Genomic DNA, 242,017 nt, shown 5'->3' with positions numbered 1-242,017 from the left:
AGAAGAATTATAGAAGCTTTTATGTTAAGATAAAGGTGAAAGCCACTGGTTTACTATTCTATAACTGTTTAGGTAAAGCACTTAAGCTTTAAATTACTTCAGTGTAGCTGCTCTTTGGCTAGTACTGAGAGGAAATGTGCTTGTACCAGGCAGGTCTGCTTTTTGTGGGTGAAGCAGACTGAGACTGTAAAACAGAATATTTGATTATTTGAACTGGCCGCAGACAGTAACGGAATATTGGCCAATTCATTAAAAGCATCCTTTCCTGCTGTTGCTTCAATTCACACTATATAATAATATTTTATTCTGTGGCATGGTAGCTATCCATTCAGCTTTTCTCTGGACTGAATGAATTATGAAGGGAATGATTCAACTCAGAGTGAAAATGGCCTTATTGTGTTTTTAATTTAACCAAACACGTAGCCTACATTATCACACAATGGGAGTCAAGTTGCTCAATTAGTGACACCGAATTACATGCGACTGCAGTGAGTGAAAGAACATGTCTCTGAATGGGTAGCCGTTTTTTGCAGGTGTGTGCGTGCGCAGCCACACACACTGTGGATTAGTCTCGTATCATTAGGACAGGCATCATTAAGAGGAAAGGCCTGCCCAGTGCAGACTCATCAGTTATCCATGCTAGCCCAATAGAAAAGCCGATGGCAGCTGAAAGAAACTGTCTGGCTCACATGCTCACATCTCCATCTACTTAACTGAAAGGGATTCTCAGGGCAGTCCACTGTGTTGTTGCCAGTGGCCTCCTGGTTGTAATTTAAGTGTTCTATTTTGTAGGATGGATGAGATATCAAATGATTCCAAGCTACAACCAAATTTGTTATTGGCTACTCATCCAATATTTGATACATATGCATATTACTCACAGATGTATCTATACATCAAAAAAAAAATTAAAGATACTGAAGTTATATGAAGCTGTCTTCTATACATCTCCGTGTAGCTATAAATCCTGCAAATGAAGCCAAGGTCTAGCATGAAGAAATGTCCATACAAACTGCATGCAAGGCCTTGAACCCTCACTCCTCCCTAATTGTGTAGTGGGATGATGTCCATCCAATTATATCATTCCTTCCCCTTTGTTATTTATTTGCTCAAAGTAACATATCATCAGCCCCTTTTTGTAGAGAAAAGGTCATGCCGTGACCTCTGTGTGTGTGTGTGTGTGTGTGTGTGTGTGTGTGTGTGTGTGTGTGTGTACATATGTGCCCAGAGAGTTAGACGGCGAGACATATTCACTCTTGTAATTACTGTGTGTTTGTTTATGCGAATGTGGGTACAGTGTTAACCAGAGGGATGGAACAGGCCAGCAGTGAAACAAGGGCCAGAGGGGAAGATGTAATGAGTTATTATACACATCACAACAGCACAGTAACTATAAAGAGAAGAGACTGCTGAACGCTGCCTGCTCGCTGCTGCGTGTGGGTGATAACATTCAATGATGCCTGGCCTATTTCATGGAAAGAAAACATCCAGACATAGCTACAGTGCAGAAACATCCACATGACACAAAAGACAACAAGTCTTCAAAACCTCTAATGTTTCAGACTGACTGTCAGCTCTAAATTTACCAAGGTCTGCATTTTGAAAGAGTGAATCCAGAGACTATAGATCACCAGTCACAAAAAACGCTTTTGCTATTAATCTACAAAGAGATACACTCAGACGGGATGACAGGGAGCCCACACTTACAACATAAACATCCACGAGGCACCGTGGGGTTGTGTTATGCAATCACCAGCATACAGATTATACAGTCGTGTGACATGGTTGGCCAGAGGGAGGCGCGGTGCACCCTTCGTCCTTCATTTGAATAGAACAATTAATGAGGAAGTTTGCTAAAAACCCTGGTTAAGCACAGTGGACAGAGCAGAGGCGCAAAGACCGACAACAGCCACGCAGAGCATTTACCAAGCATTTTTAGATAATCTTACAGAAGTCACTGCATGTGCTCCAACTTCACCACAGAGATGAGATAAACCTCCAATTGACGAGACTAATGCTTGCCGTCTAACAAGCGTGCTGCACAGAGTGTGACACAAAAATGACAGTATTGCTTGCATAGGCATTCTGCAAGGTTCGTTGTGAGACTAACTCCCCCTTCATCATCACACTGTGCGTTTCCTTCTTGGCGCTCTAAACTGATCATCAGTGGAAGTACTCCCGAGCTGCAGCAGCCCAACTGTGACATCCTTCCACTACACAGAGTGTGCTCAGGCTGGCTGGCTGCTGCACAGGCACCATGGAGCAAAAATCACCTAAGGATGAGAGCACCGCCAAAGGACAAGAGTCTCTGTCCTACCAGCGGAGGATGTGGAAGAATTTCCAGGAGAAAACCAAGCCATGGCTGAGTCCTAAACTGGGATCGGAGCGTCGCGGTGCCGGGGGCGCGGAGGGCAGCAAGAAGGAATCGGGGCTATGGATGTTTAAGAAGAAAAAGAAACAACTGGACCGCGTGTTCTCGTCGTCTCAGCCGAATCTGTGCTGCTCTACGCCGGTGTCCTTTGAAGGAGATAAGAAGTCAATGGGAGGTGACGCGGTCCCCGGCACCAGCAAAGACGGACAGCCCCTGCTACATACCCTTGGCGCAGCTTCTGGGGCCACAGGGAGCAAGCCTGAGCTGACTGCTCACGGAAGCCCCAAACTCCCCGTATCCCAGCTGATCACGTACCAGCAGAAGAGCTCTTCTCTCGGCTCGGCGTGCTTCGAGAAACTGGTAGTGGACCCGGCCGCGGTGGTGGGAGAGGAGGAGCAGCTGCGTAAAAACGCAAGTGATTCTGTGAGTAAAAACACATGTGGTAAAACACTCATCTGGTAAATTCTCTGGAAGACTATAGCAGATATTAAAATCCATAACGATAGGCGACATTGCCCTGGAAATTAAATAAAGGAAACAAGTTTCATGGTGATGGTGCTGCGAGGTGCTCAATCATGTGAGAGCGCTCATCGTTTTGCCAGTTGACTGCTTTCTTTACTCATGTCCTGTATAGCTTGAAGGTCTGCATGGACCAGATGACAACCAATGCAAGTGTAGGCCTGTGTAATCATCACTAACAACAAGCTTACCTCACAACCTGCTAGTGTTGATATGTTACCATTACAGCTACCTCTGCTACATAGCTGGCAGAGTAAGGTTATTTTCTGTAACTGAAAATCTTATTTCAACACAGGCTACATGCTCTGATATTATTAAAGGTCTGCTTTTGTATGCTCAGACCCCTTTCTTCCAGAATAGGGTTTGTCCCCTAGCTTCACAGTCCATCTGTCACAGTGTCCTTGCCTGGAGACTGAGGCTGCAACAGGCCCTGTGTATGCTCAAGGGTCCATCGTGTCTTTCCTTTTCAATGAAATGTGGCCCAGTGTGCAAATGGATATCAGGCAAGCCACCAGTAGTGTTGGCAAATTGATGACAGGTATATTCCCACATCACTCAACATGCTGAGTCAGGGTGCCCCAGGAGAAACTCAGTGAAAGGGATATATCAGCTAGAGTAAGCTAGACTGTAAAGGCTATAGGCACAAAAATGACAAACAGTATATACGAAAAGGTCTAAGAGAAAATGTGAATTTGTAAGTCTTAGTCAGATCACGTGGAAAATGCTGACTGATGTGAGTAATAATTGAGTAAAAAATCTTGAAGGTGATGCCTGGACCCATGCCTTATCCCCTGATAGTAATGCCATTCATGAGACCTACAGCAGGTCTTGTCATTTTAGACAGGCTGTCTTGATGTTTATCACTACTGACAATTATGAAGACATAGTACTATGTGTGAAAGCCCATAAGTGCATTCTGCTTCAGTGGCCGCAGTTATTGCAAAGCTTTTCATCTCACCACTCTAGAAGTGCTCCAGACCTGTTTCTGAGCATCATCCAGATCGCTGTCTAAAAGTGATTTAGCATACAAGAACACCTCTCCCCACTGAAGTTGATGCCAAAGATCTCCTATCCATTAAATCTGTAGAAGTGTAATACACTCAGCTGAAAGGGTAAAAGAAAGCAAGTATAAATGACTTCATTGAAATTGATCTTGCAGATTCATCACAGCACTTAGTCTACCAGGTCAGTTACATAATTGAAAGGGATCTCATTTTGCCAAATAAAGTTCTAGCATTCGGCTGGAGCCATTGGTTACCTCCTGTTGTTGCCAGTTTTATCCAAGCATCTGATGTGCATCTGATTTTCCACATCTACAAAAAAGAGAGCAGTGGTAAACCCTACTTACAGTGACAGCATCATCTTCTTGGGTTATAGTGAGAGTCATTTTTTGTTAGCTGTATGCATGTATGATCACAGATATAAGATACAGAGTATGATCTATCTATCATATAATGAGGTCAGAGGAAGAAGAAATGAGAAAAAGGGATGAGATGACAGGTAATGAGAGGAAATACATGTAATAAAGACTGATCAGACAGGTTCAGAGATAATGAAAGGTGATGACATGAGATTAAATGAGGTGAGATAAAAGATGATGTGAAGTGATAAAAGAAAATTAAGATGAAAGGAAAAAAATTTAAAGAGATGAGAACAGATAAGATGAGATTACACATATCTCATCAATAACTGAGGAAAATAATATAATATAATTATAATTATACTATAGCTAAAATGCCTATGTTTGATATATTTTTGCATGTGCATTTTTGTGCATGTACTTTGATTTCATATTTTTGCATGTGCATATTGATGAAGCACTTACCTGCTTCCTAAACACTTTCCTGTCCCATCAAGGATTAGAACTCAAAGTCAGACATGTTTACAGTCATCCACATACCCAGTATTAGGTGAGTGTGTACAACTTCTCATTACTAAATAGAGCATAAAGCTCCAAGCACCAATTTCATAAATTAAATAAGAATATATAGAACACAACAACCAAAAAGCCATTTCACATTGGAAAATGAGTGATGGAAGGGATTAATGCCAAGTTCTGGAAGTCATTTCATTATTGACTCAGTGGCGTTAAAAAAAAGCACATTTAACTTTTGCTGCTTGCAATGCAGGGCAGTTGGAGTGTGTGTGTGTGTGTGCATTTCTAAATGTTAGTGAAGGCGACAGTAAACCATGGGACAGGGAGAAGCACCTGCTGAAGTAGAATATTATAAGAGTCATCTTCCTGGTCACCAATTTCCAAACCCTGCTAGTTGCAATTCTGTTACCTTTCCTAAATATATATCATAGCTACATCATAATGATGCATCAGATTGTGCCCAGTGATTGTGCCAATTGAGATACACATTCTCGATTTCACACTCCTCTTGTCCTTCTCTGGGTTGGTTAGCTCTCCAACCTTCAGTCTTGAGCAGAGTTGCCCTTCTATCATTACCTGATTGACCTGCTAGAAGCCCAGTGTCACGTTGAGCATTACTTTAAAATACCATAATATTGGCGGGAGGTATTGGCATATTTTTCTAGCAGAACCAAAGAATTGTGAGTGTAGGTTCTGAATTCCAATGAATTAATAGCCTGTGCATTCATAGTATCTAGAACCCTATGTTAACTGGGTGGGGAGGCAATTTAAATCACTGGTAAATAACTTTTCTCAAAAAACGCTTGTGCTGCCTCAAGATTTCTGTCTCTTTGTGGCTCTGTTTTAGACAACTGCAGCTGTGCTTAGATTTACGTCTTGCCACTCAGCCTACCATGTTTGGCATGATACAGGTTTCTACTCCTCATTCTGCTTCCCTCCAACTGTTTTTCTTCCTATTACAAATCAAATGAGTTTGGCCTTAACGTGTTACTTTATCAGCCTGCAAGATATCCTCAGTTTCACTCTGAATCAATCAATTTACTAACAGCTGGATGCTGGAAGAGATATGCATAAAGGATAGAAATCTAAAAAAAAATGTTTTCTGATTTAAGTGGATAGCTGCAAGTTAAAGGGGTAATTGAGACTATTCACTTTTAAACATGTACAGTTGGGTTCAAAAGTCTCAACTCCCTTATATTTTAATGTAAACCTGGAAATACTCAGAAAGTTTGAGGTTTCAGAAATATTTGACATGTAAAATATTTGACATGTAAAATGGAGAAGAAATATTTAAGATTCTGCACTGTTTCGAGGTCAGCTATCAGTTTGAAGAATGCGTTCAGATGACACTCAGGTCGATTTGATCAGAGACTGGTTCAAATAACTCAACTTGCAGTCAGTGGTCACCTGCTATAAATAAGGCTGTGCCTCAACTTTCCAGCAGATCATTGCTGTCAAAGTAGCATTGTTCTAGTGGGAAAAATGAAAGTAGAACTAAGTGAAAGAGTCAGAAGTCAAAAAACTGTCAGAAGTCGATTCATGGCTAGACTAAAGGTTTCTAAGGGGGCAGTGCATGGAACTCTAAAACGCTTTGCAGAAATTGGATTAGTTATATCCAAAGCACAATCAGACAGACCAAAGGTACACATTGTCAGAAGATCAATACATGAAGCTTAGTTCCCTGACGGATAGAAAAACAGCTTCATCACAAACACAGAATTGGCTAAATAAAACTCCAGTCAGCAAAAGTACTGTCAAAAGGAGGCTGTCTTGTGGTGGTCTCAGAGGATGAGTAGCAGTTTCTAAACCACTTTTCAGGAGGAGAAACAAGGCCATATACTTGGGATGGGCTAAGAAATATGAGCATTTCACAGTGGATAACTGGAAAAAAGTCCTATTAACTGATGAATCCAAATTTGCGATTTATGGCAGTAACAGAAGGATGTATGTCATGAGACAAAAAGTAGAGAGAGAGTGTATCAAATGAATATTGAAGTCTGGGGGAGTTTTGTCTGGAGTTTGACACCTGCACCAAACTGACTACAAGAAGTACTACGCCATTCTTTAGAGACATGCTGTACCCTCTGGTTTGCATCTTTGTGGGGAAGGATTCATATTGCAGCAGGATAATGTCCCCCATCACTCCTCAAAGCTTTGCAAGAACTCCTTGAAGAGCAAAGATGACCAAAGAGTCCTGACTGTCATGTACCTTTCCTCCACAGTCACTTGAACTAACCCTTCTGAACATTTATGGGGGCATTTGAAGACGAAGAAAGCCTGCTGGGTTTTGTACAAACATGGAGTCCATGCCGCCTTGAGTGCATGATGTCATTACAGCAAAAGGAGCACATATCAAATACAAGACATTGTGCAATTTGTTACACTTTTCAAAGAATATTTTTTTTATTGAAATATGGTTACAATGTAAAATGTATGACATCCTAAACAAATGCAAAAAAGAATGATCTTGACTAGTGTGTCTCAGACTTTTGAACCCCCACTGTAAAATATTTGAAATTCAAGAAGTAGATACAACACTTAACACCTGAATTAATTAGCTTAATTAGCTAACAGCAAAAATACATTGAGAAATGTTTTTCTAGTGATAACACTGGTACTCAGGTCAGACACCTATATCACCACACCTGAAGAAGAGCTCGGGTCCTTAAATTAAAGGAAACCACCGGAGTTCAAAGGTGAACGGACCTAACACTTTCGCGGCTAACTGTTAGCTTGTGGCGAGCCGTTGGCCTACTGTCCCACGGGCTGCATCTGCTGCTAACGCCTGTCTGGACCGTTGTTTGGGACAAACAAACCGACCGATATCCACCCACGGCGTTACACAGTCCGTTCAGACTAGGATGGAAAGCGTTTGAGAGTGCTTTGGTTAGACACGGGTTAGCAAGTCAAGGCATTCGCTGCATGTCTCCTGATATTACTTTTGTAGCTCAGTGCGCGGGCATGGGCTACCTGCCTCAGCATTTGATGCCTTCAAACATCACCTGACTTTTGGTGCCTGCTCTGCCTTGTGTAAAATCTGTTTCCCATGCTTATGAACATGTGCATCTGCAAACATCGACGAGCCAGGTTAGTGCAGCTGCCATTCTGCAAGTGCTGTAATGATTACCCTGAGATCGCCCAAATATTAAATGGTGAGTAACGCACTATTTTCACGACTAGTATGTGGTTTTGTCTATGTTTTGTTACTTTTAGTGTCTCCGTCCAAGGTTTTGAGTGGTGCATGTGAATTGTAAATAATCCTGTGTGTGAGGTGGGGCAGCATCCAGGCCATGAGTAGTAGGCTAACTAAATGGACATCAGTGGGATCATCCTGATACAGAGCAGCTGGCCATCTCCAGTCAGTTTAGTTGTATGAACCAAATTACTGTTGTTTCTGAGTGTTTTCTAGTTTTCTAATGAATATCCAGTTTATAATATTCACAACATACAGCGTATTTTCATATCTCTTTAATAAAAAAGAAATTTCATTTTAATAAAACTGGCTATTAGACAAAAAAAAAAAAAAACTCAGTACTGCTTCCAGTTCTCATTCATTCCGTCCTCCATCATTCTGCTCAGCTCATATGGAGTACTTTAAAATATTTAACACATATGAAGCAGGGAAGTAGGTTTTTGTGTCACAGAGACTATACACTCACTGCCTAATGCTAAATATATCCAATGTAAAAGATGTGTATTGGGTGTTTCCAACCATGTAACTGTCTCATGCACAAGATGAATGGTAATGTTTGAAGACAATACACTTGTTTTGATGAACATGGCCTGCACAAGTGCTCCAATCATTTAAACTAAAAGTTAGTATATGGCTTTTTCTGATATTGCAGTATCTGGATAAATATTACGTTAATAATCCGTCATACATTTAGTCGTTGCAGAATCGTGACTTGTTATGTCTCCATTTCCTCATGTAAACATTTTGTCAAGGTTTAATGTGAAAAGGCGAGTCATGTCATCTTTCTGAACCACTCCTTTATAGCTTGTAGATTGGTCTAGCTGCTGTAGCTTCATTGAATTTCAGTGGGTTTTTTTTCTGACTAAAATCTGAAAAACCTTTTGTAAACTGACCTTGTTAGACTGGCAAGGCCAGACAAGTGGTCCAATTGATTAAACTGTTTACTTTTACTGAAGGGATATCAGAATCATGAACGGTAGCTTACAGTTGTCAATACATATTGCATATCAGATACAGTAATTTTGTGATGACTTTGGTTATTGTCCTTTTGATAATGCAGTGACTGTGAAATGAAGCATGTTTGGATGTCCTTTAGGAAAAGCTGCTTTATTTTTGAATGTTGTCTGAGCTGTGTTGTGAGAGTAACATTATGGCCATTTGGGAACAGCCTGTGGCCTGGTTTGGGAAGTGTCCTGATGACAGCTTATATTAGGATTCATTACAGCCTGGGAGGATGGGGCATCAGTTGTAACAGACACTGACAGGCACATGATTGATGCTGACCTCAAAGGTGTCTGGGCAACGAGAACTAGCAGGAAAAAATTCACACTGGTGAAAGTATGACTGACGCCATTTGGTGATGTTGATGGATTTTAGCTCTCACTTTCTTATTAAGTGTCTTGAACTGACTGCTTCCCACTCATCTGAGCACACCAGTTTCTCTGCCACTGACATCTGTGAAAAAAATGTGATCGACAATTTGTGTGGTGGGCAGGAAAATTAAATTTTAGTTTAAGGAGGTGGCCAATGGCTCAGTCATTTCTAGTGTTTACTAAAGGCCTGGAGGCTAATTATGTCCAATCCCTTTGTCGTAGCTTTGTCTGTGCTCTCAAGGACTGTCATGACTGTCAGCATTTTAGGACATGCAACTTAGGTCCACTGAAAACTTTAAGTGCTGATATGTGTGAGTATTATCTGTAAGCCATGCCATGAATTAGCGACCCTGATAGCAAAGGGTCTCCCTGCTCCCTCCCTCCTTTCTGCTTATTATAGCCCGGAAAAAGATTGAAGATCATTTAATCTCTTTTTTGTGCCTCTGGACATTTTCATGTTGGATTCTTTCCATGTTTTCCCTTTTTAAAGATGTTTTTATCTTTCATAGTTTATTCACATTACTGGAGTAGCTTGAGTAAATCTTGATTTAAATGCTTTGCCTCAGTTCATGATTTGCTTTAGCCATGGAACGGTTATACTATGAATGAATATTTAAACATTAATCAAGAATTGATAGTGTGACTGCAAAAGCTGGAAGTGGAACAAAAAAAAGTTTCTCTCCCTGTATTTAACTAATAAGTAATTAATTTTACTATCAGTTAAGTCTTTCAGCACCCAATTCAACAGCTAGTTTATATTTCACTTGATCAAATTATTTATCTTTTTTATTATTATTATTATTATTATTATTATTATTATTATTATTATTATGCTGTTCTCTGCCTGTCAATCATTTAGTACACTTTGAAGTGTTCCTGTAGCAAAGTCACAAATCTTGTGTTTTTGTCAGTCCTTGCCCTCAGTGATCCAAAAAAAGCTCCCCGTTTTCATACTTCCATCAATCCTCAGCAAGTCCTTGAAGGATAACCTTACCTGCATTGTCTCCCTGATCTATCTCACATCTCTCCTCTGCTGATCCCAGCCTTAGTCGCTCAGATAACGACACTCCTCCCTTACAAGAGCTTTCTGAGGACAAATCCAAAGTATATCCTGGCCTGTCAGAAGAACAGTCTGTGTACTGCAAGATGGGAGCTCTGACTGTGACATTGTGTTACCCTTTAGCATTGTTCTCTCCAGTCTCAGTCAGTCCCATTGTACAGTCTCATACACACACACACCTAAGCACATAAACATGCAACTATGGTATACACAGGCATGCACATCCTACACTCACTGATCTGAGGCCCGATTGTTATTGTAAACAAGATCAACTATGACAGTGTAGACTTCTAAATGACTCAGGCATACCAACGTACCTTCCTGAATGGCAGCTTTACACAGATGGAGAAAAAGTGATTGATGTGGCTCTGGTATTACTCTCAGAACCAACTCCCTCCTCCTCCTCTCTCTTAATACAGCAACATGCAATGATCAAGCACACAACAATACACATTAACAAAGGCCAAAAGCAGTGGCAGATATGATTGTCAGTCATAGTAATGACAGAGCAGAAAGAGATGGATCAGCCTTTAAATCTTTAGATGGAGCCAGGGAATTAGCTTTCTAACTCTGCTGCCCTCCTACATAGATTAATCATCAAGTCGAGGCAGAACTAAACGGTGGCTCAGCGTAGGAAGGCTATGTGTATGTATGTGTAGCGAGGGTCAAATTACAGATGACGTCCTTTTTATATACAGTCTATGATGACATCCAACAATAGCCTGCTATGTGATATTTGTTGAATATCAGGAAGCAGGTGTTTGTGTAAAAGGATAGGTTGAGTGATGGTGTAATTTTCTTGTTTAAGAGCGCAAACAGAGACAGTGAAAATTTAACAATTGAGCAGCCAAGCTATGACAGTTTTTATAAGTGGGTCAGATGCACAAGATGAAAGCAAGGACAAACCCAGGCAGGCAGGCAGACAGACAAGAATAAAATGGCACAGGTGGGCTGTGGTCATTTTTTTCAGGACAAAACAACACATGCTTACCAAAGGCTGTGGGATGCTTTCCCTACTCCTCATGCTAATCAAACATAGGAAATTTGCAACTCAATGTAGACCCCACTTCCTCAGTGGTGAGTGTATATTGAATATTTGCAAATTAGCTTCCCTGTAGCATATGAAGATGTCCCAATAGTCACTGAGTCATAAGTGTTGCTGGGGCCCATTAAGATCAATATGGGAACTTGGCTGGGAGCTAGATATACTGCATATTAAGTAGTATTAAGATATTAAGATGCATATCATCCCTGTTCTAAGTGTGTTTCTAATGTTTCATGTATTCCAAGCACCTCAATATAAATATCCATGTTGTTAAAGATGGATTTTAAATAAGCTGATTTACTTATAGCCACCCTTGTACCTCAACCGAGTTTCACATTAGCATATTTAATGCACATATACAGAACTCAAAATGTCAGTGGACAGTGGTCTCTGTTGTGTATTGTTCCCAGAAATGTATGTTTTTTTTGTGCCCCCTGTAGCAGCGATTGTGGCTGATAAATGAAGATAAAGAAAGGGATGTGATGCTTAATGTGACTTTTGTTCTGTTTCCAAGATTAATTTTGTCAGAACTGCTGTTATATTTTTGCCACCAAGCTACTTTTTGATGAGTTTTTATTTTATGTTGATAATGTTATTTGGCAGAGTATTATCAGGATGTAAACTACTTTAACTATAACTAAAGTTGTAAATATATCACATATTCACATATAAAATTGTATTTTTACAGGCCTGTTCTGCTATAATGAAACACTGTTCCTGAAACAGATTTAAACTAATCAAGCCAAAATGCTTCAGTATTTTAAGGTCATATAATTCTTCTGTTTCATGGTAGCAAATCAGAATCTTCCATTTTGACAATAGTTTAGTGAATCTGAGGCTTTTGAACTCAAGGGAACATCTTAATGTGGTTTCCTGGGAAGTCAATGTAATCATCTGAAAAGCCACTGTATTGATCCAGAGACAGAGTGGCAGAGACAGAGATGAAAGAGAGCAGTAGATACTGGGGTAGAGTATCAGTTAAGGAAATATTTGCAAGGGAGAGCCATGTATTTAAACGCCCACTTCACATGTTTTCCATTGGGCTTATTTTCAGTAATGTCTGCCCAGTGTTCAGTGAATTTGGTAGTTCTAGAAGAAAGTGGACCTGAGGTGCTATAGGACTGATTTAGAGTCGAACTTGTCTGCCAATTTTCACTGCAGTTCCATTTGCTTTGAAAAACTGGCCAGTAGAAACGTACCAATGCAAATGAGTATCTTAGGATCTGACTGTACCAATTTCTGTTTGTGTAAGATTTTTCTTTCAACATGAATGTACTTTTCGGTGTGAGATGGCAAGCACCAAACTGGACATGAGTATCTAAATAGCTTGGTCTGTTCTTTTTATTTTTTATTTTTAAAATATGATTACTTTGAATGTTTTTTTTCTTTCTCTCTCAGCTTTGTTTTTCCCTGAATGTGCAGAGTGGCTCAGAGGTTAAAGCAAGGATTGAGGTTAGACTTGTGTGTCCAGTGATAGCTTTGGCACTCATAGCGCCAGCTGTGTGTGTGGGTGTGTGTGTGTGGGTGTGGGTGTGGTGTGTATGTATTAAGTTTTGAATTTATTCTTAAATTCAGTACCAGATTACTTGTTACTTTACTCAGTTTGGCTGGGCGGCCAGATCTAGGAAGACTGTTCGTGGTTCCAAATCTCTTCCATTTGAGAATGATGGATCCAGAGTTCCTTTGTGGAGATGGGAGAACCTTACAGAAGGACAACCATCAGTGCAGCACTCCACCAATCAGGCATTTATGGTAGAGTGGCCAGACGGAAGCCATTCCTCACTAGAAGGCACATGACAGCCCGGTGACAGCACCTGGACGACTATCAGACCATGAGAAGCAAAATCCTCTGGTCTGATGAAACGAACATTAAAATATTTGGCCACAATTCCTAACAGCGTGTGTAGAGGAAACCAGGCACTGAGCATCAGCTCATTAATACCATCCCTACAGTCAAACAAGGTGGTGGCAGCATCATGCTGTGGGGATGTTTTTCTGCGACAGGAACTGGGAGACTAGTCAGGATAGAGGGAAAGATGGATGCAGAAAAATATAGAGCAATCCTGAGTGAAAACATTTTCCAGAGTGCTCTGGCTCTCAGGCTGTGGTGAAGGTTTACATTTCAACAAGACAACAACCCCAAGCATACAGCTAAGAAAACACAGGAGTGGCTTCGGGAACACTCTGTGACAGTCCTGGAGTGGCCTAGCCAGAGTCGGGACCTGAACCCAATAGAGCATCTCTGGAGAGACCTGAAAATGGCTGTGCACTGACGCTCCCCATCCAACCTGGTTGAGCTTGAATGATTCTGCCAAGAAGAATGGGAGAAACTTCCAAAAGAAAGGTGTGCCAAACTTGTAGGATCATTCCCAAGAAGACTTGAGGCTGTCATTGCTGCCAAAGGTGCTTTAACCAAGAACTAAGTGAAGGGTCTGAATATTTATGTAAATTGGATATTTCAGTCTTGTATTTTTAATAAATTAACAAAACACTCCAAAAAACCTGTTTTTGCTTTGTCATTGCGGCAAAGTGTGTTGATTGATGAGGAAAAAAATGAATTGAATCCATTTTGAGATGAGTCTGAAACATAACAAAATGTGGAAAACTTGAAAGCGTCTGAAAACTTTCCATATGCACTGTATGACGAAGCCCGTCTGATTCCTCAGTGGGGTTGAGTTTGCTGGAGGCTAACGTAAACATCTTTTTAAACTCTACATTAGGGGCTAGGCTGTAGCTGAGGGACTTGGTCTACTAATTTTGTAGATTTTACTTTAGAAAAAAGAGGACACTTTGAATTGATTCACGTTTACATTTTGAGCACGTAACTGAAGCCCAGTGCAACTTGTAATGAGTAAAACAGAGGATTAAGTGAAGATTCCTGTATCACCAACATAACATGCAATAGGATAGTGTGAAAAGGTCAGAGCCAAACAAATTCTGTAACAAAATATTGCAATGTGAGGTAGAAATGATTTTTGTTTTTTAAATGGAGGTGAATATGGTAGAACAGGACAGGACGACATTAGGATATAATCAACCAGAGTTGGCGGACTTGAATTGAATCACATCCGAGCCCGTCCAGTTTTTCTATTATTATTGACATGAAACATATAGGTCAACCATTACTGACAAGACAATGTGGCAAATTCACTTTTTACAAAGGTGAGAAAAGAGATTCAGGCGAACTCCACTCAAACCGCTATTAGATTTTTTTTTTTTTCCTTGTTAGCTAGCCATCTCAACATGGGGCAGACAGCCTGCAGACATGACTGCTGCTCCAGTCCTGAAACATTGGTGTGGAAGGATGCACCTCATCATGGCTGAGCAGAGCGAGATACAGAGAGATTTTCACATGAAGGCCTGGTTTGTTTATTTAAAGCATCCTGTCTGTCACATGTTATGAGAATGACAGTGATGACAGACAGTGAAATAATGCTGACCTGTGCAGTTGTTGATTAAGCGCATTCAAGGACACCATCTTGGCTGACATAATGTGAGAGATCAATATGATACGGATATGTTCCTTGCTGTGGCTTTTTACATTATTTTTTTCTTCGTTATTCGCTCATCACAAAGCTTAAAGAGAGAGTGTGTAGGTGTGTGTGTGCGTGGGTGGGTGGGTGAAAGTTTTTGTCTTTGAAGGAAGTTTTAAAGGAAATCAAAAGAGATGAGAATACAGGAATACTGTAGGAACAGCAGGTCAGCTGACAAGCATTTAGCATTTTAGGAGTTTTTAAAAAAATATGTAGTTAATGACGTCTGGATTATAGGTAAATCTGTATCTAGCTCTTACACATAAACTGGTGCTGAAGTGAGAGAAGAGTAGTGTGTTTTGTAATTAAAGAGAGATGATCCACTCATAATCTGTTTTTTTTACTCACAGTCATGGCTTAGAGTTGACCTTTACAGTAGGCCATGATATGAAAATTGGGAATAAACTCAAACACTCAAGCTCTGCCAGACATGGTTTAACTGCAAATGCACTCGTATAGATGGCGCAACTTATACTCATACTGCAGTTAATGTTTATTTTTTTCCTCTCCTGAATTCAGCGTGTTAGATAAATTACAACTTACCGTCTTAATTCAGTTGTTTTAAGTCAAAATTGCCATTCATTTCCTGAAAGCTCAACTTCATCAGTTCATAAATGTTGTTTCAGTCGGTGTCTCTGTGAAACTGTCATTTTTCTGGAGGATATGGTTTTATTCAAGGCTCTCACTGAGAGCAACATCATTTTGGCACATTGATCATCACATTAGCAAAGTGTTACCCACACCAGAGAAAATAACAGACGGCAACAACATCATTCCAGTATATGATGCTGTCTCTACACACAGACTGGGGATCAGCTGATCCTAAGCTTATCCTGTTAGTACAGAAACTGACAGCATGAAATCAGTGTCTATCATGCTTGAGAGAGAAAAATCATGGTTTGTATCAATGTGAACTTTACTGGCATTGCTGATAGTGCTGCTGAATTTGGCAGGTGCTTGGAAGGGACTTAGTGCCACCTACTGGTGCAAAGCTGATGTGGATGTCTGGAGAGACGAAACTGGCAGGATATGATTAGAGAGGCTTTTGGCTGGCTAGATGGATGTGATGCTTAGCCTTCCATTAATATCAGACCATGGCCACTTTCTGTGCTCGCTGCACTGCTTTCTGCACACTCTGCAGTTTCTCTCTGTGATTAAAAGGCACTTTTACAATAGCTTTGAAAAGTTATTGTTATTGGACATCATTCATATATAAATCATAGTCTCTCTACATAGATGAGGTTAAGTGATTCTAATGAATATGAATGTGTGACTATGCATTTTGGTTGTTTTTTTAAATTTGGAATTTGTTTCCGACCTCATCTTAGTATTTTGTTTATCAAACTAGCTTGCAGTCAAACAAGCTGTAAGGTCAGGAGTTACATAAGTTACACCTTCTGTGGATGTGTGGGTGTGTGCATGTGGGCATGCAAAACTAAAACATAAATAACCATTAATGTTTTAGTTCTAGTTTTAGCTGTTTGATCTATGTTCAAAAAATGGTTGCATTTAGTGACAGGCAGGTTAAAAAAAAAAAGTAAAATAACAACATACCTTATCGCTCATGTACATTCATATATAACAATTTGTAATACATGACTTTAAACGCAGAAAGGGATGTGGTGGGAGAGAGATGCACAATCAATTTCAACCCCAACAATGCATGTGTGTGTATTCACATGCGCATACATGCAGATTGTACTTGTGTGTAGAGTTGTTGGTTTCACGGAGGAATTTATTTGTGATTGCTGAAGTAAGCGAGTGATCTCATTCACACCAGAGTCCAGTCTCAGTGTGGTGCTAGGCCTAATCCCATTTTCTGGACTGTATCCCGAGCACTGTAACAACCAAACTCGGGCAACTTCATTGCTGCATTTTCTCTCCTCTATAAAGAGCCTGTGTCATTATTAGCTTGCCTCTTGCTGCTTCTTTTTGTCCTCAGAGCGTCCACTAGAAAATCATTCATTTGAGGAAGTAATTTGAATCAGCACTTATTTTTTTTTTATCATTGATTGAAGTTACATCATGTTAAATAATTTCAGTTGTTTCCACTTGGCATGAATGTACCACTAGATATTCTTAAATCAATTGATATTTTCTTATTAATTATACTATATTTGTATTTTAGATTGAGATTAGATTAAAAAGTCTGAAACCTCTGGCAGGATTCTTTGCTTGTTTAATGGTATCTGTAATGCTTATGTTTGTTTGTCAATGTATAAAATTAATAGTAGAAAATTGAAAAATTGAACTTAATTTTCCAAATTACTATTTTACCTTTTTTATATATGAAAAACTGAACTGATAAGAATTACAGATTGACATACTCTGAAGTTCTGATGAAATTGGGATGCTTTCAGATGGATGTGTTAAAATGTTGTTTGCCTAAAAGATGAAAGTTAATAGTGGAAACTTTTGATTTGTATCTCTGCCATACATTTTTGCTGTTGACTGTACCTCACAACAAAACATAGGATTTTACCTAGACCAAGTGTTTCTTAGGTGGAAATAGGAGGTAATCTGGGAAAAGGCACACTGCAGCACTAACACACTGCAAAGAGGGAGAGATGGCCTTTTTGTCAATCTATTACAGCTGAATATTGCAATTGTTGTGCACAATGTTTTATTTACTGATTATAACAGTAATATTCAACTGCATTATAAAGCATGGCAAAAAGATGAATGAAAAATATTTTGTTGAGCTGAGTTCGTTAGTCCTCATCATCTAATCTCTCCCACCTATAAGATGGAAAAGGATTTTTTAGAAGGTCACTGAAATATGCCTTAATTTTCATCACATTGTGTCCTCTTTGTACGTTTTGTTTAGTTTGGTTCTTTGGTGCAGGAGTTGCTGCCCCTTCCTGTTTTTCAGTTTTCTGTTGGTCAACTTGCGGCCTTATTTTGATACCGTTTCCTCTCATTTCCTGTTTGTCCATCCATTCTTTCCACTGTCTCTCCATCAGTGAAACCTGCTCCTCTTTTTTTGTATCCATTTTGACATTTTCCGCCTCAAATCTTAGTTCCTGGGTCCTTGATCTTTCTTCTTCCTCTGAGTCCTCCCTCAACTGGCTGGTGTTAGCAAAAATGGAGACATCTGATGAATTCCCTTGGTTTTCTTCCTTCCCAAATATAACTTTTCGTGAACTGGTGTCAGCATCACTGGCGTTACTGCTGGTATCATCATCACAGAAGACATCTAACAAAATCTTTACGATTTCTCCTGGCTCACAATTGGCTGGTCGTGAACTGGTGTCAGCATCATTGCGGACACCGCTGGTTTCACCATCGCAGAAGATTTCTAACAAAATCTTTAAGATTTCCTCTCGCTCACATTTTAGTGGTTTGTATGTATCAGAGGTTTTTCCAGAAGAGTTGAGGCTTGGTGTGTCCAGGTGCACCAATTTTGTTTCATTGTCATTCTCCTTAGCATTCTTCTTGTGTTCCTCCATTTTCCTTAGCAACCTTAATCTCATACTCGGCTCTCGGTCCGGTTTGGTGTAATGTAGGGATTTCTCTCTTGCATCTTTTGTCACCACCTCTTTCAGCTGCTCGTGAAGCTCAGTCATCATCTCATCTCGCAGAGCATCACTCCTGAGAAGGAATTCTGAACGCAGGCCTTCGATTCTCTTCTGCACCTGTTTATTCACCATCCTGTTGATCCAAATGATGCAGAACCTCCTGTTGTTTGCTGCTTCTTGTCTCCTCCTGACCAGTCATTAAGACAAAAGTCATTCAATATTAAAACACTGAACTGATGAACTTTCCAGTAATGATACATTACATGTTTTCAGTATTCATATGTCCCAGAAGCAATTGCTTATATTGCGTGTATAATTTGTATTAAGATAAGATGTATTAAAAAATCGGATGGGAAAACTAAGCAACCCAACATAAGAACATGTGTAGCCTTTGCCACAGAAAAAATGCATATGTGTAAGAGTTTTACCTGAGGAGAGAGTAAGTGAGATGTTTCTCTCTACCAGATTTTGACATCAGGAACTTCTTGTTCCGGGTTCTGTGGGGGAAAAAACAAACGCTGAGTGATTTTAAGATGTTGGCTCCAACCTTTCCTTTTATACCATGGCTACTGCAAGCTCACAATTCTTCTAAATCAGTGAATCAATAAAGAAAAACAATACAATTTGCATCCTGTATCCTCCCCATGTGGCCTATTTTAGAACTATTTTTATTCTACTATTTCAGCCAGCCTGGTGAAGACAGTTTGGCCAGCTGTTGTCTTTTCAGCTCAGGAAGAAAGCAGGTTCTGACAGAAAGCTGGTTCTGATGAGAGACAATTGAACAGAGGTCAGAGTCTGTGTGGACTGAATTGACTGCACGCTTCAGTAGTGCTTAATGCGCCGCTCACATCACGCTTTTAATGTGGGTTCCCAGTCATGCTCAGTTAGAATAGGCTATTGTGTAGCAAGATGCAGTGCCATTCTACACTTTTGAGCTCGGGAGCAAGTATTAACATTTCTTTTTTTTTTTTTTTTTAATTTATTTATTTATTTTTCAGATGATTTAAAAAAAAAAAAAAAATTAAAAAAAAAAAAAAAATTAAAAAAAAAAAAAAAATTAAAAAAAAAAAAAAAATTAAAAAAAAAAAAAAAATTAAAAAAAAAAAAAAAATTAAAAAAAAAAAAAAAATTAAAAAAAAAAAAAAAATTAAAAAAAAAAAAAAAATTAAAAAAAAAAAAAAAATCTAAAAATTTAAACATCCTTCCCAGCTCATTATCTTTCTCTTTAGATGTTGCCTAGCAACACCACATGACAAAGTAGATATTACTCCATAGCCACTTCATGGACCAAATCAGATTTTAAAAAGATGTCCTTGAAGAAAATATTTGACAGCTACATCCAGTTTTAACAAGTAAAGCTTTTACAGACTCGTCTCTGTATAGACAGGTTGTAGGTTCGGTCTAAAGTAGATGACGACCAGCTCAGTTTCTAGTGGGCTCAGGCCTTATTGAATGGCATAGTGTTATTTTCATTGAACTGTTGAAGATGTTTGATTAGGTAATAACATGCAAAATGAACTTACCTTAGTTAAGATATGAGCAGCTGAAATGTTTTTTTCTTGTAGTTGCACCAACTATATTTGTGTTTTGTCTTTAGTGTATATTTGAAATTCATAGAACTTTGCCTCAGAAGTGTGTTGGCAACACAGGCCTTTCAAATTCCAATTAATTCTCAGACAAACATAACTTTTTAAACATATAACCATTTTAACATATAAAGAAGTTGTTATTTATTTAATAAGGTATTGAAAATATTCCATGGATGTTTTTTATTATTAGATTTTTCCCTTCTTGTTTGAGGTAATGTTATGTCATGTTGCATGAAGTTGTATTATATCAACAGACTTGAATGAAAACTTAAAATTACTGGTTTAATTTAGTCCCACATTATTACTGATTTTTACTGGTTTATTATGATAATTTGCTGCCTACAAATGCATATTGTATAGTTGCCATATCAATAACAACATGCATGTATAACTGGTATTTTTTTTTTATCTATTTCTAACTGTAATATGATCAGGAATATCTGTAATGGTTGTTCTTCTATCCCAATTCCCATCAGACGCCTGCCTGCTCCTCTGTGTTGTACTGGAGTCTCCAACTCCAACAGGTGGCTGCTATTTCCAAGTCATGATTATGACCACAGGCCAGAGTCTCTATAAAAAGGCTCGCCACGTCACGGCATTTCTTCTCATTTCACTTCATTTCATTTCATTTTTTGCTGCCTGTCACTTTCATTCTAGCTCTATTTGTGTGCCTGCCTCTTTTCTCCGTCTCATTTGTCACTGTCTGTCACTGTCTGTCTTATCTCCATCTTAAGGACAAAAAGCAGAGATGTTGAGGAGTACTATTGACATGTAAAAATTCTATACTAAGAGGTGTGAGAGGGGTTGTCTTCCTGTTCGTCCTGGCAAGCTCTCGGCACGTGCGCTTTCATCCACTTGTGTTAATTCAATGGTCTGACATTAGTGTGCTGCACCCCTCTGGTGACCTCTGAAGCTGTCAGCTTAGTCGAGGATTGCCATTCCCAATGGTGTGCACATCTGCTGTTGACACACCAGCTGACATACCGGACACTTTGGGACACACAGACACGCATATTGCACATTAACTCGCTGTCCCTCTCAGTCCTCTGGCTGTATTATGTTGCTGTGAGAGACATTGGACTGTTCACATTCTGTTTCATCCATGAGCTCCACAGAATCAGGGGTGAGTTTTATATAACTTTGCTGTAACTGTGATATATAGCATTATCACTATTTATAAAACACTGGAGTTTTCTTTTTTCAGGATATCATTTTACTGTTATATCTGCTCTGTAAACTGATCCTGTAATCAGTTTTATAACTTCCTAACAAAATTTGTTAGAAATTATTCAAATTGTATTCATCTAATTTCTCGCTGGATCAAAGTTTATCAGCACATTTGACATAAAATCACTGTTCAACTCTTCAATCACCCATTACACACCCGAGAGCCTTATAAATGAGCTTTCTGTAGATGTCATATGTTATTACACAGCTTTACTTTTATGACAGCAGCGACTCACCACAGGCACAGCACACCCTCGCCAGGCTCAGTGGTATTTTTATGTCCTTGGGTGTAAAGTCATACACCCTCACATGTCAGAAATAAACACATCAATATATGATGGGTCAGTCTTAAACACGACATACAGCGCAAATGGAGCAATTTGTTTGTTTACGTAAGATATTGTTTATCCGGCAGATACTACAATATACTGTGTTCTGCCCTAGTGTTGACTCACTGCAAAAGGAAAACAGCAGCATTTGTTGTTGTGCATGTGCATGCTTTCGCATATCGTCAAGAGAGAACTGTCCTTTTTTTCTTTGGAGAATGCTGAACTTGGGCACAAATATTCATATAACATGACAATGCAACCCTGTAGACTGAACAATGTCTGTCAGTACCTGAATCAGAACGTGCAGTGGCAAGACATTATTCATTAGACATTTCTATGACTGAAATCTGTGATCATTTATTGTGTGTGGAGAGAGAGAGAGAGAGAGAGAGAGAGAGAGAGAGAGAAAGCATGAGAGAGACTTTTTGTCATTGCTTATCAGTGGCACTGAAGTGTCAGTCATCATCTGGAAACTAGGAATGTTACTTTCCATCAGCCATCTGTTCATCCCTGTCTTTCCGTCTCTTCATATTCATGTAAAATATTTCCTGCTGTTCATATTCATTTATTCCATTTGCACACTAATGCATTACCAAAATACAGTATTAATTCAAGTAGGAATTATTATGGGCTTCCACAATGCCACACCTCTCGATGCCTTGTTGTTGCTGCTACACTTTGACAGCTGTCCAGTGCACTACATCAATGGCAAAACCATTCATATCACCCCACACTGTGTCTAGGGCCTGTACAGTGGACGAATGAGTTGAACATGAGCATCCTACAATATCAGCACAGTCCAGTTTTCTCAATACATGACATCAGTTTCATCTTGTTTTTAATTATGGTATTATTATATTATTATATTTCAAATACATGTCTCTGCGGCTGTATTTATAAGCTCAGTGTTGTGCTCATGGAAGATGAATAAATACACTGTACTCTCTGACAATATTGTTCACACGCTTATGTCCCTGCCAATTATTGTGGGGTACTGTGATCATGTAGTTCGTGGTAATAGCTGCCTTAATGCAACCTTAAAAGACGACCCTTGTACTACTTTGTATTACAGTAGTCCTCATGAAGAGAGTTTTTTTTCTTCTAATACTCTAGGATCTTTAACTGATTGCCCAAGATTCTACAGAATGATTAGTCGAGACAGACTGTCCTGTCTTACGTCACAGCAGAGCCGGTGTGAAAGTGTTTTTGATGAAATGGGAAACAAGGTCCTCATCAAACTTTTAAGAACCGTGGGCAAGGACAGTTTTCATAATGAAGGCTCTGAAAGAACCAGGATTTCTTTTTTTTTTTTTTTTTTTTTTTTTTTTTTAATTATTGAAGAAGTCACAAGGGTGAGTCTTAAGGGACCAATGAGCCTCTCTGGTTATAATAGAACCATGTGGTGTTATGAGTGTCCATGTGGGTGTTGTTATAATGAAAAAGGATGAATCACTGGGTGAAACTTGTAAGGACTGCTACTACAATTGTTCAGGTCTGGAGTGCGGGCTTCTTTCCAGGTCTGGAGTGTAGGCTTATGTGATGACACACACTGTGTGGGGGAAAGAATCCCGGGGTGTTTTAAGGAAAAGCCTATCCGATCGTAAAACTTCTAAGTAGCTTTTGTGACATATCCTGCATTTCCGGGCCTATATTTGTTTGACAGTGTTTATTTCTTTTTTCCGGATAACATTCAAATGCAGGTATTTTGGTGTCTGTTGGAAAGAATGATCACGTGATGTCACACAAGGCTATTTCTAGTGCAGCAGCATTGGAGCTTCATAGAGGAAAAATGATCAACGTCAGTCCCACACAATCAAAGAGTAAGGGCTTCATTCTTAGCTGACAGTTTTGCAACCTTGTACAACAGGAATGAGAGATACTGGTTTTGTCCAAAATACAGTAGACCAGTATACAATAACTATACCTGCTAGGTATCACTATTTTTATTTCATAAATAATCTTTGTCATTGTGAATTTATATTGTCCAGTTTTCTTTACAATGAGAATCCCACTTTCCTCTCTCTAATGAACCAGAATTCTTCTTCTGCTCAGTCTTATTGTGTGTACTGATGAGTCAACTGGGGGAGTTTCGTGTCCACCCAAGCTGTGGTAGTGCTCTGAATGCTCTAACATTGTCTATGCAGAAAATTAATAGGATTTGTATTAGTGTAACAGTATTTGAGGGTGTAGAATTTGTCTTAGCTTTTCCATACATAAGGGGAATGTAAGGGTATGGAAATATTATTGACCCACATGACTATTGCTGTTTATTACATACACATGGTTCTTTGGACGTAGCCAGTCCATAGCTGTTGTTCACAACCAGTGGGTCAGACTTTAAACTTTAGAAAGAAATATTTTTTCCACATCAGTAATTCTTTTTTGAAATAATTAACATGTAATCTCTTTATTAATTCAATGAAATGCTCTGAAAATGGAAAGGAAAATTTTCAATGATTTATTGTGGTTGTGAGTTTGTGCCTGCACCAAAGGGGTTGCAAGCCAGCACTCTATTGTGCTTAGGGAATGTGAGGCAGTAATAACAGACCAGTAGCCCTTTGGTCCTGTGGATGGCTAGATAGATCCAGTTATGTCTCAGATGAATCACAGCATTCAGTAAAGATAAGGGAATGGCATTTGACCCACACATCAAAGTTTCTCCCCCTGCGGAATATTGCAGAAGTATAGAGTGTATAATCTTAGTGCATGGACGAGCTGAGTTCATGCACGAAGCTCAGTCACGATGCATCTGCAGTGATGTGATACAAATTAACCAAAGGGAACAGAGCGTGATTCAGAATCCAGCTGGAACAAAGAATTCAACGATACATTAAATGGATAATTTGCCTTAAACTTTCCTCGTGGACTACCTCATTTAAATTTTAGATTCACTTTGTGATTCAATATAATGTGACTGATTGTCACTCCCATCATCATTATGCCAAATCATATATGAACTGAACAATGTTATGTTCCAGGAGTCTTCCAAACCAGGGACACATTGATAACCACAAGACAGCTGCTTATGTGATGTAAAAGTCAGAATTAGCTTTGTTACAATGAGGATATGACCTCTGTTGCCTGTTGCATCAGCTCCAGTTACAGTGACCTGCAACTCACACAAAGACAGTTAGTACAATAGTAACAACAGAAATGAGGTAGCTACATATCAAAGTGGAAATTTACAGAATTTTTATCTAGTCAGTGAAACTAGGAGGGACCATAATCACAATAGAGCCTTGGCCCTGATTTTGCAGTGGGAGTTAATTCCCGAAAAGGGGAGCTGGCTGAGTAAAGGCTCTGCCCATGTAACTTTTTTCTTTTTAAATCTAAATCTTAAACCGGAATCTGAATTAAAGCTTTACAACAATATAGAAAAGGAAAAAAAATGCAATGGTAATTGCATCAACAAACAAAAATAAAAAAACGAATACCAATCGAGGAATTTAAAATAGAAAAACAAGCCTACAAAGGCACAATAGACAGCATGCTTATGCTTTTTTTGTTACTTACACACATAAAGACCTTGAGGGAAAGAAAAAGAAAAATTACACAAAATTGTAGACTAAATTACACCACTACAAGGCAAAATTATGAGGTTGAAATGGGCATCTCTGTTTGAAAATATGACAGCTTAATTCATTTTCCAATTTATGCCATGCTTCTGTGAGTCTCTGTGAGTGTTATTACTAATTGCTACTTTCATTGACGTTACATTATACATTAGCAAAAAATTTCCAGGTAAAAATGTATTTCTCTTTATTTATTAAAACAACTGCATACTTCTAAAAAGGTAATATAAAGGAACTGTCTAGAAAATAATTTCAGATATGGATATGTATAATACACTCCATATAGTGTGTATATATTCAGTCTCACGTTACTTTAGGCAATTAAGAGTTACGAATACAGGTTCTATCAAACCGGTAATCTAAAGGTCAGAGATTGCTCTTCGCTAATTTAGGTGACCGTTTACTTTTAGTTTGTCTTGACTTTTGTCTTTGAGATGCTGAATTCAAATTGTCTGTTTGGCTGAAACAGAAGCTGCTAAAGGATACTAACTCAAAGGAGAGACGAGACAAAAGGGAGACAAGAGGGTTGGCGCACCTGATCAACACAGTCAGGAGAGTGGCAGTTGTACAAGTAGTAAGTGATGAAGCAAGCAAAGTGGAGGAATGGTGGAGCAGGAGAGAGAAAGACAAAGACATGGACGGTGACAAAAGTAAACAGAGCAGCAAGATGAATCCATCTATAGATCCAGGGGAGGCAGCGATTCTCCCAGGGGGGGTATGCTGTATCTGGCCTTGCTCCCAGTGTGTGTTAGCCTCCTCTGTTGGCCGCCACCGGGGCTACTCAGCCTTTAACCAGACTATGCCCTTTGTACATCACTGCATCCCTTCTTCCTTCATCTGTCCTGACTGAAACCTCTCGTCTCTCTCCCTCTGTCCACCCCTTTTCATTTCAATTAATTTTTGTTGTGGTTCCATTGTTTCGTTTTATTTCTCCTTTGGATTTCATTTTGCTCTGTTTTGTTTGAACCGTTGTCCTTTGTTCCACAACCTTCATTTGCATTTTTCCTATTTAGAATCTAAGTCAACTTTCTGGTTGGCTGATGTGTTTTTTTTTTTTTTTTTTTTATAACATCATCAGCTCTGCATTAGTACTGATGGTGCTTGTCTCTAGCTTGTCTCTAATTTCTGCCAGTGGCAGTTTTTACATCACTATCATCAAGGCCTCTGCTGTGTTCGTTTTGGTTTATTTCATCACAGCTGTTAAAAACTAATTACCATGAAGAGAAAGACACATTTTAGATCTCATAAACAGATTAAAATCCTAGAGTGACAGTTCAATGATCATATCATACACATACAAATCAAAGTGTGTACAGATTCATATCACATCTTCCTTTTGTTCGTTAGTATATAGGAGTGCAACTAAACAATGAATCTGTAAATTATCTTTTCTATTTAAACAATTCATCTTTTATTCTCTAGTGTCATAAAATAGTGGAAAATGCCTATCTCAATTAAACAGTGCTTTATATTCCCTTACATAAAAATGATTCAGTGAGTTCCATCCTTTGGGCTACACAGTGCTTAAATTTGGCAAAAAGAAAGCACTGATATCAGATTGGTCCTCAGTTTTGGCAGATACCCTGTGTTGAAATTTTGGAATCAGTTTCTGGAGAGAGACAGGCATCCCTGTTGAATAATCAGCTTATACTTTAATCTCTACTATGTTGGCAGTCGTATCATCCTGCAATACACACATATTCCACATATCAATTTTCAACAGGACAATTACAGTCATCTAATATTTCAGCTTTTACGAAGATCCAACAGAAAGATGTATCATAGACAATAAGTGTGTGGGTGAACATGCAGAGGGCTCAGGCAGTAACACACACACACGCACACGTAAAGCCAAACAATGTCAAGTCAACTTGTTGATGCTGTGAATCTAAGAGACAGTAAACAGAAAACTGAAACAGATAACAAACAGAGATGAGATGCTAAATGTTAAAATAAAATAGAGGTGAGAGACGGAAAGCAACAGAGTAGTAACAGAAGGCAGTGATGGAAACAATCAGACAAAAAGGCAGAAATTGGGGAAAGCATCGTGTGTGCGACCTGTACCAAGCGACTTGCAGAGAGCTCCTCTGTCTCCTGCCGGGAAACAGAGCCTACTGCTGGTGGCTGCTTTTATATATGTTTAATTGATTATTTATTTTGAATCCCAGAGTAAATGTCATGAGTCTCTTGGTGTGGGGTATGAAAATAAATAAATTAGTCTTTGTGGCTAGTCCACCTGCCCATCTCTCTTTCTCTTCCCTTTCTCTCCCTGTCCATCTGTCTGCCTGATCGAGGCCATCCTGCTTCTCCCAGTACTGACAGAGCCTGCTCCCATGTCTTCCACTGGTAACACTGTGGTAGCACAAGAATCATGGGAGAGGAGAAGCCTGCAGAGGCTTTGAGGGGCTTGTGTGTGTGTGTTTATGGCTGAAACGTGTGAAAAATGTGCATTTACTGTATATGTGTTTCACTGATGTTATGTTGTGCATGTTTGTGTGTGTGTGTATATGTGTGTGGTGAGTAAAGAACAGACAGATGGTGCACACTCCAGGGTTTGGTGGTGCAGACATGCCAACACAGGAGATTCAGGCAAGGATGGAGGCATCGCATGGGTGTGTTTGTTTATCACAAATACGTGCGTGAGTGTTTGTAGAAAAGAAGCAGCCTCACACATTTAGATGGGAATATAGACAGGACATTTGTGTGTGTAAAAAAACACTTGTTTGTTTTTTACCTCAAGAGCAGTGCTGGGGAATTCTTGTTGCTTGTTTACTCAAGCATGAAGCTGTACAGATTATAGCCTCAATCACCACATGTTTGCTAAATATACATGAATGTGCCCAGCTACGAGTGCGCACACATTCACACATACGATACTGTACATGCAGTTATTTTTCTCTGAGCCCCAAAGGTTTTAGTTATGTCATTTCAGAACCTGTCAGAATTGCTTTAGCTTAAGGAAAATGTGCTTTATCACAGAGCGCACTGAGGCATCAGAAAACCATTTTGTGGTTGTTGCTGTTTTTGTTGAGAGATGTGGGCAAAATTTAATTTCATCTGTTATTCTGTCCCACTCAAGGCCGTGAGGATGAGGTGTGTTGCGTCGGATTGAGCTCAGCAACTGAAGTCATAAGACCTGCTGACAGACACATCCCTGAACAAGCCTCATACAACAGCACACATGAAAGGGACAGCTGTCGTGTCCTGGGGTCTGACTCTGTTGTAATATAAGAATACACACACACACACACACACACACACGCACACACTTTGCTCTCTCTTGACACTGTGCCTCGACAGAGTTTTTGTTTTGACTCTGCAAAGCTATTGGTGCCAGGAAGCAGAGTGGCACCTCCCTGCTGTGGTGCCCCCTATCTGGCCTGGCAGTCCCCCTGTTTTGCTTCACAAATGCAAAGCGGTCAGAAAGGTGTTATAGAAAAGAGTATATGCTTCCTGTTGTGTGAGCCTCCCAGCCTTTTCTTCCTTTTCTTTGTGCTATCAGGTGCTATTTGTTTTTTTTTATTTCCATCTGTCCTTTCCTGTATCATTTTAGTCTCTCCTGCTGCGCATGTCTGCCCCTGAGTTTTTCCATTTATTGTGATTCCCCTATGCTGCTGTCAAAACACTTTCCTGCCTGATCTTCCCTATATCTACCATCCAATCTCCCTCCTGCTCTTCTTTCTCCTACTGGTTTACCTTTCCATCATCTATGATGCTGTACATTCTCTCCCTATTTTATAGCTTTTCTTTTATTCTTCGCCTCACCTAAACACATTTCTTTTTTTGACTTGTGAAATGAACCTTCCCAGTGTTTCTCCCAGAATCAGACTGTCTTTTTATTTCTGGACTGGTAGCTCCTGCTGAGGAGCGCTCTCCACATGTGTGATATGAATAGCTAGCGGGCAGAAAAGCACGATGATAGTGCTGACGGAGAGAACATAGAGAGAGAGAAGGAGAGAGGGTGGAGAGACTGACGTTTACATTATTTACAGCTTACACATGTATTCAAAAGGAGAATACATGATATTGTTATCTGCAAAGCATACAAAAACATTTGCAACATGAGGTATGCACAAACAGATCATACACATCATCTTGTATATAGTGCTATATCTTCTTATTTATTGATTATTTGCAGTATTGCTGAATAGCACCATTTTACTTCACTTAAGGCCATTTTGGGTTATTTTCACACACTGTAAATTAACTGTTTCTTAAACACTGACTGGTCACCTGAGTGAACAAACCTGAACTACCTCAGCCTGATGTCCTAAAGGGGAAGTAGAAGAAGGTTGTGGCTCCACAGCATTGGTGGTAATTGGTTTCAGAGGGAGGATTTTACTTCCTCTATTGTTCAACAGTAGAGAAATGTTTGTCCCAATTTGTCTCTTTCATATAGCCGGGAAAATGTGAAACTGAGTGCATCGCTGGCAGTTATCTCTAAATAAAATTAATTATTGACACAAATCAGTCAATTCAGCTAATCTAAAAAGATTTATTTGCATGTGGTTTCACTTGTTATCATACTGCTCCAAATAGGTAATACAGCAAAAGTGGTTAATTGAGGCTATTTACAGTAAATGTCATTAGATGTAATCACTCTAAGGCTAAGCTACTTGGAATAATAGGCGATTTTTCCTGTTGTTTCCAGTCTGCTGGTCTGGCACGAATGCAGTATTGTAAGTGTAAGTTGTCCCGAGAGTGAAGGAAATGACAGTCAAGGTTACTAAGGTTTGTACATGGTGCAGAGAAAAGGTCTGTGAGTGGACTATGGGTGTGTAGGGGGTCTAATAAGCTGCAGTGCCAAAATACTGTAAATGAACATGAATTGGAATTAAATGAAATAAGAAGCTGGAGGAAGAAAATCTGTAAATTGTGTATGCATGTGGGTAGGGCTGGTAGTTGATTTCGGACTCCTTCTGTCTACATGTGGGAGTGTCCTTGAGCGGTATCAGCGGTATGGGGTGCACAATGAAGAAAATGTCATGATTCGGTTTTGATTCTTGGGCTCACAATTTGATTCAAAAACGATTTTTGATTCAAAAATGGTGGTAATAGGTCATATAGTATATGACGGTATATGATGGTCAGAGGTGTTGTGCAATTTGTTTAAGTACAGGAGCGCCTATGATGTGTGTGCATGCATGAACGTGCCCTGTTAAGTTGCGGCTCATTTCTAAGGTTATGTAACCACTGTTCCTATGGTGGCAAGTTTACATAGATCAGTCATGATCAAATGTTAGACTGGCTTTATGAAAAGTTTTATCATGTTGAGAATATGACACAGCAGACAAACATCCTGGTCAGTAATTTTAGAGGATACCATGGATGTAGTAGGTTGTAATTGGCGTGGTGTTAAGCAGCAGGTGAATGAACATGAACAATGAATTAATTTACTTACTTGTGTCGAGTGAAGCCGCATTGGAAACATCCATTCTGAGGAAAAGCTGCAGTGCAGGCAGAGGTCAAGCAAAGCTAACAGGCTAGGCTATAAAAACATAGCTAAGCTAGCTTTCACTTCCAGCAGCACTGTGGCTGCAGCACAATCTGTTCAAATTTAATAGGCTGACTTTGTCATGCGTCTATATCCATTAAAGATTTAATTCACAATGCAGCACAGAGGCTACCAGCGGCTTTTATTGTGGAATGTTTTCTCATGTGTTACTCAATGCATGATTGATGTTTGGAAATCAATCAATACAGCTTAAATGTCAATATGACAACTTTGACCATTTCATTTGTTTTTAGTTGCTTTCTTGCATGACATACGTTTTAGTCTTAATTTGGTCTTCAAGCTCTCAAAAGTGTATATAAACCCTGCATATGAAATGGGTCTTATCAAGCTGTGTCTTCCCCCCGAGGTTCTACAATCCAAAATGTGTCCAACAAAGATGGAGTATGTTGAATTACTTTTTCTTTTACATTTTCCATTGCTCACACTGCACTTTTTTCTCACTCATGGCAAGGAGTATCTAATACCTGGGCAGAAACCGACATGGTGCCATCTCTCGGACTGACGAACTGAAATCATGTCAGGAAAAAATGTAAACTAGCGCTGTTACAAGATTGAAAAATATGAATGGATTTTGAATTGGTAGGTTTTTTTTTTTTTTTTTTGCATCCCTCTAATCAGCGGTGTGTATTTGGGTGAATGAGAAGGGCTGCTTAAAGCCCTTTGGTCTAAATGCAGTCCATTTACTGTCTGAAGACTACATGTTCGTATTTATTAGTACCGCTGCTTCTTTCATCACATTAATATATATGTATGTATTTCATCTCCACATACTTAACTTTCCGTTGCTGTCTCTTTGTTACCTGGTTCAATAAAGTGGACATGTAATCATTATAAAAATGTCCAGCTGACAGCACTGGCAAAGATAAAACCAGCTCCCTCACTGGCTGAACATCTGCAGATATTTGAGACAGCAGCTGGTAGCGAGCTTGTAGTTGAGCCCCTGTTAACGGTTTTTGATATCGTTCCATCCCAGCGGATTAGTTGGTCTACAATGAGCATCTCCACACACGGTTGTGTGTGTGTGAGTGACGGACAGAGAGAGAGAGAGACAGAGAGACAGAGAGAGAGAGAGTTGCAAGTCTGAGTGACTATATGCAAGAACTTCACAGCTGGTTGCCCTTTACTGTGTGTGTGTGTGTGTGAGCAAGGTACGGAGGGAGTCGGTCTGTGTGTCTCTCTCATATAGGAGGGTAAGCCAGCAGCAGCAGCAGCAGTAGTACAGTGGAGCGTGTTCAGTGTCTGGATGTTAGCACTGCCTCTCTCAGCTGTGGGACGAAGCCTTACTGTAGGTAATCGCACGCGCATACACACACACACACACACACACACACACACACACACACACACACACACACACAAACGAACACACACACAGCTCCACACATACACATGTATACAGTGCTGTTTTGACTGTTGTTCTGTGTTGGCTATATTTGTATTTGTATACTGTTTCTTGATTGTTATGATGGTGTGTGTTGAGTGTCAAATAGGCAAATAGTGGCTGCACAGGAGCGTTCTTTTCTTCCAAGAGTATGCAGTCCTGAGGGTTTGAGACAGTTGAATGAGATGAGGTGATGAAGGGATTAATATGTGCCATTCATCAGCGCAATGTTTCCATCACTTCAGCACGTTCACACATTTGCATGCAGATCAGATTTTCATACAGCATTTCCATAAACCAGAGTGCCTGCTCTGTGAATTGGCAATTTGCACTCAGTCTTGCCAAAAGAAAGCATTGGCCATCTTTACACTGTGTAGCTATGTGTGTGTTTGTAAGTATGGCAAGGGATGGCGGGCTGGAGGTGCAGTGGGTGTGTCGAGTCCAGTTTCCAATTGTGTGGAACCTGAGCTGGCTGCTACTATGACATGACATGGGACTCTAAGTCAGACTCTTGGAAGAGAGGGAGGAGATGAACAAAATTGGGGGGGGGGGGGTGTATATCATGATGGTGAGAAAATGAGGAAGAACTTGTCACTTAAACATGTGAGACAAATTGATGCAGTTGAAGACAGATACCTTCCTGCTTGTGTTTCCATTTTGACCAGATAAAACCAAGTAAAAAAAAAAAAAAGAAGATAAATTGCTAAATTTGTAAGATAGTATTCCCATGGGTGGGCAGAGAAGGCTTATGTGCCCCCCACCCCACCTACAACTCATGTGCCCGATCCACATCCTTCTGCCTGGCTCTCCAGCCGCAGTCTTGTTACCTTAATTCCTGTTTCAAGGGCTGGGTACTGAACGTGCTCAGAATGAGAGCAAAATGGGGGAGTTTGTGGAGGGGAGGGACAAGAAGCAGGAGTACAAATTAAGATTGAGGCAAGGTAACAGAGAAGACAAGAAAACAGAGAGCACAAGAGAAAAAGACAATAAAAAGACTACAGCAGGTGGGAATAGATGGGATAGTGTGAGGAGGGTGAAGAGAAATGGTCTGATGAGAAGATGTGAACGACTCTCTACTGAAGCGCCTCTCATCAGACAAATGCTGGGTACATTGCAGATTTTCTTTGCGCACCCTTGGATTGTTGAAGCACAGTTTCCATCAACTTTCAAGATCAGTTCATGGCAAGAAAGCATTTGAGGAAACCTAGACAGTCTTACATCATGCGCTACAATTTCTGTGTCATCTAAAAAGATCCAAATATTTATTTCCTTCGAGGAAATGACTGAAAGAAAAGCGACAACTTGTATCTGAATTCCTAAATAGCATTTCTTGTTAATGCTCACGTACCCAGTACAGTACATGCATAATGCACAAGTTCTCCTGGGAGAGACTAATGTGTTTCAGAAGAAAGTGCAGCATCCGCAAGTTTTATGTGGAATGTCATGTGTCTGAGATGTGACTGAATCATTCATTTTGTCATATAAATTGTGTATGTTGTGCACAGTGTACTCTTTTAATGATTGAAGTAAATTCACATAAGTCAATAACAGAAGATGAGATAGTAAATGGCTGGAAGGACTCCGAGGTGATTTGAAGGAGCTGCCCTTTTATTTTGAACATAAAATGAATTCATTACACACATGCTTGGGCTGAGATCATCTTGATAAAATATACTGATGGTTCCTCTCAGTGTAGATAAATGTTTTGTATCAGCATCATTCTCACAGTGTGAAGGATGTATTGATTCTTTCATTCATGTAAGAATAAAGAAAAACTGCACCTGTGAACAAACTGTCTATAACCAACTAGTTTATTCTCCTGGAATTTCAAACTTCATCAGCTACTTATAGTATGTTGGCCCCCAAAGCGTTAATGAATCTTAAAAGAACTTCCAAACTGTGACTGATGACCTATCAACATGCCAAACAGATTTCAGCAACAGCCAGCATTTGCAGTTTTTGGCTGGTGTAAATGTCTCGGCTGGGGAAACCAGGAGAGGAGGAGGCTCTTGCTCATTGCAGATGTGATAGATAGGCTTCAGTTGCACATTTTGGTTGGTTGGTTGGTTGTTTGGTTGGTTGGTTGGTTGGTTGGTTGGTACCTGATTTTGTAGCAGCTCAACCTGAAAATAGCCAGGATGCATTATTGGTTTCTATACCATCAAGAGGCATTTAAGATAGCAAATTGTAAGTAAATTTAGCTTTGTAGCAGACGCACGCTTGGTGTATTTACTCATTTCTTAGTGTTGAATCTAGTGTCATTTATTATCTTTGGGGGTGGGGGGAAAGAATATCTTCGGCCACTTTTCCTCTGTATGCAAATAGGGCTATGGGGGATGCTTATGCAGGTGGATATTGTTCAGGAGCTTGCTGGCACCTAGGTGTTCATACACCTTTTCATACAGTGGCAAAAAAAACTGCCTGCATCTCTCAGATGGAGCATTCCCATTACAGTCAACTAAACAGTTTAATTAAAAATGTCCACCGGGCTTGTGTTTCAATGTATGAATCAGATAAACTCATTGTCTCTCCATATTATCTTCTTCTGCTCTTCACTTCACAATTTCTGTCACTTGGCACATTGCTTCACATCTATCACTTGCTCACTGCAGTGATACCATCTACTCATACAGTTCCTCTCACCTCTCCATCTTTGCTTTTTTCCAAAACGTAATAGTGTAGAGGGTATACACTCCTGTCACTCTGCCAGTTGGTTTGTTTGCCAGTGTGGAGGTGGTACTACAGTCTCTGATCAGCACCATCCTCACGGTGCGTAGAAATGGCTCTTGCTGGCGCAGAGACAAAATGCTCTATGTTGAAAAGAATTTAAGATTTATTGGAATGGATATTCAATTTTCAGGCATATTGCAGACATTTATCTCATGGTTTTCTGTCAAAAAAATTGATTTAGTTCCATGCTTAGATTCAGCAGTCCATAGAGAAATATTTTATGAAGATCTTTGGTACATACATAGATAATCACACTGTTGCCAGCCCATCTGGTCAATGTTCTTAACCTTTTACAAAGCAGCTGGTGCTGGATCACATACAAGAGGTGCAGCTTTAAGCGTTATCCTTTGTCCTAAATACTGCAGCTCCCACTGTTTCTGTTGTACATCGCTATAATTTCTTATAATTGCTCCGCCATAACATGTAAAGCTTGCACAGCATTTCAGAAAAAGTTGCTGATGTTGATTTATTTCGAATGATCTGAATATATGCTGTATTTTTTGTAATGCACAGAGTAGTGTCTGAGAATATGCTGCTCAGACCAGAGCTTTGCTCCAGCATCACGACTCAGACGGTTGGGGGGGGGGGGGGGTTGTGATGTAGGGGGAGTCAATAGTGATGAGAGGTCATGCTTTGTCACACATAGTCAATATAATACCATGGATGTAATTAAAAGGGGGAGCAACCTACATTCTCCCCAGGCCAACAGGGGGATGTCCACATTGTGAGGAAAAATAAGAAATGACAGAAAAATGATGGACAGAATCTCCCTTCCCTGCAGCTTCTCCCATACATTATTATGCACCGGAGAAGATGCAGCATACAACAAGACAAAAAATACTAATGCCTTTACAAGCTCTGCAAGCTTTTGTTCAGTATAGTAAGATTTTAAATGGTTCACAAGGGAACTGCAACTCACTGGAGTGCATTTAAGATTAGATGATAATAGCCTCTTTGTTTTCACACTTCTTTGAGTTCACATTTGGAAAACACTATCTTTCAGGCATATAAAGTCAGAGAGAGATGCTGATAATAACAGGCAGTAGTAGTGGTGAGTGTAAAGAGATAGATAAAAAACAATGTAAGATGTTACGCATGGGCACTGCTGCTTCTTTACACATCTTGAAGTATATGTTATGTGCCAGAGTCCAAGACGGCACACCTATTACAACAATGTATTATGAATGTTTAAAGTTATTCATTATTCCTCAATATACAAGAGGTGGCATATAAACAGGTGTTACCAACCATATTCATCAAAACAGCCACAGGAGGTTGAATCACAGGGACTTTCACAGAACAAGCAAAATTCAATAAAGATGAAAAAGCTGGGGTTTTTTAGGGTTTGTTTTTTTTTCATCTAAACTAAAACATTAACAAACCCAAAAGATCCTTTTGATATCCTCCTTATTAGATAAAATACAGTTTATTATAGAGCAATATGTGTATTTGGATTATAAGCACAGGTTCATTTTCATAAAACCAAGCTGCTTTAGAGAGCGATGGATTGGAGTCAGTCATTCTGTGATTAATATCGTCTTGGTGCATGCTCACTCTGGTATTAGCATCTATGATAACTAGATGTATAGATCACCATCATCATCAAAAACCCCTGTGTGTAGTCATATTAGAATAATGCTTTTGTCATCTTACAAACCTAATGTGTGTATTTGCAGAGTATGCAAATGATGAAAGGTAAACCTGTGCACAATTGTTTTATTTAATAATTAATTACAATTAATGAGAGATAGCATTCAACATTTCAAGGTAATAATTGATAATGCACCTGCATTGATATCCGACAAGTAACCCTTCTATCGTTTGATGCCTGGGAGCCTAAATATGTTCAGTACAGAGTTGCAGTGGGTGTGTGATGACGATGCTTCCAAAAAAAAAAAAAAGCACATCAGCAATCTTTTTGGACTAGTTCTGTTCTGCTGTGAAGTTGCTGAGACAGCAAACAGAAGCCTGGGTCAACGTGTTCCTAACGAATGTGCTCTGTTCAGTGCTGCACTGTGTGCTCTCTCTTTGCAAGTCGTGTCAGCGTGATCTCAGACTAGCGTTGACTTGCTCCTGGTCAGTTGACAGGTTGGGTCGACAGCAGGGCGACCAGCTTGTCTGTCTGCGATGTTAGCAACACTTGACGCTCCCAGCTCAGCTTGTCACTGCACCAAATTCACTGGTGACCAACACATGGGAAAAAGCTGTTAGTGCTCTGCGGTCTGCCAATATGTTTGTTGTGTGAGAGATGCTTCCTGTTTTTTGATCTTGTTTTGATCAGCTTGTTTCTTCTTGCCCACCAAAAACACTTGTTTCTGTCTGTTGGTCTGTCTACCTGTCTTAATTTTCCATCTTCCCCAACTCCTGCTCTTTCCTGTTCCCATCTTTCATGCTGTCATAACCTCACTGTCTAGTCACAGCTTTTCAACTGTCTGTTGTGCTCCATCTACACCTCTTATTTTGGTTTTTCATTGTTCCTCTTTGCCTCTTCAATGCTCACTACCTTTACTGGCTCACTTAACAAACCCCCCCCACCAACACACACACACACACACACACACACACACACACACACACACACACACCCCCACACACACCCACACACCCCCACACTGCCTTCCCTCCCGGCTCTTATTTCACCTCTTCCGCCTCTGTCTTTCTCTGTCGGTGGTAGATCTTTCCTTTTCATTATTTATGGAGAGTTGCTGTGTTGTGCAGCTGTCAGATGCAGCAAAGAAGAAACATGTTTCTCTAGCATTGATACTGAATTTCAGGGAAATTCTTGTCTCAAATGTCCTTGTCAACGTGCCTGTGAATGTCAGCTGTCACACTGCTCATTATCATTATTAACTCTCAGCATGTGTTGCAAAGGGAAGTCCAAAACAGTTGCATCAGGATGCACCACTTTAAATTCACAGGTGACACAGTTGAAGTAGATGTTGAAAATGTCAATTTTTTTTTTTTTTTTTTTTTTTTTTTTTTGGGGGGGGGGGGGTTTCCCTGAGCGGTATAGCAAGACATCTCTACATAAACATTGTGAAATATTAAAAAGCCAGCTACGAATGGTCAAAATTAGTCCTGTTAGCTAAGGCAGTCAGTGGGATCAGTGACAAAGATGTGGAAAATTGTAAAGTAAACAGGGGTGGATGTCATTTCTGTGGCCAGAACAAAAGGATCCCTTAACAAATCCAACTGACTCACCACATAGACAACAGCTTTACTTCCTTTAAATAGTATTCAAACAGTATAATTGTCAAACACTGTCATTCTTTCATCACAGTAAAGCTTTTCGTCTGTAAAAAGATTTACTGTGATAAACATCATAAGTTATCCTTAATTGGCATTCCAGAACATTTTCTACCACACAAGAAATCTAATCTCCGTCCATGTAATCATATAAAAGTATGTGCAGTTACTGAACCTCAAAACTTTGCTTTGCATTGTATCTCGGTGCACTTAGACACTCGGCTTGACCACTTAACATTAAGATCCCTGTCTACTGTCATGCTTTTACTGCTGTAGCCTTTTCCTCAGCATCCTCTTTTCAAACAAACTGAATACACAAAATGTTTGTAACTGAATTAAACTAATTTACATGTGCGATCCCAATCGATAGACTGGACTAGAGATTCATAAATCTCTCATTATGTGAGGGGAAAAAAAAGTTGGCATTGAGAGTTCCATGATAGCAGTAGATAAATAGATTTCATAGCGATGAAACACCCTATGAACAAAACTGTTACATTGTCATCCAGTTTGCATGCTTCTTGAGTAGAAGGAAACTAAAAACCTATCATGGATCGCATGAAGTAGTGATTAAATACACAGACATACTGTATATACACACACACATAGTCACAGACTATAACTTAATCTTGCTCATCATGGGATTAACAATGAAAGAGTCTCTCCCCTCTTCTGGTCTCCTCTCATGTATGACCCAGTGTTTATCGGCTGACCACTAATTTCACCGTAACCCAATGTGGGCCAAGCCACGCAGCTCAGCCCTGACATCTGGGAGGGAGGGTCTTGACACAGCTGGCAGGAAGGATGGAAACTGGGTTATTGTCCAGAGGTAGATTAGAGTCACATACAGGGGGCAGCTGGGGTGACATTAAGAGTGGTGGTGGTGGTGATGATGATGATGATGATAGTTGATCAGTTGTTAGAAAGAGCAAAGAATATAATCATTATGAGGCTGCGGCTCCTTTTGTGCTGAGTGTGGTGACTTATTGTGGTCTAGGGGGACTCCATGTTTCCACTTCCTACCGTTTCATCTCTCATTCTCAGTCTATTTATATTTCTTTTCTCTCTTGGCCTTGATCTTCCACGGTCTCCTCCTCTCTGCTGTATGCACACTTTTTTGATGCGAGACTCAACATGTTTATTGGACATGAATCAGGCTCTCAAGCATAACCACTATGTTCCCCAATTCCTCATAGCATTGCTGCAATGCATATAAAAGTCATTACATAATGGTACACACACACACATACACACACGTTTGCATTTACTGTAAGGCCTTAGGTTCACTGGGTAGAAAATTTCAATGATTTCAGACAAGTTGCCAAGTGTAACACATGGAGACTGTTAGTTCTTCAATAGAATTTTGTTTTTGTCTATGCTGTCTACTTTTCATTTTGTCTAGTTTTCAGCTCCAACTTCATTTAATCACTGCAAATCTAACATAAAAAGTCAATAGTATCTGTGCTGCATTTCTATTTATTAAAAATGTAATAATATGACAATTATTATTATCACAGTTACAGTTATAATTACATATCCATATCGCGCAGTTGTATTTCTGTTTGTTTTCATAATTGCACCTAATTCAGTGTTCAGTTATGTGCATACAGTTCCATCACTGTGTCTAAAGGGCATAAAAGGTTCCTTGTTATTCTCTATCAGCAGTAAGCTTGACGTTGTCCTCGGGGCTTAGAAAGCTCTGAGGATGCCCTAACCTGCTTTGACAGGAATGTATGCAGTATTCCTACTGCTACTCTGTACAGGATGTCAAAGGAGCCAGATAGGAAACACAAATAAAGCTCAGAGAGTTCTGTCCTCAGTTGGCCCCCTGACTCCTGGTCTTTGTCCACAACTGCTCATACATGTACAGGAAAACTCGTCCACAGTCTGCACATAGAGGCCACATTTGAGTCCTATTAAGTGTGTTAGTTGCCATGACTGAAAGCAGTCTGGTCCCTGATGATGTTGATGCTGATTAAAAAAAAAAATGGGTTGATTTACGGCTCAGCGCTATCCATCTTTGTCAAAAAGACTTTATAAAAATGCATTTACACTTTGTTTGGTTTATTCAGCCATCTTCAGTAATTATTCTCTTTTTCTCATTGGTCACCTGTGTTTGTTTGACCCAATGAAGCTTACATCTGCAAGATTAATATCTGCTGCTTGGTCTTGTAATGATATCTGCAGGATTATAAAGGATTAATGTTTGGCAATTTGATGACAATTCTAGAAGGGACATTATTTAATTAAGAGCCCTTTGGGGGTTCAGTTCTTTTATTTTACTGATGTATATAGAACTATTCATTGCTGTCATGGACGGATCCGTGTTTATGACTGTAAAACAATAATCCTCTGAAGGTCAGTCACCTGAACACTGTTGAACTGCTGGTGAATGGGTAGATTAGAGTTTTCACTGTCTTGAGAGACGGAGAGAGACTGCTACCTTGCTCCAATCAATGCTACCTTTCCTAAAAGCTGACCTTATTGACCATAAACCTTCAAGAGTGTTGTATGAAATACATGACTGCCAGCTGTAATTACAGCAGAGGAATCACTCACTGGTGATCCGAGGTATAAAGGCAGTGTAGCGGGACGATGAATTAATTAATTGGCAAAGTGCATTGAAGCCATAGCTAATGTTGCATTTTTGTCATGTGGAAGCACTTAGTTTCAATACAGACAACAAATATTGTACTCTACAGAGGAAAATTAATTTTTTTCTATAACCCTATTTTCCATTTAACCAGGAAAGCACAACTTTTGCTGTTGCTTTTATGTTGAACACAATCAGTCAAACAAAACCTTTTTTCATTTTTTTATTTTTATTTTTTAGATTAAGTAAAAATCAGTATGAATCTGTACAAAATTTCACTTTCAGCTTTTGTGTTGCTTGACAGTTGTCAGCGCTCGCTGCTACAGACACATTTCAGTTGGTTCACTTCCCAGCCTTGGTGAACACTTGCAAGTGGAAATCTTTTCCATTCTCTCCTTTAATCCCACAGGGCAGGTATGTGGTACGATTCACGTTACTACTTGCTAAAAGAAAATTTGACATCTTCGTTGTGGTTTGAACCTCATTTCAAATGTTCTCAGCAACGATGTTATTAATGTTACTAGTTTCATGTTTGAAAAATTAGGCTGATAGTCGGGATGACTCTTTTATTGAAATGATGAGCTGAGCTTTTTTTCCCTCCCAGTTATCATGTCATTGTACGTTTTAAACATTCATTGATTTCTATATCTGTGACTCCAGCTCTCCCTCACTGCGTTTCTCTTTTGTGATCATAAACAGTTGATAGACTGTGAAATATCACCATCTGAACTGTTAAATCGTCTTTAAGCATCAGGTTAATGGGAAAGGAGAGAGAATATATTTTGACATTAACATCTGTTTCACGGAAAGCAGTGACATTCAGAGGGAAATGAGCTTATTAGTAAACAAGGATATCTGTAGTGTATGAATATTTCTTCTTTTTTCCTTTTTTTTTTTTTTTTTTACCATTAACAGATTCAATATTCAGAATTTTCGTGTGAACTGAGGCAGAGACTTTCAGTATATATATTGTGTCACTGTTGACTCTTTGACTTATCAGGATTTTACCTGTCACCCATTCAAACACATCAAGTGTTTCAGCTGTTATCAGCAGTATTGCATCAAGAGACTCATTACCCTAGTCTGAGACAAGCTTTATCTCTGACACTATAAGAGAGAGTAAAGAAGCTTGCTCTTTGCACAGCGCACTGCTAGAGTGTTATTAAGAAAAGAACACACCAAAGAGACCTCATTATATAGCCAAGTGGCTGTTGGCTGTCTACCTGCTTGAGCCCTGCACTGGCTCTGTGCTTTGTCACATTACACATTACCGTGCTGCACATACTCAGGAGAGGAGAGGCTCAGTAATGGCCCTGAGATAGTGGTATTTAATGGAGCAGCTTATTTGGCAGGGAAAGTGTAATGGAGAACATTTTTCATGGTTTTGTGACTGGCATGGTGAGATGAGAGAGAAATATGTGCGTGTTTATCTGTCGCAACGGTTTGCACAAAAAATGTAATATAGTGCCCCAATTTAAATAAATGCAACAATAAGTCCCAGACCTTGCAGTGGAAAAGTGATTTTTGTGGTCGTGATGCTATCATATGGTCTTACTGTGGGGAAGAGAGCGAGTGGAGGGCAGGAGAGAGGAAGAGGATTCAGATGAAAAGTGGCAGCGGAGATGATTCACTGAAGTGACAACATTATTGAGTTCCTGACAAAATACCTTACTATTCGTGACTAATATTTGCTGGATGGATATTTGGCTCTACATGGATTTTGAAGTACAACATTTATGTACTTGATTTTATTCATTTATTGAGGTCAAGGGTTTTTTTTAAGTGGGAGATGACTAATAGAACAATTTTATTTTAATAATATGGATATATCTGTGCACTAAAAAGTCACTGTTTGAAACACAAGAAAGAGAGGCTAAAAAGATATAAAGGGCAACTATCACTGTTACCTCACTTCAGGAGGGTCTTGAGGGACAGATGCGCTGTAGTGTACTGTAATATACGGTTGGAAACAACCTCAGCTTGAATTTCTTCCTCTCCACTATTTGCCTCCCCCATATATCCTATATTTAGAGCGAGTACATAAAAGACACATTTCTAGCAATTCAATAGGCCTCACTGACAGACCTCAAGAGCCTTCCTTTTTTTACTCATGTGTCTGTGTTCAAAAGTGTCTATGTACTGTATGTGTGATCACACATTTTATGTGCCTGTGTTGTTTTAGTCAGTGGATATTTCACAGGGTAAGGGTAGAAATTGCGAAGCACCGAACCCAAAGGAGGAGACTGGGTCAGTATTTTACAAATTGTAAGTGTCTTTAATCAGTGTGATGGCATTAAATCAATTGTGTGTGTGTTTGTGCATGTGCAGAATGTGTAGATGTAGGTATTACATATGTGTATGGTGCTGAGCTTACATCCTGTACAGGCAAAGCTGGTTAAGAGGCTTTGTGGCTGAAAATGAATCCTTATAGAGAAGTAATGGGATCACTGCATTAGCCTGTGAAATATCTCAACTTTGACTGGGAGCTGTGTTAGGCTCAGCCTACCTTCCTCTTATACTCATCTTTTCTATTCACCTTATATGCTATTTTTGTGTTGTGGTGGAAAGCAAGGGGTTTATGTTTTACCTCAAACAGATAACAAATTTAGTTTTTATTTATAAATTGTTTTTTTTTTTTATTCTTTTTTTTTCTTTTGTGGTTGCATAGCAACACTCAGCTAGCAAATTAGGTATTTGCCCGCACAAGACCTAGATTCATGCCCTAAGGAAATAAACAAAGAGTAGACAAGAGATGCAGACTTCCGTAGTATGTGCCTGTTTTCGAACCGCTCCTGACAGGGATCTGCTCTATGACGTTCATTTTCACTTTTCTTTTATTGTTAAGCACATTCACATTTTTGTCAAGGCCTTAAACAAGACATTAATTACAAGTTAGTTGCAAGTGTGTGCATTAATCACAAGCCAGAGTCATTAACATACACAACCATTTTACTTTTAAATGGTACTGTACAGAAATGTATTGTCCTGTCGGCATGGCTTAGCGGCATGATGGTGAGCAAGATCATCTGTCACAATGTCAATGAACAATACGGTTAAAGTGCATCTATCAACAGCCATGTGTCATAATATAGTATTCTTGAATAAGGCACCTCTAAGACTATTAACTAATGTATAAAACCACACATTAATACATTTAGTTTTGGTTTTGGGTTCTGAATACTTATCGGCATGACTTCATTTCTTGAATTAATCAATTAGATTTTGTGTTACCATGTCTAACAGCAGAACTCTTTTTTTTTTTTTTCTTTTTTTCTGCAGTCTATAACGTCTCTGTACTCAGACATTTCTTCAGGTCCTACTCAGTTTGGCAAATACAGAGAACATTGATTTCATGTGAAAACCTTGGAACAAATAAGATGGGATGCCTGTTTCTGTTTAGTTTTTCTCACCTCAAGTCACCCAGAACACAACCACCAAAATGCATGTTTGTATGTGTTTGTGTGCATGTTTGATGTTTGCTGCCTTGAATGATCGTTTCGATGTGAGGAATCACTTAAACTTTCAACTTAATTACCCAGCTCTTATTGTGGATCAATATTAGTTATATTAAAGAAGTGTGGCTTGCTTTATGTTTAGTAGCAGAGCTGTGTTTTTTCAGCTCTAATGGTGAAATCAGATTTCAGATCATTGCTAATTGCTTCTAAACTGCTCAGGTTATGGCTTTAAGGAGCTGATGAAATGGACTTTAAGTTTATGTCTATCTTGCACTCAGGGCAAATAGATGCAAAGTGCAATGCACTTCAGAAGTTTGGATAAGTCAAGGGAATATCAGAAGCTTTTAAAGGGAAAGGGAGATGCCAAACTGATTGGGTTATGGCATGTTGGCCATGATTATGTAAGAGACTAAATACAACTCTTTTGAACCATGCGCCTGGTGAAGGGACTGTTTTTTTTCCACCATTTTATGCCATTTCATGCCATAAAGGAGGGGGGGGGGCATAAATAGTGGTTTTCTGTTGGACAGCTGGAAGTGGCATCTCTACTAACAGAAGGAAAACTGTCATGATGTTCTTATTAATGAGCAAAGCAGGAACAGGTTATTGTTATGCAGGAGTGGAGGTGTAGAGCCTGGAAATTACCTGCCATCGCTGTGAGAAACGAGAGTCTGGCTCCACACAGTGCCCAGGGCTAAATACAGGCTTCCTCCTCAATAAAGACACCGTTGTCATGACATATAAAATTCAGGATAAGAAATAAATGACTCTGGTTGACGTCTAAGTTTTCAAAGCAGCTTTCTTACGTACAGTTTGCCCTTTTAAATGTGAACTGTGAACTTTTAAAACTTTCCCAATAGGCTGTTTTTCACTCATTTCATGCAGCAGTCAAGGTTAAACTGCATGGCTCTGCTTAAAGATAACACATCACATCATTTCGTAATATTTTTTAAAATAACATCACCATCAGGCATCACTATCACCTGTAACCCCCCAGAGTTACAGGTGATTGAAGGGCTGATTTAAAAAGTCAATTCCAAAACAAAAGCACTTTCTGTGTCATGGTTTGCATTAGTAACACAAGGAAACTAGAGGACCGAAGTTCTTATGCTGCAGTGTGCTTCATGTTTCTAGGACGGTGAGTCTGGAAATTTAGGCCTAGTAAAGTAAACTTTCTAAATGTTTTCTTTTGACATGCTCAGAGATCTACGCAAATCGTAGTAGACAGGAAATTGACATACAGTGAAATCCAGCAACATGGTGCTCTCACTTACTGGTTACTTATAGCTGGTACCAGTTATACAGGTATTATTGAAATTTGGTGGGAAGGGAGGAAAAGCTGTCATTTTTATTTTAGCTTTTTAATTGATTACTCCCTGAAGCATTTCATTTGAAAACATTGTCACCTTTTCTCCCTGCCATCATGTCCACCGTAGAGTTTGGTTTAACCTTTCAGAACTGAACATTTTCACCTAGAGCCTGAGGAAGACTTTTGTCAGGAAGCCGCAAACTCTTGAGTAGTGTGTGGGTTGTGAGTGCATCCCTGGTGGCGAGCCACCAGTGCTTGCTCACATTTAGTGCTGGGAAAAATGGAACATTGGCAGCTGCCAGATGATCGGCTTAGTCTTTTGATGTTTGCCACATTGACGCTTTTCGCTTGCGGTGTATATGAGTGTGAGGCTGTGGCTGAAAGGGGGAGGTTCAGGAGCAAGATGTTGACTGAAAAAGCCAGAACTTATGTTCTCCTGTAGAACAAGTGTTCTTGGTAAAAAGTTCATCAATTCAGTTTCAATTTGCGATTTAAAAAAAAAAAAAAAAAAAAAAAGTGAGTGAAAAGTGATCAGGGCTATAAAATTCATTACCTCAACACCAAACCTGAGTTTTTTGTTATATCTAGTCTCACTTTGTACTAAAAAACTATTGCTCTGATCAAGTGATCAAGTGTTACTGATTGTGGCATTGTGTGTGTGTGTGTATCTTTGTGAGTTTTGTTGCACAGTGGAATTTTAATTAAGGTTCAAGGCAGTCAATGAAAGTGTGCCTGTTTTGACTAAGTGGTTTTTATGGCTTCATAACATGCCTCAGAGCTGAACCTGAAGCCCAGTGCAGTATATCCACATAATCTGCTGCTTAACCCTCTTGTGCCCTCCAGGAATGTAGGCAGCAGATAATGTGCATTGTGTCTGGCTGGAGTTTGTTGGTGTGGAATATCCTATTGAACACTCTCATTTCAGAAGCACAATTCATCATCTGTCTTATTTATTGATGAACAGTCAGCTCCCCTCTCTGTGATTCAGTGCTGATAAGATTATACATTCACACACACAAACATGAAGAAAAAGGGAGCACACACACCAAACATACATACATGCACACATACACACACGTACAGGTCATACATACTCTTTGTGCATACACTGAACATATATATGCAAACCACCCTCTGGAGACGATGGAAGGATGCCTTCAATATTTGCAATGTAATTCTGACCCCCCCCCCCCATTTGTCTCGTTTGTAAAGTAGTATTTAGTTAATGGAAAAGGAAATTGGTATTGATTGATATTTGAATTGATTCCGTTGGGATTCAGTCTGAAGGGTTTTCTGTGAAATGCTGTATCCAAATACCCAGAGCACTCTCCAGTCTGGTTCCCCGGGGATTATTTAATGTAAATGTAAAGTGCTCTGATAGTTGAATCTCACCGGGTCAGTGCCACATAGAGTTGTAATGGAAATCTTTTCTGTTTCTTTCCTGTATTAACATTCTGCTGCTGGATGTTTTTTTCTTCATGCAGACACACACACACACACACACACACACACACACACACAGCCAACCACACATGCACAAAACGTCTGGCTAACAATAGGCCAGGATCTAAAGTTTTGGGTCTTCATTAGCCCTTTCTTTTCTTTCAGTACGTTTAGAATTCATTTATGTAAATTATATATCACCTGGTTATTGGGTGAAAACAAATCTACAAAATTGTATTTGTGCTCAGAAACCTTGAGTAGAATCTTGTATATTTTTGTGTATGTCATGTGTCACACCAGGACACTTGCATTGCAAAGAAATTGTGGCCAAATAGACTGTCTTGTGATCTGCATGGTCTCCCTCTTCCAGATTGTTTATTACTGACTGGGAGAGAGGCTGAAAATTGGGACGTGGTAGCTATTGTTTAGTTTCTCTGCCAGCTTCAAGGAATCATGAAACACAGAGCAGGTGGAGTGAGATGGATCTTGGCTGCCTTTCCTTTCCTTGCTCTCTTCCTTTCTTCTCCATTTCTGTCACTGTGAAAGTGCATGTGGTGTGTGTCTTCGGAGCACGCGTCTCGTTACTCAGCCCTCATTGTGCCGAGTCTGTCCCAAAGGATGAACCAGGGCCATGTGCCTGTGTGTCTTTTATGTTGTGTGAGTGTTTATACTTATTTACTGTACTTGTTTTCTTTTTTATTCTCTTGTGCCTGAGAATTGTAACAAATAATAATAGACATTTCATCCAAAATAGAGTTTTATATATCATTTTCTCATCGGTTTCCTTAAAAAAAATATAAAGAATGGACCAATAAACTATATATTTGTTATTTCGGGTATATTTGCTTTTCTATTGAATCCACAATACTGTGTAAACATTTTGTAATTTAAATGTCATGAATGTTTATGACTCCTTGACACATGGAAGATAGCAGAAAATCAGCTTTTTTTGTAAGAATCTCCTCTAGTGTGTGTTTGTACTTCAGAGGCAATTTCAGCTTTAACCCAACCTATCTTTGGCAAAAGCGGATCTTTTAAATGGATAAGGAGTGTTTATAATGAGATTTTTTTTTTTCTCCGTTGGTTTCAGTGTTCAAGACTCCAGCTGTTCTGCTCAGTCAAGATCAACACACTCTTTAGAGCAGTGCAAATGTCACTTTCATTGGTCACAAGCTTGGACATGAAACACAGAGCAAAACTAGTCTTTAACTGCTTGTTTTGCTCTTTCTGTACCGTTGTAACTTGGCATGTTGGTCCTGATTTTATCGGGTTGCTTGTTTTAGCAAAGACTCCATTGATCCTATCATGTATACTGTCGCTCACCCGAACAGCCTACGCTATCTGCAAATCCATTTCAAATCCTGTGCTCCCTATTATTTTTGTGGGCATCTTTCTGTGTATGTACTTTTAACGTGTGTGTCTGTGTCTGTTAGTGGTACTGTATGGCAATAGAGACACTCTGAAAAATACAAATAAACTGAGGGGTTTTATACATTTGCAATAGAGAAGCAAAAAAAAAAAACATGTACACAGATATTTTCTGTGGACACACTGTGTCCTGAGATTTCCATCTTTTTCTTAATGGCTGTGTGTTATGATGTGACCCAGCTCAACGTTGTGTGGCTCTGTCTTTGTGTCACTGTTTGTTAGTCGTGTTCATAGACGAGAGGGCTTAATGTTACATGGTCAGACCCCTGTAATTGTTGTCCAATCCTACTGGTTGTATCCACACAAATATACAGAGCTCAATTACAGTGACTTACATGCACTTTTGACCCCAGGTTTATCCTATCCAATCACACAGCTTTAACTCTCTGTCCCTGAATGTTCACCTTAGATTTCCTCAGATATTTGGTGAGCTGGTCCACCTGTTACCTAATAGATTACATTTTGGTCTTTCGATTTATTTCAGTTCTGACTTTTCCCAGGAAGATTGACTCTTTCTTGCTTTCTCTGTTTGTTTGCCTGTTTGACAGCAGGTGCTGTGAAGCTAAGATTGTGTTGGGGTTGGGGTTGACTTTTCCATGGAGATTTGGGGCTTCCAGGCTTTACACAGCACCACATTTCTTGCCTGGCTGCTGTCATTTCAAGTTCTGCTGTGTGTAGTCCACACCATGCCATGCTCTTCACATACTGTTAATATTTTGATATCCACAATCTCAGATATATGGATTTTATTAGATAATTATTGCACTTGCACTATGTGGTGACAGTTATAATTACACTCTTGTGTCAGTGGGCTGCCAGGGCTGAAAAACCTCTGTCTGAATTGCCGTCATTTATAGTTATTTTAAGAACATAAGTAGCTTCCTAGTAAAATATTTTGTGTACTTCATTTTATGTTCCTGTTCCACATAATATGATACAAATGTCTCCTAGAAACTCCGCTAGCTCATTTATAGTGGTTTTTCTCAAGTGGCATATTTAGCGGTCTCATTTCCTAATGCATAGAAAAAGATAGTGAAGAGTGATATTCATTGCAGATAATTACATTGATCATCTCTGAGGACAGCACAAGATCTTTTCTATAATACAGTGACACTACAAGGACCGCAGTGTAATTATAGTCACCATTATTAACCTGCAGCCTCAATGCATGGTAGCCCCTTAACGGTGTTAAAAGCACAGTTTTGTGCTATTTTAGCATGTAACATAGAAACCTTGTTGGTAATATACACTGTTTGAAAGTTGATAGCGCCATAATACACAGAAATACATCCTTCTCTATTATTACAGGGACTTTGAAACCATTAAAATAGGTCACACTTGCTAAAACAGTCTACAGGGTCAGTTTATGTTTTAGGACAATCAGACATTATTCTGGAGGGAAATGATGTTGTTAATAATTGGAGGAAATACTCTGACAGCCCTATTATGGAAGTGTGCATGTTGATGACAGTGTTAATAGGGAGGATCCTTGTGGGTCTTCTTTCTCCTTTTTTCCATTTACATCCTTATCCTGTTTTCAACTGTTCGGAGATCTCTCTGCTCTGCTCCTCTCTGGTGGGAGTTGCTCTTATGCTAGCCTTGGTAGTCTGTTAGTAGTCTCCCAGTGGCCCACTAGCATTTTTCTGCTCTTATAGTTATTCTTAGCCTCATCTCAGAGTACGATATCTGGGGAGACATGACAGGAGTGCCCACGCACCAATTGTCCAACGGGGAGGAGAAATGAGGGCGGGAGAATAAGATGAGCAAGAGATGGAGAAAGACAGTAAGCTTTAGTGCATCTCAACATAGCATGGTTCATCATGGGTCTTGTTAATGGGCCTTTAGCTCCAAGGGGAACCACGATTAGAGCCGGAGGGGGTTCCCTGTCAACGTGGAGTACAGCACTGACTTCGGGGCTACAGCAAGACATACAAAGCCACAAAGATAACCCTTCAGAAAGCCTGACACTCAAGCGTGCCAAGGAGGCTGCATGCTTGCCATGATCAGTTATCAGACTTCAGTACACATGCATTATATATTATGTCATGTACAAATACTAATTTTCTAAAGCGTGAGCAATTTCTCTGTTTACCCTTTTTAGTCTGTTCGAAGATTTTTTTTTTTTCTCAACTAAATGTGATTTTATTCAGAGCGTCGTCATTCTTCTCTTACATTTTGGACGTCAAATCAAAATAAACTACCCATAAACTCCCAAAAAGCCATTACTAGAAGTTTGACATTCATTTTTCTTTTAATATGAGAATAATCAGTCAGACTTCAAAAATGTATGAAAATATTGGTCATCATATTAGTCTCATATGTGCTTGTTGATGTGGGATGTAAACATTGTTTGGTCAACTAGTGCTAAGCCATTTAAAATAGTCAAATTTGTGTTCATTTCTTTTCTATTTTTTTTACTACACAGATGTGTCTCGCTTCTGTACGTACTGTATCTTTTTTCATTTCCCTCATTTTGTCCTCATGAAAATTATAATACGGGAGTAATATGAATAACTTATGTAACTTCTCTCTACAGGGCATCAGCATTGTGGGGCCCAGTAATGCAGAACACTCGCCTCGACCTCCTAGTCCAGCCATGTACCAGCTGGACATCATCCTAAAGAAAGGGAACAACCTCGCCATCCGAGATCGGACAGGTAGGAGTTCTGTTTTCTTTTCTACCTGTTACCTCAACAGCATTGAGCTTTATGTATAGAGACAGGGCAAACAGCTTTATCAAGCCTCTGTCTAGCCAACCAAATAAAAGCCACTTTATCCCGGTCTCTGTCCACCTTTCACAATTGTTTTTTTTTTTTTTTACTGGCACAAGCAGTGTGGCACCCAGGATGCTACCATCCTCAAAGAATTCAATTGCTTTATGCTTAGTTTAATTGTTATTATTTCTTCTGTACAGCTGCTATCTTTAGGGGTCTCACCCATTTTTATTTTCTCAATGTAATATTTTTATCTTTTTGTTTTAACCTCCACTCTTTTTTTTTTTTCCCCTCACACTTTACCCCCTTTCTTCTCTCTCATCTCTCTCCCCATGTAGAGTTTTATTAAATCATGCATCTCGTCCTCACAGCTTACTCCATTTTCCATGTGTGAAGTGAAATTGAATTACTAGGAATGATGCGGCACATTTAATGTGCATCTAGCCATGAAAAGAACTCAGCTTTTGCTTAAGCGAGAACATTGTACACATTTATAGCCTAGGCGGTTAATACTAGTTTGATCTTTTTTTTTTTTTCTTTTGTAATATGACTAAATCATACTGCAGGTATTTCCTTTACCTACCCAGTGGAATAAGCCTTGTGACCAAGGCTTTTTTTTAAGTTTAATGTAAGCAAAGACTCTAAAGTGTCTGACCTATACTCAGATAGCCTCCTGCCCGCTGTGGTTGCTTCTCTGAAACCCGCCCTTATGCTATGATTAAGCAGGCTATTATGTCAATGGATAGTGGAAAGGCCAGCACACAAAAACAAGCAAGGTGTCACCGACAATAGTTTGGATAGTGACAGATGCCAAGGTCTCATTAGTGGTTGTAGCAGTTACCATGACGACAGAGCCGAATAAGCTATCCTGCTCTCTCATACATTTTTGCCTGACTACCTGTATACCTGGATAATGAGCTGTACGATGCAGAGCTCACCTGTCCTGTCCTCAGCGCATCAAAACAGCTCATTACAAACAGGAGGAGACATGGAAATATAGTGGACTAAATTCAGCAGTGTTGTGATACGTGTTGTTTCTTCACACAAAGCACAGAATGGGTTTCTTCGAAATATTAATATACATAGCAGTTGATGCCAAATCTTTATGTAGTGCTGTCAGGACCCTCACATGTTGCTGCTGTTGCATAGCAGGTGAAGGATTAATTGCAGAAAGACATGGGATTTACCATTTATTGACCATTTTTTCATCAGTCTAGGCTCATTTGTCAGATATGTAGACCAGGGAAGAGGTGAGTTGTTAAATAAAACTAGTTCGTTGGGAGAAGCAGTTTAGTTCTACTACCTATTGATTCACTAAAAGCCCCAACATGAATTATAGATGATACAAATAGTTTCCAGTTTTGTCTGCAAAACATTTCAAAACAACATCTTTTCAGGAGGACCTCTGCTGTATGGAATTTCAGGAATTTCAGCTATTCATATCCACTGAACCTGCAAGTGAAACTAAAAATAACTATGCTCAAAGTATCATCTCAACATGCAGAGCGGCATACTAATCACTTCATTATTTCCTAAACTAGTGTGACATCAAACCAAGCTGCACAAAGCATTGCTTATGGAGTAGCCTGAAGTGAGTCACTGAAACACTCACCATAAAACACTAGAATTGATTCTCTGACTATGTAAAATGATTAAAAAATACCTTGATATTGATAAACAACCTGGTCATTTGCTGTGGTCCAAGAAATAAACTTCATCATATTGTATGGGGAATGATGGATGGCAAAGATGGACGCACAGAGAGAAAGCATAAGGTTAAGGATGGTTAGAGGAGGGAGGTTGGAGCTTTACAAGAAGCTAAAAGAAGCACACAGTTTTGTCAGACACTGCAGCTCTGATCCATGCATCAAAGTGATGTATGCACCCAAAGACAAGGTTGACTAGCCAGACACAAAAGAAGGAGGGAGAGGGTCTCCCTGACAAGAGGTGTCTGATTCCACATTAACACATTGTCTCCCCTGATGTCCCTTCGATGAAGTTTCAAGTGATGAAGGGAGCCTTTCTTTGTGGTTGAGTGAGGGAATAAGGGCAATAGATAAATTAAAGTTGAAATGAAGCAGCCCTCACAGCCAATTAAAGGATGTGTTGCCATAACAAAAAATCATCTCCTCAAACTGAGGAGCAACAAAAATGAAGTGCTTTAAAAGACTGACACAGGAAAATTAGTAATGGCAGCAAGGGCTGTTTAATTTTCTACAGGAGTGCTCCTCACTTTCTTTACGATAATTAATTAATATTAGATATATATATTATAAAAATTAAATGTTCTTTATGTATTTTTGATTGCAATAATAAAAAAGCCTATCCTTTTTTTTTGTTGTGATCTGTCCATAATGCAGTGTTGAAAATGAACAGAATGCAGAAGATTCACTATCTCACCTAACATTTGTAGCCAGAGTTTCTTCCCATAATGCACCTTTGCCAACCAACCTGTCCAAGCTCCTATCACAGTGAAATACACTTCATTCTGGAAGCAAGTATTTTATACCCTTGTTGGAAAGGAGGAACATGACTTCCTTTGTGTCATTAAGATTAGCATCAAATTTCAGTCATTTGAGAATTTGACCCTCAATTTGAGGAAAGACATCTGGAAGTAAACACTTCATAATGAACCAACTGCAATACCACTGACTATTATTATAGACCTAAAATTTGACTTGTGTATGCAAAACATCTGCAGAGGCTCAGTGTTTCAGTGCTTGATAGTTAGATAGCACTAGAACAACTTTAAATGTGGACGGCTCACCTGCAAGCACTGTGTGTAGTCGTTGTGCCATGACACGAAATATACTAATATTTCCAAATATGTTTTCATCAGATTTGACTAAATATTTCGCTTATAAATGGTATTAAACTGAAAGCACTCCATTTAATTAAACCACATATGAAATATAAGCCTCTCTTTACTGGCCAAAGAAAGCATTTGCTCCATATGTCACCAGCAGTCACATTCCTCATAAAACATTTTGAGCCTCCAGCGCCCTCTTGCACTCATTCATTTTAGCTGAGCATGCAGGTGCTGTCGGGAGGGTGCAGTGTCTAGAGCAGAGGGTGGACATTGAATGTGAGCCATAGAAACAGTGCCGAAATTGACGTGACATAATGGCAAAACCAATGTATCATTCTACAACCTATGACGGACGGTATTGTACTATATGTCACGCTTGTGTAGCTTTTACTGAGCGAGAACCCCCGACAACATTTGTGACACATTTCCCACACTTTGCAGATTCCCTGAACCTGTTCTTTGTCCGCCCTTACTTACCCCCTTACTGCATTCAAACATGTTATCTTGGAGTTAATGTTGAAGGTGCGTTAGTGTGCCGTTTACTGTACACAAAGTAGGAATATCCATGTACAGGTTGTGTAGGCATCTTTGGGTTAAATTGCGTTTATTCTCTGTCTGTCTCCACTCGGTGCTCAGAGGCTGGTTGTTATCTAGCTGAGCCATGAGCCATCACAGTACACAGACCTCCAAAGGAGGATTTCCTTCATCCTTAGAAGACAGTGCAAGGCTGCCTGATAAAGAGTAAGGACGTATCACTTACTCACTTGTCTGATGTTAAACAGACAAGGGCCATTTGGGAGCTTTTTCAATACAACCACAATAACTTGGTGGCATTGTCATCAGTCTCTCTTGAGCCTGAACAGTTAACCAATTTCACAGTTTGTTGCCAGGCGAAACAGCCAACACTTTGACATGGTTTATTATTATGGCGGGATAACAAAAATATACATTGGAAAAGGATGAATGAAGAAGACATCAAGTAGGTAGATGTTTTTCACAGTTGTTGTATCAAAGTACAGCTTGGACAGAAGATGATGAGATTTTCCATTTAATGCCGTTTGTTTACACCTGCCTCTGATGATACTGTATTGAATTTCATCAGCAGGACGATAGACATTGAAAGCAGTGAATGAGAAGGAGCAGGAGTGATAGCCACTGTGCAGTAGCCATGGCCATTTATGTAACCACAAACTTATTTTCTTTTTCATGTTTATTTCTCCAGCCCAGTAAATTCTACCTGTCAAAATGCCATGCTTTGAATTTCACTGTATCCTGTATGGGTAAGACCCTGTTGTGTCTCCAGGGCCCCAACCCTGTCTTAGCTGTCACTTATGATGAGCTACCAATGGGAGGCTGCAGCTTTGTAGGTGACCTTAGATGAAAACACACTGCCCTCTGTCTCTACCCCTAGTTCCCTGTGGGTGATGTAGCACAAGGTGAAGCTTGTCTGTTGTCCGAGACCTGACATGGCATCCTCCCCTCTCATCTTGCAATACCTCTGTCTGTGTGTGTGTGTGTGTGTGTGTGTGTGTGTGTGTGTGTGTGTGTGTGTGTGTGTCAGAGGCTGTACAGAAAACATATGTCTTGTATGTTATATCTTTTCATTTTCATTCAGTGCTGTTCACAAGCATGGTGAAATTTTTATTATTTAACTTCACATTAAAGTATATCTCAGGTTGATTTTTGGTGATGACTACTGACGTGGCCTCCCCCGGTTCTATTCCAAAATCAAGATGCAAGTAATAGTAGCTGGTTACCACGTTATAGCTACAGTATCTGTCCATCAAGTATCAGCAAAATCTTTACATAAAATTGAAATACCTTTCCAGAAATCAAAGAGAATCAGGGTCAAATCAGGGTCAAAGTTAGTTTTCAACAATTAGCTCATGAAACAGTGTGTTTACCAGGAATCCTTTAGCTGCAACTTGGATTAGATTTACCAGCAACCTTGGTGTTGCATCTGTAAAGTGCAGCATTATTTTTCTGTATTCAACTTCTGTCACATAACCTTTTTGTACCGAGTACTTAATGATGTGGTGTGGAATAAGCTATATAATGATCAATGAATGATACAAAGATCAACAATAAATCTTTGACACAAGGCCCTTTCATCTGGACGATGTGTGGGTGCATGTGTGTATGTTAGTTTGTATTGTGTGTGTGCTGTGAACATACTGTACAGTACGTCTGGTATTTCATTGGTTCCTCTCAGGATGGGTTTGATTTCCCTCTCTCATTGCACATTTTCTTGTTCTCTATTTTTTCTTTCATATTGCCAATCCAGTTATCTCCGCTTTTGTTGTCTAGCCACATAAACTGTTCCGTTTACAAAAGCGTACAGCTGTCTAAATATGAGGCATTGAATGAGGTTATCAGACACTGGATTGTAAAATCTGCAGTGAATTAACAGATGACAGACTGCTGTAGGTGTGTAAGTGGCCTAAACAGGCTACTGTGTCTGAGCCATTTAGACTTTTAGACACAATTTAACTAATAAGTAATGTAATATATTTCTGCAGACTTAATATGTAATACAATTTTATGAAATGTTAAATTAAGTCTGAATGTAATTTGTCCAGAAGTGATGCGAGCAGTCCTGGTTTGGAGCTGCAGTAGCCTGATTCTTAGTCCTTACACATCCCTGCGATGAAACTACTGTAATTTCATTCCTATGAGACTACGTAATGACTAACCAGATGGTTGTACTCTCTGTTATTTGCATGTGCTGTCACATTTTGTGTTCATTATAGAGTACATGTGTGCTCTGTGTGTGTGTGTGTGCTTGGGTGCATATTTAAAAAACTAATATTAGTCTGGAGTTTTACAGTGATTAGTTCTCAAAGTACAGCTAAGAGCAGTGAGACTACAGCGAGCCTAATTATCTCGTCTGCCGTACAACAGTTTCTTAAGATGTGAAAACAGTGAGAGAGGCAGAGCTTGACACCACTGTCGGCATGTTGTCGCTTATTTTATTTCAAGTCCCCTTCATTGCCTTCTCACCTCGTTATTCTCCCACATGCTGTGGAGTTGTCTACTTTATTTTTGTTTGTGCTCTTTCAGCTCAGATGTATTAAAAAAAAAGAGATCTTTATTTTATGGTATCTCCACACTTTACACTTAAATTACAGCAAGGTCATGTTGCACATTAATAAAAGTTCAGTTGAGGTAAATGTCGGTGGAAGACAGACAGTAACCTCTCAGCATAAAGCAGAAAGAGGCATTCACGTGTGTGATTGTGGGTAATTGTAATGATACAGGCTCTCAACCCATCTGTCAGCATCCCGTGATGGAGTCTCTTGTCTTCGGCCTTAACCAATACGCACTCTTGCATTCTGGGTAATTGCACACCCCAGATCTGAAACCATTCGTCAGTCCTGACACTGCACATCGGCCAGGGACTCACACACACACACATGCACACTCAATTTGCAGCAACACACAGCTAGAATCTGAGCGTGAGGCTGTTCCAGGTTTGGAGCTTGAGCATGACTGAGGGTTTTATGGGCAGCTTTTTACTACATTTTTCTCCTCTGCTGTTCTCACATCTCATGACAAGCATCAGTGAGCCTCCTCTGTGAAGTGGTTCTTAATAACAGAGTTTTTGACAGGCAATGTGTTGGCCATCTCTGAACAGGTCCTCCTGAACTGTATGTTTGTGATGCAGTGAGTCCCAAGAAGAGGCAAAAGTGCTTAGTGACTTGGGATGTCACGAGAACTGATACTTCACTACCAAGTTGATGCCAAAATTCTGAAAATGTGATGGTACTTGTTTTTCTACAGTACCTTAGGCGCAGTAGATGTCGTAGGTACCGGAGATGCGACTCTTCCAGGATTGACAAGGACATTCTAATAACCCTACAAACGTTCTAGTCCGACATTAAACTCAAAGAGAAGAAGAGGGCAGGCACAGTAAACAATAACAACAACACCTGGAATGGCAGCAACAACTGCAGATGCAGGAGGTCAAGAGTATTATGATATTTTGTATTTGACATGGATCAAGACAGGGACAAGTTATAGACAACTAAAAGCCAGTATGCAATCTGTTCCACAGAGCATTTCAAATGAAAGGAGGAAACACCTCAAGCTTATCAAAGCAGCTCAAAGACAGAGCTCCGGATCTGTACATAGAATTCAGACTGAGTTTCAGCTGGTAATTTTATATTAACACCATGAAACTTGGCACAATAACTGAAAATGATGTGCATGTGCTTCCAATTAAGTGAATAGATTTGTTAAATTTATCTTCTTGCATGCATTCTGCAGTAAATCATTACTTATTCAGTGTGTTGTGAGTGTAGGCCTAATATTGATAGACTATTGAATAAATATACATTAAGTCATAATGGAAACGATCTCATTGGATCGGTGTTTGAGGTTTAGGATAGGGGGGTTAAGGTTCATTTTGTCATGATGAAATATATGGAGACCAGTGTTGACTGGTAATGCGTGACTGTAAACTTATATCTGTATGTTTTATTTATATATTTTTATGATATTTTTTACTATATTATATTTTTTTCAGGGCAGACTTGACAATTCAGAATTAGCACAGGTGAACCTAATGAACCATTCCAGTGATCCTGGACCTGCAACACCTGCATGTGATGTAGTTGCTCGTTATGTTATTAATTACACCTGTGCTTTTCTTTCTACAACATGTCAAGATGTCTGCCCTGAAAAGGGTTTGTTATTTTGGAACCACTGCTTTCACAGCCAAGGCTACATGCATAAAGAGTAAGTGCATCACTTGTTTGATATTATCCAAGGTTTCCCCCAGCAAGCTGACCAGCAGAACTTATTAGCGTCACTCTGAAGGCTAATGATATGTTTCAAAAACTGATGTTTTTTTTTTTGTTTGTTTTTTTAACTTTAGTGGAGGTGGTATTTTTTCATGAAAGGTGCTGCACCTCTGCTAGAAACTGTCTTATTTCATTTATTTGTTACTGTAAAATATAAATGAAGGTATAAATGTTTGACCAGATGCAAAATCTCACTGCTCAACACACACACAAACAAACACCATGTATGCGATGTAACAGTGTGTGGCTGAGCACAGGTACTGTATCTGTAAAACAGAAAACAGTTCAGTGTAAATCAGCATGTGACAAACTAATATCCTGGTATGTGATGTAATAGTGACTGACAGTGTTGTTAACCTATTGGGAAAGATCTGTCACTCTTGGCTGTGATGCATGAAATTATTTCCAACCAAGGCATAAGAAACATCTTGTATCGCTTTGCATTTGTGTGCTGCAGTGTCTCTTATCACATACTGTATATTCAATTTTTTTCTGTGGAAGTCAGTTTCCCTTCATAGAAACAACTTCATTTCATTGTATCTGAAAACTGAACAACTGGGCTGTTTGATAAACAGAAACAGCATGGATTTAATTATGCATTATTGATGATTTTCTAATGCTATCAGCAGGTGCTTTGTCATCCATATTCATTGTATTTGGATACTCAAAATGTTATTAGCAAGTGTCAGATCTGCAAGGCTTTACTTCAGTTCAAATCATATTTTGTTCATATTTCACCAATAAGAAATTTGGATTTGGTTTCTATCTAATGTGTCATTAGGTTCAGTGTGTTTAGAGCTGCCCCCTGTTATTTCCTTCTCAGAGCATTCCCATGCCTTTTAATGTGTGTTGTGTGAGAGAGATTGATAAGTCTGTTCCTGTATTTTTTTACTAATTTTAAAGGAACAAGCATTCTCCTTAGGGTTTTACTACAGTAGCCTATTGTAATATTCCAAACAGTGAGATAATAGTTTTTCATGCAGTATGATCCTTATTTTTAGAAGATAATATCACACTGTCCTCTGTAGAAATGTAATTACCTACTGATATATTATCAGTTAATAATTCAGGACCATTTGTCTGCCCTGTGCTGACACAGAAAGCTATTGATCATGAATGTATAATGAGTATCTACAGATTTATAGAGAAAATGGGGAAGCAGAATAATTCACACATCAGTGTGAGGCCATATAACAGAAAAGAGCTTTTTATTTTTTATATTTGCAGCTAATCACAAGCCTGTATTACCGTTATTGTCTTTCACCGTACAGTCAGTAACAAGAACTTTTCATTATCTTATTAAAGAGACTTGACCAAGAAAGGATGTCAAGTAGTGTAGACTGTTTTTTAATGAGTCTGAACATGACCTTAATGTCATATTGTGCCATTTAACTGTAGCAGAAGTGTCCTCAACAGCTTACATTTCCAATAACTGTCTACTCTGCCTCCTCCTGTCTCAGACAGATAGACAGTCATCCTTTGTTTTGTGCCAGAATTTTTCATCCAAGGTCAGGACCTTATGTTTGACATTACTCTCATGAGTTCTGCCTGTTTTTAATGCCCTGCTACCTCTCAGAACAATCAATGAGACAAGTGTTTGGCCTTGAATGTGTGTGTTTATTTATGTGTGCTTATTTATGTGTGTGAGGGAGATACGGTAGTGACTGTCAATTTTGTCAATCAAATGACCATTTGTGTGTGTGTGAGTGTGTCTCAGTGCAATCAATGTGTGAGGCATTGATTGCACAAACACATAGGCAAAAAGTTCTTCATCTCCCTTTATGAGTTCTTCTTTTCATGTGTAAAATAAACACATGCTCAGTTATTGCTCAGTGGATTTGTCTGGAGCACTGGGAGGCATGCATGCCCTTGGACTGTTGCTTAATCCCAGCGCTGCACTGGCATTTAAATGAAGCATTAAATTTTTATTAACTTTCCCGAATTTTCAGCCCACCCCTATAATGACTGTTATAACACAGCTTCAACTGCAGGAGCTGATATTTTTGAAGTCTCCTAAATTCTAAATAGACTTGTAGCTGACTTGTTTTATTTACAATCCCTCCAAAAAGATCGTTCAATAAAATCCCTTTGCAAAGTTAACATTTGGCCATAAATGAGGAAATTTTACAAATAACATTACAATATCTTACTAGTAAAGATAAACCAAAACTGAAAATTATTTTAAAGAATAGAATCCCACATACATTAACTGCTATACTACAATATGCCATAGTACTACATATTAATATATTACTGTTATTATATACCCTTAATGTGATGGTGGTTGGAGACGCTGCATTCTCTGTAACATTTGTCAGGTGCTGGTCAAGTGATGTCAAATTTTATTATTATATATAATAATGTAGTTGCATTCATATTACCTGGCCTGTCAGTTGCATTTTCTCCTCATACCAAAAACAACACACTGGAACAGCTTATGATTTTCTGACACTAGATGTGCCTTTATTTTTGCATTGATGCTGATGCTGCAAATATTATTTTCATTTTACCCTGAGGCAAGTCATGCTTCCTGATGTGTGAGCAGGCTGCTTGATGATATGGTGAGAATATGTCAATTTATAACTTTCCCTAAATACCTGCAGGAGAAAATAAATCAACTGGAAGTTGGTGAGATGAGGCTCAGTAATGTAATTAAATTTAGGGAGCTGCAGGGGAGTTAAAGAAAAGGAAATGGTGAAAGAAAAAAGGGGAAATTGGAGAAAGAAATGAGGGAGAAACGGACAGAACGAGTGAGAGCATGAAAAGAAGTTGAGTCTTCAAACCAAATCTGGCAAATAAATGGCACAATTGGATTTGGTATAGTGCATCAATTAAATTAAAAGGTACTGCAGATCAAAGACAAACAAAATAACTCAATAAGCAGAGTAGGGATGACTTTAATTCACGCATATATCCCTTGTGTAAGTAGATGTTGTGCGTGGATGCACACTGCCTCCTATTGGTAACGGCTGGTATATTATGAGTTGGACAGAGGTGTCTGCACATTATTTGCACATGCTTTAGCAAAATATGATTATGCATATTGCTGGATAGTCTGTTTGTGTTTGAACCTTTTGTTCCAAACTCAAAGGTGATCACTTTGCTTTGTTATACGAATATAACAGAAAATCCTTGGATTTAGTATCAACATGTGATAGTGTGATGTATCTTAATTTGTCTCCATATGTGTTAGCAGAGTGCTTTGTTGTATAGTTTCCCCTTAACTTGTAAGTCGCTTTGGATAAAGTGCCAAATGAGTAAATGTAATGCCGAGTCTCCTACTGTTAGCTATCCTTTCACCTTTACCTGCACTGATGTATCTTGGATCTACAAGGTTGAAAGATTGTTTGGGTGCACAACGTAAATGTTGCCATTCCTTTTTACCTTTTTGTTTATCAAGTCAAGTTACTGTGCACAATCACACAAGGTGTCTCAACAATGATTATGCACACATACATATATTACATGCGAATAACGGTATATGTACACAAAAACCTGGCAGCAAATTTTGTACTATTTTTGACCATATACATTTGGCATATATGCTTAAACTATAATTGAAAAATTTAATAATAAATTTGATAATTTAATAGTGTTTCTTTGCTTAAATGAAATGTGATAGCAAGTTTTATTAGTGGAGGCTTTTGTTTACATCTTGATCATTGGGTTGTGTTTTTAAGCTTGCTGTTGTTGCATTCTCAGGTGTCTGGCAGAGCAGCCTGGCTTACTGGCAGGCAGACACAGTGAGCAGTATTTTTATGGCCGCTGCCCATTAGGGGTTCAGAAGAGATAAATGTGTGGTGGATTATGTTTTCAGCTGCCTGTCAGGAAGACAGAGAGCAGCTATCAAAAGCAAGTTTATCAGTCTAGGTCTGCCTATGTGCCACACCCAAAGCAAATTTACCTGCTGCTTGCGCAACTGGGTTCTCTCATAAACACATTTATTTCTAATCTCAGCTACTATTAGAGTATGTAGTGGTTGGTTTCAATGGCATAATAGATGATTATTAGATTAACACCTTTTATACGAACCTCTCAGTGTCTTGTTGTGTCCTTGGCAATTTCTCCTCATTCACTCACCCACCCACCAGTCTGTGGACATAGGGGGTTATTCCAGAAATGAGGATTAGGAAGTTAACTATGTCTTTCATATACATTTCAGGGAAATCCTGGATTTTCCGGTTTTAAGAAAGGTCTCTCACAGAAAAGCCCCTGATATTGGGATTTCTGTGTCTGTTACTATGGTAACCTAGAGTGCATTCAGAAAGTGTTCAGACCTGCTCACTTTTTTCACATTTTGTTATGTTGCAGCCTTATGCTAAAATTGTTTAAATTCATTTTTCCCCTATCAATCCATACCCCATGAATACCCCATAAGACAAAGCAAAACAGAATTTTATAAATTTTTACAGGAAATTGATTAAGGAAAAAAACTGGAAAATAACATTGACATAAGTATTCAGACCCTTTGCTATGACATTTGAAATTTAGCTCAGGTACCTCTTGATCTTGGTGGCAGCATCGGGCTGTGGGGGTGTTTTTAGCCAGTGCCCTGACTTGACCCGAGGGTCCCCATCCAACCTGAAAGAGGTTGAGAGGATCTGCAGAGAAGAGTGGCAGAAAATCCCCAAATTCAGGTGTGCAAAGCTTGTGCATCATACCCAAGAGGACTCAAGGGGTCTGAATACTTTCTGAATGTACTGTATGCTCTGTTACTAACCTGGAATGTGACTTAATGTGAATTAACTTAGCACCTGGTTTTTAGGTAAACGTCATGTTAGTAGCCAAGCAGTTTTATTCTTTCAGCCTGGTCTCAGCAGTACTGCCTCTGGACCCTACCTTCTCTTTCCATAAAAGTGAGCTTGTGTATGTGACATCTGATGAATACAAACATGTTTAGTTGGAAGACTATATGAAGGTTACTTGTATTTTATTGGAGTTCAGATGACTGTTTCCTGTCTAGGTTGGTTACGGGTACTTTGACTTAGCCCATGAGCATCAGCACTAATGCCACTCAACAGTAGAAAGACAGAAAATCACTTTTTACTTCCCATGGCTGCACTTCAGTGCCTGTGGCACCTTCCTACCTTTGCCATTTTATCAGTGTGTGACACATTGCCTCCTTATGCCCATTCTCCCCTTACTCAGCACTTCCATTTCACAGCCTACTGCCCATAAGGTGGACAAATATCTAGGGTCCACCAATCCATAAAACTGACTGTCTTGAACCTCAACTAGTTTTATGCATTCATGTCAACCATTATTCATTTTTCTAAAGCTTATTTATCTTATGATATCTATTGCTCCACCCACCAGCCCTATGGGACATACATTCACTTTCTTTCTTTATGGACTTCCCCCAGCTGTGGGAAGTTTAAAAAAAAAAAAAACAAAAGTTATAAATGTCATATACTGTGTGGTGGTTGATTTCCAAGAAAGCACCTCTGTGATCACTCCTTTGTGCTGGACTGTACCCACGCTCACTCCTGTTCAGCCACCCACTTACAACACCAGCCTTTTCCATTTCATACTTTTCAGCCTGTGTGTGTTTATGGCACCATAAAGCTGGCACTATGGGATGCAGAGACTGAGCCAGTGATGTTTCTGGGGAATATTGACCCATTTGGGGGGGGGCTGGTGGCTTTTGCCTCCATGATGCAGCAGGGGACCATTTCTCTTAAGTCTTGCCGTTATGTTGGTTATAAAGTATCCTCTCATGTTTTTGATTTTAGGATTTATTTGACTGAATTTTGCATTGTTTATGTATTTACTGTGTGTTACCTGACACAAAGACATCTCTGTCCCCTTCCTGAAGCTGTCCTGCACTTATATGTCAAGGGTGACAGTGTGTACATTAAGTGTGTGTGTTTCTAGTAGCTCTACTGGTGTGCATGAGGTTGCTTGAGGTTGTTTTTAAATGTGAAGAAGTGGACATCATTTCCCAGCCGGCCGGTGTTGGTATATATTTTGCTGCTCTTAACATCAAAGCTTGCTGGCAACTGAGAATCACATCAGGAGATTTTATGCTTTTGAGATTAATTTTGTTAATACTATGCATTTGAATACTATGTCATATTTCTTGTAATGACATAATGAGCCCTGTCAGTCTTGCCATTAGTCTCCTTACTGTTTCCAGTAACCATCAGTAAGGTCATTATATGAGAAACACATATTTGTTGTTAGTCTCTTGCTAATGATGGAGCCTTTATCTTGAACTGATGAGACGTACAAACAGTGAGGGAGTTCATCCTTTTCTCAACTAGTGTCCTTGCTGTCAGTCTTGTGTTGGATATGCCGTAGATGTGTCTACAACGCATCCACCCTCGAGGCTGCCAAACAGAAAACAGGGCAGATTACCATACGAGGTAAACGGTAAGGTAAATGTATCTCAGGACTATGGTTGCTCGTGATCTTCACTGGTACTGTGCTGTATAGTCTGTATATTTAGTTAAATTTGTCTTTTATTCAAGAGATAAACCACAGGCAGTGTATATGCACTGTGTGTGAGGGTGAGAATTGTTTGATAATAGGATTTCCTTCCCTCTCGTGTGTTTTGCTTGGTAATCACTTTGGTCACAGTGCATGATAACATGACACTCATTTGAGACAAGTACAGCACAAGCAAACAGATCAGTCTAGGGTACTGTTTAACTGGAAGTTGCAGCACATCATCCTTACAATTAGATGTATAAACACTGGAAAGTGTGATGGTGAAAAGATAAGATGAAAGGCCCTGTGCAAATATTATATACAACTTGTTTGCATGTTGCTTTCATTATGAATAGCGTTATATACTGTAAGTATCATTTTATTTATATAAAATTTTATATTGTTATATCTATATGTATGAGTGTGAAGTAACTATATGTGTTTGTAAAATATCTCTGATTAGTCTTCTTCTGGTCCCTTTATGTTATGAGTCTGACTGTGAACCGACAGAAATCTCCTGCACAGACATGGCTTTGAATACAAACACTGCATTATGAATAATGCCCATTTGCCTTGAATCTGTCGTTACTTGTAAGTTTTATTGTTATCCAGTAAACTAATGAGCTTCTGTGTTTGACTGAAAAAAATCTACTTGTGATTCATACTGAAATTTATCTGCTGGACTGAATATCATTGATACTATATTTACATTTTTTTACCTTATGGTCTCCATATTTCGTTAACTGACCCTGTTCTTTACATTTATGTTATGTTTCTCTCTGTTCTGTCTTAGTTTTTCTTTGCCTGTCAAACCAATTGACTTTATTCTGAGGTTTATGGACCTTGGGGAATAGAATGGTAGAAATGTAGTGGAAAGGAGAATCAATGCCCGTTTGTCATGGTAATAAAATATAGATTTAGAATTACCTTATATTTTTCCTCTTGGTCATCATGGTGAATGCATAGAGATAATAAATTGTGGAACCTCTAGCCTGTATGTGCTTCAAGTATCTCACAGAGGACACTGTACCTTATGTGTGTGTCTTACAGGCCTAAGAACATATTTGTGTGATTATGTTTATGAGTAAAAGCTTATGTATTTGTTTGTGTACAGTTTAGGAATGAACAGTTTGTAAGAATGCTAACCCAATGAATGTTTATTAATTCATAATAAAAACAAAGACTAGTTTCACAGTATTCATTGATGCCACCAAAATCAATGTGTGGAACTTCACAAAACAAATGTAGATCAATGGCTCCACCTAGTGGTCATATAGAGGCACTGTGTTGGACATAAGCCTTCAAGCCCCAGATTCACAATTTAATACTGGTGATCATATGACCCACAATCATGAGTCACATGACATGCCTTGTGACTGTCCTAGAGAGGCTATAATAAAAGAGCTGCATGGTACAAGGTAATTGTGTAAATTGTGCAAACACATGTTTTTTTGTAATTGGAAACTGAATCATTCAACATCTCAAAACATATAGGATATGTTCTTTTTCAGATCCTGATATGATTACTCAATTATCATCCGCCTTCGTTAATTTGAATGTTTTTGACTCACATGTCAGTAACTATTTTATCACAGTCCTAATTGTAGATAACACTATTTGACCAATGAGACAAGCTGATGAATGTGACCTGCTTACACTTTCAGTTTGACCCTAGCACTTTTTCTCATAGATAGTTGGATGGGTAGCATATACCATAATTTTGGTGGTACTCTTCTCAATCCTGTTATTTACCAGTTTGTATCTGTCTTTGGTGTCTTTCCCTTTAGGCACCAGTGACCCATATGTGAAGTTTAAGATTGCAGGGAAGGAGGTGTTCAGAAGTAAGACCATCCATAAGAACCTCAACCCGGTGTGGGATGAGAGAGTAAGCCTACATGTGGAAACCCTGAGAGACCCACTATATGTCAAGGTACAGCCGATGAGTTTCAGCTTTCATCTTGCTGTAATATAAACTGCTGTTTTGTTTTGGATGACTGTTAAAGTCTCGATGGACAACTCTCTATGCAAGTTTTCTTTTTATGCAAGTTATGACTAGTTAATGTGAAAATAATGTCAGAGACGGACAACATATGCAGTGTGGTGTTGAGGGTCCTCTCTTGACAGTTGCTGTACTGTCTTGTCTCTTTTGTAGGTTTTTGACTATGACTTTGGACTTCAGGATGATTTCATGGGCTCAGCGTACCTCTACCTGGAGTCACTGGAACATCAGAGGTCTCTTTGTTTCTTTTGCCTTTTCTTTTTTTTTAGTACTAATTTTCTTTCCAGTAACACTTTAATCATCCTCAATCCTCCGCCCCTCCTTTTAACTAAACTGTCTCCTGTACTCTTTGTCTACACTGATTCTATTTGACATAGTATGTTGATAGCTGCATGTCAAGAATGGTTAGGTTAAAGGTTAGGGATTCCTTTCTCTTACCACACAACAATCTCCAAACATCTTTCCTTGCTTTTGATGTGATGTCATTTTGATCAAATATAGCCTGTGGTCTCCCTCTAGTGGCAGTCTTTGGTACCTCACCTTATACCTCATGAAGCATAACAAGGCTATATTCCATTTTGATTGTATATAGAGGATTTAAATTACCGAAAGTCCATCATTATTTTCTGTTAAGTAGAAGTACTGCTGTGTGTCAAGCCCTACACACTCACTCCATTTAGGTGAGTTAGCTCCACGGCACTGGTATTTTGCATGCTGGCTCTCTGTCATGGCTCATGAGGACACATCTCACCTGTGCTTTTCCTTCGATAACAAATCAAAATGTCTATGATGAATAATGTTGAAACCGTCATTCATTGTCAAACTGTCTTTTATTTAGTGGCCTATTATGTGATGTTGGAAGTGATGAGTTAAAATATGGATGTAGAATGACTGTAGCATGTAGAGGCTTTAATGTTAACACGTTTCATTCACATTTCCATTGAAAGACATTACTCTGTATGTTTCCAATGAACTGTCTTTTCCCAAAATCAACAAAGATCACCACTGCTTATTATAACTAGATATAGATCTATGTCTCACATTGTCAGAACTGTCTCCATATCACAGCAGCAGTATTAAGCTTTTAATAACTTTTGCTGTTGCGATAATGTTTAGTCCCTGTTTTTAAAGACCTGTCAATCAACTTAAGAGTGATAGTAGGTCACAAAATCTTGTGTTTTGAGATTTGGTGGAGGCCACCCATTTGGTTTATATTTGGATTAGGGATTATGACGTTAAATAAAATTGTCAAAAGCAGGGTTAACCCGAGATACAGACTCTCTTATCATAATTACCAGCCCTGCTATCAACATGCTATGGATAATTTGAGATTGTTAGCGAGGTGAACTACTTGTCATTGTAACTCACTGAAAAGAGTAAAACTGGCAGTTAGTCAGTGGGGCGTCTTATCTCAGTGATGCACATCCATCGTGTTAGACTTGAACTGAACTATGTGTATTGAATGTACAGTGTCAGTGTGGCAACTTTAAAGTATGAACATGGTTTACTGTGCCTCCCTGTAGGACACTGGATGTCACGCTGGAACTGAAGGACCCACAGTACCCTGAACATAACCTGGGCAGCCTGGAACTAGCTGTCACTTTGTCACCAAAGGAGGGAGACGTGAGGGACGCTGTAAGAAAACTATGTGAACTTTCCAGTCAGATTGCTCATTCATCTCTTTCTCGTCCTGCACACACTCCTCATTCAAGGGAATTATTCTTTTCTATCTTACTAACCCTTCTGTAGATCATGTCTGATATACTGTAGCCAAATATAGAAATGCTGAAGTTAAGCATAAGTGCTTTTCAGTATGAAACCTTACAAATCAATATAACAAGTTTTATCATATTCATAATTAAAGTTCTGCACCAGTGTTATTCCAGTTCAGTGAACTGTGTCTCCATACATCAGAAACTCAGGCAGGATTTGTTGAACTGGGATGTGCTGGCTTCATTCAGCCTCAGTTGCTGGAAACTCTTCAACTCAGCAAATACATATGCATAAACACAAGTGTAATTAATATGTTCTGTGGAAAAGTTTCCTGTTCAAAGAGCACTGGATTCTCTTTCTTAATTATGTTGGCTTGTGCCTCTGTGGACATGCTCGATGTTTCAGAGTTGCATTTATTTCTGTTCAATTATTTGTTTGGTTAATTGGACCCCTGCATGCTCTATCCGGAACAAGGCAGAGTCATGGGGGAAATATTTTATTCCTTTTGATCTGATGTCTTAATTCTGCTGCTTATTTAGTACTGTAGTTCAGAGAGTCCACATTTGACAGAACAAATAAACTCTATTTAGGTTAAGCATCATTTTGGATTTCTCCAACTGTGAAGAAAATTAGTACAAGGTTGTACTAGTACATGCTGGATGACTCTCTCTGTTGCCATCTACTGGTATGGAAGGGTAAGGGAAAATACAGAATTTAAATCTATTTTGAAATGAATCCTCAATTAAACTGCTAATAATCTGGTGATTTTAGTTCATATGCAGAATCAACAGTGTTTCTGTATATGGTCAGCTGTTTTATACATTGTGCGTTTTCAAGTTCATGAGTGTTTGGATGACATGAGGGAATTGTGTGAGTTTCTTTGTGCACATGTAAATATCCCTCACATGTAATGATTATTTTTATATTTGAAACTTTTGCATTGATGATAACATTTTCATCACTTAAATAATTTTCCACAAAAATAGATTCAAGCCAAAGTTTGAGACATGTCATAAGACCTTCAACAAAATCTCAGTATTTTTGAGGACATGTCCAAATTCCTCACTCTTATGTCTTGCCAGTACAAAAAAGTATTTACTCTTGTTTTAAGTGAAGTTCAGCTGTTTTTCAAGATGATTCTCCATCACTGTACCCAAACAATGAAGTAAAAAAACAAGCAACTCAAACTAACAAGCAGCTATTTAATTTGCTGTCTTTGTTTGGGTAGAGGAATGGAAATGAACTTTGTTAAAGTATCAAGTATAAAAATTATGTTTATACTGTTTGAGAGGCACAAACTGCAGCTACTGTATACATACATGTATATCTGTGCGTGTGTTTGCATGGTCACATATGCAAATACTTCATAACACCATATGACAAGTAAGAGCGCTTCTTATACACTTCCTGCTTACTTAACTTGCATGAATGACAACTGTCCCACTCTCCTCATCTAACCCCCCCTGCACCAGACCAGGGCTAACATACATACACCCCATGCCCTTTAATCTCTGACCCTGCAGCTTTAAGGGGGAGACAGTGGGGGGCGCTCTGTAACCGCTTTGTCTCATTTACAGACCATGCTTTTGAGAAGGAACTGGAAACGATCTAGTAAGGTAAACTAAAACAGCATGTAACCCCACCCCCCCACTCACAAACTTCCAACTGTACTGTAACCCCACTACCGACCGCACCTCACCTCACCTATCCTGCACTCTTCACTGGTGTCCTGGTACTTGGATGCAGTCTTCCCGGCCCTCTCTCTTCCTCCCTCCTTTTTCTCCTACCACAGTGGTATTAGCAGTTTTTCTTTCTTGATCAGTTCTTTAGTTTTCATCGTCACCAGCTTATTTTCCACAAGCTGCAATATACCACCAGCTTTTTACATCATCTGAGGTGATGTAAACTCTTTTTTTTGTAATGCAAGTTCAGCCTAAAGGTGAACTGCATATGTGAAGGCAAGTTATAAGCCATATAAATACACACCAAGGGTGGAAGAAATGCCATACAAGTACTGCCATTGTTATAAGGGATGTTTTTTTGTTTTATTTAACTTTTTGGATCGGATATGTTTTGAAACATTTAGTATTTCAGTTTGAGAAAATCAGTAATAATTATTGATTTAAAAGCTATACTATTCCACAATGTTGCTCTTGAAATCATTACACCACAACATTGCCAGTAACAAACTGGGCAACAGTGGAGCCATTTACAGTGATGTGAGTCATTAATAAGAGTGAAGGTCCAAGTATGATACCGTATGTTCATGGTTCTTCCACCTTTGATCTGCATTGTGTATTGCAGCAACTGTGTGAGAAAATAAAGCGATTGATTTGTTTTTAGGGGTTTTTAAGGAGTCCTGTACAGCAAATCACATGTGAAATAAGAATGTATGTTGATTGTTGACTGACTATAGGACACTCTTAGACCCCTTTACATCAAGGGGAAATCCTTGATGTTCACATTATTTTGAGTTCCCATTTTGCCATACATAAGAGATTGCTACCTTTTGGTTTTGTTTTATGTGATTCTTGTTGGCTGTCAGGTCAAAAAGAAAGCATGCTGGTTGAGGCTCTGCTTCTTATTTGCGCATGCATGAAGTTCCTCCCATGATTTTTAGCCAAATACAGCAATATAAGTATCAGGGACAATTTTGGTTATTTGCAGCCTTGTTTGTTCATGTTTCACTTGTAAAAAGATACTTAGGTATCTTTATGTTGTCATTGAGAAGGAAACAAGCTAAATCTGGAAACACAGTTTTACTTTTAGTTGATTTCCTAAATTGTACCTAGAGACACTGATTGATTTCTTAACTAACAGTAAAAAGTTTGATATCCACCAAGAGACACAGATACACATTTGAAGTGTGCTTGGTTGGAGCTGGGCAGACGTCCTGCTGTATCGTGCTTCCCCAAACCGAGCCTTTGATGCCTCCAAACTGGGCCACCCCGCCTGTGACTCGGGAATTAGCTCAAACACTAACTAGCTACTGTGCTACCCCACCAAAAAAGGCGCTGCTCCTGAGTGCCTCCCTGCCTCCGTGCTCGACAGCATACAGTACACGGTTATTTTTACACAACCACTTCTTTTTAATGAAGCATATGTGAGTGCTGAACCCACAGTAGGAGATGCAAACTACTCAAGAAGTAGTTTGAGATAATAATTATGAGTCAGAGGCATACTGAATTCAGGTCTCTCTAACTTTTACCACTAGGCAAAATGCTTATTTTGGCACTTCAAACATTTTTCTTCTTCCAAAGGGCTTACAAAAGTTGAACCATGTGCAAGGCTGTATTAGTTCTTAAACTGAACGTTAGCATCTCTTATAAGACTTTCAGCCTCCGAACATCTCTGTGCATGATCTCGTTCCTGCTGTGCTCTGGCAGAGAGGATGTGGATTCCCAATCCAAATAGCCCATGGTTTTTCTGTAACAAGAGATATGTTGCAACAAAACAAGGAAACAATTAGAATTGTGCTTGAGTAGGACATAACAGCGACCTCTCATCATTAGCATACAACGTGTTAGGAGCAAGTGAACGGGAGAAATGAAAGATGTGGGAGTTGCTGTATGGGAGGTTGGCTGTATTGCAGGGAGCCATTCGCATTGTTTAATGTCTGGAGAATGGAAATTAAGAGGCTCCGTCTCCAGATCAAAGGCCTGCACTTGCGAGGCAGGGTTTGTTCAGAGTTTAATGAAATTCACCCACAAAACAAAAGCTATGCTAATAAATTCTCCCTAACGAGGAAGGAGGAGAGAGAAAGGCAGAGAGAGAGAGCGAGGGGTGTATTTGTTTGACAAATAAATACCCTGCTCTTTGTTTTAGTGAAGGATACTGACATGATTCAAAGAGAGGTTAAATAGGCCTGTAAGTGCTGAAAAAACTATTGGGGAAAAAACTGACTTAAGATATGGATAATCATCAATCTGAATTTGCAGAGCTGTCGACTTACAGCACAGCCAGATGGAATAAGAAATTTACAGAGGTACACTGTAACAGCACCTTAGTGGTCTGCCCATTTTGGATAAGACAGCCTATAAATCACTTGCCTCCTTTGTTTATTATTTAATAAGTTTAAAATGTATACAGAAAAGACCAAACTGATGCAGTGACATATACATTGTTGTGCAGGCTGTAAGTTTTTTTTTTGTGTACAGCAGATTCTCAGTAAACACTCAGAAAGGGTCGATAGAGGTCACTGTACCTGTTCTTCATTTTCCACTAATGTGGAACCAACAGTGTTTACTGCACCAACAGTGATGATGTTACTCAGCATTCCCAAGTAATTGTTCAGGATTTCACACTGTAACTGACAGAATAGTGGGATACCCTTGCTTATAACCTGTAGTGATGTTCTGCTCAGGTTAGCTCACACCTCAGGGGTATATCTGATTACTTTCATTTTGTGTTCAAGTGTTTTCTTCTGTGTTTTGCCTGCTTCTCTCTGTGTTGTCTGTTTGGTATTTGTGATTTTCCTGTTGACAAAACACACAAGCCATAATTCTATTGTGGGGTTAATTAAGGCATATGTCTGTGTATGTGTGTATATCGTGGGTGTTTGTGCACGTTTGTGTAAATGTTTCTTTTGAATGTATGTGTGTGTGTGTGTCTGTATTGGTGTCTGTGCGTGTGCCTGCTGCAGTATCAGAGTATGCGTCTGTCAGATGTGCACAGAAAAGCCCAGCTGTGGCGAGGTATAGTCAGCATCAGTCTGATAGAAGGTCGCGGCCTGCAGCCCATGGACGCCAACGGCCTCAGCGACCCCTATGTCAAATTCAGGATGGGGCACCAGAAGTACAAAAGCAAGGTAAACACCTCTAACATGCCTATCTAGCACTTACTATGCACTTTCAGTTGGCTTCTTTACTTGATCTCCTTGCACGTCTTATGGAACAGATTCAGTACTTAGTACTTACTCAAAACAACTTAAATGGTCCAAACAGATCGAGGCACATTGTACGTCTTTATAAATGAGAGATTTTTGGTTAAAGTATTTGCTCCATTGATGTTCTTGCTCCGTTGATGTTCTCCATTGATGTTCTTGTTTCCACAATAAAACTACAATCGATAAATATTTCTAATCACTTATACACTTCTACCTTTCTCATCTCTTCTTTCTTGACTTTACTTACAGTCTAGCAGGAAGATGTCATGAATCACATTTTTGTGTGGATTGTTACAGAATTCAGTCTATTGTCTTTGTCTGTCTTCTAATGCTGTGACAGTTAATGACTTTTAATTCACATAATTTGTGAACAATCCATATTTTATTAGCTGTATCACCTGTAGCAAAGCTGTATCATTTGCTACTGTTGTTTACTCAGACAATTCCCAAAACGCTGAACCCCCAGTGGAGAGAACAGTTCGATTTCCACCTGTATGATGAGCAGGGAGGCTATGTGGACATCACAGTCTGGGACAAAGATGCTGGCAAGAAGGACGACTTCATGGGAAGGTACAGTGGTCTTCATCACTCTTTCTCGATATGTAGCTGTCCCACATCATTAACTTTTAGGGACCTGACAGACAGAGTAGGTCTTACAGAAAAAGGTTGCACAATGACAGTTTTTAATCATTTTAGTCCAAATTGGCCATGTCTGTAATTTGTGTGGATTTAATCGTTTACCTTTTTTTCAACCTCCTGTTCAATATCCAGCACAGATTTCTGCAGAGTACAGCATTCTTATGCAAATTTAAACCCTGGGTAAATACTGAGCCATTCCCTGTGGAAGATGGGATTTTTTTTCTAGCTTCCATCAGAATGGAGGCACTTGAGGAAGCATTTGCTTTGAACACATTGACCCAAGTCCAATATTAGCCTGCCTTGATATTAACCGGAGATATATCAAGGGCATGCCAGGAAATCAATTCAGGTGCCCTCAAGTGCCTACTAAAAGGTTTTAATTGTCAGCTTTCGTTAAGTTGTCCATACTTGCTTATATTCTACACACAATGCTTGTTGTGTGTTTACTATTAGTGTATTAGGTTGTTGCTATTGCTATGCTCCAGGACAACATGCTTAAATTGTAACTCAGAAATGGAGTAAACACTCTATTTCTAAAAGGAAATTAGAGATCTCTGTCTGTGGGATATGTTTAACTTTACAGATGCTGATAATTATTACTTCACAGACAATTTTCCTGCAAACTTCAGCCCCCAAAACAGCTACACTAGCATTTCTTTAAGTTAAGCCTTTATTGCCCTCTCTAGCTTTACTTAGCTTCATCTTTTACTAACAGCCTATTTTTCAGCATGGTCAGCTTCCCCACAATATTCTAACTCTGTTTCTATTTGTTTGTGCATGTGTGTGCACTTTAGGTGTACCATCGACCTGTCGCTCCTCAGTAAAGAACACACACACAAGCTGGACCTGCCACTGGAGGAAGGCGAAGGTGTGCTTGTGCTGCTGGTTACACTCACTGCCTCCGCTGCCGTTTCTATCTCAGACCTGTCAATCAACATGCTGGACGACCCGCATGAGAGACACCAGATCATGCAGAGATATGTGAGTTTGTTTGATTGTAAGAGTTTAAGATGAGATTATGTTGTATGAATACTTTTGACAAGAAAGTGTGCAGCGTGTGAGGGCTCCACTGAAGGATCTAAACATTAGACAGACCTTTTTGTAGCTTTTAGAGTTGTCCACTGAACTTTTACAGACAAAATGTTATTAAAACACTGAAAATAACAGAGCATGTAAATACAATGGAACAATAACAAGTATTGTGTACATAAAACTAAAAATCCATGTCCTCATATACACACTGCTAGAATGAAATTTTATGCAGTCTCGCTTTGTATTACTGATTGACCATTTACCTGATACTGTGGTTTCTTCCCTTGGATTGACTGCTGTGTGACAGTGTGTCGACATGTGCAAGTTGCAAAGACAAAGTATTGTTTCTTTGGCGTCATGAGTCAGACTGTTATGAAGAATCTCTTATTCATCAGGAACAGCCTCTTGTTCTACAAGCTAATGTGCTGAGGTTTGAAATAAAATCCACCACGCTACAGCTCGGATTTGAGGTTAGAAGTGAAGAGCAGAGGAGTGGGAGATGCACAAAAGGGAAAGGAAGGAAGATTCACAGGGGTATAGAGATCAAGGAGGGAGACGAGAAATCATATGTCTGTCAGGCAGAGTTGTTTGGATTAACTGTTTGGAAAGGATGCGGGGCCGGTTTTTCTCTGTCGCTATGATTCACACCACAACAATTGTGTGGTATTTGCATCAGTGTCCTGCAGTGATTTGTGCATATTGTGAATTTATGATTAATGCATGTGGGTTTATTTATTTCAGTGTAAAATGTCTTAGCTTGTTAGCCAGTTGTCATTGATTTGAGCTTAGCATTAGAGAGAGAGAGAGAGAGAGAGAGAGAGAGGGAGAGAGAAAGAAAAAGAAAGAGAGAGCCCTAAGGCCCCATCTGCTCCAGAGGCCCTCCACTCAACACAATGGTTTCAGCTTATGTCTTTGTCTTAGCCTAGTTAACCCTTCACACCCTGTCATCCTCACTCCTTGCTACAAAGACACTCACACACAACTCACACACATGCTCACACACACACACACACACACTGTCAATGGATTTCCTTCACTGACAGCTTTAACATGGGACATTTCTCTGCACATCAACAAAATGATATGTGGTGTTATCACTCCTCAGCCATATTTGAGTTATTTTTATAGAAATGTGAAATTTGTTCACTTAATGTCTTCAGTTTAATTTGAGAATTAATAACAAAAAACGTATCATTATCGTTGAATTGTCTAGGAGCGTTGTTGGAGCACATTTTCCCATGAGTACCACATTACGTGTGTTTTTTATGTGCGGGTACACAGTGCGTGTGTTCACGTACAGTAAATAGCTGTTTGTTTGTGTTTGAGAGCCTATAGGATGTGTTCTGCTTTGCATCTTTCGGTGTGTGCATAAGCACCAATGGCGAGGCTCCACAGGCCGAACACGGGTACCACGACCTACATAACTATGTCGGTGCCTTAGTGGCTAGCTGCAGGAGGTCGATCACTCTGCTCCGCGCTGCAGCATCCACCCAAGATCAGAGGGGGGAGCTCTAGGTCCAAGACACGCACACGCTGTGCTTCTCCTCACAGTCACAAAATGAGGGCGGGGAGCATGAGTGTTTGTGTGTGTGTGTGTGTGTGTGTGTGTGTGTGTGTGTGTGTGTGTGTGTGTGTGTGTGTGTGTGTAATAGGGGGCGAGAGGTAAAGGGTGAGGGTTGCACCGGGAAGGGAAGGCGTGTAAAATGAAAAGAAAAAGCTATTTCACCTCTCTCACAACTCGTGCAGACCCCGTTTTTCTGCTCGGCTGAAGCCGAGACATTTCCCTTCCTTCGCCTACCTCTTTTCCTGCCTCCTTCTCTCTCCCACACTCGGCATCTCTGTCCTGCTCTCTCGTCAGCATCAACTCTTTTTCTGTCGCCACTGTGGCCCTCCTGTTAGATGAAGGGATGGAGAGAGATAGAGGGTGGTGAAAGGTGGGGGCTTGCAGATGGAGGGGCACAGTGAGGTCGGTTTGAAGACTTGAATGGTCTCTACCTATTAACATATTCCTTTTCCCCGGACTGGCTGTCTTTCAGTTGGAGAATTCAATAAAGATGTACCTTATCAAAAAGCACTGATAAGACCGAGTACCACCACAGTGGTAACAGTGCTGCTCAAAGCCCACTAATCTGTGTGTGTGTGTGTGTGTGTGTGTGTGTGTGTTGTGCTCGGGTGCAATTTTTTTTTAGTATTATTAGCTCGAAATCAGCTGTCCAGCACAAAGCATCAACTACTGCTAATCACAAACAGACACACAGACAGATGCAGATGCAAAAACAGGACCTACCTGTGTCAGCTATGTAATAAAAAGATTGGGTTGGCAGAGCAATACCAGTACCATGCCATCATCATCATCACAGCTTTAAATAGCAGATACTTTCACAAACAACGCTAAGGAAGAGAAGACCATTGAAATCGTCTGCTCATTCCAGCCTTCAGTGACATGGCCCACCTTGCTCATCGTGAAAACACACACACATGAGTACTTTACTTTTAACTATTGTAAAAAAAAAAAAACACACCTACATGCACACTCACTTTAATAGTCTGAATATCTAAGAGGACATTAATGATTTTAAATCCTAGAAATGTCCTTGTCTCTTTGTCACAATCACAAACACCAATAATACACCACACTTCATGTGGTCAGAATAAGGTCTGTGGTGTACTTGGCCCATATCAATCTGTGGCCATTGACGAAAATGGATAATAGAGCTGAGAGTTTATTAATGTCTCTTATTCTCACTGTTCTGCGTTATGGTGGCTTTCTCTCTGCACATGTGGTGTGTGTGTGTGTGTGTGTGTGTGTGTGTGTGTGTGTGTGTGTGTGTGTCTGTGTGTGTGTGTCTGTGTCTGTGTCTCTGTGTCTCCTCTGTACACTTGCATGTTCAGCATGTATGTATGTGTGTGAATGAGTACACATGAATTTCTCTTGCAAACTACTTTGAATGCAGCAGAGCTATATGCAACACAGTGCAATACACTCACTCAGTGACAACTGCCTTAGATGTACTACTGCTCACCGTAACCTTTCCTTCATCCCTAATTACTGTTTCCCAGAAGTAGAGAGGGACAGAGGGAGAAGGAGAAGAAGAGATTTATGCATTATGATGGCAAAAGGGGCACACACACTAATGGCTCTTAATGGGCCTGAGGTGGCCGCAAGATGAGTGGATGAGAGAAGGAGGACGTGGTGACCTCCACTGAAGTGGTGGCACTTCACCACCCACCCCCGTGTACTGTATAGCACACACACACTCACACCTTCAGTACCTCTCCTACCCACTCCATTGCACTGCTCTAAGGTGAAGTGAAAAGACACAACCTGGACAGGAAGTGCGATAAGGGGCTGCAGTAAAGTGTGGGATGGGCAGAGAGCAAACTTTGAGAGAGACTCTTGATAGATAGTGATCCTGAGCTGATGAACAGGAGTGGGAGTCGGAGGAAGTTGTGCATTTGGTTTGTGTTTGAGCGTTCAGTCATTTGATCAAATGTCCCCTGAACTGAACGGCTGCTAAACAGATGCTCTGTGTGTGCGTGCGTGTGCGTGCGTGTGCGTGCGTGTGTGTGTGTGCGTGTGCGTGTGTGTCTTTGTCTTTGTGTGAAATTGTTATTTGCAGTGTTGATGAAAGGTGACATGATGCAAAGATGACAGTGAGTCATAAGGCTATACCAGTGTTGATTCATTTGTGTGTCTGTGCAGTGTCACAGAGACAGGAAGAAGATGTCACAGTGACAAGATGTCAGTCACAGACAGGGAGGGGGGGTTGTCTTATGAAAGCCAACTCTGTCCCTCCGTTTTTTCTCTTCTCCTCTCTGTTCATCCCTCCTTTTCATCTCCTTATGCCCATCATTCCACGGCATGCTGATGGGGGTGTGTGGAGGCATAAATGAGGGGGAGGGGTTGGTCTTGGCCTCTCCTCATCTCTCTTTCTCTCTACCTGTCTGTCTGTCTGTCCAGTCCATCTATTGCTGTCTATATTTCTGATGGGGATTTGAATCCTTGTGGAGGGTGGGTTTATACTCTGCACCAATCATGGATTGAGACTGAACCCTAAATGTCCCCTCAGGGAGACTGTATGGTGGGAGGAGGAAGGGATGAAGAGTGGGGAATTGGTTGGGGGATGAAAAAATATCTCTGCATCTATATATTAAAGGAGTAATTTTGTCTCATTTTCTTTGTTTGAACTCTGTGCCATTTTTGTCTATCTTTAGTGTGGTAATTCTACAATACTAGTGCTGATGCGACATGAGAGTTTTGATAGAGTACTAAAATTTACATTTTTTGATCATGAACTTTAGGGAATACAAACATGTTTTCTTATTAAAAAAAAGCTCATTTTCCATTTAACAAAAAATCCAAACATTTCCAATGTTCAATGTCTAAGCGCAAGCAGCTACAGAAGTTTGCCCAAACAAAATATAGTAATAACTGTCTGATAAAATATCACAAATGTGACCGGTTAAACACAGTCTAAGTTGGTTTAATTATGAGGCATGTAGATAAATATCAGATTCAATAATAAGTTATCAAGATTATCAATCTGACCAGACATTTGAAGCCAGCTTTTGCTACAGTGTTTGATACACATTGCTACAAACACAATTCGGTCCGTACCAAGAAAGTATTGTACAGCCCTTACAGCTGAGTTATCAGCATCATGATGTGTTCAACTGTTGAACACTAACACTCTAACTAGTCAGCCAGTAGTTTTGCCCTCATCTCCTTTTCTGTTGCCTCCTTCATGCCCTCTCTCTGACTCTTTCTCTCCCTCTGTCTCTTTTCTCGGCTTCTCCCCAATAATCACAACAAGCAGCTGTATCTTCAGAGAAATCGTGCCTTAAAATTGAGAGTTGTCCCCTCTCTCCCTCTCTCTCTCTCTCTCTGTATGTCTCTTTTTTGCACACTCTTTTTTTCCCCCCTCTCTTTCTTTCACACACACTCCCCTCTCATCTCCTTTAGAGAGCTTTTGGACAATGATATCGCTGGAAACAGGCAGAGTCTGACAGAGTTGGTAATAATGAATTAAGTCTGTAGCCTGGCCCTGACTCTGAAATTTAAATTATAATTACTCCTGTGGGGATGGAAGGGGTTATTGCCAGAGAGAGAGAAATAAATTGAAGTGAAGTGCATTTCCACTCTGCTTTTAAGACACGCCGACATGCTACTCAATTTGGCCTCAGTGTAGGTTTTTTATGCATGTGTTTATACCTGAGTATTTGGGTGTGAACAAAAGCATGAGTTTATGATTGTGTGTGTGTGTGTGTGTGTGTGTTGTGTCAGTGTGTGCCCGTGCCTCATGGCCCAGATCTCCACAGGTTTCCCTTTAGACGTCAGATTTACAAACTAGTTTTTACACAGTCATTCCTCTTTCTCCTGGTTATTAAAACCTTGTGCACACAGTGTTTCCCCTTCTCATTTTAGACAATCCCAGGGCCTCATGGCAACTCCTGGCTGTGTATGTAAATGTGTGTTTATGGTGTGTAAGCACGCAAGAGGAGAAAAACGTCAAGTGGGAATATGAACAGTATTTGTGAGTAAGCTTGTGTGACTGGCTGTTCTTGTTTTACAGTTGATGTGTTTATTTACCATAAATCTTAGTGTGACCCCCCCCCCTTCTTTTGTGTTTGGATGTTGTTTATACTGGATAGTGTGTGTAGAGGTCAGTGTGTGTGTTTGCCTCATAACTATGATATCTCTGCCAGTCACGCTTCACTGGATGTGTCTACTCACTACAATACCTCTATTATCACATTATCAGCCTAATACTCTCTCTCCGTCTCTCTACAAAGCAAACACAGACACATTTATATCAGTAAGATCACATCGGGAGCAAATAATGCTTATGTGCTGTAATTTCTTGCACATTTTTTTCTTCATATTTTTCCTCATATTCCCATTTTGTTATACTGTATATTGCATGTACAGAGATTTTTGATTGTTGTAAGAATTTTCTTATTTCAAATTGCCTATATTTCACTTTTCACTTTATTCTTCTGCTGATACTCACACTGCTATTCACACGCCCTCTTAACACCTCTTTTTCTTACACACAACATTGCAAGGAATGGATTTGTGGAGTGACAGTAGAAAAGTAAATACCAGCCAGGATTTTCAGTGAAATCTTTTCCAGACTGACAGTGTGCACCAGGAACTGAATCAGCTTTTGGTTTAAAAAAAAAAACAAGACAAAAAAAAAACAAAAAAACAATTTGAGTATTAATTTAATAACATACATCAAAATTGTAGCAATTTGTTAAAACTGCATTCACTGCATTTTGTTTGTTTTGTTGCTCTCCTCATGGTCATTATACAAAGCAGAACTCCACTAAAACAGTTTCCTCCTGTAAATGATGATGTGACTTATTTATTTTGAGTTGACAAGTTAATGGAAAAGCACAAAAACCCTCACTCTCAATGTAACAGTGGGCAGTGTGTAGTTTACAAGACAGTTTTTGTGCATTCTTATCTCCATTTAGTTTTCTGATTGATTAGGAATAACTACAGTACTGAGATCTGTTTTATTTTATCTGCTTAACATATTATAATGTTTTCTTTAATGACCTGTCTTTGTTGTGCATTTATCTGTGTACTGTTGTTATTTTCAGTAACCTTTAATATATTTCTGCATGGCTCATCTTCTGTTCCAAAATCAGTGAAGTTACATTTTATCTAAAAAGTACAAAGTTAGGAAACATTTCAAACAGGCAAGAACAACTATTCAGTGAAATAAAATTTGGCCATTTGTCCCCCGTTAGATTCGACTATAAATGCCAGCTCTACATTTTTAAATTAGGACTGGTAAAGGACATATTCTACCCTTTCCTCTCTTAATGAAATGTCAGGCTATAGACCTGTCTTTCCTTTCAATGCTAATTTGCAGTCCTGTTTGACCTTTCACCCCTGTTCCTGTGATGTTTCAGAGCCTATGGAGGTCATTTCACAACCTGAAAGATGTCGGTGTGGTGCAGGTAAAGGTCATCAGGGCTGAGGGACTGATGGCAGCAGATGTCACAGGTAAGACAGTGACCTTAAGTCCAAACAACAGGAGTATGACCTCTGTAGTTCTCATACGCATTGTCAGAAGTTAGCGTCTTAATTTTTCATCCTTGTATTCATGCTCCTATTACTCATTCACTTAAAATAATATGACAAATAAGCCTCAGTTTTTGCTGTTGTTTTGCATTTTCTATCAGAGTGAACACTACTTGAACATCTGATAGGTGATGCTATTTTCTGCTTTAATAACTTTTGCCTAAGTTTTGGATCTAGACATTGAGCTATTTTTTGTCCACCAGCAATCTGCCATAAATCTAGCCAAAGATAAAGTCAGGGTGTAATTTTGGTTTAAGGGATGATCGTCTGGGAGAATCCTCAGAGAGAGAGTTAAAGTCTACTTTGTGCAGGACACTAAATTTGTCTCTGCATTTTTAGAAAAGATGCAGGCTTCTCATTTGAATAATAGAGAAAAAGTACACATTTGAACCAACAAATCTCTCTCCCTCCTCCTCTCTCCTCCCGTTCTTTCTCTGCTTGCTCTCTCTGAATCCTCCATTCTCCATTAATTCTTACTTTTAATTAGGTCTACAGTGGACAGGCCTAGTTTTTCACTCTGTATTATCTAGTAGAGAGAGAAGGAAATGTGTGTGTCTCTGTATGTGTGTCTGTGAGAGAGAGAGAGGGAGAGAGGGAGAGTGAGAGTTTTTCTCCATTTGAAGCAGCCACAGTCCCATTAGCCAACACAGAGTGGAGCTGGTTGATTTGGGTTATTGCGTGGAGCGACCGGAGCGACCGGAGTGCAGGGCTAATGGCTCTTGTATTTCATTCGGAGCAGAAATTTGCTCCATGACCTCGTTGTAGAGCTCATCATTCAGTCTGAGCTTCATGGATCCTTGTAAAAAAAAAAATAAAATCAAGACTAAAACTGTGGAAATATATTGTCAGCTGTTTGTTTGCTTTTTACTTTGTCTCTGCTGACTCGACATGGTCATAGAGAACGTGTATGATTTTCAGAACAGTGTCTTTTACAGCCTGTGGTGATTTGAAATTTTTGCCACAGGTTCACTTCACAAGTGCAGTATGTCCCGTGGTACGAGACAATTCGAAAAAAGTGTTGAACTGGGATTTGAAAACCCACAACAAACAAAGCTTTTTTTTTTTTTTTACGACTCAGTGTGGGTTTTTATAATGGAGCATTTGCATTAGTTTTTGACATCATGACACAGGGCCATTTTTAATTAGATAAAGAATAGGTTTTTACTGAAATGCCTGCATTGCCTGCCAAATGTGGTTTACATGGAAAACTTGGATTTCCCATGCTAAAAGACAGTACCGGTATATACAAGAAGGTATTTTAACATAAGAAACATTTCCTTTGGTTTCACATGTGGATTTACACAAGTAACATTTTTGTTACAGCCAAAGAGATCTCAAATTTAGACAGTCCAATTCACCTGTTCTTACAGACACAAAGCAAATATTTTACTTTTGTTCCCCAGAAAATATTTTTTCAGTCAGTCGAACCCTTCACAGACAGATACTGTAAGTAAATTGATACAGATAACAGACAGGCAAAGGAGCTGTTTCTAGATGACTTATCCCTGTTTGGAGTCTGACTGTGTGTGTGTGTGTGTGTGTGTGTGTGTGTGTGTGTGTGTGTGTGTGTGTGTGTGCGTGCGTGCGTGCGTGCTTGCGTGTGTGTCACTGGCAGAAACAATAGCCCATTAAGAGCCACATAAGAGCCCTCACCGCATGAACACCCTATTTTAACATCCCAGACCAAGAGAGGGTCAGGAGCAAGGTGAGAGAGAAACAGGCGGACAGACAAACAGACACAGGGAGAGAGAAAGGGAGAAGAGGTCAGTGAGAGAGAGAGAGAGTTTACCATCTCTCTCATTCATGCTGCCTGTCTCCTCTCCTGTCCTTTCTCCTCCTCCTCCCTCTCTCTCTGTCCCCCTCTTTCTCTCTCTCTCTCTCTCTCTCTCTCTCTCTCTCTCTCTCTCTCTCCCTCTCCCTCCCTCCCTCCCCCTCTCCTTTCTGCCCATCTCTCTCTCTAATTGAAGTGTTTTTGTGGAGTAGCTCCTCTCCAGCCCGAGTAGGATAACTGAAAATAGTCTCTAAAACCAACAATCCCTTTTGTCTGCCAGCTCTTGTCCCTCTGAGTGGATGCTATACTGTTAGAACATTTCAGTGGAACACACACGCACATGCACATGCACACATACGCATACACACACATTCACGTCCAGCAGCAGCACCACAGAATGCGTAGACTCTTTTTCAGTCAACTGCAAGTAAAGTATAAATTTTCAATTGGCACATGGGGAAATACTGTAGATTATATTATATAGCCTTAAAAGTGACAAAGAAATGAAAGAAGAAGTGCAACAAAAATGCAATTGATTTACATTTTAAAGTGTGAATAATAATTAATTGTGATTATACAGGAACATGAGAGCGAGCATTCCCTCTCTAACCTCACCCCTCACTAACGCTAAGCTTCCTGCGAGGCAATTACAGCATGTACCCTCGTCTCCGTACTGTATTCATCCTCCACACTTATCTTAGGGCACCCTGAAATGAGTTTGAGCGCTCTCCTCGCTGCAGACCCTCAGCCAGCGCCACAGAAACAGGACCCAGAGGGGGGAGGAGCTTTGCTCGGACATTACCTGGATGATCGCTGAGTGGCGCTCAAACCTGAGCGTGTAATTGGTTAAGACAGCTGCCTCTGGTGCTGTTGGCCAATAAGGTGAAAGTTCATCACCAATGACAACTGGCTCTCTGCAGCAACGCAGCCTGCCATGTCATTAAAAGCAGAATATTAGAGAGAAAATGGGGGAGGGACAGGGTTCTGCAGAGATAATTTCCATGTCTTAATTTGGGTGATTGCATTTAAATTTAATCAGACCTGATTTGTTTATGCTATGGAAGTGCCGGGATGATTAAGGAGGATTTGAAATTTTCACTACTGTAAAAATTCAGAATGAAAACTGCTGGCAAAATATTGTTTTTACTTGTTTACAATTTTGAAATACATTTTTGTGTGTATTTATAATTTATCTAAGGAAAGGTTTGCACTGTAATACAATACACGGTTCATGTGCAATGCAGACAATTTATATTGCTAACAAAGTGTGTTTACAGAGATCCACTGAGAAGTAGGCTCTTGTGTTTTGTCTATTTTAATGTATCTTGTTTTCTGTCGTAGGAGTCATAGCTGTCAATATCCACTTCAAACACTCTACATCAATAGAGCGTCACAAACAGATATGAAAGGCAACACCTACGGCTCAGCATTGATCACGGTGACATTTACTTTGCACACCCACTAAATGTCCTGCCCTTGTCACAGCATTTGAAGAAAATCACACCAATCGATGACACTTGCACACACGTACTTCCCATGACACACACACACACACACACACACACGCGGACACGGACACATACCAGCATATACACAAATGTGACTGGGGTCTTTGAACTCAATCACAACTTTATCGAGTCTTTTTATGCAACAGTGCGACTTGAATAACATTTCAATATTTTCCCTGGGAATTCGTGTAGGACATTTTTTTTTTTTTTAAACATCCTGACCCAGCCTTTTCAAGTGATAATCTTGAACAAACAGCTCAAAGACTCCCAACAGTTTTAGTTAAAAAAAAAAAAAATGATCAAAGGCTGAATTAAGAGTTTTGTTGTTTTTAGTTCATTTTGAGGCAATTGAAGGGGAGGTGGGCTGGCAGGCATGGGGAGCTGGTCTCAGTCCTTTCTGTGTACAAAGAAATTGAAATGTGAGATGTTGGTAAATAAATGGAGAATATATAGGACATAGTACTGTACGCTATTCTCAGGAGGGCGAAATAACTTTGTGATTTTTTTTTTTTCTTTTTTCTTCTCATCCCGGTCTCTCTCACTCTCTTTCTACTGAGTTACATAACCGTAGTAAATTCTCAATTGAAAGTTTTGTTGGAATGAATTAGCATTAATGAATATGATTTATGGTGAACCATATATCATATCAATGTTTTATAACATCTAAGGGTCTTTAAAGTTCTCACATAGTGTATTAAAGTTTTATCCTTTGGCAGCGACAGGCCACTCAAATTATTTTATATGTGATCCTTCAGTTTGTAAAATAATTTATTCTGTAGGATCACTTGTTTCGATATAATCACTGTAAAATATTGCTTGTGTTATATTAATGAAACTGGTATTTATCTTGTAATAAACACAAGAGTAACATTTCAGTATTACTACCCAAAAACTTTCACTGCCGAAATGATGATGAGATAATGTTCTCTCTGTCATTCTTCATGTTGCTGCCGCTACCGTCTCAGCGCTCGCTTTGGAATCGCTAATCGTGGGTCAGCTACGTTTCTCACACCCCTGCTCAGCCGTCTTTATCTTCTACTCTGAACTTCTCTGGCCTTCAGAGCCGCATCGCCCTCTGTGTTCTCAGCACCATCCATTCTCAAAGTCTTCTTTCTCTTTTCCCTCTCCCACCCCCTCCTTGTGACTGCCCAGGGCAGAGTTGTCCTGGAGCTTATCTTCTAGTTGTCCATGTTCCCAGGGTGTTGATAGAAACGGCTCGCAGCTGTTCCACTGATATACTGTTGTATAATATATACGGCATTGGGGCTAAAAATGAAAGAATCTTATTATTGCAGTTCTGATAAGTCCGGGGTATTGGAGCTGTCATGTGGTATAAGAGGAGGATGCTATATACTATCTGTCTTAATAATATGAGGGATTGGAGGATTGGAGATAGACAAAAGCTGTTGGAATTACTTATGATTCTCAGTCTCAAGCTAACAGAACTTTAGTATCTACTGTATTTATGTTACTCTTTTCACTAAGAAGGTCATTCTTGTATTTTTGCTCGGCAGGTAAGAGTGACCCGTTCTGTGTGGTGGAGCTGAGTAACGATCGGCTGCAGACTCACACCGTCTACAAAAACCTCAACCCAGAGTGGAACAAGGTCTTCACTTTGTGAGTGGCTCAATATATGTCTGTGCATGCAGACAGACACATACAGTCTGTATTTAATACATTAATGGAAATAAAAATAGATTTTTTAAATTGACATGTATCTTTGAATTAAAGACTAGTATGGTCAGAGCAGCAGTCTTACTATAAAATGAAATATAATAGATTTTTTTTTAATTTATAGCTTTTAACAGTTTATTTGTGTTTTATAAGATTAATTCTGGACTGATCTGAGCATTGAAAAAAAAATAGATTGATCACAGTTTATAGTGTGGAATGCTTTGTTTATTATTGAACTTTGAACTTTAATAGTGTTTGAAAATGTGTTGTATGCCAACAATAAAATCCAGGGTAAGATATTAGTATAAGTCAAAAAGAAGAATTATCATTTTTCCTTATTCAAACATCAGTTTCTTTTCAAATATATAGTTGTGCTGTAGCTATAGTTAAATGTTAATGCAGAACTAATTCTACATAATATCTTACATGATGCAGTTTTTTCCACAGTACAAACTTGTGAATTCCCAGTGATGGGACGGGTTAATTTAGTCATTCTTTGAGTGCACGTCTTTCTCATAGCCTCCTTTCTATACATAACATCAGCCATCTTCTTGCTAGCCTAGTTTTCAAGAGATGACACGTCTGAGCTTCACACTTTAGTTCTACTTAGCTCATGCAGTAATGTAGTGCAATACACATAAGGCATGTTAATATGATTTTTAAACATTTATGCAAATGCAAAAGAGCGTTTTCAAATATGAGGCATTTGTAATGCCTCATATAGTGTTTCAGATTTTAAACTGTTTTCTGTGCGTCTTTAATATTTAAAGAAGCTTGTGCAAGATGTGACAGCTTTAGCACGGTAGCCCATATTTTAGTATATATGTCAGTGGTGTTGTCTTTGTGTGTGGTCTAGTAACGTGAAGGACATCCACTCGGTTCTCGAGGTCACTGTTTACGACGAGGACCGAGACAGAAGCGCAGATTTCCTGGGGAAAGTGGCTATTCCTTTACTAAATGTGAGTCAAAGATAGATTTCAGTGTGTGTGTTTCTTTTTCTTTTCCCTTGGGGATAATGTGGAGAACATAGAGGAACAGAAAGAATGAAAACACACAGTGGAAGATATAAAAAGCAGAGGTTATTTTTGCAACTCCACAGATGAGACTGTTATTATTTCACAAAGAGAAAGAGATGACAGGAAGGAGGAAAAAATGGAAGAGAGGCTGAGAAAAAAGAAGAGAGTGATAGGTGAGAAGAAAGAAAGTGAGGGGATGAAAGATGATATGAAAATGACACTGATCGAGAGATGGAACGATCCGATTTGGAGAAAAAAGAAAGAATGAGTGTCTCTTATATTTGAAAAAATATAGATAGCCTGTGAAAGAACTGTGTATCTAATATACCCATGCTCTGCTGTACAGTATGATTCCCCAGGATAGTTAATTTCTGTTTGACAGAGCCTAGCTGCAGTGGGTAATGAACAGGTACTTGTCAGAGTTGCCACAGTTGTTTTGGGTTCCCTGTCAGCGCCAGCAGCTGGGGTTCAAAGGTGGCCCGGGGAGCCGATTCAGCCGGGTATTGCCAGACAGACGCCTGTCATGTCCCTCTCCCACAGATCCAAAATGGAGAACGCAAAGCCTACGCCTTGAAAAGCAAGGAGCTGACAGGGCCAACAAAAGGGGTCATCTTTCTCGAAATAGACGTGATTTTTAATGCTGTAAGTCTTTCTTTTGCTTTTTTGATTCTCTTCCCTGATTTTTTTTTTATTTTGCCCTCCACCCCCATTATCCTCTCTCTCTCTCTCTCTCTCTCCATCATCTCTTGTTCTCCTCAACACATTCCCCCCTCTGCCTGCTGTTGTCCTTATCTGTTTGTCCCCCCCCCCCCCCTTGCTTCCATCTCATCCCTCGTCCCTCGTCCTCGTTTTGGCTTTAATTATCGAAGACTCCCTCTCAGCAGCCTTTGTTCCCCCGTTCACCATCACTGTGTGTGTCCTATAGCGGCCATCTTACAGCTTTCTCTCTTGCTCTCTCTAGCCTCTGACATGGGGCACGCTCTACGCATGTGTTGCCATGTTATCAGCACACAATGTATCAGAAAAACCCATCAAAACGATCCAAATACAGTCCCTCGCTAATTCATCATCCTCATCTCTATCATTTTACTTATCTGGATCCTTTTAAATGAGTGTCATTTCAGTCTCACCATTTGCTGTTTATGACACTGTCTGTGTTCACTCCATGCTCCAGGTGAAGGCTGGTCTCAGGACGTTGATTCCCATCGAGCAGAAGTATATCGAGGAGGAGCCCAGAGTGTCCAAACAGGTACATCAGCAGCCAACACTTATCTTCTACTACTCCGCCTCATTTTTATCTATGTCCACCACTGTACGAGCTATTCTGCTTAACTGTCTGAAGCAAAACCAACAGGCCTGGAGAGCGGCATCTTGCAAAGCACAACAACTGTGTGGGCAAGATATAACAGGATGATTGAAGGAAAAACAGCATTTCGTTTCTTTTTTTTTCCTCCCCTCTTCTCTCCCTTCTCTCCCCCCCCCCCCCTCGCATCCACTCTGAGTGGTGAATAGAAATGTCAAGCTGTCAGCTGTGGGGTGCATAAGTAGATTGGCCATCCTTATAGTTGGCCCTCTTTGCCACTGCTGCTTTGCACTTCATTGTCACGCCACTCAGTGTGGCGGCACCACAAAGGGCTGAATAGTAGGGGCTGGCCCACATCAGACATGTCATATGAGTGACCGTTTGGGCTCAGCAGTCAATGCTGCATGCACAGCCGAGCACAGCCGTGCCCAGCACAGCACAACACATACACCAGCTCCCATACCACCCTTTTTTCAGCCCTCCATCTATTCCCTTCTTTCCTCACTGTTTCTGCCTCTTCTGTTGCTCTCTGTCTCACTGTCGCAGCCCACTCTACGCCTTTCTCCCAAGTGCAGAATCCTTTTTTCATCTCCATTTCACCTCTGACTCACAGAGATGACCCATGTCAACGTCTCGCAATGATGATGTCACTGGCTGCTTTGGAGGGATTGCCCCATGAGGGCTCTTTTGTGTGCTAGCAGCTCCCCTGCTGTTGCTTGCTGCTTAGTGTGCAGACACACGCACGCGCGCGCATGCACACACGCGCGCGCACACACGCACGCACGCACGCACGCACGCACACACACACACACACACACACACACACACACACACAGTAAAGAAAAAATAATATATAAGCTGCCTGCCAAACACAAGCATTTAATTGCAATTATGACATTTGACTTAATAAATGGCTTCACTACTTTTCTAAGTGTTTTTAAGGAATAACTCAAGGCACTCTTTGAAATAATTCATTAAAAATGAAATATTCTTATCAAGGCAGTTATGGCAATAATGAGCCAAGAAGAGTACAGCGTGTACATCAAGTGCATGCGCTGAGGAACGTTGAAATGGATGATTCACAGTCTTGCAGTCCTCAGGGTCTCTGTGTCCCCAGCAGGACACCATACAGTCATCCTCAGTTTGGCAACAAAAAGCTTCACATAATTATACATAGAGAGGGAGGAATCTTCCTCTCATCTAGCATCAAAGCAGCCAAGCCACCCCTAGCCACATGCAAATCTATCCGGAAACGCATACATACAGACAATGGAGTTCACTGTAGTGCTACGAACATATGCTGCATACCCACAGTACACGCACATTCAAACACACACATAATTTTCCAAAGAGTAAAATAATGGCCTAGAATTTTTTGAACAGCGATCTGCAGAGACAGTTTGTCCTTTGGGAGCACTTTCTCCTGGTGGTGACCTGATTGGGTGGCTGGCGTACTGCGCTGCTGTTATGCTATTCCCTGAATGGTTGGCAGCCCAGGGGGAGGACAGCAGTTAGCCAGTTCTCTCTCATCTCTGGCCAAATGCCTGGATAACCCTCAGGGAGGAGAATCCAGGGACTGTGTTGGAAATTGTTATTATTGTACTTAACTTTATCATTGGGAGAGTACACTTTAAAGAAACATTGTGAGTCAGCTTGTCACACTTAAAGCAGCCATTTGTCCTTTATGTTGATCCACATGCATGTAGAGCTATCCAAAGAAGGTAACACAATAAAGTCTTCATGGTATTTTCAGTGCTGTAATATTGAAGAGAAGTGAGGTAAATTTCAAGTTGTAACTTGTAAATGCTCCAGTTAACTTTACAAAGAAACCGCAGAAGGAGACACTCAGGTTTTGAACCAACCATAATAAGAGTTACTGACAGAATGTGAAGGTACTAATTATGAGATGTAACATATTTACTTACTAAATTGTGATGAATTCACATCTTAACTAAACATAAAGGAGAGAGAAGTGAACTCTTTAACATTATCTTCTCACAAACTTCTAGATCAGAGGGACCAGGGTAGCTCTGCTTATGTTTGTAGTCCCATCACTTTGCTCCTGTTTTACTTTGTCTTTTAATAAGACTTTCCAAACATTATATATGTGCAGCAAATGTGGAGAGGTCAGACCCTGATATGTTTTAGTGTTAGTTTTAAATGATACCCAGCTACCTCTCATGTCACGTCCCAACAGTTACCTGCATATTTATATTATATATTTATATATGATAACAGTACATTATTAAGTCTTTTTTTACACACTGCCCAGATGTTTACGTACTGTATATACCATCAGGCTTTTTTTTCTTGCTATAACACATTAAACCTTGAACAAAACATTCACTTGTTTGTCTTTGTCTCCTTTCCAGCTGCTGTTGCGCAACTTCAACCGAGTTAGGCGCTGCATCATGTTCCTTATCAACACAGGCTGCTACATCAACAGCTGCTTCGAATGGGACTCTCCACAGAGGAGCATCTGTGCTTTTGTGGTATGTAGAGGTGCATTTACATATACAGTACCATAAATTGTAGCATATCATTTAAAAATTTGCACATTCACCAGACATGAAGAACGATTACTTTATTGCAGTAATAAAGTAATTGATTATGCCGTATTATTAGAATTGTTATTAACAATCTCAGAAATGTACCTAAATGTAGTTGAGCTTACTTTTTGGCGTAGAAAAATTACTTCACACTTTTTGAAATGAAATGAACTCCACTCATGTTGATTTATCAGTACTACTCTGCATATACTGACAAACAATAGTCATGTAACTGATCACACATTTTATGGAGGTTTTAACACACACACACACACACACACACACACACACACACACACACACACACACAGAGAGAGAAAAAGAGTGACAGAGAGGCTGTAGGACCATTTCTGCTAACAAAGTACGGATCTCTCACTGGTAATTGCACACTCAAACACGAGAGAGTGTTGATGTCTCAAGCACAGTTAAGTACATTCCCCCAAAGTAACCTCCCACTGTTACTGTTACTCACACACTCAAATATCTTGATATGATAGTCTCGATTAACTTCTTTTTCTGGCTTTGCATTAAATGTACAAGCACACTTGGTAAATACTTTGCAAATTTCTGTTTTGTTGCTGGGAATGAGTAGAGAGTTGGTGTTACGGCTTATACCCCATCTTAAATGAGACCCTCAGACGTCTTAGAAAACTTAGAAGATGCAACTATAATCTATTGAAGTGTGACAAGCTGTTGCTGCAGACAGTGGAAATGGCAGCCTCTCCCATCAGCCTCCTCTTCATCCTCTCTCTCTCCACCCTCTCTCTCTCCCCTGTCATCTGTGTCTGGTATTAAAAGGTGAAGTGTAATTGGACAGCAGAGCTATCAGTAAAAGACATTCTCCTGCAGGGCAGTGAGTGGCTGCATATAGGTTCCTACCCTAAAGATGACAGAGCAGGCATTTAATCCTGTCTGGTTTAGTGTCCTGACTTAAGTAGCTACAGGACAGGTGGACCCGCCCCGCCCCAGCCCTTTACCATGGGAGCACTAAGTGTCTCCACAGCAGACATTAGGCATTAGCAGCATTTGGCTGTCTGACACCAGTTTCATCTCTGCAGGGGATGCATGTGTGTATGTGTGTGTTTGTACAGCGGGTCACAGTGTCATCACAAGACATGGGTCAGAAGAGACATAGTATTGATCAGTTAACATTTTCCCTCTGTGTGCGCGAGCCTGGCTCATGCATGTACGTTTGCATTTTCTCTCTTGTAAGACTGAACTAGGCACAAGCCCTCATGTCTTATCTTTTAGAAATAAATGAAAATGTCAGACAAAAAAAAAAAAAAAAAATGTCGAGGAATTCGCTCAAAACAAGGTCACTTCAGAATTGCCAGTCTACGTGGTGAATGGAGGATGCAGCCTTGGATAGTGCAGCCTCCATGTCAGCACACAAACACACACGCGTGCATGCCTTGTATAGCTCTTCACCCTTTTTGAAAACACAGCTTACAGTACATCCATTTCTGAGTAACAGTGCCAACTATTCATATCCTCATTGTACTCACTTAAATTCAAAGTATTCAGATGACGATAAAGGATGTATCTAGGCCAAGGACATAGCGTTTTATAGTTTATACAAAGTCTGAAATTTAGGTGTCATTGTGCCCCCCCCCCTTGTCTCGCTCTTTTGGGAGTCTGTTATGGTAGGAGTATGCACTTAGCTAAAAGCATCAGAGTATTTAGGGCCCCTCTCTACACAGGTACTCCCTCCCTCCCTTCCCTTCCATTTCTTCATCCTTCTCTCATTTCTCCCTCACTTTGAGAGGCCTCTTAATCACTTCGCTCATCTCTTTAAGTGGGTTTTTATGGGGGGCCATCTGGCCAAGGTGGTGCGTTCATGAAGTTGTACGGCTGTGTGTGATTATGGGCATGTGTGTCTGTTCACATGTTCACGTGTGTTTCTGTCTGGCTGTCTTTCTACACAGATGTTTCACTTAACTTTCCGACGTGGCTGTTGCTACAGAGGTGGAGTTGTGGGTAATTCAAGCTATAAACTTACAAATGTGTGCACTTTTTAACTGCTAAGTAAGCCGGGGGGGGGGGTTTAAGTGTGTTCATATATTTGTGGGTTATTGTGAACTCTATAGGACAATGCAGTTGTCGTACCGTGTCACTTCACAACATTCCCTCCACAAACGCACTCAAAATTTTCTTCATGGTTCCTTACTCTCCTTCTGCCCAGTTCTGCAATGCCAGCCGCCCATTAGTACCAGCTGTGATTAGTGTGTATGTCGTGTGTGTTTTGTGTGCATGTGAGAGAAAGACAGATATCTCATAGTCTCACATGCATCCTTTCTCTCTCTCTCTCTCTCTCTCTCTCTCTCACACCCTTGCACATGTCACCCACCCATCCCGACAGTGAATCAGCCACCGTGGCAGCTTTGCCTGAGGCGTTGGCACAATGGACGGGACTGGAGTTACCTCCTGTCCTGCATGATGGGTGGTGTGTGCGTGTGTATGTGTGTGTGTGTAAGCGTGTGTATGTGTGTGTGTGTAAGCGTGTGTGTGTCTGTGTGTGTGTGTGTGGTTGAGTCTTAGTGTCTCTCCGTCTCCCTGTCTCGAGGTTAAGCGTCTGCTTCCTTTCTCCACACCTGCAAGCTGAGTGTCCCTCCCTTCTATCCATCCATCCATTCCTGCCCCTCTTTATCTCTCTCTCTCTCCCCTCCCCTCCCCTCCCTTTGCCTTCCCTCCCGGAGAGTCGAGGCCATTGTGGGGCTGAGCGGTGTTGGGTTCTGTTCTCCCGCTGCTGCCAGCTCTCCCCACGGCCCCTGCAAGACAAGGCTGTTATTGCCCCAGGGACCGCAGGCCTCAGCAGCTCTTCCTCCAAACAAATTTGCTGTAACTTTATCTGCAATTGGGCCCTGAATTGGGAGCAAATAGAGGCAGCTTTGTGAAGCTCGGGGAAGGGCGAGGGCAGCGAGCTGAGGGTTGTTGGGGAGGCAGGGGAAATGATACCAAGCTCTTTTATGTCAGGCAAAGTAGGACTCTTATCAGGAAGAGAGCCCAGACAAGGGAGCTACTTCTAGAGGAAACTGGAGCACCTATCACCTGCTTTGCATTTAGATAAAAATTCACCCTGCTGAAATAAAAAAGGGAAAAAAAAAGAAGCAAAGACAGGTACAGAAGCAACTATTGGAGTGTGTGTGTGTGTGTGTTTGCACATGTCTGGCTGGCAGTTTGATACACACATATACACACACTCAGTGCAGAGACGCCATAGCAGTCACTGGTACACACCACTCCAGGTCTCTTTAAATTGCTCCTTTGACTCCTCTTCAAAGAACCTATCTAACTTTTAAAAGTTTTAAAGTCTGGATTTCGTCTTTGCCCACAGCAAGGGACAGCTTTGAAAGATCTACTTTCACATTTTACTGCTCTCCTGATTTGCAAAATGAATGATAGTTGAAATATAGTGGCATGACTAACAGAGAATACCAAGTCAGAGTTTAATCACCAGAGATAGAGACTGAACAGAAAATGCGTGAGGCCCTTTGTTGAGGAGTCAGAAATTCAGCATCGGTACTTCTCATAGGTACCAGTGTGCAGTTGCAGTACTGTGGCCATAAATCTGTGGATGCTTTATTTTATTTTTCTATGGTATTACGAAATGACTGGCTTTGACACATTGGTTTTAGCTTTTTTTTCATTGGATGAACAGCATTAATTGTGGTGTGGATCTATGTTCTGCAGGAGTACAGCAGGGGGCAGTCTAGCACCACTGAATGATGGGAAGGTCCGGTCACAAACAGGACAGTCTCCCTCCCTCTCTAGTTCCCTCGAACTTAACAGGACTTCTACTTGGTATCTGGCAACACTTAGTGCCAGCATGGAAATTGATGTAAGAGAGATAAAGGGGAACTCTGAAATCCAAACTTCAGTTTCACTCCACTGAGACAGAGCAGGGGGAAAGTTAGCCTGGTGTGTGGTTAATGTAAGCCAAAGTACTGAATATTACCCTCCCACAGTGCCGCGGCGCAGAGCCGTAAGGACACGGGTTGTGTTTTGAAACAAATAATGCAAGATACAACTCTCAATGTGCCGTACTGGTTGCTTGAATAAAACATTTTGACTTCTCTCTTTTGTTAAGGTTTTTAATGCATCTTCTTGTGTAGAGGGGATTTCTTAATATTAAGAGAAAGCATCAAAGATAATAACAAAATGAAATCCAACTACAGAGACTTGTCAGAATAATTTAGTTTACTAAATTTGTGTATGGGTACTTTAGCCAAAATATTACAAATTATGCTGCCATGGCTTTGCTTTGTTCATGTTTGTGATTGTCTATTTTAATAATATGTCTCATTTGAATTTCAACTTCAGCTCAGATGTGAAGTTTGCCCAGTTCAAATGTAGCCTTTAACTGTATTTGAAATGGTTTAGCAGATTTGACAGTGGAAAATATTATTTTACTTTGCTTAGTGACAAGCGAATAGTTTTGTTCTGACATTTCAGTGGATTTCACCAAGGACTTGTTGAAGCACATATAATTAGAAAATAAAGTATGATACATTTTTTATGACAAAAAAAGATTTGGTGTTAAAGGAAAATTGTTATTTCATTTTTCACTTCTTTTTATTTTTCCTCAACAGGGAGTAATTTTGGAAACACAAATGTCCACTTTCATCCAAATAATCTAAACTCACTCTAAAATTGATATTGGCATATATAACTGTTCCTTGGTAGTTGAAATAATCACCGACAATATTTTATACAATGATATCATGACAAGGAGAAACAGAGTACAGCACCCCTTTTTGGTTTTGGACAAGTCTAAGTTCCACATTTATTTGCATCATTACTTTTCTGTTTGATGCTCTCAAAACTAAATTTAAAAGTTTGCATAATTTAAATAAAATAAAAGCTTATATACAAAGAGACAAACATACTGACTGAGTTATATTTTTACATTACCACACCGGTAAGACTTCAGCAGTATTAAACAGAAAAGCAAGAGCGGGACACGGTGAGCTCTCCTCTGTATGCGTGTTCAGATATTCACTATGAAGCATCACCGACCACTACATAATGTGTTTCTGACCACACAGAGTCATCTACAAATTATTCCCATAGACTACATCTGGAGCTTCATTTGCCATTTTCCTCTCCTCAATCCAGCATGTTTTCATTGTTGTTTTTTTTGTTTTTTTTTTTCCTCTCTGCCTTTTTCTGGTCACTGACATACACAGCAGGCTGCTTCCCACTCCCTCTTCCCCAGGCAAAGAGCCTGCTATCTGGTGTAGCAAGCGATGGGGGGTGGCTGTGATCACCCAGTCCTGGTGGAAAGGTCCAGGCACTGCAGGGCCCCTATTACCCTGCCGGGGGGTATGGAGACGGGGCAGAGCTGGCCACTGCTGAGCCTGGGTGTCCAGTTCCTCTAGCTGCCAGTCAAAACTTCGCCCTCAGCTACTATAACCAAATGGAGGAAGATGAAGGGGGACGACAGGTTAAACAACCTCAGGCATACGGTGAAGAAAGTGAGATTTAAAAAAAGAAAAAAAAAACAACATAAAAGAGGGTTTTAAGGTTCAATATAAACATCAGGATAGTGAGGAGCAATTAATGTCCGTTGTGCGATAATGATACTATGAGCGATTAGAGATCGAGACAGTAAATATATTTACAGTACAACATATGCCTGCTGCTGGTTATATTTATATCAGAGTATCTGAAAGGAGCAGAGTGTGTATGCATGAAGATGTTTGTAAGTGTGCAGTTATTTATAGCCTCTACCAGAATAGGTTTAAAACACGTGAGCTCCTTTGTTCGTTTGATTGAAGTCATGTTTCTGCACCTCTGTTGCACATTGTTTAGTTAGAGATTATTCCAGTGTTTATCAGTGTTACAGATAATATAGTTTTGTAAATTATAATAATTTATAGGAAGATGGATAATTTTAGAATGGTTAAATTTTGTGGAGAAACTGTGTTTGTGAACATTTGTTATGTTTGTGTGTGTGTGTGAGTTTCTGTTGCTGAGTTTTCACAGTCCTAACAGCTTTTTATGATGAATGAAGGGAAATGGTTGTGTTTCTTATTAGTATACAAATATGAATTATTGAATAGATTCTTTCTAATACTCCTACACAGCTGTATTAGAGTTAAAGACTTTGTGTATGTGAGAAAGTGAAGTTGTGCCTGAGAGAGACAGAGAAAGATTTTGAGCCTTTTGGGAGATTTTGTTGTTGCACCAAGGCCATTCAGGTTTATTTGAAGATGAAATTTTGCTGTGAGCATTATGCAAATGCACTGGTCATTTCTAATATTTAATTTATGCCTCTTTTTGCTTTTGTACACTCAGTGTCTGTTAATTTTACATGAAGTTATTGTTCTGTTCAAAAGTTTGGATATGAGCCTGTCAAACTTTCCTCTGCGAGAGGGGGGAAAAAGTTGAGAAAATTGAATTGTTTTAATTGCGTTGTTATTGTGAAGAGTTGTTTGCATTGATATTCAGATGCATATGTTTGCCCGTGTGTGTGGGTGGGTGGGTGTATGGGTGAAAGGAATATGAATTACCAACACCACAGTGCGCGAGTGTGTGTGCAGTTTAGTGTCCGACTGGTTCCAGTACAGCGACAGCAGACCTGCATACGTAGTCTTGAGGGGCTGTTGAACTTCATATTCACATTAACCTTAGACTGTAAACACAATGAAGAGCTTGATTTTTTTTTTTTTTTTTTTTTAAATCCTCCCCTCTCTCTCTGTCTCTTTCCGTCGTACACACACTCACACTCACACACACACACAAATAAAACAATTTGATTGTTGATTATTAAGCTTCCTATGTCTCTTGTTGATATTATTCAGCCAAACAGGATAGATCATAATTGGTACACAGACCAATAAATCAGCTTTATACAGTAATAGTCTCAATTTCACCACTCTTAAAAGTTTCCCATCAAAACTGATTGTTAAACAGGGATGCATTTCCATAAAGAGAGTAATTAATTTCAAATCTTCTTTGCTCATATTTGAAATAATGGATTTCTTGTACTTGAATTTGATAAATATGTTTTGCTAGTGAAGATTGAGCATTAGGCATGGTTTGCATTTTCAGCATTTCTTAATAGTTGCTGCTGAGGTTTTATCAACCATGAAATTTCTCTGTATACTTAAACATGAAATTATTAAAAAAAAGAATACGATATTATAAATTTACTTTTGTTCTATTTGTTTCTGATAGATTTTATCCTCATGAAAATATCCCATCTCTACCATCTTAACTTTTTAACAATCGGCACACTGTTTTCTCACATTTGATACAATACTGCCGTGAAATAACAATCTTCCATCATTAGCAATTTTACTTTCCCACAGATCTCTTCTCCTGACCACCGCAATAATCTGCTGTCAGAGGCTAAAGAGACCTGCCAAAACCAGAATACAGGGTTTTAGGAAAGGTTAATTTTCAGATGGTACTTTGCTTGTTTGGTGATGAGAGGGGAGGTATAGAGGTTATGGTTTTGGCAGATGGGTGCAGAGAAGGTTAGAGATGGGGCATATTAGTCTTTTGGGGTAAGAGAGAGGGTTTTGGAGCTTGGAGTGACAGGGTTAGGGACTCGGGGTGTGGGGTGTTTGAGGTCAGATGCTGGGTTTTGGGCTTGAGTATGGAAGGGTCAGCATTGACGTGCTGCGGCTGAAACGGTACATGACCTCAACCTCTGGGGTGATTGGCATGGAGGAAAGAGACTCTGACGGCTCGTACTCATCCTCCTCCCCGTCGTCCTCCTCAGATGAAGGCCCAGAATGCCTTGAGGGTCAGGGTGTTGAACCTAGACTCACCGACACCAGGCCTGTACCTTTTGTTGAAGCAAAGCCTTATTTTTACGCTTTGTTCCATGGTGGTTATGATTCTGCATATGAATGTGTTTGAATGTGTGTTGTTTCCAGTCGCACATATGGTCGGCGTACGTTCTCAGGGGTTTGCCTCATGAGGGTCAATATGGGGTCTTGAATGTATACGTTGTTAACCCTCACTTTTTTGTTCTCCGCTTTCTTTGCTGATGGTTTTGTCTTTTTCTCTCTCATCAGCTTTTTGTCATCGTCGTGTGGAACTTTGAACTCTATATGATTCCTCTGGCTTTGCTGCTGCCTTTGGCCTGGAACTACATCCTCATCGTGTCAGGGAAGGATACCAGGCAAGACGTGGTGAGTAACCCAGTCGCTTCTCGATATCCCTCCGCCTTTCTTTCATTTCACTGTAAAACCCTCTTTCCATAGACAATGCAGGGTTAAAACTCAGACACCATTGTTTTATGGCGACATTCGCTCTTGTTTTATTTATGACATTAATCACATTTACTTGCATTTCATTCCTGTGATACTGGACTTAATACAAACAATACATATTTGTGATGTAAAAATTGTGACACGATTGTGATGAGATGAGTGAGAGGCTAAATACTTTTTTCAGGAAACAACAAGAAGATGAACATAATGCAAACTCATTTAGAATATACTTTTTCATTAAATTGCAGTTGTAAACTTTGTGGAAATTGGAATTTAATTTTAAAAAATCTCTCTACTGATTTTTTTTTTTTTTAAATAACTCCATCTGCCCCTTGAGGTGCTGCATTCTCAGTGCAATCTCACATTTCTCACTTCGCCTTCTTTCAGGCAAAGAAAAGGGAGAAATAATAGGCTGTCACCTTGAGCTACGTTACGCCACTTACCTGGTAGTATATTTATTTAATTCATTTATTTTTATCTCTTATACCAATTAAATGATGTCAAAGCAATGTCATGGAGAAACAGACATGTTTTAATCATGGCCAGGCACATTTGGAGAGTAGAGAGTGAAAACGAGAGAGAGGACTGGACTATGGAGTGAGCGTGAACAATGAAGTGATTAATTTTAATAAGTGCCTTTTTCCAAGACACTGTTGGAAATATCCAGTTAACAGACCTCAGATTTTCTCACAGACTCTCACCTGCTATATGTGTGTGTTTATCTCTTCATAAGGATTCTTTGGAGCAGTTAGATTGGATTGGATTTGGAAGACGTATTAAATCCAGTCATTATAATCAAATCTCATTTCTGTGTGTCATTGTGATATTAAACATAAAAATGAAATTAGATGTAAACTGTACATATCTATTTATTTGGTGAGTCTTTAGAGCTAAGATCCTCTACTTATAAGCCTCTATTTCCATATTATAAAAAGTTGACAATAAAATCGGCAAAATACAAGCCATATGAGACAGATACAACCCTTCAGTTACTCAACAGTAACCTGGTGGTTAGGTTAGTAGTTTGTGGTACGCACATAGAATTGAAGGTTAGCAATTGCAAATAGGTTCACAGACAAACTAAAACCCCTAATTTGTGAATGACACAGACTTAAATTTCAGAGGACACTTTTCCCTGCCTGTAGATGGCGACATTGCTTGACAAAAAAAATTCACACAAGCCATAAAACAAAACCCAGCATGATGATTTGTCCCCCTACCTGCTGCTTGTATTTGTTTAGATCTAATGATATTCTTTCCCCATGCACTTCCTAATTAAAATGAGGCACCAAAGGTGACATATTCTCATAATGTGCCACTCACTTCACATGCAAGTAAGTACATGCAACTCCCACTTCATGCAGAATTGCTTTTCTTTCCTTCTTGAAAGGGACTATTGTGTCTCAAGTACCTCAGGAATTGGTTGGAACATTAAGACATGTTGATACTATTGATACTTGTATGGCAAGTGCCTTTTAGTATGACAATACTGTTCTTCTCAGTTGTACTAAGTTGTCCTATGGTCAGAGACAAGAGGAGATATAGACACTTATTACTGTACTCTCATAGGATCTTAAGTTTCACAGTTTTTAATATTTGAGACTGTCCTAGCAGCATCAGAGCATTGTCATTTTGATTGAAGTGTACTTCCACATTTAGTCCAAGAATCCTGGACAGCGTATTTATGACTGACTTTAACTTATGTTTGTCATGATATAAAACAGTACCATTTTAAAACTCTTGCCACCAACTATTTCTTGCAGCTTGTCTTGAAGTTAGTCTTTTGGATTTCTTGCCTAGCTACAATCCAAGCTGAAGGATTTTTTTTGAAGGTTGCTTCAATATCGTTATCTTCGTCGTGTGGTTTGAGGGTGTCTGGTTGAATTTAAACAACACATCTGCTTGAGACACTGGGCTGAAGAGCTCACTAATGTCAGGAAAGTTTTTTTTTTTTTTTTTTAGCCATGAGAACACTGCTATGAGTGTCTCATATGTGACCTTTCAATCTCGGCTGTCTAACATGAGCACAGTCAGCAATGGCTTTAAGTGAGTGTGTTGTGTACTTCTCACAGTTCGACAGCCTTGATATGTGTGGATTTGAGCGTCATTGCTGCTACTGGCTTTTTGGAAGCACTGTGGAGAGGTTGGTTTGGGCTGGTGGGGAGATAGTCAGGGGGCAAATACGCTGTGCGAGAGAACGGGATAGCAGAAGGGTATATTTCCTATAAGTGAATATGCAGGTGGTTGCATTGCACATGAATACTCAATACTGTGTGTCTGATGTGGTCTGCTATGTTCCCTTTCATTCCAAGGTTATAATTCTGGCACAACCAGAGTATAGAACTACAGCTCTTGCGAACACACACACACATCCATTTGCATGAGTCACTCCAGGTGCACGTGTGTGTGGTATTTCCATGTGTGTGGGAAAATACAGTGTGTGTGTGTGTGTGTAGATGGAGATAAAAGTTGTCTGTGTGTGTGTCTGTCTAAAAAATATGTGTGTATTTGTGCATGTATGCTTACAAGAGTATGCATCGGCGTGGGTCTGCACAGACATTCTTTGCAGCAATATATCTGATGAAAGTGGGATTAATTGTCAAAGATCAGCACCATTAATGCTCCTTTTCTTGCCGCTGTGACAGTTGTGCTGAACAGTACAGAGCAGCACGGGCGACACAAAGACGATTCTTTGACAATCATCGTCTCGCTTGTCTCGGCGCTGAAGTCTTACTGCCTCAAGATCGGTGAATGTGATGAACCTTCTCTCCTTCCTCCATCATCAACTCTCTGCCTCCTTCAGATGTGATATTACTGTCTTCTGTCAAATTTGAATTCCGTGCAGTAAAAGTAATGTGCCATGGTGAAAGCGTTCATTATTTTAAGACATTTGCGTTTGCAAATGCTGTACACACACCCTCTAATACACACATTCAGACACAAGTATCCCCCGAGTCCTGTCCCTGTTTGTTTTCAGACAGAGTTTCCCAATCTGCGGCAGTACAGGGGGGAAGTGTGTACAGCAAGAGCTTACAGTATCTGCGTTCTTTGCTTCCTCTCCCAGTCCCCTGGATTCCTCTTCCGAGTCTTTATCAAGCTGAAGTCACGGACGACTCACTGTTTCCCTCTCACACTTGGCAGTGAACAGAAAAGAATAGAAAAGAAAACAAGGGAAAAAGGCTTTCTAATTACTTTAAACAACACACCAAATTAAAGCATTGTGCTGAGCTGAGCAAGGGTCAGCATCCGGAGCGCTGCGGTTTTCCAGCAGTCTGGGGTGAGGGTAATGCCAAAGGAATCTCCGCTGAACTCGCTCTGAAGGGTGAAAGAGAGAGAGAGAGACAGATAGGCTGCGGGAAGAAAGAGAGAAAACAAAAAAAAAAAGTATACGCTTGAGTATAGACTTCCTAATGAAGTGAAGGGCCTTGCTTCGTCTGATGGGTTCAATGTGGGGATCCTTCTCCGATTTTACACCACAACCACAGTCCATAGCACTGTCTATAGCAAATAAACAAACACAGTGTTCTCTACACGCTGTAATTCACCACTCAGGGTCACTGACTGTTGTGTGGTTACATGCTGCTTTGCAAACAGATCCTGGATCAGAGCTCCTTACCCTCGCCCCAACCTTGACCGGTACCTGCTAAGCAGTCGGAGCGACCTCAGAACAGCGATTAAAGGAGGCGACGCACCAGCAAGGTCATCGACCTCCTCTCTTATCATGTAGCACTCTGACCCGTGAACCCTGACTCCTCAACACTGTTAGCTGACCTGTGTGCCATGCTGTAACATGCTCAATGAAACAAACAAGCAAAGAAGTTGACCTTTTATGCTTTTGAATATATGCAGAGGATGGTACTGCTTTTAGTTTGACATTCATAGCTGATAATGTACTCTCAAGGAAGGCTCATCCTGGCTTTCTGCATTTCTTTGGAGTCCCTTATTGTTGGGAGGTGGAGGAGCACTTTAATGATATTACCATCTCCTCTCCATCTCTATCTTGTTTTGAAAACCTGGAACAGTTTGGGGCTGAGATCCATCCCAAGCCTGTTGCAAAGGAGGCTGCCAGTAGGTTGGGCTCGGTCAATCAGAGGACAGGCAGCTCTGCTGCAAGAGAAAAAGGCTGCAAGGCGCATGTGCACGCATGTGTGTCTCTTTTCATAGCAGTATTCATGTGTGCGCCTGCTTGCATGAGTGTATATGATCTGCGCTGAGATTAACGAGCAGGGACACTTCCCAATAGAAATCTTTCCTTGCTGTTCTGTTGGCCCAGAAAGGCGCTCACCAGATGTTATGAAGGTGTTAATTTCAGTGCAGGCTGTCGTAGAGGGCAAATACGAAACATGGTGATGTCTCTTTCTACCACAGGATGATGGGCAATTAGGCCTCGTCACACTAGAGGACCATCCTCTTTATCCCATACTTCAGACCATTACATAGATTCACCCACTGGATCTGCCAACCCATTACAGAAGAGAAGACCTTAATGGCCTGAAGATACTTCACACTTACAGACATGCCTCCTACAGCGATATAGAGCTCACTACTTTCAACCCACTCTATATCCTAAGTTCAAGCATTTCCCTAATAACAAATATAGAGTTTAATCTTCCTGATAGAGCCAAGTCACCCTTGAAAATAAAATAATTGACTATGGTTTTCTACTGATTTTGTCATTTTGTATTTGTTTGAATCCATGTAGTTCTACTTGTACTGGTACCAGTTTAATCTTTATTTTACTGACTGTGAAGCACTCAGCATGGCAGCAGTATATTGTTCATTAGTGTAAAAAGAATCTGGTTTATTTCCAAGACAGTAATAATGTCTGATTTTATTTGAATATTGTACTTCATTGCCAATTTTATCTATTCTATTTTCTCCCTGATTTTGCATCTCAAAAAACTTTTCTGCATCTCTAAACACACTCTGCCGTGACATCTGCCCTCATTAAGAGACACACACAACACAGGTAGAGAAGAGTAAATATTAGGAAAGTTGGAAGGAAAAGAGGAAAGGCTGCCTATTATACCTCAACTCCTCCAGAAAGTCACACCTCCACTTTTCCCCCCATAAAACTGCAACTCTGGAAAGAAAAGGAGAATGAGAAAAGGAGATGGAGTGGGAGCAGGAGACAGAAAAAGACAGAGAGGTATTCAGAGAGACGGAGCGACAGAGAGACAGAGGCAGAGGAAAGCAGCGGTGGATGGCAGGCACTCCTCAGTGTGGAGTCAGACATGGCAGTTGGTGACAGGTGACAAAATCAAAAGGTCATGTCACTTTTAACTGGGAGCGCCTGTGCCCCGCTGATTTCCCTCGTGCCGCCCCGGCATCACCGCGCTCATCTCTGCTCCTCTCTGCTCCTCTCTGCTCCTCTCGCTGTCTCTCTGTCTCTGCTAAACTGCCAGATTGGATGGCAGGCTGGCAGGCAGAAAGACAGGCGACGGGCATAGTTTGAAGCGGGACGGGAGCATCGGGAGCATCAGGAATGCCACTACGGAATCCTTGCAGCCTCCCTTTTCATCATGTTGTCTCTCTTTCGCTTCCTTTCCCTCCATTTGTCTAACTCCCTTCATCACACTGAACCTTTGTAACTGTCTGTGCTCTTTGCTAACAACGTCAGCAGCTCAGGGTGTCTGCCTCAGTGTTTGTTGTTGTTTTGTCTATACAGTACATCCGCTGTAGCTGTTTGCAAGTTTTTCAGTTTAAACTTTGAGCTTAAGCCTACTGATATGCATGAGTTTGTGTGCAATATAGCACATCAAGTATGTACCAGTTCAAGCCCTCTTTCCCCACAGCTGAGTATAAACAATAAGACGATACACTATCATCTGTCTAAGAAGGACAAACATCATATCACTGAATTCACTGTATTTACTGACTGTCTCAACAACGCGTGAAATTGTGATTTCCTCTGAATAGCTGCTGAATCTCTGACTAAACATACTGGATGATTTGTCAGCAAATAAGCAATGAGTCAATTATGTTAGCAATGCTTCCACTATTATCCTGTAACTCAAGCTTCTCCGATACTCACAGATCGGGTGTTGCTTTCAAGAATATGGAGCCACCCTTCTCGCCCCCACCCCCCGCCTGCAGCTCCGGTAGCACCCTGGCCTCACCCCTATCTAGCCCCCTGCTGGGTGAGCCCTGGCTGGGGCAGTGCAGATGGAAGGGCCCCCCTCTGAGGGCCACGGCTCTGACAGCTTGTGAAGGGCCTGTGTGGGTCAGCCAGGCTCAGCCAGCAGCCCTTATCAGACACACAGCCCTCCCCCAGTCTGCAGAAACTGTGGTGTAGGCAATATGTAGACACGCAGACACACACACACACACAGACACACATACACATACACTCATGGACAGTGCATACAAAGTAGGGCCTTGAGATCCCCCAGCCAGCCAGTTGGCCAAACCTCAGCAGCTGGAGAGGTTAAAACCCCCTCACGTATCAAAGAGGAAGAGCAGCAGGAGGATGGAGGGAGGGAGGGATAGAGGAATGGGAGAAAAAAGGAGGAGAAAGTATATCTTCATGTTCACCGGGATGTCTGCCTCGGCGTCAATTCCCCCTGCGGCTGTCATTGGGAAGGTTAGGAGGGGAGATAGTGGATCTCAGCCCAGCCAGGGAGAGAGTAGAACGAGTATAGAGGCATTTCAGAGAGTGAAAATAATGTGGCTACTAGACTAGTTCAGGTAGTAGATTTTTACTTTACCTCTGTGGAGTTTGTGTGTTTGTGTATGTGTGCGTATACACTTGTTTCATTGATTCAGACAGGGTCTATTCTGTTTTACCATGAAAGTAGCATCCGTCCACTCAAAGTACAGTTTGTTTTTTTTGTTACTGACTTGTCATGTTCGGTTTAAACTCTCCTATATGTCTCCATACAGTGTAGTCATATGAATAAGGATAAGTATGTCTAGTTAATTACTTAGTTACCATTTCTTAATTCTTTTATTTAATATTTGGGAAATATTTTCTACATTTCTAAACCTTGCCTGTATCCTCAGTTTAAAACTTGCTGTGGCTCTTTTCGATTTTATGTTTTCTATAAGGTACAGTCATACTGCTAATCCTCCAACATCAAACTCAGAGTTTACTTTGAGTTAAGGAGTTAAGGTTGATACAACCAGACAGGAATCAAGATTGGGTGTGACATTGTGCTCCAGATACTGCATAGCTTCAAACGCTGCCCTGTTTTAAGTTAACACATTCACCATAATACTGCAGAGCCATGAGCCTGTCCCGTAAGCTGGTCACAGTAATGATCCCTTGTGACCCTTAGAGTGTGCTCTCTGTCCTTGATAAGGCACTAGGGGTGCTGTTGTGCCACTGATGGTGTGCAAGAAGCTCCCTGTGGAGGCAAAAGGAGTTGTCCTCTCAGGAATCAATAGGTTATCGTACATTTCTACCTGATAGACAGTTAGTGAAAACTTTTTCTCTGCTATTCCCTTTTACCTCTCTAACAACTTGTTCATCACATCTCAGTCAGTCAGTCAGTCAGTCCAGTGCAGCAAAGGTTCCCTCCTGCAGGAAAACCTCAGATCCAAACACGCTGGACTTCTTTTTTTTTTTCTTCTTTTTTTTTTGTCAGACTTTTTTCAAATTCAGTCCAGATAGACTTAAACTAGCACCATGCACTTCAGCTGGCACAGAGTAACAGTAAATGGTAGAGACAGATCTGTCTCTGTGAGGCTGAATGTAAATTTCATGACATGAAGTTGCATACAAGTGTCACAGTTCCAGTTTTGTAGCTCTCAAGTATCAGTCACCAAATCGTAAAACAATAGTCTTGCAAGGATGCACTGAAGAATTCCAGCCACCGAAACAAGAGGCCACTACACCACCTCTGTGCTTTGATTTTGTTGCTCTACTGTTTTGACTGTAGTGTCATTAAAGATTAGGTCATTCAGACACTCTAAACTTCTACATACAGAGTAGTAAGCTTTTTTTTTTTTTTTTTTCAGAGTAAAGATAAATAATGCACAGTTGTCTTCTCCGCTTCATTTTAATACACAGCAATTCGTCCTTCATAAACAGTTCCCGCATTAACGGGAAGAACAGTGAGAGGAAAAACCAGAGTGATGTAGAGTTTGTGCTCAGATCTGTGCGACAGAAACTTAATTCTTGCAAGCCACTAAGGCCAAACAGATGTATTCATACTTTCACAGCCGTTTGAACTCTCAATGTCATTGTACTCACTTATATTCTTTGTGTGTGTTTTATATTATCACCATCTTTGTATGTATTTATGGGGCACAGTGTAATCTGTAAGAGTAGCCTGCATCATCCCTGTATCATTTGAATAGGTCTGAATATGTTAATCCCCACCTCAGTAGATATTGAATTGACTGGAGCAGCTCTGCAGGCAATGCGAGCTCTACACGATCCTGTCGACAGCAAGGCTTTGATGCTGCCGTGCTGTAATGATAGTAATTCAAACAACATGATAATGGGGGGATAAGCAGACAAATGATATCATACACCAAACAGGTCTTAGAAAGAGAGAAAGAATGAGGCAAATAGCGAGAGAGGTAGAGGGAGAGGAAGAAAGAAAGATGTTTGGAATTCATCGGCTGCACTGAGGTAATTTATATCCTCCCTTACTGAGACAGTAGCTTCAGTGCGCGCATTTAGCCGTGGCAATCTTCAGGGCAGATGACATGTTCCATGTCTTTTTATTTATTAATTTTACACTGTGTCTCATTGCAGGAAACATGACTTCTCTCTGTAACCAGAGGCGATAGAAGGGAGAGAGCAGAGCGGAGAGCAGAGGCAGACAAACGACTCTATCATTCTCTCTGTCTCTCTAGGTCATGCTTCTCCAGCTAGCTCATGCTCATTCCCTTTGTTTAAAGTTTGCAGCGTGTGCCAGGCATACCCTACTAAAGCCTCTGTGTGGAGGAATCCATTATGTTTGTATTTTGGCATGGGTGAAAGGATTTGGGAGGAACCATGATGACTTTATAAACAGTTATAGTCCATTTGTTTAGAGATGCCAGAAGGCTTTCGTTTTTACCGTATCACGTCTACATCTTTCGCCTCAGCTGAGCACAAGAATTCCCTCTCCGGTATTTGTTTAGTATAGTAGTAAATGTATTCTGTATCAATAAAGAGATTGTGAACTCTGAACAGTCAAGCTTATTTGTCTAGACAGTGATGGAGTCTAAGTGAACTGGGAATAACCAGTTGCTATACAGTCAGGCAGTTAAAACGAAGAGCGCCATGCATACATGCACAACACTTTGCCCTAGTGACTCTGAGCTATTGATAGAACACACGCACAAACACACACACACACACTATTGACTCTACCCTCTCAACTCTGCTGTTCTGAACTCCTCTTTGTTTGTGTGGGAAGCTGAATTTACATAAGAGGCTTATGTCAGCCGCCACATAGTTTCCCCCCTTATTCCAATGAAAAACAAAAAGGACAAAAGCTATTGTCTTGTTAAGTAATGATTTTTGGATTTCTCCAAACTAGTTTGTGCCGTTCTGGAGGTGGTTAGGGGGTTGTGGTGATGTTCAGGCTGGGCAAAGGTTTTTGGGGGTTGGGGCTGGTAACACAATACAACAATGAAAGCAGATGAATGCTGAGGTTGACAGCCGTAAGGCTTATGATATGGGTGTTTGTTTATGTAAATTGAGAGTAACAATATGACCTTGTAGCTTTGATGCGTGATTGACAGAAAGAGGGTGGATAGGATGCAGAAGGGATCTGTGGGTTTTCGCTTTGGCGACATCACACTACACATGAACTTGTGCATGTTCACAACTCACACATGTGCTGTATCACAAAACAGTAATCAGATATACAGTAGTATCACTAAACACAGTGGCCCAAGCTGATCTTGTTGGGGCAGGGATTTCCTTATATGCCAAGACATTTGTTTACTTACTTGCTTTTACATACAGAGAGAGGTCTAAGCTGCTTCCATAAAGCCATTTCAGTGCCTCTTAATGTATATGTAAAATTCTGCTTCTGAATAGAAAAGGCAACAACTTGCATTTACCACCACCACCATACAGTATATTTATCTATATGTGCCTTAGTGTTTTTGGTTCTGACATTGTGTCATTTTTTTTCTTTGTCTTGTACAGTATGTATCATACATGGTATCTTGGGGCTTCAGAGCTACACCAGCTCCTGTTTCATCGGTTGTGGACCACTGAAGCACATAGTTGCTGTTCTTTGTGACTTGCTCTCTGTGCTACAGGCTTTTCCTCTCTCTTCTCTCATGGAGCATCATTCTGTGGGAGGATGTGAGACGATAGATAGATGAATGTATAGAAATTGTGAGGTAGAGGTTAGAGACGAGTGCAAAAGGTTAAAGAGGTCAGAAGAGACCAAGCACAATCAGAAGAAGAGTTCTGCTGTCTCGTCCTGCTGAATGGTGTAAGATTTGAATGCTTTTGTGCAATGCGATTTGAGTGGATGAATAGACTTTAATCCTCAGCCCGTTGAAATTCAAAGCCAGAGCATTTGCTTACATTTCCAGAAGTGTCAACACATTTGAACAACAGAATGTTTCTAAAATTAAATTCTAATTCAAAACCATTCTGAAGCTCATGACATATTACCACACACCAGTCCAAAAGTTGTGCTATGTGCATGCTTTCCATACTCATTAACAAACTCTTGCCCGACATAAGCATAACCAATCAGCTTTAATATGCCTCTTTGGCTGTTCTGATGACGTTAACCCTGTGTTATCTAATGTTTATCTGTGATATAGCTGTTGCATAAACATTTTTATTTCTCGTTTTCTTTTTTCTCTTTTCTCTGTTGCAACTGTCAGCAAGCAATGGAGGACCTGCTGGAGGACGAGGATGAGGATTTTGACAAAGATGACAAGGTAATTATGTCTTGTGTCAGGGATTCACTCACACACAAACACATACATACATACACACACACACACACACATATATGCGCTCCCGATCACACAAACACATGCATGGACACACACACACACACATACATACATAGACACACTGCCTCAGGAGGGGTTGACACTGCTTCACAGACCGGAAACACAAACAGACAAACGGAATGACTCCATCTTCCCCTCCTGTCTCCTCCGCTGTTCAGTTATTCTCACTGCCTGAGGCGCAAACATATGTACAAAGATTGCACAACCTTTTAACCTTTTGAAAAGTTTTCTCTGTAGGTGTATACACAGCACATCCTTTCCCTTTCTTCTTTGTGGTTGGCTTTGCTCTGATCTTTTGCTGCAATTTGGTGCACAATCCTTATTTTTCCCTCCATATAACACTATGTCCAATTTGCGTTACTAACATTGTTCTTCAGCTTCCTGAGATCATGCACCCTTATAAAGTGCTTAGTTAGCTATTTAGGTCCATTCACTGCTCCTTTATGTCCCAGTAAAACAGCATCTGGGCTTGTCCAGACACTATCAGGTAACAACAGGTGGCTGCTTTACTGCCTCCGCTCGTTTACACTGGAGGAACAGCTACTGAAGCAAATGCCACTGGATAGGATACAGTACCTTGTCAATGTTCCACTTGGGAATGTTCACTGAAATGGTAAAGCTCTTTATCCACCTACTGTGTTGTCTGGATTTTGGTGAGGCAAATATATCATTTTCCGTTTGATACTCCAGTCTGATCAGACTCGAGCAGTGTTAAACAAGACATAACTTGAGTATGTGAAAACTGTAAAGTACCTTGACTGAAAAATCTGGAATTGAAATTATTTGAGCTGATACCTGATGCCTTACAGCCGCACTCCAGCAATATAAAGGTTAGCAGGCTAAGATGTGGTGATTTGCATGACCTGGTTTGGTAAACGTTTTGGAGCAAAACAAATTGCCTGGTCAAATTGCCTGGTCAAAGGCCTTTCCAATTACCATTGCAAACAGTAATGGTAATTGTAAAGGCCTTTGACCAGGCAATTTGATATCTGAAAATTATTTCGCCTGAGGACATTCTCTAAGCTGAACTTACGTATGCAACTGCAACCTCACTACACCCTCTCCCATTTTTTAAGGGTCAAAAGTGCAAGAAGGCAACAAAAGGGTTAAAATAAAAAAAATAAAAAAACACATTTATAGTGCAGATGGTCAAATAGTCATCCCACCAGTAAGTCAGCCATTCAGGCAATCAGTCAGCCAAGCAGCCAGTCGGGCGATGAGCACACAAAGATACGTGAGCATTACATCCTCTCCCACAGTGATGCAGAAGCAAAGTTTCATGGCTGTGAAGTTCCAAGGCTGAAATGTACAGGGGGGCACTGACTGAAGATATGCACCAGGCAACCTTGAACCATTTTTTTTTTTTTTTTTTTTTTTTACCCCTTCTTAACGTCTGCCTCCCATCACTGCATTTCCTACCTCCTCTCAGGGAAAAAATAAAAATACAGGCATTTGAAAAGCTGCAGATTATATGAAATACATTTTGGACTTTCATATTGAAATGAGGTGCAGCGGCAGCTTGTGCGGCCTCCGTCAGATTTGGTGCCAAACTGATTATTCCACATAAGAAGGCCTTGCTCTCTGTGCTCACACAGGGCTGGGATGCTGGATAGCACAGCCACCACAAAGGCTACAATTTACCAACTCTGGCTTCATACATTTTGATCTATTGCTCCCCTCAACTGTTAGCATTTCATTTGAGCTGTAGGGAAGTTGAAAGGGGGGCATTTTTCTTTTTTCTTCACCTACATCTCTCTCCCCTCCCACTCTCCTTCTACCCTTCCCTCAATCGTCCCCTTCCCTGCCTTTTTTTCTCTCTTTCATTCTGACACACATTCTCTCTCTCTCTTTTCCCTTTGCTCTCCCTTCAACCTGGTTAAGTGCAGAACAAATGGAGTTTCAAGGCTTAACAAATTTGCCTTTTACATTGGATATGAGGTCTTTTACATTGGATATGAGGTAACTTCAGATTGTATGAGTAAGTATGAAGGACGGGTCAAAGGAGGCCTCTTTTATGGCACAGCCCTATAGGGGAGAGAGGGAAGAAGAGAGAGAGAGAGGAGGGGGAAAAAACATTAATAAATGTGCCAAGGCCTCATTTTAATTGAACTTGAAGCATATGTTGCAAGTATGTACAATCCGTCCCAGATGTTTACTCCGGCCATGTGCACAGCTCTTCCCAATGCACCACAAGGCAGCTATTAGCTGGATAACCATTGCTCCAGAGGCTAAATGGGGTATTACATGGCCAAAAAGGAGAGCACCTGTTTTTCATTGCAAAGAGGACCCCTTGCAGGCCTTTTGCCTTGGATCACCACATGTGTTTTGACTTAACAGATTGTTGGGGAGACGTGAAAAGTGTCTTTCTTGTGAGCAAGCACTGATATTAGTCACTTAATCTCAATGAAAGTCCAGCATCTAGACTAATTGATGGGGACGGCTCAGTTGTTAAAGCCAAACAGGCGGGCACATGAAGGGTGAAAGAATGTTAGACATGAACTATTTTTTGTGTGTGCTGACCTTCAACATGGAATGTTGCTTGATTCTTATTGCCTACACACACACACACACACACACACACACACATGCGTAAAATATGTGAGCAGTATACTGCCCCACTTTTTAACCTCTATTTTCAAGAAAACTAATTTTAATCATGGTGGCATGTTGCAGGTGCACCTCTTTTCCTTTAGTGATGCCATACAAAGGATAAAACACAAAGTAAAAAAAAAAAGCATACTTAGAAATAATGTGTTATATATATTCCACATGAAAGGATGTTGCAGTGGTACTATAAAGAAGTTTTTTTTTTTATTGCAGATAAGGTTTTCATACATTCAAAGAGTCCAAAAGAACAACCATGACTTTATGCAGAAACCTTTTTATTCAGACTCATGCATTTAATGTGTTTGAATGTAATTTAATGGTGGTGGAAAACTCTGCCTACTGTTTATCTTCACTTCAAGTTCACTTTAATAAAATATTTATTGAACTCAGGCAGTGATGAAATCATATACCATTCAGTTTTTTCATCTCTATTTTTTATAGATCTCCAATATACTGTAGCTAAATACATATTATTAATCAAATGGGTGTCATTATGAACTCTGAGTCCTAAACTCACTAACTTCACAGCTGTGATTGAGTCACTGAATGAAGGATTCCCACTGGATCTTAATTTTGACATGTAATCCAGTTAGCCGCCCCTGTGCCATGTACGTCATGTACTTCCTAGTAACACTGATTTTATTTTACTGGAATAATATCAGAGATGTAGTTGTCATTGAAGATTATTTACTTTGTTTTGGAAAATGATCTTTAGGGAGTTTTCATCCATAATCTAATAGAATTATTATGGCAGTGTTCACATCCAAGTATCTATAACTTCTTGTCACCTCAACCATTCCTTCAATCCCAAGGCAACGCAAACATGGGGTTTTTTTCCATTTAATTCAGTCTTTCTTAATTTTAAAATGTGTCCCTCTGTGTCTTTATGTGCCTTTTCAGTATCTTCCAGTAGAGCTTGGAGTAACATTGTGAGACTTTGGCAGTGTGAGATAGCAGAAACATGCAACTCAGCCCTGTAGTAACAGGTTACTGGCTGCAGGGGCTTCAGTGTGCAATGTAGCCTGTGATGTCTCCTCTCACCTGTGGGGTGACTGTCCAGAGCTGGTATGAGGCAATCACCTTAGGCTCTGTATGGGTGTGAGTGTTTGTGCGCATAAATATGTTTGTGTGAGCGTTTCGCTTATGTGTAGAGTGGCTCAGCTGCCTCCCAGAGGGGGGGCTTACTGGAAAAAGGGAGAGAGGGAGAGAGAGTGAGAGAGAGACAGACTGAAGGAGTGAGGAGATTACCCTCACACGGTTGACTGGTCACTGAAGCGCTCATGCTCCGCTCAGCTAGGCTCCACTAGCCTCAGGAGGACCTGACACAGATAAGATACACACTGCAATCATGTCCTGCTCACGGGCTTACTGCTCGGTGCACTCCCTCTCTCTTTCTCTCTCTACGTCTATCTGTCTGTATCTCACTCACACACATACAGACACACACATGCACCTACAAGATCTTTCTCCTATCCCGTTTCTCACTCATTTTCTCCTTCGCTTCCTCATGTGCACAGTTGGCGGTAAATATAGGGTAGATTTTATTCTTTAGCTTATCTGTAAAATCTGAATGAATTTTTAGTCATCATTTAGTCTTGTATAGACCCAATTCTCCAAGGCATTCCCCAATGAATCAGCGATTACATTTTTTTTTCATCCAGTTTGGAGGTCAGACCATTACACTGTTTTTCCGTACTGTTTTTGACCTGTTTAGGCACCAGTTTATCCTAATTGTCATATGATCCAGTTCTGAATAATTGAGGGTAGCTTTCTTCTGATATATGTGCATCTTGCATGACATGCAATAATTCCCACCCAATTGTTGGTTGAAAAAGGTTAGAGCAAGTTGGAATGCACATCTGGTTTCAGCTCATTTTATGAGTGCTATATAGTATTTTTTTTTTTTTTTATCATTTGGAGGTTGTATTGATGACTCCACTGTGTATACAAGACTGAGCATACATGATGCTCTGTTTCTTCATCTCTCCTGCCACGCAGTCATCGTCCTACACCACAGTATCTCTTTATGCTCCTCATCTATAGTGCTGAGGCAGCCCTTCCACCCTCTGCAGCTTTCCCTGTTGGTATGACTCATGCACACATATGTGTATATACACACACACACAATCCTGCATATATGTGTGTTTATCAATGGTTCTCTAGCAAGGATATAACTCCTGGCAAAGGGCTGGTAACAGCACACGTATCCATTTCTCATCCTGCAGGCCTCACAACCATTGTCAGCTGCTGATTTTAACAGTGTCTCTTGTCTTTCTCTCCCCCATCTCTGTCTCGGCTTCTGTCTCTTCTTCTGTGTACCATTAAGCAAGTGCCTAGACTCTCTGCTCATTGAAAAGTTCAATATGGAGCACACATATGGAGCACACTTTGTCTCATTGTGGATATGGTTAAAAAGAGTTTTCAGATTTATCTCCAGATAGAATATGGAGCTCTGCAGCACCTTCCCAAGCCCTGGCACTCCTCTCTCTCAGTCCCAGTCACGGCACTGCGCTGATCGCTCAGATAGTGACATGGCATAATGTAATTGGACTAAAGACAGCACAGGGAATTATATCAATGCTCTGGAAAAAAAAAAAAGTGTGACTGAACGGAAATGTTGTTCTGGGAAGACTATTGAGCTTGTGATGCAGTGGGGTTGTCCTCAGGTATCAGGGGGTGTTTTCAGCTGCTGAGGAGAATAGGAGAGAGAGACAGAGGGAGAAAGGGGAAGAGAAAAGTTTGAATGTCTGTGTTCTTTTCTTCTTGCCGCCTGTGAAGGATGAAAAGCGTCACGCTGTAAAAGATGCTTTTGACTTTTCCGCTTCATTTTTCTTCCCATCTCACTGTCTTTTTTTTTTTTTTTCCGTTGTTCAGCAGAGACGCTGGTAGGAACTGCATTTTAATCATGTTTGGCTAATAGAGGGAGGAATGAAAACAAAAAGGAGGGTGAAAGAGGAATGCAGGGGTATTGTCTCTCTATGCAAAATACACTGCATTGTTTGTTTGTTTTTCCTCTTTGTCACACACATACATCAGGTGGATCATCCCTCACAATCTCTCTTCCCCCCAGATACATATCTCTTGCTTTGTCTTTTGCTTTCTGTCATTTCTCCTTCGTTCTCTGACTCTCTGCCATTTTCTTAACACTTTTACTCTGGCCTTTGTTATTTAAATGAAATTTTGTTGGGTTTTTTTGCACCATGGGTCTTTTTTTGTAGTTTTGTACAGTATATTTATAGGTTAACACAGTTAAACATATACTCACCACTGTCATTGTAGAGATTATAGTCATTCGTGCTCCTCTGCATATAGCTTTGCAATAGTATAATTGAGGGAATTCAAGCCTCAAATGACTTTTGAATCTGTCCAGTATTAATCTATCTATCAAATGCAGCTATTTATAAGTCTGAACTAAGGTAAATACTGAAAAAAAAATCAATCAGGAGTGTCCTCTGCATTACAAGGCCAAAGCTGTTTCCAGTGCAGTGCTTCTGTTTACAGTCTCTGCAGTGCATTTGGTGAGAACAATGTTATACACACATGCTATAACCTTATGATATTGACCAAAACATCAACTACAAGACCCCAGTTGTAAAACATCCTATTTTCTTCTTAAACCCTTTCACCTTAATTTCTCTGGGTTGTAAAGAGAAAATCTCACTGTAATCTATCCACAAGGACCCTAAACCAGGCCCCTGGGAGGACAACTGTGATAAAAACCATATCCTCGAGGATATGTTGGCTTCCTGGCACTTTGAGTGGATACGAACGATGGTGGTAAGTGGGCATGTGTGTGGCTCTGGCACTGACTCCTGATGATGTGTGTCGCTGTCTTCCAGTTTCCTATTAAGCTCATCGTCTGTCCGGCGGCCTTTGTCTGCCGTCCTGTCGGGGTTTGTGTACAGTACTTGTTCCCTGTCCGCGTCTCAATTAACACCCACGCAATGCACGCTCGGCCCGCAACCTAACCCCACCTCGAGGCCTCTGCCTCTGCCTGCTCTTTAAGGTGATGGGGAAGCTAATGGGGCTCCAGCATGGAAGGCTGCTTTTTGTGTGACTTCCCTGTGGCATTGTAGACCCGTTACGCTGAAAGGTGACAGCTGTAGATTGAGGTGTGATGGTGTGTCAACTGTGTTTTGCTGGTGGGAATTCTGGTTCTGGGTTACTAAAGGGTGACACTTGGAGTCACTTGAGTGTATTCGTATTTGTTTTGAATTTAATCTGTGAAGTGACAGGGGCCATAAGGGAATAAAATTTCATAAAGTGGTTTAAGGTACTTTTTTTTCTTTTTTTTTGCCAAAAATAGACTTTTAGATTCTGATATATTTTGAAAAGCAGTATTTACATTCCTGTCAAAAACAATGATTGTTTTCACACTTTATAACCCCGAAGTCACTGATAATAAGCCCCCAACAAACAAATTCTCTAATGAGTGTCACAGCCCTCATTGTGTATATGTGTGTGTGTGTGTGTATGTGTGTGTGTGTGTGTGTGTGTGTGTGTGCGCGTGCGTGTGTGTGGGGGTGGGGGTGGGGGGGGGTGATTTGAATGTGCTTGAGAGTGCTTTTTCTTAAAAGTTGCTACAGAAACAGCAAAACTATTTCATATTGCTGAAGCAAATCCCAATGCTCATTATGCCTAATGCAGCGATGTCTACTCCCCCAACTGTTATTGTTCTGAATCACATACACACAAGCGGCTGAAGCAACTGAACTTTTTGACTGATGAACTATGCATCAAAGCATTACGACGAGCACTCGTTGCACTGTAGGTGAGGAGTTCTTGTGTGCTCTCATCCACCCAAAGTAACTCTCTGCGAGACTCTCACCGAATAGGATGTTGAAGATGGCACGCACTCAGCCCTCCCGGTCTCTCATTGGACAGAATGTGGAGCACAACACTTGACAGCAGTGTCGTCTGAATTTGAAAGTCAGACATGTAAGAAGGCAGCCGCCACCTTTTCTTTTAACAAGAGTCATAAATCTGTAATGAGCACAGAGAGGATGCATATTTTATTTACTTTTTTGAAGACGTGATCCCTTCACTTCATAGCGATGCACTCTAGCTCTGTCGTTTTTTTTTTTCTTCCAAAACAAAGTTTAAAACAGTGGATGTTACAACTGTTTCTATCGCCTCTTTCTCTCTGAACATGAATATGTAATTAAAGGTACGCCAAAGTTAGCAAGCTTTACAGACCTAGGTGATGAATCAGATGTTAATTTAACCCAAACAAGAGTGAGATATGATTATATTAATGAAAGAAGTTTAAATATTGTGTAGTTAAAAATCTTAATGAGTTAACACGTAATTAGTAGATACATGCACCACCTTACAGAATCAAAAAACCTTACATTTGCCTTAAAAATACCTTTCTTTTCCTACGTAATTATCTAAATTCTGTACCTTATCTAAAGATATAAAAGCCCATTTGTATATACCCTCATCCCGGAGTATGGCCAAAACAAATTAATCCAGAGTTTAGATTGCAGTAGCATATGTTTGAAGTAAGCCCAGACAGAGAGACTGAGACGGACAAACGCATTGACAGACAGACAGACTGACTGACAGACAGACAGACAGACAGGGGGAGATGGGGCTGGAGCTGCTAAACCAGGCCAACAGAGGACAAGACTAATGTTGTCCCATTCATCACACACTGCCTGGCTGGATCCTGGGAAGGACAGGGGAAGGAGAGAGCAGGAGCAGGGGAGCAGAGGTGAGGTAAGGTGGGGGAGAATTGGGCGGGGTGGGGGTGCAGGCTGGGTAGGGGTCCGGTGGCTTTCAGCAGGAGGTGAGGAAGGGGAAGTGATCAAGCGCAAAAGTTGTGGGGCGGTAGTCATTTATGTGTTTGTGTGTGTGTTAGTGTGTGAGTGTGTGTGTGTGCGTGTGTGCCCGACCTTGAGTCTGATGGAGTTGCTGGTGTGGTGGAGGTGATGAGAGGCCCCAGAGGGAGATGGAAAAAGATGATCAGTGGCAAGCAACCTCCTGCCACCCAGACACATTAGAGACACACAGACAGGCGCACACTCATAACACCAGAAACCTTTCTCTTTAGGATAGGAAGCAGAGGTCAGACTGAAAATAAGTCACCACTACCACTTCTTCCTTTTATTCCATCTTTCTCTCTTTCCCTCCATTCCTCACTGTTACATATGTGTATATATATCTTCGCTATGGGACTAGGCTGGGTGAAGAGACTAATTAGTACTAGAGCGCATTGTCTGCCTGGACCACCTTCAGCTGACAGTCTTAACTGGAGTTTGACTTTGGCTTTGTGGGAGCAACCCTCAGCGCACACAAGATATTCTCAAAGAAATCAGTGTGTACATCCCGTACACATAGACGTACACATATACACACTCACATTCATCCCTGGGCCTGTGGGAGTGGGACGCCCCTTCACATCTCTTAACGTGGCCTTTGTGTGTGTGCGAGCCGCTTGATGAGGACCAGGAGGACGTGCAGCGCATCTCAACACCCTAGTTAAACAGATATTTATGTGTTTATGATAAAAAGAGAGGGAGGGAAATAGAGATGTATTCCCCACATTCGCTCATGGATTAGGTGTTGTATGGCATAAATTATTTATTAAAACTGCAGCCTCAAAAAAAAGATAGGAACATCTGCCACTTTCATGTGGCGCTGGCGAGGTGCCAGGTTGCATGGTGGTATCTGAGACCGGGCCGCAGGGCCTTTGTCTCATCTTGTTGTCATATCCTGACAGAGGGGAGATGTTCTTCTAGGCTACTGGGTCCCCACGTTTTTATTTTATTTTGTTGTTGTTTTTTTTTCCCTTGAAGGGCCTCTCTTAACTCCCAATGGGCAAAATCTATGACTCATCGCTCCACACTGTAGTTGGTAATACTTGGACTATACACCAATGAAACATTAGATTTTGTTTTATGGGCAGTTGTTGTCTTACGTTATCTGCCTGTGTTTAAGGAGTTAAACTATTTAAATGGTCAACAATAGATAAATGAAGTACTCCATGCTGCATTTTAAATGTCCATCAATCCATCAAAAGATGTTCATTACTATATACCTACTATACATGTTCCTGCTTGCTTCATTTTGGAGACAGGCCATCTGAACATTTAACTGTTTTGACTCAGACTTGTTACAAATGCACAGTACCAAACAAAATACTGCTAGAGTGAACTGTATGCCACCAGTTGATGTGAATGAACCTATGAAAGCGTCCTGTCCTTTCATCAACCACTAAATTTTTACCAGCTGTAACAGTATGGATGGTATTGTTGGTATACTTTTATTGTTGGTATGGTATTGTGAGTGTGTCTGTCTGTCTCTCTCTCTCTCTCTCTCTCTCTGAGTTTGTCACCACAATAGCATCACAACCTGCAAGACAGTCACAAAACTTTACAGGCGTGTAGTTGAGATTAAAATGAAGGCGAGTTTGAAGATGCATGTGGTCTGGCCGTCAATGGAACCAGTCGGAACGTCAACATGTTGACGGGCGTTACAGCTGGTGTGATCCCATCGCAAGATTTGTTTAATTGTAGTATTTGATTTTTCAGAGACAGATAACCCGTCTAGTTTTAAATATACAGATGCTAATTGTATGCACTATTTATTATTCTGTCATTCCTAATTCTTGCACAGGCTTTTGAAATTGAATTTGTGTCACCCCTAACGCATTCCTCAACTTGCTCAACTTTTCAGCATTTTTTTCCCCCCTTTTTTTCCTGGGGTGGAAATGGGAGGGATACTGACTCTCTCTGCAGTTACAAAATCAACAAGAACGCTTTCAGATGCCCTCTGGGAGCCACATATTAGCATCCTGTCACGTTTTATATGACATTTCAATTTTTACTGTGCTGCCAGAGCGAGAGAGGAAAAAAGAAAAACAAAGAAAAACAGGTGCAATTTTAGCACAGCAGCAATGAGCAGCAGCCACTTGTGGTTCAGACTCATTTCGTGGTGTGATGGGATATATGCTGCTGCATTATAACTGTTAGGTTTATCATTTTTATGGCATAACCCAGCAGGGAGAACAATGTGATCAGAGGTTAAAACAGTCTCTAATGGCTCTCTCTATTTCCACCTAGTAGATATAGGACAGATATTTGAGTCCATTGTAACAGGCTAAGTCCTCAGTGACCTCTCTCTTGTTTAGCTCTAGGCCTTGGGTCAGTGAAGAACAAACTGTCTTTGCAAAGTTTACAACTGCTCACTTTGCACTTTTGCATATAGATGTACTCAGCCATGATGCTATCTCTTTGAAAGAGAAATGGAGCATTGGAGTACACAGAGGCATTGTGCATCATTCCTTTGTTAAATATTTAATCAAGTGTTTCAAGGAGTTTACCACATTTGTTTACCACAATTTACCAGCAAGTGCAATGTGGTTAGCCTGAGTTTGCTGTTTCTAGGTGTGTTTGTGTGTGTGTGTGTGTGTGTGTGTGTGTGTGTGTGTGTGTGTGTGTGTGTGTGTGTGTGTGTGTGTGTGTGTGTGTGTGTGTGTGTGTGTGTGTGTGTGTTGTGTGTGTGTGTGTGTGTTTGTTTGTGTGTCTGTCTGTCTCTCCCTGGGCTCTCTCTGGTGTCACTGAGGGTTGTTTCTCCTTAACACATGCAAACAACTCGCATCACTTTAACGAGCCTTCCCGCCTCTGTCTTCCCTGATGGGAGCACTCCCATGATGCAGCCTGCTCCGCACACTTTTACACAGGGTAGCTCAGTGCTAAGCTGATGGGTGCTTGGCTGAGATTTCATATCACAGTCCACACATCCAAACAATGATGCAAACTTTGGACATAACCAAAAAAAAATGTATTTATTGTCTTTAAATTGGCATACATGCAATTAAAACATGCAACTCACTGCCAACAAAGGACAGAGACTCAGTAAATATTTCTGCTACCAGCCTGATGAGAGTTAATTGATGTCAGAGAATTTCTTCTGTACATAGAAACATTTTATTCATTGGACGAACTGACTGTCTTGGTGCAGTTTTTCATTTGATACACAGTAGTATGCTGCTCTGCTGACTTTACCCAGAACTCACATCACACTCTGACCCTTTGCTATACAGTAGATTATAAAACAAATGTGTTTTTCAAAAGAGAGATAAACCACCAGACAGGAAAAGACAAAGAGAATGAATAATAAAGACAGAGGAATGTGTAAAGCCCTCAAGATTCCTTTGTATTTTTATTAGATAGACACTCTGGTGTGTGTATTAGAGGCATACAAATCAATGTTTTGCATTAGCAGAGCACTGATGGTCATGGGCATTCAAAAAATTAATCAAAACACTATATGTTCTTACTTCTGATATAGTCAACTCACAACTGGGAATGCTAAATTATTTTCAATGTTTTGATATTCTTGCATATCTATTTTTTTTTTTCATTTAATATTATTGCTCCTGCTGTATAGTATATACAGTCATCCTTTGTATGGTGCATTTGGTTTATATCAGATGTAGTTATTGCAGAAAGCAAGCCATTGATCTTTAGGATTAATCTCAGTATCAGATTTGCTTTCATTTTTTAAGTGGAATTAATGACATTGCACATAGTGGTATATGTAGTGTACTGTACTATACTTCATATTCAGGCAAACACGGTATGTGCACCTGACAGAAAAGTCTTACAGCAGATGAAATCGTCAAGAATGAATGTTCTGTCGTCTGACGGCAGTGATAATTTGTAGTACACTGACTGAACAGGCGGTTACTGTAACATGTCAGCGTAACACACTGCAGATGAACCTACAGTTGCAGTCTATTATAATGCATGATGCTTAACTCATTAGGCAGGCTTATTACACTATCTGTCTGAATGATTCAAGACATGTAGCAACATCAATCAGACCACTGTTGTCAGAGGTGCTGGGATTTGTAGCATACTTTGAGCATTAACATGACTCGCAACTGAAGCCAAGTCAAAGCGAGAGACCTCAGAGATTTCTTTTTATTAGCCTTGCCTTCAGGTCTCCAAACAAACCCACTTAGTTTCCCTGACAGGCACAGGAAGAGACAGATGGAAATACAGGCCTTGAGTCTCCTGTAAAGACCCTGCTCCTTTTCCTGAGTGGGACTGGAAGCTGGTCTGGACTGGAAAAACCATGTTCTCATCACAAATTGCATGTGAGCTAGTGGTTAACACATGTACACACATTCTTCACAAAACCGCAGAAAGCATGACAAAACTGAGTCCTTGATTTAACTCGTGATACAAGTGATGAATCTCTATCCCTGGTTCAAATATTTCACGATTTTGTTAAATATCTACATCAACAGAAAACTTCATTTAACCTTGGCTGTGACGTTTGAATGCTCTGTCTCTCTCTTCATCTTTCTGTATCAGGTCCCTTTCTGTCGCTGATGACATTGTAGTGTAAAACAAATTTACTCAGTATGAAAGAAACTGCTTGTTAAAGTCATCGTCTAATCTGTGTCGGGATGTAATATCGTTTGTAGAGTCACACAGCAAGACCAGGTGTGCGGATCAACCTTATCTAATAGCTTTAGGGTGTGTGTGTGTGTGTGTGTGTGTGTTTGTGTGCATATTAGGTTGCATTATAAGAACAGGTTGCCTGGCTCCATATGTGCGCAGTGTGCGGGGAAGCTGGGAAAACAAGGTTCTCCGTGGCCCTCTGTGTTATTGCTACCTCCCGCCTCCCCGAGCCGTGTTTGAAGACAGGAAATAGGAGTCAGACCGCAGTCCGAGGGGCATGTGGCAATGGTTTATACTCCAGTGACCTCTGATCTATCCTCTCCACCCCCGCCCGCTCTCTCACACCACTCCCCTGGCCCTCAAACACTCTCCCCTGAGTCCGGGCCCGAAAATAAAACGGCCTGACCTGGCCCAGCCCGGCTCGGCTTGGCCTAACCCAGCCCAGCACAATAGACCCTGCGTTCTGAGATTTGTTTGAGCGAGCAATGAAAAACAGATGGACTCTGAGGAAAGAACTGAGAAGAGGAGGAGAGAGGGAGGAAGAAAGAAAGGGAGTCTTGTAAAATATTTGCGAAGAAAAATAACCCAGGGACGCTGTCTAATTATATCTATTTGTCTTGTGTGGTTTTGCTGGGGAGGCCATGTGGTCTCCCTGACTGCTCTATGGTTCATTTTTCACATTATCTGATCCTGGATGGAGAGCAAAAAGAAGAGGGTGGGTTTGGGTCTCAGTGGGAGGGTTGTGGTGAGGTGGGGGGGCTGGCCGCAAGGAGCAAAATGTGGTAAAGTCCTCTGGGGTCCTGGAGGTTTCATGTCTTTGACTGCTTCACTGTCTTCTTTGGGTATAATGATAAGGATTAGTCAGAGTTTTACTTCTCTAATCTAACAATGTCCATCCATCTTCATCAATAACACAGCCATTGCTACACATGCTATTACTCTAACAAATGATAAATAGTCAGTGGCCGTGGAGGGTTATACCATAATCTTTTGGTTTCTCTTAAACTTTTCTAACTTTTCATCTTTTTTGTCCTGTTTGGAGTTAATTAAAGTTTCAAACAGCTGCGTAATATCCTTATTTATCCGAGCTGCATAAAATCCAGATTCTTATCTGGACTCTGAAGGTTTCTGGAGTCATTAAGTCATTCAATTCATTTTCATTCGCAAGTGTTAAACAAATACTCTCAACAATAGGGGAAAAGGGCACATCAATTTATCCACTGAGAGAATACCAGCATCCCCAACCCCCCACTCCCTCCTCCACTTATTGTCACTATATCAGCAAGATGAAGAATTTTCAGGGTTGTTTACTTGCTGGCGTGGTTACGTACTGGAACTTGATGAAAATCTTTGTTCATATTCCCCTGCTATTGCCATATTGTAAACTGACCACTCATGATAGTACCACTATATTAGATAGTCCTCCTCTTCTTGTTATGCCCTCCTTTTGTCTCCCAAGCATGCCCACCAATCACAGCCAGGCACAGCCAGTCTGCGTGTTGATGTCCTCACTCAGCTAACGGCTCTCGATCACTCTCTGTCACCTCATTCTGTCCAGATTCATCCTGTCCCTGCCTGTCAGTCAGTCAGCAGGCAGCTCGTTGACTGTTGCATGACTTCTTAAATTCTTCACTTTGTTTCAGTGAGAGGGCGGGGGATTGTAGATTTTAGATTGCCTTGCCTAGTTTGTGGTTCCCCCCCCCCCATTCCTCGCAATATTCTTAAGTTCTCAACCATCAAAAGTTGAAAAGGAAGAGCTCTTCATGGTGGGTGACGGCGTTAATAAGGATGATAATGATGTCACGGCTGGTGACATCATCACAGTGTGCCAGCCAGCAGAACAAAAGCGGGCTCTACCCGGTCTTCCTAGCTGTCTTGGCAGCAGCAGAGAGAAAGGGAGAGAGAAAGAGCGCCCAAAGATTGATGTATCCATTCGGCTTTCAGTTTAATTCTGCCTCTCTATTCACATATTCAAATTTTCCTGTGTGAGCTTTTGTAAGGAGGAAAACATTTTGATTTGTTCTGCCGACTTTATATCTCTATTACTGGCTGGAATGAAAGCACTCCGTCAGTTCATGCAGGATATCCGGTGATTTGGCTCCCCACTCCAGATCTTTGACGCTATTTAAAATGTATTGTTTTCGCAAAGATGCCTGTGCCCAGCCACTGTCTTCTCTCTCCTCTTTCTCTCTCCTCCCGTCTCTTCTCTGTCTCACCCCATCCCTTCCTCGCTCACCCTTGCTTTCTTTCTCCCTCGCCTACATCTCTATCTGTCCTCTTGCAGGACTCGGAGAGAAAGGGCTTCATGAACAAGCTTTATGCCATTCAGGACGTGTGCATCAGCGTGCAGAATGCACTGGATGAAGTGGCCTCCTATGGCGAGAGGATAAAGAAGTGAGTCGTAAGCCCGCTCCTCGGCACCCGGCCCGCTCCGCTCTGCTCTGCTCCGCACGTCCCAGTGTTTTTTCCACAATGCCAGGTTGCCCCACTTCCCCTTGCCAGCCTAACTGAGAATAACTCAGTGCTGCTCTCAGGAAACACTGCCAGCATGACACCCAACCCTGAGACACAAACACAGGCAGTCTGTCTTTATGTCCATCACATCTCACTTAACCTTGCATGACCTCTTAACTGAATCATGTACATTCTTGATTAAACACACATCAATCCACATGAGCACACACGCAAAACCATTTATTTGCACTGTACACTCCTGCATACCCAGTGGCCCTCACTTTCACGTAGACGCTTTCAAAGCAAATGGAAGGCAAGAGACTTTGTTTTGATTAAAAGCTGTAGTGAGAAAAGAGTCAGGCCACAGGTTCTTTCTTCAATTACAGGTAAAAACATTTTAAATCAAACTGAAACATCTGTGACCCATGTTTCTGTAAAGCTGAGAGCATTTTACTGATTAGATAGCATGAATAGCATTGAGTCATAACACATTTTCACCTTGCAATGGTGACCTCTAAGACTTTGGGGTGAACTTATTTCCCTCTGCACAATTCCAGTGAGTGTGAAGAATTTGTAGTGTAGACATATCCAGATTAGATTGTTTGGGTTGAAAAGTATTGAAATGGCCTCCCTGACTCCTCTTTACTTTACTTGTCAGTATGTTTGGCTGGACTGATATTTGCCATGTCTCCTAATTTTTAAAGTCGCATTTTCCACTCTCTTTGCAGCACATTTAACTGGACTGTGCCTTTCTTAAGCTGGCTGGCCATTGTGGCTCTCGGAGTGGCCACCACCATCATCTACTTCATCCCTCTACGATACATTGTGTTGATCTGGGGTGAGCGAATGTCAAAAATGTGTAATGTTTATTTCTATGTACTGCAAGTGTAATTGATTTAAAATGTATAGTTAAATGTAAATACAGTATCTAAGTAAATCTGTGGCACAGCAATGCAATGTCTGTATTCCATGTTGCTTTTTTATATACAGTATTGAAGTCAGAGTTAAACTTTTCCTGACACTCTCAGTGAGTGCCATGCAAATTTTCAGGTTTAAAGGTTCTAACATCTTGTTTACAGTAGGTGCTGATGTCCACCTGTCTTTCCCCAACTCTTCCCTGCCTGCCCTCGCTGTTTTTGTCTCCACAGGGGTGAATAAATTCACCAAGAAGCTGCGAGACCCTTATACCATTGACAACAACGAGCTGCTAGACTTTCTCTCCAGAGTGCCCTCAGATGTACAAGTGGTGGGTGAACTTTCCTTTTTCTTCTTTGCCTCAACTTTTCTGTCCTTTTGACAACACATATGTCAGCTCCAGACACGGGCAAGGGTTAGGGCTCCTTTTATCATCTGCTGTCTGTCTGTCGTCTTTCTTTTTCCTCCTCTCAGGCGCTGGCTCTTCACTGTTGTATTTTTCATTTAGGGTTAACTGACTATCCATTGTTTTAGCCACACAGACATCTAATCTAATTGTTTCAAAGTCGTTTCTGTGTTTTCCTATTAATAGCTTCCTAGTCTAATTCAATTTCCACATACATAGCTGGAGCTGTGTAATATGATAACAAGGTTAAGTGAGTTTAGTGCCCAGCATATAACTAGGTTGATTGACTCCATACACATACACTCGCACACAATTACAGTAAGCTGTTGTTTCCCAGCTATGCTAGTAATTGGAACAGAGTGTAAACCAACAGTTAACCAGCCCCATGCGGTTTTGCTTCTACATTAACCGTGAGATCAGATTAACTCTGTGGCTGAAGAGTACAGATGCTTCGTTAGGTAAAATATACTTGCGTAGATGTGTGTGTGCGTGTATGGAATGTAACGTGCTGTGCTGCTCAGGACAAAGTGCAGTTTAAACTGCAATTAAGCGGCAGCTTGTGAAAGTCGTTGTGTTATCCAGCACCGGTGGCGTCCGCTGTGGCTGTTAAGCCCTGCTGTGGCGAGTTCGATACACACACACACATGAACGCACAGATACACACACATGCAGGCTGAGGCTGAACGACCCGGGGCCACAGTAGACCAATCCCCTGCCACATCAGTGCTGACACACTTCCTCTTTGATCGCTTGTTGCCTGCAACTTCTTTCATCTTTACAGGGTCATAATCCCTGCTCCCCTACACACCCCTGCCAGCCCCCCGTGTTCTCCCCCTTTCGGCCCCCGTGCAGTTTTACAGTCTCATAGTTTACTGGGGCCTGCTGCAGCAGTAGGCACAGGGCAGGTAGCCATTTGCTTAAATGAGCCCAAGCTGTCCCCTCTGGTAAAGTGCAGCCACCTTACACACCTGGAGCCTGGAGGAGCGGAGTGGTGAAGGGGGCCCAGGCCCGGCAGGTACGAGGCCTTTACAAGGCCCCTAATGAGTGCCTGCTGGCTAGGGAAGGTCGGGGCAGACATGCTGCTCTGGTCTGGTGCCCGTACTGCTGGAGTTGTGCCTACTGTATAAGTAAGACTGTAAGTGCTACTGTAACAGTTATTGCTGCAGCTGGTGGAATGGTAATTGTTGCCAGGTTTCACTGAGTTTGAAGGTTTTCTGAGTAATGTGGGTGAAAGACCAGGGGAGAGGGGTAAGAATAGATAATGGTCGGAAAGACGAAGATGGAAATGGAGAAATGAGGGGAGGAATGAGGAGTGCAGAAAGTGCAAGTAGAGTTTAGTTTGATTATTTAAGTCAGGGTAGTCTTATTTGTATCAATAAAATAAGGTCATTGAAATTTAGAATCACTGTTCAGTCAGCTGATAAAGAACTAAGACCACTTCTCCATTGAATCCAAAGGTTAGTTTTCTACGAAGAAACCCTGCTCTGCGGTCGTTGGCTAAAAACAGACCAGAACGTTCTGCTCTGCGGTGCGTCCCGCCGCTGCCTCCGGTGGTGGGTTCACCTCATTGCCTGCCCTCGCCTTACTGGGTCAAAGTCGTCTGTGGGGATTAAGCCCTTGAGGCTCTCGGATGATGCAGAGAGGTGCTGGGGTCCAAATGGAGCGTCCCCTCACGGGCACGTGTCCATGGCACCCATTGGCATTCGTGCAGGGGCCTACTATGCCTGACACCCTGGATGACTAATGAAGTGCTATTTCAAGGCCCCGGTGTGACCTAACACACATACATAATCACACACACACATGCTCTCCCAGCAATAGTACATGTGATGTGGGTTGGGGGTGTTTCAGGGTACTGTTCCGCATCATTTGGAGGGGCTTCAGTGCAGCCAGAACTGATGAGGTTCTAATGACTTTATATGCAAAGGGCAACCACACTGGGCCACAGACCATCATTACGTACTGTATATAGCGGTACAGCAACACAGCAACTGTGTAACAGCTTTTGGACTCAGTTTTCTCATCTTTCATTTGTGTTTAGAGTTCAAGTACATAACAGAAACTTTGCATTTAGCAGCAACAACACTCATTTCTCATCAGTCATACAGTTAGTGGAAGGTGCTTTACTACAAACCAAGCTTTTCAAATCACTGACACAAGGCCCCTAACTGCACTGCCAAACACCCTTTAAAGCATGGAAGCTGCAACAGGCAGAGCTACCTTTTTACCATGTGGACAGTTTATTTAAATCATTACGTCCCTCTGTGAGCAGCAATGTTAAGGACTGGCATGGTGTGTAGTGCGTGTGTGCGTGAAAGAGTTGCTGCCTCTCTCTGGGTAACAGTTTCTTGTATCTGGTTATATTTGACCAGCGTAAGCTATCTTTATGGTCATTATCAGGGAATCCTTCATGTCCTCTTAAACGAGGCCAAGCTGAGCACCTTTATAGTGCTAAGTATTCCCTACCTGGCGTTTTGGAGGTGTCAGTGCACTAGTATGTTTTACGACACCATTAGCCAAGTGAGCTACGGAGTGCATAAGTAGGGCCAAGGCAATTAGCTTGCCAAAACGGCCCTTTATGATTGGTGTAAAGGAGCTGGATCAAACCCCAAGTACAAAAATAAGCATGAATTCCAATTTAGCGCCTAATGAACAGCGGGGAGTTGGGTTAATATTTTTAGACAACATTTATGTTGGGGATGAAACCTCGCTGGACGTACAGGGGTCAAAGGCAGGATAGTTAAAGGTTGAAATGTTGCCAGACGCCATCACTCATGTCTAGCAGAGGTCTCTCTCTCCTTTAGTTTGTCCTTCCACACTTTTGTGACAAATTTAAACATTTCACTGGAGGTGGCCAATTAGTCACTATTCAGTATGTGTCATGCCACAACAGCTAATAGGCAAAACTTCCCTTACTTTGTAATTTTTTTTTTTCTTTTTTGCTCACTGGCTTATGTCACCTTGACATGCCTTTTCTTTCCCAACAATAGACATAAGTGCTGAATCCTCCAATGTGCAGATGTCTGAACTGTACACAATAGTGTTTCCCTGGAAACATTTAATAACCCTTATGCTCCGTTAGGCATCACATGAGATGAAACCTGCTGAGTTCTGTGCTCTGTGGAAAGGACCGGAAAAAACAGAATAACATAGTATCATTAAAATGTAGCTCCCGTGCTTTATATTGACTTCATTTATTTACTTTTCTGTTTGCCTTTTTTGACTCACTGTCACCCACCTTGGTTTCGCCTTGTCTGTCTGCCCACACCGGCATCATCAAAACATTGTCAAAGGTTCAATGCGAGAGGGAGAGAGAGAGAGTGAGAGACACTGAGAGAGAGAGGAGCAGGTCCCGGGATGCTTTGTGGGTAACACCGTTAAACGAAGCACGATGCATGGTACACGGCGCCCCTTCAGCAGAGCACACTTCAAAGCCTGTTTTGCACTTGTACTGTCAACATTTGGGATAGGAGAGGAGAGGAGCGAGGGTGGAGCAGCCTTTGAGCAGCGCTGGGTCTTTACCCACTGCCTCTTCTGTTGATGTTCCCTTTAAGCTCCCCGCTCGTGTACCAAATTGCTTATGTGCTCGCCGCATTACCTCACTTTTTACTTTCACCCAATTTCAGTTTCTTTTATTTCGCTAACGTCCCACTTTTTCCTCGCCTCCTCTGCCTTTTCCTCTGTTTTTAACTTTAACTAGCTCTTGTTGTCTGCATTAGGTTGGTACCTGTGTGTGTGTTAGCTTGTGTGTGTGTGTGTGTGTGTGTGTGTGTGTGTGTGTGTGTGTTATTAGGTGAGGTGAGTGGGGAGCCAAGGGTATAGCATCAGGCAGGCCTGTCACCTGTAAGGTGGAACTGAACCTGTGACGCATGAGCCCCATTTCTCCTGGCTGGCAGCTCTTCACAGAGAAACTCCTGTTTGATTGAGATATTGTTTTTTCCCCGCACCCTTTCTTTTTGTCGATCCCCTTCGCTGCTCTTCATGAGAAACAAAACCCTATTTTCTACTGACATGCAAACTTTTCTTTGTGTGTCTGCACTGACAAAGAGTTTTGTTTGGACAGGAATGTCAATGCTCAGAATTAAATTGCCGTATTCCTTTTTGCTGCTGTAGGCGTTTGGCCGTATAATGGGACCACTAACAGCCAATGATCCCGTACGATATCTGTCCTACTTTTGGATCCATGGTAGCTTGTTTGAAGTTTGCGGCAAACAATGATTGAGAATTCATACGGAGAAACATTTTGATAAAGGTGGATTTTTTTTGTGAATTTGCGTGCAATTATTTAATATTAACAGATATGTGTCCCTGTTACTGCGCTACATGCAGATGTGCTGTTACTCCTTTACTCATGAGTGAATTAAATCATTCAACCATTCACTCACATGTTCATCCATGAATGCACCACTGTCATTGATCGCAGTCAATGCGGGCACTCTGCCAGGACTGTCATGGTCCCTTAACCCAACTACCACTGCACACGCACACACATTCACACACACACAGATGGGGCCATATAAACCCCTCTCTGTCCCATGGGTTTTTGCTCCGTTGTCTGCTTTAGTTGGAAGGGCTATAAAAGGATCCACACCCACATGAGAACAGTATCTGTCATCACCCGAATGTCCACTGATCTCCCTCCGTCTCACCCAGTCTCTTCTTCTCTCTCATTGTTTTCCCTCCAGTTTCCTTTGTTGGTTTGTCCCGCTCTCTGCCCTTCCTCCCTTCATCTTTCTGTACATTTCTGTCCCTTCTTTCTCTCGCTTCTCATCATTCCTTCCTTCCCTTGTTTTCTCCACCTGGATTGCCTCCTCCTCGTCGCCTCATCTCCAGGTCTCCCTTCTCTCTCACTGTATCCAACAAACCGGTTGTATTTGTACAGCTGTTTAGCAGGATGTTAGTTTGCCTTGTGGACAGTGAGGAATCAGTGCAGTCTGGCTGCTTAGTGAGGCGTAGAGAGCAACACATGCTGGCCTAACCACCCTGTAAGCACCTTAACGGGACATTGGTGACCACCACTGTGAAACAGAGGAACAAAAATACCCCACTGCATATGTGTGTACATACAGTGTGTGGATTTTTATGGGATTTTAATGATACGGTGATGGCAGGGTGTTGTGTTTCTGCGTGATGAGGGAGGTGCAGGGATGTATGTGTGTACATTCTTTTTGTCAGTATTCATATATGTAAGTGTGTGTCTTCATTTTTGAGCACACACACACACACACACACACACACACACACACACACACACACACACACACACACACATCTCTTTGGATCTCGGATTTGTACATTGCAGGCAGAGGATATTGGAAGGCGTCACTGAAGCGACAGTGGGAACCAGTAGAAGATGGATGATAAAGGCTCGTTCCCAGCCAGCACTGAGAGACGCTGCTGTTCCCGTCCACGGCAGACAGACCCACCATGAGACAGAACACAGAAACCATATTGACGTCAGTTTGTTGTCTGCCTGGAGAATCAGAGAGGGTGTCAGTCAGTCAGACAGGAAGAGTAGCCTACAGTACATCAGCCTAGGAGGGATCCCACAGACAATACTGGCTCTTTGGTGCTGTGACTGTTAAGTCTTTTTTTTTTTTTTTTTTTTTTTTTTTTATTCTATTAGTATTCTGATTCAGTGGCTAGTGCTTGTCAGTGTCGTGAATCTGTCTAGGCTAGCGACTGTATTTGTGCTGAAAGCGAGAGACTGCCAGAGTGACAGTCTCTGGTTGTTGACGCTCAGCCACTGTGATGCTGTTGCGTCTGAGTGTCCCTCACTTAAGAGCAGTTTCTTTCTAAACTCTGCTCACCATCTTTGCAAAGCATCACGTCAAGTGGGAATCAGTTCCCTTAGGGAGAAATAGGTGACAGTCCCTCAGTGATAATGCTGAACCTATTCTGAAGTGATTGCAGTGTGCCACTAAAATGTCTGTATTAGGGAATAGCGGTGACATTTTTGGGGAAGTCACTCATTCGCTTTCTTGCTGTGAGATAGATGAGAAGATATGAATATGAAAATATGAAGCTACAGTTCGTAGCTGGTTGGCTTAGCTTAACATAAAGACTGGCTTAATTGGGGCCATAGAGTATGTAGATATGCATACAGAAAATCTGAGTTTTTTTTCATCTTCTACTTACATAACTGTTAACAAAACATAACATGAAGCTTTAAAGAAAGTAAACTTCATCCTTGTTATTAGGAGTGTTCAAAAAAAGTGCTGTGTGATGCCTTCAGCTACCTTCAAATGTAGAAATTCACTCTTTTCCTCCAGCTGTCTGTAGCTCCAAGTTAATGGCTGACAGACAGGAGCCTCATCAGCTCAGATCTTCTCTAGGGTCCACTCATTAAGAAGGGAAGCTCCACACAGACAGACTGCTGTACTTTTGAGTTTGAGTGGACAGAAAAAGATGTAGAGGAAATTGTACATTATCATTCTTTTCTATTTTTTTGTACCATGAATGATGGAAACGATGAAAATATCTAGCGTGCCTGTTTGTTAACCTCTCTGACCAGTAGATCACATGTATGTACATTTTCTAATAGACAGGGGTTTTTACCAGTGAATTAAGTCTATCTGCTCAACTTTAATAATTGGCTCTTTATTCAACAGCACAGAAACTGAGGGTTAATGATTTTGTGCCTAATAACACAGCACAGCATATGTCAAGCTACACCTGATCAGTAATGTATTGATACTGTAGTTAGTATAACTAGCAGCTAAGCACAGACTTCGGTTTTCAAAGGTTACGGTTCATTTTCTTTCTTTTTTTTTTACCTTCTGTCTCCCGCCCATCTCTCTGCCCTTTCTCTCCTCACCATCTTGCCATGCTGAGATGACTCTGTTGTCTCTCCAAGCTTTCCCATGAGCCCTTGCCCTGTTCTCTGTTTGTTTGTGTGATCCCTTCCCTTAGGCCACTGTTCCACATCTGTGGAAGTAAGTGCGTACGTGTATATTTGTGTGCGAGCATGAGTGTATTTGGAGCTTTGAACAGTGTACATGGATTGTGTGTGTGCATGTGAATGTCTTCATGAGCATCTGTGTGTGTGTGTGTGTGTGTGTGTGTGTGTGTGTGTGTGTGTGTGTGTGTGTGCGTGCGTGCGTGCGTGCGTGCGTGCGTGTGTGTGTTGTAATCAGTGTGTAATCCCTTCCCCTAGGCCACTGTTCCACACAGCTGGACTCAGAGAGCCTCTGGAGGCTTTCTGTGCTATTCAAGCATCCTTTGCTCTTTCCACCTGACCGGGTGGTGTGTGTTTGTGTGCGTGTGTGCATGCGGCTGTGCGTGTGCGCGTGCTTCCATGTGTGTTTCTGTGTGTTTTAACAGGTGCAGTACCGAGAGCTGAAACTGGATCCCAATCCCAGTCCAAATAAAAGGAAGAAAAACAACCCCGGGTAGATGACTGTGTCCGCCCACCAACTCCTCTCTTCTCCACTTTTCTTCACTCTGTCTATTACTGGACACTGAGGAGCAGAGGTAGACGGCTCTGGACCAGCTCAGCTCAACTGTCCTTCCCTTTTGTCTTTCCTATTTTCTTCTCTTAACCCTTTTTTTCTGTCTATAATTACTCATGATGTACAGTACAGTTTCCTGATGTGTAATTTTGTATAAAACAAGACATGAAATCCCATGAATTATTATCACCATTATGCTTTTGATTGATTTTAAAGGCGAGTGGGAATGATGGCTGGGATGACCTTTTTATCAGCCGTGTGAGCCACTCTCCTGGTTTCTTCTCTCCATCACCCTGACAGCTTGGTGGACTCTGTCCATTCGCTCGCCACAAGTGTCACACAATGAGTACAATGAATTTGAACATTTATACTCACTGTCCCAAGAAGACATAATCAGTGCATCCATGTTTATCAAAATACGAGCCTTATACTAACATTCTGCGTTATCAATCTGCAAAGGACTTTTAAGTGTTTTTTTTCTCGTATTGAACTTATTAAATGAGTTTGGTAATATGTTTATATTTTCTAATTGTTTTTGTACTGAAGTATCCTTTGTTTTCTTCCCCTCTTGGATGTGGTAATGATGTTATGTTCGCTGGCAGTAATTTGGATTGCCTGCACTTAACTCAGCCAGCCAAGTTGATTAGCAATTACAGTGGTAGCCTCCAGATATGTCCTTCTACACAAACACAAAACTGGACCAACAAGCTGAAGGCTTGTGGTGGTATCTGTCTGTGCTTTCAAACAATGCCCAAATTAGCTTTTCTAAAGACTTGACTCCAAAACAAAAAAATCAAACCACAGTGGACAGTGATATTATTTTAAAGTACAGTGAGTCTGTATTTCTTAAAAGAGATAGTGATTACATAATCATCACTAAATATTACCCAGAGGAAAAAAGAACAATACTGTTAAGAATTAGACAGTTAGTGTTATGCCCTAAATATTTATCACTATTAAATGCCCAGATAACTTAGCCTCCTTTAAAACATGTCAAAACCTCTATCTATCAGTCAGTCAGTCAGTCAGACAGACAGTCAGTGATCCACATTCTCTGTCTGTCAGGAGGCGCAGCAGACTGGGCCTTCTGCTGTCGTGGTGTTAATATAGATGTCACCCAGTCTATGCAGAGTGTCGCCAGGCAGGCAGGCCTTTAGGCAGCCACAGCCCTAATCTTGTTTGAAAGGCTGGTCTCCTTTCCTCTCATCTCCCTGTGTGTTTGCCTCGGCGGCCACACACGAGAGCATTCACGCATGCACAAGCATGCAGACACACACACACACACACACACACACACACACACACAAAAAAAAACACCCTCTCACGTGAATACACTGCTCACGTACAGATACTGCACCTACTTGCTCACAGATGAAAACATAACATCCCATTTGAGCAGGCACATTTTCTCAGGCACACACACGCACTCACACAAACATGCTCTCTGTGATGCTGTGCCCCAGGCTGGCCGCCCTCTCCATCTGCCCCACCTCCTGTGCCCACAGCTCAACTTTGATCTGTCTTTCCAGAGACAGAGGCTTGTATATGTGAACTGTGCAAGAGTGTTTGCGTATACATGTTTATGCAATCAAAGACATGTTGCTTTTCTCAGCGTTGGTGTGTGTTACAATTGTATCTCGCCTCCAGCTGTAGACTGATGTGTAGATTCAGTTGGTTGGTGTGTGAATGAGTGAGTGTGTGTGTGTGTGTGTGTGTGTGTGTGCGTGTGAGAAGCAGAAGTGCCAGCTGTTATTTGGTGTGCTGGTGTAGAAGGCCGTCAGCTAGATGAGCAGCAAGTCGCTGTGTGACAAGACAAGGCTCTGAGGGGACTTAGGCCTGAGATGTCAGGGATGGAGGGATGTGCGTGTGTGTATGTGTGTGTTTTTTTTATGCTATTTCATATCCTTCCTCCCATCATGCCGCTCTCCGTTTGCTCTCTCTGCGGTTCCCTCATTCGTCAGTGAGCGGGGTTGCGACCCTGTCTGAAGGGACGGTCTCCTGGGCTTCTGGTTGAGCATCTGTTGAAAGATCACAGCTCAGGCTACATTTGAGGAGGTCTCCTCTCATCCTACTGATCCCTGCTGCCGCCACCCTCCCCAAAACCCCCCCCCTACATCTTTTTGTTCCCTTTTACCCCCCCCCTTTGTCTGTCTGTTTGTCTGTCTATCTTTATCACTCTAAACCCCCTTAGCAGCAACTAGAGCTCTCCTCTGCCATTTTGTCATCCTCTCGCCCTGCCTGTCTGTCTGCTTGCCATCACCTCCCTGCTCTCCTGCTCGCTGCCTCCCTCTTTACCCATCCATCTCCATGCTTAAATATCAACAGGCTCGGATCTGTCACTCCAGAGGGCCATTGATTTTGTTTTGTTGTTTTGAGGAATCCACTTGAAAGACAATAACAGACTGTCCCCGAAGAGCGGCGTCGCAGACTGATTATAGCCTCCTCAACAAACACACTCTGTGGCTCATGAAGGATGGCTTTTTATAATGCCTGAAGGGACTGTTTGAATACCTGATATGTATGTGTCTACTACTGTATGTAGTTATTTTACAGCAAATTGTGGTGACTATTGTGTGGTATTGCATCCAAATGCTGTCTTTTTTGTTGTCATTTGGTTTTGGTTCTGTTTGCAAGCAAACCAAAGTGTTTTTATTTTGTATGTTGAAGAGAAAAATAAATTATATAAAGGAATGTATCAGACTGACAGCTGTAAAGGAAAAAAAAGCACTTTTATTTGCACCGGGTTGAAATGAGACTTTATTTTTTAAATGATACTGTACATAGCTAACTACTTATTAATTTATGGTTGTATTTTATACAGTATGCCTGTTGATAGTCTGGTGATGATATTGTAAAGTAGGTGTATGCCTGCCTCATTTTCTAAGATCTGTCTTTTTCTGCCTGCAATGTTGCCTGCCTGTGACATCATTTTCGTGTGCCCAGTTCTGACCAGTGACAGTTCAGGACAGGAATACTGTTGGAGCTGAGACGTGGGTAGGGGTGAAAGAAAATGAGATGTATATTTCTGGTTTGAGAAAATCAAATGCACCTGATGTATGTCGCTTATTTTGAAAGAAAAAAGAAACATGAGATTAAATATTTTTTATCATCTTCTGCAGTGTCTGCATTATAGCAAAATTTGTTTTCTGTTCGACAAGCTCATTTTTAAGGCAGAAGCAAAGGGAATATAGGAGCGTTCATCTCAGCCTCAGACACCGACTACACTTACAATTCACGTTCAAATCCCCCTCTCCTCACCTCTGTTGCTCCATCGCCCACTTGACCCACCCCAACACGCAGATCTAATCCCCTCACTTCATCCATGTTCAGCTTCAGGAAGTGGCTCATTTCTCACTGCTGTCTGTGTGTGAGTGGCTGAGACCCCTGGAAACCAGGATGACTTGTGTGAGAACTGGTTTTACTTTTCCACTGTGGCCCCCGCTTCATGTGGGGGGCCACAGTGGAAAAGTAAAACCAGTTCTCTCCATCTGTCAGCGCACCTTTCAGCCTGAAACTGCAGTCGCCATTTCCCCTGACTTACCAGTTATAAAATATTACACATAGTGTGGGAGTGTAACAGTCAGTTCATTTATGTTTGTTTATTTTGTTGTAAACAGTTATTAACAAGTGAAAAACAACTTTATATTTAAACCTGTAGAAAACAGGTAGTAACAGTCTATACAGAAATGTTAGTGTTCCTATGAAAACAAGCAACTGAAAACATTCACCATAAATACTTTATATTATAATATATTTGCACAGTACAAAACATTTTAAACCAAAACAAGGTAGCAAAAAATATAACTATAGTTACAATCAACTGAGTATAAAATGGTATCTCTGAGGAAATGAACATACATCTAACTTCACCTGCTAACCCAAATACCTGAATGAAAGAAACAGAGAAGGCCACACTATTTTGGATGCATACAGAACATGTTTGTTGCCAGTGTACATTTTAAGGCCTTGGTGAATTGTACGACCACACAATGAGCAGTTGTATATAACTGGCGCAGATGCCCTTTTGTCACAGGATGTGCATAAAAGTATCAGTGCCAGTGTCCATTGAGCCTGAGCCTGTCACAGATGAGCCACTAGTTCTTTCCCCCGAGACTTTAGATCCTCCAGTATCTCCATTAGGAACAGTGTGTTCTGTCCTTTGCACTCTTTCACAGCCTGAGACACCTGCCCCAGGTACCTCCCTCTGCCGAGCTCCAACAGTGTCTCTGCATCTTCTACCAGCCTCACAACCCGCTGGTCCATCCAGCCCGAAGTCACTTTCTGGAAGGATAGCGTCTCCAAAGCTCTGACCAGCCTGTAGCCCAGGCTGTGGGCCTTATCGCTTGGTTGCGTGCGGCTGGGCAGGCCCTTCTCCTGTCGGTAGCAGAAAATTAGATGGGCCAGCAGAGAGGATCCAGCCTCCAGGAGGGGAAGGTTCAACACCTCCGTCACTTTGTTTCTCAGGGCTGAGTCTCCGACCTGCGCGCTGTGGAGGAGCTCCTCCCTCTGACTTGTTGCAGAGACCAGATCCAGCGCCACCCGGCCGTCTCCATCAGTCTGCCTGAGGAGAACTGAACCTGCAGAGGACAGAGGCGTACAGGATCAGATCACACAACCTTTACTCTCTGTGATTATAGACATTATCCATCACAACTCAAGCCTACTACGTACTCCTTGCAAGTGTGACATACTGTACATAGTGCATACAACAGCTGCTTGAAACAAAGCGGATGCATGGGCACTTTGAGCATATCAAAGCGTTCACGCACACAACATGACAAAACAGGAAATCTAAATGCAAAAACTACTTCAACATTTGACCTCCCCAGTATTCTTCTACTCTCACTAAGTTGCCTGTTTTAAAGAAATGAGGGATGTGCTCTTGTTCATGTGTGACATCATCTGAAAATGCTTATAAAAAAATTGCCATTTGGTGATGAATTTGAATTTAGACATGGTAATCTTAAGTAACATCCACCTGTAGTTTTCGGAAGCTGAAATACAGCAGGATTCAATCTGATTTTAAAGTGGCAGATTGGAGGTTAATGAGTCTAATGTAAACAGACAGCTGAAGCATCAGTGACAACATCATGACGCAGATCACACTGACATGCAGCCAAGCTACTGCAGGCCGCTGCGTCGTTATCAAATCAGAGACGCTGCACGGGTCGACGGCAGGACACAACAACAGATATAAATAGCACACAGACAGACGCGCACAGGATCGCATATGCTATACAGTAGAACGTACATACAGTACAGCAAAGTGTGGAGTGTAATAAGTGAACAGCTGTTTTCCCACTGGACCTCAGTGCCAGCCAGGGCTTTTAACTCACTTCAGCACTAACTTCAGCTGACACCATGTCTTAACTGTGTGACTGGCAGGTCACTTTGTGGGGGTGGGGTCAGTGACCTGATGGAGCCTCTGCTTTCCTGTTAGCTTTTTTTACTTTGATGTAATGCTGTGAGCGAGCTCATTGCTATCATCAGTAACACAGGGAGCTAGTGGGGGTGACAAACTCACAACAGACCTTGACTGTGACATCAGAAAATTGCTCCGTTAAAAGTTCGCACTTTATAGAGAAAGTGGTTTGTGAGGATGATTTGTAACAGCAGAGTTCCACGTTAATCCAAATCATTTGTGTCGGTGCTACAAATACTGTGTCTAGGCTTGCAGTTTCAATGAAGATCAGCAGTATTCTTTTAGTGAAAGGGGCACATCAATTTTAAAAATCGTACAATAAGTACTACTTTCCAATGCATTCAACACATCTCCAGTAACCTTGGCTTTGCCCTTTTAGCCCTGCTTCACTACATTCAAACTGAATATGACAGTCCTAGCTGAATGTAACACTTATTTTCTCCTCTCTTAAGAAGCCAGCAAAGTTATAATGGTGACATTTACCGTCTCCTCTCTCTACTCTACTGCTTTGTCTGTTCAGACTGAAAGCCATTTTCCAGTGTCAGACAGGCCTGTGCGCACTTAGCCTACATGGAGCAGGTCGAGTCTAGTGTGAGCCCTTTGTTTGCTTTCAGATAGACCCATTTCTATGGCAATCTGGTCTTGATGGCACTTGACTGTTCAACCTCAGCAATGCCGCTGCCACTTGTGAATGAGTTTACGGTGCTGTGGAGGCTCGGTGTGACACACAGACGGCCTGATACCACTGCTGGCAGTTGTTGCTGTTTGACAGACACTGTGGGGCCGCAGGAAGCATGATATTTTAAAGGAGGGACAATTGTGTGTGTCTGTGCGTGTGTGTTGCATTGTGATATAAACCACACATACTAACCCTCCCAAATGCCATTTTGACAAAAAGACAGACTTGTTTTAAATGACACTTTAAAAAAAAAAAAAAAGAAAGAAAAAAAAAAGTTAAAAATGGAACATTGTGAATTCTGAAATTGCTCTCCATCTGTCTGTCTGCCACAGAACTAACACAGAACTGTGAGCAGCAGTTATGAGATAATCGGTGAGAGCTCACGTAGCTGTTAGTGGGGAAGGTCAGCGCTCGTCTACCTTTTAGTGCTTCAAGCCTGAGTGGCAAAAACTCAATCTGCATAAATTGTGGCATTAATCTACATAAACTTTTACATAAGCGGGGAAATTTCAAATGCAGGGGTCAGGCGGCGGGGGCAGCAGTCAAGGACGTAAGAGCACAGATTTGATCAAAGTGGCCACAAGAGAAAGGCAGAGGGGAGGGAGACGGGGCAATGTGGTGGTGGTGGTGGTGGTGGTGTGTGTGTATGTGTGTGTGTCAGTGAGAGAAAGTGAGGTTGTTCACAGCAGGTCATAATCACCAGGTTTCTATAACAAGCTGTCCTCGCTCATTCAGTAGGAGTGGCTGTAATGTGTGAAGCCAACCATAGTGTGACACAATGTAGAAAGGCTTTTTTTTATTTATTTTTTTATAAGAAACTACTACAGTACCCCATACAGACACACGGACACATGCAACACCATGTCTGCTGAAAAACGGATCCATCTTTGTTACCTCCAGATGAGCATTACAAAAAAAGAAGGAGTAGCTTTTGAAGACTGAGGCTGTTTTTCTTCACACTGCATCCTGTTCTGTGCCTTCCTTTGAGAGAACCAGCCTTGGACTGAACTCTGCAAGAGGCCTTTAAGTCTGGACCATGAACACAAGCACTCTGTGGAGTGTTTTCAACCAAAGGTGAAGAAAAGAAAAAATGGAGGACAAGGTTTAATTCTCTCACTCCTTGTTAATTCTTTTCCATTCGTCAAAAATGCAGCAGTACTTTTCTTCAGCTGGCACAACACAGGGGCTTTGTACCTGCTACAGAACATAGAGAACACAGAAATTGACAAAAAAGGGCCAAGTTCACATTAAAAATAAAACATGTGCAGGGAATACATACATACATAGAGTATGTGTGCATGAACTAAAATTATAAATTACTTTACACTAGTCACTCTTGAAATGCATGAATCCCATGCATCAGTTAAATAAGATGAAACTCCTACAGTGTGCTCTCCTCTCATGGGAAAATGGCTTGTTGCAGCAACAAAGATATGTAAATGAATGTAACAGAAATAGGGATAATTTAAGCATAAAGCACCACAAAGCTGCACTTACACTACAAGTCGGACTCCCAATTACAACTGTATTGTCGAACAAGAGAAACCTTGTGTGAAAAAAAAGTTGCCAGTCCAAAAAGTCCCTCCAAAATAAAGAGACGGCAATCAGCTCCAGTGCTTTCAATCGAATCCGCCTCTTACTTTTCTCAACTACAGTCCTGTGTGCTCACACATGTACAAGATGCAAGTCGTCAGCATGAGGGAGAAAAATACAAGATTGGGAAGCACACTTTTACATTTTTCCCGCCGTCATCGTGTCAAACCCGCCTGACAGACAGGCTCCAACTGGAGGGATGACACTGGTGTGGGGAGGAGAGGGCCCCTGCAGCACGGCCCTGGGCTCGGCTTGTCTGAAAGCCGGTACAACTGACTGTACAGCTGAGTGTTTGATTGTAGATCTGTCTGCCTGAAAGCTAACCGTGTATGTCGGTGTGTGGTGTCTGTCGTTTGTCACACTTGCATTTTTGTCCGCCTGACTTTCTCTTTTTTTTTTTATTTGCATTAAGCATCCGCTTCTGTCTTTATATTCTCCAGGAATGTTAAATTCCTTCTCCTCCCTGTCTATACTGTGCTTGTAAGTTTCATCTACTGCACAAGAGAATCAGTTCAGCTCTTTATCATTCATCACTGGATATAAAACACGCTCTAATGTTGCACTGCACAGCTCAGCAGCACTTAATACAGACATCAACGGTCATAGCCAGTGCAAAATTACATATTTTCTAATATAAGACATGAAAATAGCATCACTTGCTGTTTGTAATGTAATACACACACACATATATATATATATATATACACACACACACACACACACACACACACACGCACTGTTATGAGACTAAAGGCTGGGGGATGGTTTTGGTGCAGGGACGGCGACTGAAGTGAATCCAGGTATTGGCGCTGGGTGTCAGATATGCTGCAGTGGAGATAAATACAACACCTGGGGGATTACAAGAGAGCACAGGGTAATTACACCATCCTTTATGTGTGTGTGTGTGTGTGTGTGTGAGAGAGTGTGTGCGTGTGTGTGTGTGTACATGAATGTGAAAATGCCCTGCTAAGCCCTCAGCTCTGAAGCTACAGCAGAGGGAGCGAATTCACATACTGAGCAAAAGCTACTGCCTGATGCACCAGCCAGATGCAGTCTGCTACACACACACACACGCACGCACACACACGCATACATATACATACAGAGCGCAAAGCCCTTTGGCCTTTAGAGGGCAGGCGAAGACAAGAAATATAAAAGCAAGAGTGGAGGAAGGGAAAATTGGCGCAAAAAGAGGGAGGGAGGGAAGGAAAGAAAGATGCAGTGCTCCCTCCCCCTGCGTCTCCGTCTCCCTCTCTCTCTCTCTCTCTTGCTCTCTCTCTCTGTCTCTGGTCTGAGGCTGGGGCTGAGGCAGACAAGCTGGGAAGCAGGCAGCTCCACAGCATGGTAAACATCCTCTCTCTCTCTCTCTCTCTTTCTTTTTCTCTTTCCCCCTCGCCGACTGAAAAAGAGAGGCAGGGTGAGTGTGTGAACTGCAGCCAGGGGCACGGCATCACATATCCACAGGGAGCTGCTAGCTAGCGACTAGAAACCGCAGCAAAAACAACAAGGCCAACCAAGTGAAGCACCAAAGCAGCCAGCGGAGAGGCATCAGATGTAGGAAAAAGAAAGACCAGCCAGACATGTGAATATGCTAAAATCTCTCTCTCTGCTTTAGCAACAGGGTCTGAACGCTCTCCCCTTTTCTACCTTGATATTCAGAGTACAAAAAAAAAAAAATAAAAAAAAATATGGGTGGGAGAGCCTGTGGAGATTACATCAGCACTCTATTTCCTCTGCTATATTGCCCTTTTGAATTCAGTTTTAATTATACTAATGCCATTATAGCCAGTGAAAGCCTCTGTCCTTTAGGCCACAGGTCAGCATCACCTGCGTCTGGACTCTTCACAGCCAAACACAGCCTGGTCAGGCTGACAGATTACAGCTGGATCACAGCCTTTTCGGAGGAGGTGGGGCAGATAAGGTAGAATGTAAAGGCATGGACACCGACCGCTAAATTTGTGTAATCCCCTGCCACACCAACACCAACAGCTCTGGTATGGGGGCATGGGGACACACTCTGATTACTGGATGCTGATCAGCAGTGGGCAATTAGCATCTTAAACGATCTGAGGGGAGTCCTAAATGAACTCTTCACTGGTCTCTTGAATCAGAAAAAGGCGACTCACCACCATCAGCTGTTCACTTTAATAATGTCACGTATTGAATCATCATATTCAAATAAATAAACTTTTTCCTACGATACTAATAACATCCACACAACCTTATTTAGTTACTCAAACTATTTGAAGGTTAAAGCTACAAAATACAGTATACCAAAAAGAAATCAATATTCCCTTTTACAAATATGATTTTTTGGTTTTTTTTTTAGCATTTGGATGAATTATCCCTTTTATTCATTTATATTTTGTTTCATGAGACACACTGGACACAATTCACGGTGAAAAGCGAAAATTCTAGAGGCACTCAAAAGTTCACTCTCATTCGCTCCTCTCTCCCTCCTCATACAACTTCCTGAGGGCAGCAGCCCTTTTAAATTGTGATATGATATCATAATACTGAATTATCACTGAGAACATTTAGGTTAAATCTAAGAGGACCGAGACTGACACTGCGCCTTTAAAACAGAGGCAGTTCTCTGTATTATATGAAGCTTTTACATTTCCCATTGTGCTGGCTTGACTTCAGTCTCACTTTACATTCTTGCTGTTGAAAGAATGAATAGCAGCTGACACTTGTGCTGCTCCTAACTCTTTGTTTTCTTTAGAAGACTTCCGTTCGAGGTGAGCTAGAGGCGGCCGTTACGACTTTAACAATTAAAAGTACTACACTCTACATAAGCGGCGGCGTTTAGCTTGTCATTGAAAGCACGCTTTGAAGCAAACACTCGACTGCTGTTGAATGTCCTCATTGTCACAACATGACCCCACAGAGTTTGAACACCACACACCATTGACTTTCAACACCCATTGTTACACTTCTTGTTAATGAATTTCAAATAAGTAAAAATTTTTCTCTTGCCTGTATGTTCTATAGACATATTTTTGTCAGAGTACTATTGAATTCCTGCCTGAGGTGAAAGCTTTAATTTAAGGGGGAAAAAAATAAAAGAGTACTATCATTTTGTACTCGTGAAGTATATGATGATTTAAGTTCAGGGCTGGAGTGCAAGGACAGAGAACGATCTTCATGGACAACAAAACAAAATCGTCTCTGGCCTTTGACCATGCTGTTTTTCTTTTCAATCAGCCCGGAAGGTAACAAAAGAAACTAACTAAACCTTGAAACTCGGCTTTGTTTGCGGATGGAAAGACCATGTTTTCAACACTTACAAATTCATCACTCTCAATTATTATGTCGTCCTTAGAAATATATATGACATTAAATTCAAGCTGAACCTTGTAGGCGAAAGAGGACAGCAAAATAAATAAAAAATAGTTTAATGTTCCTTGGCCTCTGCCCTTTCCTTTTCACCTAAGCTAGCTCCTGGTAGCCTTCATTCTCACTGAATGCTGTAGATGTTTAAAAAGGAAAAAAGAGCAAGACGCGTGTGTTGGAGCTGGGCAAGAAACCTTCGGTAACAAATCACAAAATTATCGTTTCTTTCATCTGTGAGGAACAACCGGGGGGACTGTTGGATACAGCACCCGGCCTAAATCCTGGCAACCTCCCGAAAAACGCAGAAAGAAAGGTTGGGGTTGGGGGGGTTGGGGGGTGGATAGGGAAATACATGCAGGAAGAGAGGAGAAAGAAGAAGAATCTAGTCGAAAAAATTCCCAGTGAGGGAAGTCCTTGAAATACTGCCTGAAGAAACCTGCAGTTGAAACATCAACACACCCGAATGAAGCCGAGAGCTCCAAACACAACCTCACCTCTAATAGTGCTCAGCTCCTCGCAGTTGCCAGTTCAGGACCCATAGGGAAATAAGTGTTGAGCAGAATGAACTTTCTTTACCGTGTTGACAGCGAAGAGGCCCGAGTGTGTCTAAAGCACAACCTCTGCATGTGTGTATGTGTGTGTGTGTGTGTGTATCTATGACAAAGATAGACAAACAGACAGAGACAAACCATGACTGACTGCAGCGGTCCGAGGGGACTGTGTGTTTCCTGTGCCACTGAGCAAATGACATCTTTCTGCTCCACAAACACACGTTCACATTAAGATCTGCAGGGACCAGCGGATGCTGTGCAGTAAGCGTGAGCGTTTGTGTGTGCATACAAGAGATGCACCGAAATCCAAATAGAAGTTGAAGAAGCAGTCATGTAGCAACCCCTCCTGCCTTCTTGAACTTGACTCAAGCCAATCAAGTAGACGAAAGATTGAAGGAAAAAAAAAAGAAAAACACTTTTACACATACCTGAACAATTCTTTCTGCTCCTATACTCTTTTCTCTTCAAGCATCTCAATGAGCCTGTGTGTGTGTGTGTGTGTGTGTGTGTGTGTGTGTGTGTGTGTGTGTGTTGTGTGTGTGTGTGTGTCTGTGTGTGTTTACAAGTCGAGGTGGACTAGCTGTGCTTACTAACACGGTGGGCTGTATTGAGAGGACGCCATCAGCGATTACGGTCACAGGGCAGAGTGGTGACAGCTTAAAGGCTCTTTTCTTTAATTCTCCACCCCCTTTGCTCACTGACACACCTCCTCTATGTGTATGTGGGAGTGTGTGTGTGCCAGGTCTGAACTGCACAGCTAAAGGCTCCGGGTCATTTTCCATTCAAATCAGGGGTACCGGCTGCCCTGGCCACCCTGCAAAATTTAAACACTCCTACCAGCTGAGGACGGGGAACAGGGAGCATCAGAAGCTTAACTGCGAGCCAGATTTAGGAAAATATTTGTGCATGCATACACCAAAATATATAGCCAAGGACACTTCCATACTGTGTTAAAGCAAGCCAAACACACACACTTATACACAGAGTCATGTGGGGTGGCCTTGGGCAATGGGAGGAGGAGGGGAAGAGAGCAGAGTCAGCCTTGCCCTCAGCCATGGCATCCTTTCCTTGCCAGCTCCATAAGCCTGGAGGGACTGAGGTAGAGGGGGTAGGGGGTGGGATCCATCCACCCAACCCCCCCCACAATTCACCCCTAAAAATGCACACACAGACACACAAACACACACACATAGAGAGCACAGGCCTCCAAGCAGACAGGCTTACAAAGGGGTGAGATCACTCTCAAATAAAGGCTTTGTTGGTGTGCCAGTGTCAGTGTTGCCCTCTCTGGCCTTGGCAGCTAGGTTCAGCCTGTCTGTTGGAAACAACGAGGACAACAGGGTGAATGCCTCAATGAAAAATATAGTTTCAGGAGATGTAGCAGGCATTCAGAAGAATAAAATAAAGGAATATGATAAATAAAGAGAGAGAAATGGAAACGCATCTGGCCCACTAGCCTGTTTTCCTATCATGGGACGGTGCACAGAGTATCTCTGGCCAAAATTTAAAAAGTAGTCTGATGTAAGAGTGTTGGAAATGCAGCCACAAGCACTAAAGTTCTGCCTGAGTTTAGAGTTAAAATTGAAATGAGCAGCAACATAAAGATAGTTACTGTAACTAAGCATGATGCAGCCCCCAAAGCCAAAACTTTCCACATTTAACAGCATTGGAAGAAAAAAAATCCTATGCCTATCGATGGTGTCCATGGCAACTAGATGGAGATCACGGAAAATAGACCAAGAGAGACAATATAGCCTGGAGTCAAGAGGACCACCTCCTCACCAACTCCCTGCTGTAGCCTTTAGACAACCTGCCATCAAGGTGTGAGGAAATAGCAAACAGTCAGGAAGAAAGCGAGTGGGAAAAGGAAGTATAATGTACAAGCCTGCAGGTGTTTCAAATTGAGCGTATTCTTATTCCTGTTGTCCTGCTTGGTCCATGCGAAGAGACCTGGCCTAGACAGCAGGCCAGACGTCTACTGCACAGACACACACACACACAGACTCTCTCTCACTCTCTCTCTCACTCTCTCTCTTTCTCTCTCTCTCTCTCTCTCTCTCTCGTCTAATTTCACTGATACAGATAGCTGCTTCTTCCTCTGACCTCCTTTAATTTGCTCTCCCTCCTTTTACTGAGGAATGGAGAAAAAAAAAAAAAAAAAAAAAAAAAAAGGAGCGCTCTCTTGTTTCCTCTCCGGGACTAAACAATCCCAGTCTAATTTATTTTTTGAGGACAGAATATGTACATGTGTTAATGGGAAAGTCGAATCAAATTAACTATAATTAGTCAAACTGAGAAGTGAGCAGAGGCAGAGGTATGTTACATGGGAGACTTGTTCAATGCTAGCAAATGGCACCCCTCCCCACCCTTCCCAAAAACACACACACACACACATACACACACACACACACACACACACACACGCACATACACACACATACACACACACTTCCTCTGCCACCTGCTGCTGTACACCCAGCTACGCCACCCTCGCCTGTGCTTCGACACCCGTCACGCTCACTTCAACCCTCCTGAGCTCAGACTGCATGTGGCACGCAAACATGCAGACACCAAACTAGTTGTGTTGTGACACATTTTCAAAAAAAAACCTGCTTGTGAAATTCGCAAGCGGTGGATCCTGACTCTTCCAATCTCGTCAAAAAGACATTAACAGACATCTTATGAGGTGATGCTGTAATCTGTTTGGACAGACACTGTAGTGCAGAATTATGAAGACAAGCGGTGGAAGCAGAGGAAGAGATGGTATAGATGATCTAGAATTAATACAGTAAAGAAAGCAGACAACTACCACATCCTCAGTACCAGTTCTATTGGTCTTGGTCGTGTGGCTCTTAATTCTTTATATACTGTAGGTAACCAGTAATACAAACTCTATTAGATTTGTCATTTGTATCTAAAAAAATTATATTGACAATTTTACCGATAAAAACACCCTCATATAACACATAAAATAAAATTACACACAGCCCAAGTGTAAACATCAAAGGAGGAGTCCAGTGACAAATCCAGACTTTTTGACTTGATTATGGATCAAACCCCCAAAACCCTTGATCCTACATTTCCTATACTGACATTAATTGCCAGTAATAATATTGTTAGATCCCCCCCATGGCAGGAAAAAACCCATGTCTTTGAAACTCCACAACCCCAGTTTGAACCCCATGGGCATTCTGCTTAAAAACTGAAGTCTCCGATCTGAACCCTGATAACATTATCAGGGTTAATTTTTCAGACTTTGGAAAGCTTCCTCCAGAACCACAGAAGACATACAACTGCTTTCACAGGCTGAGTAGTAATCTGTGTGACTGTGGAGGAAAAAAAAAAAAAAAAAAAATCTGTGGAGTGTCCCTTTAAAAGCCTCACCATCAACAGGTCCCTCACTCTACCAGGAGGCTAGTTACGATAAAACTGGCCCTGTTAATAAGGTCGAAAGCAGCATTCAATCTGTCAGTAAGCTCCGCTACATTTGTTGGCTACATTAAATTGAAAGCTTGTCTTGGCCACAGCAGCAGTGACATGCAGCCCACCACTGTAGTAAATCATTAGCTAAATGGCTAATTCTACAGATTAGCTCTCTTGGCAGCCAACTGGCCAGACAAGTTAAAGGTGTTTTATTTTAACATTATATGATTCCATCAATGTGACAGAGACCATTTGGTTTAATGAATCGTTTCAAGGAAGATGGATTACATGAAGACATATAAAAAACAGTTGGGTATATCCCATCCAATTAGGAAATATAAACATGTAACACCCAGTTAGAGTGGCAATTTCTAATTGAACTGCCTAAGTAATGGCACTGACAAAAACTAAAGTGTAAAAATGAAAAATCTGGTCCTATTTTGATTGGCAGTCACAGTAAAAGCATTAGTCTAACCTAATAAACATGCACCTGGATACACAAGGGAGTTAATTTTCTTTTTAATCCATTTATGGCTGGTTTCCATAAATCACTGTATGTGAGCAGACCACCCAGAAAGATAGTTCTGCATTTTAATATTATGTTCTTTTTCAAGTAAAAAGGCAGCAAAAAATTCTGCTGGAATGGTGCATTCATGTGCGTCCATACAATGGAGGGATGGATGGATTAGAAAAATGACTCTCTTCTTATCACAAATTACTATGAATGCAATGCTGCAGCCAACTGTTAAGTATAAAGTTTACCACCCCGAGGGCCAAAAACCAGATATACCTCCAACCTATGCAAAAAGCACAACCACTCCCAAGAGTAGTGATGTGTCACTCGGCCAACATGTTCAAGAAATTGTTTGGAATTGTTTGGAAAAAAAAACAATATTATTCTATTATTTAGGTAATATAAAGATACATTTTGAGTTAATTCATTTTTAATAGTGTTAGATCACATCAACTTACACTCTAAAGCATGGATTGGGGTGTACTGGTGAAGTTTACCCACCTGCGTGCTCCAGTAGCATTTTGGCGATGTCCATGTGTCTGTTGAGCAGGGCATCCTGGAGTGGGCTGACTCCACCCACCTGGTTATTTAGCACAGGGGCGGGGTGGTGACGTAGCAAAGCCTCCACACAAGCAGTGCTGCCATGATTACATGCTTCATGCAGTGGCGTCCAGCCTGCATGGTCTACATGATCAACAAACCAAGCACATACACACACATAAACACAAATTATTCAATTGGAAACTGTCATCTGGTATGTTTTCAGGTTAAAAAGGTTAAATATATCTTTATAAAGATCTCTGATACTTAAAGCTATCAAGCAGTTGAAAAGGTATGTGCATCTCCCAAAGTGTGTCTGTGTCATGATGAAAGATTAAAGATTTGGAGAAATTTGTGAGAATTGTAACGCGAGTGGACTAACCTAATCTGTCACAGCTAAGTTGTTGGTTAGCTCTGAGAGGTAACAACTCAGTTAGCAAGTAAGCTAGCAGGGGCTAATTGGAGGACCTCAGTACAAAACCTTTGGGAAATTGAATAGAGACACATCGCAACGTGATTAAGTGGCACAGGCTATATACACGCAACACCATACTTTGTACTATGCATGTTTGCTAATTTTTTAAAGAACTTAAAAAAAAGATCAATGGTTTATCTGTCTTTTCCATTGCCACTAGACAAAAGACATTAGCATGTCTGAACTAAGGGTCCTAAAGACCGTTTAAGTATAATCACGGTGCCGTTACACTGTTTAAAATTCTTGTGTGAGTGTTATTTATAAGTAACTAGTCACTGTTAACATACGTCACACATGAAAATCTGAATTTCCAAGAAACGTTAAACTAGTTTAGTCCATCTTTTCATGTATTACAGCGTTCTTTACAGAATTTAAACATGGATAAATAAGTCCTGAGGAATAGAAAATAGCCCATCACGATGTAGATCTGTTCTATCTGACATGAAAGGACTCCAAACAAAAAAGTTATGCCTGAGTTAACACGGGCCTCATTTTGTGAGACAACTGCAAGGTGACAGCGGTAATTTTAACATTTAGCCTGTAGTTCTGCCTGATCAGATTTTGGACATCACCTCTTGCATAAGTCTACTTAGATGGAAGTTAATTAGACTGTTACTAAAGGGCAATTACAAAATGGGGGAAACCTTTGAAACAACATAACATTTTCATAAAAGGAGGGTAAGTCATTATATTTGACCTAAAGAGACAAAAGTAAATCACTCTGAAATATCAAAAGGTGTTCAATTCACTTAGCAAAAAGACCCTAAATCTATGAATCTGAACCCCCACACCCAACGCGCTCTTCCTGGACACACCCTTTACATTTTAGCTAAAGGTTAACCTCAATGACGCACACGCTCTCCTATTTCATCTCGCCTCTTTTTTTTTTTTCTCCAATGTTAATCGCTTCTCGAAACCCTAGAGCAAACAGGGGGAGTGAAGTGAGATGACGATGAGACAGAGGTTACAGAGAATGGGAAAGCGAAAAAGTCTTACCTTTAACGTTGACGTCCGTGCCAGGAAGCGCCAGGATCTGAAGCACTGTTTCCACTTGGTTCCTCTTGCAAGCTCTGTGGAGGAGGGTCTCTCCTTCGACCAGGACACACACAACGGACAAGCACACCCAAAAGGGAGAAGAGGCGGAAGAGAAGAGAGAAATCCAAAATTAGGGTGTGCCCGATGTCCTGCCCATTGTCCCCCTCCATATGGTGAACACACCAATAAAATACCACAGAAAAGTCCCCAAACACCAAAAAAAAAAAAAGCCTGACCTAAAAAAGTACGACCCGCCAATGAGGATGCGATTTAAGAAGAGTGATGAGAAAAGGGGGGAGATCTTTCAAAGGGAAAAAAATGGGAGGGAAAAAATTAAAGATGGAGAGTTGGGCTAATTCGCCTCGTTCTTTACCTCTTTTATAGACACAGAGATTTTCCACTTACACCCCGAGCCCAACAAAGTTAATATCGGGGCAGTCGGCGAGTGAATGAATGTGGTGGTGAGAAAGTAGTCTCGCTTCCTGTCCGCTTGTCCCTACATTGTTACTTGAGAGGAAGTTATGGTAGACAGCCCACGCACAAAGCCTTCGAAAAGGATTCTTCACAGATCCAGGGTTCAAAAGCTCCGCTGGGCATTGCCAGTGTCACCACGTGATATTTAATCAGCAAACTAGCAGTGAACAGGCATGGAAAAAACCTCTCAAGGATTCCATTTACATTTTTAAACACAACCCCCCCCCCACTCGTCCCTTTTTTCTCATCTTTACCCCGTCCCTCACTTTTTCTGATACAATATTAAATCAGGAATATATTAGTGGGCCAGAGCCCCCTCTTTTCATGTATGGCTGAACTTCAGAGGGAAGTTAAAGGCCAAGCATGAGTGGCTCTGTGCTTGCCAGTATAATACAGGACTGCAAAGCCTGTAATAAATGCTTTACTAGCTCTCCCCAGGATGCCACGCCTGTACAGGGGCTCCACTCCAGCGCACACAGAGCACATACTGGGGCAAAAAGAGGTGGAGGAGGAGGAGAGGGAGGGAGGAAACAGGGGGGCAAGGAAGAAGAAGCAGTGGAGGAGAGAGTGAAAGGGTTTCCTGCATTTCAAAGCGTGTAGGGGAAATATTGAAAAAAGCTGGATCCTATTCATTCTGAAGAATTCCTTTCTTCCAGGAGGTGTCTTTGAGGATGCAGAAGATGCATTAAATGCCATCCGCCAGTAGTAAAGAGGTTGAAGAGCAGATGAAAAAAAAACCCCAAAAAAACATGGAAATGGAAGGACTGTTTATCAAAAGGAGGATCATCTGTGTTCTCCCTAGAAATCCAATGCAAAACCAAGTTTTGAAAAGCACCTCAACATTTGCAGACATATGATAAAATATTTCTCAGCACATCTCAGTTATCAATGTTGTTGATGTACAAACCTCTACAAACCAAACCTCTATGAATTAGATGGATTATTGGAGTAAATGGTTAATGGGTGGAGCAGTCCAGCGCTGGGGCACCACTTTACACCAAACTTCAAACCAAAGTATGTTTATGTTGCGTCATATAGGTGATCCTGCAGGATTATATAATTAGAGTATTTCAGTCGCTATTGAATAGACTGCTTAACGTTTAAAAAGTGTCATAGAATAACTGCTGTTTGACAGTCAATGTCAAGTGAAAAATAGAAAGACAGATACAAAAATAGTCACTTATTTTCTGTACAAAAAACAGTGAGAACACAAACGGGCTTATGACGCAGGTACTTAACTGCAGCTTATTTCAAGCACTTTGTTAGGTTGCTTGTACGTAATTTCAATAGGCAACTTTATAAATTATATTTTTACTAGTTCAGTAACTGTACTGTGATTAAACAGTAATGTCTCACTTCATAACCTGGAATGATTTGTCTGACAACTTAATTGCTAAAAAAATAAATGACTTCTTTAGTGATATTTTGCCGATCTGATTTTCCTTCTGGAAATATACGTTGCACTGTAAAAAAAAAATCATATTTAAATGACAGTGCACAGTTGTTTGCGACTGTAACGTCAGAAAGCAGACAGTGTTTTTACAGCATCGGCATCAGTAACAATAATGAGGCCAATCAATGAAGAAAAACCAACATTTCCAATCTAAAAATCAAAAACACCCAAACTGAGGGTGGAGCGCAGACCGAACTACAGTCCCTAATGAGTAAGCTGTACTGTGTGGCACGTCAGTGTTCTGACATGGGCTGCTCTGCTATTACTGGGCTCTAAAATGCTGTGATTAAACACCCATTCCACTACACCCCATGTGTACACATCCTCGCAAATGCCAGGACCAATCCACGCACTGTTAAATCACTTTAATGGCTCCAATTTGGACACAACGCCTCTATTATAGGGGTAATTGCATGCTCAGCATTTACAAGCACGGAAAGGATAAATCCGCCTGTCCTTTTCTATAAATCCCCCGTTTCACACTTTAATAGAAAAGTTAAATGTATGTGTTGGTCTTTATATCCCTCAGTCTGCTTGCTGCACTCCTGTAAAGTGTCGCTTGGTCTGCCGATCCTCGGACCAAAAAGCTGCTGGAAGCCTGTAACAATGCTATTTTTCAGGAATGTGTTAGAAAGGTATTCTGTGCCAGTTATTGGATATATTTAAAACTATTTGAAGACTACTGCTGTTCGTGGCTCAGAGTGCAGCGCGTTAATTCCTCAAAATCAAGATTAAATGCAGCTCTCACTGTGCTTCGAAAGAATTTATAGCCCTTAACATAAGTGACCAACATTTAAAAATTCCATTGGTGAATAATAATTTAATAATAATTCAATCATTTAAAAAAAAGAAACAACATGAGTCCTCTCTGCCAACAAGAGGTGATGAGACACAAACTCAAAGTGTCTCTTGAACAGAAGTAAGAAAATCCTAAATATAAAAGCTTGATCCACTGTGGCTTGGATTGTACATTGCTTTGGACAGAGCTGAACAACTGTAAATAAATGTGAATAATATGAAAGTCAGGCTCACAAAAGACTTTGCGTCTGTTGTCTTTTGTTATACTGAACATATATTTCCTATTGATGGCACATATAAGAGCAGTAGTGAATGTTGGCATTGATCAGAATCAATATTCACCACAAAGAAATCTTTTAATTCACTCGTTAGACAAACAGATGATAAACTAGAGAGTTAAATCAAATGAAAACCACTGAGGCAGTGTTTCCACTGGCCAATCACCACATAGACTTCTCAGGTAGTTTACAGTATGTTCCTGTCTCGTTCCAGCCAACTCCAGATCATGCTGATGACCACAACGGGAGTCGAGCTACAGTTCAGTTCCAGTTTGCTTGAGCTGATTAGATATCCACTCAGGCTGAAGCTGGGTGGAGCTTTACTGGAAATTACATAAAGTAGACAAACTGATATGAACATGTACTGATATGAATAAAAAAGATAAAAGTGGGTCCACCCTCACATGTGCAACAAAGCTTATAAATACGTGAGGGAGATGTCAGTCAATCACAATTCTGTAGAGCAGAGATTGTGATAAAATATTTGTTTTGAGGTGAGACTGTTTTGCCAAGAGCTGTTTGCAAGGCCAAGTATGAACTTTCAGTCTCAACTTTTAAGCCAACACAGTTGAGAAGGCCTTAAAATGCTCAGAAATATGGATCTACAATCCTACAGCAGCTGGGCAAACTGTCAGATCAACAACAGCTACTAATGGATCTTGTGGTGAGATTATGTCTGCCAATATCTGTCAAACTTAAAATCAATAAATTCTTACATACGTCCGTCAGAGCAGTCTCAACAGTCTTCTGACAGCGTTCAACACACTCGAGTAGAACAAGAGTTACTCTTTGATCAAATAAAGCAACCGCTTTTCTAATAGTTACCTTTCTTTGTTGGATAAAGTTGCTTTGTGTAGCTTCAAGGTTTGTCTCAGGAATGATATGAAGCTAGAAACAAACAGATTTTAAGCAGTGGAAAACACACAGCGCAGTTCTTGTTTGACGACCTACAGACACTATACTGAGGCCGATTTAAAATGAAATCTCTGCTGAGCTTCTAGAAGCAAATATGGGACTGAACAAGAGAAGTTCATCCCAAATCCCTCAACCCCTCTCAGCTACTGTGACAAAGATACCGAGGTTCCAGCAGCCGAGACAGATGCTCCAAAGAAGTGCAGCACATAAGAAAGCGAGCTTACATATGTGGGTGAAAAAGCCTGTAAGAGAAAGAGAGGAAGAGGGTGAGAGAGAGAGAATGGGATGAGAGGGCGAGAGGGGAGGATGCTGTGCCGATGGTTCATCAAAAATTAATGCCGACCGCATCGGTATAGAGATCACGTAGTGGAAAAACAACACATGCCAACAGCCTTGAGTCTCCTGCTTCAGCCCTACCTCCCCCACTCCCACTCCTTTACCCTCCACCCCTCCTTCACACCGGCACAGGGCCTTTCTGATCAGGTGGAAGGGGGAGATATGAGCTCTGACACCTTCGAGAGTTCACACAGAGTACCATGCCTCTAATTGCAGGAAGTTCCACCAGTGCAGCCGCTGTACATCTGCAGTGCAACCCTAATTGCTGCATTTAATATCCCTAAAATGGAGATCTGAGGCACATTGTGCGTACTAATATGCGTTATTGTTTTGTGTGAGAAACCCATTATTTCTGTCCGGGCCATTTATTTATTTATCTATTACTTTTTCAAAAGGTAAATAAGACATGAGAAAAAAAAAACAAAACAAAGAGCGCAGTGTTGAATTTAAATGCGAATAGAACAAGTGGAGGAGGAGGCGTGATACAGAGGAGGTAATACGGTCCACACTTTGCCCCGAACGTACACGACAGGCCTACTTATGCAGCAAAGTTGCCCTTACAGCTGACTTGATGGAAGCGTGGTCGGATGCAAATCAATCACTCTCTCCATACATTATGTGCTCTTCATTAAACTGAAAGTGATGACAGAGCTATCATGTCCCTCTTTACTGATGACCTAGTGCAGTGCATCAGTCCATTAAAAGTCCACTCCTTGCAAATGTGAAGCTATATTGTCAAGGGGCTGTGTGTGTGTGTGTGTGTGTGTGTGTGTGTGTGTGTGTGTGTGTATGTATGCGCTGTACCTGCTGCATTGACTCTGTTCAAACCTCTGGGGATGTTTTCTTTCTCCAGGCTTGTTTCATTCACCAAAGAGCTCTGGGTTCTGTATGGCAACAAAGGACATGGTCAGAGGGGTTATGAGAAGATATACATGTATGTACTAAACCCAATTCAATAAGAGATCACCCGTGATTCACATAAACAAGTCCAGCATCTCAATCACTGACCATTTCAGCATGACAGCGAGGAGAACCAGTGGTACAGAAAGTGGAACGGGCAATAGTGTACTGCGAGAAGTGCCATTAGCAAATGAATCCCTTGTGGCGCCATATCATCTTATATGAAATCTGACAATATCTGTCAAACTCCTACTGTGTTGGCCACACACACACACACACACACACACACACACTGCACACACCCAATCCTCCATTCCCGTCTCCAAAGCACTTTTCCTCCCACTTATCGCCTCAAACACAGAGACGGAGAATTCGATGTGAGCAAGCACATTAGGAGGAATAACTAGTAAAAGAAAGTGAAGCCTCTTCAAAGTAGTGGCGTGCTAATAGCTGTGGGCTGTCACTAGTCCTGTGAGTGGGTATGGGAGATCTGCCTGCATGAAGCCTGACAGGTGTCTTGTGTGTAGACGTCTGTGCACGTGCGCGTGCGTCGCCTTGAAGCGCAGTGCCATCCGTATTACAGGGAAGAGGCTTGTTCCCTGGTAATTGGCTTGTTCAGAAGCCAGGAAGGAGCTCCCAGCAGTGAGGAGGAAACACACGTCCTGTCACGCGTTGCTTGTTATTAGCAGGGACAAGGCTGAGAAGAGATGAGAAGAGCTGTGTGTGTGTGTGTGTGTGTGTGTGTGTGTGTGTGTGTGTGTGTGTGTGTGTGTGTGTGTGTGTGTGTGTGTGTGTGAGAGAGAGAGTCCATAAGAGTGTCTAGAATGAGGGCGTACCACTTCTCATCTCAAACCACTTCACCCGAGTGTCCCCTGTCCATATAGGCTGGCAGCTTTGGAAGTTGACAGTACTTGGCTTGTATACCCCCCAGTCTCTCCTTCCCTCGTGGCGTACTTTAGGAGGCCAGCATGCTGTCAGTGGCCCAGTGATCATTTCTGGGCCTGGGGCAGCATGTGCCTTTGGAGGCCGACTTTCAACAAACTTGTGAGCAGTAATGGAAGTAATAAGGAAGTGCATGTCCAATGCCACGGCAAGAAGAGGCTACACATTACATTTTCTACTTGCTTTGATTCTACCAAAAAGGCCATAGCAAAAATAAAACCTCCAACTGTCCTTGTTACCATCCATTGTTTAATCTTAGCAGGGCTGATCTATTTTATAGGCTTTTCTTAGATCCACCTGACACTGACTAATTTTAGAGTGAAAGACAACAGGAATGCACAGAGCTTGATTAAGCCAGCAGGAGGAAAACCCTAGTTTAATTACAGCTTCCCCTCTTCAAAAAGCCCTCACTGCCACGCAGCCAGCCGGCAAGTCAAACGGCCATCTAAACAGTCGGTCAAATCAGCCATCCTCTCAGCTTGGTATGGCTTGGACATGTGCCCTAATGCCAGGCTGTCTCTTGGTGCAAAAGAAGCACACTCTCCATCTCCAAGACTACAGCAGCCTCAAGTCACAGTAAAACAAGCTAATGCGTTCTAACAGCCAGAAATGAAAGATAAAGGGGTCATGTGGCTCCTCTCAACCTTTATGACCCCCTTTTCATAAACCCAATACCCGACATCTTGCCAGGATTTTGTCTTATCCATCAGTATTGACAGTTTGAAAAGGCAGCTACAACAAAACTGTAACCATTTAACACCAATACTTCTCTATTAATGAAACCACAATCACATTTATGCTGTTTAAAAATGTTTTTTTTTGTCTTGTAGCACTATGAATTACTGACAAGTGTATACCAACAACATACTTGATTCCTTTTTTCTTTTTTTCTTTTTTTACTGAGTCATATCAGCTCCGACAACATAGAGAAATATATGTAAATGAAAACATGTAGAGATTGAGGAATGTGTCAGACTCATGAATGCTTCAACATAAGTTAATTGATTAAAAGTGTCAACATCACTGAAAATATGTATAATATCATGAATTCAACCATGAAAAAGGAGGAAACAAGATTTCCTTTTGGTTTCTGTTCCCAATTTATCACAGGCTTTGTCATTTTGATTTCATTCTTTCTTTTAGGGTCAAATGATTTTACATGCCCTTTGGCATTTCTTTATCTCACCCGCACAGATTGCATTCCTTGTTTTATTCAGTTCTTCTCATGTCTATGTCAAAATAAACAAAATTATGGGCAAAGCAAGGAAGGAGACAGTAGAAAGAGAGCAGTGATTGAGGGAAGAGGGGATCTGGTCTGGTCAGTGCATGAACCAGTAGCCTTCACATGAACTTGCTCCCTGGTGACTCCTGCCCTTCTCCAGGCCAACTACCTGCTGGTGGAAGAGCAGATGTCTGACATGGGGTATGGAGAGTGTGTGTGTGTGTGTGTGTGTGTGTGTGTGTGTGTGTGTGTGTGTGTGTGTGACTGCATTCAGAAAGGGATTTAGTATGCAAGAGGGAAGATCAAGAGAGGCGCAGAAGGGAGGGGGGGTTTGAAGGCAGAGAGCTGGTGGTCGTAAGGGAAGACACAAAGGCCTGATGGGATATCCTAGTCTGTCGATCTGTTGACTTCCTGTCCAAATCAGACTCAGCACTGTGTGTGTGTGTGTGTGTGTGTGTGTGTGTGTGTGTGTGTGTGTGTGTGTGTGTGTGTGTGTGTGTGTGTGTGTGTGTGTGTGTGTGTGTGAGGAGGGGTCTAACCTCCCTTTGCACCCCTTCTGTCAGCCAGCACTCACTGATACGATCAGACCTGGGCATGACCCATCACATGCCAACTCCTCACACTCCGTCTGACCTCCATTTGCCTCTCTCCAGCCCCCCCCCCATTCACACACACACACACACACACATACATACACACTCCTCCCCTCTCCAGGTGTTCCTGTTCCTTTGTTCCTTTTCACTCACATTTCTCATCGTATCTGGACATTTTCACCGGCTTTGCCTCACGCTGTCTGGCCTTAAATCTATGAGTGGAAACCTGACAATGGAGGCAGTGTAGATCGCTGGTTGAATAGTTCTGTTATTTTAGACGAACAAGCCAACAAAGACGGGAAAGAGTGATACAACTAATTTGACAGGATGGCAGAAAGTGGCAGATTCTCTTTTACAGCTTCAGTGAAATCTGACCAGCAACATGTATACTGTTACACACCCATTTTTGTAAACGGTTCAACTCTCAAATGGTGCTGTGGGCACACTGTGCTTTAAGAACACAATGTTTTGAGGAAGCAAAAAAAAAAACACGCAATGACTGCATGTATTACAGTCTCAAAGGTTAGGCATCTGGACATGTACATAGACTCTAGGTTTTCCCCTGCCTATTGAAATCTATCTTTACTCTAAGTTTTTTTTTCAGCCAAATAAAAATGAGTTACAAGAGTTTGAACAAGAGAGAGAGAAGAGCAAAGGACTTGCAATAAACTGCACACACACTACATTTGAAATTTCCAGGCTGATCTTTAAACACAAGTAAATTTACTTATGTTTAAAATGCAGCCTAGTACAAGAAACTGAAATGAGAAGGAACTTGAAGAGGAAAAAATATATATGTAAATATGTTCACATTGGTTAAAAATGTTTTTAGAGTTAAAACTTATTTGCCTTTGTGCAGCCCACTTCTCTGCATCTATGTCCTCGCGTGTTCTGCTTCAGGCTCTTGTGAAAATGTACCAGGGAGACTAACAGTGGTACAGACAGACAGCTGCGTGTAACTGACCTGCAGCCAGTCTCCTGGCTGGTGCAGCTGTGGGAGGAGGGTCCAGTCCTGAGGCGAACACCACTGGGACTCTCAGCTAAACTTCCCAGAGCAGGCAGGTAGAAGAGAACCTGAGAAAAGTCACACAGACACAAAGTTAGACAGTACCTTTACACTTCAAGTGAATATTTGTGTCTTTAGGGGGCTGAGGAGGCACAAAGACAGCAACGGTGAGTGAGAAAGCCAGATGTTCTACTGCAAAATAATATAATGTTTCGACCACATCAGTAATCTTTGTCTCTGTAGCAGCGAACTGTAATATAATCTATACAGTTTTCACACTGCCAAGTTAACTAATGCAGAACATCTGTGTTTTATGCCTCTTAACCACAATGCAAAAGCACAGTGGAAAGGGAAAACTAAATAATTAGAACTAGTGCATTTATCAGAAACATTTTAAATTAGTAATGTAGCTAGTTTATTCAATTATTTTATTAATTGTTGCATTAATTGTTTTCATACAAACATTGGTGTGTGTAGTGTGTATCCGAATTTTATAATCTTGCACTCTCTTATTTCACCAGAATCACATTGGAAGAAATTAAAATTTTCCCGTATGTGAACTGAAAATGGAGACTTAAGAAGTGCATGTCTCAAATTATGACAAATTAAGTCTATCAATGGCAAAACACCCATGCAATACAGGGCTGATGAAAGCAGTTAGAAAGTAATGGGAAATCAAATGAAGAACAATACACACACACACACACACACACACACACACACACCATTTTCTTAAGAGAGAGGGGTTCATCTCCCACAGTGAATCCATTTCTGCAACAGAGATTCCTGAATATGGCATCAGCCATCACCAACTTCAGTCTGGTAGAGGAGACCCTGATCACCAGCTCTGCCAGAACATCTGGAGGCACATCTGCAGGACAGAACAGAGGGTAAATATATAAAACATACTATACTGTCCGTAATTACTTTGTCTGAAAAAAGCAAGTGGACTTGGGAGACTTTAGAGACAAGAAACACTTCATTTAAGTGTTGCATAATTAAATATTCAGAAATTACGATGCTAATTTTTCATCTGAATACTGTGATTGAATGACTTAATGTATTTCATTGTGCATTCTATTTTCACATTTTTTTCTAAAAGCAGTAGCAGCTGAAAAGTAACAAATTTTCTTCTACTGTATTAGTCTTCTTGCGATTAACACACACACAGCACACAATATGAAATTTAAAAAGGGAAGGCCATGAACCCAAGGCCAACATCTACACACGTGACATTACCACAGCAGAGCTTTCAGGGGAAGTGAAAACATTCTGCAGTTTTTATTCCATACCCTGGCTGATGACAGCAAAGTGCTCTGCTAGGTCTTTCAGGCCCTTTTCCACCAGGTTCTGGTTGAGTTTGCAGTGCTGCTGACACCAGAACTCCACCAGCACAGACAGGATGTCCAGCAGAGTGTCCGCCAAATGCAGCTTCTGTTTCTCATCCCTCTCACTGCAGTCCTTCAGTGAAGATAAACAATACCATCTTCAGGTTCATCATCACACTCATTAACAAGCTCTAGGGATTACTGAAGATGAAGCTATAGTTTGTTAATCATGTCAGATTTTAACAAAACAAACGACCCAACTGGCAAATACAGATCAAAATAAACCTACTTTTGTTAGTTGTCTAGCGTCTAAATACTAGTGAACACACCGTCCTATGAGAATGTCAATACACAAGTTTACCTCAACGGCGGCCTGCACCACGAGCTGGGTTAGTTGTTTCACAGCTCGAGACAGCAGGGTGGAGCGCTCCCACACAGTCCAGAAGGTTCCATACAGCAAAGATCCTGACGCTGATGCCTGAGAGACTCCTGTACCCTGAGGCAGCACAAAATCCCTGATCCCCAGAAAGGCAGGGGTAAATGAAGGAAGGACAGACCATCTAACGTAACTGATAAAATGATTTACTTTAAGAACAGAAAAAGTGGCATGAACCCTGAATTAAATTTAGAGTCAACATTACATGCAGCTGTATTGTGGTATCAGAAAATTATTATTGACTATTATTTGACTGCTTAATCATTTGTAAGTAATATGCATTCATATGTGTGGGAAAATCCCTCCAGAACCAAGCTCATGCAAGAAAGTTTAAAAACTTAAAATAAAAAGCAAATGTGTATGTGTAAATTGGTACCCGGTGGTGACAGAGTGGAGCTCCCCCTGGAACAGCCGGAGAAAAAATGCCACGATGTCACTATGGAAATGTATCAGTGTTGGCATTGCAGGTCCAGGGAGTGGGTGACAAGTGACCTCACTGGACAGGCAGTATCTGAAGGAATACACATATAGAGAAACAGTAAATATATGAGAAAATGACTTTTAATGGAAGAGAGGGTTTAAGTATCTCTTTTACCTAACCTCTTAACAATTAAAACTGTAAAATCATTTGCGAGAATAATTCAACAAGAAATCTCATGTGGCATCAGGATTACCTGATGGCTGTCTCTAGAAAAGGCCAAGGGCCCATCTTACACCGAGGACACTGCAGCAACTGGATGAAATATTTTTTCACTGTGCTGGGAGCCAGCCAAGGAGGGTTGGTGATGAGCAGGTTACACATGACCAGCTGGAAATTTCTTAGGAAGACAGACGTGGCGTTACCCTGTGACATAATGAACACACAACAACTGAAGTTTGAGTGGTTTTGATATTTGTATGTACAGACAGAATGTGAAATAACAGCAGAGCTGCAATGATTATGGCAGAACATGAACTGGGAACTTTAAATAGAAACTTCTCAAATGTGGATAGATTTGCTGCTGTCCTTTGTTTAATATCGTTTTAAACTGAACCTCATTGGGTTCTGTTGGTTGCACAAACCGAGGCATTTGATGATGTCGCCAAGGACTCATGGGGAAAATGTGATGTGAAATTTTTCCAACATATTCTGATATTTTACAGACATAACAATTCATTAAAAAAGTGTTTATCGATAATAAAAATAATTGTAAAATTCTGGCCTAAAGTGAAGTTTAATCCATTGAGACTGATCCCAAAAAAATACACCAAAAAAGACGGCTATAGCAGGTTATACTTTGAAACAGCCCCTGGGGCTCATGCAGCAGCAGGTGGGGATTGCTGCAGTCCGGTAATTCTGGTCCTACCTGCTGCGCGTATTCTAAGAGGGAGATCAGGTATGGCACTGGTGGCAGCAGACCTGGGAACACAGCACTTCTGATTGAGTCCAAAGCTTCAGTGAAGAGACCGCACTCTATCATACTACCGACATTGCTGAAGTCTGTTTCTGTTGCCTGGAGGAATAAAAGAACAATGATGAAATGTAAGAGGTATACGGAAAGGAGGAGAAGACATGGCACTCAAAGAGACGGGCGGCAGAAAGAGGAGATAAAAAGCGAGGGCAGAAGGGTAATGGAAATAGGAAGTGAATGGGCATAAAAACTTCCTGGGGGTCATTTCTGACTGTCACTTATTGGCAAATAGCATCTGAACTCAGAAAGTACAGAATGGAAATACATGAGCACTTATAATAGCAATCTGATGGAGATCCACTTGGGTAAAGTATGGACAAGACGGTGGAAAGTATTGTTAATAGGACTGCCAATCAAAACTCTCAGATCAGCTGACAGTAGTGGTTAAATAGATGACCTGAGTATGATGCGCCCTTGCTCTAGGTGTCGCTTTCCATTGAAATGTATGACATAAAGGAAATTGAATGACCTGATCTTCTTGATGAAACACATAGTTATTTTAGAAATGTATAGTAGTGATCGGGGGGGGGGGGGGGGTAGAGGGATATGCATGTCTACCTGTGACTGTGGACGGTAAGGGTCTTGGTAACCCAGAAATTCAAGGAAGCACAATCTCTGCCGGCCCTATAGAAAAAGACCTCATTAATAAGTGTCGACCCATGCAAAGCGAACAGAATGTAGAATGAGTTTATTAAATGTCTATTTGAAACTACGCTTCAGTGCATCTCTGCAACATGCTTCCACACACAAACAAACATACATATGCACCTCCTGTTTGATGACATAGTCCCTGAGCCCTGTCTCCAGATTAGCAAGGTCAACATCAACAAAGCTGGCCTTTTTTGTCTCTGCTGGATTTTCATCCGTTACGAGGAAATTCATATCCACACAATTGCTCTGTCAAATAAAACAGAGGCACAGTTTTAATATGAACTGTTAAAATAACTGGTTTGAAAAAATCAATCAGAAGCAAAATAAATGCCTGCAAGACATGAATACTGACTGCAAATACAACTGAGGACCACATACAATACAATATTAAAAATTAAACAGTAAAATTATGACAATAACATGATGAAGTCTCATAATCAATTAAGACAAAATCTTTTACATAAATTAGTCTGACTTACCCCAAAAAGATGCTGGACAATGTGGCTCACAGAGTAACAAGGAGCACTGTAGGATTTTGAGTTTTCTGTAAAGGGTTTTGCCATGACATGAGTGATGGAGGCTTGAGGGGGAGGGGTGGTGTTGTAAACTTTGGCCCTACCTGCTTTTAGCAGCCTGTGAAAGATTAAAGAATAATATATTTATTGTCATACTTTGCAGCTTTTAGTCATACATGGATGCATTATTAAGGTATTTTTTGCGTGACTCCTCACCGTATGAACATGGCTCTGCGGGTGGGCTCTTGGACCATGAGGAGAACCTTCCACCCTTGGAATGCCCCGGTTAGTTTACCACTGACAACCTTCTCCCTCCACTGCCTGGCAGGGCAGAAGGCAGACGTGGCACCTGAGGAAATGGCCACCTCATAGGGTTCCTCTGAGAGCCAGGAACCGTGCTTAACACTGTCCAACACATAGTCTGGAGTCACAACCCACTTTCCTAGTTCAGTCAAATGAAAGGGAGAACAGTGGTGCTGTGTCAGTCTTGGCACTTCAAAAGAGAAGAGCTACAGTGACGTGTTGGATGTAGCTCAGTTAGATGAGCGGTCCTGATAGAATCAGGGCGATCATGTATGATTTATTTTTAAACATTCATCATTATCATCATTATAATAATTATCCTGACTGACCTGCAGCACAGGCTGCCAAAAACTTTTCGCTGGACAAAACCTGGGGGATTATGAGATGAGTGCTGGCATGCTGATAGACCTGGAAGATAATCACCACATCAGTTTATGGACATACAATGACATAGAGCAGACAACCAGAACTTGGGTTTCAAACTAATGATCAGTGCAATTAATTCAATCAAAACTCTTTACATTTAATGAGCTTTTTAATCAAAATTTTCCTGGAATCATTAAATTGGATTAACAGGATTTTAAAATTACACAATGTGATCATTATGATACAAGTTGATAAATAATGATACAGATTTATTGTTCAACCCTACCTGTAGGAATTATTAAGAAAATTTAAGGATTTAAGCATAACAAGGGGCAATTTACATCATCTATCCAAAACTTCAATAACTATATGCAGAACCATGTCAGAAACAGAGGCAACCAGTAATTCATTGGTATGTATTTAAATCACACAGAAACATCATCAATAATGATAATAATGACGATTCACTGGATAACTTGATCAACGGAACATTGGCTGGATTTCAGTGTTCATCATTCATTGAGTAAATGTACTGACATGTGCTGGTTCTACAAAAGATTTGCTTGGTTTTCTTTCTTTGGGTTTTCAGGTTGCTGCTGAGACTAGTAACCAAAACTAAGACATCACTGTGGCATCTCTGGTTAAGGTGTGGAAGGCATCTCATAGACTGAATTATTATAAGATACATCAGAACAAAGCTTAGTTTAGGTTGAAACTGTCATTTTACCCTGCAATGTTTTGGTAGGATCTCTACTCACTGAGCCACCTATGTATTTCCCACCCAGCTGCTGGATTCCCCGGACTAAAACTCTCTTCTTATCATGGATCTTGATCCCAGAGATCTGGAATACAGGTGTGCAGCTCTCCATCCTGTAGAAGAGACACACAGTCTACAGGATGTTAATTAAATGTTAAGATAATCATGATAAAAAAATAAACAATGCTGCAATTCTGGTTTGACTACATTGCTTGGACAGAAAAACAGGAAGGAGACATTTGGGTTGTTTGAAGTACTTTATGTTAAGTATGGGGATTTCATTTGACTAAACTAGTTTAGTTTGAGACTAGCTACCTGCACGAAAACAAAACAATCGGGGTCTACTAAAACTTTCTGCTACATGAATAGTTCTAAAAAGCCAATTGCTACATGAATAGTTCTAAAAAGCCAAATCTTCACCTTTACGATCTGTGAGCTCAGTAAATGACCTAATATCTGCATCTTATGCAATCATCACTAATACCCACTTGTATTAAAACACAGCTGACTGATCAGGTACCTCTGTTATGGTGGTATGCCACCGTTGATGATTGTCCTCCCTGTTACGTACAGGCGCGCCAAAACTCTGACACTGACACCGACATCTAGTAACGTGAGCAGTGTTTGGTGCCAGTGTTTGGCTGCTTCTTCCAATAAAGATGTTCAACTTCGCGGACAGACAAACATGATGACTTTGCTCATAAGTTTTATTAATCGGTGGATATTGCTTAGATCCTCCAGTTTCTTCACCGCCCAACTGCCATGTGTTGGGAGCTTCACGGCACAGCTAACTATTTTGGTGAGGGGAGAATTTTCATATATTAATATATTGTGTACGCAGTGGCAACGTTTAAACGCCAGATTTCTATTGAAACCATGTAGAAATGCATTAAAACCATGCGTTATATGAAATTATATGTACCATTAGTTAAATTCATGTGTTATTCACTCACTATGGAGTCAACCTCCCCCTGTTTCGTTCGTCAGTTTGTCTGTTCCGTGGAGCGGAAGTTTTCATTGAGCTACTTCCAGGTTGTTGTCACGGACGCTTTCAGCCCCCGGAAACAACCAAAGTAACCGATTATCATACTGCACTGATTGATTAACGGAAATATCAGATCGATCGATAACATTGGTTTGATTCTGACCGAGACGCTGCTTATCAAAACGTACGTCTATTTACAGAAAGCGTTCAGTGCTGTGTTCGGTTGACGTTCAGAGACAGCGACAGATAAGCTTTCCATCACAGTCATTTAATTTTATTACGTTGTGACACATTTGCTGCTGAACTGTCTTGGTTTACAGCTTTGGTACAGATACAAATTTCTGTGGTAGACAAATGTCAGCAGTAAGTGACCGCAAATGACGCTGGCCACATTTCACCTACCTGCTATGGATTAACTTAATCAAGAGAGGAATATAAAGGAGCTTGTAAAAGGTAAGATATACAAATGATACACGTGTTGTCGCTCACAGTAAGGCTGAATCAGTGCAAATGTTCAAATATTTATGTTACACGGGTGCCACGTGAACATTTTGTAAAAAGATACAAGTGACCTGTCAAAATCAGCCAAATACAGTGTCAGTTCTTTGCCATGCAGAGACTAGCTGCTCCTGTGGTGTAAAGCATCTTTATGTGTCTGGTCAAAACACTTCGACAAGCAGGTAAAAGTCAATTACTCTGCATTAAAAGTCCAAGGACTCTCTCTGTCTCTGTCTCTGTCTCTGTCTCTCTCTCTCTCTCTCTCTCTCTCTCTCTGTCTCTGTCTCTGTCTCTCTCTCTCTCTCTCTCTCTCTCTCTCTCTGATGTGTTGCTTATGGCTAACACCAGATGCCAAATATTAGCTTGCTCAAGCTTATCAAATGTCATAATTTGCCTCTTTTTGGTTTTAGTCAGCTCATTGGACAAAAGTCAGGTCACATGGCAAAACACCACCATGAAAAGCAAGTAGACTACAAGTCAACAGCTGGACTCTCTCAGTGATGTGTTGAATCAATATAATTGTGTTTAATAACTGAAAATATTAGAAAAGAGTATTTTAAGATTTAAATGTTACCAAATTAGAAACAAATGAGATAAATATTGTTTACCTTTAGCTATTTGACAAACATAATCAAAAAAAATTGTGGTAATTGATCAATCGTTCATAGATTAATCATAGAAGTCATAAATGAAGAAAAAATACTAAACATTCTCAAGCTCCAGCTTCTCAAAGTTGGTGATTTTCATCCACCCTCTCTTTTAAACTGAAAACTTTTGGGCTTAGACTAAACTTTTAGTTGGACAAAACAAGAGGTTATACAATTTCACTTAAGGGTCTGCTAAATTGACATCATGAGTATTTTTCAATATTGTGACATTTTGTAGACTAAAAGTTACTGACAAGATATTTATTAATAATTTGAATTATTGTTACTTACATAATAATAATCCCTATTAAGCACTATGCTGATATATTTACTTTTTACTTCCCACATTTTCTTGTAGTTGTCAAATACAACCATGCAGCCTTTCTGTTTATGTAGTTGTATATGTCAGTTTACAGTTAATTTATGTTCTCGATAGTTCAAGTTTACTGAAATCCTGACCGTTGGGATGTAGTAAGCTACACAATATGATCTGCTCCAGTGTGACAATATTGTCTTGTTTTTCAGTGTCTGTAATTGACTGATTGCTCAGGGTACTTTAATACTGTTGAGTGATGATGATTATTCCACAAAACAGCAACGACAAGTAATATCAGGATTAAGTCATGTATTATTCATTCCCTCAGTGTAAGCTAATCACACAGGCATTTGTTAGTTGTTGCTCTGCAATTTTCAAACAATCTTACACAACATATTTCAAGAAGATATTATGTCCACATATTTCCCTGTAGTGAAGAAAAAAAGTGACCAATACATTTTAATAACATTAGTGTCGCCTACATTTAGCAGAAATATCACTAAATCAAACGTGATGAGACTAAAGCCCATCACTAAGCAGACAGGAATTACTGTAAAGAAGAAAATCAGTCAAACCCAGTGCAGTGTAACAGGACCACATGGCTGCAAAGTAACAGCGAAGCCATGTTTCCCCCCTGGGTATGCATGAGATAGTTCTCAGCAGTATTGTGATTTTAGAATATGCACCTATTTAATTTATAATGTTTCCTTTAAAGCAGACTGTTAGGTACCCCCTTTAAAATAATGTTGACTTTAACTTGACATGCTCTAAGTGGCTTTAAAGCGGCGGCCTGGGGGACGTGCTGCTAAATATTTCAGGACAAACTCATTACAGTAAATGGGCCTGTGTGTTAGCCTAGCTGGGGTAGACAGGCAGCAGCAAGAGAGACAGGACAGTGATGTGTGTGTGTGTATGTGTGTGACTGTGTTTCTTCCTGTGTTCTAATAGCTGTGGAGTCGATGTCTGAGGCAGGCAGCGCCTGGCCCAGTTGTCCCTGTTGCAACACTGTGAAACACACAGGGGCTTCTCCAACATCTGCTTTGTAAAGAGCTAATGACAAGACAATAGAGACCGGATGATTTAAAGTATAGTACTAATGAGGCCCTGTGTGCTGCCTGGAGAATCCTGACACAGACACACTTGCCTGTACACACTCATGCTTAAGATAACAGATGATATGTTGGCACACCAAGAGGTAGACACCCAGCAGACATTTAGTGCACACAGTCAGACCTTCTGTCCGTCTGTGTTTCAGACACATAAAGAGAAGTATGGTGCTGTAGACACTATTCAAAATTACGTGCACACACACACACACACACACACGCACAGGCTCAGCACATATAATTACAATGTTGAGTTACTAATCCATGGATTGAAAATCATCTTCCATTTCAGCAATGCCTGTGCATAGACCTCTTCTCAGGCGCAGAGGGAGCGTGATGATGAGGGGAAACAGTAAGAGGGAAGAAGAGAGGGAGAAATAATAAAGGACAAGCTTAACTGGTGAGGCTGTCAGCGAAGGAAAATAATATTTGTCCAGCTGGACAGGCCTTCCTTTGTGCAGACTAAATGAATGTTGAGCTTCCTGTCTGCCCTGTCAGGGAGAGTGGCGTAGACTGTATGCAGCAGCGAAGAAGCGGAGCGGAGTACGGGGAGCTGTTTGGAGTTTGACAGGGATTATTAAAATCAGAGCAGATGACGAGGAAGGGGCGAGAGGCGGAGTGTGAGAAAGCCAAATTGACACAGACACTCTCCATTACCTTCCACTTGACTCGTGTTGATGACAATGTTGATATGAGACCCAGCAACGCGGCACCGGTGTGGGATTGGCTGTTAGCATGAGCGTTAAGCACCACAGGGTAGGGGGGTGGCCCTCAGTTCTGAGAGACGTAGGGAGATGAGTTGTTTATTTAAAGCTTTGACTGAAGAGCATCTCACCTCATTGTTTATTTATTTGGTCTATTTTTTTTCCCTGTGTTAACTCACTGTAGTGTCAGTAGGTGGAAATGGTTAGAGTCTGAGGCAATGAATTTTGATCGGGGTCTCCTCCTATAGCAAATGATTTTCTGAGGAAAGAGGAGTGGAACTGGAAGAAACCGCTTTTGTTGATGATAAGCTTCCTATTATTTCAGGTCTCTCAGGTGCAATTGATTTGTGCCTCATAATAAGACTGTTTGAGAAAATTTCAAATTATTATAGACCCCATGACTGTGGGTGTGTGTATACAGCATGTTTGTGTGCATGTGTAAATGTTTGTGGTTAGTTTCTGGACAACTATGATAACACCACACACCAGATCACACACTGGCATCAGTCTACGCCGTTGATTTAGTCCCGACACCGGTACTGGCTTTTGCATTATTTTGTTTTATGAACCAATACACACCATGCACAGTGCTTTTAATGCTATAAGGCCTCTAACTCTCTCTTTCTCTCTCTAGTTCCTTTCCCTGCACAGCAGTATGGAGTGGCCAGGGGATTTTCCTGAAGACCATGCCTTTGTGGAGCTGCTGGTTCCAGGGGTTTCCAGTGAGCTGGACTTTGAACAGTTTCTAAAAGACACAGAGGAGAAACTCAGTCTCAATGCCAGCAGGTCAGTCAGAGCAGTAAAAGCATTGATTTAATAAGCCGCCCTGATCTTTCTGACCTTAAATTAGAATAGCTCTGTCATTCAGAGTTTTACCCTTTTTCTTTAAATTCCACTTCCTCTAATGGTTTTTACTTTGGCTTTTCATCAGATTTAGAAATTAGAAGCTTTAGGATGTCAAAGCCAGATTGAAGGTAAGTACTGTCCCTGTTGACAAAGAAACCCCAAATAAGAAGACATGAATGTAACAGTGAGGTTTTTAAGGCAGAATGTTTTTTAGGGATTATTTTCTGGGGGAGACATCTATTTCTCTCTGTGGATGTCAGGTGAATGACAGGAAGCAGAGAGCAATATAATGCGCATTTCAGTGTGAGGACACAACACTGGCACAAAGACATAAATGTTAAGCAGTAACTTTGACAAAGCATAATTAATAATAATAAAACCATGTTTACTTTGATGTGTTGTATTACTTCTTATATAATTTTCACATAAGTGAAAGTTCTTAACTGTACGAAGATTAAGGCCAAAAAATGTCTCACACTGAAGGTGGGAAAACAAGCTCTGATGTTTTTTTATGCTGACTACCGCTGAGAGAGGTTTGCAGACACCAGCAGGAATCATTTTAAAGAGAGGAGCTACCTACATGACTGACAGACTTTAAAACACACACACACGCACACATACACACACACACACAAACACACAAACACACACACACACACATGCACACACGCACACACACACACCAGTAATATTGTTTACACTTGTGGCGTGTGGCAGTGTTAGATAGAAATATGAAATCATGAAAAAGATGAAAAACTGCATCTATGCTTTTTTTTTGACTGACTTACTTTCTCTTCCTCTCTCTCTGCCACTCTACCTTTCTCTTTATCACTCCACAAAGTCCAATCATGTCATGTCAATCATGTGTTTGATTTTTGAAAGATTAGTTCAAAAGTTAGTTTGTTTTTTGAGTATGTACCGCAGACTCATTTGAAGAGTGAATGGTAAATTTAAACACACTTTTTTCTTATGTCACTTGTTTTGAGCTCAAACGAAAATCTTCTGAAAATGCCTGCTATTAAAAACATCAAAATATTGAAACTCCACAAATATTTTCATTTAAAATAAATAAATGAATATGAGAAATGTCCCCAGTTTTAGCTATGTCTGAATTCTTTTATTGGAGTAAAAGGATCAAGAGAAACCTGGTTAGCAGGCTGTCTAACAGAACATTTAGTTTATATGCAGTACAAAGACTTGAGACTGTAAGTGTTACTGTAGCAGCAGTGCGGAAGACTGAAAGGGAAGATCATTACTGTGACTGTGTGGTCTTGAATCTAAAATGCAGTAATTAAATCCGGAGTCTGATTAGAAATGACTCTGAGACTAAAGTAAATGCATCGGTTTCCACAGCTGAACAGTAAAATTCAGACACATTTAGGGAAAAACGTGAGCTGACAATGACTGTCCTTGTACTGTGCACTATGCACACACACACACACAAAATAAATGATGTCGCAGTGTCATATGCAGCATCATGAGTTCCTAACTAATATGCTGAATATATACAAAATATACAAGCCTTGGTGCGAACAAATGGCAGGGGAGAGGGAGAAAGCTGCATGTAGCTATAGGAGTTAGACTAATTGCAGTAGAGGTAACTTGTCTGATTCAGCCTGAAGTGGATTTCTCTAAATAACCCAGTTTTTCATGTGTGTGTAAAGGTGGATGGTTGGATTTAATGTAGTTAACATTGCATAGGACTTTCACTGAAATTCAAGTGTTTGTGGTTTCTTTCTATTTCTGTGTTCATGGTTGAGCTTGATGGTGACATTGATATTCATAAAGAGGCCTTTATCAAACTCTAAGCATTACCTTACAATATTGTTAACGGTTAGCGTCAAGTATTTGATAACATCACATGAGAGCGAAATCATTCTTTGTGGTTCAATTCTATTAATTACTCGAACAATCCTGCTATCATGTGTGATGGAAGAAAGTACAGTTTAACAACTCACATTAGATTTTTTATTTTCCTGTGCGTTGTCACTGAAGACTGAAATATAGATGTCCGTCAATGATGGCAGACAGGGATAGTTGGAGAGCACAAATAGATTGATAAAGAGAGAGACATGGGGGGAGAAGAAAAAGAGAAATCTATATTTCAGGTCTTTTATCGTTTGTGGCGTTGTGAGGCTGAGGGCAGATGATGAAGGACAGGCTAAATGTAGCAAGTGAACAAAGCCTCACTCTGGCACCATTAGTGTCTGGGACCCATCCCTTCCTCACTCTCTCTCTCTGTCTCCCTCCCCTTCTCTCTCTTTCTTTCCTTCCTCCTTCTAAATGGGAACATAATAATTGAAGATTCCACATCTTGAAACGAAAACCCTTGGGTAGGTAATTCAAGGCTTATTACTGAAGGCCGGGCCATTTTTCTGCTTTCTAAGCATTAAAGGGTTATTTTGTGTTCCTGCAGATGGGAGAGGGATAACCATTATGAGAACAAAGCGTCCAGATAATGGAGAATGGGGCTAAAAATAAGGCAATCCTCCTCTCGCCGTGGGGGACCACTGGTCAGTATCTCTGTCAGGCTGTAGCTAACTTCCTTCCAGACTACTTCAGGACAGCCCTTTTACTGTCAGCACACATCCAGGCAAACAAAATCTTGCAAGGCCTCTTTTTTTGCCTCGACCAGGGTGGGCTGCGGATTTATACACCCAAACACACATCCACAGCTCACTCACCTGCTTCCCTAATTGACTTATCAGTGTCTGGGACAAATTACGGAAGTGGAGGAGAGGAAAGGGAAACTGAGAAATGGGGGAGACAGAGCTGCTCACACCCGTGAAGGACTTCAACCAGTTTATGGGTCAAAGTGACTGGCCTGCTCCCAGTTCTCAGATGTCAGAGATTTTCCTAAGAGCTACTCCCTAATTGAAGGAGATTAAGATAGGCTGACAACGGAGCTGGCTCCCCCAAATTGAAATGCTGTAATCCATTAGTTTTCATCAGATGGGACAGTGGCTCAGTGCAGGGTTGGGTGGGGAGTGGTGGGCCACCAGGAAAAGACCTCTAATGAAGTGTCAGCGCAGGCCTGGAGACTGCAGACAGGACTCCAGTTTCACACTGGCAAGGCAAATGGCTCTCACTAGTCGCCTGCCAATCTTGATCAGGGTACAATATCAATACTTTTAAATTTGATTCTCTCTGTGTGTGTGTGTGTGTGTGTGTGTGTGTGTGTGTGTGTGTAAGCACTTCTGATAGTCAGGATGTTGCATATGTGTGCAAGCAGGTGGAGTTGAAAGCCTGCTACAGTAAAATATCGTGTAAGGTTCCCTTTCAATGAACAAAAATCCTCATCTGTAGTCCTTGCAGTGTGTAGCTGATTTTGTGTTTAGCTGTGCGTGACACGTGTGTTAAGTTAGTATATCAGTTGTATCGGTTCTCCGGTATCATTGGCTGGGCCGGGTGGCTGGGGGGCTGAGGGCCGAGGGCACTAAGTGGGCGACAGGCTGGGCCAGAACGGGATCTGTTTTCAGCCTGTTCATTCAAGCCCATTCACTCCCTTTCCCCTCGCAGAATGGGGCCCTTTGATGGAGGAGATATTTAGTTCTCAGGCGGCTGGTTTGGCACTGACTGGATCTGGGGCTTATTTGAAAGGGATCTTCCTGCCCCCGTTGCCTCCAACCCCCCACCTCCTGTAGGCGAGCGGAGGGGAGCAGAGCGCGACAGACAGACAGCCCCACAGCAGCCCACCCACACTAAATTAATTCTGACAAGGAACTTAAGATAACGTCAAAGCGCTGACTAATCGCGGGATTGGGTTTCTGTAAGTCGGGGAGCTGTGAAATGTGCCATCATATCTAATAAAAGACCTCCGGTTGCTCCCTTTCTCTCTCAGCGGTGGTGAGGGTTGGGGGGGGGGGCACGGTTGCGGTGTCGACTGTCTAGCTAGACCGGTCTGAAAAACAATTAGATTTCACTTCAGCAATGGAAGTGCAAGTGTGGGTATGTGTGTGTGTCAGTTAGGGTAGATGATTGACATGTTTGTCAAGAGGCCTAAAGAATCTTTTCTTCCCAGTTTCCTCTCCCTCTTTTCTCATTCTCCGTCTTTTGTTGAGTTCTGCTCCACCATTTTTGCCATTACGGGTCGGCCCATTGTCGTCTTTACTCAGAAAGTTGAAAGGTTTTATTTTCTGTGACTCCTCTGTTTTCTACCCATTTTTACCTTCCTCTTCTCTCATTCTCTTTCTGTCTCTTTCCCTGGCGTCTGAGCTGTCTGCAGTGGAAGTCATCAGGTTCGGAGCTAATCCTGCCAAGTTGATTAGGCTGCAAGTAGCTTTCACACCGCTGGGCAAAAGGTCACAACATTGTAGAGAGCTGGATGGACTTCTTGACACAGACCATCCACATTGACTTTATAACTTACAGCACAAGGCCCTAAGGAGGGGTAATTGAAAGGCGAGAGTAAAGAAAAAGGAAATTAGGAAAGTAAGAGTTTTGAGGAAAAAAGAATGAAAGAAAGGGGTCTGGGAGGGGGTGAGGCAAGGCTAGAAAATATATCTGAGGCAAGTGCTGTTGCTGTAGCCATTAGAGTACATTGTTTTGTTGAGTGAAGGCAAGGTTGAGATGATTGGGAGTGGAATGAGTATGAAGCTTAAAAGCCATTCTCCTTTCTGTCTTTGTCTACGGCCTCACCTGTGTTTCAGTCTATTTCTGCTGTGTCCACATATGGCACAATTGAGTTCCAGAAACTGCACTAACACCTCACCGAGTCCTGGGCTTACATGCTGGATGTCCTATGAAGCTGCAGTTTAATCTCACCTCGGCTAGTTTAGTCTACCTACGGTTTGTGTTTTTAATGAACTTCAGAGTCAGTGAAAAGTGAGCCACAGATGGGAGCCCATTTGAAACCTGCTGTCTATGTGAAGTCCTGGGGTAGAGCCCAGAACGAACATCCATGTTTATGATGTACTATAAACACACATACAGTGCTCTGTGCTGCCATTTATTCTACAGCGAGGTTTCATTGCGAGACATGGCATATGACAGGAATCTATGCTAAAAATTAAATTTAGAACATGTATTATGTCTGCATTTATTCTTAAATGTTTTTCTTTTTATATTTTGCTCATCCTGAATGAATTTAAAAAAGGGAAGGGAAAATATTGTTATTTTGAATGTGCTGTAACTACTTCTTCTCAGAAAGTCATTACTATATTTTCCTTAGGGAAAGCAAAGTCAGAGGTCACACAAACAAACCAGCATCTGAACAGTCCTTTGTGTTGTTTAAAGTGGTGTCTATTAATTTTACACATAGTGCCATCAGCAATCCTGAAGCACGCTGGCTTTACTCAGCCCTTGCTGAAGCTGTGTTTTACAGGCAGTGAGCTTTGTGCAAGTAAGAGCTTCTGCGCTCACACAATCTGTCACACATTAATGTAATATCTTTCCTTTACAATGTTCATACAAGAAAAAGCATGAACACATACAGCAATACAGAAACACGTGCACACACACACACACACACACACACACAAACACATACTCACACAGGGTAAGGTGAAAAACATGATAAACGCCCACTTTAATGAAGGTTAGTATTGACTGGCACAAATCACTTCAACACACCCACTTTATAATCCGGGTTTCTGTCAGTCAGCAAGTTGGTGTGAGATGCATCATTTGGCCTAAAGAAGAAGAAGAAAAGAGAGCGAGACGAAGATAGTTAAAGAGGGAGAACGATAGCATTAGGCAGTGTTCAATCTAGGGGATAGTGGTTTGTAACAGTCTATAACATTTTATCCCCTTGCGTTTTTCCCTACTGAAACGAAAGTGTGTCAGATTGAACGGTTATTTAATGTGTTGCCATTGTAAGACATCTGGATGCGTTCATGGCCCAGAAGCAGGCAGGAGGCGGTTTATAGACCTGCGGTAGGGGATGAGAAAGGATGTGTGATGGGGAAAAGGCACTTTGGCTTAGCACCATGTACACTAACACACACACACACATTCACACACACATACATACACACACACGCTTGGGAGACAGAGATGTAACTGCAACTAATTAATATTTTCATTATCGACTGATTATTTGTTGCGATAGATTACATTGCTTTATTTTGTTTGAAATGCCATCAAAAAATAATATGATGAGGTTCAAGCTGTCAGTCACTGACATTTTTTTCTAACACATACATTCATGTATGCACCTTTGTGCACATACACACCTTATGAACACAGTCACACATGAACACAATAGCAGCGTTCACAACACCATAACATGTTTAATTATGCAGGTATCTAGGCCCACACACACACACACACACACACACACACACACACACACACACACACACACACACACACACACACACACACACACATGCTCCCACTGTCTTACATGGATAAATATATATATGCATTGATTTGCATGGAAATGACTAAACATGTCGAGCCCAAAGATGTCATTTCTAATCTGTCATATTAAAGGGGAAACGGAATAGCTGATGCAGTCTGTTAAAATCAAAAGAGCTGTGTTTGTGTTACGGGTGTGTGTGCGTGTCTGTGTGTGTCTGTGTGTGTGTGTGTGTGGGCGTGCGTGCGTGTGCGTGTGTATGTGTGTGTGTCAAGGGGAAGAGTAAGACGTGAAATGGCAAGAAGCGTGTGTCTCAGATGCCTGCCGACGCCACTTCACACCAGATGCTTAGCACACACTCACACTCTGATATATCGATGTCTGTGTTCATTACTGTTGATGCTTCAGTATCTGTCTTCTCACGGTGCAGACACTGAATGGGAGTGAGGGAAAGCTAAATGTGATGTGCTGTGTAGGTCCATGTGTATCTTCAATATGGTGTATATGTGTTTGTGGGATTGTAACGTGACTTGTTGTCTGTATTGTTCCGGTGTGTAGCAGTGTCTTCATCTGGGTGTGTTCGAATGACTGGGGGTGCTCTTAATCTCCAAACACTCAGTCTCCTCACCGGCCCAGCAGATCTTGACAGTCAAACACTTTGTTCAGTCACGACTGGGTAAGGGAGGAGTTTAGATTAACAGGAACATGTTGGCTGCGTGCTGGTAAACATGGCATGCAGAATATCAGATGGACTACCTCTTTCCGCATTCTGCATTTTACTCCTTTCGGTTGAAAATGAAATTGAAAGTGGGCTGTTCGGGTGGTGTTTTCCCACTCACCTCCTCACCTCAACATTTATTTTTGCTGAGTTATTTTGTCTTTCACTCTGAGCCCGGTCATGCAGACTGTTTTATAGCTCTCAGCTCTCAGACTTACACATCGCATCTCCGTTTCTCTCAGCATTGAACAGCAGCTAAAGGAGATCCAGAGCAAAATGGGAGACTCCCGGGCAGGGGAACGTCCGCCGAGCCCTTCAGAGTGCCTGCAGTGGTTCAGCCTCAGAATGCACAACACTGTCAGGCCTGTCACCACAGGACATCAAGAGCTCATGGACTTCTTTAGAGCTTTGGTAATACATTGCAATGTTAATAACTGGTGGTAATGATAATAATAACAGTTCTGTCAGAAGACAGCCCTGTACTAAGTTAATGTATACGACTTCAAAATATTTTCGTCCTAACTTTTGTATGAGAACCCTTCATATTATGGCTTTTTCTTCCCAGTGAATTAAACATCTTTATCCCTCTGTTCCATTCAGCAACAGTACCTGCAATCTGAAGAAGAGGAGAAAGAGGAGGTGACACTTCAGCTACTGCTTAATCTGTCTGCCCAGTGTGGTGTCTGTTTTCCTTGCACCCCTTCTTCTTCTCCCTCATCTTCCTCTCTTCATCCTCAACTGACTGCCTCCTCCAGCCACTTGGTACATACAGTCAGAGATGATGCTTCATTAGAGGTAATACATCAATTTTGAAATCTATTCAATGTTTCCTTGTGTTTAATTTGTTCTCCTGTTAATTGTTACTTCAACAGCTGAATGCAGTGAAATGAAGATATATTTAACTAGCACAAAAAGTGAATTTCAGATACCTCCTAAATGGGGCGTTGTTGATCATCAGTGTACTCTTGAACTTACTCTTCATTTTATTATTCACTTAAGATCCAGGAGGCATGGGATGATGTGCGTCACCAGCTGCGTCGCCACCTGCTGGACCGGCTGTCTTCTCGCAGCCCAGAGCGTCCTGGACACAGCCAAATTTCCATTCTGTCCATCCCAGAACGGATCCACTGTCTGCAACAGCTATTCTTTCTTTATCCTGAGAGTGAGGTGCTCACACATTACCAGGTGAGGTAAAATAGTGAAAATGCAATAATGAAAAAAATCTTCATCATATCAGCAGTGATTTTACAATGATGTATTGTTTTGTTTTTATTTATCCAGGCCGTAAAAAGTCAATCTGTGCAGGTTATTCTGCACTCAACCATGAGCTCCAGCCCAAGCGGTGAGACTGGCTTTGACAGACTGGCTCAGGGTTTCCGCTTTGTGATCCCAGCTCTGACCCAGGCCCTCACAGAGGAGCTACAAGTCCTCTCAAGACTAGCAGAACCGCACACCATCCTCGGTTTCCTTAATGCAGCTTACCTCAGCACTGTGGCCCGAGAACTGGCCTCCCTGGTGGACAGAGAGTGTGAGATGGCCCTGAGGGACAACACCTCGCTCAGCGGCAAGATCAAAAAATATTCAGCCAGGTCCCGCGCAACTGTGGGTAAGTGGTTCTTTTTAATTTTTTTTTTTTTTTTTTTTAAATCTCATAGTTAATTACCCTCTGCTTATTCTGTTTTCCTTCCCCCCCCTCCTTTTGGTGGGTTGTTCTTAAGAGTTCATTTAGATGTGCCATTTTTACTTTTCTGTGACTTTCCAACTGTAGTGTGCAGTGATCTGAGCCAGAGCCAAGGCCTCTGTAAGTGATTGTCAGTAACTGCTGTTCCCATTGTAATTGCTTTCTTTTTACTGCCCTCATTCCCATCTGCCTTACTTTTCTTTTTACCAACAAAAAGAGAGGAGCAGCATTTCCAGGGGCCAAGGTTCCTTTTGAAACTACTTCTAAACACTACTTACCACATATTCTATCTATAAGACCCTGGTCTCAAGAAATGTCCAAGCCATATTCAAGGTCTGTCGACAGTGTGTTTAAGTTAATTCACTTCTTCAACTGGAAACTAAGGCAACATATACTGTGACATCCTGGCCAATGGTTTTATTGTTGACAGCCACAGCTATGTTGTTTTCTTTTTGGGAATTCCATAACAACAACAACAACAACAACAACAACAACAACAACAACAACAACAACAAATATCAAAATAAGGTTTAACTTACCTCTTATTTACAATTTACAACTGTGTAGGAAGAGCAGCAGGGGCTTGAGAAAGAGTTGGCGCAGGAGTAAGGGCAAGGTTAAACATTCTCTCGACCTTGTTACACAGTAGGATGGATATTTGAGGGAAAAAAACAATATGAAGAAGCACTTTTAATATTTGCCACTAATGCAGAATGTGTCACTGTGATTGAACATGCAGTGATGTTATAGACAGAGACTTTACAGAGAAGCACAGACCTTCACACGCCGTGTCACTTTTGATACTTAATTCCTCCCATATTCTCTTTGTTTGTTTCATATTGGCCTATTTACAGCTTGCTGAGGGTAAAGATTCACAGTAAAAAAAAAAAAAAAAAATGTAAAGTGTGTGAGCCATTGTTTACTTTTTCAAAAATGGTGCACATGTCAGCTTCCCTGCGGAACGGGGAGAAGAGTGCTTTTACATCTGCCATTCTTCGATAAACACACCACCAGCCTTGCTTCTCTTTCTCCCCTCTCTCCCTCCCTCCCTCCATCTCTCTCTTTCCATCTCCCTCTCTGGTTTTTACTTTCCCTCTCCTTAAACGTGAGATGAGAGGAGGCAGCCAGGATAATTGGCCATGCGTCAGTTGGGCTGTTTGATCACGTAACGCGGCGGAGGCTACACACCTACGTGCCGCTCAACAAACCGTCAAATGTAGCACCGGAGGCAGAACACGGCTCCAAAGGGAGCGGGGGACCCGTGCTGTGTAATGATGGTAAAATGGAGCAGTTTTGCCTGTGCTGGTTTTACGTGTGTGTGTGTGTTTGTGTGTGTACGTGTGTGTGTTTGACTATCAGCTGCAACACAGCTTTGAGGGCTACAACTGGGATTACATTTTTGTGTTGTTCATGTTTTAAGTCCCCCCCAAAAAGCTCAAGAACCCACATATCCACCACCCAAACGCCCGTGGCTCCGAAAGAGCCAAAGCTTGAACATTAATGCATAATCTGCTTTCACACTTTACTGTCTATACTACAGTATATGCCATGCCCATAATTGTCAAGACAATTATGACAGTGGTAAAAAAAAAGAAAAAAAAAAGTGATTCTATTTTCATAAGCATCAAATGACTTCTTAGATCTCTCCCTCCCTCCCTGCTGTGTTATTGTTTATTTCTGCTGTAGAGGCAGGCGGTAGGTATATTTTGATAAGAGCCATGCCGGGGAGACTGTGCAGGCTCCCAAGGGAGCAGCACTGTCTGTAGCATCAGCCACTGTCAAACCACTGAACCATTTAACAGCGTTCACGGCAAGATCTGCCTCCTCTTTTAACCCCACCGACTCAAAGGTAGGCTCTGACATTGTACCTAGACAGATGTGAAGGGGCTCAGCCTCTTCTTAACCCCCCCTTTTCCTTTACTCCATCTCTCCTGCGTCCACTTCCCCTCTCTTTTTCTTTTCTTGTCTTTTTCCAATTTTCCTGTAGTTTTCCAAGTGTAATGGGGTGAGCAGTGGGACTGGGGAGTGTGCTAGACAGGTTGGCTGGTCGGGAACAATACAGGCTTTAAACCTTACTGACACACCTCACTGAGTCTGCAGAGGAGTGGGTGGGCCAAGTCTGCATGTCACTGTATGTGTGTATATGTACATGTGTTATATTTTTTTTCAGTGCCCTTAGCTCTTTAGAGTCATGCTGGGATAAAGGTTAAAGGCCACCACTTACAGTTTTCATACTTTTCAACAATCATTCGAATTCTCCAACTTTATGATTTCCTACATGTAAAGCTACATTAGGTAAAATTTATCCACAGGCATATTTACACACTTTTTCTCTCAGCAATGTAGTTCGTTATCTCTCCTGTTAATACAATTACTAGTGACCAGAATTTGCATAACCTTTAGGAAAAGTTGGAATGATTCCGTGTGAAGAGATGCACCTGACACCAGTGCGGAAACACCAACGCTGCCAAAGCCATTTGCTATGGTACATTTTTAGTGTGTTTGTTCCTTTTTGCCCTGTGTGTGTTTGAGTGGCTATGTAGGTGGATAAGCATGTGTACACGTGTGTTTTCAATCACCTTTTGAGCATGTGTCATGTGCACATGTCTGCCCATTTGTCTTTGAGTCCATGCTGGTGTGTGCACTAATTGCCGGCTCACTTAGAAAACTGTGTGATCAAGAGTAATTTAATACCTCCCTTTTAAAAATGCATCATTAGATTTCCATATGGCATCAGTAATTTGCATGTGTATGCATAGGAGATCCGTGTTTTTGTAGGACATCAAAAGCTTTCATTCCAACTTCATTGCATACACACATACAATTTATTCCCTAACAATCGACCACAGGGGTGATGTTGAGGTTGTGAAATTCTGTTCAAACACTTCACAACCCCATTCTGATAGTACTGATTTGAATTCCACTTCCACTAATTTCCCCATATGACGACGTCGGCAGCTCCCTATAGATAAAAAAGGATTGAGTTAGAACATGTATAGCAAGCACATTCACCCCCACTGCCACCCCCCCTCCCCTCCTCGCCCTTTCTGGCTCTTTGAACTCTTTCTCAGAGAAAGCACAGCAGCCTATTCAGCGGGGAGAGAGGTTCTGTAGTGACGCGAGATAGCTAGGCTGAGGCTCTGACTGGCATTGGAGGTGCTTGTGGGGATTGAGGCTACTTGGGAATGGCGTTTGTTAATATTTAATAAGAGCAGCTCCTCACTAGATCATATCTCTGCCTGAGTTTATACACACTGTCAGCCAGGGACGTGCACCCGCATGCTTCCATGTAATTATGTGCAAGGTAGGAGGGTTTGTGTGTGTCTGTATGTACATGTGGCGTGATGCTTCCAGTTTATGGATGATTCTTTTTTATGCCGCTCTCTTCCTGTCCTTGTAGATGCTGAGAGGGCCTTGTTTAAAAAAGTTACCACACAAGCAAGCGGTTGTTTACTAATCTTAATGAGAAGAGCTGGGTCTTTGCTCTCTGGTTGTGTTCATGTGTGTACGTGTCAGTGTTCATTTTCTCTAAATCATGGTCCAATGAAATCACAGAAAAGAATATGTTTCATGGCCCTTGAGAATGTGTATTATGCATGCCATTTATTTTTTTCCCCATTTCCTCTGAGTGGTCACAATAGCTTTTGTGTATCACTCTTGAAAAGCTCAAGGATATGAACATTTTCCTGGCACCTTCTATTGAGAAAGCACAGACAAAAATGGCTGGCTTATTGAGAGCAGCCAGCACTTCGTGATGAAGAGTCAGTGTGATTCGCCGAGGGCTTGAAAACAATAATGCGAACAAGGGCACTAAACAAGTGGGTTTTAATGAAATGCTCCCATCAAGACAATACATTCCTCGGTGTTCTTCATCCAGGCTGCTTGGTTCAAGTACGCGGGGGAAGCCAGAGAAATCTTAACCCCTATCTTACTGTCACTGCAATATTCACCACAAAGAGAGAAGAAAACAAAGACAGACACAGAGGAGGACAGAAAAACAAATATAAAGCAGAAGAAGGCTTGCCCTGATTCTCTGTCACAACAAAAACACCACCATCACGACTACACCTCCTTCTTGGTAAGGCAACTTAATTGAGATATCAAATATTGCTACTTTCCCCTTCTGTGAAGGGCAGGTGGCCCCTGCTGTGGACTGGTTGGACAGCACCCAGGGATAGAGCCACAAGAGACCGGGGCTTGGGTGATTTGTGTGTGTGTATGTGTGCATGCGTGTGTCAGAGTGTGTATTGGGGGAATCACAGCAGGAGGCCTCCCATAATAAGGCTGTCTGAGCGAGCAGTGGGCCGCAACTGACGAAGAGGACCCCAGCTGTCACAGGCCTGGCAGGCGGTCCACAGTGGCTCATAGCCTCCTTCTACCCACATACGCACACATACAAGCACAGAAGTACCCCAAGGCACCCTCACGACCCTGCTTGACACCCTATGAGATGAACACACAAGGAGGCATGGATAGACAGAAAAACACAGGCACAAAAAGAAACACACAGAAGTGCTCAAGAGCCATAGCATTACACACTTGGAGTAAAGCCCCATGATAAGAATGAAGTGGTGCACAAATACACACGCATTCACATACACAAGATTGGGATGGACCAGCCCATTTTGACATTTAAGTGCCTGGCTATAGTGGCTAACATCTGTAGCAGTGGGCTAAGAAAAACACACAATGGCCACTGTGGGAGAAACTTGCAGGAGAGTTGTTGAGTCATGTCCAGTTGTCTATTGGTGCTTTGTTTTCACTGCTGCTGCTTTGCCCTTAGCAGTACTTCTTTCACAGTTTACGTGAACTGTTGAGTTCAGGAACTATTTTAAATTGGGTTAACCTCAGGCCTATTACTATTTGTAATGTGGAGTCCCACAAGGGTCAATACTTGACCCCCTCCTATTCAATATCCATGTGCTTATGTTCAAAAGGGAAGGGCACTGATTGAGGAGTCCTGCACGTGCATATGTGAAGACTACAATTACCGCCTCACAGTTGTTTGCCTCCGCCAACCAGCCAAGTTGCAGGAAATATGGTCACAATCTCCCCTTGTAGAACATTAGAATGTCACAGCCCTAACCCATCTCTTCATTTTATCCATGTAGACATTTAAGTTAAGTGTCATAATGATACAATTATATGAATTTGTGAGTTATGGCCAAAGATGTGTTTTGTGAGGTCACAGTGACCTTGACCTTTGACCTCTGACCACTAAATTCTAAGCAGTTCATCTTTGAGTCCAAGTGAATGTTTGTGTCAAATCTAAATAAATTCCCTCAAGGTGGTCTTGAGATATCAAATTCAAGAGTCCAAAAACGTGGTTTGTTTTACCTTTGACCTTCGACCACCAAGATGTAATTATTTCAGTCATTTCAAATTCAAGCGGACATTTGTTCCAAATATGAAGAAATGTGTTAAATGTGTTAAAAATGTGTTACTGAGATATCGTGTTCACAATTGAACTGGAGGCAGCATTGGTTGGGTCTGAAATTGAACACAATCTGAGTGTGTGGAGTCTACCAGACCTCTGTAGTTTGCTCCCCCTCTCAGTTTGAGGTTTGCGGCTTGAGCACACATCCTAATATCTGACAGAACTGTCAGCAGTGGAGTGAGTTGCATCTTGGGTAATGTAGGCACCAGTTTTGAGAAAGAAGAAGACTACTCCAAAACAGGCTATTCTGGTTTTGCTATATCATTTTGAATTTTTTCCATCTGTCCATCATGAGTCCAAAAATTTTATAGAAGTCCAATGCTTAGTAATTAACATAACTATGCAGATAACATCCAAATCTTCATAGCTTTCCATAGCCTGTTGACTATGATCCCATCAACCCAGAGTTTGAAGGCATTTAATGAACAGATGTGCCAGCATTGACTTCAACAAATAAAAACAAATCAGAAGTACGTGGTTTCAGCCCTTGGATCCTTAGAATCAGGTCAGATTTTGGGTGTTGTTGTGGATTACAATTTAAATTTAAAGTCACATCACATCACTCTTTTATCATCTGAGATGGGGTCTGAGGATTGATGTCTAGACAGTATCTCAAAAAGCTGATCCATGCTTTTACTTTCAGCTGGTTAGATTATTGTCTTTTTAGGCCTACTCATAGAAGCTCTTAGGCACCTACAACTTGTCCAAAATGCAGCTTCCAGGATGTTAATAAAAAATTACTTTGGACTTTTTACCAGCTTTTTTTTAAAATTATATGTCTAATTTAGTGTTATGCATTTTATGCAATACATAAAGCATATTTTATTTCTACTATGTAAGATGTGCTAAAAATGCTTACCTTCTGAAAATATTTCTTCCTTTTCTCTCTGGATCTAATGAAACCAAACTAGAGGGTGCTGTACAACACACAAATCTGCACAAACAGAAAACTCTTCTTCATAAATAGTGATCACATGATAAGATACTGGAGGCCAGCCGGGTAGTGTGGTAAGAGAGAAGCAGACAACCCCTCTGATGGTCTGATTTACACTACAGAGAGACAGAATGAGAGAAAGAGAGGAAAATGAGGGACAGAGGATGAGAGGGGGAGAGATGCTGTGCTGGAGAGAAATTAAATCAGTGGCTAAATTATTGCATGATTGCCCATTCCCCAAAGACTTGGGCATCATTTGGTAGAAAGTGTCTAATAATTGGTTTTCGGCCATGTCAGACACATGCAATTCCCCCTACTAATGGCTCTGTTAGGAAGAACTGGGCCTCCTGGGTCAGAGAAGGACAAGAAATAGCCAGACGGCAAAAAGCGCCCTACGCCCTTCTCCTTTTTTCCTCAGATAAACGAGGGAACAACAGAGAAAGAGAGAGACACAGGGAGAGAGAGGGAGAGGTGGCAAAAAGTAGAGAGTGTGTATGTGAGCGAAGAGGAAATGAAGTGGCAATAAGTGCAGCCAAAGGGGAAATGCTCTTCACCGTGAGTTTAATACATCAGACTGGGGATTTGGCAGCCCGCCACACAGCAATTGTTTACCTTTTTGCTCACTGGCTGCATCTGTTCTGTTTTGTAAACGGCACTAAACTATTCGCCCGTAAACACCGGAATCAATAACAACTGCTAAGGGAATTCCCTTATCCCGCCCCTCCCTCTCTTTCCCTCCCTCTCTTCCTCATGTTTTCATCCCTTACCACCACCCCTTTCCCTTCCCCTAGATCTCCTCCTCTCTCCCCTCTCTCTCTGTTCCCTGCCAGTCAAGAGCAGTGTGTGTGTGTGTGTGTGTGTGTGTGTGTGAGACTTTGCTGTGGAGCTGATGGTGGAACCCACAGGAGAGACAGACAAGGAGAAGACTGATGGCTCGCCAAAAATACCTGCTCTATTTGTTTTTTTCCTTTTGTGTCACATTGTTGTCATTGTTAAAAGCTACAAACTGAAACTGGCCACTGTAGACCCGCAGAGTTTGGTATTTTCAGACATTTTTTACAATGTTTCTGCTCCATACACACACACACACACACACACACACACACACACACACACACACACACACACACACACACACAGACACACAGGACCACACAGAACACACACACACACACACACACACACACACACACACACACACTGTTTTCTATTTCACACATTTAGAATGGCATACTGCTTGACATATGTTTCTTTGCTTTGAGGGCTTCTGATAAGACTCATACTGCTTTATGAGTATCAGAGTAGTATGACTGATCATTGATTTTCTTTTTGTTCATAAGAACATCCTCACACTATAATGTCATATGGGCTCTTTTATAAACATATCATTTTGCCCAGCTTTCAGCACCAGCCCTCCCTTATTGATTCTCAGTACACTGACCTTTGGTTGAACTCTTCTGCATGCTAGTGCCCTTCCTCATTCTAGTCCATGAGACATGCTATGCTCTACGCTATATGACACACCTGGGTGCTTTTAAGCACACCCTCTCCATCAACCAGCTATGAGAGCCTCCATTTGGCCTCACTGTTGTGACAAAGGTATAATGAGGTTTAGATGGCTGTGTACTAGACTGCTATGGCTATAAGGCTATTTGGCTAGGGAGGCGACTATAAATACCTATATAGCCTGGGCGGCAGAGCTCGATGAGAGGCTGAGGCATTGCTAAGCATCAAGGTCATGTGCGACTACTTAGAGTGTGACTTAGTGAGCAAGTGAACCAGTCATAGGGTCACAGGTTGAGGGAATGAATAGAATGAATGGTGAGAAAAAAAGACAGACAGAGATGATGCTCTGGAAAAGCTGATGCTCCAGATGAAGTGGTGGTTAATAGTTGCTATGCTCAGATGAATGCCCCACAGAAGGTTGTAGTGATAGCTTTTTAGAGACTCCAGCGCCTCTCTCTCAAATGTGTCCCTGTCTTATCTGGTTGAGATTTTTTTACTCTCAAGTTGTTGACAGCTTTAGTTTGCCCCTGTGTTTAGGCACGGAAAGCTCTGTTGATTTGCTGGTGACTTTAGAAATAGACATGATTGGTGGTGCGTGCATGAATGTGTAAGCTGGAGAAAGAGGCTGGCATGTGGGTGTCAGCCAGGTCACGCATGTAAACATGCAGTATGAGGTAGTCTCTTTAGCACAGATTCCCACTGGACCCCATTACTGAGGAGCTGCTGAGCTGCAGACCCATGCAGCTTAATTACATACACACATATACACAGATGCATGCACACACATTTTAACACACACCAAATAATTACACATCTATTCACATGCAATTTCATACATGCTTGCACACACACACTTGCACATAAATACATGTATACACTTGGACTTGTAAACACAAACAAACTTGAGGTCAGAATATATTCTACGGTGACCGCAGTCTGGTTGCAGTGTGGCAATTATCCTGCAAGACTGACGTGCGAATATGTGTAAAAGTATTTTCTGCAAATCAAGTTATTCATAATGCCCTGCATTACATTCACATAAACACGTGTGTGCTCATTCGACAAACACAAACACACAAAAACTCATCGACTCTCACTCATAAACACTCATGTTAATATACACAAGTGCCTGCACACACACCGAGTCAAGCCTCATGCATGATTAAACCAAGCTTCCTTGGGGACAGTGTGTTGTCATATTGTCAGTTTTTGTTTAACAATATGGCAAAATTACATTAGGATCCAGAGGCAATAATGTTACAATTATTGGAAAAGTGTCCCCCCCCCCCCTCTTCTTTCTTTCCTTCTCAACGCTCAATCATCTCTCTGCTTTCAGAGTCAAGGCTAATACTGAGCTCATCCATTCCCAAATGCTTTTGCAGTGGAGGAGCTCATTTAAGCGGACACACAAAAGTATTTGTGCATGTGTCTGGAAGTATGGCAACGCATCTCCCAGCCGCCCATTCTCCAGCTTAATGCGGAACATCCCCCGGGTGATGGCTTTGGCAGCCTCCAAAATGGGAAATCCATATTTGCCGAGGGGGTCATCGGCGGGTTACGGGGAGAAAAGTTTTGTGCCGAGAGAGAAGGATGTGCATGTGTGACTTCTCAGGGAGCAAAGTTTTGCATATTTTTTCACTGTCTCTTTGTTTATGCTGTGTATTGGGAAAACATGAATGGGTCGATATTTATAAGAGGTGCCGTGCGAGGCAAGACTTCAGGATGGGGTTGTTTTGTGATGAGTGCATGTAGGTTGGGAGGTTGGGTTGAAAACCTATTTTCATGAAACTGTTTGTTGCTTTACTGAACTGTAAACTGTAGTGCAGTTCTCCCTCCTCCATCTCTCTGTCAGTCACACATTCACAAGCATATGCACTGTTTATTTTATCTCTTTCCTCTTTTACATTCAGTTTTTTTTTCCCCCTCACAGTACCAATGGAGCTTCCCATAAAAAACAGGAGCTTTAGTCTGACCTCCCACCAGTTGAGGGCGTTAACCCAGCTGGCCTGCACTCTGCTGGGGTTTGAGAGCAATGTGAAGGAGCTGGTCACTAACATGACCTTCATTAACTGTACAGGAGACACTCCCTGTGTAAAAGGTAAGACTCCATCCCTCCAAAATACACACGTGTATACATATTAGACATGTAATAAGGGCTGTAGCTACCACTGAGGTCGCTGAGGTCATACTCTCAGCGTTTTTTTTGTGAATTTGGGAAATCTTAGTGACCTGAGGTGCAGTTTCTATTTTACAATGTAAAAATAGCAGATACTTTAAAGGCTGATCTAATATTCCTGTCCCTAAAATTCACAATTTTTTGGCCAAAAAAATATTGAAATATATTCAGTGTTTCCCTGCTAACATGACAGTGGGGAGCAGATTTTAAAACACCATTTAGACCATCAAGTAGGAGTAAGAATTTGCAGGAAATTATCAAACAGATAGTGAATAATTAAAATGTTAATAATTCCAGTAATTACAAAATTGCAGACTTTGTTCTGTGAGTATGTTGAGGTTACAGTGGGGAGGGATCTTGACCTCACAATTTCTAAAAACTGTGGCTACAGCCCTGCATGTGTGCCACTCCTCCAGGCATAAACAGTGAAGTTACACCCCCACAAACACACACACACACACACAAACACACACACATTGTTACTTGTTCTAGCGAGACGTCTGAGTTGTGTCTGAAGAAATGTGTTATTTGAGTCGGGAATTATCTTGGGTGTTATATAAGCCTTTAGTATCCTTTTCCTCTCTCCCCTTTGAACTGCCGCTGCAGAGATGTTAAATGAAAGCTTTTGGTGCATGGGGTAATTTCCATAAAGGTTACATTTACAAAAACAAGACTTGCAGAAAGGCTCAATTTACAGAGAGGTAAACAGCCTTTAAAGGGCAGTTATCCAAATCATTAATTCCAGGCAATCAAACGGCTTAATTACCAGAAATTCATCAGATGGGCTTAAAGGTCAAAAAGTGATGCGCTTGCTGCTTCCTCCTTCTTCCATTCCATGCGGTCTTGTTCGGCTAAATTGCCTCGCCTGGGGTCTTACACTTCGCCTTCTGATTAGGAAACTGCGGCCTTGATGTTCACGCTTTTTAATTGCAACCCAACCCAACATCCTGTATGCTTGTCTTCACATCACCCCCCTACACTCCCCCACACAATCTCCCCTCATGGAATTACCCCATATATAGTTGATACTATCTGGGTTCAAATCAAATCTAAGTCCCAACTTTAGACTCGCAAAGCAGTCGCCATTAGCATTTACTGCCTGTTTCTGCTCCCTCTAAGGCAGTTATACTCTGGTCACTGTGTCTCATTTTGGCTAGTGGGGGAAGAGGGGAGCAATGTGTCCCATATCTAGCTCTGAGTTACATACAGCTGCTTTCATGTTACCGCACTCGGCATTCAGTCAGGCTTTTGACACATAACATCATTCAGTGATATGGAAATAGTCATGCTAAATAATGCATAGATTTGAAAGATGCTACAGATACCCGCCACATAGCTTTTCCTTTTCAAACTGGGATAGCTTCTTTATAATTAGAGGTCTCTTGTGAAATTTCACTGACATGATTTTAGAGCTTGACCTGGCACAGATACTGTTTAATGTCTTTTAAGATGTATTACATGATGTTTGCATTTAAAAAAATATATTGGTCAATTAGGCATCTTGAAGAAGAGTAGAGAGGATTCAGACATGACAACAGACTGCAAGAAATCCACAGCAGAAACACTTCTCCACACACCGGAGGTGAGTCTTTTGCATTGCTCCTTTGAAAGACCCTGCAAGAAAGTTTCTGATCTATTACAACTATTCAATGTCATTAAGCCCTATTATCTTTTTCTATAATTACAAAGAGGCAAGACAATTTGTAGCAGTGAAGTAGAACAGGTGAAATATTCCCTTCAGCACTCAGACATTAATTGGCGGCTGGCTCCTGTTTTTCAGGCACAGGTTCTGGAGTTTAACTGGAGGTCAGCATTTAGGGGACTGGTCCCTCACATGGAGCATTGTGTTAAAGTGGTACTGGATGATGTTTGTGCCAAGAGTCTACAGCAGGAAGAGGCCTTATATCGTTCAGGACACACCTCCGTCATCCTGTGTTGCACAAGTGGACACAGCGCCGTCGCTGCCAGCACCACACATCTCAAAGAAGACTCCTACACGTACTCGGAGAGAGAGACTCCCAAAATGATAGCCAAGGTACTCTCTTTTATTCAATATTGAACAGATCTGATTGAGGACATGCTTTAAGCACTTTCGGTTAGTTAGAGTGTAGTTATCCAGTGCTTCTTAACTGTGGTGTCTTAACTGTTTTATTTATGAGTCTTCATTAAGCAGACTATAGTTCTGTTAATGACATCGAGTCAGAATTCCTTCATGGTGAGTTTCAAACACACAAATGCACTCTAGACAGGGGCAATACATGAGTTAAATTACAACATCTACAATGTCTGTTCAATGGCTTCACAGTGAGCAGTGTGAAAACTGGATCATCTCAGAAGTTATACAGGAAAACAGGGGCGAACTGAAACAATAATTCAGACTCGGAATTTGACTCCAACCCAGGCCACCCACACAAACCATCAGACCTCTAATTCTATAGGCTAATGCTATAAGTTGATGTAACAGGTGCAGACTAGTTATAAATTTGGCAGTTTGGCCACTGTTCATCTGGGAGGAAAGTTATCGGGATCACAAAATGCAAACATTTGTGACAGACAAATAAACATGAAAAAAAAGTCAAATTATTATTATTATTTACTTAATTTTATTTAGTTATTTATTTTCACAATTACATGTTATTAAAGGAGAAAGTGGAGTCTACATGTATACTATACAGTCATAGCAGAAATATTTCAATATGAATATATATATATATATATATATATATATATATATATATATATACACACACACATATATTTATGATTATGTCAATAAGTTAAAAGAACATTAGGTGAAGGGCAAGCGCTCTCTCTCTCTCTCTCTCTCTCTCTCTCTCTCTCTCTCGCTCATGGTTCTAAACGAAAATCATGTGACTGCTTTCTGAACTTTTCACTTTCCTGCCCGCTCATCAGCATTGGATAATTATTAGTATTGATAGCCACTGTCAAAGGCAAACAGTGTAGAAAGATAAGGCTGGCAGTAGCAGCACTGCAGTGTGGACACACACTGCAGCAGTTCAGAGAGGTATAGCATCATACACAGGTGAGGTGATGCAAGAGGTCTGGCAACTCATTCCTACTTGATATGTTATCGCTGGTTGACTGTTTAGGGCACAAGCCAAAGCCAGCCTCAGGCCACCACGAAATCTCCCGGTTCTTGTGGCTGGCCGCCACTGCAGAAAAACACAATGGAAAACACATCTGACCTATCCTTTTAGTTTTACTCTCAAAGGCACCTCTGTAATCCTGATGTAACAAAGTGGAGGGTTCACTACCAAAATAAAAAAATGCAGCATTAGAATGTGCTATAAGTACACTGACTAAAACTAGACAAAAACTCAGAAAACCGACATATTTCTGGTTAGCAAGAGTTAGCAAGCTTGTTAACCTACAACATGGTAACAAAGTCAGTTGCAAAGACAAAAGTCCACACATCCAAAAGCACTGGGTTGCAGGATTTCATGTTTTCCTTTTTCTGTCAGCAAAGAGCACTAGCTTACCTTCATTTTCATTTATCCCTTCCTGATTTGCAGACATGTTTTAAAGATGGATTTCCAAGTCTGTAGTTAGAAGTTTAGACAGGTAAACTAGAAGCTTTATCAAGTTGTGTTTCCATGAACATAAATAATCTGATTCTGACCAGTAATTAGAGTAAGGTGACTAATCTGTTTCATTGGGTTAATTATAGGACTTTGCCATTTCTATTCTTTTCTTCATGATGTGAAGCAGAGCTAACTTAATTAAGGCGCCCCCTCCACATTATATTTCTCTCATGTTGTTATCACTGAATTACCTTGTGACTTTCTGCAACTGCTGAAATAAAACTGACTTTTAAGCAGTTCTTTTCACTGTGCTCCCAGATAGTAGATTTTTTGCTTGAGAAAGACACACTGCTCTGTAGATGGCCACTAGCATAGCTGGAAGCACATAGCGTCTGCAGCCTGGCAAGCATTTGTGAACGATGAAACATGAAAGTGGTGGTGTAGATGTGAGATAATCTTTGGAATCATCATCACGTGTGTCGTCTGTGTCGTTAGATACATTATATGTCACGAAATCCCACATGAAAACTCTGATAGCAAGGATTAAGGTTTTTACATTACTTCAATTCGTTTTGTGCCACAGATATTCATACAATATTGAATGAAATAATAGTTATATATGAAAAAAAACATGAAAACTCTAATACAGTGCAAGGACTCATGCTTGTTAACAAGCAAAAGTCAAATCCCATTGTCTTTATTTTTCTGTCTTTCTTTTAGATTACGAGTTCCAAATGAAAATTCAAAGAAAAAAACATGAACCAAATTTAATTAAAATTCTGACTATTGCATCAATTTTTAGAAACACTCTATTGGGCTGGCCCTAATATACCCTGTGTATGAGCATGGTTTACCATACATGCATCCTCCTTTATCCACCTGGCTGAATGTAATGCAGGTCTACACACATCACCCAGACCCAGGGAGATTAATGGTTTTTGTAGCCCCAAAGGAAAGCACCCTCTATAATAGAAAGCCCAAATAATTTGGGCCTGACACAGTTGACACTCTGGATCAGAAAGGGCCTTGGGAAGAGTCATCAGTATTACTTGAGGGGAGGGCTCTGGGGACAAAAGAGAGACAGGAGGAAACCACGAACCAGTAAGGGTGATATTATAAGGGCTAGATGGTGTGTAGAGAAAGGTGTTGAATAGGCGAAAGTATACGGTATACAGATGATATACACAGATATACACAGAGGCTAGGGTAGAGAGCAGGATAAAGAAGGGATAGTGTGAGAGAAGGCATGAGAGGAGAGGTCCTGGGAAATGGCAGGGAGAGGTGAAGTACACACCAGAAATGGACTTTTCTCAGCAGGAAGACCAGTGTCTGATGTGAGACCAGGCTTAGTGTCTAAGTCTACAAAGGATCCCCAGTGTTTGGGATTTCTTTTTAAAATGACACTATGTTGTTTTTTTCTTTCTCTTCTCTTACTCTTCTTTCCAATTTTGCAATTGTTGAACAATCAGCAAACTTCTCCTCCAGCCAGCTCCCTCAAACTTTTTTTTTTAAATCTTCCATTCCTCTGTTTTCCTCTCAACTCTTCTGCTACCCACTACTCACCTCTGCGCTGCACACTTTTGTACAGACTTTTATCATTGCTGCCGCCCCCCCCCCAGCCCTTTACACTGACAGTAGTTGTGGCTTTCATTGCTAACGAGCGTCAGAATTTGTCTGTGCTCAGGACCTGTACATCGTATTTATGTGTAGGTCAACGCTTCAAAGATGAGGGCCTTTCAGCCCAAAGGTTATACATGCATGCATTTGCATTCAATAACACGGAGCCAGACAGACATCCAAGACGAGACTGTAAGATATTATATATATATTTCCCCCTCCCCCTGTCCTTTTTTGACAGTAGCCCTAGTGTTTGAGCAGAGAGCAAATTACTATACAAGACGTAAGCATGAAATATGGCCGGTTCAAAGGCATTATGATGGATCAATATTTCACACATTTATATTCATATGTTCATACCTCAATCCTCACTTTTTTCATGTGAACCCACTTCACTGTCTGTATTACCATACATATGCAGGCTGTGATGATACTGCTCATCCATCAGAGTACTTTAGATAGTGAACTTTTTTTTTTTATTGGCAGTCAGATGTGTGCCGAATGCCAAGTACCCTGCGTTCAACAGCTGGAACTTGCCCTCCTGTCAGAATCAGGGATTGAACTCTTCTTGTTTGGGTGGGCCCCTCTAACCTTGATGCTAGCTCTCTATTATAGCAACAGAGGTGCCTTTTCTGTATGCAGACTTCACTGAACCCCTCACCTGCGTGTTCAGTTCTCCACTTGTCTGTCTACTCCAAATTCTGCACACACAAATAGGCCTCCCTAACACTTAAAAACTTCACACAATCTCTTTCACCTTGCTGCAATAGTCCTGGTGGGATTCCAGGCTTTGATCTTAGCTAGTTAAGGTTTCAGTCTGACTTCAACGTGGACGCATGCGTGTAGTTGTTTTTGTGTGAGGACGACTGTCTGCTCAGTACGTGTGTGTGTGTGTGTGTGTGTATGTTTGTGTGTGTGTGTGTGTGTGTGTGTGTGTGTGTGTGTGTGTGTGTGTGTGCGGGCGCGTGTGTGCGTGCATGCCAAAACTGAATGTGTATGAGATGCTTCTCCAGGGTCTCTCCTTCACCCTGGTATTGCTGAGTGTTGTGTCTGCCTCTGCTTTCTCTCTCGCTAAGCTAAGCTCCTAATGACTACATGCAGTCAGATATTGACTGTTGTCCAAACAGTCATTGTTCCCAGGCCTTTTAACCACACTGGAAGCTTTTCTGGAGAATATTGTGTAAAGAGATTGTGAGGTTGTCAATTGTGTACACATGCTGGAGCCCTGATCTGACAGAATGTCGAACCTCCCAATCAGCCCTACAGTAAGTCAAGTAATAGTGTGTGACTCCAGACACAAGTAGTACATGCTTTGATTGATCGATTGATTAAACTGGCATCAAGTTTAGGTGATTTTTATTTTTTTCCCTCCGTGTGATGTGGCTTGGTAGCTCCAGGGATTATGGGGAATATTCTTTGTTTAAAGGCTTTTTAAGAATCTGCCTGACACATAACTCACATGTATAGGTGTATAAATTTGGATTTGAACTCACACACATGTGTGACTCCTTGGCACTTGGCCGATCATCTTTCACCGTTCTCAATGTGATGTCAATAGGAAGCACATGAGGTAGTGGAGACAGTGGGGTCAAGGTGTTCGTGTGTCTTGGTGTGCAACTTGTTCGCTGTAGTACATGGTGCTTTGTCTGCAGAATATATGTTAAACTATTACACACAATATATGCATGCACCAGGACCACACCATCCTAACACACACACAAACATGCACACATACACACACACGCGCGCACACACACACACACACATGCACACATAAACACTGCTACAGAAATCTAGTGCCATGTTTGTGAAAATGTTTCACTTGCAGAAGAATGAATAAATGTAGTATCATGTCAACCTTGTTGATTGATGCAATGCTATCATTATATTAATTAAAAACATTAAGATTTCAGCTTTAAATAAATACCAGCAGATACCCAGACTGCTTATCTGTGTCTCAGCAAGCACACACACTCAACTATTTTAAAGCGCCTTGATTAGCCCCAGTCTCCCAGACCCTGGAGAGGGAAAGGTGTAGGCAGCCTTGTCCCTATAGGCCTATCTCCAGGACAAATGTGGATAAAAGAGATAAGTCTTGGTTCTTGCTCTGGCAGTTTATAAAGTAAGCTATAGGTCTTTTGCATTGCTGAAACATATTTCTCTCCTTCTCTCTCACTGAAACCTTAGCCTGACCTTTTCTTTTCTTTCCTCTTTGCACGTCTGACGCACTCACCTCTCACCTATGTACGGCAACATTTCTGTTTGGATGTGATTAACATGATGCATGCTGGTATAAAAATGTTGATGTTTCCTCTGAAGTAAAGGCTTTATTTGACCTGATACCAATTATGCATGTTCAGCAGCAAAGTTTATGTGGAGGGCATGTCTGCACAAATCTGTATTCTACAATTGCAGTGCTTTTCAGCTGTAATGACTTGCACAATGTTAGAGAAAAATGCATGTGTAATACTCATCTCAATCTTGAATCCTTGTCATTCTGATGTCTCCTTGCAAATGTTCCATTATTTACATCTAATGAGGTCTCTTTCTGATGTCTTTTTTTTCTTTTTTACTGACAGATTTTCCCTTTATTATTGAGCTCATCTTGTCTTTGCCTTATCTCACCCATCAGTTCTGTGGAACAATCATGGCTGAGTTGGATGCCTTACTACCCTTGGCAGCAGCCTGCCGGGACAGCTCTCTCCTGGAGGTGCGATCGAGCTTCGTGGAGGCGTGTGGCAGGGCAGCGTTTGCCATGTTGGGCCGTGTGCAGGAGAGGGCCTTGGAGGTACCATCCTCTGCACCCCTGAAGAACCTGCCTGCTCTGCTGGCCACTTGCATTTATGTGCACCAACAACTGGAGCATTACTACACCAGGCTGAGAGATTCACATGCTACTGCTGCTAAAGTGTAAGGAGAGGGTGTGTGCATGTGTGTGTGTTGGTGGGATTGTGTGGGAGGAGAATGGTATATTGGCTGCATTGAGTTTATGTATGTATATATTTTCCTATCTATAATATCTATATCTTACAGCGTGTGTCTGCCTGTTTGTCTGATATCCAGCTATCTGTGGCCAACTACAGCATGTGCTGGATGAAAAAGCTGTTATTGGCAATTGATTGAAAATTGTGATCTCAAGGAATAACTTGAAAATCTATTTAGAAGTGCTTGACATTTGCTCTACAGTTTCGGCAGTTATGGCTGCCTTGCCAGAGGAACAACAACATCATAACTGATGAAAGCTAATTTTGACGCTTTTCTACCAGCAAAGAACCAAATGTTGCATTTAAGGAAACGAGAATTGTACAGTATGTTCCTTTGTGCTATAATCACAGAGACAATACTTACTGGAACCAACTTCACTGATGTATAAGCCCACAGATGGCGACTCTAGACTGTTAGGTTATGCTGTCACAGTGATGATCAGACAGACATCAAACTTCAGTTGCTATCAATTCCTATTAGAGTTAGGAGTATGAATGCGAGTATGCCACCCGTCACAGATGCTGTGTCGAGTTTTGTTCAAAACCCGAGCCCTCTCACAGCTGCCACATTCTTGTACCCGTTCTCAGCCTCGTTTCCAAGATTACTCGTTGTTCCTCTTCTTTCACATTACTCAGTAATTTCAAAATTGCTGTTAGTTTTTCAACAATAGCCTAATCAGACATTCAACAGTCTGCTCAACAGATAGTAAACTAAAGTGAATTGCAAACAATTGCATCGCAGACTGAATTAATATACTCCAGCAATCCTCTATATATTGTCATATGATTTTTTACTTCCATCCAAGTAATGAGGCGGATATTTAATAAGCAATAAGCAAAGACAAGGAAAGAAAGAATGGATCAAAGAGATTCCTGTTTCCAAAACGTGTGATCGTGTCATACAGGCAGAAAACATGAGAAACATTTGGAAAGGTTTTAAAATTTCAAGGAAATTGTACATTTGAGATTAAGAGGAGGGGTGCAGTGTGTTTTAAAAAAGAGTGGAAATGATTGACAGGTGGTAATGACACCCATATTATGTCTACATCTGGTGAGTTTTTATGCCTCATAATACCCCCTTAACCTCTGCTCTCTGCAGATCCCCTCTAAAGGCATCTCTGGTGCCCTCGGTGCTCCTGTTGTCCCACCTCTGGCCCTGTGCACCCCTCCACCTGCACTTGCTCTGTGCCCCCTCCGGTCATAAAGCACTTTCCTCTCTCCACACCATTTGGTCCCCCTGGCTTTAAGCCCGCTGCACCCCTGTTAAACTCTTGCCTCTCTCTGGAAAGTATCAAGGCAGGCAGATTTAAAGGATATAAAATGTCACACTGAACTTTTAGAATAAATCATCTGTTCTTTCATCTAATCATTTCAGCTCATGTTTGTTTGATAGCTTCCTGAATATACAGTAGTCAATTATGCATCGGAATTATAGGATTGTGCCCTATTGTACTCTTGACCCCAGCTGTTCCTTTCTTTTTTTCTTGATACACCATATGTATTATAGATTATATATTTTCTGTCATAACCTTGAAAAGTTTGTTTCTTTCCTCTATGCCTAGACCCCTGACCCTACTGCCAATACAGAAGTACAGAGACACAGTGGACGCCCTGAAAGACCAGCTGACCAGCTACTGTGTCCAGGTTTGTTCCACCTGCATTCTTCAGGATGCTGAGAGTCATCACTGGGCTGACCCCAAACCCTTCTATGAGGTAAAATGTCCTTACATATCTTAGAACGTGTTTGGTTGATTTTTCTTTTTTTGCCCAAGATGCCTTGAAATATACGGTAATATACGGAGACATACGGTATATGATATCGCATTTAAGATAAATCAGTGGAGCCTGTGAGAGTGTTATTTACTGCAAAGTCAAAAGTCAGTAACACATAAAACAACCCTAGTATTGTTTGGTATTTATTTCATTACTTTTATTGTAAAAAGTGAAAATTCTAATGCCACATGTCTTAGCAGGCTTGTTCTGTAGAGTTTGAGGAACTCTAGGAATTATACTCTGGAGCTTTCTTGCTTCTTCTTTTCATTCCCACAATACACCTTTACCTCCCACTCTCCCTCTTCTAACCAAGCTTTCTACTCTGAGCTCCCTGAGAACATCTGTGGCTTCCATGCTGCCCCGGGGCTCCAGGGATTCAGCTGTCTGAAGTCTGCAGTCTACACTGGGACTGTCTGGAAACAACATAGGGCCCCTGGAACTCCCCTACCTTTATGCCCTTAAACCAATCTAAACCTCCCCTCTCTTTCTTACTTTACCCCGCTTTTGCCTGTTTTTCCCTTTGTTCCTCCCTCCTTCCCTGGGTCACTGGTGTCAGACAGACCTGCTGTGCGCAGGTGTGTGCTTTTGTTCAAGCATGCCTGTGTGCATCTGTACAGATGAATGAATGTGTGGGTGTGCAGCAGCATCTCAGGATGTGTGTTTCATTTGCTGTGTGTATGTATGTATCTACATTTTGGATGCCTATATATGTGTAGATGTATGTATCAGATTTCAGTCTCCTGGATTCCACAGCCCTGTGTCTTGGCTCTTTCACAGCTCAGTGCAGCTCCACAGAGACCCTTCTCCAGCTTACATTCCTCTTTCTTTTTTTACATTGATATTGACACATTAATAGCTGTTGGCAGAGAAATATTTAATATGCTATAATAACAGCATATGAGGTCAGTTAAGGCGATCAAAAGAAATTTAGAACACGACCTTGGTTACCTTCCGTGTCAGAATCTTGCCTTCAGAGCCTGAAGAGAATACAAAATGTCATAAGAAAATAAAAGCAGTCATGAGCTTCCAAGTTTATTCCATCCTCAGTTCCCTGTCCCAGATTCAGTCTTCACTCTTGCCAGGTCTTCATCCTTAATAGGAATTTGTTCATAGTTGACCTGGCTGGTTAAATAAAGTTTGACTCGAATGAACGGATAAAACATCCCAGCCACACATGTAGTTGTGGCTGCTCTTGGTTTCAATCCAACATTTGTGTCTGCATTTGCTCCACTGAGTCCACAGGCGGAGGATGGCGGCCTAATCCCGGACATAGAGCTTGGTCACGCTCCCCATCAACCAGCGATCCCTAAATGACTGGCTCCAGGGAGCAGAGGGAGGGAGAGGAAGGAGAAAAGTAAAATATGAGATAGATGAGGTGAAGTGGGAAGAAAATGAGAAGGGACTTAAGGGTATGATGAGATGAAGACAGGAGGAAGTTGAGGAGTTTTGGACATGTCAGTATCTTTACCACACACACACACACACACACACACACACACACACACACACACACACACACACACACACACGTGCACACACATACACCGACTGCTGGAGCAGTTTATTGTTGGAGGTTAAACATGAGGATTTCAGATGAGTAGAGGTAGAAGAGGGAGGTTTAATGACTGAATCCTTCTATATCTTTTCTGACAAAGCTGCAGGATGCCAGGATAATAATCCCCTTCTCTCCATCTGTCCTCCCCCTCTCTCTGTCTGTCAGTCTTTCTTCTCACTCTTACTTGTCTTTGCTCACTTTATGCAGAAAAGTTCTCAATTTCTCCCCTTCTCTTTTCCGCTCTCTGTATGTGCGAGTGTGTATGCGTGTGCAAGTGTGTGCCTGTTGTGATGTGTTCTCCAGTTCAGGACTTTAAAGCAGTCTAAAATCCCAGTGGGGGAAGAAACCCAGGTGCAGAGTGCAGGTGGCGTGACCACTGAAACATCCTGGTGTTGACAGACCTGCCTCTGTCTCTGTCTCTCTCTTTCTTCTCCTTCATGTTTTCTCTCTCACTCTCTCTTTCCCCCCCTCTATTTTTATATCCTCTTCTCCGCTTTTTTTTCTTCACTGTCAATGTCCATATCACAATATATCTTCATCTGTTACCCCCTCCCTCCCATCCACCTCTCTCTTCCACAGGGCGAGCGCTGTTCCTTTTCGGTGCAGATGTGGTTCTACTTCCTGTGTGGGCTCCGTAGCGACCTGTGGGCTGTCCTTCCGGCAGAGATGGCCAAGGACGTGCTGGGCCAGGTGCTGTCAGAGACTTTACAGCTGCTAGTGCAAAGATATGCCAGGGCCCGTGCTTCATACAAGAGACACCTGCAAATCAGGTACTTTATCATGTGCCATTGTGACCTGATGTGATTTTCATTTGAGATTCACTCTCTGTGATGCAAAGTAAGCTACTAAAATAATAACATCTCAAATGTAGTACTACACTGCAATATACTATAGAGCCTTTCCTATTGTTGAATCACTTAACAATGGAAGTATTGATATGACAATGCATATTTTTGACCCTGCAGATTTGTCTTGACCATTTCTACTGTGGAAACTCAGTGCTGCTTTGGACAGACTGAACTGCTCAAATTTACAGAATGAACCAACACAGAAATTCCTCTATGGTTATTTTCTCTTAATCAAATTTCTAGAAAATTTACAAAATGATGATATACACCAGTATCAATTTCACAATATAAAAGTGCATATACTGTAGTAGAAGGTTTTATCCCTGTTGCAGAGCAGACATCTCAGAGCAACAATCTCACCAAAAGGGTCTTTAGCTTTAAGGACTTCCTGTTCATGTCAGTTTAAGAGGTTCAAGGTTTGTTCTTGATCTTTGAAACAGCAGTTGGAAAGACAATCTCAATCTTAGCTTTTAATGCAAAAAGAGAAACATTTAAATTGGAAGTAGTTCATCTGCTGATGTTGATCATGTGATATGATCAATGAGATTGCGTTAGAACAGCCATTAAATGTATCTTGTAGTGATATTTTTTTTCTTAATTGCTGTTTGAAAGGTTAAGACTGAGCTGTGAACCCCAGGAGGAATCAAAATTGATTATTTTTTCATCAATCATTTTCTGGTTTTCCTGGAAATTGTCAATGAATATAGATCACAAGTATTTACGTATGTGTTATTACGCTTTTACGTTTTGAAGTGCATTGTTTTATCTGTACCTTCCTCACATACAGTACATCTTAGTGTAGCCTACATGGATGTAGACGTTTGTGCCTGCTGTATAATGACAATGAATGAATGATAATCACTGTTGGCCTAGTTTCACTCAGCTCCTGTGGGTCTGATGGAGGAGCTCTGAATGTAATGTCAGCATAGTTAGTCATTGGCACACTCTCTGTTCAGGTTCCAGTGGCCCTCCTATCCATCATCTTTTTTGTCTTTTTTCCTCCAAACAGCCGAATGATGACAATGAACAGGTTAAACTGTGACACACAATAAGAGGATAAAAGAGTGACAAAGATATAGTGCAGTATACATGTGTAGCGCTGCATGATGTCAACACAAAGCCTGGTTTATGTTGCTTGGAGATGCGCGTGTGTTTCTGAAGGGACAGTTGTAACGTGTAAGGCTAGGCTAAACAGATGGCTTTTCAAAGCTTCTCCAAGTTTCCTATGTGTATAGAACTCACATGGGTACTCTTATGCTTCCCCAGCTCTCCTGTATCAGTCCATCCCTGTGCGTCTAATAACGATTTAGGGAAGCAAGGATGAGGAGATGAGAGATGATGAGCAGCTCTCCCCAACCAAATGAGGGAACAGATTTATTGGTGTTTAAATGTAAAAGCACTGACTTTTATAGTGAAATCCAAAGCCAGCAGTACACTTTTCCAACAATAAAATCACCAGGAGGTTCTGCATTCTAACTGGCTGTGCAATGAGGCTGTTATGTCATGATGTACTGGTGGATGCCAGCCTTTTAAGACAGAGATGTTAACTTTCAGTGCCTTTCTCCCTCTCTCTCTCTCTCTTCATGTATTCTCACATATTACCTCACATCTCATCTTTTCTGTTTTCATCTATACATTCACCTTTTCTGTTTGCTTACTGTGTGTCCAAGATGTGACATTACGGCAGTATTGCTGTATGTGGAGCAGCTTATGTGGAGTTTGTGTGAAAGTCCCGAGGCGTTGGTGCGCTCCAATCCTTCTTCAGCAATTGCCATAATCGCAGGCGGATCTGACTGGCCATACCAAATCCACAGCCTGTGTGAGCAACTCCTGACAGTCCTCGTCATTGTCACAGCACCTCTATCTTTGCTGTATAGGTTTGTGAGCACATTATGTTTTTGTTATTTCATTTACATTCCCGTAAAATATGACCCAATTATACCAAAGTATTTGTACTTTAATGACCAGAGATGGTCATGTGGCTGTAGCTGCCGACCCTGAAACTAATTGTGTCTCAAATGACCATGGATTTAACTGCACACTAAATATTAAGATAACACGAGTGGGCTGCTAATGGCAAAAACAATAGATAAATGGCATGGGAGGGCACTGTAAGATATATTTGGCTGTATGACATCACTACCTGAAGTAGTATCATTGCAATAGAGAGGTGTGGGTATATTTTCTGTATTGAAGAAGTATCACTCAAAATTGCAACATGCAATCTCAATTCCTCCAGGACATTTATGATTAATTCTGCAAAGGAATCCACGCCACAGCAGCCTGACAGCTCTGTTGCACACTGGCTAAATGCTATCAACCCTGACCTCTTCACAGAGCAGGCCATAAGGTATGTAAAGTACACCCATCATACCATCTATCACCCGTCATATAGCAGGTACACATATCGTATGCATGTTCACACACAAACACACACATACACGCACACTCTGGTATGCTAAGCCATCACACACACCTCCACCCACTGTATGTAGAGAACCATATGTGTGTGTGGAGTTATAGGCACATACTGTATGTGCAGATATATAACCAGACTTACCCGTTGCTGAGGGCTTCAAGCTAGAGTTGCTGTGGTAATGTAACACAGATGCAAGCTGAGAAAGAAATAAAAAAAGAGAATAAAATAAACTACCGTTGCTGCTGAGGCTGATTATGTTTATGTTGATGGTTGCTTTACACATGAGGTGTCAATAGAGCGCACTGTGGTGTGTATGTGCTTGAGTATGCCTGAATGTGCACGTGCAGGCATACATGTGTGTACATGTGTGTCCAGTTACTATTGTGACCTCCATGGTGCAGTCAATCACTCTCTCCCCTCACCCTTGACTCTACCCTCCTCCCCTCTCATCTCCCTCACAGCCAGAGGTGATGTCATTGCGTGCTGATGGAGCACAAATCAAACTAACCCCTGGTCTCTTGCTCCTAAGTATTGGAGAGCTGAAATTAGTTTATTTTTATGACCTCTCTATTTCTCTGCTCCCACCTCTTGCCTGCATGCGAAGGCGCCAGGGGGCTTGCCAGTGGCCTGGGGCCAGATCCACAGGTCCTCGTCCAGGACCTGGCCTCTGAGGCCAAATCTTTTCCCAGCCCATTAAAATAAAACCCATTGTTATGGTTATTAAATAAAAAAATAATAAAATCACAAAGCACATAAATAAATCATTCAGCATTACAGGCTATAAAGAAAGTATCTGAAGTTATGTTTTCTGGCTTTATGAGTGTTTCTGCATTTGCACACATTCATGCACGTGTGTGTGTGTGCGTGTCTGTGTGTTTGTCTGTATCTGTGTGTCTTGGTTCTGTAAGCTGACCCTGCGCTGTAGCCGGGTAGATTTATCAGAGCAGTTAAAAGAGGATTTCTTCTGGATTTGCAGTCCCAGTGACATCATAAATTGTGCTGTCAGATCGAGGCATAGTTTTCCTCAGTCAAGCAGCAGGGTGCACCCTGCTCTAGCTTTCTGGCTCAAATAGAATGGTTAATTTCTGGGCAGACACCCCCTGTACAGCCTCCCGCCTCCTTGCTCTTCAGACAAACTCTGTCCATTCCTTCCATTAGATTTTATTGAGATGTATAAAGTAACATGCAGGCACACACATGTCAGCATGCTCTTACACTTGCACACATACATAACCACAAGCATCAGCACTGAAGGGTGCACATACACACACAAACACACACACACACACACACACACACACACACACACACACACACACACACACACACTTACACGCACACACAGCAAGGATACGGCTCATTACCCACAGCTGGCTGCAGCCTCTTGGTTATACAAAAGATGTAGGAGGGGGGTACTGCTGTATATTCATGTATTTGGCTGTCTCCCAAATGTTAATTTGCTTTTAGCTGGCCAAGATTAGAGCTAATTCCTTCCCGGTGCACACTATAAGTAAGCGAGAGTGAAGGCATTTGCAGACTAAGCTTGTATCAGGAGTGAGTGACACTGAAGGAAGTTACCATTGTGGCATAAACACTATTTCTTCCCAGATTGTCATCCAAGACAACTGTGTCTCTCACAGCTTTGAAGCTTTTTCCCTCCTTTGTTGTCTCTTGTTAAATGGACTGCTATCTGTACACTCACCTGACACTGCAGAACTGTCAACTTTGTTTTCTTTTTTTCCACTCTCAGAGATGGCCTTATGGGCCAGGCCGCCTTTGCATGTCAGCTGAGGCTGCTGACCTCTGACCCAGGACGCAATCCCAAGTTGCTACTGCGAATGCTGCTGTACAGAGACTGTCACCTGCCCAGAATACTCCTGGAAAACTCTTGTAAGTCTGTCTTTTCAGAGGACATGGATTGGTATATGTTAAGGGAATAAGGCCCCAGTGTTTGTGTATGTGTGCGGTATACAAGCCTAGTTGTCTATCTTTTAGTAGAAAATTGATGCCACCTACTCCAATTCTTAAATATGATCTTTTTTTATAATACTGGACCCACAGTCGATCCTGCAGGGGATAAGTGTGGGAAGGTGTTTACCAGTGTCTTTAATTATGGTGCTCTAAGATCCTAAGCGAGTTATATAGACCTTAGATGAGCTCTATCCATTTTATGAAGTTATCATCAGCATCTTTGCCATCATCATCATTTTCACCTTGGTCATCATCATCACTAAATCAATAGAGCGCAGTAATAAACACTCAACAGGCCCAGGCGGAGCACACAGGCTGACCTTTAAAGATTTTCCCTTCCTTCTTCTCTCCTCCGCACCAGCAACAGTCTAACCTTTAAAGACTGTTGTGCACTCGCACATTAATTCACATTATAGCGACCTCATTAATAACAACTCTCACTGTCTCGTTCTCTCGCTTGGTCTGAGTCTGGCTCAGAGGCTCTGCAATGCTTCTCCCTCCACACTGCCGTAAATCAACGCTGGAAGCGCTGACTCTCGTGTGTTATCACGGTGACGGGCTAATTAACCAGGAAGCAGACAGACAGAAGGAACAGCTTGACTGAATGCCTACACTCCCATAAGCCACTGCACTTCCCTATACATGTACTGTATATAGTAGAGTATTTTTTGGTGCTGTAGTAAAAATGTGAAAATTGTGAAAAATGTTGGAAAAGTAGCCTAACTTATTCAGTCGGTCACGTATATATATATACACGCATATATATATATATATATATATATGTATATATATATATATGTATGTATGTGTGTGTGTGTATCAGCTCTCAAGAGGAAAGCAAGCAACTAAACCTATTCATTTGCTGAAGGATAATAACTCCTCCTATTTTTAATCATTGTTTTTGCTTAAATCAGAACATACAGCACTTCTGGTACACACACACACTCTCATACACATACAGACAGCCTTTTTATTATGATTAGTGTGTCTGCTTCCAATTACAGAGGTTTGCAGAGAGGGCCCTTGTGACTGGTTGACTAGTTGTCCGTAAGATAAACAGGTGTATGTATTGGCTATGTATCAAGGTTGGATAAGCTTAGAAACAGAGAAGGAGGGAGGGTGAGAGAGCGAGAAAAAATAGAGAAAGCAACAGAGAAATTGACATAGAAACACAAACACATTGGAATCATTGCGTGCTGCAGCAGTTGTGGAAACTCCACAGAGATGTGCCAGCGCACTGTCATCTGCTTTTCTGAAGTCATCTGCTGCTCCATAATGGGATCATTATTAAAAGGTGCCTAGTTAACCTGCCATGCTCTCCAGCACCCCAAGTGGAAATTAATGTTAGTCACCCCTGTTTCCTTGGACCATTGCTAGCCACAGCAGTGATATCCAGAACACCCTGTCCTTAAGGACCAATTACTCGACTGGCAGAGAACAAGATGCCGGTATAACCCACATAATGCTGCCTAATAGACTGATTGTAGGTCAGGGTGGTTGACCACTTTTGAGTGTGTGTGTGTGTGTGTGTGTGTGTGTGTGTTTGTGTGTGTGTGTGTGTGTGTGTGTGTGTGTGTGTGTGTGTGTGTGTGTGTGTGTGAGAGAGATGTTTGATAGTGAAAGAAAAAGAGAGAGCAAGGAATGTAAAGTGAATATAGAGATAGAAACAGGGAGACAGAAATCAGTTGTCATCTGGACCTTGAGTGGTGGCAATGCTCCCTAACAGCCTGTTATCAAGCTGGTTGATATTACTGGCCCTTTAATGCAGCAGCTAATTCAGCCCTGTCATTTTAAAATAGTCCAGTATTAGTCACTAGGAAGCCATCCTTTTTTCCCATCACAGCGCCCCCTCATTGACTGCTGCGTTGCATACACTCTTCTATTCAGATAGCTGTCATCTCCCACACAGTAGACTGACAGACCGCTGGATGTCTGCCACCTCTGGAGCAATGGGCCTTTCCTCAGCAACCCCTGTCAACTTAACACACACACACTTGTAAGCACACAAAACACATATATAGACATCCATATGGGTTACACAAGCACACACCTCCATCCTCAGCCCTGTGCTCAGACAGCATCCCCCACAAGGACACCCTGTCAAAACCTCTTCCTTTTCACTTCCTGTCTCCATGTGCTGTGGATCCCACAGCCAGGGGCTTTGAAATCTGTTTCTTTTTCAGTTTTTTCTGGTCTGTTTTTTTTCCTCCATCTAACACAGATGTGGGTTTTTCTTCCCGTTCTATTCCACAATGCCTTTTGTTCGCCCTTTCTGTTAACATGTGTCAGGTTGGGCAGCCTTGACATTTTCCAATGTGTTTTTGTGCGAAAAAATCAAGTTGCTGTTTCATAGAATAGAGTTTTACATCTTTCCCTACCAACCTCCATAAGGTTGATATTTTTTGAATCATAATTCAAAAAACAGTCAGATTTCACACTCACCTACACACTCCTAACTGAATGTATGTGTGCGTCTGTGTAAGCCTTTTCCTCTCTTTGTGCATCCTGTTGTTTTTGTGTCAAGTGCTCCAGAATATCACATTTCATAAATTCACACACATTTATTGGTATTATGCCCAAAAGTGTCTTGCCAAACTGACACTATTTTAATTTTGTTTACAGATTTTTGTCAGGAGAGTGCCTTAGAGATGTCGTCAGAGAGTTGCCATGCAGGAGATGACTTCATAGTCACATTGTTCAATCTTTTCAGTTGCTTTAATACTGTTCCCAAGGCCTTGACTCAGGCCCTTCAACCATATCTGGAGAGGGCACACATATGGGATCATCTCTACACACTGGCAGGTGAAATAGCAACTAGTTGCTGTATAATGTTGTAGTTTAGAGGTCATTACTACAGATTGATAGTCAGTTGATAGTCAGTGTATTACTAAAGGCCATAGTACTATTCTATACCTCACTACTGCACTATCCTGAATTGTGTGTCAATTATTGTGTTCTTCAACATAAAATCCTGTGATCACAGTTGAGTTATCATATTAATATAAATTAAACACTAATGTTATTAAATAATATGGTTATTTGTTAGGACAAAAATAAGTTTTTGCTACAGGAGAGCAACTTTGATGTCATTTCATTCAATGTCGTTTCATTGCTCATTAGATCATTAGCATCAGTGTTATTTGGCTTATAAGTCAGGATATTGTATTATTTATCGATTCTATACTATAAAATAAAGTGATGATAAAAGACTAAGTGCAATTCTCATTTCATGTTGAATTGAAAAACTAACAAACTAACAGCTGTTTCATACTTAGATAACAGGAAATCTCCAATTTGAGATTTGACCATATTTTCTCTAAATATATTAGATATATTTATAAATACAAGAGTAAATCTGTCCACAAAGAATATCTCTTTTTTTTTTTTACAGCCAGTGTTGACATTGCGTGCACGTGAGCTAAAGAATGACTTTAATATGCAGTTACAGAGACTGCAATTACTTCCCAACTCTTTCTTTCCGCCTCTCTCTGGTACAAGCTTTGATACAGAGCTTAATCAGAACTCCTGTGGAGTATGGAGCTCTTTTTGGTGGTGATTTTTATATCCTGGGTGAGTGGTAATTATTGTAGCATAAATTAGGGTGATTGGAGAAGAGTATTTGGATGGAGACAGAGCAAGGGAGGGGTCGACAGAGGGAATGAACGAAAAAGAGATAGAGTGAGCCAGAGAGAAATTCTCAATGTCATCCAATCATGATTTATCCTCACAGGGTAATTAGTTTAATTATTGGACTGTGCCAAATCTTTGTATTATAATTTTGGTTACAGGATACCCCCAGTGCCCCCATTTCTATTTAAACTGTTCACTGAGTTAACTTTCATAGATTACATTGAGAGTTTCACTATTTCTGCACTTAAACTGATGTTTCATCACACTGTAGCAGGTTGTTTCAAATCAATACACCAGTCAATACTGTAGCAGGCGGTGTAAAGTCTGAAAACCAAGTGACTTTGAAAAATAGGTCTAGGTCTCACCTGCCACAGAGTGCTTCTCCTTCCAAAAGCTATATCATTTTCTGTTCCGCTCTCCTCTTTTTCTGTGGGTCTGAGGTCACACATTTGTTCGGTGTCCCTGGAGATTTCAGTGCACTTCCAGTGCCACCACAGTACTATATCTCTCTGTTGTAGCCTTTGGTTTTACAGCCGATGCTGTAGGAAGTTTATGGGTGCCATACACCTTCATGCTGTAGCTGCTCTGCTATCAGTATGAGCAGGATATGAAAGGGCAGAGCGATGAAAGACATTGAGCACCTGGAGAAAGTTGTAAGATTTCTACTGTCGGGCCACCTGGTTTTGATTGAGAACATCTGAATTTGACTTGATATTACTTGCTTTTAGTGTAGATGTTTAAAAAAAAAAAATACCGTAGCACTCTGAGGATCCGCAAGCTGTTGGTGTCTGTATTTTCCCATCGGTTGAAAAGTAGAATCATTTCTAACACAGAGTGAGCTACACAGTAATGACTTGGTGGGCTTGTAGAACAATACCCATAATATGAAATGTAACCCAATCTAATTTGGTAGCAATTTCGAAATTTCATCTACCCTTCATTTTTATGTAAGTAGCGTGGAATGTCTGTGTCCATAGTTTTATGATTCAATATTTAGAATAGCCATAAAATAGTATTTTGATAGAAAAGCTCCTAAAAAAGAGAGATAAAAAGCTCCTACACACAGCAATGAGAGTCTCCTTTGTGCTGCATCTCCCCTTTTAAAATAATTAAAAACAATGTGTTTTGTACAGCAGGCAACACGTCTGCATATTAAATTCAGTAGGACATGCTTTCCTTTACAATTTGATTTCTGTTCTTTAAAAAAAACTAGTCAGTCTGTGGGTTGCCAGTCTCAAAAATTTTAAAGAATATGACTCTTGGAAAAACAGACATTTCCCATGCCGAGTTAAAATCCCAAGTCGTTTAGTTTGTCATTTATTTGTGTTTCTTTTTTTTTTTTTGGCTTGCTCCCTCTTACAGCACCAAACTGGTCACAGCCTAACATTAACTTTATGCTTATTCTTGTACAGTTCAGCTTTATGCTTTTATTTTTTTCAAGTGCAGTCTTAAAAATCAAGGATACATAGAAGTAGTAAGTTTGATATTCTCTCAGGCACCCTTCTCTACCTGCTGCATTTATTTACCATTTTTGTCAGACACAACGCGGACAGCACCTGGAGTGATCACCTGTGTCCGAGCTGTAGTCACCAAGTCTACCAACAGCCTCCTGGTACACCTGGTTTCCATGGTGATGGGTTGGCAGGCCACAGAGGAGCTGAGTGGAGCCTTGTTCAAGCGGAGTGTACCAGAGAGTGTCCTAGCTAAAATACCCAAGGACTGGAACTACGCGCCACTGGAAGCACGGGGAAAGGAGACTGCCACTAAGAGTACGCACATACTGGGTGTCACATTCTCAAGACAAGAGAGTAATTAGAAACATAAGGACTATTCTTCAAAAACTAACAGCAAGCCTTTCTTTCTCCCTCCAGCTGTCATATCCCTAGCCATTCAAGCCACGTCCTTCATTTTCACCAACCTACCTATGGCTGTAGCGTCTCTGCCCCTCCCCATTCGCTTCCTATTCCAAGTGGCAGAGAAGCACCTCTCCCAGCATGCCCGGCAGCTGCGCTTGGTGGGCCTGTTGCTCTGGGCCTTGCTAGGCTGCCTGATCCGGGGCCTGGAGGACCCAGACACATTAGAACAGATCAGTGGTTTGGCCCTGGACCGTGGGGCAAAGGACCGCCTGTCCCTGCTGGCTGAGTGCCTACAGGCTGCTATGGGCATTCAACAGAAAGTAAGGGCTAAAGGTTATATATTATAAATGATAATAATATCAGTAATAATAAGTTTGGGGTTTAATCACAATTTAGGGTAAGGTAGGCATTATATTGTTCTGTTGTGGTGTTTCTAAAGTACAAATACAAAAATCAATCTTGAATTTCTACCTCTTTATACGTTATATATGTCTAAAAACCCTGAACCTGTACCCATATTGATCGTTGATTTGATTTTCTTACTCATTTACCTTTGTGGTCTGTTGTGTGTCTGGCAGGGTGTTCCTAAACCCACAGTGCACAAAGTGCTGCAGGCTCTGGAGGAGAAAAGACCCAAGTGGACAAACATGCAGCTGCAGAAGGCCCGCAAGCTCTGCTCAGACAGGTGAGAGGTCAACTGCAGGGATTTAGCAAGAGGTCAAGGTCAGAATCTTATTGATAAAGTTTATATTAATGTTTTCATACATTCAGGAAAGTGCCATACATCTGTTATCAATCATTAGTCTCAGTTGATATTGATTATTCATGTGCACTGTCAGCAAAAAAATGAGGATTCATTTTATTCAGATTATTTTGATCTTAAAAACAGCTTTTTACAAAATGAATTTCCCAGTTCATCATTTGAGTGATTTATCAATAGTAAGATGAAGGTTGAGGGCTGATAGTCTGATGAAGGAGGAGGTTCAAACTGATCAAACTGACTGATGGTGTATTCAGCCACTTTCCATTCAATATAGATACTGAATAAAACGATGAAAAAGAATGCAGCTTAGATTTGCTTTTTTTTTTTTTAATTGAGCATTCAAATTCTGATGTATCGTATCATAAAGATCATTTTTCATTGGAAAGCTCTATGAGTAAGATCAATGAATTTCACGTGCTTGTTGTGGTAAATGGTGGACATGCCGTCTGACTGAGTGGACTGCTGGCTGGAGTGATGGGAACAGCTTTCACTTTGAGTTGATCTGTGACCTTTGGCTCTGCGTTCTGTAGCTTCTTCCCAGAAATTGCATCTCTGGTCGCTCACTTCATCATAACAAACTCTGGATGCATCCATCCTCATAAAAAGGTGATTCAGCGCCGTAACACAACATGTATAATTAAAAAAAGAAAAGGAATGAAATAAATAAAAACACTAAGTAGATTATGGCCAGTTCTAGGAAATGCTGTCTGTTCAGTGACAGGAAGAGGGGACGACATGGGGGAGAAAAAAAAAAAAGACAAGAATCAGGGGCTGGAGGGGTGGGGAGGAGGTTGAGTGGAAAAGTGAAAGAAGAGTGATTATGTATCACCTGTCGGAGGCATTCAGTGGGATCATTACTATTCATTAAACTAACCTTCACAGGGAAGTGACGCCTGGCTTGTAAACAATCAGAATACAGTGTCAGAGAGGGAGAGAGAGAAAGAGAGAGAGAGAGAGAGAGAGGTGGATGTAATCACTCCAAAAACAACTGGCACTTCACTCACTGGCATCTCTCTCTCACACACACACACACACACACACACGTACGTACAGTGAACCCCTCTACAGAGAACATTTGCCCCTTGCGAGCCCTCCCACCTCCATGTTCCCTCATCCCACTTTTCCCCCTTCCTTTTCCAACTGTACCCCCCCCCCCCCTTTTCCCCACGCCACCCACCTTGTCTTTGCAAAGTAATTTGTAGAGGAGAAGATTATTGTTCTCCATCATGGTGACCCTGGCTGGGCTGACGGGATGCATACACAGATGAAGATGAATGCAGTTATTCCTTGGCGGAGGTCTGCCTCTTTCAGGGCACATTGGCCCTAATGACATGATTGATAGGCTGTCCCAAATCCGGAGGGGCCCTCATTAATCACCCCGCTGACTGAATCCAATCATCTGCTTCACCTGCACAGTGATGGACAGGAAAGGATACAGTGCAGGTGCTGACACGGATGCACAGCCACCATCGGCGACAACACCGCCGCCGGGCCAACAAGCAAAGGAATGAGGGGATGTATGTGGACGAGACGGGACTCCTCTTCCTTTGCCACTCTCAATGTCAAGCAGCCAATGGCTGGCTGACAGGCGACACCATTTCTGCCACCTTATAATTACAAAGGGGAAGAGAGAGAGAGAGAGAGAAAGAGAGAGAGAACAATGACAGGAAGTGTATGTGAAGGAGAAGATTTGATGGACGGTAGTGTGATACCCATCCATACAGGAAGGGCAGGAAAATGATGCAGGCTTCTGCCAGGGTTGCGGACACGTACATGCATGAGGACCTTGACACACAATTACACACACATATACACGCTTAAGAACACATACACCAATCATTTTTAGTGCAGCAGCATCCTTCGGACAAAATCCCCTATGTATCTCATGAATGGTAATGAAAACAGTGGAAATTATTTTGTTATCTAACCCTCAATAATTTGTATTTCTTATTCACTTTCACCAGCGTTAGCCTTGGATTGCAATGTTTTCAGAGATATTCGAACATAGAGAAATTTTTTTCTTTGCCAAAAGTGCATTTTAAGTTCATTTGCCCTCTGGAGTGAATGATTTCTCAAAAAACTAAAAAATAGTTAAATTTAAACTCAGGGGTCATGATTCACCCAATTTTCTTGTCTGTAATAAATTTCAAATTTTATCCCAAATTCCTCTCTAAACTGGAAAATACTTCCCCAGCCAGAGGTGGTTTTCAGATACAAGGTGACACCCTCCCTCTTCCTGTTCCTTCTCCTTTCTCTTTGCCCCACTCTGTGTTTTTTTCTCTCTTTGTGTTCCCTCTCCCATCTCCCCCTTTTCCCATCTCTGTTTCTCTTTCAGTGTATTTGAGCGAGAAAGGGAGAGCGGAGTCGCTGCGGCTGAACTGACTGAGCAGAAAATAGGCCTGATGCTGCTGGAGGTCTGCCACAAAGCAGGTGGCAGCGAATACCTGAGGCAGATCTATCACATCATCCAAGGCAATGAGGTAGGGAAGCACTCCCTCTCCCCAGCAATTAGGTGGCTGCTGGCCTGAGGCCGCAGGCTGTTCATGAGGGGGAGACAAAGGGAAGAGGGCTGCTGCTTGAGTGCAGTCTGCTTGTCTGATCTTCTGTTGTTCAGGTGACCTCAAGGGTGCAAACCTACAGTGATTTCATGTGTTATATGCTCACCACATGGAGAGGAGAGGCAGCCGCATGGAGTTCCAAGAGTTAGCATAGAGCTCCTTGGAGGAGATCAGAGCGAGAAAGAGCAGCGATTCTTTTTTAACTCAAGTGGAAGTTATTTTAGCTGAATTCACTTCAGAAAAAAAAAGTTTAACAAATAAAAAGTAGCAGTTCTCTAGAAAGTTAATTGGAGTAGATATATATGTACAGTATATATTATATACATAGAGTTTATTGATATTTTCCTTTAAATGAAAAAAGTTTGCATTTCTTCTCTAGTGAAAATCAAACTTAAACATCCACAAACAGCTTGCTGCCAAGACACCAATCAGTTCAGTATCACATGTACTAATGGACTGTATTCCTATTACAGTGGCTCTTTTGATGGCAGAGAATATCAATTGTGGGATGAGGCTGGCAATATTCTGTGCTTTTGTCACTGTCAACGAATTCCATTAAGAGACAAAAACCAACTGCGCATTAGTCCATTTCTCTTCTCCACCGTGTCTTTTACACTCATCCCTATTGGTTCTTACTAAAGATGCACATCTTTTTTAAAAAGGTTTTTAAAAACAATTTTGTAAAATAAGTTGACACTTTTTAGCAAATGGTACTCTAACAGGAGGAAGTTATGTCTTTGTTGGGGACTATTGTCATCTGTAGATTTAGTGTGTATTTATACTCAGTGTTTATAATGGCAGATTAGTTTTGTCATCCAGTGCAACAATGACATTCCTTCATTACAACAGAGGTCTTGGATACCCAGACAAAATGTATTAGTGTTAGTGTTAGATCAGTTCAGTGTTGGTTGTCATCTTTTCGTGGAATTTGTTGATAAAAATCACCAGCGTTATCCTTTAAGTAGAATTAAGCTTAATTATCTTTAATGGAGGAATTGCTCATGTAGAATGCAATCATTAAAATTGCATTGCAGAAAAAAATAATATCACAATTCGTAATAATAATAAAGATAATGATGACAATACTAAAAAGCATATAGAGCTTTCTGTACAGAAATCACAACATATATGTTTGCACCACAGCTCCACTCTCATCCGGTGTATGTGAAAAATGCTCAAATGCTTGCTCAATTATACTTAAACAGAGTGGAGGACGTTCAAAGATCACTACAGTATATGATATATAGGTGTAGCTGCAGTAATAGAGTTTAAAGTCTAAACAGCCAGTTGCAGCTCATGGGAGTGTTACTGACATGGTCCTCCTATAGACTGTCTATTAGGACACAGCATGGAAAAACACAAGCATAAGCAACATATACATTATGCTGCTGTTGATGGAATCCATAAACAGCTATAACTCTATGGAGCAATTTGGGAGAATGTGAACGAGATTCCCAAGCACGCTCCGAGTTACCCTCCCGGCAGCTCCAGTATCTCTACTTACCCAAGGTCGAGGCAAGAACACGCAGGTCAGGGACACACCAGGCTGGTGGTGAGGTGGAGGGAGAGGGGGTTCGGAGGCCATGTCAAGCTGACGGATGGGAATATAGTGGATTCACACCAGGATGCCCATGTACACACAAACACACATCGAGACATACTGTACACACACTCATTACTTTATACTGTACATCTTGTAAGCCACCTGCATTAAGTAAGCACTGCAAAGGTTACAAAAACAAAAGTAAAAAATGTAGTGGTGTCCTGAAAAATCTGTTTCTCTTTCTCTATGTCTGCACATATCTATTTGTTCTAGTGTTTTCATTACTTTATATCTGAAGCGGTGTGATTAATTTCTACTTTTGTGAGGCTGATCAGTTAGGGAATATGTGGATAGAGAGCATTAATATGCTTGTCTGGAAACAGTGCGGCAGAAATCCTGTCTGAACTTGATTAGTTTATGCTTTTGTTGGGTCAGTCAAACGTTACGTCAGTGAAAAAAAAAAAAAAAAAACAATCTTTCAGAAGTTCATTATCATTATTGCAAGTTAAAAAAAAAAATCCAAATGTCAGCTACACACCGAATGTCCTAGTGTTTGCTCTTTTATTGTTGCTCTGTTCTTTCAGTTTGAGGAAGTTTGTTTCCCTTTCAGTTTTAAATAACTTTTTGTCCTCTATCTGTTGGTCTTAGTTTGTCAGCCTTTTTTCTTTCCACAATATTTCACTGTCAGTCTGTCATAACATGTCTTTTTTCAACCTTGCTCCTCTCTGTCTGTCCTGTGTTTCTGCACGCTTTTCCCTTCAATAGGAGCTGTTGATGTCTCAACTGAGTGGAGGCACAGACTCGCCAAATGAACCTCCTCACTTGTTGAACTTTGGCCTTGGCTCTGACAGTCCCATGGACACAGCCTGTTTCAACCCTCTCCACCAATTTGACCACATTGGCAAGAAGAAGCTGGATCAGGTTTGCCAAGCATTTATAGGTTATCATCACAGTTGCTGACAAACAATTTATTTGTTATTTATTATAGCTATATGAAATGTCTGGTATCCTATAGTGATTATTGGAGCGTCATTGCTTCATGTTGGTGTCGTTATAACTTTCTCCCAAGGCCAGAAGCATAAAGTTGAAGGTTTGGGGCTGTTTGAGTCTCTAGTGAATTGGATACTGTGGCAATCTCTGATGTTGTCAGGTCTTTCTGGGGCTCCGCTTCCTTATTCTCTATAGGTCGCTGCCTTTTCCATGCACAAGTCAGAAAGAGAACACTGAGAAGGTGAAAAGATGAGAAAATTTTTTCCGCCATAAAATAGTGAATAATGTTAGAGGTGTGCAGTCTTAAAGTGCACTTCTTTGGGGCTTTGAACCGTATACCCTCTTACCCCAAACTTATTCCCAGGAGTGCCACCATGATGTTCAGTTAATTGTTAGATTCTTTTTCTTCCCTTAAAAGGGATACGCCTAGCTACAGGTAGCATTAGTTCAGTGTGATATTTTTCAGCTTTCCCCCTCATTTTTATCCTACTATCAAGGGAAGTAACATTGATATAACAAAAAAAAAAAAAACAATCAACAAAAGCTAGTATTTCCTCAAGACGGGCTTGGGTGTGTCTTTCTAATGTTTAGAATGGATTAGATATATTTATACATTTGTGATCCCCTGTAATGTAGGAGTGTTGCCGCTATTGTTTTTCGAGAACAGACACGTTTTAATCCTAAGACTTTGCCTGTTTTCGGCTTATCACAGGAGGCTGCATAGCTTTGCATAGAAACACCCTATTAAGAGAATGATTAAAATGCCTTCTCCGCTTCAGGTGCCTGTGTTGTTTGTCAAATAAAATGGAGGGAGGAGGGAAAAAAAAGTTACATCCATCAATCACCTATGAGGAAGGAGCAGAGGAGGGGGGGTGTGTGTGGATGGATGGAGGAAACGAGTGGAGTTCTCCTACTTTTGTCAATAAAACTCAGCCTGGAGTTAAGAGTGACATTTTGGCAATCAAAGCAATCTGATTTTTATTTGCTTTCCCAATATGGTGCTTGTGCGTCTGTGCGTGTGTGTGTGTTTTAGAGAAAGAGAGAGAAAGGAGAGAGAGAGAAAAGGAGAGGGGGTGGGGGTTGGCGGGGTGCCATTGAAGATGGAGAGAAAAAAAGCAGAGCAGTCAGAAGAGTAACGACTCCCTCCCAAAATTGATTTATCTTTCTATAAATGATGGCTACATCCCCCCAAATGGATTTATAAATTAATTGCTGTCTTATTGGAATAAAAACCTTCTTGTGCGGACATGATTGATCGCCTGGTGTCGGTGGCCTGCGCTGGGGACCCCCCTCCTCCTTTGTTAGTGGGTCCCAGCTGGAGCGGTAATGCACTGATGGTATTAACCCTGATTAATAACTAACAATGTGCTATCCTCATACATCAACAGAGTGCCGTGGTCGACTGGGCATGGGACTGGCCAAGGCTGCTGCCAGCCTATCAGGGCATGAGTCAGGTCACCTTCAAAACTCTGCTGGCCAACAGGTAAAACAGTAATTTCACTTGTTACATGTACACATGTTCACTGACAGCAGTGTGTGCCTGTGTGCGGAAGTGCAAGTGTGTTTTTGTGTTTTCATTATGATCCTCACAGGTGTTTTTTGTTTTTGAGGAGTTGTTTCATGAAATAAAAGCCTCACTCCTCAGAGGCTTGTGCTGCGTCAGTTGCGTCTTTACCTGCACAAAATGAGGTGTCCACTTGGGACTCCTGAGGCAAGTTTTCTGCCACCTCCAAATTCTCTTTTGACTTAACTTTGGCACAAGCTTTAGTCATTGGGGATCATATAGTCTCGTTGCCCTTCATCAGAGGTTCAAGCTTTCGCTTTGTTCAAAGGCCAAGGGGCTCCTGTGGCTTCCAGAATGGAGGCTGAGGTGTGGAAAGAACTCTTTGGAATAATGATATTGGAGCACTAAAATATGCTGTGTATGTTGAATCATGGCATCCCATCTTTGTGAATGCACATGCACATGTGTGACTGACAGCCTGTGTGGACAAAATGTTACGGTATTCCTGCTTTTTGGGTACTTTGGAGGCCTTGAGACGGATATAGAAGTAGTCAGAGATGGAAAAAGAGCGGCTGGCTCAGATCTCGGTGTCACCTGATTGAAGAGTTTTTCGCCCAAGTCCACCTCTCCTGTCCCATCCTCCCCTTCCCCCCTCCTCTCCTGTTCTGCTCTGCAACGGGCATAAATATTTATGCAGGTATGTGACACATATTAGATGGCAATACTTCAGGCTGTTCCCTGTTCTCCATTCACAGCTGTCACGCTGCCAGCTATCAGGGAGCCATGGGGCTACTGCACCTTGTCTCCACGCCTACGCCCAATCCATTCTAAATCACCACCATTGTAACACACACACACACACACACACACACACACACACACACACACACACACACACACAAAACACACACACACACACACACACACACACACACCTTTCTAACAAAGGGCAAGCTCTGCATCTGCCAAGGACACAGGTCTAATAAGGGTGAAGTACGCAGCTCTGTGCTGTGACGAGCTTTGTCGCCTTCATGCCTCTACCCCCTCTTCCCACTCACGCATACACACACACTCCATTCTTCCTCCCCTTATATGCTGCTTTGTTGCATGTTAAAACAGATACTGTCATTGCTTGACTGAGCCAAATTAGTGTTGGGGCATTCACGAATAGAAACTGAATGAAGTCAGATAGGAAGATAGATTGAAAAAAGAGAGATTGGACTTGCAGTTTGAGACTGTGATTGACGTGGGGAGACAGAGAGAGAGAGAGAGGGCAGTCAATACTGACAAGGCACCAAAAAGTATGAGGAAGGATGGGAGTGGGAGGGGGTAAAGGTTATATAATTCACCCTAATCTCACAGTATCAAAGTGTCTGAGATTCTGTCATTTGCCTCATTAGCCTCTCTTTGTTGGGCCAGAGGAGCAGATTTCATGGAGGATTTGGAGAATGGCTTTGGTTCTGCCTGAGACGCTCACACAGAGCAGGAAGTTAGTTTCACGGCTGGCGACATGTAAGCTGTCAAAGTTTTCCTCAGATCCATCTCTGACTCAAAAATATCTCTCAAGCTATAGAAGGCCATTCACGGGATAAGCTCACTGATGTCGGAGCCACTGATCCATTTGTTAGTGCAGATAAGGATAATGCTTTCTGCGTAACTGCAGACTAAAGTGCCCTCGGCTGTTTTCACAGAGGTTTCACAACAATTACTCTTTTGCTACCTACAGTTGCTGGACAAACCGCATGTAATGATCTTATTCACTTGACAATATTAATAGTAATAACGTTGCCTTTATACTGTACAAAAAAACCTATCATTATGACCTTGTGGTTATCTGTATTTTCTATCTTGTAAGTTTTAGTCTCCTTGAATGACTTCCCTTCTCTGTACACAGCCAATAATTTTTTTTTCGCTCCCCAGACTGTGTGAGTTAGCAGTGTGGCCCATTGGCCTCCTATATATTGTTACAGTGGCAGGACAGTTATTGTGTCCAGGGTTTATATCACATTCTAATGGAGCAAGGCTATGAGTTAAGGGCGGTAGGCTTTTACACCCAGGCTGTTAAATCACTGTTCAGATGACTTCATTAGCAGAGCTGGACACATGCTGAGACACTTGTGCCTGCACACACATAAACACACACACCTGCACAGAGATACACTTTCATCCTGCTACCTTGACGGTGTAACATCGGGGGCCAGACAGGAGGGAAAGTGGATTTATACAGGTGTGTGTGTCCTTCTTTGTCACCTGTCACTTCAGTTCCCTCAGCACGATGGCTCATCCATCATCTGCAGATTGAGCTTTTCAGCAGAAACCAGACTGATTAATACTACCCTAGGACCCCCAGGGTTGACTGGCTGACTGGCTGACCTGGCTTCCAGGCAGGCTGGCTGTTTGAATGCATAGATAGATGACTTGTAGGTGGGCTAACTTTTTAGCCTGCTTGTTTGCTGGCTAAATGGCAGGCTGGCTTGGTTGGGTATAGTGATGTAGGGAGTAGTGATCAGGTGAGGTTTAGCTGGATAAATGATAGGATAAATGATACTTTGACTGAATGGCTCATAAGCTGACTAACCTGTTGGCTGTTAGCCTGCTCCGATGAATGACAGGTCTCGAAAAGGGATTGATGGATGGGGGATGAACTGACTGGGAGAATAACTAGCTGCCTGTTTGCTGATGGCTAGAAGCCAGACTGAGACTCTGAGCCTAGTTTTACCCAAGTTAGCAGGTCCTGTGCAGAAACTGTGCACTCTTTCAATCATTATAAACGTCCTGAAAGACTTTTCAGTAGATTTTTTATTTTGGGGTTTCCTTGAGATTTTTTTTATAAGCACCTTTTTACACTACCATCACTTTTTTCTGTCTTAAATGCTGCCAGTTAGTTGTTTGATAGATACTGATGTAGAGTTGACTTATGAAAGAGACGCTGGCAGAAATACCACACCATACAGTATTCACAAATCAAGGTTCAGACCTCAATAGGACTACAGTGTATTTCAGTTTATATCATCTGTCCTGATGTGTATTCACTCACTTCCTTTACCGTCAGTCTCTATCAACTTTTAAGTATGGTTCCTTTTTTTAAATGCCAAAATCAATGACATCACATGCCCAGGTTAAATATGTGCTTGACATTTCACCTTGAACAAATTACAAACAAGGGTTTGTGTTAATTGTCATGGTCTACTGATGGAAATGTGTCCACACTGCCTCACTGTTTGACTTCAAATTACGAGCTGCCCTTTGTTTCTACCCTGGAGGCAGGGAGTCAAAGTACTAAGTGGTTCAACTGATACTGAATAGTTTCTCTTAAACCAGTGATCTCTGAATGGATCACTCATCTACTGTACTTTGTCCTTGGTCACCCTTTTGAAATCCTCTTTTCTTTAGTGAACATTTGTAACTCTTTCACAGCATACTTTTGTAAGAAACAGTCAAAAGCAACACAACCCCTTTGTAGGTTGGAATTAATGGCTTATTCTTTATTCTGTAACTCTAATTGTGTTGCAAGGACTTTATGAACTGCAGTATTTTTGTGTCATTTTCCTGTTCCATCCAAAGAAAATGAAACAAATCTTTGAAAGAAGTGTTGCTACGGACTAAAGTCACATTTTAACTGTCATCTGCCAAGGTGACTTTTTGAGACTGTTTCTTTGCGTCTGTGTGTCAAAGAAGGTCCTCTGACCTGGTTGATAAGGGGTAGCCTAGTATGAGAGATGAAGCTTCATGTGTCACAGGGCGACTCTTCCACTCCATCATAAGGACCTAATCTCACCCAAGGACATTCAGGCTTACATCTACAGCACCGGTCCACTGCTCCAGGTACTGCTTCCTAAACCCAGTGCGGCACAACATGACGACTTCATACGCTGACCTCCAGAATATTTTAAAGTTAGATATTCTATGGCTGTTGTTCTGTTTTTAAAGCAATATTATGAGTACGCATTTGTCCTCATGATTTTATTTCACACGCTGACAGTTAAGAGAGTACAAGCAGCATTGACCCATAGATTTGGTGGCCTAATATGGTAAGCTACTCTGTAACTACTGAACACTAAAGCATTTCTTCTGCATTGTCTCATTGTTGCTGTTACCCCTCAGGTCCATAACAATAGCAGTTTGTGGAAAAATGCCAGTCTGTGGCATTCTCTTGCTTGAGCAGCTCCTTAAATTGCGGCGATAGACACTTGTGCTTTCAGGAAGTGGGCAATCACCATCTGTTCCTGGGCGCTGCCATATGGCGGGCCTTTTTCTCAGGGAATAAAATAAAAACAAATATGTCAGAATGTTCGTCTTCCTCCACGGACGCTGATCAACCTGGGGAGAAGCTGGATCTGAGTGTGTCTGGATTAATGGTCTTACTTTACGCTTCAGGGAATGAGGGAGTATGTGCTTGTGGTTGGTGCGGCTTTGTGTGTGTGTGTGTGTGTGTGTGTGTGTGTGTGCAAGTACATGCGCATGCCTGTTTGAGGATATGCACATGCTAATGCACATTTATGTACCTGGAAGTATTTCTGGAATCATTTATCTGACTTAAAGGGTGATGCTGCCATACCATTTTGAGCAGCTGGTTGCCCTAGTCTTGGAAGCATTAAACAACACAGGAGAAAAGAACTTCAAGGTTAGCCAGAGTGACATTTCATGGCTGCTGCTGCCAAAGAAACTAGAAGAAACACTCTCAAGCCATCATCAGGCTCTCCGTCTTGCGAGGCCAGAAATTCAAAAGACTTGTCACTTTTGAAAATCAGGAGAGTGTGATGTGTCATTGAGGAAGGGCTTCTTTCTTCTCTTGTTGATCCCCTTGTGTATGTCCCCTCCGCTGACTGACAGCTGGGGATGCAAGTCTGAGTTAGTGGAGACAGAATACATCTTTTGTCGGCTTGGTTATACATGGTGTGTTTTGTCTTCGCTACCCCTGGACAGCGCTGACACATTGAGGCTTTCTTTAGCCGTAAGCAGGTGGCGGAGGAAAGGGAGGAGCTCGTGCACACAAGTCTTTTCCAATGCCTGCCTGTGTGCATCTGCACTGCACCAACTTGTATACTGTATGCATATCATGGAGGGCGTACATGTGTCTGCCTGCATGTGTGTAAATGTTCACTCTTATATTTCAGTGTGTGTGATATTTGGAGGTTTGCTCCAAAGGCGAATAAATCAGTGATGCCTGGGATAAGGCCGTGGCCCCACCTCAAACTGCACAGACAAGCTGAGAGGCTCATTAATCAAACGGCCAGTCACAGATGTGATGGCTTCCACACAAACCGCCAGCAGACTGTGAAAGTCACATCCAACAGAGTCAACTGTCAGCCAGGCAGGCAGGCAGGCAGGCAGGCAGGCCGCACTTTCCCTCTCCCCCTCTCTCTTTCCCCTCTGTTGTATTTATCTCTCAGTCTCCCTTTACCTCCACTCACCTCCAGCATGATGCCTCAGTGTGATACATCTGAAATATTTGTCTTGTCCCTCTAAAAACGATCTGGAGGGTCGAGGCAAATCCATCTTCTCAGAGAGTGGTCATGGTCAAACCATTCTAGAGACACGAGACATCAGTCATTACAGCACATTGCTCTGTTCTCTGTAGTTACAGAAGACTCTGTGGTGCAGTACAGTTTCTCTAACCTCACCTATCTCTTGTAACCTAAATACATTCTAATGCATTTAATATATGAAAGTCGATAGAGGGGCAATGATTTTGCTTATAGGAATATATTTGGGTTAAGTTTGAATAATACCTAATAACAAATGTCATTCATTGTGTCCAGCTCTTCGTATATATGCTGACACAGTAAGAACAATTTGACCTGTAATTTCCACTGTATAGAACATTCAGGGGTAACACGTCATGTGAAAATGAGTTCTCCGTTCTCTTTCTGGTTATTGTCTCACATACTGGATCACATTCTTTTCACATTTTACTCCTGCAATCTCCACATCCAAGGGGTTTAAATTGGTTACAATTGTTAACAATAGTTACAATAATATCACTATTCACTGATACAATTGTTAGTGCATAGTGCTTATGCCACAAGGCAAGCTTCTCAACAGGATTATCTGCTTATCCCTCGTGCATTGCGAACTTTCTGCACCTGACCTCTTTAAATTTCCTTTTCTAAAATTGCGATTTCAGATAATTTCATAACATAAATAGCAACCTCTGTGATTCTTCCAACTTCCAACCTTGGATGGATAAATAGTTGGAGAGACTCTGTAACACCAGAGCTAAATGAAAATACCATTTAATCTAGTGAAAAGCCCTCCAAGGATGGATAGAAATGCTGGATGGAACAGGGACAAGACAAAGCCACCCGCTCCTGATTAAAAATGGCAAGTCCCAAGGCTGTTCAAATACACTGGGGTATTTGATGGTACAAATATAAAGACAGTGCTCCACACAGCAACTGAAAGCTATGCTTTTGTCTTAAGTATGGGTAATGCTGTTGGAAGGAAGGAATTTGTCTTGTTGCGATGCCAGGATTTTGAGGATGACACCAGTGCGGTTGGAGCCTCACACAGCTGAACTACATCTTGCATGATCACTTTTTGCTACGCAAACCTTATGAGCTGCTATTTAAACCAGGTTTTTATAAATATAAAATGAGCAATGATTTAGCAACTGTATGGCCTATTTAACACTTTTTTCTCAGCAGTCGCCCTCTTTTCTTTTAGTGTAAGATCAGAAGCAAAAACGAATGACAACCCTGGCGTGTTGTGTCTAATCACATGAAGGAAAGGTTCATGTTTATGTTAGAGCAAAGGGAGCGATCTGTCTATCATCTCTTGTACGGCTTATTTACTAAAATTACTAAAATAATGTGTATCTTGAAAAAATGTTAATTTAGTCTTGTCACATCGTATTGAGTGAAGCTGTGGACTGGCATTGCAAGCATAGCAAACACAAAAACATATTAACACTACTGTGGTTTTTGCTAAGTTATCCCACTTTACCTTCATGTATTTTGTTGCTACACATGACTTTGGGAGCTTAGCAGCAAATTTTGTTCATGAAAATCTAGTATGTCCACTGGGTATTTGTTTTTGTGAGCTCTACCAGCAGAATAATTCCATATTTTGCCCCTGGAACCAGTTTTGTCAACCAGTTTAGATGGACTGGGACTCAGTTCAAGACATGGCGGACTGTTTGACGTGCTTGCCATGTTTTCCCGCTGATTTATTGAGTTGACTTTTTAGCTGACTGCAGCAGTCCATTGTCAAGAGCCAGACTTTGACCGTCTGTTCCAGCCCATCATTGTATTCTTCTTCTTACTATTATGTTCCATGTGCCATCTTTATTCAGACCCTCTGGAGGTGATACTGACTTATGCTTTTAGCTCACAGAATAGCTTTGCTTGTTTGATGAGTGTACTGAAGGATTATGCTGTAAAACTCAATGTTGAATTGAAAAAGTAGTAGTAATGACATTCTTATTTACTTTGTCAATATTGCAGTCATGAGCAATAGTAGTTAAACACATACAAATACAGTTGTAAATGTTAATGTGCATTTGCCTGTATTTGTGTTTGCTGGAACATCAATGCAGCCTAGGAGTTAGAAAGACCATCCAGTTGCTGAAAAGTGTAAGAGATAGATTTTATTTCCGGTAGCTGCCAGATATCATGTTATACATTTTGCAAGACATTGAGCCTCTCTATACTCACTTGATGCAGGTCATTCTAGAAAAGGGCATCAGCTAAATGACTAAAACATGCTGTCTATGTGTGTCTGTGTATGTTTGTGTGTGTGTGTGTGTGTGTGTGTGTGTGTGCGTGCACGCTCCTGTGTGAGGCAGTGTTAGGTTTGTTTTGGTGGTACATCACGAGGTTGTATCCTGTCGCCAGGCTCATTAGCCCATCGGCGGCGCCCAAGCTGTTCCAGCCAATCGCTATGCTCCACTCGGCTCTGCCATTTGCATGGGGTCCAGGAAGAGATAATTAGAGGGATCTCTGCCTGTCACTGTTAATCTGGGACTTAGTGAGGGGCTGTGACGCCGACATGCTGATGGACTGACACACATGTCGGCACACACACATGCAGTGCGGTATTATACTCATGTACACACACTGGCATCTGATATACGCACACACATGCACCAACGCCAAGAGTAAATACAGTACCTGCACACACACACTAGCGCTATGCACAGGCAAACACACACAAACACCATCTCTCTCATGTTTCCTACCCAACTCTGCTGAAGCAGAGGGTTAGACTTTATTAACTCCCTCTTTTTGACCAGTGACCAATACAGTTGGCTTTGTGTATCTTTTTTTTTTTTTTATCTCTAATACTGCAGCATATTACACTAAAATATATCATAACGGCTTCTCCATTGGTATGTGAATGATAGCATGTTGACTCAGTGGCTGTTTACACCAGTTGTACTATGCTGTTGACACAGGTTTTAGATCCCTGTTCAGATAGACTGTGCGCTTGTTGCTTCCCAAACAGGCAGAATGCGCGGTAAGCCTTTTGAACAAGCCCAGCTGTCAGCCCTATATACTTTCCACACACCCACATCGATACGCACACATCCCAACAAACATGTACATGTGCTCGTGCACTGGCACATTCCCAGACACACACATGCTGAAAACACACAAACTCCCTCACACATCCCTGATTGGCAGGCCTCCTGTTTTCCCATAATTCCGACTGATTTATCCAATCAATCTCACTTGGAGGGCTGCTAAAGCGTTGACTAATATTAAGAGTAGAACATGCAACAATTAAAACATCCTTCAGGTAATTACAGAGCTGGTTTAGCAGCAAACAACTGAAGCATTTTATACATTCAGCGTGTTGCCTGTGTGTTTTATTTGTACTTGTTTGATAGCTAATCGGAGGAAATGAGCTACATCTGTGAATGTTGCTGCTTTTAAAACATGTCACATATTCTGTAAAATATATTATCATTAGCTAAATATGCCTATGCAAATATTGACTCCATTCACCTAATTGAATATCATAGACAGTGTTTCATCAAGTACAAGAAAATCCTGTGTAAAAAGCTGGATACATGTTCTTGTCACTGCAAAGCCTATTTTCCACCCAAATGACAGCTAGTCCTTTTTGTGCACTGTGGGACTGTTTAATGGTGCATGTTGAGAGAGAGGGTGAGCACCATTGCTGACCTCATCCGTCCTGCTCCGTGACCTTGTGTCACCACTGATGGCACATAATAGTTGACACTTGACTTTAGGGGCTCTTTAAGAGCCAAGAGTACCCGAGGCCCTGGATTCATATTCTAATGTGGTCATCTTTGTACTCTGCGCCTCTGCCTTTTGTCCAGGAGTTCTCTCTACACTTGTTTCCACCTTTTTTCTTCATCTCTCTCTCTCTCTCTCTCTCTCTCTCTCTCTCTCTCTCTCTGTCTTTCTCTCTCTCTGTTTTTCGTCTTCTTGTCTCACAGACAAATACACACATGCAATCACACGCACACATACACACACACACACTAACACTTAGACCTACTCAGACACACTTGCACTGAATTGAAATAGCCTGTCCCGCCCTCCCGCCCCTGTGCCATTACAGGTAAGCACAGAGGTGCACTTGTCTTGACACTTGTCTTGACAAATCTATAGACAGCCAGAGAGAACACTCCAGCTGGACTCAACCCTCTCCTCTCCTTTCCTCTCCTCTCCTCTCCTCTCCTCCAAATTCTATTCCATTATTTGAGTCAGCAAAATGTACGAAAGTAAAAACTAATTTTCAGCAGATGTAGACAGTCATTAACAATCATTTGGCATAAATGACAAGGAATTTTGTGTTTCTTTTTGGTAGGAACATTAAAAAGAAGAACATAATATTTTTATCTTGCCATTCTCAAAATGAGTTGTTGGTTGTTTTATGGTTTGATGCACCAGCATTAGCTAACAAGGCATTATGCCTCAGACTGGGGTAATAAAAACATTCTTACACAATGCTGCAGTAAATGCTTTGACAGGTCAAACCGGCTTCCTCTCTTGCTTGATGTAATTTTCGCCCCAATGTTTACATTTTGCCGTGTCCCTAAGACTAGCCATACTTCTCAGTGCAACAGCAGCTCCAGCCAGATTAAACAACCGTACTGACACATGTGACACCTGCGATGAAGGTGAAAGCACAGTCAATCAAAACCTCACTGTCAGGAATCACAAAGGACATTCGTAACAAATCCCTAGTAATTATGATTTTACAGCCTGTTGTAATTCAGATCAAGTGATGCTCATCCCTAATTATAGTCTAAGCAGGCAAGATCAGTGTATACTCTAATTGTAGTGACCAGGTAGGCTGTCTGTCTGCGACAAATGGTAAGTGTGTGCTCGCACTTTCCCTTCCCATTGCCTCTCACTCCATGTTTCCCCCACCTTTGCGGCTTTTTTCTATATGTTTCTTTCAACCCTTTCGCTTTTTACCTGCTCTGGCTCGCCCTTCTCTCCTATCTTCTCAGAGAAACCATCATGGGTCATGTTTTTCTGAGTCTTTGATCACTGAGTAGTCTTTTAGCATGTTGACTACAAGGCCTCTCACCTCCCCAGTGGTTGTTGCAAAAGAGGGGGCACACTTATCTGGCTTCTGTGATGTTGATGGTTGAAAGCATTTGCTGATGTTGAAAGCGTGTGTGTGTGTGTGTGTGTGTGTGTGTGTGTGTGTGTGTGTGTGTGTGTGTGTCCACTCAGACATGATGAAAGACTCTGTTATAGAACTGTGTTGTGATCATGTTGCAGCTACATTGTAGCTATGTTCTGAGTTAGTCGATAAGCAAGGCATTCTTCTTTCCTGTTTCTGACACATAACGATCATGTGACACCGTCATCATTGGGGGAAAAAAAACTCTTAAGTGCTTAAAATTCGTACATTCGTTTTAAACAGCTGAATAACGTTAGAATTTAGATCTTCTAGTACCCCAAGCATTTCATCCATATCTATTTGTTCAGTTATTGCATGGAAAACTTCCTTCACTGTGCCATAATGGGTTTGTCCTCAGGGCACAAACTCTGGTTCAAATAGAAAAAGCCTTTTTTTCCTCAGTCTTTACACCTCATGTGTGTAAACGATGGTTGGGTGTCTGAGAGAGCTTTGCGGCTCCATCCAACTGCAGAATTCTCCCCTTTGTAAGATGCAGGGGATGGCCTTGATGTGACAGCTTGCGATGTTAGCCCAAGTTGTTTTTGACAGAAGACAAAGAAAAAGGGAAGGAGGGGGAGAAAAAAAAAATGAAACATAAAGGCAAAGCATTGGAATTTTTTCTTCTGAGGTGAATTCCCTTTGCAGAAATCAATTCTTTATCTCCTTCATTTTCTTGAAAAAAAAAACAAAAAACGCATCTTTGTTTTCCTCTGTATCTTTGCTTTGTCATGACTGTTAAGAACAGTCTGTTTGATTGAATTTGCCACTGGAGACATTTAGTGATCTTGATGGATTCTTTGGATGCAGGACCTAGGCTTGCTGGAAGCATCTTTTTTAGATGTTTTTTCCCCCTATGACATTATGGAAACAGGTCTACCCTTTACAGCAGACTGAACGCTGAGTGGTATTATTTGACATATTGTACTGCTACATGCCAGTCTATAAGAATGCCAATGACAATCATAGGAAAGGACATTTAGATTACTGTCGAGGCTCCCCGTCCTGTCTCTTCCTATCTGGCCTCCTATCACTCCATCTGTTTTGTAATCTGTCTTCTCTTCATCTTGAGTTTGACTTATAATGATGAAGAGCTGGTCAGGGGGGTATAGAGTGTGTGGGTGTGTGTGTGTGTGTGGGTGTGGGTGAATGGACGAGCTGGCGTTTTTGTGTGGATAGGTGGGTCTTGTCAGCCTGCTCTGTGTCTGTATGCATGTGTGTCCAGTATCTCTGCCCTCGCCGAGTCTGAGTGTGACCCTTGGGCTGTACCCTGCAATCAGTCAGCCTGCCTAGCCCTCCTGTCTGAGTGTTCCTCCTCCAGCCCTTTAAAAGAGCCCTTCTTATCACCGTATGGTAGACCTTCCCTCTGCCCCTCACTGTTCTCAAGGTTAGCCTCCATCTGCGGCCTTCCTGTTTCCGTTATCCTTCATATGCACCTTACTGGTATCTATCCATTCTCTGCTTATTACAGAGTCTCATAAAGGACTCTGGATGTTTGAGGTTTTGCCCTCCTTCCATCTCTTCCTCTCAAGGTGAGCCTCTCCCAGTGCTCTCCATAAAGCCTTCCACCAGCTCTCTATCCAGTACTTACACTCATCTGACAAAGGAGTGGAAGTTTAAAGGTGGCTCAACTACCTTCTCCCTCTCATCCTCACTTTCTCTCAAGGTGAGTCCTTTCCTGCTCTTGTCTTTTCTATTTCTCTTCTCTATCTTGTCATCACATACGCACACACGCACCCTCATTCTTAGATCCTTGAGAAAAAAAAATCCCTGAGAGTGAAAGTTGGGCCACACTATCATCTCCCTCCTTCTCTCTTTCTTTTGTTCTGTCTTGGAAAGCCTACCCACCTCCTCCTCGTGGGTGTCTGTAGGGTCTGTAGTTTTGATGTCCGCATGCCTGGTGGAGAGGTCAAAATGCCTCCAGTAATGTTAGTACCTGCCAACTGTAAAGGCGTTTCAAGGAGGATCTCCTATATGTACACCGTGTCCATATCTATCCGAGTGTAGGTGCTATAATCTGAGTTTTGCTGGGACTAAATATGTGAGAATAAAAATAGTCCTTATTCTATCATTTTATGCATTGACGCATTGATACATGGTTTGGTCGAAAGTTAGTCTTTCAACATGTGTTGAATTTTATAGCAATACAAAGTTGAATTTTTTTGAATAATTGTGAAGCACTTTCAGTAACAACACTTAAAAAAAAAACAGCTTTATTTTTGCAGGCATCAAAATCTTATTGGTCAGTTGCAAAGTAAAAAGACTGGGATTGATACATTTTTAGCTGCAGTAGAGAAGCAGAGTTTATACGATTGCAGCAGGACAAATTGTGTGTCTCATGTCTTTGACATCAGAGAAGAAACAATCACTGAGCCAAAGGGATAGTCAGTCACCAGAGAGTCTCAGAAGAGCGTCTGCTCTCTCTCATCTCTTGTTGCTTTCTTGTTTGATGGATGGATGGATGGATGCATATAGATAGATAGATAGATAGATAGATAGATAGATAGATAGATACATAGATAGATAGATAGATAGATAGATAGATAGATAGCACACGAGACAGGAGTTCTCACCCTCAGTCCTGCTTGTGATTCGGTTTAGGCAACAAAGGCACATTGGTTAAAGTTATGGAAAATGTTGTTGTTCCCATTAGGCTACATGGTAATAAAGTAAATGTGTACTGTCTTGTGCTTCAGGTTACTGTTGACTTTTGTTATATTAAAGCAAGATTGTGATTTTTTTTTTTTTCCCCTAACCTTAAGCAAGTGCTGTGAGTGCCTAAACAAAGCCATAAAAGGCTAGTGTAATCATGCTTTTGGTGCTATGAGCAAGAGCAGCGACTGGAGGACAAACAAATAAAAAATGTGTTGTCGTGACACATTCGACCTGAGAAATTCTGTGTATTTATTTTCATGTTTAGTTGTTTGCTGGCGAGATGTGTTTGTGTAAGTGTGTATAATAACATCCAAAAGCCAGCATTTTAGCGGTTTTCCATTAACATTTTCTAAATGTTGTTTTGTGATGGGAAACTCTTCATGAGTATAAGTTAACAAGATATAACATAAGTGATTAAATTATTAAACTATGATGACTTATTTCTTGAAAACCCTATAGTATAAAACATATCATTTGACTTACAGTAACATACAGCATTCAAAACTGTTAGCTCATCACTTCCTCTTGAAGTAGTTGCGTCCATGCAGTGGGAGGCCAGTGTGGGCTGATATCTGTCTCTCTGTATCTGTATCACTGAGAGCAGATATGGCTGATATCTCTGTCATCTCAGCATCTCAGACCTGACAGCACCGATCACAATCAGTCCCCCCTCCGGCTCTCCCTCCCGCTATCTGTTTTTTGTCTGTATCACAATATTATACCAGGTGTATCTGTATTTGTCAGTCTCTTGTTTAGGGTTGCACCTCACTCTTCACATCTTAACAACACCTCTCTTTCTTGCTCTCTTCCGCACAGTAATGGTGCACTTTGGGAATATACACTATATGCAAAGGGAGTTAGTGTTGGGAGTGATTCTGCTGTTATTTCTGTACAGGATTGTGTGTTTGTTTGTGTGTGTGTATGTGGGTAGGTGGGTGTGTGTCAGAGAGCATTTACAAAGGGATCAGCCCTGGGGGTGTCGATGCATCGCTGCAGTGGAGAGGAGAGCAAAGAGGGTGGAGGCAAGCTAGTTCACAGCAGATGTAGCAAACAGCCAACTAGCTTGAGAACCTCGCCTCACTTGGCTCTGCATTGCACAGTTCACTACTTATTTATTTATTTGGGTTGGGGGGCAAATGTATGTTCAGTGGCGTTGGATATCAGTGACAGGAAGGATCAAAGAGCGACACCACAAATGAAGCTGTCAAAGTGGCCCGACAGCTGGGTCCCGAGGCGAACATCCCTCGCTCGCACATTTTATTATGATCGCAGTGAAACCTCACAGCAAGAAGGAAAGAGAGAAGGGAAAAAAAAGAAAAAGAAAATCATCATCTCCCCAACCAGAGAGAAAGAAAGAGAGACAAAACGAGTGCCGCTGTATCATCGCCGTCCATGATGGAATGAATTATGAATGTGTGGAGGGGATTAGGAAACAATGGTTGAAGTCACTAGGATCCTCGCCTAGTTTCCTCACCCTCAGCCTGGCAACTAATTAGCACTTTCAACACCAGTGTATGATCTCATTAATGTGATTTCTGCTTATGTAACGTGCATGCACACGCGCACGCTTACATACAAACACATTCACACACAGTGATTGCAGTATTATTACATAAAGCAAATGAACATGTGAGTGAAAATGTATTGTTTATTGTTGAGCTAATGCAGTTAGAGTGATGAATCAAATGTTTTTTCTAATGTTGAGTTTGCAGTAATGCTGTAGGTTTAGTTGACAGTGCCGTTCGGTATTTACACCAGGCTTTCCCTTTATGTCTTGCAATTATCTGAGCAATTTGATAATCTGTGATGAATATCATCAGTCATGGTATCATAGTGCTGATTGGTCCACAGCAAAGACAGTTACACTGCTGGATTATTTCTGTACCACCTTAATGGGGGAAAGAAACATTTCAAGATCACACTGATGGTACAAATGTGTAATGTTTTAAAAGGCAGGAATATCTTTTTTTTTTACATAATTGCACAGTCTATTTGTATAGTAGATACAATTCACATCAGCTAATTAGTATCCACACACTGAGATATAGGGAGAGGGAGAGAGAGAAAAAAAAGAGGGGGAGGAAGCAGGGAGAGGGTAAGGGTAGATAATTAGACAGAATTAAGCCATCTCTTTTAATCTAGCCCCTGAAAGAAAGAGAGGGAGAGAAAGAAAGAAAGAAAGAGAGATGGGGGTTGGAGGTTGGGGGTTCTGGGGGTGAGGCCTACACATTCACCCCTCTGCTCTCTCTCTTGCTCCCTCTCTTGCTGTCTGGCAGAGGGTGTGAATGTGTGGGAAAAGAGGGGCCTGGTGCCTTAGCCTCAGCAGAATGGATCAGCTTGTGTTTCTGAGGCTCTAGAAGTGTCCCATTGTCATGATGTCACTGCAACTCAAGAAGGCTGACCTCTGACCCCTATGGATTCATGGCAGCCCACCGCGGCACCCCCACTACGCCAAAAGGGCCAGATTGCCGCTGGGCGCCCACTAGGGGGTACCCAAGCCTTTTGCTGTGGAATTCGAGGTGCTTGCGGCTTTACGGCGTGGAACTCATAGTATATTTGCCAATGAATCCTTCCGTCTATGTCCCCCTGATTAGGGGTCCTTTCCCTCGCTCTAGCCCACTCTTTTTTTCTTGCTCTCCCTCAGTCGCTTTCCCATCTCAGGCAACCATGGCTCTTTTTCTCTCCTCGTTCTCTAGCTCTCGCTCTCTCTCTCCCTCTCTCTCACTCTCTTTCTCTCTCCCTCCTACACGCGTTGTATCTCAGTGCCCATGAATATAGCGAGCGCCGCCAGATGTCGCAAATACATCATCTGAGGGATGCGGTGGTGATGGAAAAAAGTCAAAGCACGTACGAGTGGGGGATGTGAGCCGAATTGAGCTCTCTGAGCGTTTGTGTGTGTATGTGTGTGTGTGTATGTGTGTGTGTGTGTGTGTGTGTGTGTGTGTCACTGTATGCCAGCATTCGTCTGTGCACGGGTGTGTGTGTGTGTGTCCCTGTTTTCGACGGTATTTGTGTGCGTCTGTGTGCGCGTGGGTGAGTGTGTCCCTTTTGTGTGCGTACGCATGTGTGGAGGTCACAGCAGGTCAGCATATTGTCCCTCAGATGTTTGATATTTTATGTATAAGAGGGTGGCTAGAGTGAGAGGATAAGCACGTTCCTGACAGAGGCATCTCTCCGCCACAATCCGCCACCTCAGCAATGTAGAGCCCAGAGTCAGATCAACAATGGAGGGGAGCTGCCTTATACCCAGAGAGGGCTGATGGGAGAAAGAGAGAGAGAGAGAGAGAGAGAGAGAGAGGGAGAGAGAGAGAGGGGTGAAAAAAACCTAGAAGACCAGAACTGCTGCTGCTGCTGCTGCTGCTGCCTGACAGCATCGTTGCAATACAACCATTACGATTATGTACAATACTGTGTTTACATATGCTATTTGCTGTACTGCATGCAGCAAGGCACGTCATAAGCAACAAAACATAAAAGCACCCTTACTTTTTCATTCACGTGGGCCAAACAAAATCAGTCAACATGTAGCCAAGCCAAAGACACACATGCTGTTTTGCTGTCGCAGGTGCGTATGTGTGTATGTGTGTATGTGTGTGCGAGTTTGTGGGGCCAGTCAGGGCAGAGGAGGGGGGCAGTGGCACCCTCAGATCAGCCCGAGTGGGGAGGAGATTCCCCAGAGTGGAGCTATCCCAAACAGCACTCCTCTCTTTCTCCTTCAGGGGGAAAAGTTTACTGCCAGCTTGCTTTTGTAGTCGGCCTCAAAAGATTTGCGGCAGTCAGCATTAAAAGGCACAGATCTAAGGAGACGCCTCCAACTGAAATACCTACAGAGGAAGGAGAGGAGGAGGAGAATGAGAGAGGAGCAAACTGATACAAACATTAAAGACAGACGTTAAACGCTCCTCTTTATATTGGCTTTGTACCCCAACAACAACAATAATAACAACAAAAATCCCAACCATCATCTCATGGTGCTTTTTTCCCCCTGCCAATGCTTTGATTCCTTCCTCCTTTTTTTTTTTTGCCTTTGCCCTTTTTCACACTCTCCTATTTGTGCTCAGTTGTTGAAAGGTTGATTTCTTTATTCCCTTCTGCACACAGACACGCACACGTAGGCTGGTTACCAGGGTGATGATGTGGCGGATGACATCATGCCCTGACTGTGTTGTATAGTGGGTCGTGCTCTGGCAGGGTTCACGGGATGGTGGCGTGGGTTGGCGCAGCCCTCCTCACTGTGTTCCCTCCATCTTTGCCGCTGTTTCCGTCTCTCTCCTTCTCTCTCTGTGTATCTCTGGGCTCTCAGCGTTGGCTTGTCCAGTACGCCTTGTGTTCCCTGGGAAAAAGATTAATTATTCAACACACAGCCTCAATTAAATTTGAATTCGGCAGTTCAAGTAACCTTTTAGCATGGCACATTTATTATTAAGGCAGATGCTTTGGCCCTGTTTAGATTTAGAGCTTATCGGATTCTTTCAGCCCCTTATCACATAGGCAGTTTACTTGTGATAGCTGTGAGGCTTGGCCTTGGCTTGGCTGGAATGCAGTGGGATATATTTTCTCAAACAGCTTCTGGTAAACATTTCTCTCTATAAATTTCCTTTACCGACAATTTTGCAGTATAATATGCACTGTACAGCAGAGCAGTTTTACATGGGACTCATGCAGAGGAGGAGTGAGGCATGTGGTGAGCTGCTTTCACTCAGCTCAGTATCCTGTTTGGACTTTCACCATTTGAAGTGGCCATCGAAGATAAAACAGGATGTCATTCTGACCTGCATTTTCTAGGATAATGAATGCTTGGGAACCTGGGAGCCTTCATCACTTGCAAATGTCTTCCTTTTTCGTCATGGTCCTCTTTCATTTCCCAATTCCTCTGCTGAATAGAGTGGACGGGCAGGGACAAAATAATGACTAATAGCAGCAGGAACATGCAGAGAAAAAAATTAATCAGGTTTCAATTTAGACCAGACACACATACTCTCTGCTGATACATATTTAGCAAATACTCAATGAGTGCTCCATGACTGCAGATGCTTTACGCCATCACATGGTCACAAACACACCGGGATTGATACATGAAAACACAAATGCTTACATTTATGCCTGCACACAAGAGCACAACGCAATACAATGAGGAATGACAAGAAACAGCCTTGACGGTCCTTCTCAATGATCCCCCCTCCTCCCTGTAGTTCCTGTCTCCCCATTTCTCTCTTCCTCCATCAGAGGAGGTGGTGCCTTTGTCAGGCAGGAGCACAGAGACCTCACAAAGCGAGGGAAGATGTCACAACAAACAAAAACAGCATAGTAACCCCCCGAAATCTAATCAGGAGCCATTGATTCATGCTCTGAATGGAGACTGAGTACCTTGAGAGTGGCTCATCCAATAAGGCCATAGATAGCATGACAGGGGCCTTCACAATTCAGCTGTATACTTCCCCATAATTCTGTTCTCACCTTTAGACTCAGCTCTACAAACTCAAAGATGATACAATAATAACTCCACTCCAGCATTTGAGTCCTTTTAGTGAGATCCACTAATTCATCTATGTGCCTCAATCACAGATTTTTTTCTGTCCAATTTGATACATGGATATGTTGTTTCTTTTTTTTCTTTTTTTTGAGTATACACTAATAGGATTGCTTTGTGGATGCAAAGAGATATGTGTCTTTAGTACCTTAGTTACTCTAATTGTGCTTATGAAGGATGCTTCAATCAAGCAATTAAGCACAAGGTAAACCTTTACTAAGCAAGGTAGCCTTGGATTTCTTTTTTTCTCAGTTTTCTAACTTAAATAGTAAAAGACACATTTCTTTAATGGTAATGTGTATAAACAGAGCACACACAGTTCTGCTTTTTCTTATTTTTTCATTACAGTATCATTATCATCATGTTGCCTCTTGCTTTCTTTGTTATCAAACCAAACCAAAATAAAAAAATAAATAAAAATAAAAAATCACATTAACAATGTAACTCTATTAACTCTTATGGGAATCTGTGACATTTCAAATGAAATTATTTAATCTATACGTGCATGGCCTTCTGAGCTTTTTTTAAATGCTCAATATAATGCAACAACTTTGCTCTTATTATTTGTAATGATACTTTACCATTATAGGGTAGAGGTATTGATTTTGGGACCCAAAGCATTTATTGTGGAGGTAAATGTTATTATTTTAATATTGGACTCATGCTAATTTAATAGAGCGTAACATACACGTCAGGGTGAGAGCCGCAGGGGTCTCTCTCTCTCTGTCACTCTCTCTCTCTCTCTCTCTCTCTCTCTCTCTCTCTCTCTCTCTCTCTCTCTGTCTCGGTCTCTCTGCCACTAAGTTTAGTACAATATAAAATAATATCAGATAATGCCATAATGCCAAAGACCAGTCATGGCTCCCTCCCCAGTTTTGATTTGTTGGACCTGGCTTCAACAAACAGAGCTGACATTATGAACCAGCGGAAAAACTCACAAACTCTCCCCTCCACCTCTCTCTTGTTTTGTTTCCCACTTATAGCTGGCGGTCCTTCCCTCCATCACTAGTTCACTCCAGCCCCATCCCTTACTTCCTTTTCTCATCATCTCGGTGCAACGAATTAATATTTCAGTGATTATTGAAATATTCAAGGGAGTGCACCATCAGCAGGGGTACCTCTACAGTGCAGGAAAGCATAGCGCTCAGGTGGGCCATAGGCTCTAGGGGAGGTGAAAAGGTCACAGTCTTTAGGGTTATGCAATGAACGGTTTCCAAACTTTAAATGTATACAGAGAAAACAACAAAACAAAACAAAATAAAACAAAACAAAACAAAAAAAACATATGACCTTAAAAACAAATAACTGCAACACTATTTTTGATTTTATTGAAATTCAGCAAACCTCTGATTTCTTTTCCTACTTTTAAATGAGATATACAGCACATCAAAACCGGTGACCCAGATTATCTAACAAATTTTAGTTGTCATTTACTTGTAAAAGTTTCCTGGAGGACTGGGATTTGCTGTGTTTTAAGTTTTTACAGGCAAATAAGGCACTTCTGAAGAAGTTATGAATTCTGCATCAGTTCACCCTCATCAACTGTTTCATGACTAGCTACTTTCTACTACTTTCAGTGGCATTGTTTGAAGACATTATGTAGCATTACTTTTTCTGCAACCAACAAATTTATATGAGTCCTCCAAATTGAACAACAAAATACATCATTTATGCATGCCTTTTAGAACAATATGTTTTCTTATCTGATGCCCCTAATGGCTGGATGATGTTATTTGTCAGTGTCTTCCAAAACTGTTACAAATCATTGTTGAGGAATAAATCACTTTCATGATGTGACAATGCTGTGGTGGCGGTTTGGTCAGATTTAGGCACAAAATGAATGTGGTTAGGTATAGTGAAAGATCGTGGTTTGAGTTAAAG

General features: G+C 41.3%; 3 protein-coding genes across 3 annotated transcripts in view; 2 read left to right on the top strand and 1 right to left on the bottom strand.

Moving 5' to 3' along the window:
* Positions 1–1,808: 1,808 nt before the first annotated feature.
* On the top strand, positions 1,809–136,971 carry mctp1 (multiple C2 and transmembrane domain containing 1). The gene is made up of 21 exons (XM_022758271.1): positions 1,809–2,794; positions 50,842–50,962; positions 66,847–66,989; positions 67,212–67,291; positions 68,582–68,693; positions 70,349–70,387; positions 73,414–73,578; positions 74,096–74,226; positions 75,090–75,276; positions 82,252–82,345; positions 87,217–87,319; positions 88,233–88,335; positions 88,933–89,034; positions 89,567–89,641; positions 92,068–92,187; positions 100,272–100,388; positions 111,261–111,317; positions 126,705–126,814; positions 127,603–127,712; positions 128,023–128,120; positions 135,519–136,971. Exons 1-21 carry the CDS (start codon positions 2,258–2,260, stop codon positions 135,588–135,590), a joined length of 2,676 nt encoding a protein of 891 aa, XP_022613992.1. The 5' UTR covers positions 1,809–2,257; the 3' UTR covers positions 135,591–136,971.
* A 2,375-nt stretch (positions 136,972–139,346) lies between these two features.
* On the bottom strand, positions 139,347–168,690 carry slf1 (SMC5-SMC6 complex localization factor 1). Its single transcript, XM_022757052.1, has 18 exons — positions 168,459–168,690; positions 167,940–168,071; positions 167,145–167,223; positions 166,729–166,954; positions 166,477–166,630; positions 166,115–166,243; positions 165,905–165,970; positions 165,242–165,388; positions 164,570–164,739; positions 164,272–164,406; positions 163,821–163,974; positions 163,424–163,592; positions 162,857–163,002; positions 162,090–162,199; positions 158,273–158,352; positions 153,176–153,268; positions 151,666–151,848; positions 139,347–140,223 (listed from the first exon to the last, which is right to left on the bottom strand). The coding sequence occupies exons 2-18, from the start codon at positions 168,048–168,050 to the stop codon at positions 139,727–139,729; spliced, it is 2,649 nt and encodes an 882-aa protein (XP_022612773.1). The 5' UTR covers positions 168,051–168,071; positions 168,459–168,690; the 3' UTR covers positions 139,347–139,726.
* Positions 168,691–172,849: 4,159 nt separating this feature from the next.
* Positions 172,850–242,017, top strand: part of kiaa0825 (KIAA0825 ortholog) — a 110,527-nt gene continuing 41,359 nt past the window's right edge. The window contains exons 1-21 of the mRNA XM_022756474.1: positions 172,850–172,980; positions 180,302–180,470; positions 180,660–180,854; positions 181,059–181,244; positions 181,341–181,665; positions 191,548–191,715; positions 193,290–193,375; positions 193,580–193,828; positions 199,585–199,862; positions 201,499–201,649; positions 203,844–204,034; positions 205,783–205,989; positions 206,352–206,462; positions 208,282–208,421; positions 211,125–211,304; positions 213,671–213,901; positions 214,004–214,308; positions 214,567–214,673; positions 217,087–217,231; positions 219,618–219,773; positions 221,231–221,325. Of these exons, the coding sequence (XP_022612195.1) occupies positions 172,850–172,980; positions 180,302–180,470; positions 180,660–180,854; positions 181,059–181,244; positions 181,341–181,665; positions 191,548–191,715; positions 193,290–193,375; positions 193,580–193,828; positions 199,585–199,862; positions 201,499–201,649; positions 203,844–204,034; positions 205,783–205,989; positions 206,352–206,462; positions 208,282–208,421; positions 211,125–211,304; positions 213,671–213,901; positions 214,004–214,308; positions 214,567–214,673; positions 217,087–217,231; positions 219,618–219,773; positions 221,231–221,325 (3,806 nt within the window). The remainder of the gene's footprint in view (positions 172,981–180,301; positions 180,471–180,659; positions 180,855–181,058; positions 181,245–181,340; positions 181,666–191,547; positions 191,716–193,289; positions 193,376–193,579; positions 193,829–199,584; positions 199,863–201,498; positions 201,650–203,843; positions 204,035–205,782; positions 205,990–206,351; positions 206,463–208,281; positions 208,422–211,124; positions 211,305–213,670; positions 213,902–214,003; positions 214,309–214,566; positions 214,674–217,086; positions 217,232–219,617; positions 219,774–221,230; positions 221,326–242,017) is intronic.

The sequence above is a fragment of the Seriola dumerili genome, unplaced genomic scaffold, assembly GCF_002260705.1.
Source record: "Seriola dumerili isolate Sdu_G_001 unplaced genomic scaffold, Sdu_1.0 BDQW01000017.1, whole genome shotgun sequence".
Lineage (NCBI taxonomy): Eukaryota > Metazoa > Chordata > Actinopteri > Carangiformes > Carangidae > Seriola > Seriola dumerili.
This window is presented reverse-complemented; position numbering and strand designations above follow the sequence as displayed.

Bases quoted from the DNA above. Each gene is read 5' to 3' on its own strand.
- mctp1 (XM_022758271.1), top strand. From the start codon at position 2,258: ATGGAGCAAAAATCACCTAAGGATGAGAGCACCGCCAAAGGACAAGAG. The intron at 75,277-82,251 runs GTGAGTTTGTTT...GTGATGTTTCAG, and splicing joins ACCAGATCATGCAGAGATAT to AGCCTATGGAGGTCATTTCA. The intron at 89,035-89,566 runs GTAAGTCTTTCT...TCCATGCTCCAG, and splicing joins TAGACGTGATTTTTAATGCT to GTGAAGGCTGGTCTCAGGAC.
- slf1 (XM_022757052.1), bottom strand. From the start codon at position 168,050: ATGGAGAGCTGCACACCTGTATTCCAGATCTCTGGGATCAAGATCCAT. The intron at 167,224-167,939 runs GTGAGTAGAGAT...ATTATCTTCCAG, and splicing joins GGAAATACATAGGTGGCTCA to GTCTATCAGCATGCCAGCAC. The intron at 158,353-162,089 runs GTCAGTTACACG...GTTGCCATACAG, and splicing joins AGCCAGGAGACTGGCTGCAG to AACCCAGAGCTCTTTGGTGA.